This window comes from Tenrec ecaudatus, chromosome 7, assembly GCF_050624435.1.
Source record: "Tenrec ecaudatus isolate mTenEca1 chromosome 7, mTenEca1.hap1, whole genome shotgun sequence".
NCBI classification, from domain to species: domain Eukaryota; kingdom Metazoa; phylum Chordata; class Mammalia; order Afrosoricida; family Tenrecidae; genus Tenrec; species Tenrec ecaudatus.
In genome coordinates, this window is record NC_134536.1 from 123,607,650 (window position 1) to 123,896,007 (window position 288,358).

Below are 288,358 nucleotides of genomic sequence, written 5' to 3' on the forward strand. Positions count from 1 at the left end.
TAAAATAAAACAAAGACAATGTCAGGTGGACGATCTCTGAGGTTCCTTTCACCCGCAAGTCCCCATGAATCTGTGACTCCATAATCTGTGCCCTGCAGGAATTCTGCAAGAATTAACATTTGTGAAATAATTTAAGGCTCAAGGATGAAAGGTTTTATGCTAGTGCCCAAAACTATTTTTATTAAATGAAGCATGCCAGGGAAATCTCCTTTGCCTGGGAGCACAGCTGCCAGTGGCATCCCCGGTCCTGCCAGTGCCCAGCACAACCCGAGAGAGGAAAGGGATGGCAACAGTTCCTCAAGTGGAGCAGGGGATCCTGGTGAGTGGAGAGCAGGGACAGAGGACCCAGCGAGCAAGGTACACGCGGTCTTCCTTGTGCTTTCTTACCAAGCTGTAGAGAACAATTTCACACCAGTTTCACCACTTTTGATGTGATGGGAAATGTATGCAACTGTTAAGCACAGATTAGTAACTAACCACGTGTATTTGCCTTGTTTTGGGCATATCATCCCTGTCAGGGATTATAAATTGGAAAAGGGGCTTTGATCTACATGAAAGTACTGGTGTGTGTGTGTGTGTGTGTGTGTGTGTGTGTGTGTGTGTGTGTGAGTGACAGAGTGATAGTTGTCAGGTGAATTTAGATATAAGTAAGCCTGTGCTTACGTTGCTTAGTGAGCAATCCAACACTGGTAGAAAGTACCGATACACTGCAATTCACACAAGTAGATAGCATGCACAAGCAAGTACTACCAGGCCTCAAGGAAGAGAGTCCATTTGGCCTCATTGCAGGTGTTGCGTGTATCTGAAGAAGCCTTTATAGAGTGGTATCAGACATATGGGCTAATATCAGTTTAAGGACTTGACCTGGGCTGGGGTGGGTTTTCTCAATATTCAATTGTTCTTGTAGAAAAAGCTGTTTCTTATACACATATTAGTCTTCCTGGACTTGTTTTTCTAGTCTATCCATACTAACACAAGAGTTTATTATAAATTAATTCTCTTGTCTCAGTACTGACTGATGGAGGGCACTGTATCTCCTTGCTGCACATTGACAAAAGTATTCAACAACTTACCCCAATTGTTTGAACGAGGTGGACCACCTAATCTTTAACAAGGTCAGTGGCAGAAATGGCAATGGAGATTAGAACAAAAGAAATGCACTGGGATGCATTCCAGGTATTGTACTGTGAGATATTACTCGTGCCTACAAATACAAATCACCTGGCGAATTTTATAAACTCTCATTTCTGCATGGGTCTTAAGAGGAGGTCCAAGATGTAAATTAAAGCTGGGTTTGGTCCAAGATCCTACACTCAATAATGTTGATGCTCTCAACCCAAAGAACTCATGTGGTGATCCTGATTGATACTCACCCTCACGAAAACATCACTGAAGATATGAGTGCGTTAGCAAAATATAGTGAAGAAACTAGATGTTCAGCTATCAAAGAAGAATATCATCTGGGATCCTAAAGGTGTGTTTCCAAACAAGCAGCCATCTAAGTAAGGCATCATCTAAGTCCATATGAAAGTAGAAACCCCAGCCTGAGTGATTCAAGGATTTTAAATAATATCGTGTAAATCTAAAGGAGAGAATGGTATTGTAGTTTACAATGTGAACATCTGGTTTGTGGAAAGCTATTGATGACGGCGGAAGCCCAAGATTCATTGTCAGAGTCCACACATGGATTCAGCTTTCAGTGAATCCCCTCAGATTATCGCTGAGCCATGTGAGTAGACCCCAGACAGAGTGTTATGAAATAAGTTATGGCAGACATGGGTTAAAATGTAACTTGATCTGCCCTCTGATCCTTTTTAAAACTGTTTATCATTTGATCTCCCTTTTGACCCATTTTAAAGCTGTTTCTGTTTTTTATTTGTTTTGTTTGTTTATTTGTTTGTTTGTTTTAAGTAAAAGGGAAACACATGTGGATTAATCCCCTGGGGAAATCCTTCTCACCATGGACCAGGGATGTGAGTAGCCTGTTATCCTGCAGAATACACCGGAAAGTGAATTGTTGCAGATGGAGTTAGGTTAAAATTTAGCACTCCATTAATTCAATTTTGCTTATGGTCCATTTAAATTTGTATTAGTTTTTAATGTTTTTCTACTTTCTTCTTGATTGAAGTTTTGTTTCTGTTTTACTGTGTCATTGCTGTTAATTTTGTTTTTTCTTTAAAGTTTTTCTGTATTTGAAATCCAGGATAGGAAAATCTATAGAGAGAGTTACTAGATTAATGATTCCTTGGAGGATTGGCAGGGAGATTGGTGGGAAATGGGGAGCAAATAATTATGAGTACAAGAATGAAGAAAATGCTCGAAAACTGATTGTGGTGATGAATGTATTTCTTCTTGATATGATTGAACAATTGATCTAATGATATGTGAATTATATGCCAATAAAACTGTGGGTTAAAAAACATTGAATAGTGCTTTTGTTCAAGAGAGATCAAACACTATGAAGAGTTAAAAAGGTGAAAATTAGTAATGGGTACTTGATTTAATATAAATATTGCTTATAATCTTTGTCTCCTCAATTACCCTGAATTAAAGTCATTTCACCTAGAGTTTTCTTGTTGTTAGTAACCATCAACCCAGCAGGCGGTGGTAGCGGTTCATAATACACTTGGTATTATGAAATACTGTTCTATACATAATCAAAATGTGCTTATTGTACTATTTTCTATGACACTTTCATTTAAATACTGTTTACGCTAAACAGTTTGTATATGATAAATGTGCACCTGAAAACTTGTGGTACAAATTTTAGTTTGTAAAATTAACTATATTTTAGATCAGTGGTTCTCAGCCTGTGGGTTGCAACCCCTTTGGGGATCAAATGACCCTTTCACAGGAGTCGCAGATTCATAACAGTAGCAAAGTTACAGTGATGAAGGAGCAATGAAAATCGTTTTATGGTTGAGGGGGGGTCACCACAACATGAGGAACTGTATTAAAGGGTGGCGGCATTAGGAAGGTTGAGAACCACTGCTTTAGATGCTTTGGAAGTGTTCTCTTTTAAAGGATACCTAAAAACTGTACTGTGACTTGACAATCAATTCAAAACTAAAGTGAGGCAATGTGTGAATATTACACAAGGCTTGTTTTAGTGATTTGACTATTGATGATTCTAACTATTCATGCATGATCATCCTATAACAGCATTATTGCATGTGTTATGTTGTGTGCTACATGCAGGGAGAAGTGGCAGGGAATTCTGCAGCTCTTGGCAGCCTGATTTTCTCTTGGAGTTGTTATATTTTCCTATTCTGATGTTTTCTTCCAGTCAAGTAGGAAGAGCACAGGCTTTGAAATCAGGCAATTTTCTGCTCAAAATCCTAGCACAGATAAATGTTATCAGCAAGACAACGTGGAACCTATTAGATTATGGCACAACCCCCCCCCATTTGTTTATGGGGCTGATATGAGGGTTAGAAATAATATAAGAAGCCTGTCAAATACCAGTTACAATTGCTTTTTTGGTGAACACATAAAATGGCCTAGGGGATACGTGTTTGGTTTCCCTGTTACCACACCGTCAATCCTTCTTAAGATTCTGACACTAACCATTCCTCCCACAGTAATTTACTTTTCTGCTGGTTTGATAATTCATTACAAGAGCCATGCAGAAATCCCATTCAAAACTCACAGTTAAGGGGGGTTATTAAGAAAGCTCATAGATTATCACAGCAAGATCAGTAAAGAGTAAGGACACAGTCACGGGTCCGCAGCAACACCGCCCCTCAGCCAGCGGGGTACCATCTGTCTCAGCTACTCAGCTTCTGAGCCACAGTCATTGGCCTCTGCCTGTGATAGTAAGGAAGCCAGCCCTTTGCTTTGTCTCCCAGGATCATTGGTGTTGCTCCTCTGTTCTGTCTTATGGTATCATCACTTCTGTCTCTAGTCTTGACATGAATCCAGTTTAGGCTGGCCTCAGACCACAATACATGAATTACTGAGTACAGAGATTACACTCTTAAGTGACAACACTGTACATCAATGGGAGGTGGTAGGGCAAAACTGTCAACAACAATCATCAACAAAAGCAGGGCCCTGCTTACAAGATGAACACAGCTTCAAAGCAGTGAATTTCCTTATGAGTTTGTGAAAAGACCTGTGAATTGTGGAATATGTACATTTCCCTTGCACTACAAGCAGAGGTGTGGACACATGTAAAATTTAGCTGGAATTTGTTAATGATCAGATTACTGCTTTAAATAAAAAGAGCACTGGTGATATAGTGGGGTGTCCTCCTTTGCATTTCTAACTGCAAGGTCAGCAATTCAAGACCACCTGCTGTCACTCTGTGAGAGAAAGATGAGGCTTTTTACCCCCATTAAGATTTACAGTCTTAGAAATCCACAGGGGAAGTTCTACTTTGTCTTATAGGGCAGCAATGAGTCGTGTGTTAGTCCGGGTAGACTAGAGAAACAAATCCAGGGAGATTCACATGTGTATAAGAAAGACCTTTATATCAAAGGATAATTTTATATTAAGAAAACACCCCAGTCCAGTCCAGATCAAGTCCTTAAATCCGACATTAGTCCAATACCAGTCCTCTTCAGACTCACACAACACACACAATGATGCCGAATGTAGGAAGATCACAGGCCAGTGGGTGGAAAGTCTTGTGGATGCAGTGGCGGTGGAAGCATCTCAGTGCTGATGTGGGTCTCCACAAGGATCCTCCAGCTTCAGGGCTCTGGTTCCATCAGGGGTCTCCACGTGGCTTGTCAGCAGCAAGACAAACCGAGTGTCTGTAAGTATCTGGCCTCCAGTCAAAGATGAAGTCATCAAATGAAGTCATCCAAATGAGGTCATCAAACTGCAACCTGATAGACAGGCTAGACTCCACCCCTTTGCAGGTTGACACCAGATTACGTAACTACCACAAATCAGCATAGACTGGATGCCAATGAGTTTCTTTTGGTTTTACTTCCAACAAATGAACTACCTCCAGTTACACATCATCACTCAGATTTAGGTCTGCTACTTTCATGGATTCATTTCCTTTGATCTAGTTTATAGTCATCTCTTACCATAATCTATTTATTAATCATCAAAAGCCAAAATACCACTTATTTTTAAATGAAGATAGCTCTGTGAGGTATAAAGCACTTACCAAGTTTTCAAGTGAGAATTTTCATGAACTAGATTTTGTTAAATCAAGTCAACATAATTATCAAACAGTTAAACTATACCAAATTCATCTTTACTAATTAGGGAGAACCCACCATTCCATGTGCAGTGCACCAAAATGCCACAGATGACAGCACAAAACAATGCCAAGACTGCTGTATTCTGTTTTGTCCAACCAGTTAACAAACTACCAGATAACCAATTAACCTGTTGCCATTGAATGGATTCCACCCCAAGATGAACTGATATGTGTCAGACTAGAACTGGGCTCCATCGGGTTTTCAGTAGCTGATTTTTCAGAAGCCTGTCACCAGGCTCTTCTTCCAACCTCCTTCAGGGAGATTTCAACCACCAACCTTGTAATTAGCAGTTGAGGACTTAACTGTTGGCACCACCTGAAAAAAGTGAACAAAAATTAACTGTCATTAAGTCAATTCTGATTCAGATGGGTCCTGTAGGTAGAGCTGCCCCCTGTGGGTTTGGGGGCTGTAAATCTTTATGGGAGCAGACAGCCTTACCTCCTCCCATGGAGCAGAGCCGGTACCTTCAAACTACTGACCTTGTGCTGGGTAAGCCACAGGTAACCCACAGGATTCCAAGGGAGTCTAACTCCATGTGACCCTAGAATGCATTTTGCAATAAATAGCAAGCAATTAATGGGCTTGCGTTTCCTTGTAAAAGTCATACAATCTAGTATGTCTACTCAAAAATTTATTTTTCTTTTGGAAAAAAAAGTGCCTCCCCAAGCTGTGCTATTTTCAAGGGCCGTAAGTGCATGTGAAAGGTGGACCATGACTAAGTATGGCTAAATAAGGATCAATGCATTTGAATTATGGTATTGGAAAGGAGTACTAATTATCCCACTGATGGCCAGAAAAATGAGCACATCTCCCTCGGAAGAAACAACCAACATGTTCCTTAGAAGCCAGGATGGTGAGGATGCCCCTCCCTCCCTGTGGCCTATCAGGAAAGAGCAGGCCTGTTCAAGCACATCACTTTCAGCAAAGTGGAGGATCAGTGAAAACGAGGAAGACCTTCCAGGAGAAAGATTGCAACAATGACTGCAAACCTGAGCTCAGACATAACAATAACTATGAGGATATACCTGGTAGTATTTTGCTGATGCTCCCATTTATTGCTGCCAATGGGATTATAAATAATAAAATTATATTGATATGCTTTACTGAGAAGTTCCTTTGTACCTTAAGAAATTCTGTATATGAAAGTTTACCTGAGATTTAACTGTTAGAAGCCACCATATAATATAATTCACTGACAACAGAGATATGTAGACATTAAAATTGACCCTTTCCTCAGCTGCTCAATTAATAACTAAAATTGAAGGGAATGATACAACACACATTAGCAGGCTAATTTCTTTTTAGGTAGCCATGATTTTTCTTCACTTCATCAAATTCTCTTTCAAATCAGTGTGTGGTCTTTTAGGTCTGGATTGAAATACAGGGTAGCCCATCGAGTGGTTAAGAGACTGTAGGCAAGTTATTCATCCTCTTGGAGCTTCATTTAATGAATCTAGAACCTTAGAACAATTCATATCACCCACCAAAAGCTTTCTAGCAAATTATGTATGACAGTATATGTAAATGCCCTGCACTTAGTAAGGGTTCCAGAAATGTTCATTATTATGACTAATACCATTAACATCTTAATGGCATTGGTAATAAATGGTGTCTTGACAGCACAATTTGACTTATCAAATTTCTCATTAGCAAGGAGCACTGGTGACACAGTGGTTATGCATTGGACTGTAATCCAAAAGGTCAGCAGTTCTAAATGCTCCTTGGGAGAAAGATGGGGCTTTCTACTCCCACAAAGAATTACAGTCTCAGAAACTCACGGGGCAGTTCTCCCCTGTCCTATAGAGTCTCTATGACTCGGCATTGACTCAATGCAGAAAGTTTGGTTTTTGGAAGGAACATAAAAACATTAGTTTGCATGCCATAAATCAAAATGAAACCAGCTGCCCTAAATTCCAATTTATGGTGACCCCATGTGTTATAGAGTACAGCTTTCCCATAGAGTTTTCAAGACTCCTCTTTTGGAAGCATATCACCGGGTCTTGCTTCCAAAGTACCTCTGGGTGAGTTAAAAATCCCAGTTTTTCGGTTGGAAGTCAAATTCTTAACCATTTGCTCCACCTAGGGACTTTGCAAGTGTCACGGTGGAAGAGAATAAGTACAGAATGAAGAATCTTCTGAAGCTACGGAATCCACCAGAGAAGGGTAACATTGAGAGAAGGGCATAAGAAACTGGCACTAAGTTTCAATTCACATTTTTTCTAGACTAAGCAGCACCTGTCCTGAAACAAATGAATATTAATCACTTCATTACATAGATAGATGTACAGGCACATGGGGGTCATGTGGAGCAGCACGTAGGTAATGGAACTAAAACTGATATCAGCCTTCCTGTCTCTCAGTTCAATACTAGGTCGATCCATCTCTGCTCCAAGGTCACCTTGGAGTCAATAACTTTTGTTTTTTAGATATAAGTAAATTTAATAATGATATAATGTAATAAAGTAAGATTGTATATTAGTAATATATGAAGGAATTCAAAACATGCTACAACCATTCAACAAAGGAAAAGATGGAAATGTTTTATTGTTTACTATATGTGGGATGGTTTTTTCCATGGATACTATCTGAATTGAACCCTCTGTTCACCTCATTAAGGAAGAGAAATTAAAGGGGGTAAATATCTCTAAATGCAACTTTTTCTCCAAGAACTATGAGAAAATGAATATGCCTTTCTCTTTTCCTCTCCACAAATGCCCATTCTACCCTGTTATTTCCCACTTAGGCAAATCCAGAAAAAAATGAAGAATTTGTTTTAAAACAGTTTATTTAAATTTATTAATTAATACCTTTCAGTGTAAGGGGTCTACACAAGGTAGTCAATAGACCAAATCTATTCTGCTATTTTTGTAAGAATAATTTTCAAATTGTTAAAGATAAAAAGAAAACAAATTGAGGCACATTAAAATGATAAAAAATTAAATGCCAGTATCTATAAATACAGTTCTATTAGAACACAGCCACACACATTCATTTACATCTTGATATTGGTGGAAACAGTTTGTACTTGATTATTAACCCAGATATTATTCGTTTTAACTACTAACCTAGAGATTATTTGTTCTAACACCCTGGGGCCCCAAAGACAAAGCTCCATGTGCTTTCATTAAGCTTACAGCCAAGAAAACTCTGTGGAGAAATTCTCCCCTGTATACAAGCAGTCACCGGAAATTGAAATCAACGACCCAACAACCACATGGCTATGTTCACACTGCACATGCAGAGTCGAATTGCTGTTAAACAAATCACACTTTGCACTCATTGTTTTACATTGCCCTTTGGTCCACTAAAAGTAACAAGTTGTACAGTTATAAATTCTATAACATTGCTACTGTCATGTGTTTTGTGGCATTGCAACAGTTTTTAAAGCCATGTTAAAAAAAAGAGGAAGAGTGAAGTAGACTGATTATTTCTGTTTGAAAGATCGGTGGAATGTGTACTATATTGCTATCCTATTAAATAGCATAATATTTTGTCCATTAAGCAATGACACTATATTTTTGAAAAACAATGAAGTAAATGAAGCCTTAGCAGATTAAACATTCATCACTTTTACAACTGACAGGAAAATAAAAAGTCAGAAAATGTGGATATTGTAAAATGAAATATAACCGAATTTCCTCAAAAATTTTATTTCTTCATGAATCTGGAATCAAAGTAAATTTCTAAGTGCCTCATGTATTAAACAAGCAAAGAAATTCATTTTATCAATGATTATTTAATTAAATAATTTGAAAAATGATTGATTGCTAAAATGGAGAATTGTATTCACTCAAAGTAATTAAGATTATCAACTTTTATCAAGGACAGTTTCTTGAAGAGTTGAAAACAAATCCATAATAAATTAAAAATCAAGACAAATGACATTGAGTAGCTTTCCTTGGCTATTAATGAGCCAACAAACATTACTAATATTGTTTAATTGTTGTATGTTTAAAGTGTCAATGATGAACTTTTAAAAGACAGAAGAATTAACTTCTACAAGTAAGCTCTGTGTAAAAAGTACAGGTGAGACAAAGGTCAAAGAAGTTGTATTAGTTCAGTACAATCGGAAGTGGGATATGCTGAAATGCATTACAATAACGGTGCTAAGCATAAGTGTGGAGCTGGAAAACATGATCTTACATATATGTCATTTTCACTCATATGCAAAGCTTATGGAGATGAAAAGCACTTAACGTGTGTGAATATTCACTTTATTATTAATAAGTTCATATTTTATGGAAAATAGTTGAATCCATCATGTGTCATTGAGCCAGTAGTATCAACAGTGAACTTAATCCACTCCTGCCATCTTTATGATTATAAGACACAAAGTTTGGGGCTTAGAGCCTACACTAAAAATGTTCTGTAGGAGAATGTCGTGTAGCCTCTGAAATTAGCGTTAAAGAAAGGCTTGATAATGTTACTCTATAAGCATTATGAAACACAAACATGTTTATAAACTTACCATGCAATATGGTCAATTTGACAACTGATGTTTGGATCACAAGTCAAACGGCTTTATATATGCCATGCTATCAAAAAGTAAAATATGAAATCTCCATTACCCACGAATTTGTATCAGAGGTATTTTGTGACCAAAAACAAGCACTCCTCTACTTTTCCTTCGCCTTGATGCAGCTGTAAGGGAATTTTCCATACATGTATTCAAAATCTGATTGTGCGATTGAGGATCTTCCAAATAACATTAATCAGGAGTGGTTCATCGGCAATGCAATAAAATGTTAAAAGGTAGATATCAATGGCAGTGAGTTTGGTTTTGCTTTGGAATCTAATAGTATCTGTAAATGAACACATTCAATTAAAATCCTATGTTTGTGGATAGTTATCAGTATTTGGCCATCCCTAACTGGGATGTTGTTAGACTATACACACCTATCTAGTGTTAGGCTTTGGCTACTAGCCAAAAGTTTGGTTACTCAAATTCAGCAGCCTCTCTTCAGGAGAAAAATCAGTCTGTCTGTTCCTCTAAAAGGTACTGTTTCAGAAATTGCATATTGGGTCACTGTGAGTTGGAATAAGTTCAATGGCAAGAGGTTAAGTTTATACTGTCTTGTTTTGCTTTGCATTTATGTAAAAACATTTTTATAGACGAAACATGAAAAAAAATCTCGTTGCAGGTAAGCATTATTAAATGGGCATTTTCAATCAATTTTTGTAATAGAGAACACCACTTTGAACCTCAGGATCTGTGTTTTCCATCAGTGCTACAGCTGAGCACCGCCAATTTAGAGGTTTAAAGCAATAATGTATTGTGTCTCCTCATTGTGTAGGTAAATTGGTATCTTCTGCTTAGATTCTCACTTGAGTAAAATCCGGGTGTTTAGAAAGGTCTGCATTCCTTTCTGCAAGAAGTGGAGATGGTCCAGCTTCTTAGCTCATTCAGGTTGTCTGCTAAATTCAATCCCTTGTTGCTGTACGGCTACGACCTTTGTTCCTTTATTGGATACCAGCCATGACTCGTTCATGCAGGTGCCCTTTCCTACATGCCATGCACAATTGTTATGCCTTTGTGCTTATAATACACATTCCCTGGCTTAAGCCATGCAGGTTAAGTTCTCATGTTTTCATCTCTCAACATCTTATGCACTCACTCTTTGACCTCAGCCTGATAAAGTCTTCTGGTTTTAAGTGCTCATGTGATTATATTTGATCAATCTGGAAATACAGGATTATCTCATGATTTTAAAGTTCATATTTTAATTTTATCTTTTTTTTAGCTATTTAACATATTCAAAAGATTCCATGATTAGAGTGTGGACAAGACAGGAGGGCTGCTACATCCAGCGACCCACTGTCAATACCACAAAAATAATTCTATTCCTCTTGCTAGTCAATTTTTGCTCAGAAAAAAATTTTCCATTGTTATTATTTTCATATTTTCTTTGTGGCAACTGAAATCCATGAAAATTGTTTTCTCTTTTGTTATTTAAAAAACTACATAATATCCTTGATTTTGAATCTCGGTTTGCAAAGCCTAAAATATTAATTACCTTACAAAATAAAAGTTTTCCAATCCCTCTTCCAGTGGAAAAGTAAAATGGCACAGACTTTTTAAGAAGAAATTCACAATATGTTGCAAAACTGAAAAAAAAAACAACCAATTAATTCTTGTGTCAGGAGTTATTATACCATACATCTCAGTATTATTCATAAAGGCTGAAAAATGAAAGACAAGTATTTATCAATAGAAGAATGGTTATATAAATGAAAACAAATCCATTCAAATACTAAAATTATATCATAATAATGAATACTTCCTCCTATGGAGAACATTCCCTAGGTACTATGACAAGAGTAGCATGCTAAAAGGAATCCTGGCAGTGTATACATTTATGTGTTGGGTGACTAATTGCAAGATCAACCGTTTAAACCCATCAGGCCCTCCCACTCCCCACCCCCAAAGGGATACACATGGAGCTTTCTGCTCCAGGAAAGATTTAACCTTGACACCCAAAGGCAGTGTTCTACCGCTAGGAGTCAGAATCGACTGACTGGCAGTGAGTGGGATTTTTGAGTTAGCATATAGAGACTATTACTCCATTTTTGAGCAAGGGGATAAAAAAAAGAATGACAAGGAGAAGAATAAATTTTCAATGAGGACTATTGAATTCGAAGTAATTTTATAAGTCAGAATAGTTTAGTTACATATATATTCTGGGTCAGATCAACATAGCCATTTACTCATCAGTGTTTGAGTAAATCTACAGAATGTTCCAAAACCTCTACTTCCCTATTTATCAATGGAATATAACTGTAATAAAGATTTCACATGCTGATTGTGAGGACGATGTTGTTTAGTGTCAATTAGTCCTTATTACATTACCTAGGACACAGTACAATCTCAATAAATGGAGTCTCCGGTGGTGCAAACAATTAAAATGTTCATGTGGTGGCTCACCCAGAAGTAACTCGAAAGAAAAGCCCGAGGGTCTACTCTCAGTACGCCAGTCACTGAGCCTCAAGATCAGGGGTTCTCAACTTTCCTCATGCTGCAACCCTTATTGCTCATGTGGTGGTGACCCCACAACCATAAAATTAGTTTCGTTGCTACCTCATCACTGTCATTTCGCTACTGTTATGAATCGGGCGACCTCTGTGAAAGGGTTGTTCAGCCCCAAAGGAGTCACAACCCACAGGTTGAGAACAGCTGTGATATAGGGATGAGAAAATGCCATAATGATTTCAGCCCCAGCTACCATCTTCACGATAATTATGTGAGAATTTGAATGAGAATATGCACAGACCAGTTATCTCACAATACCATGAAAAATATTGATGGCATACTTCTTATTGTTTGGTGCTTTAGGTTTTTAGGAGAACCATTTGAAAAAAATGCACCATGCTGGAGTCAATACTGGGTGCATGGGAGCAAGACAGACTTATCTTCCTCCATGGAGAAAGGTTAAACTTCCATCCTTGTGGATAGCAGTCCAACAATTACTCAACAGTACTGGGGGAGGGGAAGGGCTTCCAAGTAGATATATAATAATATAATGCAAACAAAATGAACACATCCAAAATCGCTGTGGAGCACAGCTCCACAGTAACACAATTCGGCTGCCATGAATTGGATGGCATGAATTCAATGGCAAATTTTCTTTTTTCAACAAATGGTAACTATACTTATCGTCATTGGTTACATATATTTTGATGTTTTAAGAATTCCTATGCTATATTTTAAGGAGATAATAAACCACAATTCATACAACTTTCCTCTAGTTTCTAAATTCTTCCTTCGCCCTCCTCTCCCTCACTTTCACGATCCCAATTCTACCTTAAAAATATGGCTAGACCAGAGGATGTACATTGGTACATATAGGAACTGGAAACACAGGGAATCCAGGGCAGATGATCCCTTCAGGACCATTGGTGAGAGTGGTGATACCAGGAGGGTGGGATTGAAAGGGGAAACCGATTACAAAGATCTACATGTGACCTTCTCCCTGGGGGAGAGACAACAGAAAAGTGGGTGAAGGGAGACATCAGACAGTGTAAGATATGACAAATAATAATTTATAAATTATCAAGGATTCGAGGGAAGGGGTAGCAGGGAGGGAGGGGGTAAAAACAAGGAGCTGGTGTCAGGGGCTTAAGTGGAGGGCAAATGTTGTGAGAATGATGAGGGCAATGAATGTACAAATATGCTTTACACAATTGATATAGATATGGATTGTGATAAGAGTTGTATGAGCCCCTAATAAAATGAATTAAGAGAAAAAACAAAACAAGGAGCTGATACTAAGGGCTCAAGTAAAAAGAAAATGTTTTGAGAATGATGATGGTAACAGATGTACAAATGTGTTTGACACAATGGATGAATGTATGGATTGTGATAAGAGTTGTATAAGTCCCCAATAAATGATTTATTTTTAAAGTTATTTTTATAAAAGGAATTGACTTGATTTGGAGTATACTAAGGAAACAAAAAATAAGATTTTGGTCTAAATATTATTCATAAATACTACTTATTGGTATAGAGAAATATTCAATAAGAAAAGGCCAACGAAATACAAGGAGTTAGTCCTTGAAAATGGGAAATGGGAAGGTACAGAGGAGGAGTGTTGTATTTGATGTAAACACAGTATGTACTACTTAATTTTTCGTTGATAAAAGTATACTATATGTAGCTATATAGACATAGATGTAGGTATATATGCATGTGTGATATCTCCCTATCACCTATCAATCTACCTATCAAAACCTACCTGTCGGCTTGATATACTATGGTGGCTGTAGGTTGGTCTGACTCCAAAAGCTATGCTCCCAGTATTTCAAATACTAGTAAGACAGGTTTCAGTGGAATTTTCAGACAAAAGCAGAATAGGAAGAAGTCAGTTACTTGTGAAAAATTAGCCAATGAAAATGTTAATATCAGTGGAACACTATCTGATCTTGTGCCAGGAGATGAGCCCTTCAGGGTAAAGGGCACTCAAAATATCACTTGGAAAGAAATGCCTTCTCAAAGCAGAGTCAACCTTAATGATGATGACGGAGCAAAGCTTGACGGACCTTCCTTGGCTGATGTGGGATGAAGGACCAGCTACAAGCATCCTTAGTACTTTGTATGGGAAATGTGCGCAGTATTAATCTAGGAAAATCGGAACTTGTCAAAATGGAAATGAAACACATAAAGATCTAATCCTAAACATTGGGATTCTTAAGTGGACAGTATTGGCCATTTTGAGTCAGTTAATCATCAGGAAATGACAAGCAGAAGACAAAAAAGAATGATGGAATTTTGTAAGACCAAGGCCTACTTCATTGCAAATACCTTTTTTTCACCCGACAATATAAATGGCAACTGCACACGAGAAACTCATCAACTGGAATCGAATCTGCCATATCTGTGGGAAAAATTTACAGAGCCGCTCAATGTCATCAGTCAAAACAAAGCCATGGGCTAATAGTGGAATAGATCATCAATTGCTCGCATACAAGTGCCGGCTGAATTGAAGATAAGTAAAGCAAATTCATAAAAGCCCAAATACAACCTTGAGCACAACCTTGAGCATATGAAAAATAGGTAAACTTTCCATAAACATTGTGATATGTCCATCATATGTCACCTGAAATTAGATACCATCTGAAGGACAGATTTGACGCACTGATTATTAATAACAGAAGACCTGACTAGCTGTGAGATACCATCAAAAATACCACACATGAAGAAAGTGAAAGTCATTTAAAAGACATCAAATTCTATTTTTATTGCGCATATGACTTTTATTTCTGACCATCCCTCTCAGTACCAGGTGGTCCAAGATGCCCTTGACTTTGGGTCAAACAACTGTTTTAGTGTCCTAAGTACTCACACAACCTCAATTCTTGCGCCTCCAACTCATTCTCCACACGATAACAGACCTGTACCCATATTTTTATATCTCATTCCATCGTGCTCCAGAAAGAAATGCCAACTCTTTAAATTCCATGAACAGTGGCAACTCTTTCCAGCTTTCATAGGAGGGCTTTGTATGCTTTCTTTCCAGTCACATTTCCGGGAATGTGTTAAGTGAACAATTTCAGAACTTCTTTATAATCTTCACCTGCTTATTTTTTCAGAGCTTGTTTTGCTATTCTTGCCTCTAAATTTACAGCTGGACTGTAATATACACTCTAAATTTGCTCAGAGAATGAAAATCGGCCAGTAGAGAAACCATTTTCAGAAATACACAGTGATGAAAACCAGAAATGTAAACTTTGTGGCTTGGACAGTCAGTTAGTAGCAGGATTGCTGAGACAGGTGATAGACAGGAAGGTAAAGCAAGGAGATGTTGGCCATGGAACGTGAGTGGACACAGGGCAACAAGAACACAGCATACCTCATCAGCCACACAGACTGAATTTCAGTATCCAAGGCTGTTTCTCAGGTTTTATTTTATTGTCTTTCATGCTTCTTTTACCTTTCTTAAAACCAATTGCAATCAAGTTAATCTTAACAAACAATGACCCCAGAAGCGTAACAGTAGAATAGTGCTCTATAGCGTTTCCAATGGGTGACAAGTAAATCACTAGAACTTTCTTCTGGAGCCATCCTGAATGTACAGGAACCGTTACCAACCTTTTCGTGAGTAGCCAAGCATCTATGCCATCCAAGGACACCTCGCTTTCTTTACTGTATTTCTATTATGTTGAAAGGGCTATTCTGGAATGAGTTAAGTCATGCTAATGTTATTTAGCAACTATTATGTGTCAGGTATTCTGCTAGGAAGTGAGAAACAAGCTGAGTCAGTAAGCATTGTCTTCATGAAGCATGCACTCTATCCAGGAGGCAACGATCAACAGATGAGTTCAAAACAGTAGAATAATATCTATGCTAGAGTCTTTGCCAAGGGTGAAATCTTGTGGGAGGTGCTTTTATCACAGTTTCTATAAATGTCGATTAAATTTATCTATGCCAAGGGAAGGACTTAATCTCTAGATGCTTAGTCTACGTGTTTTTTGGTTTTGTTGTGTATGTGTGACATGAGAATGTTCACAAGAAATTTGTTGTACTCTCTCATTTGAATGGGAACTCATTTTGTTTACATTGTTTCTCCTGATGAAAAGGCTGAGATTTCCTCAAAGGTCACAGAGAAAGTCTTCATTTTTTGCTTTGTTTTTTGACAGGCTAAAGATCAAATTTTGAATGTCAGACACACATATAAATAGTTTGAGTTTGTCTGTTGTCTAAAGGCATTTCATTTATACTTTTTCTAAAGGAATATCTTTTCCCAAGCAAGAAAACTCTATTTGATATGCCACCAGAAGCCAGGTTGTTCCATTTATTCCCTTTCTGATTACATTGTTTTGAGGGGGAAATCATCATGTAGGGCAAGGCTTAGAGTCATAGCAGTAAAGCCTCTAAAACTATGTATAGTAATCCTGTGGCAGTTACATAATCTCCTGTCAACTTGAGCAAAGGGGTGGAGTTTAGCCTAGCAATCAGGTCATAGCCAATGGGCCTCTGTGTGGGTATGGCCTTCTCCTGAGGATTCTGGGAACTCCTGTTTTCCTCCCTGGAAGTGGGACACCCAATCTCTCTGCTTGGTCTTCCTGCTGAAAAGACACATGGAGCTATGCTGATGGAGCCAGAGCACTAGAGCTGGAGAAGCCACATGGAGACCCACAGCAGGGCTGAGATGCTTCCACTGCCACCGAATCCACAAAACTTTATACCCATTGGCCTGTTATCTTCTTGCATTCAGTGTCATTGCATATGTTGCATGAGTATGAAGAGGAATTTATAGACTGGTATTGGACATATGGACATATGGATTTAAGGACTTGATCTGGACTGGGCTGGGATGTTTTCTCAATATACAATTAACTCTTTTATATAAAGCTCTCTCTTACATATACATGAGTGTCCTGGATTTGTTTTTCTAGTCAACCCAGACTAACAAACATTCCAAATTGACAGTGTACTCCTCCCCAATCACTTCAACAATATTGAATAATGACAAAGAGGAAGTTACCACCAAATCACAACTGTAACTCTTAGGAGGACTGGTGTTGAGAGGTTGGCAAGGAAGTAGAGCAGTTGGGCTACTACACTATAGGTGTTGGCAATAATAGCATTGTTGTAGAAAAGAATAATTTTTAAATAATAAAACTAAAATGTGATCAGCTTCTTAATTAATCTTTATTTCAATTCTAAACAAAGTCAGTGGTAATACACTCCTCCATGCTAGGCCAACCACATGCATTTTACCAGCCTCTTCCTCCTAAAGACAGCTCCGTTTCCCATGGTTTCTCTCTCTCCTTGCCCACCTACACTATCCAGCAAGCCCTGCTGTTGCCAGAGGGGGGGATAATGTCTTCTTCTATTACTGCTTTTTTGATAATAACATGGATGTTCATGTCCAGAGGTACAGAAAACATGGTGCTCCATCACAGCCTCTGTTTTGATCCCTTCTCTACTGCACTACCTCTTTAATGGTGAAAATGACACACCTCTTCCACTCAAAAATGAGCCCACAACATTAGTGATTTTACCATGTTCTGGTGAAAGCACTGTCCTGTCAAGGAATTGTATCCATGTTCCTGGCCACACAATGGGCGAGTCGTCTTTACAGAAATTACCCCCAAAGCCTTGTTTAGTGAGCAACAGCTGATTATAATATAGCCTTCACTTAAAAGGCACATAACAATTTTAAACAACGAACAACATGATGGAAACATACTATTGTGTTCATCCAGAAAAAAAAGAGAAGGGGTGAGAGAATTTTTTTTTAACATACATATTTAGAATAACTTGAGGCAAACACTTGAAGGACAGAGTGTCATTTGGAAGGATGGTAGGAGACAAAGAAAGAGGAAGGGAAACTGTAGGTGATTTTTCCATGATTTTGAGTAAAATTGATTGAATTCTATTACATATAGTTTTAAGAAAAATTACATTATACTGTGTGAAGAAGTGTGATCCAGTTCCTCCTCAAAAACATGTCAGTTGGCTGCTCTCAAGTTCATCCTGACTCCTAGTCACCCTCCGGGGCACAGTAGGGTTACTGGATCCTAGGAACCACACGTTTGGGTTTCTGAGACTCGAAATCTTTATAGGAGCGGATGGCCCACTTTTCTCTAATCAAGTAACCGGTGGGTTCAAACTGCTGCCCTGTGTTAGCAGTTTAGTGTGTAGCCTACGGTGCCACCTGAGCTCCCTATTTGATGGGTCAAGTGGAGGTGGAAAAGAAAAAAAGAAATCTGTAACTAGCTGTGATCAATTAGCTGTAAACCTCACTGAGAATGTTTGTATGAATTATCCAAAATCAAACGGATGCAAAGCAGCATGCTATTTCTGTGAGGTGATCCAGTAACACCGCACCACACTGCATTTTGGCAGGCAGTATTGGATCTTCAATTCAGCCCTTCCCCTGTGACCACAATACTCCAAGTTTATCTTCCAACCTCTATCGATCATTTGCCAGACTAATGCCAAAACGCATGTTCCCTTTGTCTAATATGCCACTCATATTCTTCAGTGACTCAGGGTTTGACGTTTCCCAAGTACATTGAAGTGACTGTGCATGGAAACTGAGACCTGAGTAGGGTATGAGAGTTTGCTCTTTGATGAGATATGGTTACCCCTCAAATGAATCTTGGGATTTGAAGTACGGGACACCAGGAAATCATAGGAAATCCAGTGATCTATAAGTTTGGTTTTATCATTTTGCATTTTTCAATATATAAACCTGAGCCATATTGATGTCAAATGATCTGATCAAGGTAATACAGTGGTTAAGTGAAACTAGTGTCTAACTAATGATTAAGGCAAAACTAGTACATTTATTGATTGACATTTTTACCAGACTTTATCCAGTTTCTAATATAGGAAAGTACTAGTTGTGGCAAAAATTTAGTGCAGATGATATACTTAAGAATTTCATAAATAAACATGAAATTCATGTTTTTAAAATATATACTTTTACTATTAGAATTAAAATAGTATTGATTTTAGGATTTAGCCATACAGGGTAGAACAATATAGTACTGAGGCTGACATACAAGTTATATTGATATGCACTATTATATGTGAATATGTACGAATATAAATTGAATTATGCAGGAAGCATTAAAAGAAGATGAAGGGAATGCACGGAGACATTGAACCCAGAAGCACTGGTCAGCATTCAACCATTTCAAGCACAGTATATTACAAAGAATCAGTGGTGCTCAAGGAAGAAGTCCAAGCGGCATAGAGGGCATTCACCAAAAACAAGCCACCAGCAGTAGACAGCATACCAATTCAGATGCTTCAGCAAGGGGATGTCAGGCTGGGCTCCCTCATTCATCTGTTCCAAGCAATCTGGGAAATGTTTGCATGGCCAGCCAACAGGAAGAGTTCCATATTTGTGGCCAATCTCAAGATAGGTCATCAAAGAGTGAAAAAAATTATTGAACAATAACATTAATATTACATGCCAATTTGCGCTGAAGATAATTTTAATAAGGGCTCCAGCCTTGCATCAACAGAGAACTGTACTAAATTCAAGCCAGATCCAGAAGAGGAAATAGAGCAAAGTACAGCAATGCAGATGTTAGGTGGATGGGAGCTGAAAGAAGAGAACGGGTAGGAGCTATTTACCTGTGGTTTTTGTGTTTGACTACAGAATGACTGTGTGGAAGATATCAAGTTATAGTTACATTATAAAGAACGGAAATTCTAGAGCATTTCATGTGCTCACATGGAACCTGTGTACAGAAAAGAGGCAGTTCACACAGAACACCATGATTTAAATGCAGCGTGATTTAAAGTCAGAAAGTGTACCCATCAAAATCGTATCTTTTCAACAGACCTATTGAATCCGTATGCTGAACAAATAATCCCAAAAGTGGACTGAAGAAGAAGTTGGCATCAGAATTGGAGGCAGACTTTTTAACCAGTGAAATGTAGATGATGGAACCTCGCTGACAGTGAAGAGAACTTGAAGCACTTACTGGGGAAGGCCAAAGACGACAGTTCTCAGGATGGATTGCACCTTAACCCAAAGAAGCAAAAAGAAGGACCAAAAAGCAACACCATGGGAAATGGAGATGACATGGAAGGTGTCCAGGCCTTCGCTTAACTTGGATCCACCATCAACATCCAGGGACATCAAGAAATTAAATGCCTTATTGTATTGGACAATTCTGCTGCCAAAGCATTCTTTAAACATGTTAAAAATCAAAGATGTCACCTGATTCAAATCGAGGTCTTTTCATTCAGTCCTCATGCATGGAATACTGGGCAATGAAAAGGAATACGGAACACCTGGTGCCTTTGGTGCATGGTGTTGGCAAATACTACAGTAACTAGACCATGACCTACCAGAATGAACAAAGCTGTCTGAGAAGAAGTACAGCAAGAATGCTCCTGAAGTGTAAGTTTGGTGATATAGTTATTAGGTTGACGTTCTCCTGGCTTTTTTTTTACATGTAGTAGAATAGCAGCATGGTCTGCCTTGGTGAATGAGTGCTATTAAAAATTTTGCCCTATCCCCAAATCTCACTATTTGTGTAGTGTCCAGCCATTTAAGTTTTTAATCTGAATGAGTCAATAATTCATGTATTGTGATATGAAAATCTGGCCTATACATGTATATTTTCCTTTTCTCAATAGCTTTAAACTTCTATTTAATTGGCAGAATCAATGATACTGTCAATAGAATTACTTTCTACTCCATAGGGATGATTTATAATGTTCTCGATCATAAAATTGTAATGATATGTCTAAAGTGAACCAAAGGCAAATATAAACATAGATATGAGTGGAGTTAGGGCCCCACTTAATTATAGTCCTAATTTAAGAACAATTAGTTCTTATGGCATGGTCCTACTCAAAACATGCCCTCATGAAGGGATCACTGAATAGACAAGTATGGTGAAGAAGCCACATGGGACCCAGCTGTCAGAAAGAATAGCATTTGGGGGCCTTAAAGGTTTATCTTAAGACAAGCAGCCATCTAAGTGAGGCATCAACTAAGTACACATGAAAGAAGTGCACTGACCTGTGTGATCCATGAATTGTAAATAATAAAATCAAAATCTGAAGGAGGGAACAGTATCAGAGCTTAAAGGGTATCTTCTACTCTGTCATTCAGGTTATAGTCAACGAGGCCTCTGTGTAAGCATGACCTTCCCCTGAGAATTCTGAAAATTCCTGTATTTCCTCCTTAGCAGCGGAAGACGCATTCTCACTCTGCTGACTCCCTCGGAGACGTTGCACTGAGAAGACACATGCCACTACACTGATAGACTCCATGCCCTGGGAGCTGGAGAAGGAACAGGGACCTACCCTGATGCAGCTCTGCGTGTTGGAGGAGCCACATGGAGACCCCTGGCAGCACTGAGATGCTTCTGCCGCCACTGGATCCACAAAAATTTGTACCCACTGGCCTGTGATCACCCGGCATTCAACATCATTGCCTGTGTTGTATGAGTGTGAAGAGGACTATATAGATCGGTATGGGGCACATGGGTTAATATGGGAGTCATGGGCTTAGACTGGACTGGGTTCAGATGCTTTCTTCATGTACAGTTACCCTTTATGTAAAACTCTGTCTTATACACAAATGAGTTTCTATGGATTTGTTTCTCTAGTCTACCTGGACTAACACACTCAGAAACCCACAGAAGCAGTTCTACTCTGTCCTACGAGGTCAGCAGGGGTCAGAAGTGACTCAATGGCATTGGGTTTGGTTCTTAGTTTGTTTTTTTTATGGGAAGGGAGGTTATGGAGACATGGGAAGTTGAAACAATGAATACAAGAAGGAAGAAAATGTTCTGATATTAATTGTGGTAATGATTACAGAACTCTTCTGAAGAAAAGCAAATTGTAATGATGTACGAATTATATACCAATAAAGTTATTTTTTAAAAAGGAGGATAGTGAGACTTCATCTGGCTTACTGTGCACCTATACCCTGAACAGGGACCGTGGTATCCAGAGAGACCACTTTCTGGAAAAGAACCTCATGCATGGTCAAAGAGAAGATCCATTAAAAAGAGAAAGCTCTTAAAAAAAAAAAAAAAAAAGAGGACCTGATGCAGAGGGCTTAAGTGGAAAGCAAATACTTTGAGAGTGATTAGGGCAAAGAATGTACGGATGTGCTTTATACAATTGGTGTATGTATATGTGTGGATTGTGATAAGAGCTGTATGAGCCCCTAATAAAATGTAAAAAAAGAAAAGAAAAGAAAATGATTAGGGCAAAGAATGTACAGATGTGCTTTATACAATTGATGTATGTATATGTATGGATTGTGATAAGAGTTGTATGAGCCCCTAATAAAATGTTAAAAAAAATAAAATAAATTAAAAAAATAAAATAAAAAGAGAAAGCTCCGGCAAACTAATGGTCACACACTGCAGGAGACGATGGCATGGTACCAGGGAGCTTTTCACTCTGGCATTACTCTGAGTCAGGACCAACTAGATGTCACCTAACAGCACCAACAATAAGAACATATGAACTTTACGTTAGCAATCATGTAAACCTTATCTAAATTTCTTATCACTTTCATTTAAAAGAGTATTGTGGGGATTTCTCAGGGCAGTCAGTTCCATCTCATACAGATACAGAAAAAGTGAAATAATGCTTACATATTTGTATCTTAAGCCAGTGAAATATATATATAACTTTTTTTTAAACTACAAAACCCAAATCCACCCTGATTGAATTGATTCTGACTTATGGTGACCCTGTGTAGGCTTTCTGAAATGGTAAACCTTAAAAAAAAAAACAGAGAACCTCACCTTTCTCCTGCATAAATATTCATAGAGAGAGAGATTGAAAGGGTTCACATAGATGTGGAAGATGGCAAGCCCAAATCAATGGGTCATGCAGAAGGTTGGAAGATTCTTCTGACTCCTATTGTTTCAGGGGCTGACAGACACAACATTTGCAGTGCAGGTAGCAGGCTGCTGGTTCACAGGATTTTGAAAGCTAACAAATATGAAATCTATAAGTCAAGCAGCAGGACAAACTTCACAAATCATAAGAACTAGAGGCCAGAGTACATGAGGAGAATGCAGGAGAGGGAGATGTTTTCCAAAATAATTATTTGTTCATGAGGGTGAGCTAACCCCCTTATGAAATGTCTCATCCGCTGATTAGCTGCTCACATCAGATCACAAAATGTGAGTGATTATATAGTGTCTGCCAAATGACTGAAATCATAGCCTAGTCAAGTTGGCACAAAATATTAGCCATCGCAGTATCCAACTTAATTAAAGATACAATTTTAATTATTAAAACCAAAACTCCAAACTCACTGTCATTGAGTCCATGCTCACTCACGGTGACCCCCTGTGGGTATCTGAGACTGCAACTGTTTACAGGAGTAGAAAGCCCAGTCTTTCTCTGGAGGAGCTGCTGATGGCTTCAAACAGCTGACCATGTGGATCACAACCCAACATGTAACCACTACACCAGCGTTCTCTATTTAATTAATAAATATTGTTGGAATTTTTGTGTGCAGTATTATAAAGCTTTTTAGTATCTATTAAAAATACATATGCATATATATTACCCTTGTTCTCTATTTTCCAAGTAGAAATTATGATCTGCAGAAATGAATTTGTTTCATACAGAAAAACCAAACACCAAGGGGGTAGGTTTTAGTTGCCCGACATCTATCTATTCCACTATCCCATCATGTTTCTGGCTAAAGAAATTCTGGTTTAAAAGAAAATAAAGCCAACAAAATAAATCGTGCATATACTTCTGAATGACAGTATGTGCAGAGAATAGGTTGGCCCCAGTCCCAGCCTCAGTATGAGTCCAGATTGGTCTAAGTCAATTACTGTGTTATCATTCCCCTCTTCAATGATTGACTTAGACATGAGCATTGGGATAGGAGACTTAGAGTTGGTCTATTTGGGGGTTTCTGAGAAAGACGTTTTGCTTTTAGAAGAAACACACAGGAAGGGGAAGCTGATTCTTCATCAGGATCTTGTTTCTTGCAGATGTGTTTACTCTGGATAAAGCTATCTTTCTCTCAAAACAAGCAAAGCACAAGGAAAAGCCCTTGATTCTTAATGATATGCTTGAACCTCTAAATAAATCAGCCTTAATATTGTAGTGGTTGTCTCTTACGCTGCTAACCGCAAGGTCAGCAGTGCAAACGACCAGTAGAAAGAGGAGGCTTTCTAACCCATTGAAGCCTTACAGTCTCGGGAACCTACATGGGCAGTTCGACTTTGTCTTGCAGGGTCTCTATGAGTTAAAAGGGACTCAATGACGGCTGGTATGGTTTGGGGGGCTACTGGGAGCTTATGTGTCACTGGGACAAACATTTCCTTTTATATCCTTCTTGCTAGAACTTCTTCTGAACAGCATGTTATGTAAAGTTAAAAAATGCTCTTATTATTTAAATCAGTTAATAGAAAAATTTTCCTCAAAGACTTTCTCTCCCAAATATACCCTGTATAGAAACAGCTGAGCTTGGGTGTATGGATGATCCACTGTGAACTATTTAGGATAATTGTAATATGAGCTCAAAGAGCATTTTCTTAAAGTGCCAAGGCCAGCATTCCTGGACATGGCAGTGGGCAAAATAGCCCCACGTGAAGTGACAACAAGGAATCGGTTTTGGAGAATTGGGGTGAATAGTCATAGACGTGAAGGGAATACTTAAGTTAATATAGTCTAAGTTTGTAAATCTGAGGCTCAAAGAATTAGATGTCTTATTCCAAACACCCAGCAAGTGAATGGTGGAATGAGCCTAGAATTCAGCTGTCCTGTTTCCATTCTCTGATTCGTCTCATGCTCCATCTTGCAAAAGACCAAGCTAATATATTAGTCTCCTCTTGTTTCCAAGTCTCAAAATTGACCAAGGTAGATCAAAGAAGATGAATGACAACACAAAAGTTGTCATCATGTTGTTATAGGAGCCTTTTAAAACACACTTACTTTAGTAATTTATTCCAAATCGCTTTTACAAAAGTTATTGTGTGATTGACACCCACTAATGTTTCAGTGAAAATTTATTTTCTATAGGTCTATCTGGAATATTGTGCATGTTTGCCTTACTTTTAGCATACAATTCATATTTCTAATGTATCCTTAATTACATTTGCCATTAGCTCTTTACAGTATCAAAATTAAGGGATTGTGCTTTTCTTCCTTTCCTACAAGGTTTCCTAAGATAATTGAATATATTTTCATTACAAAGAAAAGCTATTTAAATATCATCCACACTACAAGGGTTCCGACTATGAGAGTAGGAGTTATAGATAAGCAAGGGGAAGAAGCTGGAATTATTCATGTAAAAATAGAGCTGGAAATAAAGGTAACAGCATCCTCTTATTGTAGATACAAATGCTTATACAAAGGACAATTTATAGATATATACAAATACATGTTTATAGATATGTAAAATACATATGTTTGTATTCAAACAGATAGTTTCTTGTTTGGTCAGATAGCCTAGAAGGAACAATACCCCACTAGCAAAAAGCATCCCAGCACCCAGATCATGGTTCCCACAATCGAGTTTAAATTCTGAGCATCAGGTTTGCAAAGCTTATGGATAACAACAGAAGGCCAAAGTCCCTTTGCAGTGTCTCTGTACAGATGACGTCTGCATTGGATTCCTGGCCATTAACCAGGCAAGAACAGGGGTGGCTCTTTAAGCAGGAGATTAGGGCTGGGCTGCTAATCCCAATCAGGAGCTGGAAAGTGCCAGCTGTACTCCAGAGAGTCCCAGCCTTGGAAACACAGGGGGCAGCTCTAACCTGTCCTGAAGCATTGCCAGAATAGACTCCATGGCCCGGAGTTTGAGTGATGTCCTAAGCAGCCATGTGAACAGTCTTGTCCTCAAGCAGAGGGTGTTACAAAGTGGATTACTACCACCCCTACCCAGCCCAGGGAGGGCAATCTCCCTTAAGGACTTGCTTGGGTGTGCCCTTGATACAGGTTACTGTATTGGGGTCAGAGTCATGAGTCGTGACCTGCCTTTGAGCATCTGAAGGCCCTGGGCAAAGCTTGTAAACCCTTCTGCCTAACAGAATGTCCCAATTATGGTACCCTTCCTGCTGCTGTAGTCACCCCTCTGTGACATATCCATGTGTCATCACCAATCATGTTTTTGTGACAGTTTCCCCAACCCTCCCATATCCTTTTTAAGTCTCAGAAACTTTGCAAGGCCTTAGATATCATTGTGACCTCTTCCTATTGGTTCCCCGTATCCAGGTGATGTGTCTTCGTTTTATCGTTTCCTGTTTAAGACTTCATAAATGCTCCCCTTAAATTGCATTCAAGATTTGGGGTCTCTGATGTACCTTAAAACATTCCTAATACCAATAGCCAAGTAAAAACAGGAACAAATACATGACCCCCAAGTGCTCTTGGAAAAATGACTGTGCTAAGTCAGAGAAAGAAAATATATGAGATGCTTCTGGACTATTATGCAGGAACAGAAAGTGAAAATTAAGGAATTGAAAAACAACCAAAAACCAATGCACACGCAATAATGACAATATCAATGGGGTACAGATAAAAAAACTCTCAGTGGCTCAAAGTAGAACCTTTGAACCCAACGTATACGAGTAAATATTCATGAGTCCAAAGTGATAGAAGGAAATCATTGAATAAAAATAAACGGGGAGAATAGACAAGACTCTTGTGAACAGCAATTCCGAATATTGTACGCAGATATTCCACCAAGGAGAAAGAGGTAAACTTGCACTCTTAAGTCATTATGTGTGGACTATCCATAGTGAATTTCCTCCAAAGATTAGAGGAGGCTGACAGTGGAAAGAGAATAACTGGGTCCTGCAGAAACCCAACAAGCACTCCTTCACCAGGTGGTCAAGGCCAAGAGTGAGAACTCCCTTTATCCCTATGGGCTTCCTCCCTCTATCCCCACTCCACTCTACTCCTAAGAAGAATGTCTGGCAAATGCCAAGTGAGGAACATGCCACATGATGCCTCATAATACTGCTCAATAATCTCAGGCTCAATGCAAACAGAGGAAGCCTGCGACACGGTCATCACCAAAGAAGCCCATGGAGACATGACTACCATGATGTGGCATGTTAAACAGGGCTCTGGACCAGAGAAGGGGCATTCATTAGATAATAACAAAGGGAATTTGAAAAGGATGAACGTTAGTTAATAGTAAGGGGGCATCCTTGACCCATGAATTGTAAGATATACACCATATTAGTGAAATATGTTAATACTGGAGAACACTGAGTGTAGGGTATAAAAAAACGTCCTGTGGTATTTTCGCAACTTTTCCAGACATGTAAAAAATGTCCTGAAACAAGTTTTTGCTACGGGTGGTGTTTTGTTTTGCAGCTTCCAATGTCTGTCCTTATTTTTCATATTTTTAAAGTGAAAGACACGGTGTCGAGTCAATTTCTTTTTTCCCTTTTATGTATATATTTTTTCTATGTATTTACAAGCCTTAAAGTTGCTCTAAAGAATCTGAGTATTAAGAGTGCTTTTCTCAAGGATAGCACTTTAATTGGTATTATTATTTTTTAACACTCCTTAGAGTTCTCTGGCCCACAGCATTTCCACAAAGGTTTTCCTTCTGTTTTAAGTTTGTGCATATTTTGATAATTATTTTGATTTTGATTTTCTGAAGCAAGCTGAATTTCAGGAAGAAAAATTTGATACCCCTCAAAAAAATAATTTTTACTTTGATCACCCCAAACCTTCTTAAATCTGGACTAACTACTATGCTTTTAAAGCAAACATAAGGTACATTTGAAGGGGACAAAACTCTATTTTTCCGCTTATCTATTATGCAAATTATTTACAGAAACTGCAAATTAAAAAAGTAGACCGGCATTTGCACTCCTTAAAATAAATGGAAAGTTCTCACCTTTTTTTGTTTGTGGTATTTTTATGTATCACCACTAATCTCATCACTTTGCAGTAAAGAAGCAAACATTGTGAGGCAGACTTCATCTTTCCTCTGTGTAGATTTTCATTTTTAAAAGTAGTTGTGCCCTGTGAGTATTTTCCACTTAACCTTCAGTTGGATGTATTACCACGCCAATATAATTCTACACCGTGGTTTGGATCTACATCAAGGTCGTTCCTCTTAGAGATGGTACTATGCCTGATTTAGTTATTTGCTTAGTAGCAGTGTTCTTTCCTATTTTTTTGGATTTATTGAGGAAGAATGTATGGAAAGTGGAGAGTGGAAAAAAGAGAATGTAATACTGATAAATATTTTTATTTGTGAGACTAGAGGGTGGACCTGACCCACACTGCCTGGGAAAACTCAGTGGGCCAAGAAACAAGAAGGTGAGACCCTGGTGTTAACTACACAGATAGCTCTGAGTGCGGCCTTTACGTAATTTAATCTCTACAGCTTCATTTTACCTGTACAATTGACTATATCATTTGCTCAACAATCTCCATTTCTAAAATTACATTATTGTGCCATTTGCAAGACAATTTCTTAGGGAAATTTATGTAAAGGCTATGATCACTGCACATAATATAGCAACGAGGTTGTAGAACATGTGTGAAAGATATGTTTCTACTGTGCGCCAAGGAGCCCTAGTGGCCCAATGTTTCAGCACTTGGCTGCTAACCTAAGAGTTGGCAGTTCGAACCCACCAGCTGCTCCATGGGAGAAAGATGTTGTGATCAGCTTCTGTAAAGATTTCAGCTTTAAAAACCCTGTGAGCAAGTTCTACTTTGTCCTATGGGGTCACTATGACCTGAAATTTGTGACTACTGTGCTTATTCTATATTTCTAGTCATCCATCGATGAAGGGGATTCCAAAAGTCTGTGGGAAAATGGAATGAAAATATAATGGAATTTTTCCATAAACTTTTTGAAGTCCCTTCGTGTTTGTGTGTGTGTGTGTGTGTGTGTGTGTGTGTGTGTGTGTGAGAGAGAGAGAGAGAGAGAGAGAGAGAGAGAGAGAGAGAGAGAGAGAGAGAGAGAGAGAGAAAGGAGAAGAGAAGAGGAAATTCCCATTCCTTCTCTCAAATGTGATGTATTATATAAAGTTATGGTGGTGTTACAGATCATGTAATGTATTTTATAACGTTAAGGTGGTGTTACAGATATAAAAACTGTTGCTACTGGATGAGAGAAAGGACTAGTCCATGCATGTTGGAAGGAGACTAAGGCCGGCCCGCAGAAAAGTGGGGTAGCAGCAGCCTGGGCGTTTCAGGAAGATAAAAGCCCCTTAAACTTGGGGAATGTTACAAGACAGCACCGAGAGCATGTTTACCCTGTGGGCGTTCAAACGGAGTGATCAAAATGAAAAAGACTGGGATTGTTCTCTAGTCGTATGTCTAATTTCACCCTTTAGGATCCTGCTCTTAAGCATTTTTCTTATTGCAGAGCTCTTGCCATTTCGTTGGTGTCTCAACTCAAGATTCCATTCCACCCCAAAAAAGGGAAAGCTATCCAGACAAGGGATCTTTTCCCTTGTCTGTATGCATGGGATGGGAGCATCTCTAAACACCCAATGAAGAATGGGCTGTGTCTCTGTTGTCCAGAAGGAGTGCAGGGAAGATGACTGGAAAGTCCATCTTTTCTATAAAGTCCTCCTCAGAACAAGAGAAACTTTGGAAAGCGGGGCTCCAGTTCACAATTATATGTTTGCATTTTCCCTAAGATTAAAAAAATAATCCTCTAGGACATGAACTTGTGAAAAGTACCAACAGATCCAACACACACACACACACACACACACACACACACATATTCATATTAAAATTTTTGAAGTTGACCTTCTAGGAGTTGAGTGTTCCTAACTGCACACTACCGAGTAGTTGGTGGTGCTGTGCGCTCCATGGTGGCCTGCTGCCAAAAAGGTCAGTGGTGCAAACCACCATGAGACCCCAGACACTGAATAGACTTGGTTTGGGGCCTGCTGGTAGGTAGCTTTTTTGTTTGTTTTTCCCCATGTGTGACAACTATTTGATTTTTTAATTTATTTTCCATCAGATTACTCCAATTTGTTTCCCCTACCTATCATTCCCTTTCCTTCTGGGTGGGGAGGAGGAGGAGGAGGAGGAGGAGGAAGAGGAGGAGGAGGAGGTAGGAGGAGGAGGAGAAGAATAAACCCCTACCTACCTGATGATGTACAGAAGTATTTGCCTCTGGATTTCAAATAGGAAAAACAAAACCGTCCTCCAAACATCAGCCTATCTCAGATGACTAAACCTGGTGGTCAGAAACAGTCCCTAAGCAAAAGGGAGGAAGCAGGAAAAGGCTGGAGCCAGCTTTAAGAATGTGCTGTCCTTAAGAAAAGTGCTGTCCTTTAAACAGTGCTGAAAATGAATGAGAAACCACAAATTGAATGTAGATATTCACTACACACACACACACACACACACACACACACACACACACACACACACACACGCCACACAGCCTATTACAAATGCTATTGCTATTGGCAAATGCCTCCTCCTTTCCTATCACCAGACCCAAGAAGGGATCCCCTGAGCTCTAACGTGGGGGGTCTCTGGCAGCCCTGGGCAGCATCCAACGCATCTGCAAGGACAGCGTGGACAGCGCTGCAGGGAAATCTCTCGCGTGCTTTGTGATGTGTTAAAAAAAAAAAACCACACACATACACACAGAAACCCCCCGCCTCCGCCTCCTCTACGTTCCCTTTCTTCCCCCGAAAAGCACAACTGGAGGACACAGGGAAGCTGGCGGGCCGAGAGGACAGCCCCTGGGAGCCCCCGGCTCCGCTGTCTCCGCACGCCCCCACCCTGTGCTCCCGCTGCCGGCCCGCGGCACCTTCACCCCTTCCTCCTCCGGTCACTCCACCCGGGAGGGACGAGGGCAAACCAAACTCTCAAAATAACTGCCAGCGCCTTCAACACAGACAAGCTTAGCAGCTCCCTTCCACGCCCCCCCACCCCGCCCCGGCCCGCCCCCGCCCTCGCCCCTCCTCCCGCCCCTCCCCCCACGGGGCACATGTCTGCTTCTTACAACGCCGGGGCACATGGTTCCAGTTAGGCACCGGACCCCGGCAGCACCTGGAGGCCCGGCGCCTCCGTGGGACGCTCCGCACGGCCCCGCCTCCCGCGCGGGCGGCCGGGGCACTGCCGCAGCGCGATGAAGGGCTAGACCGAGGGGACGCTGCCCGCGCGGTGAGAGGGGCGCGGGAGGCCGCGGAGGGCTGGGCCCCGGGCGCGCCGTCCGTCTCCGGCCCCCGCCCGCCGGCCCGCCGTGCTGCAACTTGCTGCAGTGTTGGAAAGAGCCGGCGGCGGGCGCGCATGGAGGTGGGGCCGGGGGAGACCCGGCGGCGGGCGGGGCGGGGCCCCGGGGGCTGGCCCCGAGCGGGCGGGCGGGGGGGTCGCGTAGGGGGTGGGTTGGGCGAAACCGGGCCGGCCCCGCGCTTACACGTGTCACCTGTGCTTTTTCAGACGGCCGGGAGCGCCTGCGAGCGGAATCGGGTGGAGGATGCTGCGGCAGGTGCTTCGCAGAGGGCTCCAGTCGTGCTGCCACGGGCTGGGCTTGTGCGTGAGCCGGCACCCGGTCTTTTTCCTCACCGTGCCCGCAGTCCTGACCATCACCTTCGGCCTCAGCGCGCTCAACCGCTTCCAGCCCGAGAGCCACCTGGAGCGCCTGGTCGCTCCCAGCCACAGCCTGGCCAAGATCGAGCGCAGCCTGGCCGGCAGCCTTTTCCCCCTGGACCAGTCCAAAAGCCAGCTCTATTCGGACTTACACACCCCTGGGAGGTATGGCAGGGTGATTCTCCTCTCCCCACCCGGGGACAATATTTTGCTCCAGGCTGAGGGGATCCTGCAGACCCACCGAGCCGTGCTGGAAATGAAGGTGAACCACAAGGGCTATAATTATACTTTTTCCCATCTGTGTGTGTTGAGAAATCAGGATAAGAAATGCGTGCTGGATGATATTATTTCAGTGCTAGAGGATCTCAGGCAGGCTGCCGTCTCCAATAAGACAACAGCCAGGGTGCAAGTGAGGTATCCCAACACTAAATTAAAGGTATGCTCCTCCTGCATGCTTCTGCCAATTAAAGAGGCAGCACTTCATTTCTTGCCCTAAACAAGCAAAGAAAATGCAGAGGTCTCATCCCTAAGACTCAGAAGCGGATGCTTCTTTCGTTTCTGGGGAGGGGAGGGGGGCGGGGAAAGATGGGCAACTGAGTGAAGCAAACAGGCAATGAATGGTGCAACTAGATATTCAGAATTTCAAAGCCAAACAAAACAAACATGGAAAACAAAACAAAACAAAAATGAAAAAAAAAAAGAAAAAGTTGTTTCTGAGACCCTGCAGTTACATCTTTGTTCAGGGTTAATAAATCAGTGAATGGACGGGGGAGGGGGATCCTGAACAATTTGGGGGATTTCTTTTCATTATGGGGCTCTATGTATTTCTTATTACTGATTACACATCCACCTGGTGCCATATCCACCTATTCACATCTTCAGCCTGGCTTGATTTTGATATGTAGGGAGTTGGTGTTTCTTTGCTGTGTGTGTGTGTGTTGTGTGTGTAGTTTGTGTGTGTGTGTGTGTGTGTGTGTGTGCGCAAGCAGTGGGTTATGAATGTAATAGGGATTCTAAGAATTAAGTGAAAGAAGCAGGATATTTAAATGTGTTAAAATATATATACATCTAACTGAGGTACAAGTTGACAGTCTATCTTCCTTTCCTATTTAAGAATCCAAATGTAGAATATCATCACAGCCCAATATTGAAGGCGTGAAAAAAAAATCCAGACTCAGCAAAAATAACAGAGAATAATTATTGCATGGAGTGTGCTGTTTGGGCTCTCCATCCAAATTCTGTTGCTCAAATGAGATTTGTAAACTCATTCCACACTGTCAGGATTGAGCTGCTGCAGGCAATGAGGCTTGCAGTCTCTAGGTGACTGAAGTTTCAGGGACAAATGTGACTTCCAAGAGTCACTGCACCATTTGTATGCTTGACCCCAGGCATGCTCAGAAGCTGCACAACTAAGAACTCTCAAGACAGGTGTTTCCCCAGAAGCAGGGATTTTCCTTCTTCTGATGTGTGTGAGGGTGTGTGTGAACTACCCTGCAGAGAGTGGAAAAGGAGGCACCTGAGCTTCATTAAATTGACAGCCTCAGATAAGGAGTGACTAATATTTCTATTTATTTAATATAGTCAGCCCTATGCACAATTAAAAAAAATAATGGTGTCGGGATCTTTGAGGGTAGAAGGCTCTTTTTTGCCTCCTGAGCGAACTGAAAGCTCAAGGAATTTGTAGCAAGCTTTTCTTCAAACAATGTCCTTGTTTAAATGGATCCAGAGACTGACAAGGGATATACAAAGCTGAACAGCCCCTGGAGGTTGAGCGAAACTAGGGCAGATGGTTCATCTTTTTACCATCGAGGTAAGGGCTTCCTGCTTCACACTTACTGAAGGCAGGAGTGACGGATGCACGTGGTGGAGCTCTCTTGTTTTCTGAATCCTTTGCCATCAACACTGCTGCATGCTGACACAAAGGTTGCAGTGGAGAGGCGATTGTCCTAGCTTACAATCTTTTGAATGAGTTCTTATAGAGAAATATATAAAACTGCCCTTAAAATTCCAGGATTTTCCCCCTTGTTGAGTCAAATTTGTGTGTCATCAAAATGCATTACCAGTTGGGTCTCATATTCCCTTCAGTCAACAATACTCTCCAGGTTTAAAAACCTTGTCCAGTCAACCGCTGTGAACAGTTTGCTTACCTGGCTTAGTCTTTATGATGTTTGCCATCAAAATATTTGGAGGGTTTTGGTTCAGTCACTTAATGACAGTTGGTTGTGATGCTATGAGTTTTCAGTTTCTCCTCTAGGTACTAGAGACAGAGTTTTAGGAAAGACAAGGAAATCTCTACTCTCAAGGAGTGCATAAGTATTTGATGGTGGTGCCCAGGGGAACATTTGAACAGAAGCTCTTCGTGCGTTGAATACACCATTGAGGCAACACTATGCTAGGCGTGTATCATGTGCTCCTCCACACCTGTTGACTGATTGACTGATGTACATCTTGGTCAGTGGATAAGCACAAAGGAATAGGATGATTGATTTGCAATGGTTGGTGTAGTTTGTGCTGTAAACTATAAAGCTACTTATTTTGCAATGCATTAATTTACTTGACTCCTCAATTGCATTGACTTGACCTCTTTGTTCTGGGCTCAGTGGGCCTGCAGCTGTATTTGGGTAAATGAACCTCCCAAAAAACTTTTGAGAACAACGCGTCTTCTTGAGCATCCCAACATCATCATGTACCTACGTAATATAAAACATGGTCTGATTGTGGAGGGAGGGATGGATGGATAGAAACTCATCAAAAGATCTTTAAGGAATCCCAGGTTCGGAATTCCCCAACCCGAGTAAAGTGTGATGGCTTCTCATTTTGATTCAGTGTTATTTGGAAGTGATTTTGATTCATGGCTAGTAGTGGTTCTAAAGGGAGGTTCCCATATGGTCCCGTTGAAAACTAAAGTTTGAGAACTCTTGCTGTATGGCATTCCATGGGAAATTTTACACACACGCAAACACATCTATTTACTTCTAGCTTTATTTCTCTCTTTTAATATTGGTGTCGCCACTCCTTCAGCTCCCAATATGGAAACCTTTAGTGCTGAAAGTGCCGTTGAGTAAATACGCAGAATAAGGAGCAGTGACTTATTAGATGAGTATAAATTGCCAGTCATTTGACATGAAAGAAGCCATAGGTCACGGCTTGGAGACATTTTGAAGTTGTAAGACTGTTGATTGACAGAAGAGTGGTCAGAATCTTAGTCTTGGCAATTCAGAGGACATCTCCTAAATATTATAAGACACAGTAGTCTGAGCATGGAAATGATTAGCACTTCTGATAAACACGATTATCTTGACAAGGTGGCTCAGGCAAGCAGGGACAAAGAAAGTTACCTTGGATGGAATTCCAAACGGAGGTATAGATAAAGCTAGCGTAAAAAAAACAGCAGTCAAGACGAGAATACTACAGTGAAACATACGCTCTGATCGATTCCTACACATAGGGCCCCTATCAGCAACATGGAACTGCCCCTGTGGGTTTCTATAGACTGTAGCTGTCTATGAAGTCGGAAACCTCATCTTTCCACCGTGGAGAGGCTGGTGTTTTCCAACTGCTGACCTTGTGGTTGGCAGGCCAACATGTCACCACTAATCCACGAGGGCCCCTGGAAGAAACACACAATAATTTCACAAGCTGTGTAGAAACACTGCCAATATCTGAAGCTCTTAGGCTTATACCTACCTAACTTGAGTGCTACAATTTTGTCTTTTATAGTAATCTTTGTACTATTACACCCCTGATTATGCACAAAGGCCAAATCTTATATTCCTCCTAAATTCTCTGCTTCCTAGGTAGGCCATCAGGAGCTCACTTGTCCACTTGGCTGGTTCAAAGGTAACAAATCCCAAATGCCCTCATTCCTTATTTGTGCTCCATAGAGGCAGGTGAAGAAGAAGCAATCAAATGCCCTTGGGGTTGGGTTTGGTTGCAACTGTACATCTCAGTATCTTGACAAATAGTAAAGAAGGAGTGATGCAGATTTGCCCGTCCTGCAGCCAGCCTTCCAGTTACTGACCACACCTTTGCACAGATGCCTCATTCCAGAATAAGAGCATGTTTCCAGTTTCTCAATAACAGATCATGTTTATCTGGGTACATTTGCATAATGCAAGCGTAAAAGCTGTCACCACTAATTTCAGTTTCCTATCTCAATGGAAGAACAATTTCAGTCATCCCAGAGAATCAGGCCAACGTTACTGCGATTTCCAATAAAAGTTATCCTAGAGAATTCTTTCCACAATACAGTCTAAAACCTCTTAAAACATGTCAGAATTCTCTATGACATTTTGATGGACAAAGACATGTCTTCTTCTGTCTCTTAATAGGGGCAAACATTTCTATCCTATAGAGCATTTCATTTGTCCTCAGGGGTGCGAGGTGTTTTCTACACAGCAACTCGCTTAATTTTTACAAAACAATTTACTGAGTGGGAGGTATTTTTAACCCCCATGTTATTGGTGAAGAAACCGAAGACCAGGAGATTAAATGACTTCCAGGGCATCCAGCTACAGTAAGAGTTGGAGCTTAGATTTAAATTCAAGTCTTTCTGATACTGTATTAGATCCTACCATGCTCTGGCAGAGCAGTTACTTCATTAGGCTGCAAACTGCAAGACCAGAAGTTTGTAGCCACCAGATACTCTGGAGGAGAAAGATGTGGCTTTCTAGTCCTGCAAAGATTTACAGTCTCAAAACCCCACAGGGGAAGTTCTACTCTGTCCTATGGGGTCAGTATGAATCAGAATGAACTCAATGGCAATTGAGTGAGTAAGTGATGTCATGCACTAGTTTCTGTTAAGAAAGAACCAGAGCGATAATTTCAAAACTACCTCCAGTCATGCTAGAGTGCGTTAGCCTGATTTTTCACACCAGTCCCCTGCTTCCAAAGAAGGAATACCCCATTAAAAAAGAACAGGGGGGAAAAAGTGCATGGAGTGAAGCCACCAGTTTGGCCAAAGTCCTACCATCTACTTGTTGCGAAAATTCTGAAGACAGTTTAGCAAATTTCTTATTTCCACACGATGTCACTTTAAATGACAACATCAATGCACATGATCTAGAGAATTGAAGACATTCTGGAAATAGACTTCTGTAATGTTGGAGTTTTGTGTGTTAAACAAATGGGAATTTCTGTCTCACAGTGATCGGATTAAAATAATTGATGAGGTAGAATAGGCTCGCACAGTGTGGACCAGATGGGGAAGTATTCAGGAGCTCTGGATCTTTCTTAACCAGTTCTTCAAAGACCAGTTGATGACGTTGGACATGTTTCATAACCAACTTTGACATCAGCTTCATGGTCTGTGAAATGGCAAGGACAGGGCAAGATCGTCAGGATTCTTGTCGGCCAGCGTAGCTCCCTGGTTCTCATGCAACATTCCCCCACATTATGTTTTAAAAGCATAAGCTAGTTTATTGAGGGTATAGTTGAGAATTTTATCACTTTAGAACAATAGCGGTGCTTGATTAGATTTTAATTATGCTGATTAAAGGCAATAATTAGTTTCTTAACTATTGTGGATATATGTATATATATACATTTCCCCCTAAACTTCATATCTGAATAAGTGCATTCATTTAATGGAATATTTTGAGCATGCAAGTGGACTAAGGACTTGATGTAACGAACATGGGTTACATGTTGACTGTTAACCACAAGGTCAGCAGTTCGAAACCAATAGCTACTCCTCAGAAGAAAGGCTGGGCTTTCTACTGCCATAAAAAGTTACAGTCTCCGAAACCTGCAGGGGCAGTTCTACCCTGTGTCCTGGGTGACTATTACTCAGAGTTGACTCAACGGCAGTGAGAAAAATGACATTAAGCCAAGTTGAATCATTTTATAAGTACTTACTTACATTTCTTTTCGTGCCTGGAATTTAAGGCTTAAAGGATTATTCTTAAAAGAAAGGAACATAAATGGCAGAAATGGTTATTTGTATACTTCTTCCCATTTCCTTGCCTTCATCTGATCTGATGGTACTTTCCTTAGTGAACTGAGGCCACCAAAGCTTGAGTCAGGGTGGGACAGTAAAGATACCCATAGAATATGACGGAAGTAAGGTACGGGCTGAAAGTCACCACCACCCCACCACCCCCACCGCTCATCCCTAAAAAAGAAAGATTCAACTGTTTTGCCTCTGTTGCCTCTGTAATCACTAGTTAGCTCTAATACAACTTTTCTTTCTTTAAAATGTATTATAACTGAAATTATCTATCCTATCATGCGTTTCAGAGGCTACTGGATTTAGAGAATATTTTGCATTTTAGCAGCTTCGCTGTTCCACTGGAATTGAGTCAAGTTACTTGTAATTCACTTCTCAAGACCAGTTCCAGACGCAACCAGACGTTTCCACACATGCTCTCCATAAACATTTTTAAAAGGAAGAAATCTGGATACCCCTCACCTCTAGACCTTCCCCCCAGACAGCGGCTCTAAACTAGACAGCAGGTCTTTTTCTTCCTTAACTTAGTCACCCAAATCACGCAGGCCACCTCCCAGGGTGGAATCAAAGGAGTGACTCATTGCCCTCACTGGTTTGTGCCGGTGTGCTGGTGGACGGGGTTCCAGCCGTAACAGCCCTGGCACAGAGAGCCCTTCAGCCAATGCTTCTCACGTCAGGCACAAGCACGCCAAGTTTGCACTAAAAGCCACAAAATTAATTTCATTTGGTTTTCTAAGAACTTGCACCGAAAAGTGTTGCTTGTGAACCAGCCGCACCAGCCGTACCTGGGAGTGTGTTATAAAGGAAAGATGCCCCGGGGCTTGCATCCCCTCGGGAAGCTGCATTTTATCAACATCTCCAGGCGATTCATATACACATAAAAGGTCAAAAAAAAAACCACACACACAAATTGAGGTCTAAGATGCAGTGGTGAATGCAGTACTGTTCATTCATAATTTGAGCCTAAAGTACCAATCTTTGATCCAGATGACGATCAGCATTAAAAAAAACTTCCATCATTGAGCCCCTCACCATCTCGCGGCGACACATGATGGAGACAGCTGAGACATGCTGGAGAATGATCAGACCACTGCTCTGTGCTGAAAAACCCTCATCTCTAACATCTGTAGCTGGACTATCACCTGGCTAAGGTTATAGCTGATGACTGTCATGCAATACTTTCTGAAACGTGGAAATTAAATCTAAGCATGTCTTTGAAGGAGAAAAAAAAACCATCTGTGTTTCCCTCAGATCCCCTTGAAGTTACTTCACAATCGTAGCAGCATTAAGTCCCAGTAAGACCCGATTATACTAATATTACGTGAGAGCACAAGGTATAGGATCCATGCATGGGAGCAAGGATATTTGGGGGAAATGAAACTCAACAATACAATGGGGTGTGTATTTAAAGTAGCTCTGCCACCCATGCTTTCCTCAGACAGGAATCGCGTGGGAGAGCAGCTTCCTGAAATCAAGGCTTATTCTCTTTTACGCAGGCAAGTCCAGGAGCTCTAAAAAGGGCTTGATGGCCAGTAATCAAAGTGAATAGAGTCTGTTCAAGTGTAGGGTTTGTATTGGAAAAGCCCGCGTTTCTTCTCTAGAGCTACCCTCCCAATGTGGAGATGCCTCCTCTGGGCCATGATCATTTGGCTGTGCTGTCATAAGGATCTGAAGTCAGAGAGAAGGCTTGCCTTGAAAAGCCAGAAATGTGTGTAGCCCATGGCCTTGTGAGGTCTGGCAGGCAGCTCCAGGTGGTGCTATGAGTGGAGGCTGGATCTGATCGTTAGCGTACCCTCTCAAGGATGGCACTGGTCATTCTTCCAGGGTAGTGCGGGCTGTCCTAGAAGTATTTTATTGGGAAGCTGCGATAGGCCAGGTTGCCTAGAACAATAAATCCAGTGACACCTATGTGTAAGAGTTTTATATCAAGAAGAAATTAGCCATCAGTAAAACAGCCCAGTCCAAGTCTAGTCCATAATCTGATACTGGTCCATAAGCCCCTCTTGAGATGCTTGAAGCCACATGCAATGACGCAGAATGCAGGGACATCGCCAGCCGATGGGTGAAAAGTCTTGTGGATCCAATGGCAATGAAAATATCACAGGGCTGGCGTAGGTCTCACTGTGTCTCCTCAACAGGAAGGTGGAGGCAGAGAGAGAGAGAGAGAGAGAGAGAGAGAGAGAGAAGAGAGAGAGAGAGAGAGAGAGAGAGAGAGAGATACAGAGAGAGAGAGAGAGAGAGAGAGAGAGAGATACAGAGAGAGAGAGAGAGAGAGAGAGAGAGAGAGATACAGAGAGAGAGAGAGAGAGAGAGAGAGAGATACAGAGAGAGAGAGAGAGAGAGAGAGAGAGAGAGAGAGAGAGAGAGAGAGAGAGAGTACAGAGAGAGAGAGAGAGAGAGAGAGAGAGAGAGAGAGAGAGAGAGAGAGAGAGAGATACAGAGAGAGAGAGAGAGAGAGAGAGAGAGAGAGAGAGAGAGAGAGAGAGAGAGAGAGAGAGAGAGAGAGAGAGAGAGAGAGAGAGAGAGAGAGAGAGACAGGCAGGCATGGCTTCAGAGAGCCATTTATTTTGGCAGCAACTCCAAATGAGGTCGACAGCTGCAACCCAAATTACAGGCTAAACTGCACCCCTATCTTCTTAGGAAAATCCTAACTGTCACGGAGCTTCATCCTAGGCACCTTACAACTCTGATCTCCGTCTTCTTTTTGTGTCCCTTTGGACACTCCAGTCTGTCCCTTCAGCTCTCCAGGGCACTTCATTGTATGGAAGGGAAGAATGTTCAATTCTGGTTGCCACAGCAGGCCAGACAGATGTGGGCAAGTTACATCTTTGTTTCAAAAGCAATTTATGTGCGCATGCTCTCAGTATTGATAAGGACCTGTTCTGTGACAAGCAGTGTGGTTGACACCAGAGAGTCACTGAACACGAGCCAAATGTAGGCCTTTTCCTTTGGAAGGTGGTTGTTAGTAGGTGCTGTCGAGTCAGCTCCGACTACAACAGAATAAACCCTGCCTGCTGCTGTGCTGCCCTTATAATTATGCCTATGTGTGAGCCCACGGTTGTGGCCACTGTGTGAACCTTATTGGCGAGAGTTTCCCTCTTTTAAGCCGTCTCTCTAGTTTACCAAGCATAGTGTTCTTCTCCAGGCACGGGGCTCTCTTGACAGTATGGCCAAAGTATGTAAGGTGGTCTCCCCGTCCTTACCCCTAAGTGGCATCCTGATTATTCTTCTTCCAAGACGCTTGTTCTTTGGGCAGCCCACGATTCTTTCAATATTCTTTGCCACCACCAAAATGCACATACATTGATTCTTCTTCAGTCTTCCTAATTCATTATCAACTGTCCCGTGCATGGGACGCAATTGAAAATACCACACGTTGGGTTGGGTGCACTCAGTCCTCAAAGCAGCATCCTTGTTTTTCAATACGTTGAAGAGGTCCTGTGCAGAAAATTGACAAGATGCAATGAATGTGTCATTTTATTTCTTGACTCCTGTTTCTGTGAGCATTGATTGTGGATCCAAGCAAGATGAAATCCTTGACAATTTTATTCTTTTCTCCATTTACCATAGAAATCCTTATTAGACAAAAATATCAGTGTGAGGCTCTTGGCTTTCGATATACCCTCCACTAGGCGTGTACACTTCTGAAGCAGTATTTTCATCTCTCTAGCTCCTTTCCAAAGAGTTCTGTGATTTACACACCAATACAGTAGTTTTGACATCTTCACGGGACTCAAACTGAGTTCATTTTCAAAGTTTTTAGAGCTTGAGGAACAAAGGAAGTCTGAAGAGGCAGGGTCAGGGCAGTAGGGTGGTAACACTAAGATAATTCTTCTAGTATGGTCTTTGTTAGCCTTGAATAAACAGGTACATTGTGATGGAAAACATTTTCCAGCATAAACTTCCCGGCCCCTTTCTCACCAATACAGTTATCCATTTTCTTAAAGCAGCTTCATAATACCCCCCCTGAGCTTATTCTGAATCCATTTAGAAAAACAAAACAAAAAACGCAAAAATCTGTCCGTATTACCCCCTTTGAATCTCCTACAACAATTGCTGTAACCTGAACTCACGGCTCTGCCTTGAATTAAATTGGCTAATAGAACCCCTCAGAAGCAACTGCTTTGACTAGACCTTTCTTTTCTTTTTTTAAGAAGGCACCCTAAGGAGACTGAGTGTATTTTGATTGCAGAGACAAGTTTAAACATATCCGTGCAGCTCTTGTAGCAATACTTCATGGCTTTGCCTTACCTATGGTGCTGTGAGAGCATCGAGACGCGTATTAAGGAAGGACTTTGCTGAAGGATGAGCTGGGATCAGCGTTCTGAAAATGAGTAAACACACGGCAGTACTGTTTGGGTGCCTGCCGACAGAGGCAAGGATGTGAAGACATGGCACTTTGGATGCATTGAAAGAAAGTCACGATGGGTGGTAAAGAGAGTAACCGTGGTGAGGATGGTAAAGTCTGTGGTTAAAACGTCTTTGAGAGTCGGCAGAACAAAATTTAGACCATGCTCTACCCCTTGACAGTGAGTGGCCTCACTGCTTGGTGTGTCACCGCTTACGGATAAGACGTGGGCAGCTCTTTTAGCCTCGCTATGACTCAGTTCCCTTATAATATGAGGGTGCTTCAAAACAGCTGATGGGGAAAATGGAATTAAAAGACCACAGGTGTCTTTGAAACACCCTCCTTTTCTCCTACCTAAGGGCATTCCGTGGGTTAAATGCACTCATTATTCTTAAAGCCGTGCTTTTCTGATTTCAGTGATCAACTGGAAATCTTGTTACCTGTGCAGATGTTGATTAAGTAGGTATGGGTTGGATTGTTATTCTTCATTTCAAACAAGATCCCAGGTGATGCTGCTGCTGCTGCTGCTGCTGGTTCATGGGTCGCAATAGGAGTAGAATTGGCAATAGAGTATTGAAAACAACGCCGGATTGATTGTAAATTCTAAACAGTAGTAGGTATTCTGATGTTAACCAGAAGACTTATTGGTTAATTGACATCCCTGTGAACTCACAATTAGATGAAAATCCCTCTTTTTACTTCCACCCTCGCAGCTAAAAATCTGTCCACATTACAATTGTTGTTGCTGTTGTCAGTTAGTTGGCATCGGGTGAGCTCCAACCCACGGTGACCTGATGTTTAACAGAAGGACACGTTTCCTGGTCCTGAGCAGTGTTTGCATCAGGACTATGTTTGAGTCCATTGTCTATGCTTTCTGCCGTCTCGTCTCGTCCAAGGGCAGAATAAGGAATGCAGATCCTTTTGCACTAAAGAGCTTGAGCTGCCTCCAAGGTCAGCATTCTGAATTTGAACTCTTTTTGTTGAGGACAGTTAAGAGATAAGAGATCTTGGCCAGAGTGTGCACGGCAAATGAAATAATCTTGGAGGCTTTTTTTTTAAAATGATATTCTCAATCGAGTAAGCTTTGACTGTTCCCTCCCCTCCATTCCTGTGGTGTTCTGGTTCTCCTACTTCGTTGAGGTGCTGTGCTACTTCCTGATCCACTCCCCATTCCCATTTTCAGAGTATACCCTTAAAGTAGTCTTTTACAGATTGCCAATTTTTGCCAAAGACATTGTTTTTTTTCCTATGGCTATAGCTCTTACATCTGCAGCCTGCCATTTACCCAGGCCCTGAATCTCAGCCACTATGGTTATCTAACTCTTTCTTCCTACTGCCTTCACCCAGCCAAGACTCCCCCCTGCCCTCCAGTCGACTCCAACGTATCGTGACCCTGCAGGACAGAGTAGAACGGTCCCCTTTGAGGTTCTAGACTTTAAATCTCATCTTTCACTCTTAGAGTGACAGGTAGTTTCAATTGTGGTGAGCCCCGTAACGCTTAACCCACTATGCTACCAGACCTATACACCCACTGACATTGAGTCAATTCTAATTTATTAAATAGATACCCTATGTAGGGGTTCAAAAGCTGTGAATCCTTATAGGAGCAGAAAGCTTAATCTTTCTTCCAAGGAGTCACTGGCGTGTTCAAATAGCTGGCCTTGTGATTAGCAGCCCAGAACTTTACCCACGACACTACCAAGGCTTCTGTATCATACACTGGTGGGCCTTGAATTGTGATTGGGGACCAGGGCTTCCCATTAGTTTTTTCTGGCTGGGTCCCTTGCTGAGAATTTGCATTTCTATCCCAATTATATGAAATCATGCTGTATATTTTTATATTTCCTATGCAGGTGTTATAGTTATTTGTATTTAAGCGCCACATTGTGCTTAATGTGGTAAAGAATTTAAAGTTATCTGGTTCTTAGCTTAATCAACACTTACTAGAAACCTTGATAATTTATAAATTATTAATACCTATTTTTATGAATTACACTGACCGATGTCTCCCTTCACCACTTTTCGGCTGTCCGTCCCCCAGGGGTGGGGGTTATATGTAGATCATTGTGATCAGTTTCCCCCTTTCTCCCTCACCTTCCCTTTAGCCTTCTGGTATGGTTACTCTCATTATTGGTCCTGAGGGGTTTATTTGTCCCGGATTCCCTGTGTTTCCAACTCTTATCTATATTGGTGTACATCATCTAGTCTAGCTGGATTTGTAAGGTAGAATTGGGATCGTGATAGTGGGGTGGTGTGCGGGGGGGAAGCATTAGAGAACTAGAGGAAAGTTATATGTTACATCAGTGCTACGCTGCTCCCTGACTGATTCATCTCCTCCCGGTGACCCTTCTGTAAGGGGATGTCCAGTTGCCTACAGATGAGCTTTGGGTCTCCACTCTGCAATCTCCCTCATTCACAATGATATAATGTTTGTTCTTTGATGCCTGATACCTGATCCTATCAACACGTTGTGATCACACAGGCTGGTGTGCTTCTTCCATGTGGGCTTTGTTGCTTCTCAGCTAAATGGCTGCTTATTTGCCATTAAGCCTTTAAGACCCCAGATGCTACTTCTTTTGATAGCCGGCCACCATGAACTTTATTCACCACATTTGCTTATGCACCCGCTTTGTTTTTGGCATTCATATTGGGAAGGTGAGCATCATGGATTGCCAGTTTAATAGAAAAAAAGTGTTCTTGTGTTGAGGGAGTACTTGAGTAGAGGTCTAATACCCATCTGCTACCTTAATACTAGATCCATAAATATATTCACATAGAACTATTTTCCCATCATCATATATAAATATATTTACATATGTACCTGCCTGTATTTACATCTCTATAAATGCCCTTTGCCTCCTAGTTCTTTCCTCTATTTCCTTTTCCTTTCCTCTTGTCCCACTATCATTTTCAGCCTTCATCTGGGTTTCGGTAATTCCTCTCGATTACATTGCCCTTGATCAAGCCCTACCAGGCCTCCTACTCCCTCCTCAGTTATACTCGGTCTTACAGGGTCACTGTGAGTTGGAATCAATTCAACAACAATGGCTTCCAGGCCATGTGGGAGGACCAACTAGAGAGCAGGGTTATATTCCTCCCCTATTCAACGTCGCAATAGCTTCCCTTCCCTGGAGAAGTCACAGTCGTCTGACCATGGCCATTGAGACCCGATCTTATCCAGACCTTTGCCTTCCCTTGTAGTTGAAGGTGACAGAACATCATATGCTATAACCAAACCAAGGGAAACACATTTTGAACTTCCCTTTTTCTTAATTTCATTCATCTCATTCCCTTTGCTGGAACTTATTTTTACATTGTCCAAATCGCATATGAATATCTCTACCAAACTGTGGCCCTGCTTTTTCTGGGAACATTGCTCATGACCTTTCAAAAGTAGGAAACATTCCCCTATACGTTAGAAGCCACAATTCTGTTGTGTATTGTGGATTCATAGTATCAGTTAAAATATAAGAGGCACATAGAAAAATGTAGACTATTTGTGCAATGAAGAGGCCTTCTTTGTGGGAGTTGGTATGATTGGGAGAAGCTAGCCAACCAGGAGGAAACCTATGGGACACCCTCCTGGGGAGAGTTGCAAAGAAACAAGAAAAGCTTCAGTCTGCTCTGAGTTTCTGAGATCTTCCTGGTGCCTTAAGAGAGGCAGCCATCAATGGTGCAGAGCTATATAAGGCACAAGCAACACTGCTGCATGCTCAAGAGTCAAAGTGCCCCACGGGAGGGAGAAGAGACACTCTTCCACCTGGACAGAGCCTTCCTGTTGCTTCAGCTCAAAGAGGTTGCAGGATCATCAAAGGGCTTGGACCCACATGGGGCTTCCAGATTTAGCAAACAAGAATACAGGATGCCCAATGAAATTTGAATTTCAGATAAACTAAGTAGACTTTTTTTTAGTACATCTATGTCCCCATTACTGCCTTCTCTGCTCATATGCAATTCAAATGAAACTGGGCATTCTGTGTTTCATCCGGCAACCCTGGCGCCATAGGCATTCACAAAATTGCCTCTGGAGACTTACGCACAGACACTGGAAAGCTATGTTCGGCCACCAGCAGCTCTAAACTGAAGCAATAGCAACACAAAGGGACTGACCTCAAGTGCTCCCTGAGCAGTGGCCATCAGCCAGGCACGGAAGAGGAAAACTATGGCAGGACTAGTTGAGAAGTACTTAACGTTCCAACTCATGACCCTCGAGTACTACAGGCCAGATTAAGAATGACGAGAAAATATCATTCTAATAACGTCCAGGAATCATGAAGAACCCGTGGCAGGGACCAGTGGTTTCATCTTTTGTTAGTAACAGTGAAAGCAAATGAGATGGAAGTGTCTCTTAATATGACCTCATTCCTGTACCAAGGCCACAGGAAATTCAAGTTATATTTCTCATTTTATTAAATCCAAGTATTTACATGCTAAGGTAATGTAAACTGAATGACACAATGAAAGGAGTTCAAAAGACTACACTTGATAATAACGATTCCACTTAGCAACCTTTTCCTTTGTTTTTTCCTTTGTTTACATTTTCATTAGAAGAAGATGAACATTATAGCTATATGCAGAAAAGAACAATAAGATTGATGAAAATAAAAAGATGATTCATGAAAATAAATGATGGGTACTTCTTATTAGTGAGGATTTATAGGGTGGAAAGATTAGCAAGCAAAACCTGAGCCCCAGGCCATCCTTTCTATGTATGCAATGTTGCATTAGAACAAAGCTGAAGTATAATTGGCACAGCACTGATAAGTACTCACTATTTTAGACCATCAAATATTATAAAGCTTTCAGCAAGAAGAATCATCGCTGCTTCCCAGTGCTAGCCTTCTCCACATAATTTAAAGCATTGTTTGGACTATTAGAGACATAAACCAAACCCACTCCCATCCTGTAAATTCTGATTCATAGCAACCCTACAGGACAGAATAGAACTCCCCCCAAGGGTTTCCAAGACTGTACATTTTTACCGAAGCAGAAAGCCCTCTTTCCTTCTGCTCCATCAGACAGTGACTAGTGGTCCCCAACTGCTGATTTGGGGTTCACAGTCCAATTCATAATCCGTCAAAGTTCCTTAAAGCCTCCAGGAGTTGAAATAAATATAAATATAAATATGTTTGTTTGGAAAGGGAATACTCTTTGAGTTCTATTTCTGGTTGTCAGAATCGGTTTCACCTGACTCTTCATGTACTTTTTCAATAACCCTGGAAGACTTTAGATACCATGCTGATGTTTCAAACATGGCTCTCCTTTGGTACCCACTCCTCTTGGGAGATGTGTGATTTGGTATTTCCTCCTTCCCAGGGACTGGCTCTTCCTGCACAATGTGATTTGGGCAGATGATTTCTGTAGGACAAGGGCCTCTACGATGGAACAGAAGGACAGAGACAGTTGGACAGGACAGTGCCCTGGAAGTGGATCGTCACCCTGCCCAACTCCCCAGGGCGGTGAGAGCAGCTCTGGGTCTGAACTAGTTTTAATGACCCCCTTTTCTTACCGGAGCATCGCTCTCTGAGGGAATAGCACAAAAACCGATATTAGCAACTTGACGTTTATTTTCATTTCATTCTTTCAACCTTAAAAAAAAATTTTTTTTTTTACCCTGGGGATTGTTTTGAAGCAATCCTTTCTAGGCCATGAAGCTTTTATTTAGATTTTTATTACCCCCAGCCACAGAGTCAATTCTGATTCCTAGCGACCCTGTAAGACAGAGGAGGCCTGACAGCCCCCCTCCCCCAGGGGTGTTTCCAAGGCTGGATTCTTTTATGGAAAGCAGCTGCCATCGCTCTCTCCCTTGGAGCCCAGGAGGCAGGAGAACTGCTCACCTTTGGCTTAGCAAATGAGCGAAGAGCCATTGTGCAGACAGGGCTCCTTCAGACATTTGCTATTAATTCATGATCTCCAAATATTATCTAAGTATTTCTAAGTCTTAATCCATGGTTATATTCTTAGAGTTCATGTGCCTTGAAGTCATCTGCCCCTTGATGGTGCTACCATACTGGTCTCCCTCCTGATAGAAGAACAGTTTGATAATTGATAATGAGATGCTTAAGATATGCTCACCCCATTTGCTCTTAGCTTTGTATGAATTTACTGATGGTGTTAAAATATCCTTAATAAGCGTTCATCATCAATGGCCCCTTTTGCTTAAGCGACCAAATATTTTTATTGAGGCGAGTTTTGTTACTTAAGGGGTTAAGTCAGGAATTTAAGTATTGATTGAATCCCTCTTTGAAATATCAACAAAGAGGGTAATAAATAGGAAATTGATAAAGCTATGCTTGAATTTGGTTTCACTACTTATTAGCTGTGTAATTTTGGTTATGTTACTTAACGTCTTATTTCCTCAGTTTATCTAACTGAAAACACACATACACATTCCAAATATCCATCCTGCAGAAATGCTTAGCACTAGCAGTTTCTTAATAATCTTTAGGGATTTTATTAAGAAGCTGAACCCAACATTCTGATAAGGGAACCCAGGTGGCATAGTTGGTTATGAGTGTTGGGCTGCTTACCACAAAGTCAGCAGTACAAACTCACCAGCCGTTTCTTAGGAAAAAGATGAGGCTGTCTCTTCCCACACAGACTTACAGCCCCAGACGCCACTGGAAGCCATTCCACTCTGCCCTATAGGCTTGCTGAGAGTCAGAATTGGCTGAAAGGTGATTGCTTTAAATTTTGGCAATACCACAAAAATTGAGGAAGCCAAGTGAAAACAAACAAAAACTCTCACTACCCTACTCACCACTTCCATTAAAAGTTTATTTTCAGTTTTTAATTCTAAAATACAAAATTGGCATCAGCTGATGCCTATCTTGAAAAATTCTAATTACTTCTTTCTTAAGTATTCTCTTATCATTTTCACTGCCATTGAGTCAACGCCGACTCAGCAATCCTATAGGGCAAGGTAGAAGAACTGCCCTTGTGAGTTTCCCAGACTGCAACTGTCTACAGGAGCAGAAAGCCCTATCCTTCTCCCGGGGAGCTGGCTGGTGGTTTCTTTTCTTTTCTTTTTTTTAACATTTTATTAGGGGCTCATACAACTCTATCACAATCCATACATATACATACATCAATTGTATAAAGCACATCTGTACATTCTTTGTCCTTATCATTTTCAAAGCATTTGCTCTCCACTTCAGCCCTTTGCATCAGGTCCTCTTTTTTCCCCCCTTCCCTCCCCGCTCCCCCCTCCCTCATGAGCCTTTGATAATTTATAGATTATTATTTTGTCATATCTTGCCCTATCCAGCGTCTCCCTTCACCCCCTTTTCTGTTGTCTGTCCCCCAGGGAGAAGGTCACATGTAGATCCTTGTAATCAGTTCCCCCTTTCCAACCCACTCACCCTCTACTCTCCCAGTATCGCTGCTCACACCCCTGGTCCTGAAGGTATCATCCACCCTGGATTCCCTGTGCCTCCAGCTCCTATCTGTACCAGTGTACAATCTCTGCTCTATCCAAACTTGCAAGGTAGAATTCAGATCATGGTAGTTGGGGGGGAGGAAGCATTCAGGATCTGGGGGAAAGCTGTATTCTTCATCGGTACTATATCATACCCTGACTGACTCATCTCCTCCCCTAGACTCCTCTGTGAGGGGATCTTCAGTGGCCGACAAATGGGCTTTGGGTCTCCACTCTACACTTCCCCCTTCATTCACTATGGCAAGAATTTTTTTTTCATGATGCTTTATACCTGATCCCTTTGACACCTCGTGATCGCACAGGCTGGTGTGCTTCTTCCATGTGGGCTTTGTTGCTTCTGAACTAGATGGCCCCTTGTTCACCTTCAAGCCTTTAAGACCCCAGACACTATCTCTTTTGAGAGCCGGGCACCATCAGCTTTCTTCGCCACATTTGCTTATGCACCCGTTTGTCCTTTGCGATCTTATAATGGAGGTGTGCACCCAATGATATGATTTTTTGTTCTTTGATGCCTGATAACTGATCCCCTCGGGACCATGTGATCACACAGGCTGGTGTGTTCTTCCATGTGGGCTTTGTTGCTTCTGAGCTAGATGGCTGCTTGTTTATCTTCAAGCCTTTAAGACCCCAGACACTATCTCTTTTGATAGCTGCACCATCAAATTTCTTCACCACATTTACTTGTTCACCCGCTTTGGCTTCAGTAGTTGTGTCGGGAGGGTGAGCATCATAGAATGCCACTTTAATAGAAGAAAGTATTCATACATTGAGGGAATGCTTAAGTAGAGGCCCAGGGTCCTTCCACCACCTTAATTCTAAACCTAAAAATATAGGCACATAGATCTATTTCCCCATCCTCATATATATATTTGCATGTACATGTCTTTGTCTAGACCTCTATAAATGCCCTTTGCCTCCTAGCTCTTTCCTCTATTTCCCTTGACTTTCCTCCTGCCTCACTATCATGCTCCGTCCCCACCTGGGTTACAGCTATACCTCTTCTTTACGTAACCTTACCCTTGATCATTCCCTATCAGGCCTACCACTCCCCCCTCACCACCAATTTAGACCCCATGTTGTTCCCTTGTCCCTGGATTTGTTGACACCACTTCCTTATGCCCTACATCCACCTATCCTAAGTCCCCCCGGAACTGTGGGTCCCATTGTTTTTCTTCCAGATAGTTCATCCAGCCTGTCTTATTTAGACAGGCTAACTGCTGACCTTGTGGATCATAGCCTAATTCATAACCGCTATGCCACTTCTGCTCCTGTAGCTATAATTTTAGGATTTCCCCATGAAATATTTTCATAGCTATCATTTTATTCGGTGCACTGAAGTCTATCAGGTGGCTCCAATATAATTAAATTACTTATTTATTGCTATTTCTAGAATATCTCTCGGGCAGTATTTTTGTGGCTGGTCTTTTTCAATGCTAGCAGGCATAAGGCATATAGAAAAACTTTCTGGCTCACCAAGAGGAGCTTGGAGAGGAGAGCATTTTCTTATGTGATTTAAAATGTTGCTTTCTTAAGTGCTACAGTTATGAAAGCAACATACAGACATAGGTCAACAAGTTCCAGGGCTGCGAGTGTCTCCAGAGAAACCTGGGATAGAATTTGGGGGCGGGAGGGGGGGCGAGTTATTTATAGACCATCTAAAAGTGCTGTGAATTGCTTTGTTAAGGATCACATCCACGATTAAGCTTCTGAGAGTACCTGTGGCTTTTCTGTTGACAAAGTAATTTTTACTGACTTTTGCTTGGGAGAGCTCCATGGTTCTCAAACGTAACACTTCAGTAATTTTCCAATTATTACAGGCCCAGGACCCCCTCCCTAGACCAAATAGATCAGAATGCCCAGGGAAGCAGATCTAAGCATTCGTATTTTTGTAGCTTCGTAGAATGATTCCGGTGGAGACTGGTTAAAAGAACACATGCTGCTTTCCACATCACCCAGCTTCAGGCTTAGCCTGGGATCTGAGAAACCCAAACTTCACTGTCATCAAGTTGATATTACTTCATTGCGACACTCTAGACCAGGGTAGAACTGCCCTGTGGGTTTCTGAGACAGTAACTCTTTCAGGGCATAGAAAGCGTCATCTTTCTTTCTTGGAGCACATGGTGGATTCAAACTGCTGACCTTGAGGCAAGCAGCCCAATTCATAACCCATGATGACACCAGGACTCCATTGGGTTCTCAAAGGATAGAGCCTTCTCCCTGACATTAATCGCCATACCTCATAGCCTTTGCAGGTGATCTGCCTCCATGGGGACTCCTTAGCTAGAGGGAGAAACTACATCCTCCCATGTATTCTTTAATCTGGATTTGACTGTCCAAATATATGATGCTAAATCAATATGTTATGCTCTAAAGAGGTCTTGGCTTGCTCATCATTGGAAAAATATGAGTATACCCCTTGACACTTTAAAAGGCAGCCTCATTTAATGTATTTCTGAAAGGAGATTAAAAAGAAAACCTGTAGGTTCATGCTACATATTTATTATTATGAAGATAAAGATGAAAGTAATAGATCTTGAGAGCTCAAGGAATGGTAATGCAGGGCTTGAAGTACACTTGCAATTTTTATTAAGTTGTTATTAGCTTCCTGATCTCCACCAAGATAGAAACAATTCCTTCACTCCCACCCCTATCCCAAATTGCTAATTTGTAGCAAATTCATCCATGTTATCTATTATTGGCCCATCCTTTTGATAAACACATAGATGGAGATCAAGAAATATTTATTGACTGTCTGATATAGTTATTGGTATTTGAAATCATGCTGTATATATTTTATATTTCCTATGCAGATGTTATAGTTATTTGTATTTAAGCGCCACATTGTGCTTAATGTGGTAAAGAATTTAAAGTTTATCTGGTTCTCAGCTTAATCAACACTTACTAGATAATCTTCAGTCAAATAGTTCATCATCTGGCGCTATACTTGTGAAAATAACATGCCTTTTCTTTTTAGATATATAAGGGAACTTTAAAAAGTTGGCAGAGAAATTTTATTTTTTTCAATTCCATTTTTCCATGAATTTTTTGAAGCTCCCTTGTATGCGTGCTGAGAATTAACTGCTAGTTTCAGCACACTTCCTTCTTCTAATTCATTCATCGTTATATCTTGGCTTCCCCAGATCAGGGTGGCAATCCAGCCCATATTAGAACATTATCAACACAACGTCTCATTAAAGGAAGAGAATGTTCATTAAAGTGCAATGAATACATAAGTCATGTCAGCTCTTTAGGGGCCATAGCAATCTATGGGCTCCTCGTGGGTCAGCCGAAAGCACTTCCATCACCATCCTAGTAGGCTCACGCATCCTACATCCCCTTGCTCATTATTTTAAAATGGCAATTATAAATCACTTGTTTTAGTGAGGTGGAAACATGTTTTTTTTTCCAGTCAGTATGAGTGATGTTTTGTGTACCACTGTGCAAATATTTAGTATCTCATTCCCACCTTTATTTTTAATACCTTATCTTTCAAAAAAAACATATTGGTCTTAAATTATGCACAGATATAGAGAATTATCTCTCCTTTAAATATAGTCTTAAAGTGTGAACTACCTCAAAGAACTTTGACAAAAATCATAGTTAGGTGTATATTTTCACAATGCCTCATGGAGGGGGATTATTTAATCTACATCTTCAGAAAGTCCTATTATAAAAATATGTACCTTATATAAATTTATATCAATTGACACATATAAATATATGTTACATAAATTATATTCAACTACTCTGTAACTCTATAGAAGAAAAGTATTCCCTATGTCTATTTAAAGCGGTTTTCATATAACAGGCTATTTTTCTTTGTTTGTCCTTTGGTGGAGCGCCTTGCTCAGCACAATCTTTTTTACTCCTCTTCTTTGTAACCTTGAACCTAATCATTGTATTTTGGTGGTCATATATTTTCTAACTGAAGAATTTCCTTCAGTGCAACCTCAATTTCATTTTTTTAACACTTGACTAATTTAACTTCTAAGTTCAGAATTTGAGAGTCTCCTAATGTGTTATAATATTTTATAAAGTTATAATATTTATAAAGTTACCCAGGTGCCTTCGCAGTCCCAAACTTTCTTCTCTCAGAATTTGCTTTAGCTCGATCATTAGCACAGCGTAGCTAATAGCTTTTGTCATGAGAAGTATCTTTCATGGTTTAAGTGTTTCCGGTACTACACCAGACTTAAGGGTTACAGTGACGTAAGTCACAGACAGACGCTCTCCTCCAGAGTCCTCCGCTCTTGTAAGGAAGGAAGGCGCTACCATAGGAAATTGGCAGTACAGTGCAATAATGTGAATTTTAGGGGTTAGTCCAAAATGATGCAGACCTCTAGACCAGCCAGAGTTGCCATTATATCACGTTCAGCTTCTTCTGGGGCTCTGAATAAAAGCAAATAAGCTTTTTTTGGTGGGAGAACCCTTTCAGAGATGCTGATTTCAATGGGTAATGACAGTTTTCTTTTTCAAAATATGTTCATTAATATTGAGGGCAATGAAGGACTGCTCTCTGTAAGCATTGCAATATTTTGTGACGATTAGCTACTCTGCAGGCTATGAAGTCAGCATAAAATCCCCATGCTGCAGACGTAAAAAATGAATCCAAACCAGGAAAATGTTATGGGTATGGACCAAGAAATAGCAAGATGAAAAAACAGGAAGGTTCTTAATCATCTGTGGTGCCTGGCCAGGAGAGCACCGGATCGTGGAACTTTCCATGACTCCCCAAACCAGCAAACCTCAGGTCTTTCTACACGGGTGTGTAATAGCTAATGAGCTAATAATAGGATTGCTTTAACCACCAATAACAAGACACACATACAGGTACAAGACATCTCTTGCAAAGTATGAGGTAGCCACAGCTAAATTGTTGCAGATACGTGAAGTGGAGAGTTTTTTGGGGGGGTAATATTTCATATAATAAACATCTGTTATTGATGGAGTGACATTTTGGACAGTAAAGCAGCATTTTTAGTTCCATGAAGCTAACTGGTTGTGAATCGCTAATAAGAGACCCTGTTAATTTTTTTTTTTGGGGGGGGAGGGAACAGGTTAGGTAAAAATCATCAACAAATGGGATTTTACAGAAGGATTACTTGAAGTGTGTTCCTGAGAGTGGTTTTCATGCCAAATTGTCAGACTCTCTAAGTCTATATGTTTAGAAACATAATGCAAGGAAGCGTATTTTTTTAAGTAGCCCCATGATTTCAAATACCACAGATAGAAAATCTAGATATTATTAGCCGACATCCTATGGCTAACACATTTGTTTTGCTTTACTTACCTCTATAATGAGCTACACTCTCTGTTATGTTACCATTATTTATTTTGGGGTTTTAAAGCCAGATTACATTGGGTTTGTCACATACATAGTAAGGCTGTAAGCTGGAAAGTCACTTTTCTTTGTATTTGTCTGCTTTTTTAAAGCGAAAATAAATACCAAAAAGCCAAGCTGGCTCCCATGGACTTCTTTGGCCTCATGGCAAGACGCCGTGTGCTAGAGTAGGGTTGTAAGTCACGGTAAAATTACAGTTAATGCAGTTTTACAGAAGTACATTAAACAGCCTACCTTGTCGTTCGAGTCAAGCATAAACCTTGTTTCTTTCAGGGGCTTACAGCAATGATAGAACGAGGCCTGTCCGATGCAAGCCTGTAGTGTGCATTCTACCACATGACGGTCGGGCTGACGTGCACCGAGAATTCACCATGTACAGGCGTTGCTGGAAACACTACTCTAAGCACTCATTTGGCTGTCAGCAACAGCCCACTGAGATACTGCTTATCTTATCCTCTAGTTGCCAATAAGGAAGTGAAGAACAAAGAATTAAGTAACTTGTCAAGGACCACCCAGACTAGGGTGAAGCTAGTGTTTGAAGAATTCCCTAACTACACAGACTACATTGTCATGTGATCACAAGCCATTTACCCGTCATGTAGGTCGTCCTAATCTTTAGTTCACACACAATATTTCTGAAGGTATTCTCATGCCTGCTATGAGAAATACAAGATTAAAAAATTCATCCTCACTCAAAACCAATAAAAGTCTATTCCCTATAGCATTTTTTCCTCTAAGCAATCTAGGCAGTTTTATTAACTTCGATTTATGTGCACCTCACTTAGTTGATGGAATTTCTGCCACTTTTTCATGGAATATTCCTCTAAAGCCCTAATAAAGCAGGCTTATATTATAGTGTTATCTTGAAATATATTAAATATAATATATGTGTTGTCTGTTATAAAATGGTTTCTCTTTATTATGAAATGGCATTATTCCTTTTGTCTATTGGCAACTGTAATATAGAATGGTCCTAAATGTTTCTGTAATAACTCCTATTGTTAACTTGCCTTTATGAAGACCAGAAATCAAAATTCACACTCAGCCAGCTTGTTGGATAGGAACCAATGTAAATAGAAACAAATCTGATGTTAGTTTAAGATGACCTATTGCCGCCCAAAATTTAGATGGGGAAAATTGGCAGCCATGTTTCTTCTAATTTTATTGAATAATTACAATTCTGAGGTGCCCAGAATCTTTGAAATATGCACATTTATAGAGGCCTTATTCTATGCAAGATCAGAGGGTTGTGTGTTTCTGAAACAGTGTGAAATTCTATCCTTACCTGCAGGACATTTGCAACTTAGTTGAGATGTCACAAATATAGAGTGAGTCTGCAAAGCAGTAAATGCCCCATGAGGGATTTAGACAGCCCTTGCTCTAGACTGGAGTTTAGAGGAGCAATGAATCACTTTTACCTTCTCCTCAGGCTTTTAGAATGAAATGGGATTGAGCTTCTGTGTTAGTCTGGGTAGACTAGAGAAACAAATTCATAAACATGCATATGTATATAAGGGAGAGGTTTATATACAAGAGGAATTGAACATTGAGAAAACATCCCAACCCAATCCAAGGCCATAAGTCTGATATTAGCCCATATGTCTGATACCAATCTATAAAGTTCTCTTCAGACTCATGAAACACATGCAATGAAGCCAAATGCAGATGACCATAAGCCAGTGGGTAGAAAGCCTTTGGGTCCAGTGGCGTTGTAAGCATCTCAGTGCTGGCAGGGGTCTCTCTGTGGCTCTTCCGGCTTCCAAGGTCTTATTGCGCCCATGTGGCTTGTGTTCTGCAATGTGTCCCAGGGAGTACCAGAAAGAGAAAGGTGTGTCCAAGGAGGCAGTACCAGATTTCCCAGAATTCTCAGGAGAAGGCCATGCCCACACCAAAGTCTCATTGGCTATCTCCAGATTGACAGCCTAGACTCCACCCCTACATTCTTCATCCTTAAATTGACACCAGATTAGGTGACTCCCACAGCTTCCAAAAGCAAAGTTTGGAATCAGCTGGAGACAAATGAGAAGAGAACTTGTAGTAAAAGAAGCAATCTTTAGGCAACACTTACTTAGGTGATAAATCATCATTTTGTGTTCTCATTAAATAAGTGGGAAGAATTATTTGACATTTCCTAGAACTGGGCCCATCCTCTTATATACCCTATTGTCCTAGAGTAAAAGCATAGGATAGAGATTTGTCCCACAGGGTTTCCCTGGTTGTCAGAGGAAACCAGCCTCCAACAACCCAAGGGCCAGAAGCATAAATGTACAGCGATAATATATAATATATAAAGATTATAGTAAATAATAGAGGATAATAAAGATAGGGGAGAGAGTAAAATAAAGGAGTCAGACACATTTTATGGTAGCTCCTCTTGATGTACCCTGTTCAGTTGGAGGAAGTGAGAGAGAGCCCTTAATATCGTGAGACATGTATAGGTAGCCCTAAGACCTGCATATTCACTAGTTACATTCGTCACAAGGTGGGTGGTATCCACATTAAGGTCCCTGAGCCCACAGGTGAGGAAACCTAATACCTGCATTGGAGGAAGGTGCAAGGGGGGTTGGGTGTCACAGCGGAAAGGGAGAGCAAAATGATAATGTCTGCTTCTCTGGGGAGATGGAATCAACCATGTGCTCACTTTAAGGCAGCACAGCTGTTAGGGGAGAATCTGGGGGAATGACATTTAAAGCAGGATCATGTACTTGACTTTACCTCTAACTTGCCGAAGTGGAGGCTTTCCTACCGTGGAAAACTAGCTTTCCCGCTTCCCTGTTATAAGACAGGGAATGTAGTTCTCCTCCTATTTCCCTCACTGTTAGTTTCTCATACAAGGTTAGAAATCTTTACAGATACAGACTGACACATCTTTCCCCCACAGAAAAACCGGGGGTGCAAATTGACAGCCTTGAGGTTCCCCACCAAGCACTTTAACAAATGAGCAACCAGGAAACCCTAGAACTGGGCCAGGTAGGCTAATTAGAAAACTTATTATAACAGCTGATGATAAGGCCTTCCAGTTTGCCAACATTTAAGAGAATTTAGGGGGGAAATGTGTAAATTCTCTAATCGTTTTCTAAACCTCAGTCCTGTGGATATTTCCTTCTGGATGATTCTCTGTTGAAGGGGCTGTGTGTGCACGGTGGCATGTTTCGCATTGCAGCCTGTTTCCGTTCACCTCTAATTGCGAAATGCAACGCAATGTCTCCAAACACGGCCAAGTATCTCCTGGGGCAAAATCACTGATCTAGTTTCACAAATATTCAGAGAAATAGTTCTCTCAGGCTTCTCTCCTTCTGCAACCAAGACCATAAAGAAAATAGTCTTTGTGCCGAGCCTAAATCTGTCAAACTGTGTGTCTTAACTCTGCTTCTTCAGTGGCAACGGGGGTGTGCCTGCCACCCCCGCGGTGCTCCGTCCACTAGGCAGGAGGCCAGGCTGCAATCTTCGGGGAATTTCTAGGATGTCCAGGGAAAGCCTAAGAACTGCTCAGGAATAACTCTTCCTCAGTAAAGCAAAATCCTCTAGGCTTGTTCAGTTGTTGACATGGTAGTTCTATTTAGATCAGAAACCTATTTCCATTGTAAATCCGGTTGGTGGGGAGGATTGGCATGTAGGAGAGAGCACAGCTGGTGCTTGCTGGATGTTAAATAATTCATCTTCTTCCATTTGGAGACTCACAAACAGCCAAGCAGAGATGCTAAATCCTCAAGGTAATGTTACAAAGCCTAGTCCTGGGCACTAAGGAGGGAAAGGCATACTAAATCACCAGGACCATCCTCCCGAGCTTCAGGAGGAGTTGTAGAAAGGAATGCGATTGGCTCGCTTTATTTCCTCCATGTTGGTAACTCAGGGAGGGTAAGTTACCCTGGGAGAATTTCATTCAGTTGTTATGCCCATGTCACTCATGCATATCGTTCATTTTGTCTAAGTGAAATAGTTTGACCTTTCTGAAAATTATTTTCCCCATGATATCAGAAGGTAATCATGGACATGGAGAACCACCTGTCCCATTGCAGTTTGTAGAAAAATAGATGACATTTAAGAGACTGCTCGGTGACAAATACTTCTCATTACAGGTTCTAGTCACACAATTTGGCTAGTGGCTGCACAGCCTATTTTAGCTCAGCTGTCCAAACACCTGCTCTAAGCTCATCTCTGACTTTTGGATTACCCTTTTTGCGTGTGGTTCAGTTTGGTTTCCATTGCCATTGTGTCGACTCATGGAAACGCCACATGTAAACAGGCGAAGTAACCCTGTACTCTGTAGGGTTGCCAGGAGCTGACATTCCAAATGTAAATCGGTAGACCTTTCTGTCCTGATTCCTCTGGGTAGATTCCAACCTGCAGACTTCTTCTTTAGCACCCGAGCCTGTAACTGCTTGCACCACTCAGGGACTTTGCAATTACAAAGTATTTTATAAATTGCATTACATCCTATAGAAGGCTAGAATCCTACAGCAGTGTACCATGGTAGTTGAGTAACACTCTTCCAGGAATTAGTAATCTTAACATCTATTCCTGTACCCTGAATGGGGTAGCTTTCTTACCAGAGTATCTATTTCACATCTTTAAGAGGCAGTAAGAGTTACAATCTTGGACACCCACCGAAACAGTTCTAGTCTGCCTTATTGGGTGCTATGAACCAAACATCACTCCATGGCCATTTATGTTACCCTTCATATGTGTTAATGTTCGTTTGTGCACACACCATACATGTATGCTCAGTTCAACCACAGCTTGTTGAGTGTGGAGAATTTTCCCACTGGTCTCACAGTTTTTTGGACAGTGGTGGCTTGCGTGTTGCTGTGACGCTTGAAGTGATGTCACTGCTAAGTCAAACACCAACAGAAACACCCGTAGTGGACAGGTTTCGGCAGAGCTCTCAGATAAGAACAGACTAGGAAAAAGGAATTGGTGGTCAATGTCTGAGAGACCATCCACTGAGAAACCTTATGAATAGCTGAAGAGCGGTGTCTTATGAAGCCAGTAGATGAGCCCTTCCAGTTGGATGGCAGTTAAAGAAGATGAAGAAGTGCCTTCTGAAAGTAGAGTTGACCTTACTGACCTGGATGGAATAAAGCTTTCGGGACATTCACCTGGTAATAGGGCAAAATCCCAATTAAGAAGCAATGGGTGAATATATTCTTTAATAGACGGAATATGAAATGTGTTATTGTGTTGTTTGTGTTGTTTGTGTTGTCTTCATGTGCCATTGAGTTGGTTCCAACTCATAGCGATCCTGTGTACATCATAATGAAACACTGCCCGGTCTTGCCAAATCCTCACAATTATTATGTTTGAGCCCGTTGTTGAAGCTACTGTGTCAGTCCATCTCCGTTCAGGTGGTTCTCGTTTCCTGCTGACCTTCTACTTTACCAAGCAGGGCGTCTTGGAAGTGGTCTCTCCAGGCAACTCGTCCAAGGTACCTGAGGGGACATCTTGCCATTCTCACTTCTAAGGAGCATTCTGGTTATACTTCTTCCAAGATAGATTTGTTTCTTAATCTGGCAGTCAAGGATTCCTTGAATAGTGTTCACCAGCAGTATAAGGCAAATGCATCAATTCTTCAGTCTTCCCATATTCCCTGTCCAGCTTTTACATGGATATGAGACGATTCAAAATAAAGTAACACCCTTTCTCTTCAACGGTTTCAAGAGGTATTGTGTAACAGATATGTCCAATGTAAGAGGTCTTTTGATTCTTTACTATTGCTTCAATGAGCATAAAATGTTGATCCAAGCAAGATGAAATCCTTGACAATTTAATCGTTTCTTTGTTGATCACGATGTTGTCTATTGGTCTAGTTGTGAGGATTTGGGTTATCTTTATATTGAATTGTAATCCATACTGAAGGCTGTGGTCCTTGATCTTCATCAGCAAGTGCTTCAAGTCCTCCTTGGTTTCAGCAAGCAACGCGGTGTCATCTGAAAATAGTAGCTTGTTAATAAAGCCTCCCTCAAGTCCTGGTGCCTCATTCTTCTTTATATCGTCCAGGCATCTCAGATTATTTACTCAGCTACAGACTGAATAGTTATGGTGAAAGATATAACCATGCTGCACAGAGTAGAATACTTTTGCATCTGAATAAACACAAGAAAACATCTTTCTGGTATTTCTGCTGTCAGCCAAGATCCATCTGAGATCAGCAATGGACCGTGACAAACTATGGGTAGCATTGTAAAGAATGGAAAGTTCAGAACACTTGCTAGTGCTCCTGTGGAAACTCCATATAGACCGAGAGGCAGTCATTTGAACAGAACCAGGAAAAGTGTCCATTGGAATTATATCCTGTTATCATCCTTATTCAGTCTGTGTGCTGAACACGCAAGCTGAGAAGCTGCACTATATGAAGAAGAAAGCAACAGCAGGATTGGGGGAAGATTCATTAGCAACCTTGATATACAGATAACACACTTTGCTAGCTAAAAGCCAAGAGAACGTGAAGTCTTTATGGATACAGATCACAGACTTAAGTGTGCATCATAACTCAATGTAATGAAAATAAAATTCCTCACAACTAGATCAGTAGACAACAGAATGATTGTCAAGGGTTTCATTTTACTTGGATCTGCAATCAAAACTCATGAAAGCAGCAGGCAAAATATCAAACTTCATATTACACTAGGAAAATATCTGCTACACAAGACCTCTTTCAAGTGGTGAAGAGCAAAGATGTCTCTTTGAAGACTAAGGTGCACCTGAACCAAACCATGATATTTTCTATTATTTAATATCCATTTGAATGGAAGTATTTGGATTATAGTGTTGGCAACGGATATTGAAAGTTTTGCGGATTTAATCTGTACTGCTTGAATAATTGATACCAAATGAAAAGTCAAAACTACCAAATTTCCCATTGTTCAGCAATTTTGAGTTTCGTTCCACAATACGGTCAGTGTAAGAGCTGGTATAGTGGGTTACAGGTTGAGCTGCTACCCACGTGGACTAAACAAAACAGATACTCTAGTTAGCAGAGAGAAGGGAAGAAAAGGAGAATTCTGGAAAATGAAATCTCAGTTGGTTTCATGTGTTTAAAGCAGCAAAGTGCCCTTTCCTCCTTTGTTCTGAGATGGGGAAAAAAGATTTGGTTTTGGTTTTTTCCCCAAAGAGAACTTAGTTGTTACAAATCACATCTGGCTAGTTTCTGCTTGGAAAAATCAATTTTGTCTATATGCACTGAGAAAATCCCTCTGCAGACATATTGCACTGTCGTTTGCCCTTGTGTACATTTACCCTAAAACAAAACTCATGGCCATCTAGTCAATTCTAACTCCTAGCGACTCGATGTGCATATTATAGCTGCCCCTGTGGATTCTGAGGTTGTAAATCTTTATAGGACTAGAAAGCTGGATCTTTTTCCTAAAGAGCAACTGATGGGTTCAAAATCCTGACCATGTGAGTAGATAAAGCCTTCTAAAATGGGATTATGGCTCCAGATGTTGAGCTCAGCATTGTAATACATCATATCAGGGATTAGAGATAGACTGTTAATTGACTACATCTCAAATGTATAGGAAAGTCCCATATAAATGGACATTGAGTAAATAATGCTGAAAGTTGCCCTTTCTCAACTTGCTTTCTTGAGCTAATTTTCAGCCTGGCTCAGGCCTTCCCATTCAGGCAGGTTTAAACCAGTTTACCCTCACAACTGAGGACGGTAGAGGTTTGAAAAACCCAGATCCTACAAAACATTTTGAGTGAGCTTTGCCAGACTTCTTTTTGACTGACAGCTCTATGTACTATATTAATGGCTAGGATTAAACGGGAAATAAGACCTCATTTTAGTAGAGGGTATGAACCCAGTCACACTCGTTGTTTCCTTGGGAGGCATCTTTAAGATTCTACATTAGTAGAAGGTGTGTCTGAAGACACTGTGCCCTTGTTTGTTTTACATGGTCGTATGTCAGCTAAAAGACAAACCATACCTGCGTCCAATCCATTCCTAGGTGTGTAAGAATCATCTAGGACACAGAGAAAGGTCCCAGGACCATGGGGAAGAGCACTTCCAAGATGTCTGGTTTGGCAGAAATTGCCAGGGGCTACTTAGACCAGAGGCTCAGAGTAAGAGGGCTATGAGTCAGAGGTGCCTCCTCACGGTTCCTGAGACTGTGGAACTGTGCAGCAAAGCACAGGCAGGCTTCCTGGCCTACAGAGGGAAAGGCCAAAGGACCATGTAGCTAAGGGGCTGAGAACCACAGAGATACTAGGCTGCTGGCTGCGGACAGGGTTTGCTGTGGCCAGTGACTGTATCATTGTTGTTGGCTGATCCTGACTTATGCTAATGTATCTACGTTCCTCATAAACCCCCTCAGTTGTGAGTGTTGTCTGTGGTTTCTGCGGAGTACTGTTCCACTCTGACACTTATGGGCCATCATGAGTTAGAATCAACTAGACAGCCATGGTGGCCATTGCAGTACAATATGGATCCCACTATATAAGTAGGGTCAAGGGAGGAACAGTTGGTTTCAGAACAGGTAAAGAAAGATGAAACATGGAGGCAAGCCTCACCCCTGTCTCATGACAATAGACAAGCCAGAGGAGATCAGATATGGTGCCCATTCCATTTACCACAATATCAAAATCTGTGTTATGCTCTAGAAAAAGATACACTAGACTCATTACCTGCCCATGAAATGTCAGAACTCATTTGGGAAAAAAGCCATCTTTAGAAGCAAATAAGCTTGGGTTTGCAATCTGGTCTTCTTACTGAATTATCTCTGGGTAGTGGATAAAGGGTATCATCTCTCTATTCTTTTAAATGGGGATAAGTTGGGAAGGATCCTATAAGGAGAGTCCCTGTATGGTGCAAACAATTAATGTGCTCAGCTACCACTCAAAATTAATGGTTTGAATACACACTCAGAGGGGCCTCAGAAGAAAGGACTGGTAGTCAATATATGAAAAATCAATTATCCAAAATGCTATGGAATAGAGTTATATTTTGGGTCACCAAAAGTAGGAATGAACTGGACAGCAAATGGTGGGTTCTATAGATCACTAGAAGGATTAAAATGAGACATATTTTCAGTAACAATAACAAAATGAATGAATGAATGATGAAATAAGCCCTGATTAAATTCTAGTTTCTATAGTATAAATATGAATGGGAGAACATATATTTTAAATCAGCAAAATTAAATTATAGAGGACTATCAATTGGAGGCACCCAGGATCGCTTGGCTCTCAGGAACAAGAAATATGAAAACTCCCTGTCTGAATGGAGTCAAAACTTGATATTTTAGAAATATTACAACTCCTGGATATTTAAAAATAGTCACAGAATTTTTCTAGTCCTCATCTCTGCTGAATTTAAAGGAGTGAATAGAATTCAAGTACAGTAAAGGGAGAGGCCTAAGAAAAAATTCTAATTCTGAAAGTTGTTAGTGAATTTTATCACAGCCCCCCTCCAAAAAAAAAAAAAAGGTATTTTTAGAAATACAACCCACAGCCATCTTCCCTGGCTGCTTTGGATGCAGAGCTGACTGGAGCCAAAGCCGTGATATCTTTAGGATCTTTCCCTCCTCTGATGATTGATGCACAGATGATCTGCAGAGTTGACAATGTATAATAAACCATCATGGAAGGGACAGAAAGGCTGTAATAAAAGGTCCGGAGAAATAGGTGGCAGGTATATTTCTTATAAGAAATAAGGCATAGTCTGCAAATTGTGGAACCGCATAGTCTTTTAATAGTTTGATGCAGATAAACACCAAGGTATAAATTATCTCTGCAAATTCTGTTTAGAAGGGCAGTCTTCCTGGTGCTTCATAAAAGCCAGGATGGTGGGACTTCATCTCATCTTCTTCAGGCATCTTATCAGGAGAGGCTGGACCCTGGAGAAAGGCACCATATTGGATCAACTAGAGGGCCAAGGGTGAAAAGGAAGCCTTTGTTGGGATGAAGTGACACGGTGGCGGCCACAGTGGATGCAAAGACAATAGGTGTGAGCATGCCACAGGACGGCGGAGGGCTCTGTTTTCTCGTACTTAGGATAACTATGAATTGCAGCAGCTGGAAAGCTCCCAGTAGCAACAGCAATGGGAGTTCACGTTGCTAAGTGATAGCATAAATCTTTTGTGTTTTGATCTAGACTGCCTGAGTGGTTGATTCCATACGATATTAAAAGTCAAAATTGCCAAATTGTCCCTTGGTCAGGCTGTGGAATGTCGAGATTAGCTCCCCATAGGGTCAATGTTGGGGCCTCGGTGGTCCTCATGGCTTACAAGTTGGGCTTCTTACATTATAAGGTGCTGTTTGCCAAGACAGTGAGTACTCTGTCATTGGGAATGCATGTCAAAATGTTTGGAAAGTGTACATCTTAAGATTCCTGTGTTTCCTTACTTTGGTAAATTCAAAAGTTATTCATTTCGATCAAAAAGTATCCTAAGTATGACAAAATAGATGTGTATAAAAGTAGACAATGCAGATACCTGTTTTGGATGTTCTAGATCAGGTTATCATTAAATGTGTCTGTAAGGGTCCCTACAATACATAAATAGATGAGCGTAGCAGCATACCAGTACGACTTTATTTAGAAAACCAGCCAAAGACTGGGTTTGGTCCCTGAGCTCTAGTTTGCATCCTGTCTTACAAAGATGACTAACGTTTCCCCGTGTTGAGTATCAGACCCGCTCACTGCCAAATATGCATCGTGTATATGCGTCATTGTCCTGTCTTCTGACTGTAGAATGAGACCTGTAATGAGGGCATAGGACCCAAAACGCCACCTAAATGAGAAAGACTCAAGGTTACAAAGGTCAACATATGTGTTACAGATGTAGTACAAGTTTATGTTACCAGCTACCGTTCAGTTTAGAAAAGTCTTTGTGGGGAAAAGGTTGCAGTTCCCAATGACTTGTGAATATCCTCATGGTGCGCTAAAAATTTCTGGCAGCCGGAAGTGGAAAATGTCATATTCTTCATCTAAATCCGCTGCCTTTGTGAAACTGCTTCAGGATGCAAGTACAGAAATTAAAATATTAATGAAAATACATGAGCATTAATACCCCTTGGGAAATTCCTCATAAAATAAGACTTTGACTCGGCCTGGCAATCAAGCGCAATTGGAAAAAACCAAGTTTCTTCTTATTTCTTTCTCCTACTCTTTTTCTCAACCTCCTGCCGTTTTTTGCATTCTAACTCTCAGATGTTGCAAGCAGTTTCACTTTAGATTCAGGGACAGGGCTTTAAGCCCGAAAAGTCCCTGTTCCATCTTCCAACTTCAGTAACATCTCTTCTTCAGATCTGCCATGGTTCTGTGTAACTGTGATGCAGCATGCGATATGCTTTATCCGCCCGTACCCCCACCCCCAACCCAGGCAGCAGTCTCCCTTTTATAAATACTTGGCATCTGGAAGCACTTTTTTCATTTTTGAATATTTTTATGAGCAAGGCACCTATTTTTGGTAGCATTTCTTAGAGTCGTTGTGCATAATGCGAATAGGAAGCACAGGCATTTAAATTTAAGAAGTAATAACTTTTTCAGGTTTTCGATCTTATCCATGCTTTGCTGCTATCTGGCATGCCTTATAGCAAATCTGTAATATACGCCACCATTCTAATGACTTAAAATACGAAGAAAGAAATGTACAGAAAGGGCAAGCATACTTCAGGCAAAGCTTTGAGACGTAAATAAAAAGAAACAAGGAGCTAGAATTGTAGCATTCCTAGACTTTGCCGTCTGCTTTTGAACATCGGAAAAGGCTGACTGTCTCAGCATGAAAGGAACAGTTAAGGACATTGATAGGGGACGCCTGATGTTCCTCTGACACTTCTAAGAGGTGTATGTCTCTGATTGCCATCTGGACATTATTACGAAAGAAAACAGTAAATTCTAAATGTTGGAGGACCAATCTCCAGGAAACTTTGGGTTCAACAAGGAAATTCATTGACATTAAGGAGACGGGGGTGGGGGACATTAAGGAGACTAGTGGGGGGATTCTTGACATTAAGGAGACTGGGGGGCAGAAAGCCGGTGGGTATTTATTTCTATTAAAAGTGTACTTGTCCCTTTCTAGCAATGAACCTGTCCCTTTGTTTGTGCCCTCTCTAGTTTTCATGAAGCTAATATGTATTATTTGATATTGATTATATAATCACAAATAGTATAGCTCCCCTCATTCCATATAGATACGTTAAGGAACTAGACCCAAGACATCCAACAGAAATCAGATTAGATGTCAATTTGGCAGTCTTTTTTTGGCCACCATTTCCTGGGGAAAAATTAAGCAAAAGAGAAAATGCAAGCAATTGTCTGAGGTGTTGAATATGGTTGGCAGTTGTGTCTGATTAATCACTTTATTGATTGATGTAATATTTATTAGGTTTCCACTGTGTTGGACGTCTGCCTAGTGTCTGGCTCTAGGCAAGGCTTAGAAGCTGCAGCATAGAAGTGCAAGGTAGGAAAGTAAGAGGGAAGAAACTGCAATGCAGTGACCTGGGGAAGTTGTCTCAAAGAGCACACAGCATCGAGAACACCAGGATTAGCTGAGTGACTTGGTTGGAAAAGGTGGCTGTCTTCATTCATTCTAGCCCGTTTTTCCGCCCAGAAGGCTGAGTTTACGCTTCCTCCACACTTCAGAGCCTCTCTGAAGGATTCCTTTCACAAAGAGGAGGGGGCCTTCCAGCTCAGAAATATGGTGGCACATTGATCTCTTATTTCATCTTGCATGGATGCACGTTGTGGACGTATTCCATTTGCATTAGTATCCTCATTTTAAAGATCAAATCACCGAGATTCCCGAAGGCAAGGGATCTTCGCAAGGACGCAAACTAAGAAGTAAGCGTACCCTCACTCACGTCTTCTGAGTTGAAGTTCATAGTGTTTGCATTTCTGCATGCTGCCTGGTCCTAAGCTATGTCATTACTCCTCTGTAGGAAAGCTACCCTTAGGGCTTTGGATTTGGGGGAAACATGCTCGATAGGGGTAATGAGCATAAACAGGAAAATTAAAGACGAGAGTGAGGAGTGATAAATTTCTCTTTCCTCTTCTTGGAGTTCATCTTTAGGAAGAGAAGAAAGTACTTGGACTTAACAACACGTCGTTAGTCAACCTTGATTTCTCCGACCATGCCCTCATTGTGAAGTCTGAAACAGAAAAGACCAGTCTACTTAGGCTTCATAACCTTGGTTATGACCTGAGGAACAAGATCTGAGTCAGCACATCAGTATGTTTTTGCACATAACTTAAGCTTTGCCATTCAGCACCGGAAGTTTTCAATTTGTACTTTTCTCTTCAGCAACTTAAACACTTTGAAATTTCCACGAGCTATTGAAATATTCATAAATATTTTGAGCAGCTTATAATAAAAGTTGAAAGAAACAGCACTAGAAGAGATGAAAGATTTGACCGTTGGGACTGAAGACTCTCTGAGTCTGTCACCCTGAGATACTTTTTAAACCTTGAACTGAAACTAACCCTTGAGGTCACCTTGCAGAGATAATGAGTTGACACCAAGACTATAGGATGCCATCCTGTGAGTACAGTGCTCCATTGTATTCCAAGATAAGAGGGCAGGGAGACTAGAGTAGTAGAAATGGAACAACCAGAACACAATTATGGAGATTGTGAAAACTGTAACTAATATCGCCAATTTGTTTAGAAATTGTTACATAGGAACCTAATTTCTGAATAAATGTTTATTGAAAACACAATGAAATATATATATTTCTTATATATAATCATTTTGTTGGGGACCCTTACAGCTCTTATAAGAATCCATATATACATCAATTGTATCAAGCACATTTGTACATATGTTGCCATTAGCATTTTCAAAACATTTTCTTTCTACTTGAGCACTTGGTACCAGCTACTCTTCCCCTCCCCCCACCCTCGTGAGCCCTTGATAAATCGTAAATCATTATTATTGTTTCCTTATCTTACACTTTCTGCTGCCTCCCTTCACCCAAGTTTCTGTTGTTCATCCCCGTAGAGGGGGCTTGTTATACATCAATCCTTGTGATTGGTTCCCCCTTTCTTCCCCTTCTCCTTCCACCTTCCCCTGACCCTCATGGTATTGCTACTCCCATTACTGTTCCTGGGGAGAGTTATCTGTTCTGGATCCCATGTGTCGAGAGCTCTTATCTGTACCAATGTAAATGCTCTGGTCTAGCAGGACTTGTAAGGTGGAACTGGCATCATGATAGTGGGGGTAGAGGGGAGTGAAGCTTTGTTGTTTGTTTCGTCGGTGCTGTACTACACTCTGGCTGACTCATCCCTTTCTTGTGACCCTTCCATGAGGGGATGTCCAATGATCTACAGATGGGCTTTGGGTCTCCACTCCAACCCCACTCATTCTGTTTTAGGTCTTCTCATGCCTGATACCTGATTCTGTTGACAAATCATGATCACACAGGCTGGTGTGCTTCTTCTATGTGTGCTTTGTTGCTTCCCTGCTAGACGGCTGCTTGTTTAACTTCTAACCTTTAAGACTCCGACGCTATATCTTTCAATGGCTGGCACTATCAGCTGTCTTCACCACATCGTGTCTGGAAGGTGAGCAGCACAGAATGCCAGATTATTCGTGTTCTTATGTTGAGAGAGTACTTGAGTAGAGGCCCAATATCCATCTGCTTCCTTAATACTTAACATAGAAATGTATTTACATAGGCCTGTATCCCTAACATTATATATTAATATATTATATATAAAGTGCCTATGTTTATACCTCTATAAATATCTTTTGCCTCCTAATTCTTTCCTCTATTCACTTTTACTTTCTTCCTGTCTCACTATCATGTCCAACCTTCATTCAGCGCTTAATAATTCCTCTCCGCTACATTACCTTGTATTGAGCCCCGTCAGGTATTCTATGCCTGCCCCACAATTGATTTTAGATCTCTTGTTGTTCCCTTGTCCCTGGGTTGGTTGGCTCCCTGCTCCCTTTTCCCAGCCTCTCCCTCTCCCCTGTGCCCCCCACAAACCATCTATCCCATTGTTTTCTCCTTGGGATTGTTTATCTTGCCTATCTTCTATACATTAACATGAAAAAGAGGAAGAAAAAAAGGTGGGGGGGGATTAATCTTTCCAGGTCTGTCTGTTGACCCTTAGGTATGTTGTCAGATCACGGATAATGAGGTGACAAGCCTCTGTTTTCGGGATTCCTTGCTGCTCTGTTGCACTCCCTTTATTTGTCTCTCTGGTGTTGGGGGCGGGGGCAGGGGATGGGTCTGACTGGGTACAATTCCCACACTGGGCCCCAGTTCTGTGCCCTGCAGCTCTGTGGGTCAGTGAGGAGATGTCATGTCTCATGGTGGGGCTGGGCCTATGGTCCTCTCTGTGCCTTGGCTGCCCTGAGCACGAGTATTGTCCTCAGGGCCTGGTGGACCAAAATGTGGTTTTCTCTCTCTTTCTGTTTCCCTCTTAGTTTGTTTCCATGTGGCCTGGTCAGAGCGTTCACTCTCCCTGGGCTGTATCTATAGTGCTGTCCTCTGTAGTACCGTCTTTCTGGTAGGGGGTCGGCATAGCTGGGATTGGACCTGGCCACGCAGACTCTTAGTTTGCTGTTTCGTGCTGTAGGCTGCTCTCAAAGCGTGGCATACCAGGTGGAGGTATGATTCCTCTCTTCCTTTCCTGTGGAGACATAACTACATATATGCTAGCAATCATGGGCAAAACCATTGCTGAGCTTAAAATTTAAATTTAGATCCGTCATCTGGATACTGGATACTAGCAGGTACGATTTACAAAAGCACAACCCTTTCAGCAGGAAGGACATGGCCTACCTATTAATTTTTACACCGAGTTTTACAGGATTGATATGCAGAACATTAAACCCTATGGTAGTTGTAGTGAGCACAGAGGGAAATGTAACTGACTTACAGTAACCAGCGGTATGAATTGAGAGGACAGCGTTAAGCATTTTAATGGTGAGAATTTTGCGAAGGAGATAAATTGACTTAACTAGCTATGTCGACCTCTCAGTTCTAAGTTGTACCAAGGATGGATTACAAAATATACCATAGAGTGAGTGGACAACATGTCCCGTAGGCATCCTTTTTCAAGTGTCATTTTATTTAGCCAAGAATTTGATGAGAGTTGGATTTTGACATTGGAAGATGTACGATTTGATAGCCGATGAGGATGGGATGTTCGATGCAGTACTAATAAGAGGCTGTGACCACACTCAGAAACCACAGGTTAATGTAGAAGGTCTTCTATTCTATTACAAAAGTCAAGAGTCTAATGAGATTATCCCTTGGATGGAACCCCCCTTCCCCTTTCCTTGCTGGTTTGAATTGGTTTTACCTACTGCGGTCACCACCCAGGAGTTCCGGTGACACAGTGCCTATTCTCTAGACTGCTAAGCAAAAAACGATTGAACCCATGAGAGCCACTCAGTGGGAGAAGGATGTGGCAGGCTGCTTTTGTAAACTCTAATGGGGAAATTCTACCCTTTCCCTGGGGGGTTCAATGGGTCAGAATAGATCCAATGGCAATGGGCCTATTTATTTGTTCATAATTACTGCTATGGATTTTATTTTTCAGAGATGCAATTTTCAAGACGTTTCTGAATAACCTAAGATGCGTGGACCCTCTTTTCCATGCTTCTCCAGAATGAAATTGTTTCCCCTTCTAGGTTCTGTCATCAGGCAATAGTGTAAGACAAATGGGGACATGGTCTTAGACATTAAAAGACTGACTTCTAATCTGAACTCTGCTTATTACCACCGGTGCTGCCTTGGACCAACCACTTGACTTCTCTCTGAACAAACAAGTGAATAAATACTACGACTGATACCTGCTTCCCAGATTTTGTGGAGGAAACTAAAGGACACCCACTAATATATGTGGGAAATAGTAGACACTAAATAAATTGGCCGTTTTATTTCCCTTTTTCCTCTAAACCCAGTTTCTGTGCTATGAATTTGTTCATAAAATGCAAAGTGCTCATAATTTGGAATTACCCTGTTGGCCCTCAAATACATAACTGATGAGTCACTACTACTGCATTAGAAAATCAAAAAGGAAGTGTCATGAACACACTGTTCATTTCCTTCCGGACTTTCTAGCCCTCTGAGACAAAAACAAACTTGCTCACAATATGAGCATCAATGAGAGGAGAGAGAAGGTTGCTTCTAAATCACTGTGGGTGCGCTTTCTGCTATTCTACGTGTTCGAAGGAAAGAGCTAGATGACTATTTACCAGGGGCCCAGCATTGTATTTCAGAATGAAAATAGAATCGTGTTAAGTGGTGGAAGAGTATAGGGGAGAATACAGAAAAAGAAGGAAATAGGACTTTCTGGGCTGATGTTGCTGGGTGCCATCAGCTCACAGTGACTCATAATGCACCTGTAGACAGTAGAAAGAAACACTGCCCACTTCTGCACCATCTTCACCCTCTTTCCTGTCTTGTAACCCATTGTTCCAACTGCTGTTTCATGTGATCTCATTGATGGTCTTCCTCTTTTTCACTGACCCCCAACTTTATCCTGTGCATCTGAGTGATACTGCCTAGGTGTAAGGTATTGGCTCATGCACACATCTGAATCAAGAATGAGAATCATGGCATTATTATGTCTTAAATCAAGAAGCAACTTAAAGAGCCCCTAATATCTGGCTATCAAAGTCACATTACAGAAACCTGTAGCACTTGGCATTCCTGGAGATTGTTACAAATGCAGAACCAGAGATTGTACCTCAGACCTCCTGAGGCAGAGTTTGCGGTTTTATAAGATGCTCAGCTGACTCCCATCCACAGAGTTTGAAACACACCATCTGGGTTCATATTAATTCCAATTCATATAAGCTTCAAATCTGAGAAGCATATTTATTTATTTAGGTTACCTTTTTTTTAAAAAAAAACACATTTTCTTGTGGGCTTATGCAATTCTTATCACTATCCATACATCCCTCCATTGTGTCAAGAACATTTGTACATTTGTTGCCATCATCATTCTCAAAACATTGGCCTTCTACTTGAGCCCTTAATATCTGCTGCTCATTTCCCTCCTCCCTCCCCACTGCCTCCTACCTCATGAACCCTTCTTCTTTCATAAATTATTATTTTCTTGTCATATATTATACTGTCCGATGTCTACCCCCGCCTTCTTCTCTGCTGTCCCTCCCCCAGGGAGGAGGCTATACGTAGATTCTTATAATCAGTTTCCCCTTTCTACCCCACATTCTCTCCATCCTCCAGGCATCGCAACTCATACCACTGGTCCGGAAGGAGTCATCTGTCCTGGATTCCCTGTGTTTCCAGTTGCTTTCTGTACCTATGTACATCCTCTGGTCTAGGCAGATTTGTAAGGTAGAATTGGGATCATGATAGTGGGGGTGGGGGGAGCATTTAAGAACTAGAGGAAAGTTATATGTTTCATCGTTGCTACCCGGAACCCTGACTGGTTCATCTCCTCCCCACAACCCTTCAGTAAGGGGTGTTCGGTTGGCTACCAATGGGCTTTGAGTCTCCACTCTGCACTCACCCACATTTTCAATGATATGATTTTTTGTTCCTTGATGCTTGATACCTGATCACTTTGACAGTTCGTGGTCACACAGGCTGGTGTGTTTCTTCCATGTGGGCTTTGTTGCTTCTGAGCTAGATGGCTACTTGCTTATTTTTGAGCCTTTAAGACCCTAGACGCTATATCTTTTGATAGCTGGGCATCATCAGCTTTCTTCACCACATTTGCTTATGCACATGTTTGTCTTCATTGATCGTATCAGGGAGGTGGACCCCCATTGATATGATTTTTATTTCTTTCATGTCTGATAACTGGTCCCTTCTGCACCTTGTGGTCAGACAGGCTGGTTTACTTCTTCCATATGGGCTTTGATGCTTCTCAGCTAGATGGCCGCTTGTTTATCTTCAAGCCTTTGAGACCCCAGACACTATATCTTTTGATAGCTGGGAACCATCAGCTTTCTTTACCACATTTGCTTATGCACACATTTGTCTTCAGTGATCATATCAGGAAGGTGTGCACCCACTGATGTGATTTTTAGTTCTTTGATGTCTAATAACTGGTCCCTCTACACCGCGTGGTCAGCCAAGCTGGTGTGCTTCTTCCATGTGGGCTTTGATGCTTCTCAGCTAGATGGCCGCTTGTTTATCTTCAAGCCTTTAAGACCCCAGACGCTATGTCTTTTGATAGCTGGGCACTGTCAGCATTCTTCGGCACATTTGCTTATGCACACATTTTTCTTCAGCAATCGTGTCGGGAAGGTGTGCATCCTGGAATGCCATTTTAATAGAACAGCATTTTCTTGCATTGAGTAAGTGCTTGAGTGGAGGCCCAATGTCCATCTGCTGCCTTAGTACTTAACCTATAAATATATGCACATGGATCTGTTTCCCTACACTCATATAAATATATTTCCATATGTACATTCCAGTCTTTGGACCTCTATAAATACCCTTTGTCACCTAGTTCTTTCCTCTATTTCATTTTCTTTTCCTCTTGTCCCACTATCACGCTCAGCCTTCACTTGGGTTTCAGTAATTTCTCCCGGTTACCTTGAACTTGCTGAATCCCTACCAGGCTTCTCACACCCTCCTTGCTCCTGAGTTTGGATAACTTATTGCTCCCCTGTCCCTGGGTTGATCAGCACCATCTCCTTGTCCCTTCCTCCCCCTCTCCCGTGTCCCCCCGGAACCCTTGGTCCCGTTGTTTTCCCCTTCAGACTGTTCACCCAGTCCATCTTATCTAGATCTGTAGAGATAATAATATGTACAAAAAATCAAGTCATAGCAAGATAGGCAATGAGTGAGAGAACACAGTTATGGCAACAAAAAGGAAACCAATTACCCATAGAAGAATAAATTAATTAAAATTTTAAAAATTAAAAGAAAGAAAAACCTGTAAATAGATCAAGTTTTTGATCTCTAGGCGTGTCCTTCAGTCAGGTCCAATGGGGTACCATGCTCTGGCCACAGAGTCTGTCCTTTGTACTCCCTCGGGGCCTCCCTGCTCTGCTCCCACGGTTGCTCTGCTGCACGGAGAAGCATATTTATATGTTTCATCTGAGTATCTTATAAAAATATTCATTGAATCTACCAACATTGTTCAGGGAGGAGTCTTCCAGAACTCCTTTGGAAAGTTCCCTGAAGCCTAATTTGACACTATCCCTAAGTCAGCATCTTGCTCAGTTATATAGCTTTATCTAATTAAACATATTTACTCAAAATATTTTCCTCATCTTCTCTACAGTGACATCAGTGGAGACATTCTCTCTAGCATTTTAATTGTGTAATCTATCACACATACTGAAAAATGTATGAAATCGATATGCCTAGTTTAATGGGTAATTATCCAGCAAACACCCTTGTAACCACCACCAGGGTTAAAAAATACATCACTGCCAGTATCCCCAAATTCCTTTAGTGCTTCCGTACAACCATGTCCCCTTTCCTTTCCTAAATTGTCACTACTATTACAGCTCTGAGACTACTTTGTCCCCTGCTTTCCTTTATAGTTTTATACATGCATACCTCCTTAACTAATAAGCTGTTGTCTCACCTGTTTTTGAACATGGTATGATTGGAATTCTATCATGTGTGTTCCTTCCTTACTTCATGCAACCTTACATTTGTAGAAGGTACTGATGTTTATGCTTTAGCTCATTTGTTCTCATTGTCGCTACGATATTTTATTCCGTTTCAATTGATGAACTGCTCATTTCCATTGAGTCAATTTGGGCTCATCGTGATCCTATGGACAGAGCTGAACTGCCCCTGTGCATTTCTGAGCGTATATGTTTTTAGGAGAACAGAAAGCCTAATCATTCTCACTCAAAATGCCTGGTGATTTTTAACTGCTCAGCTTGTGGTTAGCATCCCAGTGCCCAACCACTATACCACCAGGGTACCTTAATTGTTAAATAGCATCTATAAGTTATCTGTGTCCTGAACTGGGTTAGTTACACTCTCAGCTGCTAACCAAATAATTGCCATTCAAATTCTGCTCCACAGCAGAAAGCTGGTGACTTGCTTCTGTAAAGATTATAATCTTGAAAATCTAACGGGACAGTACTACTCTGTCATCTAGCAGCAATAATTTTATAACTTAACAATTCACTCTGAAAACATGTTAGTACTTGAACTAATGGTGACTCGGTGTGCCAGAGAAGAGCTGGTCTGCGTGGGGTTTACAATGGCTGCCATCTTTTGCAAGTAGAGTGTCAGACCTTCCTGTTAAGGTACCTCTAGGTGGATTCTAGCCACTAACCTTTTCGTTAGCAGCCTAGCACTTCATTGTCTGTGCCTGCCCAAGGAAGTATCTCTTAGGATAATGCATTGCCGTCAACTCAGACAGGTAGATATAGATCATTTAAAAACATCATTAAACAGTGTTTTCATCCTCTTTTCTTTCTTCCCTAGCTGTAATTACTTTTTTCCCTGATATTCTTCACACCCCTTCATTCTCATTGCGTGATAAAGCAAATAATGCTTTTATTCTTCATTTTTTTCCCTTTTGGTCAGCCACAAGCTCTTTTTCTCTGATGATCTGGACCCAAACAAAGAGAAACAAAGCAAATCAAACATTGACAACAACAAGCAGAAATGACTTTTTCCCCTCGTCTTTAGCATTTCAAACAGTAGTGACTTGTGTTCGACTTAGCTTTCTGCACACTATTCGTATAGATCCATAGTGCACTTTTAAACCGTCATTTTCTTTTTCATATTTGAGTCTATTCTTTTACAAGTTGAGCTCGTTGGAGCTCATTCCATGCCTTCTTATTATTTTCTGGGTTACTTCTGTCTGTTTCTCAATAGAATTGTTTCTCCTGGCACGGTCTGAATGATGTTTTGAGGGGTTTTCCCGCTTTAATCTTTAAGCTGCCTCTGTGTGATGGTTTGATTTTATACCAACTTCATGGTACCTATCCCGGCGATGCCTCCTTAAAGATAGGCCCTTGTTTTTAAAGAAGGAAAAGCACTGAAAAACTCTCTCTTTTTCCCTTCGCCTTTCTCCTCATTTCTGTGCCTACCTTCAGGGGTGGCCCAGGCATACACCTGCGTGTGATCCCCCTGCTTCTGGCTGCACTTTTTGGTGCCATTAGGCTGCAGCTACATGCATCTAATGAGAGCGCTGGCTAGCCTCACAGCCGTGGACTTGAATTGGAATGTTTTTTTAATATAAAATTACTTCTTGATATAAAGCTCTGTCTTTACGGTCCTTGCAAAGGTAGCTCACTATCCCCATACTTTAACCAACGTTTATCATTATGATCGCTATTTTCTTCTCATAAGATTTGCCATCTACTAATTATTTTTTGGTGAGTGGAGCAATATAAGGAGTTAAAGAACACATTTTATTGATGGCAAAGGAAGTTTATTCTGGTAAGAGGTGGTGCCCGCACTAATGAGGTCTTGACCTTCGGATCCTGATGGACCAGCTTACAGGTCTAGAACAGTGCAGTGTGCCCAGAATCGGATGTGAGCCATGGTGGCCCTGAGACAGAGAGAACGCTCTCATAGCATTCCTTCCTCCCACTTAGACACCTTCATCTCAATTTTTAAAAGATCCCAGTATCAATATTAACACTCCCCAGCCCCCCCCCAAAAAACAGTGTGAGTTAATTCTGACCCATCAGTAATCATAAAATAAAAAATATGTTTTCCCCATATAACTTTTTTATTCATTTTCACATATCATACAATTGAACAGTTCAATCGTTCGACCACTTCAAGGGCTGTTGTTCAATCACCACCACATCTGCTTTCTCACCCTCAGGTTTGTTCTGTAAGAGATCAGCCCGAGCGTCACTAGACAATCCCTTTTCTCTACTGGAATGTTTGCAGACTGCAATAGCAGTGGACTGCCAATCTTCTACAGCTAATTCCTGCTTCTCAACCTTGTGATGAGACCCAGGTCCAAAAGCTTTAACAGGTCTTACTTTGACAACCAGATAAGTGAACAGATTAGACCATCTGTAGGCACTTCTCTTTATACAAATATTCTAGCCTGGATGACTGAGTGATACTGGTTACTTACACCTGGCCATCCATTTACGGTCATGTAGTTATATGGATCCCGCCATTGTCCTGCAGCTTTCATGGTTTGCCCCTTTTCACTGTCTTGATCTGGGATTAAAAGGCACCAAGCATCCGGTGGTAGTGTTCAGAAAACATACAATCTCTTAATACCTAGCTTCTTCATGTCTGGGCACTCTGAAAAAGACTAAGCATGTAGCTGGGCGTGTTGTACCACAATTTCCACATTCAGTCCACAAATGTACAGAAGTCAAAGTGTTGTCTCAATTGTATCAGGGGCAACCAAGGCCAACCTCCTTGAGGACCTTGCTGTTCCCGCTGGGCTGAAACAGGTGTGCAAAGGGCTGGGCAGTGACACAAGAAGCACAGACTGGAGGATGCAACTTCTCGTGTCTAAAAGATGCTTGGTGCTCCTGGTAGTGAACGAGTCAAGAGAGCCCTGATCTCCAAAGCTGTCTCTCAGGGACAGAGTACAAAGCCACTTTTTTTTCCCCTTTTTTCCTTTTTGTTTTCAGAGAACCCTGAACTCAGCTTCTGACAATCTCCATCAAAATGAATATGGGGGGGAAAAATCCTAAAACCGCAATGACAGTGTTCCACATCCACCCAGTTAAGGCAAATGACTCTCCTGTGATATTTAAAAGCAGCTCAGCTAAATAACCTCTGAAAGATGATTTACAATAGCTACTATAAGCAGATTTCTTTGTTTATTTGTTTTTTTATATAAGCAGATTTCTAACTTGGAATCTCATAGGTGAATTAGATCAGTTAGTTGTCTTTAACCACGATTCTATCCTTGTAGGCAACATATATATATTACTCTCTATTCGATACATGATTGCTAGGTGATAATTTATCATAGATAATTTTAATTAACAATAATAATACATAAATTGAACACTTAACCTGTTTTCAAGGAGTTTCCTCTGTAAAAGGAGGGAAAGAGAAATAAGGGAAACACCAGGTAACAATTAGAAAAATGCTGTAGGAGCTACCCAACAAATATTACAAGATTTCTGAGGAAAACTAAATTCTTATTAGTTTAAGTTTAAAACGATTTCTTCTGATTCGACTTTCTGCTTACTGCAGATTAGAAATCATTTTTTCAAATTAGTTGATTTATCAGACACTATGGAAATGTCCTCATGTCTTTACTGGTCATAATGATGTAACTTGATAACCTGTTCATTTTATTAAGAACGGCAAATGGATTAAGTCATCAAAATTACACTTCATGCAGAAAACTGTCATTGATTTTAAATGCAAGCTCTTTTCCCTAATTCTTTATTACTCAATCTTTATTATTCTGTCTATTCAAGGTATTGCTTTGCCAAATTAAGTAAGAATCTTGGAAACACCCCCACCCTGACAGCATTTCCCTGCTTAAAATATATTGCTGACTCATGTAGCCCTGAATCAAGCTCCCTTTACAAATAATAGGATAGTCAATGGCCTGATTATAACATATATGGTGGACATGTTATCAGAGGAGATCAATCCCCGGAGAAGGACATCATGCTTGGTGAAGTGGAGGGGCAGCAAAAAGAGAAAGGCCCTCCATTAGATGGATGGACACAGTGGCTACTACAGGGGTTGAAACATCGGAACCATGCTGAGGACCAGTTGTTCCATTCCGTTGTGCGTAGGCTGGCTGTGCATCAGTATGGGCTCCATGGCACTTACCAACACAATCTAATAAGGCAGTTTTCACGACTCGTTTAGACTTTACAGATGCCTAGCTGTGACAGAGCAAAGTCGTGAGATCACCTCTAAAGGTTGCCTTTACATCACTTCTATCGGAAGAGAATCTGGTTTTCCTTTCCACCTTCATTTCCACCTTTCCCCCCATCTAACATAAATTTTCTGGAATCCGTCACTATCATATGTGGGGCACATGGACCCAAGAATCCTTCCTCCTGTGGAGAACACCCGAATGATTCAAGTCCCACCAACAACACACACTGCCAGCTCTAATACTATTCTCACAATGGCTGCTTTGTTTATTTGAACCCAACGCATGATAAGATGCGGCTTTCTCATTAGAAAGTAAATCCTTCTTCTCAAAAGGTTGAATAGGATGTAAGTTTAACTTGACTGATTGGGATTCCTTATTCAGGAATTGAAAAATCCACCCAGCTTTTGAGCCGAACGATTTTCATGCGAGTAAATTGGAAAAGCCGCATGCATTTTAGACGGATGACCTCCATGCAGTAGTTCAATAAAATGTCAGGAACTGGCTTGGCAGCCACTGCCATCCCGTCTTTGTATGAGACATATTTTTTCCCATCAGAGCTTTGAAATGCATTGTATGTATATACTGGACAAATAGTATTGGGATTTTTCTTGTTAATGTCCTGCCTTTTTATGAATTTCCTGACCTTATTTTACTTATTCCTGTTGAACCTTCCCCAACATGTATTCCTCTCACATGATTCACAAGGGGGATGTTAGCTACTCGCTCTATGTTAATACCTCGGAGATATTTATCTCTGGTTCCTGTATTAAACTAAGTTTCCATGCTTCTTACATCTACAGGTATAACCATGGTGATGGTTTTTATTTGCCTAAAATTTAATCTATAGAACTCGGTCAATGTCCCCTACTTTCGAGGACATTTGTCTGCAGCTCAGTGAGTGTCAATGTTTTCTACTGGGCTCCTAAGAAGAAGTGGGAAATTTTCATTTTAAACCAGTCTCCAATTTCTGTCTACTCCTAACTCATTCTTCACGTTGCCATTTGCCTAAGTTAAGGACTTACTTTCCCTCACCTGGAGGGTTATTTGAACCTAAACACCGGGCTCCCTGTCTGTATTATTGTTGTTACACACCAACATCACATCTCAGCACACTGTACACACACACACACACACACACACACCACCTTTCTTTATATTATAACCAGAGGAAACTTCTAAAATATATGTTCCATCAGGCCACTTCTAGCTTTAAAGATTTTTCAGTGGCAACACATATTTCAAATTATTTACAAGACCCTTCTGGTGGCTCCTTAGGGTTTGTTGCTATTTTATATTCTGGATGAGAAAATATTAGAAGGAGCGATTGGTCTCCCCAGATCCAGTCCAAAGACAATTCTGTATTATTCCAAATTGCATAGCCCAGTTCTGAGTTCTGTTCCATATCTTCAGAGCCATCCTCAGTGTTTCCTTGTACAGAGTCATGAGGTTCAGGCAGCTGCCAGCCTCGTTTCTGAAGGAGTGCTGTTTACGGTGTGGATTGTTACCAGTGCTTTTCACGGTGCATTAATATAGCAATATGCATTTGAAAACAATCCCTAATTTCTTATGTAACTGATTGCTAGACCTTCAAATGGCCCTCATCCTTCAGTCAAAGCAGACAGCCACTCACCAAGTAAATCATGCTTCTACCACGCAATAGCTCCATGCAAATGAAGGTTGTTCAACTGTTTTCTTTACACAGTCTCTCGAAAGAAGAGACCCTCCTCCCTAATTCATAAGGTGTGGCTTAGTAACCTTACGGGCAAAATTATTAGCAATTTAATCAGTGTTACATGAAGAAAAGAGTTCTAAAACTAAAGCGCTGGCCTTTTATATTTTCGTGTCTATAAAATATAGTGGTTTGTGGCAAGTGTATTCAAAAATCATCGAATGTGTTAAATTGCAAGTGATGTACATGAGTACCCCTTTTGTATTTGCATTTCCCTCTGGGTGATCCTTTCCTTCTCTTATTTTGATATAATCAAATTATTTTAATTTCGATTCTCTGCCACCAGTAGGCACCATGAAGTACACTGGCTTGTTTTAATGTTGCTCTAGGCCCAGTGAGTGGTCTTTGCATACTTAACTAACACCAGTGATGCCGCTTCGGTACTTTCAGAACCTTGGAGAGAACCTGGCGCATCTAAAGCAGTCGTGAAATATACTGGAAACAAATTGATTCATTTCTTTCCTTTGCTGCAACTTACTTTAATGGAGTTATAGTCCTCCGGACAACCTAGTAAGGTGTCCAACTAATGGAGCAACAAATGCAAGAGGAAAGTGTGGAATCACTTCATTCGGATTTGTTTTAGATTTGAAAGAAACCTCCTGTGGGAAGGACTCCATATTCCTAAATCAAGAGGTGTAGCACGGATGCCCATCACATGGTTGCCTTCCCCAGAGCTCCACCAAGCTGCAGGCCCCGTGTCCACAGTAGACTTCTTCACTTCCCAAATCCCCACTACTTTGGTGTGTTGAATAAAAGTCAAGAGCATTGCTGACTGAGTAGGCCTGACTCTATGTCCCAAGAGAACTCGGGGTGTCTACAGTGAAGAAGACTAAACTTTGCAAGCTCAGGTGCCACATAAACTGTATTATGACAGTGAATTGTCACCTGTATTAAAGGATGCCTATGCCAAAAACATTAGTTTAGAGTTTATGTGAGGGCAAATTGGGCCAAGTTCTTCACACATTTTCTGTAAATACACTAGGTAGCACCCCTTTCCTAGAAACTTTCTGTATTTGTAGTGTGAGCTAAGAGATGATGGAATGTTTTTGGTCTCGAGGGCTATAGCCTATGTTTTGTTTTGTTTTTTTAATTTTAAGATTATTTAATTCCATCCGAATGTCCTAATTAGGTCATAATCTAATTGATAGACTCCTTATAAGATACCACATAGGGTAACCTTGCAAATGTGATCTCATTTAGTGCTCACAATAAAGCTTTGAGTTACGTGATACCATTTGATAGCTGAAGAAAAATTGGCTCAGCAAATGAAGCAACTTGTCTAAAGCTGATCAGATAATTTTTAAAAAAAAGTAGTCAAACCAGCATTCAAGGCTGAATTATCCAGACGTTAAAGCCCAAAGCCAGCCATATTGTATTGCATACCAAAGAGGTGTGGCAATGTTGTCAAGGCAAATAGACCGTGTGACCTCTGGGGTGCATTGAAGATCTTTGCTGAGATAAAAAGGAAACTGTTCATAACCCATTTGTTCATGGTTTATAAGAATATCATGGGAAGATTTTTTCTAATCTGAACTTGTGTCCTTTGAATAGAAAGATGAACGGGAAAAAACAAATGATGGTCAAATTATGGCAATTGGACAATTGACGCTGTCTCATTTTTGGCAAATTCAAAATCACTTCTCACTTATCAGCTCTGCCATTACCCAACATTACAGATGAAAGAAGATCTTTACAAATCTACCACCTAACTTCTTTTGTACATTAATGACTTACGTCAAGCAATAATGAGCCCCAAGAGTTAAGGCTAGAGAAATGCAGGCTATAAGGTTAAAGCTATATTTCCAATTGGCTACATAAAACTCACAGTAGTTTGAATTTTACGTAATGAGTTTTAGCATTTAAGTAATGATATAACCATCCTCCATTTTGTAACATATTTTAGTTTTCTTTCATTTTCACATAACGCCAATTTTCACAGTATGACCTGGTCTTTATAACCTAACCATTCCATTAAGTGTGGAATGGGTATACATTTAAATGAACCTGACAGTAATATAGTTTTTATTAGAAAGCTTATCTTTAAAGTCTGTAAAATGGAGCTACTTCATATGACAACTGAAACAGTTAAGAGGGATATATAGTGGCATAGTGGTTGTATGTTGGACTGCTAACCAGAAGGTCAGCACTTCAATGCTATCAGCTGTTCCATGTCTTTGTACTCCTATAAGTATTTACAGTCTAATAAGCCTGCAGAAGAAATTCTATCCTATCCTATAGGGTAGCTATGATTTGGAGTATACTTGATGGCAGTGAGTTTTAGGGTTTTTGCTTGTTTTTGTGTGTTTTGAGAAGAAGTAACAATCATTTTTATATACTATTGTGGCTAGATGCTATTTAGTCAATTTCAACTCTTATAAATTCAAAATAGGAAGAAGAATTGCCCCCATTGGTTTTCCTATGCTGTAATCTTTACAGATTTCACATTGGAATCAAATGAACTACATCTATGAAATGATGGAGAAGCTCAATATTGTTAGTCAAAGCAAAGTCAGGGGAAAATTACAAGACAAACCATGAATTGTTCATCTACAAGTTCAAGTAGCATTTGAAGGAGATTAAAGTAAGTGCAAATTTAAGTACATCTCACAAGAATTAGAAACCATCTCAAGAGTTGGGTTGAAGCATTGAACACTAATGGCTAAAAACCAAACAAATTGTGAGATGATATTAACAACATTGCAGATGAAGAAAGCCGAAGGTCATTCATTAAAAAGCCAAGAGAATAAAAAGAACAGACTGAAATAGATGTCAGAAGAGACTCTGAAACCTGCTCTTGAAAACAGAGTAGCTAAATTTAACAAAAGAAATGACCAAGTAAAAGAGTTGAAAGTAAGAGATGTTAAAGGAAGACAAAGTAAAGTATATGTGGTAGATACATAATATGGTGTCAACTTGAGGCTATTAAGAGTGAAGGGCTAGAGTTGAGCCTGTTGATCGGGTCACAACTTGATGACCTCATATGGAGGTGCTATGAAGATAAATAGCTCCCTGGAGGGCAGACCCAGACTCCCTGCGTCGTCTTCCTGTTCTGACAAGCCAGATGGAGCTATGCTGATGGAGCCAGAGCCCTGCAACTGGAGGTGCCACTTGTAGACCCACGCCAACACTGAGATGCTTCTACTACCACTGGATCCACAAGACTTTCCACCTACTTGCCTGTGTTCTTCCTGCATTCGGCATCATTACATGTTTTGCATGTGTCTGAAGAGGAAATATGGATTAGTATCGGACATATGGGTTAATATTTGGACTTACGGACTTGATCTGGACTGGGCTGGGATGTTTTCTTAATATACAATTACTCTTTTATATAAAGCTATTTTTTATACACATATTAGTGTTTATGAGTTTGTTTCTCTAGTCTACCCAGACTAACATGGTATATGTCTGACGAAATGTGCAAAGACCTAGAATTAGAATGAATTAGAAAGGGGAAGAGCTGAAGAGAACTGAAGATAAAAACAAGTCCCCAAACAGAACAAAAGAACCAAAAGTAGAAGAACCTAAAGAGTTGAAGACAAAAGTATAAACCTAAGTTGCCATTTTAAAATATTCCATGAGCACAATGTTGAGCCGCAAAGAAGCATCAAAAGCAGATGGAAAGAATGCAGAGTCGCTGCGCCCAAGTAATTAGTTGACATTCAACTATTCCAGGAAGCAGCTTATCATCGATAAGCAATGCTGCTGAAGAAGTCCAACTTATAGAGAAGGCATTATCAAAAAATATGGCTTCAGGAATTGACAGAATAGCAATTAACATATTTAAATAAACAGATGCAGTGCTGGAGGCACTCAGTCAAGAAATTTGGAAGATAACTAGCTGGCCAAAAAAAAAACTATAAGAGAGTCATGCTTGTACAGAGTCCAGAAGTTATCAAACAATATCTTTATTATCACATGCAAGGTAAGACTGGAGGAAGATCATTTTAAAACAGTATATTGACAAAGAATTGCTAGTAATTCAAGCTGGATTCTGAAGAATACATGGAATTAGGGATATTTTTCTGATGTCAGATAGATTTTCCTAAAAGCAGAGATTACAAGAGAGTTGTTTACTTGTAATTTACTGACTATGCAGAGATGTTTATCTATGATATGAATGAAATTATGGATTTCGTTCCTAGTTATAGAGATCCATAAAACTTAATTGTATACTGTTTCTTATTCTTTTCACTGAGTGTGTTAGACAGGGTTGACTAGAGAAACAAATCCAGGGAAACTCGTATGTGTGTAAGAAAGAGCTTTATAGCAAAAAGTAATTATATATCAAGAAAGTACCCCAGCCCAGTCCAATTCAAGTTCAGAAGTCCAATATTAGTCCATAAGACCTTGTTCAGACTCACACAGTCACAAGCAATGTTACACAATGCAGGAATATCACAGCTTGGTGGGTACAAAGTGATGTGGATCCAATGGCGGCATTCATACCGCAGGACACTGACAGCAATGAGGTTGAGCCAGCAGGAAGGTGAAAACAGAGAGAAAAGAGAAGGTTCCCAGGTCCCTCCTGATGTGAAGGTCATGTCCACAAGGAGGCACTATCTGGCTGTGAACTGATAGACAGGTGGAATACCACCCCAACGCTTTTATATATCTTCAAGTTAACATGAAATTATGTAACTACCACACTGAGCAAATGATCTGGGTAGCTAGACCACAAGAGAAGAACACAGTATCGTTATTGGAAAAAGTCTCACGAATCTATAATGGGCAGATGATACAGTCTAAGGTAGTGGTGCTCAACCTGTGGGTCCTGATCCTTTCACCGGGGTCGCCCAATTTGTAACAGTAGCAAAACTGCAGTGATGAAGTAGCAAAGAACTGCTGAGATATTGCCCCTCCTGTTTTGGAAGGTTGTCAGGAGAGACTAGTCCCTGGAGAAGGGCAGTATGCTTGGGTCAGTGAAAAAGGGGAGATTCTCAATGACATGGATGGGCACAATGGCTACAAGAATGGCCTCAGACATTTTAACAATTATGAGCAGGAACAGTATTTTGGTCTGTGAGTTGGAATCACTAAGAGTTGGAATCAACTTGTTGGCGCCTAAAAACAACTATGCAATATTTACCAGAAGGAATTCTCATGGCATGGTAGTCCTTAGTAGTATGATCCACTAGCTCCAAGCGAGTAAAGACGTGGCCATTTGAAACGTACCAGCTAGGGCAGTTCTGCTCTGTCACATGGAGTTGCAGTGTGTCAACACAGATCCCAGGGCACACGGCAACCATCTTTGTGTGGCTGTTCTGACTCACTGTGGTCCTACGTACAAAACAAGGTAACAGCCTGGTCCTCCGCTATCCTCACGACTGCTGCGATGGATGAGTCTACTGTTACATCCATTGCCTCATTCCATCCCACTGGGGCCTTCCTTTTTTACACTGTCCCTTATGGACATAAATTACATGTTCTTTCCTCCCTCAGCACCACAGCTGGGCTTGAACTGCTAACCCTTCTTTAATAGCCAAGCTCTTGACCATTGCTCAGCCTGGGCTCTTCATGTGTATGTGGTGGAGACAAGTGCATCTGCAAGAGTTAAAATACAGATTGGTCCACTTACAATTGACATGATTTTGCATAACAAATGAAAATGATTTCTTCATTATAATGAGACAGTCTTTTTTAATATTTATACCCCTTGCATAAAAATGTATGGATATCAATTGTCAAAACTTTTTGAGATTATTCATTCACATATACTTTTACTCATTTTCACTGCCACCTGATTTAATAAAGTTACTATATTTTTTCAAACTGAAAATGGAAAGTATATGATCAAATGAGAGATTTTAACACATAAATAACACTGCTTTTAAAATTTCCAAAAGGCATAAAATTAAAAATACTTGTAATTAGATATTTCATGTTCATCTCATCTAAATAATAAAATGACATAGCATTTTACCTGCTTTAGGAAAGCTGAGGACTCTGGTCATTATATACAACTAACATACTTCTCACTGATGTCTTTACTGATTGTATGGTTCTTTGGGGTACCAGCAAGCCAAACTGCCATCAAGTTGATGCCAACTCAGAACTACCTGACAGGACACGTTCTAACCCATGCAGAACTGATGTAGTTATACCTGATAGGACAAGGTATAACCAACTCAGAACTGATGTAGTTATACCTGATGGAACTGGTGTAGTTGTACCTGATAGGACCAGGTATAACCCATGCAGAACTGATGTAGTTATACCTGATAGGACAAGGTATAACCAACTCAGAACTGATGTAGTTATACCTGATAGAACTTGTATAGTTGTACCTGATAGGACCAGGTATAACCCATGCAGAACTGATATAGTTATACCTGATAGGACAAGGTATAACCAACTCAGAACTGACATAGTTATACCTGATATAACTGGTATAGTTGTACCTGATAGGACAAGGTATAACCAACTCAGAACTAATGTACTTATACCTGATATAACTGGTGTAGTTATACCTGATATAACTAGTGTAATTGTACCTGATAGGACAAGGTATAAGAACACCTTTGAGTTTCCCAGATTGTAATTCTTTACAGGAGTAGAATGCCTCATCTTTCTCCCACAGCGTGGTTGGTGGTTTCAAACTGTTGCCTTTGCATTTACTACCCAACATGTAACCAATCACTACACCACCAGGGCTCCTGGGGTAGCTCACCTTGTTTCCACTATCAGAAAATTAGCAAACTAACTTAACAGTAACCTTAAACATGACAACCAAAAAGGTGTTTTCTTTCTCTCTCAAAAATTGAAAGCAGATTTATTTTCCAAATCATAAATGATCTTTGTGAAATATAGTTAAATTATTAAGAAAACAAACAAAAACCATACATTTATCCTTGAGGTAATTTTCTATTTAGTATTTTAAGGGTTCTATTTTTGTTGTTGTTAAATTTTACCTTCCCTAGGTATCTAGACGCTTCTTTGCCAGACAACTAGAAGTCTGCAGTGTGTGCAACTGAAATGCGTCCTATCTCCCCAGAGCTGGTTAGTGCACATACAAAGGTGAGCCTTTGCACCCTCATCTGCTCACCTTAGTGAGGTGAAATTAACTCCCACCTAGAGCAGTGAGATAGGAAAGTACTCACTTGCTTGGCTTTATCAAAGACCTTCAATTATTTTAATATCTTTGAGGCTGACTATCTAGGCAGTGCTAAAGACCAGTTGCATGGATCTCATTAGAATGTGTTTCACATATCATATTTTTAAAGCATGCCTGTCCTTTTGGGGATTAAACAGAAAAGGTAATTTAGTGAAGATAAAACAGACTTAAGAAGGCATTGTATTCTTTATCTAGCATTTTACTGACATAGTTCAATAATTATCCCTCACTGTGGCTTTGAGATAGTTGTCTTTCAACTAATAGAAGGACAAAGTGGGGAGTGGGGAGAGAGGAAACAGAAGGAGAAAGGACGAGAGAGGGGGCAGGCAAGTGGAAGGGAGAATGTTCAATTAAGATAATTAATACATTTACTCCTCGTGTTGTAGTATCTCGTTATCTAATATCTCACCTGTGTAACAATTTTGAAAAATTCTCAGGAGGCATCTCCAATGATTGGGGCCACAACTTGGCCCAGAGTCCCCTCCATAAGCTCCAGTAATGACTAGGACACCATAGGGACTGGATATTATGCCTTCTTCTGCAGGTCTGCAACATTTCATGGGAGAGGGGGTGTACAGGTTTCTAGCAAGCAGAGGGAGGCTGGAAAAGGCCTGAAGGTGCCAGGGAGGTGGGAGGGCAGTGGAGCAAGCAGGGAAAGGGGTAGCGGGATGAGAACTGAGTGAAGTTGTGGGACGGGGCAGATAGAAGACTAGAGGGATTCCTTCCCAGGACAGGCACCAGGAGGTAATTGGTGAGTGTAACCCCAACTGTCACTACCACTGCAACCACGTCTCCCAAGCTATAGTAGTGGAAAGTTGTGGAGAATGGAGGGCCCCTGTGTCACCTACACCCTGCTGTACTAGGGCCACATGAGGATCATTGAGCAATGAGGTCAGAGGCCCTGAAGACTGGGAATGACCCCCTAACTCCCATAGAATGCTGATTTTGAATAATAACCTGTTCTTTGGAACCGCCAACGAAAAGCACACTGTGTTAATCTGGATACTTTAGAGAAACAAATCCACAGAAACTCATATGTATAAGAGAGAGTTTTATATTAAGGGTCAGTGCAGAACAAGAAAGCATCCCAACCCAGTGCTGCCCAAGCCCACAAGTCCAACATTAACCTATTAACCCATATGCCCGACACAAATCCACAAAGTCCTCCTCCATCTCACAAAACAGACGCAATGATGCTGGCTGCAGGAAGAAAGCTGAATCAGTGAATGCATAAGCATCTCAGTGCTGGCAGGGGTCTCCATGAGGCTGCTCCAGCACTCAGGGCTGCATCAGGGTAGGTCCATTACTTGGCATTATCAGCACCAAGTACCCAGACTAACACATTATGGTACCAGGTGTGGGGTTCATCCAGGATGTTTTCTTGATATGCACTCACCCTTTATATAAAATTCTCTCTTATACATATGAGTTTCTGTGGATTTGCTTCGCTAAAGTACCCAGACTAACCCATTATTGGTGGCAGCTGTATCATTCGAACCCACGCCCCCAAAGGGACTAAAGGAGGCATGAAGTGGTTGGTTTACAAACTTTCATAGTGTATGTTTTGTACTAAAGTACCCAGACTAACATATTATGAAAGTTTGTTAAGCAACCACTTCATGCCTCGGAGGCCCCAGTGAGATTTGAACTCTCAACCCCACTCTCAGTACCATAACTTTAAAGTACCCAGACTAACATATTATGGTACCTTGGGAGTGGGGTACTGGAGAAACAAATCATAAGATGGAGAGCAGATGTGTGTTTGACCTCTCCCTCCTGGTAGTGTGTCTTCTTTGTCTAGCCAGAGGTCAGATAAAGCCACACTTTACTCGGTTGTTTTCTGGAGAAAATATGGGAAGTATAAAAATAGAAAGTTTGTGGGCCCAATTGAATTCAACCATTAAAATTTGATCTTTAGATGGGATTAGGCTATGCCTGCAATGAAAGGTTTGAAAATAGATGCACCACCCTGTGCTTTGGAGTCCTCAGGAACCAGTAGTCTTTGTCAGAAGCTGGAAAATATCTGGAACCATGAAAAAACTCCTCTCTGGGACTGAATGTTAAAGGGAGCCTGTGAGCAGGCTGGAATGCTTGCTAGGTGACCACCTGCATCTACTTGTTGAGTGGAAGTGGGAGAAATGCAGCAATAAAGAGAGCGGTTGAGTTTGGCCACTGACACCTGTGGACTTGGTTTACAGGGAAAAGAGAAGATGACAAAAGCGGGTTGACTGGTCTAAAGTTCATGACCTAGCACGAGGGGGCTAGGCTTGTTGAGTTTTGGTGAGAGCTCACGGTCTAAAGGCAAGGCGACTAATGGACACCCTGTGGAGGCTGAGTCAGGCAGCCCACATTGAGTTGACCAGCTGGACATTTTTGAGCCTGTGAGCTGGTGCATATTGTTGCTGACTTTATGGCTGGCCTGTCCGGATTTGACTTTGCTTATGGATACAGACTTCACAAGGTTCCAACTGGAATGAAGATTCTTCATGTTGAAAAATATGATTGTCTTCTCACAGAACTGGGTTGATGTAAGTAGGCATTATATAAATTGGATACTCAAAATTGGGGTGATAAAGGCATGAAGTGGTTAGTTTACAAGCTTTCCTAGTGTATATTTTGTACAAAAGTACCCAGACTAACACACAAACTTACTGCCATTGAGTCCATGCGGACTCATAGCTCCATTCTAGGACAGAGTACAACTGCCCTTGGGAGTTTTGAAACTAGTTCTTTACAGGCATGGAAACCCTGTCTCTGCAGAGTGCTTGTGGTGGTTTCCAACCACTGGCTTTACCGTCAGCAACCCAATGCCGCCAGTGTTCCTTCTTTGGAACTTAGCCATGCTGGTCAAAGAACAGGAGGTGGATTGAACTCTTAATCATATACACAGGTGCCCCTTTTGTTTTATCAAGGAATTTCGCCTCGGCTGAAACTAAAAATATAGATGGTTATTTGATTTTTACATTTTTATTCAAAATATGTTCACTTCTCTACATTTCCATGAGACCTGAACTGCAAATTAATGTTCTGTAGTTCAACAAAAATGCCATCTTCATCTCTCGTCTTGAAGGGGACTTAGCAGTCTAGTTAGGAGTGTTAACAAACAGATGCCTAGATAAGGTCTGTGCAAGGAGTCCATAAATGGCAGCACCAACTCCAAACTGCATAAATTAATGACGTATTCCCTCAGAGTTTTCATTTGCTTCCCAACTTAGACCCCTGCAATTCCAACCAAATGGATAATTCAAGAAAGAACGAAGTCAGCTGTCAGTTAGCATGATGCTGATATATATATATATATATACATATCACACACACATACACAACTATCTTCTGATTGACCAACTTAGCCTTTGCTCTCAAATGAGAAAAAATGCATTAAGATGATAAGAAATGCTTGGGAATATACTTTAAAATAGAAAAGCTCCTTAGAGCTATTTTAGAATTAAAGTTCAGCAAAAGGAAACTAATACTGAGCTACTTAGTGTCTAAATTAATTTGGGGTAGGGGAATAATTTTTTTTTTAGTGAAGTACAAGGTCAAAGGAGCTCAGGAGTTGGGTCACTGTGTCCTACCTTCAGCAGCCAAGAAATTGAGTTCTAGTAGTACGGTGTGGTAAGTGTTGTGCTGTTAACAACAAGGTCAGTGGGTCAAATCTACCAGGCACTCTGGGTGGATGGTGAAGCCATCTGCTCCCTTACAGATTTACAGTCTCAGAAACTTTATGGAACAGTTGTATCCTGCCCTATTGGGTCACTGTGAGTTGGAATCAATATGTTGGTAGTGGTATGCCTGTGTGTTTTATTCCATTAAGTTGGCTGCCTTTGTCTAGTATGTCTTGGGGGGCTAAACCAAGTTCTTTACTATGAAGAGATGCAGTTAGGTAAAATGTAACACCATATCATCTGATGTCCCTTATGACCTATTTTAAATTTGTTCCAGTTTTTAATATTTTCTGCTTTCTTTACAATTGAGGCTTTTCTCTGTTTCCTTTTGTTGTTGTTGTTGTGTTTCATGCTTTTGGTAGATGTTTGTTTCTTGATTTTGTTTTGTAGGCATTTTCTGTGTGTGGTATCTAGGATCGGAGAAGCTCAAGTCACTAACTGAGCTAATAATTGCGTAGGGACATGACAGAGGAGGTGGGGGAGGGGCGGAGAAATGGCGAGTTAACTATAATAACCACAAGAAAGAATTAAATATTCTAAAACTGATTGAAGTGATGATTGCACAATTCTTCTTAATATGATTGAACTATTGACTCATATGATCTGACAATTATATGCCAATTAAGTAAACAAAATCTGGAGCAAATGAAAGGGGGAGAAGAGCGAGTGGAGCACATCCTGGCCAACCATGCTATGAAGATGATATCCCCGCTCAGAGAAGCCCGCTCAGAGAGGTCTATATGGCCAGCTCCACTAGACACAATATCCCTCATTGACCCATAGCCCTACAGGGGACAACACTGGAGATACAGTGTCTGAATTGCACTCTATCTGACCTCACCACACTGAGGCAAAACACTAAGGGCGTGCAGCAGAACAGCAAAGGGAGCAGAGCAAGGAAGTCCCCGGGGAATAACAAAAATAGACTTTGGGTGCAAGGTGTGACGCTCCATCAGACTTGACCGTAAAACACTCCTAAAGGTCAACAAATAGACCTTGAACTATTTACAGGCTTTTCTTTTTTTTTATGCCATTGTTTTTTCATTGTTGTTTTGTTTTCTTTTGTTGTTTTGTTTTGCTATATCTTGTTTTTTGGTGCATATTATTTTGGTGCATTTATAGAGGTCTAAATACAGGCATGTACATATTTAAATATATTTATATATGATGATGGGGAAATAGATCTATGTGCATATATTTATAGGTTTAGTATTAAGATAGCAGATGGACTTTGGGCCTCCACTCAAGCACTCCCTCAATACAAGAACACTCTGTTTTATTAAATTGGCATTCTATGATGTTACTTTTCCAACATGATTGCTGAAGACAAATGTGTGCATAAGTAAAGGTAGTGAAGAAAGCTGATGATGCCAGGCTGTCAAAAGATATAGAACCTGGGGTCTTAAAGGCTTGAAAGTAAACAAGTGGCCATCTAGCTCAGAAGCAACAAAGCCCATATGGGAGAAGCACACCAGCCTGTGTGATCACGAGGTGTTGAAGGGGCCAGGTATCAGGCATCAAAGAACAAAAACATCATATCGTTGTGAATGAGGGGGAGGTGCAGATTGGGGACCCCAAGCCCATTTGTAGACAGTTGGACATCCTCTTACAGAAGGGTCACAGGGAGGAGATGAGCCAGTCAGGGTACAGTGTAGCAATGATGAAACATACAACTTTCCTCTAGTTCCTAAATGCTTCCTCCACCCACTATCACGATCCCAATTCTACCTTACAAATCTGGCTAGACCAGAGCATGTACACTGATGCAGATAGGAACTGGAAACAGAGAATCCAGGACAGATGATCCCTTCAGGATCAGTGGTGAGAGTGGTGATACCAGGAGGGTGGAGGGAGGGTGGGTAGAAAAGGAAACCGATTACAAGGATCTACATGTGACCTCCTCCCTGGGGGATGGACAACAGAAAAGTGTGTGAAGGGAGACATTGGACAGTGTAAGACATGACAAAATAATTTATAAATTATTAAGGATTCATGAGGGAGGTAGGGAGGGGAAGAAATGAGGAGCTGATACCAGGGGCTCAAGTGGAAAACAAATGCTTTGAGAATGATGAGAGCAACAAATGTACAAATGTGCTTGACACACAATGGAGGGATGTATGGATTATGATAAGAGTTGTACAGGCCCCCAATAAAATGATTTAAAAAAATAACAACAACAAAAAAAAAAAACCCTGAGAGATCAAGTAGACTTGGAAACTATAAGGCAGAATGCTTAGAACTTGTGTCTGGAGTAAGAAATTCCTGATTTTTGGTTCTTCCTCTTTTACCACTGCCTGCTCAAGTGAAATTTCATTAGAAGTGGTACCTTAGGTAATTTCTCTCCAGTACAATCACCTGTTTACTCATTTCCCTCAAGGCACCTATTCTTATTGTTGATGGCATGTCAATAGCACTTTAAACATAAGATAAAATAGTCAAAGTACCCAAGAAGGCAGAGATGACCTATAATCTTGTATCAAAAATAGCCAATCTTAAAGACAATAAAAAGTATTTTAATGAACTTCTTTCTCATATTTATTTTTATATGGTCAATATTTTACTGTACCTATATCTACATATACATAACTTTGCAGCTCTATTACTCTGGATAGACTAGATAAACAAATTCATAGACATTCATATGTATAAGAAAGAGCTTTATATAAAAGAACAATTGAATATTGAGAAAACATCCCAGCCCCGTCCTGATCAAGTCCATAAGTGTGATATTAGCCCATATGTCGGATACCAATCTATAAAGTCCTCCTCTCACTCATTAAACACATGCACTAATGCCAAAGTTAGGAAAATCACAGGCCAGTGGGTAGGAAGTCTTGTGGATCCAGTGATGTTGTAAGAATCTCACGCTGGCAGGTGTCTCCACGTGGCTTCTCCAGCCCTCGGGGTTCTGGTTGCATCAGGGTAGGTTCATGTGGCTTCTCCTCAGAAATGTCTCTCAGGGAGTGAACCTTGTCAGTAGAGAGAGAAAGTGTCTCCTGCCACCAAAGCGGAAATGCAGCAGTTCCCAGAATCCTGAGGACAAGGCCATGGCCCCCAGAGGGCTCATTGAGTATGACCCGATTGACAGACTAGACTCCACCCCTTCACTCTTAATCCTCTCAAGTCCCAATTGACACCAGATTATGTAACTACTACAGTAGCCCTTAGAGATTCTCCTTCTCTAAAGTACAAACTCATCCCAGGAAGACTTTACCTTCCATGCAATTGCCCTTATCTTGTTTTCTTCACATAGAATAACAATCTACCCATCCAAGGAACTCAAATAAGTAGATCATTTTCAGCACACCTCTAAGAAGTAGACTTCCCTCTCCAAGTGCTTCAAAAGATTTGGGTTTGGTTTTGGTTTCTTTGAGGGCCCAGAGTATGGAAAAATTATTTTTAGAACCATATGCATTTCATAAGATAGGAAAAAAATTCTTTTAATTCTCTCAGATATATATGAGGGGTTATCCCCCCCCCCAAAAAAATGGAAAAGAGCTCCGCTGGGCGGGGAGCTCTCATGGTATGCATTTTCCCCTCTCGGTAAGCATTGGTGCACCCAGTCGCCTCACCTAGGAAGGTTCTCTCTGGTCACGGTGATTTTTTTTTGTAAAAGCAGTGTTGCTCAAACCTCATTTTTTGTGATGGTCAACTTAAGAGAATAACATGCGGCTGTACTCAGGAAGAATGTCTCAGAAACAGTTGTGATGTTGAACACAGCTTCCAAGGACAAGTGATTTTAAAACTCAAGTGTACAAGTGATTTTCTCATTTCAAAAAATGTTAAATGTCAATTGATGAAAAACCGTATTCTATGTATATCTGTCAACTTCCTGAACAGACAAAACTGTCTACAAAATTCATGCACTCGTACTTGGAGACTTATGATGGACCATTGAAAAGATGGGGAAGTTATCTGTACTCTCTTGGAGCTCAGTGCAGGAATTTTAACGGAAGATTTTGGAATGAGAGTGGTTGCTGTGAAATCTGATTCTAACCTACCAGGAAAAAGAGCATCGAATGAAAAGCTGCTGTGCTTTGGAAGAACAGCTCCAAAGCAACTCACACTTTTCCCCAAGGTCATTACTGGTGACTCTGAAAGCAAACATCAATCAAGCCAGTGGAAGACACCATCATCATCACTCGACTCCCCCAAATCTTGTCAAATGAAATCAAAGATCAAGGCAATACTCATTTGGGTTTTTTTGATGTGAGGGGGACAGTGCATTTGGAGTTCATTCCACCAGGTCAGACTGCTAACTTCTATTTAGAAGTTCTGAAAAGATTGTGTAACCGTGTTTGACAAAAAAGGCCTGCTCTGTGGCAGATGGTAGAGGGCTGGTTTTGCCACCTTGACAATGCACCTGCTCACACAGCCATCTCAGTGCACCAATTTTTGGCAGAAAACAGCATGCCATTCTTGCTCCCTACACCTACCTCACCTGACCTCATTCAATTTGACTTCTTCTTGTTTCCACCAATGAAAAGGGATGTGAACAGACATCAGTTTAACAAGATAGAAGAGATGAAGACAAAAACAAGGGAGGTGCTGTGTGCCATCCAAAGAGATGAGTTTGAAAAATGTTTCCAAGAATGGAATCATAGATTTGACAAATTGTATTAAGTGTAAGTAGAGTATATTGAAGGTAATGAGGTTGTTTTAAAAAAAACTTAAATATAGAGCTTTGAAAACAATTGTGAGTTTTTTGTGTGTGGGTGTTTGTGTGTGCACCCCCTCCTATCTTGCCTCAGAAAAAACTGTGAGGAATGCAAATAAAAATAAAAGATTTTTAAATGATTTTAATAAATAATATTTATTCCCTCTCTAAAGCCCATTTTCACCTAAATCACACCTAAGACTCCTCTACAGTACAAGAGAACTTTTGAGCTAACAATTTAACTCATTTAATTAATAAAATTGTTTAATTTTACCTTCTCATTGCATTCAGGACAAACTTCTTTCTAGAACAATATTTCATTGGCAGTGTGTCACATAATTGCTTTTGCATCAGCCCTTCCTTCTTCCCTGCACTTTCTATTCCAGTTATGCCAGCGGTCCAGGGAACAACATGCTCACTCAGGCCCTGGCATATGCTGTTCCTTTTGCCTGTAACACCATTGCTCTCCATTTCCACCACCTAAAACTCCCCTTCGCATGGCTAATTATTACAAATACTTCGGATCTCAGCTAAAATATCACTTTCTTTGGAAAGCCTTTATGCTGCTAAACTAGATGTGTGCCCTTCTCAGTGATCTTTCAATATCTTTTGTTTACCCATGTAGTATCCTTATCTACGTATATGAAGTACCATATTAATTATATGTATATGTAAGAGGGCTTCCAAAGGGTCATAGAAAATCCCATTCTCTTTAAATTCCATTTTCTATGGGCGTTTGGAAGCCTATAGACATATCTTACAAAATTACAAAAATGCCTTTTATAAAAAAGATGCATATTTACATAACTTTTCTTCACCCCTCCTTAGAACATAGACTTTGAAGGCAAACACTGTCTCTCTGTCTTCAATAGGTGACTGATACAGAGCATATGCTCACAGATATTTCTTTTGGTGAATAAATGCTTCTTTCATTGTTCTTTTTTCCGACCTTTGCGTAGGCACCTTGGGCGACACGCGAATTCACTAAGCTTGCCTTATTTTGGGGCTTGTGGTGCCTGCTATTCTAATGTTCAAAATCTTTCCCATTCTCACGACAACATGAGACCGTGGTGCTGTGCATGGGGCTGCTAACACAAAGGCAGTAGCTTGACTCCTTCAGCTGCTCCAGGGGGTTACAATAGGCATAAAGATATCACCACCCCGGATACCCATGGGGAAGCTCTACCTGTCCTATGCTTCACTTTGAGTCCAGATCAACTCAATGGCAGGAGTTTATGTTGGAGGCTACACAGGCGGCTCTCTGTGTGTTGCCATTCTGTTCTACTTTTCCATTCTTCAAAGCTGCTCTGCCAATAGCCAAGGTGTCGCTTTCCTTGTTACCTAGTACCTTTCTGAGTTTTTCAGTCTAAAGGAAATGTACAGTGGTGGCACCGTTAATCCTATTACTGAAGGAGACATGGGAGACTGTTCACAGAGCCTTTATGCACACCGCAAATCATCCTGTGTAGGTGGTAGATATCTTCTTTGAAGAGCCCAGCGTCAGAGATGTTTGATTAGGAATGCTTAGTCTGGATGAGGCAATGTGACCCCTTTGTAAAAGACATACTTAAGGATATTAACATTGCCCTTTGTAACTTTTATTAATGGATTACTAATACAAGTCATAGGGGGAAAAAGTCATTGTTACATGCTTCAGACTTAATGGAGATGTTAACTTTACTTCCACACATACATTTATGTAGAGGAATGTATATAAACATAGGAGAAATTAAACTCATTTATGCTTTTATCAGGTCTCTGATAGAATTGATTTGATGGCCGTGATTTTAATATGGTAAGCAAATTAATACAATAGAAAAGATACTAATGACTAGTTATCTAAGGATGAAATTAATTTTACCATCTAAGAAATTAATTCATCTGAGATTTTAGAAATGGTTTGTATTTAGGTAAACTGGAGCCAAAGTGCATCGTCTTTTTGCTTTTGAAGAGAATTGTCTCTGGACATTACACAGGAAAGAGCACGAGAAAATTCTTTCCCTGGTCCTTCTTAAGTACTAGTTTACTGTACTTGTTTGATGTGCAGTGAAAATAGAAGAGGAAGCCTATTGGTCAGGTGAACTGTTATACCAGACAAAGCAAGCCACCGAGTCCATTTTGACTGAAAGCTACCCTGTCAGATAGAGGAGACCAGCCCTTGGTTTTATTAAATAGCAGCAGCTGTTAGGGTACAACGACTCCGTTTCAACTTCTAGGAATCCTATGTGCAGCAGAACAAAACGCTGCCTAGTTCTGTGCCATTCTCACAATTGTTTCCGTGTCTCAGCCCATTTTTAAAATCACTGTGTCAATCATGCATAGGAGATAGAAATAGATTAGAAAATTGGTTAGAAAAATCTGTAGATTAAGTAAATGTTGTCCAGTTGAATTCCAATTCACCGGGACTTTGTAAGACAGGGTAGAGCTGTCCCATATGTTGTAAGTCTAAGGCTGTAAATTCTTAGGAAACCGATGACCATATATTTCTACATAGGACGCTGTAAAGCACTAGACTTGGAGTTAAAATACCTGAGTTGGGACCTTGAGTTTATCACTTTAACAGATGGAGTGAACCCCATGATTTCATTTCTTATATTTCTAAAAACCTTATATAGGATATTTCTATAAATAAACTAGACCTGAAAAGTTACTTCAAAACCATCTATCTGACTTCTCATTTTATAGATGAGTAAACTAACGCCTAGAAGGGAAAGAGAACAGTGGTGAGAATGTATCTAGGTAATGTAAATGCATGGCTGCATCCCGGGATGCATTACTCCTGATTCAGAAGCATTATCTGACTTTCTACACGTCTAGGGAAATTCTTACTGCGTTATAATTACAGCATTTACTATATTTATTCCTTGTTTCTTCTATATAGCAGCATCGATAAAGTGGGTAGTTTGTGAAACTAACCAACCTCTACTATTCCTTACAAAGTACGAAGTAGTAAAATTTTTCATAAAATAATATACAAAGTATACAGATAGCCCTCAACTTACAGCATATTTGAGTTATGACAAATTGCACTTACAGCTGTCCTTTTTGTGTACATTTTATCATTAGTAATATAGTATTGTGGCCCATAATTTGCTCATTTTATCATTGTCAGATATTCACTTGCAGGTATTTGCATGTAATGCTTCCAGCCACCAAAGACAAAGTAACGTCAGACTCTAAAAGACACGGACAATGAAAGGCAATAGTAATGTAAAACAATAGAAAAATAAGTATTAAATTACAACCAAATCAAAACCAAACTCATTGCCATTGAATCAGTGCTGACTCAATGCAACCCGATAGAGTAGAACTCTCCGTGTAGGTTTCTGAGAGGGTAACTCTTTACGGTAGAATCAAGTCCAGTTTTGCCCCCAGGGGCAGCTGGTGGGTTCCAACTACTGACCTTGTGGCTAACATTATACCACAAGGACTTTTATCTAACTCACAACAGGATCACTGGAAAAGAACTTCATCATGAGTCAGGGCTCCGCCTGAATTTCTCAGGATACTCATGCATAGGGTGACCGAGTCCACTGCATTTACAACATGTGGACCTTTCGATAATGTGTCCCGTTTAGAGGCCATGTTTATTTGGGGTTGGGTGTATGTAGAGCAGCAGGATGCGAGAGAGAAATGTACCCTATTTGTACATCCATTAAGTACAATGTGAAAAGATGAGATGAAAAGACATCTTTTACGGAGTAATTCTTGTGAAAAATGGAAATTAGACAACTTCTAAAGAGAGGTTAACAGCTAGCCAAACTCAATGAAGATCTTTTATTTAAAAGTCTATATTTTTTCTTCCTTAAAATTTTGGCTTTTGGCCAGACACATTTTCAGTGCCCTCTTTGATCCACAGTCATCCCCAAATGAGGCCTGAGGGATGCATAAATCTATTTGCCTCTGCTAAAGATCTCCGAGAAATCTTTTTGATGACAAAAAATGAGTAAAGACAGATCAAGTTACACATTCATAAATGAATAAATAAAACCTTCAAAGTAACTTCTCTTCTAAATAGCCACAAGTACAAGTCAACATCAAACTTGGATTTTCAAAAAAGTATAAGTAATGTGGAGCTAAACATTATGCCATACTTAAGACAGTAGTAAATGAACCTAATTGGGGAGTAATTTCTCAGTGCCAAGGTCGGAGGCTCCTCACCTTCCTCTCCAAGCTTCCCTACTATTCCACTTGCACCTTCTTGGAGTGTTCTGTCGAGCTTAGTCAAGAGAGAGCCTTGCACACTATAATCAGAATTTCAGTTGATTTTTTAATAGAGAAAAATGATGTACAATCACAGAGAAGCCAGGGTCATAGGGAGACACCTAGCAAGTGGAAAACTAAGCCACAACAAAAACATCATTGTCCCAATTTCTCATTAAGAAACATATTGTTCTTTTGGAGATGTCCAGACTGTGTTCCATCCAATTAGGGTTGCTGTTGGACATTCAGAGAAGGAGCATAGGTATGGGATTGACTTAAGGAATTTCTCTCTGCGATTCTGGATGATCCGACCTACTGCATTTGTGATCTCTGCACTCTGTGTTTAGAGGACATTTTCAGATATTTGGCTTGTTGTGGTGCACATTGAAGATACAAACTCCTGCCTCAGCTAGAGATATCTGCACTGTACAGCTCCACAGTACTTGTCACAAGTATCTATTATAACACAGTGATGTTTCACTCAAATCCAACAAATGAAAAACCAAACTCACTGCCATCGAGTAGATGCAGATGCATAGCGCCTCTAGAACAGGGCAGAACTGCCCCAAGAGTATTTGAGACTAGCTCTTTGAGCCACTAGCAGTTTCAAACTGCCGGCCTGGCTTCACAGTTTTATACAAGTGTATAAATGGTTATAACTTTGATGAGTGTGCTGCCCTTCCAAACTACCATCTCTAAAAGGAAGTGTTTGGTGCCTTTGTTTTAATCTTTTCTATCATCATAAGATAAACATCTTGTCGGTCCCAGTAAAGCAGACATTTCTTCTGTGGCATGAATTGAATTCTGCCTTTTACCCAGGACCTACAACATAGTTTCAGACTTCTATTCTCTCAGGTGACCTGACCAAACCAACCAAACCAAACCAAACCAAACCAGACCCACTGCCACAGAGCCTATTCTGATTCACAGCGACTTTCCATGGACTCCCAAGGGTGTGCATTTAATGGGAACAGACTTCCTTCTCTGACTCTTACAGAGGTCCCGGTGAGTTCGAACCACCGTCCTTTTGGTTAACAGACCAATGCATAACTCGCAGTGCCACCAGAACTCCTTAGGCAGTCGAAAGTAGGTTCAATATTCCATCTGACAAGGATTTCCAAATTGATGAAAATTTTCTGACAGCTTCCAGGGATTTCATTATAAGGATCAAACACGAGTTGAGAATCTTCTGAACTCCCCAGTTACCTCAGTGACCATCTTCAGGAGTAAAGTTTAGATGTTCCTTCAAGAGAAGTAATTTCTTCTCCTGCCCAATCCTTCTTCTTGAACTCTTGCCTATTCTACGTCATGTGAATCTCAGAAATTGTGGTGGCTTTTGGAAACCATATTTGAACATCTTAGCTTCATGCGTATTCACTGTCATTTGGGGAGAAAGACTCCCGTATGTTTGAAGCAGGTCTTTGGAGGGCACCCTGTAATGGGAGAAGAGCTGGTCACATACTATTTAGATGTTACATTTGACACCATTCAATTGCTATTAGGGAAAAGTATCTTTTTTCTAATAGTCTGTAAAACAAAACTGTAGCCCAGAATATGAAGAGTGAGTAAGATGTGTGTACGTGTATAAATGTGTAAGTGTGTGTATGTTACCCCAGAGAGTTTAGCATGGTGATGGTTGAATGGATAATTATTTTGTGTTCTGAAATGTTGTTAGCTCATGCTCGGCTTCACTTTTGGCTGAGACTGAGTTAGAACATGTGACTCCTTCCTTAAGGATTTACACTAGATTGTTACAGTGGGCACGGGCGGGAACTAGGGTCTGGATGAGAGCCAAGTACTCTTTCGGTTCATTTCTCTCTGCATGTGGCAAGTCTTGTGTCGCTTTGTAATAACTCTTTGCATCTTCCCTAACCCTGGCCATCCTGCATGATATCCCATGGAGCTTCAAAAGGTTGAATATCAAATCCTAACATGCCACACTCTGCTCGCATCAGTCCTGTGATCGCTAGAGCCTGTCTCTGCTCTCGTGCTTCTTCACTTAGAGTAAGAATGGCTTCTCTGGGATGTGCATCCCACCGGTAACTTAAGTCTCCCTTTTTTCTGTTTTCAAGGATGGGAGGAACAGTTTTATTGGACACCAGCTGGGCGGGGTAGTAGAAGTGCCAAACAGCAAGGACCAGCGGGTCAAGTCAGCCAGAGCCGTTCAATTCACCTACTACCTCCAGACCTCTGGCTCTGCCACACAAGACCTCATAGGGGAGAAGTGGGAGAATGCGTTCTGTAAGCTTATGAGGAAGCTCCAGGAGGAGCATCGGGACATCCAGCGCTACTCTTTAGCATCCTTTAGCCTCTGGAGAGACTTTCATAAGACCAGCATCCTGGCCAGGAGCAAGGTTCTGGTGAGCCTTGTGCTGATCCTGACTACAGCCACCCTCTCCAGCTCCATGAAGGACTGCTTGCGCAGCAAGCCCTTCCTGGGCCTCCTGGGGGTTCTCACCGTGTGCATCTCCATCGTCACCGCAGCAGGGATCTTCTTCATCACCGACGGAAAATACAACTCCACCCTGCTGGGAATCCCGTTCTTCGCCATGGGTAACTATCCATCCTTGTGGTAATCGGATTCTTACCGGTTTGGGGCAAGGTAGTATATTTCTTAACTTCTCAGGTGAACGTCTGTTTTCATTTTGCCTTGGTTTGTCTATGTGATTATATAATTTTTTTTTCTTTTTACCTCGGGGGTAGTGTTTACTTCAGCTCATTGGGCTTTTCGGCCAATTATGGATTGACTCAACTCTCTTCCTATTTATGTTGAGACCATTACTGCTATGAAATGTTTTCAAGCTACATTATGTTAGACTTTCCATTTAAACTTGAAAACTTTATACTGGTTGAGGTTCTGGATCTATTTAAGACTTAAGTCAAACAACAGTTTTGTGATTCATTTTCATAGGCCTCCTTAAGTTCATGCTGGTTCAAAGTGACTTGTTGGCACGACAATTTTGAGCACCCTTGCCATATCTTAATTCCCAAGAACGTCTTTTCAATGAACTGTGTTTACGAGTTCATTCCACATTTCTTGAAGTAAATCTCATGCCTATGTAAGCTAGAGTTTCCCCCAGCCACACATACTTGGCCTACAAAATGGTGTATGCGTATATGTATATTCTTGCTAACGAAAAGACCAAATCTGGGTAGAAAAAGGAATGAGCGATTGTTCCCCAGCAAGACTAACAAGTCTTATCCAAAAAGAGATGGCAATAGTGATGTGCAGTGATAACAGTGGTGTAGTAGTGCATCGGGTTCTTTGAGATATGATGTAATTCCTTATTTATGGAGAATGAAATGCACAGAGGCCTCTAGGTGGTGAGTTGGCGTGAGTGGGAGAGTCTTCAGATGAAAAGGAATTATGTTCATCTGCTGAGTTAAAATCGGCTCTAAGTTACAGCTTTAATATTAAAAACAAAAACAAGAGCCTATCAACCCAGCTTCTAAATGATCAGAATAATTTCGTTTCGGTTTCACAAATGGATTTTTGAAATGATGACACAGAATGGATATGTCTTGCTGGTTCAGGAATCCTTCATTTGAAAACTCAACTTCATGTGGCTCTGGTAAATTTATTGAAAGCCCAACTTTACTTTGACCCTGGTAAATCAGTTCACTTTCTTCAGCCCCAGGATTCCCTCCTATCAAATAAATTCAGCCCTCCTAGATTTGTTTACTGATGGTAACAGAATGTAGGTAAAGATAATAGAACATGAAAAACACCCAATAAGTATCAGCCGCTTTTAGTAGTTAATTTGACAAGCTAAGGCAGTAAATTTGATGATAAGCAGAAAATAGTTCATTGCTTCAAAACATTGTAAATCTTCATATTTTTGCATCTTATCTGTAATGCTTCTTCATCTTATTAAAAAGTGGTTTTCTTTTTCACAACATAAACTTCAGCGTGAAAAATTGTGGGCAGCAGTGACAATGGTGACCTATAGTTGAAGCATTTATAAATGTTATGTTGTTGGACTCTGTCTCATGACTTTTAGTAATACAAGAAGTGTAAGAACCCTCCAACACAACTCACAAATGAGATACGGTGCTTCTAGGCTGACAACAAATTAGATCACTTAGCTTCAACTAAGATGTTTACTAAAACTGGTAGCAAGCTAGTTAGGTTGTGTAAATAGTACCAAGAAAAGAGAATTATGTATTAGCTATGTGTAAGGTGAAAAGCGGTGTTGGCGTGAGTGGGAGAATTTTCAGCTGAAAAGTAATTATTTTAATCTCCTGAGTTTAAATCAGTTCTAAATTGTAGCTTTATTATTCAAAACAAAAACAAGAGCCTATTGCCCCAAAGTCTAAATGATAAGAATAGTTTCTTTTCAGTTTAACAAATGGATTTTTGAAATGATGACACAGAATGGATATTTACTGAAGGTTCAGGGAGCCTTCATTTGAAATAGGGCAAAGCCTCTACAAAAGCACAGAAGTGATTTCATTCCTTACACAAAATAACAACAATGTTGAGAGCTCCAGGGTGGGAGAAGTCTAGACTTTACAAAAGGCACTTTTTTGCATTTCCAGTAATCTTTAAAAGCATAAATCATATGTTCCCATCATCCTTTCAAAACATTTTCTTTCTAATTCAGCCCTTGGTATCAGCTCCTCATTTGTGTGTGTGTCTGGATTATTATAAGAGCTGTAGGAGCCCCCAATAAAATGATTTATTAAAATTCAAAACAAAAAAATTAAAAACCAAAAATTAAAAAAATCATAAATCAGCCATGAGCAGGATAGGGGTAAACTCTGGGAAACTGGAAGAATGATTATTCTTCACTCTATGCCATTTGGGGAGAATGGTGGGGCTTTATTCCTGTAAAGAGTTGTAGTCTCCGAAACCCACGGGCCAGCTCCACCCTGACCTACAGAGTAGTCAAGGGTCAGAATTGACTTGATGGCAATGAGTTTGAGTTTGTTATCTTGGAAAACCATAAGTTTCTTAAATATCTTGAAAAATAGTTTCTACTATGTTCTGAGTACAAAAGACCTGTATGTACATGCTTAGTTAAGGTTGTTTTTTTGCTCCCTTCCTCCCATGCTTTCTTCATTCCTTTCTTTAGATAAAATAATAGTTTTTGTAAAGGTGCCAACATTGAGAAGTTGTGAAATAAAGGGAGCATTCCCCAACATTAGGGAACCTGGGTTTTTGCCCCACTCCCTTGAAATGAAGAATTTGGACTCTTCACTATTAAAACTCTAGATCCTGTGACATTACCTATTTTATTCTTCTTCTGAAGTTATGCATCTATCTCTGGTCTCCCACGTTACCTTATAATGTTACAGAAATAGAAGTAGAGGGGGGGAAATTAGCAAGCGAGTGAGAGAGACAGAGAATTTGTAATTTAAACAAAAACAGTCTTCCAAAGGTGATGAAATGAAGTGTGATGTTGAGTGTAAATAAGTTGATGTGAGCAGATATGCAAATATCTGTTGGTAATTAATCACTCTTTTGAGAACCAAATATGGAGGAAAATAGATATCAATCCATGTAAAGATGAGCCAGCAGAAGCTCAGAAGTGACCTTGTTCTTCCTCCAGAGCCTAGAGAAAGCTTCCCTGTGCATCCAGCACCACGAGTCTGAACTCCTGGCCTAAACTGTGAAAACGAAATGTATTTGTTCAATCCACACACTTAGGATATTTCTGTGATAGCAGCACCGGATAACTAAGTCAGATGGTATTGAGAGATTATTTAGAAGGTGATTGCAAAATCTGCGTAAGATAGAGTGATTTGTAGGAAGCCATGGTAGCCAGGACAGGGGTAATAAGGGATTAGGCTCAGATTATATGAGATTTTCTGAAGTGCTTGTAAGGGGAGAAAGAGTGAAGAATGTGATCAAAAGATTTGAAGACTGAATAATAGAATACAATTTCCACTTACAAAAATAAGGAATGTCATCAGAGGAATACTGAAAAATCTAGAAATATGAATTTTGAGTTCATCATGGTAGAGCCAATTTTGGAAGCAACAGAATCTGAGGATATCGAGTAGGCAGATTATATAGAGAAGAAAAGAGAAAGTTAGGAGTCGGAGCCTCGGGTCAGAGGGGTAGCAGAGGTCAGGCAGAGGGTCAGGCAGAGGGATTGCAGGAGAACCAATAAGAGTAGGGTCTGTAGCCAAGAAAAGAGATTTCACGAAGCTAGCGTTCAGATGTGCTAAAACCAGCTGAGAAATTGTACCTAATTGGAAGGGAGCATTTGTCATTGGTTTTGGCAACTGAAGGTCATTGGTGACCTTGAAAAGAGATGCTTTTGAGGGAGTGCTGAGAATGAAAGAGAGAATAAATCAACAAACAGTTCAATAGAGAAGAAAACAGGGAGAGCAAACAAATCATTCCAGGAGTTTTGCTGTGTTCTTGTGTATCCTTGAGTTAATTCTGATGCATAAGGACTCTAAGGAACAGCCACACAGGGTTTCCCATGCTGTAGTCTATATGGGAACAGAAACTCAAGTATTTTTCACAAAGCTAGCAACCACAGCGTCGTGGCACCAGCAGGGAAATAAGGAAAATACTTGCTAATACACTGAATAGGATGAGACCAAATTGAGACCATGAGTGGAGGCAGTGATTGATCACAGAGCGTAGATGGTTTAGGCACTTTAAGAAAAGGGAAAGCAACCATATAGGGATAGACTAGCCCACGCAGAGATGAGAGTAGGTGGAAATTCTCTTGTGTAGTTTCAAGTTTATTAGTAAAATATGGTGCAGGTCACTAGCTAAGAATCTGTGTGGGGAAGGAAATGTTGATTTACAAAAAGCGGAGAGAGTTTGAAACAGACACTTTGGAAAATTAAACAGTGAATTAAATGCGAAATCTTGGGATGATAAAAAGGGATCATCAAAGGTCCACCTGAAGTTTTCATTTAAAAAATTTTTTTTAAATGGTTTCCCCAAACAGATATATCTGTTTGGATGGAAGAATGGAGCAGATAGGGAGTAGAATTTAATCAGACAAAAATCCCAGGAAAAATGAGGTATATACAAATAAGTTATTTTAATGACTGTTAATGAGTATTATATTAGGATCAATTAGACTATTTGCAGTAACAATTAATCCCTTCAGTCTCATTGACGTTATACAAGGGTTTGCTTCCAGCGCACAGCATGACTATCAGGAAGCTTCTCTTCCAACAGTGACTCATGAGTTCAGGATGCCTCCATCTTGCACTCCGAGTTTGTGTTTCCAGCCAGCTACACCGAAGGGCAAATAGTTCAAGAATTCTTAGCCTTGCAACAGAAGTAAGACATTGCTTTCCATCACATTATACTGGCCAGGCCATGACACATGTCTGCAAGCCAATTGAAAATGGGGCATAGAAAGTAGAGGCAAACATGTGGATCATTTTTTGAGCACTTCCTGTCATGTCCTTATAAATTAAACCCAATGATAAAGGAAATTAGGATATTGCCCACTCATTACTATAGTTAAAAACCATTGTCATTAGTTGCTGCCCAGTCAGCCTCCAACCCAGGCAACCCCAGGCACAATGGAACCAAAATGCTGCCTGCTTTGCACCAAGGAGCAGACCACGGTGATCTATACAGGTGTTCCTCTTCTTGGAAGTATCTCACTAAGCCTTTGTACCAAAACCATCTTGATATGAAAACGATGAAAAACTGTCCCTCAGTAAAGCAATTACACAAGATTCTACCGAAAGATTAGTTAGGTTTGCATGAGGAGTATGATGGGAATCAACCCCAAGTTTCCCACTTTGCTACATGGAAGGCAAGAACTCTACCTTGGCCTACCAATGTCCCGCACTGGCCCCAGGAATAAAGCCCAAGCTCACATCCTCACGGCCCTGCAGGATAGGGTTAAACTGCCCCTTTGAGGTTCCATGGTTGTCACTATTTACTGGAGTAGAGAGCCACATCTTTCTCCCTAGAGTGGCTGGTGGATTCAAACTACTGACCTTGAAGTTAGCAGTCTAATACATAACTCACTACATTACCAGGACTCCTCCATGGGAAAAAAAGCTAATAGGGGCAAAATATTAAGATCTGTGGTTGTACAGCAAAAGCCACAAAAGTTAGTGGTGTAAAACAATGATTCTATTATGCACATAGGTTCTACCAGTCAGAAAGTTACAAAGTGAATAGAGGGACGTGCTCCCCTCACCTCCACAATGTCTGGTGCCTCTGCCAAATGTCAGAAGAGGACTAGAGTGACTGCAGATTGAAATAATTGGGGCAAGAACAGCCATATCCAACATTGCTCCTACCGCACATGTCCTACATAGAGGCTGGGATTCCCAAAGGACACGATTCCTAATGAAAAGAATATGAAATGTAGCCCACCCTGTCATAGGGATCTCAGGGTAGGGAGCCTTCTTCTCTGATGGTTTGAGGCTCCACGAAGAAGTATTCTAAGAGAAGAAAGCAGAAGTGGCACCACAGACTTAGCACAGAAGTGTGATAGCATGATTTCTGCCGAACTCGACTGGTTGGCTCTCCCATCACGATAGCCAGCCTACTTCTCCATAAGAGAGTGGAAAGGTCACCTTGCAGAAGGGCACGTGGGAAGGAGCTGTAGCCATGGTGTCTTTGGAAAAGGCAAAATCTACCATAGTCTTTCCCCACCCCCCTACAGTCTTAATGAGAGTGAGGTCTAATGATCCGGGTGCATCTAGAGAGGCTTAATATCTATTTTTGAGAATTCATTACTAATCAAAATGATTATTATTCGATCATGTTTGGGATGGGAGCTAATGTGGAATGGAAGGCAATGGGGAGACAAAACATCAAGAACGTGAATATAAAAATATTTTTCCCTGTGGATTTTGAAATCACCAAAACTCATAATGAGTGTGCTATTAGTTCTAGAGGTATTGAATCGCTTGTTAAACCTAAAGCCAAATAAGCGAAAGTGATCCTGAGGTCTGTCAAGGAATATAACATGAGGAGTTATTTGCATAGCATGAGTGAGCTTCCAGAAGTTTATGGAAAAGTTCCATTGTATTTTAATTACACTTTTTCATGAACTTTTGGAAGCTCCTTCATAATGTGACATATCCGTACAGTCCAGAGAATTGGGTGTTTGTAAAAGGAGAATGAAACAGCATACATCATGCTCCCATATAATTGAGGGTAATATTAATGTTCGTTTGGGGATCTGGAATAGAGGAGGTTAAAAACCAAACTCACGGCCATTGAGTCAATCCTGACTCCAGGGGTTCTTAAAGGACAGAGTAGAACTGCCCCATGGGTTTCCCTGACTGTAAACCTTCCTCCGGAGAAAAGATGCTGGAGAAGCAAGCAGCCTTCACTGGAGGGCTGCAGGGGAGCAGTTCCCTCAGGAGGGCCAGCAGTTTCCTGAGAGCCAGCAGGTCAAGGTAATGAGTGAAGAAGACTTGTATGCAATATGTGGGGGAGCTTGATGCTGACAAACAGAGTTCTAGACTGCACTGGTTTAGGAAGCTGGGAGTGATGGGGAAATGGCCACATTAGGGGAGGGGTTTATGGGACTGTATGGGGATGACAGATCCAAGCAAAGACCAGAGAATATTGGACTGTTGTGAACAGCTAGGAGGGATGAAAGTCCCCAAAGGAGGTAGATTGTATTATTCCTGTTGCTGCTGCTTCCCAATAATTTGTGCATTACCTGGCCCATGGTAGGCCCCCCATAGATAGATGGTGAAGTGGTGAATGAATGGACTCTTTTACAAATGGATTGTGATCATTAAACCAATTTACTGCACCAATTTATTTAACTTAGAAAGGACAAAATCAGGAAGGAATAGAAAATCTCAGAGGGTGTTTCACAAAGTTGAATAAGTATTTTCTTATCCTTTATTTCATACATAGGTGTGTAGTAGGATACAAGAAGTATTTTTAAATTTTAGTCAGAGTGGAAATTTTCAGAAAAACTCTGTGAAAGGACTTTTTTGAACTACTCTCTTAAGCAAACCATGTTGTTGTTGCTTGTTGTTGTTGTTGGCGGCTGTTGTTAGTCGAGTTGGTTCCGACCCATAAGGACCCGCTGCACAGCAGAAGGTAACACTGCCGGTCCTGCACCAGGCTCACGATTGTTCCCATGCCTGAGCCCGTTGTTGCAGCCACTGTGTCCGTCCATGTCTCTGAGGGCCTCCTCTTCTTCACTGCCCTTGTACTTCACCGAGCGTGCTGTCCTTCTCCAGATTCTGTTTGTTTTTTTATGGAGGATAACAAGACAATAATAATAATAGCAAGCTGGAGCTATCTTATTCGGAGCACAGTCCTCCTTAGGATGGTATCTTAATGTCATCCCATCCTCTCTTATCAGTAAGCCCTACATTTGACACTTTACAGTATGTCATTTCCTCGAGATATTTGGATCATTGGAGGCTAGACCTGTTCTACTGGGCACACTTCCCATCGCTTTCGCAAAGTGCCGATAGTAGCGTGTTGCTAAAATGGATGTCGATTGGCTTCTTTGACTGTTAGCATTTTTAGAGCAAGAAAAATCTTAAATTTTCATTGCTTTAGCTTGGGTCTGTGGGATGGTTTTGATTCTGTGCTGTGGAGTCATTTCCAGCTCATCGCAGCCCCCCCCCTCCCCATGTACAACAGAAGGGAACGTTGCACGCTCCTCCGCCTTCCTCTGGACTGTTGTTCTGTTTGAGGCCCTGTTGCAGTCACTACATCTATCCATCTCCGTGAGGGTGGCCCTCTTTTTCGATGCCCTTCCACTTCACCCAGTATGATGTTATTTTCTGTGGAGTATTTATTCCCGACAGGTCCAAAGCACGTGAAGCAAAGTCTCACCACCCTTGCTTCTAAAGAGCGTTCTGCCTGTACTTTTTTAAGGCAGCTTTGTTTGTTCTTCTGGCACCCGAGGAACTTCGTAAGAGTTAACTCATTGCCTCACTAACTTGTGGTTTAGACTTTTTAGAGCAGGTGAAAAGGGACAAGATCTCTGTTTAACAATGGAGGGTTTGAATTTACATTTGAACCAGAACCGAATGGTATGTACTTTTTATTATAAAACACAGTGAAGAATGGATAGTAATTATGTCCTGACTGGTTAAGATTCTGCATTTTCTTTGGAATCCACCTGCATTTCTTGCACTTTTTGGCTGCTACCGTGTTTTCTCCAGGCTGGCTTGGGTGCAGGAATGAGAAGGAGTACTGCTATATGTATAACGTGATGTTGCTCAGGATGACATAGGGACCCTGTTTGACAATCGCGTTTGTCTCGAGTGTAGTTCATATGAAAGTTTAACCTTCCAGATGAAAAGGTTTGTCAGTGGGCCTCATCCTGTCTAAGACATCGTGCCCGTGTGCTTTTTATCTCGAGTCAGATCGTGAATCCAGCTTGACTACGGAAGCAGACAGGATGAGTGTTAGCGATTCATCCCACACAGGGAAGAATGCATGTGCCAGCTTTCTCTATTTCTCCAGTTTGAACGCTTAACTTTTCTCTCAATTGTATGTCAGTCAAAAGCAACTTTAATGGTGATTATTAATTGAAGCTGAATTGATTGGTGTGTGTGTGTGTGTGTGTGTGTGTGTGTGTGTGTGTGAGTGATGCAGGAGGGTGGCCATTGCCAACCAGAATAGGTTTTTCTACAGTGCAGTATCAAGCGAAATGCTGCAGTTCAAACATTTGAGACTTGAAAGGTGAAAATTTGTTAAAGATAATGCCACTGTTTGAGGAAAAGCAAAGTTCCTTCCCCATAAAACATGTTTGAAAACAGTATTTTCCAAGCCAGTATTTTCATCCCCAGTTAATACCCAGTTATCTAACAACACCCCCAAGGGAAATCAGCAAAGGACAATGAGATCAAGCCGATGTGGATGTCTTTACAGCGACCCAGGCACAACAGAAGGAAGGACTGCATGGTCCTCTGCCAGCCCTAGGATTGTCCCAGAGATGCGTCTGGGGGTCTTGTGGAGACCGGAAGAGTCCGTGAGCACCTTGTCAGAGCCCTGGTGATGCAGTGGGTTCTGAGGCTCTGCACTCAGAAAGATTTACAGCCTTGGAAACTCGTAGGGGAAATTCTGTTCAGTCCTGTAGGGTCATGGTGAGTGAGCATTGACTTGCGAGCAGTGAATTTGGAGTTTGGAGAGCACCAGTTCCCACCTGTCTTTCTGAAACCCCGGGGCTCTGTATGCATCACATGTCTGTGGATAGCAGTTAGGTATTGGTTTCTTTATTTTAACACTATTTGAATTTTTTTTAATTTCTTGTGAATTTGGTGAAGGTATACAAAGCAAATCGAGTTTCTATTTAAGAGTTCACATACTGTGTTTTATGTCATCAGTGGCCACAAGGTAATATCCTTCTTATCCCTCATCCTCTGAGTCTCTTGTTTCCATGAACAATACCTTCACCCAGAACGAACCATGTCTCTGCCCCCACGCCAGGTCTTGCAGATTACTGTGTACACCTTAGAGATGTCACAACAGGGAGTCTGACATCAAATTAAAGAGGGTGCTGCTCTGTTTCCTGCTGCTATCCCACGCTGTAATTGCCCTAAGTGTTTAAAGAAAAATAGGTAGGATGTGGAACTAAGAATAACGTGTAGATCTATAAGGGAAGCAAAACATTAGTGAGATACACTCACCTTAGAATCAGCTACCATTTGAAATCAAAAGGACAGCATTTCCCCAAGGACAGAGTTCAGAAGGGTTAGGAGAGGAGGAGGAGGAGTGGAAGTAGGAAAGACAAGGAGGAAGTGGGCTAAGGGAAGATTCAGGTTTAGTGACGGGCTTGCAATGACTGAGAGGAAACAAAATATATCTGAACATTGAATGCAAAATTGATGATCTGCTACATAAACCTTTACCCACATCACAATAAATTGCTTTTAAAAGAAAATATGTCTAGGTGAATGATTTTCGTGTAATTTGGAACATTGTTCTCTAATGGGGACAATGAGAGCCTAAACAAAATTCAAAATTGTGTATTTAACCATATAAATAAATAATAAAATATTGGCTAATAGGACTCGATGTTACATAATAAAAGGCACAGACAGAGCATATCCCTAATAATGAAAGGTAAAAGCCACATAATGACGGATGAAAAGGTAATTCTATCAAAAAGAAATGAGTACAAAATTAGCTTCAGGTTCTCTTCAGATGAAAGGTTAAAAGGAGGGATGCCACTGGCCAAATGAGATCAGAGACCACTTACAGGATAGTACCCCATAGACTTTGGGGTGGAGACTGTGAGGAATATAAAGAAATCTGATTATAAGGGTGTCACCTTCCCCTTCCCCCCACCTGTCATGGCCCGTGGTCAGAGGGGACTGTGTGGGCTCTATTGTGTTATCATAATGTTTGGTACAAATAAATCAAATTCATTGTCATCAAGCTGATTCCACCTAATAGTGACCCTGCTAGAACAGGTTAGAACTGACCTTAATCATTATTTCCCAAGCAATGACGCATCTCACTAGCTCACAGCAAAGTGAAAGATTAATCTAAAAAATAAATAAGATATAAATCCACATAGGAAATTATATGCAGCTGTTTAAGATCAATGGAATGTATTCATTTCCATGTGTAATAGAATCATGTAGTAAGCATTCTACCCTATTTGGACCAGACTTATATTTTCCCTGCATACTTCTTAGGGTGAATTTTAGTCTGCTCACTAAACCCTTCATATCTAGGGACTTCCTTGGAACTGAAGAAGGGATATGAGCAGAATTTTAGTGGATGCCGTTTGAAAATGGTAAAATCGAATCTGTGGGGATTTACATCAGAACTAAGGTTTCCCGGAGAGATCGTTTGGGAAGACAGTCTGGGAATGGGCGGCAGGGCACTTCTTTAGTAATAGCAACCTCCGATAGCATGCTCGGGGCAATGCTAACACAGGTTTATATGTTTCTGAAAGCCCATCATGCTGTACATTAAAGAGGATGCATTCCAACATAAGTACATTATAGTTCTTTGAACTTACTTAAAAACACTTTATGAAAGATTTATAGTAGTTGAAACCCTATCTGACTGTAAGTCACAATGGACTTGATGGCAGTGGGTTAAAAATTAAAACTTTCCAAATGTAAAGGTAAAAACTAAACCTGAGAAGAGTTAAATTTGCCTTTACAACTTGGATGGCTTTGCTTCCATTAAGAGTTATAGGCACGTACTTCCTATAGTCACTTTATTGAAGTATTTCTAGAGGTGTGATTTCCACTTAACACCTTACTTCTCTCCTGTAGAGAAGTTGACCTATTTTAGGATGCTGAAAATCCAAAGGGAGAGAGACAGTGAGGGTATATTGTTGCCAGGGGAACCTAAGTGGGATGGATAAAAGTCCATAAAGGCCAAAAATATCTTTGCAATTGTATCTTGGAGGTTTAAACCCAGACAGAGATGCCACAGAAGACAAGGCTGGAGATCTGTTTCCAAAAGGTTGCAACTTTGAAAACCCAGTGGAGGAGTTCTACTCTGCACACTACATTAATCCCAGTGAACCAACAGCAAGCTCTTCAGGTTGCCTCTCTGGGGAAGCAATATATTATATATATAATGTTGCTAAGTGTCACTGAGTCGGTTCTGACCCATCGAGACCTTATGCCCAATAGAATTAACGCTGCCCAGTCCTGCACCATCCTACCGTCCTCACAACTGTGCTAATGACGGAGTCCGTTGTGGCAGCCACAGTGTCAGTGCATCTTGTTGAGGGCCTTCCTCTTTTTCTCTGCCCTTCCAGTTTACTAAGCATGATGTTTTCTCCAGGCACTGGTATCTCTTGACAATAAGTCAAAAGTAGAGCATGCTGGTCGTACTTCTACCAAGACAGATCATTTTGTCCTTTTAGCAGTCCATGGTATTTTCAATATTCTTTTCTAATGCCATCATTCAAATGCATCCATTGTGCTCTGGCCTTCCGTATCCTACACACACACACACACACACACACACACACACACACACACACACACGCGCGCGCAGATAGATTATAGATAGATCTCCTCTTAATACATATATGCATCCCTTATTAGACGTCTTCAAAGATGTAATACATACATTAATCATAAGGCTTCGTGATGAGTAAAGATTATAGCAATCAATGTATGTGATGTTTGGTGAATTCCCTTGTTCCATTGCAGGAATGCTGCCTGAATGTTTCTCCCAGAGTCTCTGTCCTCCCTAGAAATGTCTGTGTCTGGGTACACAGTGCTGCTGGCCACCTCAGTAGACATTTGCCATTCTCTGCTGGCCGCCTCCTTTTGCTGATGAGCTTGCCCTAAGATGAATCGATATCAGTGATTATGCTCACAAGTGAACTAAGTAAAATGTGTGACTGTTGGGACTACAGAACATTCTCTCTCCTTTGATTACATGCTGATTAAATGGGTCTAATCCTCAGAGAGCAACTAGTTCCTGATAATTTCCAAGCGCTTGAGCCTCCTTCCTACTGTTTCCCCAGTGAACTTGCTGTGTGCCATTTAGGCTGTATTTTTTTAAATTCCAATCCACTAATCATTTTGCTAATGAAATTCCAGGTGAGCATTGGACTTCTCACCATAAGATGAGTGGTTCTCTTGCTCTCGAGCCAAATAAGAAGCGCTGCCAGGGAGCTAGGACGCCCAGAGCAGGAACAGCTATAGACCAGTCTCTGTTTCTTCTTCCTCCTTGATGTCACACTCTTTCTCAGCCTCTGCCATATCCCCAGCTCGTGCCTTGGTCACCTCATTTGTTCCCTTATTTCTTTAGATCTAAAAGTGATAATAGCTTCTTTCTCTTCGTAGTTTCTGGGTGCCTCGACAGCCTTGTTTTCTCCGTGGCTCTGACCACACCTCTACAGACACTCCCTCCATTGCTGGATCTTATGCAGCACTCAGATGAAGTGCTGCCTTAAAGCCCAACACTTGCCGAAATTTTCTAATTCTTGTCAACAGAGCTTTTTCAAAGGCATTCGTTATTGCTTTTCTCACAACTCCAACTACTGGTCGTCAGTGGACTTGGGAGTAGTCTGCATTGACCACCTGAGTCTGGGTATCAGGTCTTCCACCATTTGGCGAACTATTCTTAGGACACTATGCATTTCACCTCCTTTCAGAAACCAACCTTATGCTAGGATTCATTCCTCCTGCCAAATCTGTGCCTTCTGCAGTCAGAACAATTCTTGAGGGAAAAGCCTCCTAAACATGATCTAAATTTTTTTTTACTTTACCATGTTTATTAGGATCTCTGCTTTGAGAAAGAACCTGAAGAGAATTTCTGAGGCATACCTATTTTTTAGCCCCACCCTTGGTAAACATATTAGAGGTGTTCTCTCTGAAAAGAAAATGTGGGGGGAATACCTCCTTGGAGAATTCCATCCTCACTTTTAGGTCAGGGTGTCTATTTTTTCTTATGTTAGTTTGATAAGAAATGGTTGCCTTATATATACTTTCCAAATATGCATAAAACATGGCTGTCTATTCTTGTTTTGTACAATGGTACCCTTGCTTTCGCAGTTCAAAATAGTACTGGCGCTGATTCTTGGCACATTGTACTGCAAGCTTCTATTTAATTTGCTGTCCACGCTCACCCTAAAGTTCATTTCAGCATTGCTGCTTTCCAAGTATTTCCTGCTCAGTGAGTATCTGTGTCCGATTTTCCAAAAAGCTATTCATTCTCCATTTTCAATGTTGACACGCATCCTGCTTGCAATGACTCTCTAGAAATTATATCGTCTCTTCCTATTTAGTGTTGTGTGTCATTCATTTTTTCCCTTGTTACCAAAATACACACATGCTAAAAAGAAAACAAAACCGACTGTCAAATCTATTCTGACCCTATATAAGATTTGGGGGATTTTGTAAATTTTATGGACAAGAGTCTCATCTTTCTATCAGAGAGGAACTTGGGGTCAGCAGGGCAATGTTAGCCCCACACCCCCACTAGAGCTCCTTCTTCACTACAATAGCAATGCAAGCTCATTGTCAGGAAACTGAGGTGCAGGGAGGGGAGGATGACAAGAACATAAAACCACCGTCCAGAGACATCTGTTGCTAACAAGGTCATGTATAGTCTTTGACTATAAATACAGGCCGTTGGAGAAATAAATCTGTTTTCATTAGTTACTGTCAAGTTACTAACCTCATGAATGCAAGCTGAACTGCTCTAGAGGGTTTTCTAGAAGCCAGTTGCCACGCCCTGCTTCCAAGGCATTGGAGCCACTAACCTCTCACTGCCTAACCCTGTCCTCCACTCAGAATGTCCTGATGAAGATAAGCATAACGTGAAAATGGATGATCCTGCATGCATGCCATTACGTAGCTTGAGTTTTCATTCAATGATAAATCAAGATCTCCCATGTATCCAGAAAATGTATGTCATGTAACTGTATTATGTTAACTAGTAGTTATGTTACCATGTGTGAATACCCCCTCAGATCAAGAAATAGATTACCAGCATTCCAGAGTATATCTTTTCCTACTAAAAACCCTCTAACTTGTAGTTTTTGATTTGTTTCTCCCTTTTTTCTTTTCCTATTTTTGTTACCTACATTTTTAGTTGAATTAATAAATTATATTAGTCATTTTTCTTCCTTTTGTTTTTTTAAAAGTTAAATAATTGACTTCAAATCTGTGGTTGTTCTAAAAATTACACTATATATGTGTAACTTATCAAGATCTAATATCAGTAAAAACCTTCATTTCCTTCCCTCTAAAATAAGAAGTTGGCAACTGGAGTTCCGTTGATGTCCTTTCCAGTCTTACATGTTATTACTGTCAAGTGTTCCATTCTCATTTTATTTAACATCCTAGACATTAATATTATTTCTGTAAAATTCAGTCTTTCTTATGTACTAACATATTTGTCACGTCTTGATGATCAGATCTTGCATTTAGCCACTTCATGTAAGATCTAGTTCTTTTAGAGATGTTCTTCTCGTACTAACTCCCACAGTTTCTGGTTTCTTGATTTACTCATTTGCTTGGTTGTTTTTCTGAATATTATTGTCTTGTTTTCTTTGTGTGTTTGTTTCCTCATATTTTAAGGGTGGTTTCTTGGGTGTAGAATTATTTCATTACATTGAAAATGCTTCTTTGCATCATTTTATTTATATCATGTCTTTTTTCTCTGCTGACCAGATTTTCATTGTCTTTGGCTTTCTGCTATTTTACAATAATATATCTAGATATAACTTTTCCCTCTAGATGTAGCTTTCCTGGTATGAATCACATTGAAGATTTGCTGGACCTCTTGATTTGTGAATCATTATTTTATAAAATTTTAAATGTTATCAGCTTTCTCTATATAAGTGATCTTTTAAATTTTTATTATTTTCTCCCCCTCAGGCATTTTAATCAAATATATGCTATACTTTGTTCTGTATCTTATTATCCCTTTTACATTTTCCATTTCTTCATCTCTTGTATATGAGTTTGAATAATTTTTCTTTTCTTCTATCCTTCAGTTTACTAATTTTCTCTTTTCCACTATCTGGTCTATGGCTAACTATATCTAATAAAATTACAATTAATATCATTTCTTTTTAAATTGAGGTATGATTAACATATTATGCAATTCAACAGTTCAATCACATCAAGAAGGATTGTGTAGTCATCACTGCAATCAACTTTGGAGACTTTTCATTCTTCTTATACCTGTAGATATTGACTCGTCATTTTTCCCCACCCTCCATTTCAGAATCCAGAGACAATCATTACTCCAGCTACTGTCTTCATAAGTCCACCCATCCCGGGTGCCCTATATTGATAAGACAAGGTGTAGTGCAGTATGGTGACACAACCGAGGGATTGGCTTGGCCCCCAGGTAGCGCAGCTAGCTCAGGCAGCAGCACATTGGTCTGATCACCAGGGAGAAAGAAGAGGTCTGCCTGGAAGAGCCATTTATCTTAGTCCCCCTTTAATCAAGCTGTGACCTGATTGATGGGTAAACTCTGCTAATTTGTTCTTATGGGAGTGATATTGGCACAAAAACACTTAACTAATACCCCATATCTCAGTTAGCAACAGAGTACATTACCCCTTTGCACTACCCCAGTACTCCTATGTGCAACTATTTCGACCTCTCAGACTCACTGTCATAGAGTCAGTTCTGACTCAGAGTGACCCTATGTCAACTTGAGTAGTGATTCTAAAAGCTTGGAAGGATCAGAGAAGCATCATCCAAAAAGAAGTATGGTTATGAGAATAAGCCCATAAACCGCATGAAGAGAACGATTATGTTTCATGAATAAAATTTCAGTCTTCATTAATAAAGGAAACTGCATTGGAATATATAATAATATTTGGAATTCCCATGCTATGCGTTTCATCATTGAGAATCCAGCTAATGCTGTAGTCTTGGAAATCCTGTGCCATTTAGTTGACTCTTTAAGATAGAGGAGGGAAATGCTACAGAAGGTGCCTAACAAATATTTTGGAAATGTAAACGTACTGAAGTGGCCACAATCTTATCTGTAAATGTAAAGTTAAAATTTATTTTACCAGGTACTCATATTGGCATGAAGCTTCCCTAAGCCATGGCATTTTTAATTGTCTCATATGTATGTGAGCATTGAACACTGAAGAAGGAAAGGAATTATGGTGGTGGCAAAAAATATTGAAAGTACCATGGGCTGCCAGAAGAACAGATGGATATGTGCAGGAGGAAGTGCAGACAGAAGCTCCTCACAGTAGCTGCAGCAATGGGCTCAAACATAACAATCGTGAGGCTAGCACAGGACTGGAGAATGAGCGGCTGACTACAAGGTCAGCCCTTCAAAACCAGCCACTCCAAGGAGGAAGGCAGGGCTTTCTCCCCTGTCAGGTAGGGTTGCTATGAGTAGTCATAGACTCAGTGGCAGTGAGTTTGGTTGGTTTTGGTGATAGGTAGGAGGAGATACCTGGTGGTGCAGTGGGGTAAGCATTGAGCTCACTGGTAACCACAGGTCGGCTATTAAACCTCATGCGCAGCTGCTCGTTGGAAGAAAGATGAGACTGTCTGCTCCCATAAAGACTTATAATCTCTGAAGCCCAAGGAGCTGTTGCATTCTGCCCTATTTCGTCACTAGGAGCCCAAATCACTTGGTAATGAGAGTGGCTGAGTGCTAGGCACTGGGAATAAAGAGGTAAACCAGACATACAAGACTCCTTCATTTGTGGAGAATAAAGACCACTTTTTACACATGTGAAAGAAATGGCAATCTGATACTAAAATATAAGCTACTAAAAGAGGCCAGGAAGGAAAGGGATCAGGTTTAGCTGATTTGTTGGAAAAAATTTGAAGGGAAGTTTTGACTGCAGAGATAGATGAAGTATCAATTGAGAGATGTTGCTCCAGTTCTTGGTAATAGTTCTACTCTCTTACAATCCCATGAAAAACAAAAAGTTGCCACCCCAATGTGTTAGTCTGGGTAGACTAGAGAAACAAATCCATGGACACTCATATGTGTATAAGAAAGAATTTTATAGAAAGAGTAATTGTACATTGAAAGGGCATACCAACCCAGTCCGGTCCAAGGACAGAAGTCCGATATTAGTCCATATGTCTAATACCAATCTATAAAATCCTCTCCAAACTTACAAAACACATGCAATGATGCTGAATGCAGGACGATCACAGGCCAGTGGGTAGAAAGTTTTTGTATCCAGTGGTGTTGTAAGCATCTCAGCACTGGCAGGGATCTCTATGTGGCTTCTCTGGCTTCAGAGGTCTGGTTGCATCAGGGTAGCTCCATGTGGCTTCTTCAGCTCAGGTCACTAGAGTAGTCCATGTGTTTTGTCAGCTGCAAATGTCCCCCAGGAAGTGAGAAGAGAGGGGGAAGTGTCTTCTACCTTTGAGGGGGAGAAACCATATTTCTCAGAATTCTCAGGAGAAAGCCATGCCCACACAGAGGCCTCATTGACTATGATGTGATTAACAGATTAGGCTCCACCCCTCCACTCTTAATCCTCTCAAGTCCCAAATGGACACCAGATTATGTAAATACCATACCCAAATATACCTTGTGAAGCATAGCTGCTATATTGCCCCCATAAGAGAGAGAGCAGAAGTCAGCATCTGTCCATTTCCCCAGAATCACAGCATGCTGTAGACTTCTGGCCAGTTCAATGTCACAATTTGGAGAAGCCCACAGACCATCTTTTTTTAATGCTGGATGAATTTTAGAAGCTTAGTCGAACTATGAGGGAGAGAGAGTGAGAGGATGCTCCTGAAAGTGCTAAGTGACGGTCAGTGGTGGGCAAGTGAAACAAAGGAAGAGACACTTCACTGCTTGCAGTGAACCCAGATGAGACCGCTGGGGGTGCAGTAAGCCCTCCCCTCCTTACTGAGAGGGCCCTTTGCTAAAGCACATTCTCCTAGAGCCAGACTGCCCCCCTGAATGCCAAACTTGACGGTAAGATGTGCTACCAAGATAAAAGATGCAGCTGATTTAATGAGGGAGATTGCCAGATGGTCAGTCAACATTGAAACTCAAGGGCAAGCCTAGCTCACCCTCCCACCCCCTCCATGTTCAACAATAGCTACTTCAGAAAGAATTGCCTTCATTCAGTAACCACAGAGATGCCAGCCGAAAAAAATATCAGGAGAATAGAACCCAAGCAAAATACAGATAAAGGAAGTCTGTCAGGGGAGCAGTTTTTCCCAGACAATAGAAGCCATCTCTAAACTTGCTCCATAGAAGATAGAAGCACCATGAACTCTGTAAAGATCACATCAAAGGGGTGGGGCAATGGGAGGCACAAAGGAAAGCAGAAAAAAATTGAAGAGGCAGCAAAAAGGCAGGAAAAATAGCCGGCAGAGCTATACTTGGGAAGCGACAGAATCTGAATGGAGCAGGAGTGAAAGCGCATTTAGAAACAGAAGACAGGCTCGCAGATCAAAAGGAAAATGTAAAGAACAAAAATAGCAAAGTGATTAGAGTAGGGATGAGCTAGAGACAAAAGTCATCAGCATAATGATCCATTGTGATTTTGAAGAAAAAATAAAATAAGGAATAAAGATAAAATATTCACAATTAGCCAAATTGCCTTTCAAACATTCCGATAAAAAGCAGCTTAATTCCCTTACTTGTAAAGACTCAGAGAATATTACTTCTTGTGAAAAAAAAAAAAAAGGAAGCTACTTGGTGGGGAAAAAAAAGCAGTCATCAAAGAAAATGGAAAAAAAAGAATCAGGAATGGAGAAGCCATTATAAAGATAGAGACTTATAGAAGCAGAAGAAAACTCTAATGCCAAAGAGAGTTATAAAAATGAAATGTAACTCTTAGAAATTGCTAAGGAGGCCTGGTGGTGTGGTAGGTTACGTGGTGGATTGCCAATCACAAGTCGGCAATCAGACACCACCAGCCACTCAGAAGAAGACATTGGGGCTCTCCGCTCCAATAAAATTGCACACCCCATAAACCCACAGGGGCAGTTGTCCTCCGCCCCGCAGGGGTGCTGTGACTCACAAGCAACTCACAAGCAATGAGTTTGAGGGTTGTTAAAATTTTACATCTTTAAAAAGTTGTTTCTCAGTGGCTCAAAAAATGGGTCGAATGTGGAAAGGTAAAATAACGAAACTGAGGGGAGCAAGGAACTGTGTGCCTCTTGTCTCTCACAGTGGTGAGATCGCAGTGTTGCCCTGTTGCATGTTTGCATTTGTAGAAATGCAACTTTCCCCGAGAAAAGGACCTAAAAACGTTATGATTGCTAGTAGAGATCCCTATGAAGCTTCGTGATTTATTTCACGACATGTTTTTAAAGAAAATGCACAATACCATGCCTGTCCGTGGTAGAAGAGATGGATGGGTGCTGTCTAGTGGACTCCACCTCTCGGGGAGAGAGCAGGAGGCTGCCCAGCCTTGTGTCATACTCGCAGTCGTTGGCATGTTCGAGTTCACGGAGACTCTGCTTGGCCCTCTGTGCACCTCTCCCAAGCATGGCGTCCTCTTTCAGCGGTTGATCCCTCCCCCGCATGAGTCCAAACCAAGCAAGTCGGTCATCCTGTTATGATCTAACAGATAGCCATTGGCTAGATTTCTAAATCTACTCTTCATCTGGAACCTTCACTGACATCTGTTCACCTTGGTGACCTCACGACCAGTGACATAGTTTCCAGCATTAGCAACTTGCAAGCCACCACAGTCAGACAAATTGATAACGGGTGCTACAAGTTCTGGAAAGAATTCCATCATGGGCACTGAGAGCATATGAGTGTGTTTGCAGCATGATTTTATTTACAACATGTTTTTCTAAATCATTCACAAAATCAAGTTCAGTTTTATATATTTAAATAAGATTAGCAGTTACGGATAAAAGAATATTTTAGATTAAAATATGAGAGTAGGAATATGGAAAAAGTCTAGAATGCAAAGAAATGATGAATGGAACTATCTGAGAGTAAGAAACAGAGTAGTTTTTTTTCATGAATAAATGAAGAATGTAGATTACCGTCATATGAATATGAAAAATGTAGTTTAGTGGCCTACTTTGTTTACATTTTAATATTCTTACACAAAACGGTGCACATACCTCGAAAATCTTAACTTTCTTGTGGGATTAAAATTGAAACTTGCATCTAAGGTCCAAAATTATGCAGAGTCATACTGGACTGTGTGCATGGAATGAACTGAATATTGAACAGATATTACCAGTCAAGTCTTTGTTGAAGCTTGTTAACGAGACAACTTTTAAAATTCAGTACAAAATCAACTGTGGTCTTGAAACCCAGTATTATTTCTGAAAGAGAGCATTGCAAGTTGAGTTATGGATTTCTTGCAACTACCGATAGACACAAGGAGTAAAAGTGCGTCCGTCTTCTGACATCAAAGGTATAGAGGAAAGACTGACACAAGTGGTCGTGACTGATCTTATGAGAATTATGACTTGACAAGTTTTCAGATCTTTGCAGTGCCTTGCAGAAATAAAATCTCTCTCTAAATGTTAGCATAATTTTCTCTTGATATATGTGGATGTATAAATCCAATACAGATCTAGAAGTACAGAGCAATGTCCTCGAATATCTATGAGCATTACTTTTTCCTAGGTAGCAATGGTTTGCATTGAGCAAATCCACTGCAAGAGACCCCTTTAAAGTGTTAAAATGCAAAGAGATCACTTCTATGGTGATATCTGACTCAAACAATAGTATTTTCAGTTCCTTCATATGCATGTGAAAGTTGCACAATGAAAACGGACGGCCAAAGAAGAATGGACTGATGCATTTAAATTGTAGGGCTGGCAAAGAATAGTGAAGATGCCATAGATTGCCAGAAGAGTAAAGCTGTCATGCAGGAAGTACATCCAGGATTTTCTTCGGAAATGAGGATGGGGAGGCTTCATCTGACTGACTTTGGACATGTTACTAGGAGGACAGTCCCTGGAGAAGGACATCATGCTTGCTAAAATAGAGGGTCAGTGAACAAGAGAAAGGCCTTCAAGGGTATAGCTTGACATCGTGGCTGCAATGGGTTCAAATGTTACAGTAATTTTTGGTATGGTGCAAGACTGAGCCTAGTTTATTTCTGTTGTACATAGGGCTCTCATGAGTCAGTGCCACCTGGGTAAACCCCAGCAATAGGCAATGAAAAGTTAACAATGAGCTGCCATTTAAGAACCTACTCTTTCTTAAATTCTTATAAAAATAACCCGAAGGAAATGAAAGAAGTCCACTTACCTCATAGATTATAATAAACACTTGCTTCATCCATCTATTGCATGTTTTGTTCATCCACCAGCCATCTTCATCTCGAACTATTTGCCATCTACCCCTAAATACTTTAGTGTGCATGTCATGAACAATAGTTTTTTTTACAGTTTCTTTTTTCAGACAAAGTTAATATACAATAAATTCAGTAATATCCATTGTACTGTTCAATGACTTTTAAGGGGAAAACGGACCCGTGTAACACAACCCCCCATAGGCTGTAGGACATTCCATTACCCTAAAAAGTTCCTTCATATCCCTTTCAGTCAGTTTCTCCCCCTCCCTTAGAGACAACACCATCCATTTTATACTCCATTATTGGTTAGCTGTTCTTTTTCCAGCAAAGAAATAGAAATGTATCTATATAGGAAGTACTCTTTGATATAAGACATCTCTTACTTGCTATTTATTTATTTTTTAAATGAGAAGGTATGAAATAAAGCAAAAGTGAAAAGATAAGGATTGTAATGACATGATCCAAACATAACCCTGTCAAGTGCATCTCACACTCTTTGGACATGTTATCAGGAGAGCCCAGACCCTAGAAAAGACCATCATGCACAAAAGAGGCAGTCTCGTGACTAAGGGAGCACTCAGGTGCTGCAAAGATCGACTCAGATGCCGCAGCCGTGGGGCAGGTGGCTCAGAAGCAGGAGTGCTTCCTTCCGTGTACACACGATCGCTGTGAGTCGGATGCAAGTTGATGGCACCTAGCACCACCCTGTAAATACATGTGTCCGAATTGTTTCTTGCTGCTTCACAAATCACCCTCAAATGTAGCAGTTTGAAGTAAGAATTGTTCATGCTACCAGTTTCTGTATGTCAGGAACCAGAATTGGTTTAACGGAATCCTCTGTTTCAGATCAACTGGGAAAGGCCTGCCCTGGTGGGCTGCTAACCATAAAATCAGCAGTTTGAATCCACCAACCACTCTGCAGGAGACCAATGAGGCTTTCTCCTGCCATAAAGATTTACTGGGGCAGTTCTTCTCGATCCTATGGGGTAGCGATGGGTCAGATTCAACTCCAGAGCAGTTAGTAAGCTCACACGGTGGTTGCGGGCCAGATTCAGCTCCCCACAGAGGGTTGAGCTAAAAGCCTCAGGTCCTCACTGTTGTCTAGGGCCTGTCCTCCGTTCCTTGAATGTGCCCTTCAAGATGACATGTCCTTCATCCAAGCTAATAAGAGAGAGTCTGAAAGCAAGAGGGAAATTAGAACACAACAAATCCTACTGCTATGGAATTGGTTCTGACACAGGACAACCTTTCAGGAAAGACAAGCACTGCTTCCTGCCTAAGGTTTCCGAGGCTGTAAATCTTCCTGGGAGCAGACAGCCTGTCATTCTGCAGAGGAGTAACTAACTGGTGGGTTCAAACTCCAGGCCAGCAGTTAGCAGCTCAGAAGGTAACCCGCCAGGACACCAGGGCGCTTCAGTCTCTTCTACGCTCATCACCAAAGTTTCATTGCCCCACTTTGCCACACTCTGTTGATTAAAAACAAGGGACTGGTGAGTCTTCACTCAGGGGGAGGGCCTACAGAAGGCTGCTACCACCAGGTGGTACAGGTTGTCAGAGGCAGGCTCAGACTTCTGTCTACCAGAGGACTGGAAGTTTTATAAATCTAATGTCAGAATGTAAAAATGTATTTTCCCTTGCTTTATTCAGTCAGCCGTAGAGTGAGAATAGTTTCCAGTGCAACTAAGGATTTAAAATTATTTAAAAGCCCATCTGACATTTTGCCAGATGACTGTGCATTATTATCATCAGCCACCTCTTCTAAGTGGCTTTAAATATAAAGTCTAGAGATGCTTGAATTCTTGGTTCGATAGTTTAGTAGCTATGAGAACTTAAGCAAGGTAATTCCCTATAACTCACTTTCTTCATTGGCACAATGGAAACCACAATAATACCACCTCGTAGCATTTTAAGGATTTTAAGGATAGGGCTCAGGACACAGTAGCTACTTCACACACTGTCCGTATTGTCATCATCACCAGCATCATTCCAACTATTGTTTCAAATATTAAGATGCTCCTTGTGAACATCCTTAGACGTGCATTTTATTCATACCTTTGATCATTCCTTATAGTAAATTTCAAGAAGTATAACTACTAGGACAAAGATAAATGCAGCTTTAATATCATTCAAATTTCTTTTTAACAAGGTGCTTCAAAAATTACCTCGGAAGGGCATGACAGTATCTGTTTTCTCAAGTCCTCACAAATTCTGGATAATTTCCTTTTAATAACTGCTGATAACTTGAAATATTTTAAAAGGCTATTGCATTTTCATTTTACTACCTCTATCATTGAAGTTGAATTTTTAAAGTCTTCTTATTGGCAATATAAATTCCCTGTTTTGTGAATTATACATTCATATCCTTTGCCATTTTTAAGTCGGGTATTTTCCTAAAATCATGTATTTCTAGTTATCTACTGTTATAGTGTAAGTGCTGGTGCAAAGAGTGATGTGTTGAGAGTTTAACAAATTTACTGCCAGTTTTGAGATTTCATTTTCCATTTGAGAGCAAGGAGTAGAAAAAAGTGTATCTTGGTTACCATACTTTTTCCCTGGAATGTGGAAAATTACATGTCTGACCCCACTCCTCTATCATATCCACGAGATAAGTAGTGCTCTGGACACCGAGTCCTATATAATGAGGGATTTTCAAAGGTTCTGGGGCCCCAGCAATATGTTCATGAAATGCATCCATGAGATAGCAGTCTAAGGAAGGACTTTTTCTAAGTGAAAAAGAACCTAAGAAATTGGATAGGGATGTGGTCTAGTTTCCTTTCCTCCCATCGCATTACCACCAAGTTTATTGAGACTCACAATGGCCCTAGAGAACAGAATAGAACTTCCATAAACCTGCACATCTTACAGATGGAGATTGCCACTTCTTTCTCTAATGGTTGGAACTACCAACATTTAGAATAGAAGATGGGTGTTTAACCCCTGAGTCACTAAGTCTCCTTCAATGTGGTCTGTGGACGCCTCAAGAGGGGAGTGACTGGTAAGAAGGACAGGGTAAAGCAGGCATCTGAGAGCAGAAGAGCTCACTGAAAGGGGAAGACACGCATTCAGAGAACAGGGTGGAAGGCGTATTTGGGGAGCAATCTTAAAAATATGACCCATCTCCACTCAGAGTCCTCTTTAGCACAGCTAGGCAAGGAGTTGTGTGTCAAGTTGAAGAAACAGGACGCGTACTATGCGCTTTCCAAGAGCAAAGGCTACCCCATCCATTCTGTACACATTGTGCTAACCACAATGTCAAATTCATAACAAGTGCTTAAATTAGTCGTGCTTGATCTAACGAATATTGTAGCTGCAAAGTCAGGAAAACCTTAGATACGGTGCAATAGAGATGAGCTGGTAGAAGGATGTGTGGAGGAAAAAAGAAACAGAGAGCGTAGTGATAGGTGTGACATGGGATGATTTAGGCTAATCTCATTAAGTTAGTTATTATAAAAAGGATACGGTAAAGGCAAGGTAAGAATATGAAAAATCAGAAACTGAAAGCTGAGGAAGTTAGACGACAGATGTTAAGAAACAACAGAAGGGCATGCATTGATACTGGATAAACACTTAGGATAGCGGCAGAATGTGTCCTTTAGTTTAGAATTCATGGCAGGAAGTATTTCCTTGGTGAATTAACTATTCACTTATTTATTAAGTCACAATGCACAGAACACATGATGTGTAGCAGAGAATAAGCTCCTCACTGGGTCTATGACAGCTGAGAAGATACTGCCCATCACATCCATAAGCAAACACACACTGAATAGAGAGCTGTGATGGAGTAAAGAAAATGTTTTGTGGAAGTGCCAGGGAGGATCTTAATTCAGCTTTGGAGATGACAGAGACTTCCTGTATGACAAATAAAATGAACCCCCAAACATTTATAGAACAGCTAGTTGGACTTGGGTGAGGCAGTTGGTGGGCGGAGGTCGAAGGAAAAAAATTCCTGAAAGGTAACAGTATGCTTCAACACCTGGAATTGAGAAATGGCTTCCAGGGGCTTCAAAGAGGTCATGAAAAATTTCACTGCCATTTTTTAAGCTTTCTGTTGTAAATTGGGTGAAAGTTTACAAAGTAAATCATGAGTTTTGTATCCAACAAATCTTAGACCTTTTTTGTCCCCTGTATCTCGTTCATGGCAATCCTTTCAATGTAACACCACCTGTCCCATTATTTGCTGGAGTTTCTTGTTTCTGTGCCTCCATCTTTCCCAACCATTCCTAACATTGTCCTGGGTAAATGCTGCTCTTCTGATCTCAAATAGATTCCCTCATAATTCTGTGTGGCTAATTCCTTGAATCTGCATCGAAAGCTAGTATTTACATCAACTTAATTTTTAAAGGTTTTTAGTCACCAGTTATACTCTCATTAGCTCCACCTAAAATAATTCTGTTTCTAGGATAATATTTTAGAATTGTTCAGGGTATGAAGGGGCTACAGAAAGTTTCTGGGAAACTGGAATTAAAAGATAATAATATTTTCCCATGAAATTTTGAAACTCCCTTATAAAACGAATCATAAAGGACAACCATGTTAGAGCGTGATGGAAATATTTCCATTTTACTTTGGCAGCGTTATTAGGAGGACCAGTTTCTGGAGAAGGACATCATACTTGGTAGCACAGAGGGTCAAAGGAAAGTAGAAAGACCCTCCACGAGATGGATGGACCCAGTGACCGATGGACACACTATGACTTTGAACTGTTCTTTGGGTTTTGAGAGCAAAGAAGTCTGAAGGGGCAAGGTCAGGTGTGTAGGGTGAATGGGACAAGGTTCCTCTCCAAGCAATGAGCAATGAGCAGGTGTGTTGTTGTGATGGGAAAATCCCTTAGCACAGCATAACCTCGCCAATATGGATTTCAGTTTTCTGAAAACTTCTCCCTACAACCCTCCCATAACCAGTCCTATGTACCTTTGAAAAAGTCAATCCAGATGACAACTCTGAAGTCACAGATCACTGTGGCTATAACTTCCTGCACTCAACTCTCTGTCTGGAATTGAACTGGCCCAGGAGTTCTCCATGGAAACTATTGTTTGGGTTGATCATTTTTAGGCCCTCAGACTACTAGACTATAGAGTGGCTGTAAGTTGGAATTCACTCATGGGCCGTGAGTTTGGTTTTACTGGAACTAGACTACGTAAGTGCACTACTCAGGGAACTGCTCTCCAGCCTTCCACAGGACATGTTTAAATACGTTTATGAAAAAACCACACATGGACTGGACCCCAAGGAGCAATAATTGTTTGGCTTACTCTTTTAGATCTCTAGGCCTTCCTTTTGATGTGTTTCTGAACCTCAGTGTCCAATCATGTTAACTATCTGTACCGCCTAGAGACTTCTTTTACCAGAGTCCGTGCCAATCGGCTCAGGTCAATTCCTGCACGTGAACTCGAAACTCTCACTGCCATCGAGTCAATGCTGACTCATAGCAACCCCTGTGGGTTTCTGAGACCGTAACGGTTGATGAGAATAGAAATCCCCATCTGCTGGTGGTTTTGAACTACCCCACTCAGATCACAGCCCAGCTGGCCACCACTGCACCACAAGGGTCCTTGCTCATGACCAGTGCTTAGTAAATAAAAAAATTTCTTGAATGAAATAATGAATGCTACTGCTACCCTTTGATTACCGAAAACAAGTGTAATTTCATATTTCAATTACATATGTGATTGACTTCTCTCATATATTTTATCATCCATTGGCCAACTCCTCACAATGGCTAATAATTTGTGGTCAGCCAAAAAGAACATCAGTGTTCATCTTAGCCAACATCGAACACAATTAGAAAGGAGAGTCTGGGATGCTACCAAGCATCGTACAATGTGCAGGACAACTCTCACAACCCAGCAATATCTGGCTTAAAATGGCAGTATTGCCAGGGCTGGTTGAGGTACCCTCAAATTTTAGTCTGCGCTTATTTGTCACAAATCAGTAGTTTTATCTTTCAACGCTTTGAACTGTTCTAGTTATCAAAACCTATATTTTTATTATCAAAGATATATTTAACTACTGAAAAGAACAAGCTACAGTAGGAAACATGAGAGTGAAAATGCATTGCAGATTTGGAAAAGAGGAAGCATGCAAACTTTAGCCACTGACCTGCTATTAAAAGGAGATGGCATACTGGAGTCCACTCTTTTCCTGGCGAGAAAATGGCAAGTGGGAAAAGACTGTCTCTTGCCTTTCTTCTCTCCTGTCACCATTGGTGTTCACGCCGTTCCTCTTTTTTATGTAAAATCTCTGTTGGTTCTAGTTCACTCACAGAGGGGTCCAGTGTTTGAATCCTCACTCTGGCCCCCTACTCTTTCAAAAGGGCCTTTTCACTTGATGTTATGTTCGTAACCTCCTGGGAGAGAATCCCTCATCAGTATCGATAGCTCACAGTAGCTTGGTGTTACCATCTGATAAGTGTACTTTCCATTTTTTTTTCATTATCTTGTGCTAATATCTTTTTTTTAAATCTTTTTTTTAAACAATTTATTGGGGCTCATACAATTCTTTTCACAGTTCATACATATACATACATCAATTGTATAAAGCACATCTGTACAGTCTTTGCCCTAATCATTTTTTTCTCTTTTCTTCTTTTACATTTTATTAGGGACTCATACAACTCTTACCACAATCCATACATATACATACATCAATTGTATAAAGCACATCCATACATTCCCTGCCCCAATCATTCTCAAGGCATTTGCTCTCCACTTAAGCCCCTTGCATCAGGTCCTCTTTTTTTCCCCCCCTCCCTCCCCATTCCCCCCTCCCTCATATGCCCTTGGTAATTTATACATCGTTATTTTGTCATATCTTGCCCTATCCGGAGTCTCCCTTCCCCCCTTCTCTGCTGTCCCTCTCCCAGGGAAGAGGTCACATGTGGATCCTTGTAATCAGTTCCCCCTTTCTAACCCACTCACCCTCCACTCTCCCAGCATCGTCCCTCACACCCTTGTTCCTGAAGGTATCATCCACCCTGGATTCCCTGTACCTCCAACCCTCATATGCACCAGTGTACAGCCTCTGTCCTATCCAGCCCTGCAAGGTAGAATTCGGATCATGGTAGTTAGGGGGAGGAAGCATCCAGGATCTGGGGGAAAGCTGTGTTCTTCATCGATACTATCTCTCACCCTAATTAACCCATCTCCTCTCCTAAACCCCTCTATGAGGGGATCTCCATTGGTCGACACTTGGGCCTTGGGTCTCCACTCTGCACTTCCCCCTTCATTTAATATGATATATATATATATACATATATACATATACACATATATACACATACATACACACACTTATATCTTTTTTTTTTGCATGATGCCTTATACCTGGTCCCTTGGGCACCTCGTGATCGCACTGGCCGGTGTGCTTCTTCCATGTGGGCTTATTTGCTTCTGAGCTAGATGGCCGCTTGTTCACCTTCAAGCCTTTAAGACCCCAGACACTATCTCTTTTAATAGCCGGGCACCATCAGCTTTCTTCACCACATTTGCTTATGCACCCACTTGTCTTCAGCGATCGTATCATGGAGGTGTGCAGTCAATGATATGATTTTTTGTTCTTTGATGCCTGGTAACTGATCCCTTTGGGACCACTCGATCACACAGGCTGGTGTGTTCTTCCATGTGGACTTTGTTGCTTCTGAGCTAGATGGCCGCTTGTTTATCTTCAAGCCTTTAAGACCCCAGTCACTATCTCTTTTGATAGCCGGGCACCATCAGCTTTCTTCACCACATTTACTTGTTCACCCACTTTGGCTCCAGCCGTTGTGTCGGGAGAGTGAGCATCATGGAGTTCCAATTTAATAAAAGAAGGTATTCATGCATTGAGGGAGTGTTTGAGTAGAGGCCCAAGGTCCTTCCGCCACCTTAATACTTGACCTATAAATATAGACACATAGATCTATTTCTCCATCCTCCTATATATATTTGCATGTACATGTCTTTGTCTAGACCTCCATGAATGACCTTTGACTCCTAGCTCTTTCCTCCATCTCCCTTGACTTTCATCCTGCCCTACCACCATGCTTCATCGCCACCTGGGCTAGAGTATACCTCTTCTCTAAGCAACCTTACCCTTGATCATTTCCCACCAGGCCTGTCACTCCCCCTTCTCTACCATTTGGGGTCCCATATTTTTCCCTTGTCCCTCGGTTTGTTAACACCACTTCCTTACCCCCCCCTACCCCCCCACCCCAAGTCCCCCCAGAACTGTCGGTCCCGTTGTTTTTCCTCCAGATAGTTCATCCAGCCTGTCCTATTCAGACAGACCTGTGGAGTCACTAACATGCACGAAAACTAGACAGAGGAAAACAAAGCAACAGTGTACAACCAGACAACAAAACAACAAAAACAAACCACTGACAAAGAACAGAACAAAACAGTTCACAAGAGAAAAGCTTGTAGTTAGTTCAGGGATCGTTTGCTGGCCCTTAGGAGCGTTTTTCAGTCCAGTCTGTTGGGGCACCACGCCCTGGCCCCAAAGTCCACTTTCAGCATTCCCTGGGGACCTTGCCACTCCATTCCCTTGCTGTTCCGCTGCATTCCCCCAGTGATTTGCCTCGGTGTGGTGGGATCAGGTCAGGTGCAATTCCCACACTGTGTCTCCTGTGCTGTCCCCTGTATCGCCCTTAGTCACGGAGGGGCGTCATGTCTCATAGTGGGGTCAGCCATGTTGTTCTCTCTGTGGACTGGCTGCTCTACTCAGGAACATCATCATCACGGCCTGGTGGGCCAGGCTGTGCTCCACTCTCTCCTCCTGCCCCTTCATCTGCTCCCGTGTGCTCTGATCAAATATGTCCATCTCCCAGAGCTGCAGAGTCAATGTCGTCCTTTGGAACAAATTCTTTTCGGGGGAGGGGCAGGAATCCACTTAATTTATGGTGCTGGGGCCAGCCTCCCAGACCTCTCCACCGGTTCCCTCCTCCATGCCGGGTACTTTCCATTTTTAAAAGAAAGATGGTAATGCTTAACCCAAAATGACTAAGCATTGTTGGTGGGAGTTCAGACAGAAATTTTTCCAGAGAAATTTAATTTTACCTTTCTTTCTGTAGACTTGGGTTTATATAAAAATTTTAATACTGTAAATGTATGATACTGTCACCAGACTTGACCTTCAATATTCACAGTAGTTAACTGATGGTAAACAACTGAAGTGTGTTTCTTCTTATAAGTTTATGGTTTCTGACCTAACTCTTCCCAAATGCCCACTACCAAGCTCTGTGACCTCCCTGCACCCCCAGACCTTTATCATTTCCCTTTCAACTCAACAACATTATTAGCACATCCCCCATGAAGGGCCTTTGGGACCAATTCAGTTCTAGCAACTGTTGCTCTGATTGGCTGGTTCCAACTTTCCCAGACCAGGTGGTTACATATTATGCATAGTTCCCTGATGAGATCCCTTATTATATGTTCTGCTCTGTTATTATATAGTACAGTAGGCATCATATATCCGTGTACTACATTACATGTTCTTATCGCCCTGATTGTTCATGGAGGAGGTGGTTTTCTCTTTAGAGCCCAGCAAATTCAAGCAAGTGAATTGCTTCCTTTCTCTCAGTATTGAGTCTTTGTCTGAACATTTCAGAGAAACAAAATCTTTCACCTTATTATAATTTGAACATATTTGGTGTTTTACAATAATCTGGATTAAATTTCCAATATATGGGCAAATGCATATATGTAAACAGAGTTTTCCAGAAAAGTTATGTAGAAAATTCATAGAAAAAATGTGATCATTGTTGGTGTCTAAGTTTGAAGTACATTGTTGTTGTTTGGTACAGTGAAGCTGACTCTGACCAATAGCAACCTTATGTGCACCAGAACAAAACACCACTCAATCCTGTGCCGCTTGTGAAATTGTTCCTATGCTTGAGCCCATTGTTTTAACCCCTTTGTCCATCTGTCTTTTCAAAGGTCTTCCTCATTTTTTGTCACCCCTCATCTTTATCAAGCATGAGGTCTTTCCCCAGTTACTTGTCTCTCCTAACAACATGTCCAAAGTGCATGAGCAGTCTCATAGCCATCCTAAGGAGCATTCTGGCTGTATTTCTTCCAACACAGATTTACTTGTTCATTTGGTAATCCGTGGTACTTTCAGGATTTTTTAATTTTTGGCCAGCACCATAATTCAAATTCATCAATTCCCATTGGTCTTCCTTATTCATAGAGGGTTATAATAATGCTGTAAGTGAAACAGAATTCTCTGATTCATATTCCCCAACAAAATTCAACCCTCTGAGTTGATTCTGACTCATGTCCACCATCTAGGACAGAGTTGAACTGCTCCCTAGGGTTTTAAGACTGGAAATCTTTACAAGAGCAGACAGCATTGTCTTTCTCCCACATCTCTGACTCACAGGGATAGGAACTATAACCTACAGATGCGTGCATGGAAAAAAATAACAGGAAATTAGCAATACAAAATAGGTGGCTTAATTGTAAGAATGATTAAAAAACACATAATGAGAAGTTATAATATAATAGAATGGTAAAAAGGAAATGATTTGTAATCATTCCAATCACAAGCCATAAAATTCACTAACAGGCAGCTTCTCCAGTTATAAGATTCTAAATATACTTTTCAGGATGACATCATTATTCTTTTTTGTAAAGTCCAATCAGTGCAAAAAGCACAAAGACAAAAGGATGAAAGAGCTCTTAATTCTCAGCACTCACCATACTCATCCTTAACTTTTGGTGAGCATTCTTCTAAACGTTCTATGTGTATTTATGCTGTTACAAGGATGCATGACTAGAGATTTAGAAAGGTAAGTGAAGATAATGAAAATTAAATGATACTATACAATATTTTATGTGTTGTTTATTTGAAATTTTGAAAAGCAAAAAAGACAGTTCAAAAACAAGCAGATTTTATTTCTAGAATTTAGTTTTTAATTAAAATATTTGATTGCATTGTCAACAAAGGTTTACAGAGAAAATTGCATTCCCATGGAAGCCACACTACATGATAAGATGCAGAACATAGACTATTATATACTAAATTATGCCAATTGACTGAATTGTCCCCTGAGACATGGCCTTCAGAGGCTCCGTAAACCAATCCCATCACGTATTGGGTTAATTTATTAAAAGTTAACCTGTTTATCCCCTCTCTGTACTTTAGTGTATGTAGAGATATTGTGGAAAAATCAAACCAAACCCATGGCCATCTACTCATTTTCTACTCCTAGTGACTGCATAGGAGGAAGTATATTTGCTCCATAGACTTTCCAAGGTTGTCATTCTGGACGTAATCTATCACATATTTTCCTGTGGAGCAGCTGCTGTGTTCAAAGTCCCATCGTGTTGGCTAGCAGTGGGATACTTAACCACCATACCACCACCTCTTCCGTGGGTTTCCCATTAAGAACAGAAACTAGATTATGGAAAAACCTTGGTAGCATGATGGGCTACCTGTTGGGCTACTAACTACAAGGTCAATGGTTCTAAAGCAGCCACCAATCTTTGGGGAAAAGATGAGGCTTTCTACTCCAGCAAAGACGGACAGTCTCAGAAACCCACAGAGGTAGCTCTGCCCTGCCCTATAGGGTCATGATGAGCTGGAATTGACTTGGTAGCAATGACTGATCCTCCTTACTTAACCAACTGCAGGCAGTTCCTGGGTTACAAACCATATCCATTCCTCACTGTATCTTTTAAAATGTGTCAGAACTTCTACCAGATCTCTCTCTAGTTCATTCATGGCTGAAGAAGTGTCACTAGAACACACCCAGATTTTTAAGGTTACCATGAGAAGTCACATGTCCAAGCATTTCTAGAAATTTACATTCCTTCTTATCCAAGAAAGGGAAGTATGTGTTTGCTGAAAAACAAATCTCTTGTTCATCAATTTTGAACACATTCTGAAGTGACCTTGTTGCACGTAAAGATGGCAGCCAAGCGTTCTTCTTGAAATATGTGGTACTCTCTTACAGTCTTGCCAGTAATTCAGGCTCAAACATCAAGTTCCAGAAAGTGCTCACTATATCTCTTCAAAATCTCCCATTTCGGGGCAGCAACCTATAATTTTTCCCATTCCAAATACTATGCCTAATCTGCCAAATTCCAAAATTTCAGGCCTATTCCTGTTTCACTTCACCAGCCATAACAGAACCAATTTAAAGAGCAATTAGGGATTGTCCATAAATTGATGTTCATAATGTGAGGCCTTGTGTTAGGCTGGGTACTTTAGAGGAACAAATCCACAGAAACTCATGTGTAAGAGAGAATTTTATATAAAGGTTAATTGCACAGCAAGAAAACATCCTAACCCAGTGCTGCCCAAGCCCACAAGTCCAACATTAACCCATTTGTCCGACACCAATCAACAGAGTTCTCCTTCATCTCACAAAACACAAACTATGATGCCAACTGTAGGAGGAAAGGCGAATCAGTGAGTATGTAACCATCTCAGCACTGGCAGGGGTCTCCACACGGCTGCATTGCGGTACCCAGGGCTGCATTGGGGTAGGTTCGTGTGGCTTCTCAGGGATGTCTTGCAGGAAGTGAGCCTTGCCAGCTGAAGCAGGGAACTGGCTAAGGCAGCTGCACCCTGGTCCACCATCAAAGAGCAAGAGACCCGAGAACTAGAAAGGTGAGGCTCAGGGAGCCATTTATCTCTCCGCCCTTCATTTAACCCCACATGTATTTATCGGCCAGGTTGGCACAATAAACTTTGTCTCAGGCCTTCTTGTATCTCAACAGTTTGAATTATGATTAAAATTTAGAAATCCACACTCATTAATTTTATATTGGAATGAGTACCAAAGTGACAAACAAGTAATGTTGCTATGACAGTTGAGGTTATGTGTCCACCTGGCTGGGCCATGATTGGCAGTGGTTTGGCAGTTCTGTAGTGATGCACTGTGGCGGTTACGTACGGGTGTAGTCATCCTCCACTTTCGTATTCTGATGTAGCTGTCCTACGTTTTTGCATCAGGTTGATATTTATATAACAACCTGCTCTTTAGTGGGAAAGGGTTGTCTTTGTTTTCCTTTCTTAGATTATCGGTTGTGGTTTTTTTTCCCATTAAGAAATCTTTTTAAGTTAGCCAAATTTATTTATTTCCTTATTTATATTATTATGTAACCTCAACAAAATCTCTATTTTTTCAGTTGTTTAGTTTCCCTTTTATATAGATATATATTTGGAATCCATTAACATTTTCCCTAAATTGAAGCACGGTTATTCTGCTGCTTCATGATTAAGAAATTGTACATTAGCTATTGAGCTCCTATTATGGAATGTGTGAATTTTAGCTCATTTGTACCGCCTCTGCCACACATGCTTCCCCTCCTGACGTCCCCCATGATGATTAGATCATTATCCTTTTTAAAATCAGTAGTCAGTACCTACATTAATATTACTATACTCATATAAATAGTTTTCAGAACTGAACCATAATTACATTCCTCTCTTGTTCACTATTTCCCCAAGTAAATAATTACTTTGTATTTTTTTCATTTTAGAATGATGAATTATTCTAAAGTTCAGTATTATTGCTTGCATGGAAAAATAATGTAAAAGAAAACGAAGTAAAAGAGAAGTAGGAAAGTAATGGACTCCTAGGCTCATAGCCTGTGCTCCTGACTGCAGACATCACTCTGAGCCTGCAGCTCCGGTTCCCCAGGGCCAGTCAGCGGCTGCTTCTCCACTCAGGCGCATCCCCAGCACCCTGGGCATGGCTCTTGGTGTTGCTGCTGACCATTCCTTTCTTCTATACCTTTTGATGACAGCTGTTTCCCAAGCCTTTTCCCTCTTGCTTACATGGAGCACATTCTGAGAAAGGGCCCTGGGAGGTCAATCCTGAGACATCATATATCTGAAAATGTTTTTATTCTGTCTTCACACCAGAAAGACCGGTTGACTAGGCATTGGTTGGAAGCTATTTTCTCTCTGAAATTTAGAGTCAATTTTCCATGGTCTCCTGGATTATACAGGACTGCTGCTGCTGTACTGTCAGCTGCCATTTTCATTCCCCAGCCTTGGAGGAGGGAGCTTTTTAAAAAATGGAAAGATTCTGGAATTTTCAACTAACTTTCTATATACGTCACACTTTCTCTCTCTCTCTCTCTCTCTCTCTCTCTCTCTCTCTCTCTCCCTCCCCTCCCCCCCACCTCTCTCCTTCTGCAGAGCCCATCTTTCACAATGATATTTAGTACAGCTAGGTTTTCCTTCCGGTGCTGGGTACATTGTGGGCCATTGGTTCGTAAGACTTTCACATATATCTATCTCTTACGAAGGGTTGTCGTTTTTCTAATTTGAGCACTCATACTTTCAAGATCCAAGAGCTCTCTTTTGCTTATTTTGTTTTACCTTTGGATTTCCTTGTATTTGGATAGATTGTATCTTTTCACAGATAGAAGATAAAATAGATCTTGAAAAGGCATTTTTGACAATGAACGTGACACTCCTATTCAGTGAATACTTATTGTGTACCAGCCCTACTAGTTTAGGAAATTATTCCATTAAATTCATATAATACCCTCACGAGGTAAGCAATGTCTCACATTCTACAGAGGAGGAAATTTATACACAAAGATATTCATAATTTTCCAAAGCAGCAAGCTGCCGGCAGCTGCAGGGTACAGATTTGAAGATTGGAAGTATGACTTAGACCTCAAGCTCTGAAATATCATTGCACCCTCTTGGGTTCAATCGGTCACACCCACCAAGCACATCCACACAGATGAGGATGAAAAGGCAGCGACAAATATTTTCAACTATTTTCTTAGGGTTATGACCCAATGAATCCTCTTATTATTTTTCTAAGTCATCAGACTCAAATTATCTATGAAGGGACTTTAGAAAGTTCATGAAAAAATGTAATTAAGAAATAATGAAATTTTTCCACATTTTTTAAGTTCATTGAATGTTTAAACAGAAAATAAGGAAATAAACTTCAATAATTTTGAGAGCTAAGAGTAAAAAAAATTTAAGTAATTTCAATCAAGATATACTGTAATTGGTTGTACAGGGCATGAATTCTCAACCCTACTCTGAGACTTACTATTTAAGCTGCATCTACTGTTGCAGATAAAATTTCCATTATTTTTTACTCCATGCAGAAAATCCATTTTTAAAGCTGTATGTACAATTCCTGTTATGGATTTTTCCAGACCAGGTAACATATGGCATAACTTTTATAAAGTTTAATCTGATTCTTATAAACTTTCATATATACACTTCATTATAAAGTTTAATCCTACGTTCTCAGCCCTACTCTTCCCAACCAACGAAATACTGCAAATGTACTTCTATCATTCAAATTTTAAACTAGATCCATATATATCGATACTAAGCAAGTATGCCCATTGGCAGCTGGAAAGAACGAATTCCTCTTGTTTCATAATCGAATTATGTAGAATTTCATTATTTACCAGGCATCTGATATCTCCCTGTAGCAAGTCCTGCAGTCATGTTTTAAATTACCATGTTTGTCTTTGGTTTTCAATAGCCACCCAGTTTACTAAACATCTTTGTAATGTTAGGGCTATTTATACACATATTGATCAGCATAATCTAGACTGTGTTTGAGTAACAAATTAACCTCAGAATCCCAATGATTTGGACTGCCACTTCCAGCTAAGATAGGGTAACAGATAAGACTGTGGTTATTGAGAAATGGAAAACAAATGAGTTGAGTCCAATAATTACCCCTAGATTATGGCCATGAGAGTGTTTCTAGGCCATAGTGCAGGGGGTGGAAACCCGGGCAGAGCCCCGCAGACTCTGAGTTGAAATGCAGCTGTGATTCCCGGGCTACTAAGGTGGCAAAAGTTTACAGAATTAAATACTGGAAAGGACACACAGATCGCTGCATGAGTGAGCACTCAGCACTTCTGCAAACAGTGTACAGGCGAATACTGGCCCGCATATTTGTGTGTGAGGAAGTTACCGATGATGGAGAAAGAACTATCCGAAAGGACTGGAAAAAACAAGACCAGCTGCTCACAGAGGGATGTTGATTGCAACCATACTGGGAACCACTAATTCAGGGGTATTTGATACAGTACACAGAATCATCTTGCCACAATGCTGTTGTTTGCTGCTATGGAGCTAGATTCGACTCATAACAACCTTCTGAATAATTGAACAAAACATTGCCAACTTCTGTTCTATTCTCACAATACTAGATAGGTCAAACCCATAGCCAGTGTGTCAATCCATCTCAATGAAGATCTTCCCCTTGTTCATTGACCCTCTACTTAACCAAGCGTAATGTCCTTGTTTCAGGGATTGCTCTCAACTGATAACATGTCCATGCAAAACAAGTCTCACCATCCTTGTTTACAAGGTTGCGCTTCCTTCAAAACTGATTTGTTTGTTCTTTGAGAAGTACATGGTATATTTTTAAATCGTCACCAACACCAACATGATTCAAATGCACCAAGTTTTCTTTGCTCTTCTTTTTTTTTTGTTGTTGTCCAGCTTTCGTTTGCATGTGAAGCCCATTGAAAACACAGTTGCCATGGCTTGGGTCAGGTGTATTTTAATCATCAAGGGTATATGAAATCTAGATCTAATGATGTTATATTCTGTGCCATAAGGTAAGGTCTAATATGTTTAATGGGATGTAAGACCTAAAACAATTTTCCTAACTGGGGTATAATTAAATTATAAATCAGTAACAGAAAAATATCTGAAGAAACTTTGAAAAATTGGGAAATTATATTATGTGCTTGTCAGTAACTCATGGACTAAAGAAATTAGAAATTTCACTAAATGAGAATTAAACTCAATGAATTACAATATGTGCTGCTAAAACAGTACTTAAGGGGAATTTTTTTGTACTAAGCATTTATCTTAGAAAATAACAAAAAGCTCAGATTAGGGATATATATTCAGCTCAATTTCCGTGTTCTAACGTGATAAACAAATGGTGAAAGTAAACTAAAGTAAGCAAAATAATATTATCAGCAGAGAAATAAATTAAGTAGAAAATTTAAAAAGCATGTTTAAAAATCCATGAAATGAAAAATTGCCTGTTTGAGAAATTTAAAAGAAGAAAATAGACAAACTCTAGTTAGACTGATCAAGAATAAAAGAGATAAAACACAAGCCCATAAATAAATAGCCAAGGTGTCATTCTTGTCCAAGCTTTATGTCCTTTGAAGATAAGTAGAGCCTGGCCCCACGGAGTCCCTCCGCCTCTGGAAGCTGTGTGAAGGATGACTCCCCTGTGTTATCAGGGCAAGAGAGGGGATGGAAAATCAGAGGAATCACTGTGTTTCTCTGTCATTGGCCCAAAGCAGTCACGTGACTGCATCAATACTAGACAGTTGGGAGGTGTGTGGTGAACATAAATGTTTCTTTCTTTTAAAAAGCAATTCACTGCCATTGAGTTGATTCTGACTCACAGCAGCCCTCTAAGGGGTTTCTGGGGGCATCCATCTTTACAGAAACAGATAGCTCCGTCTTTTTTCCTGGGAGGGCCTGATGGGATTTGAACTGCCAACATTGTGGTTAGAATCGCAGTACCTAGCCCACTGTGCTAAGAGCTCCTGGTTTCCTTCCCAGACTGACAACAATACATCCACTAGCTCCAATGCTACTGTTCACCAAAAGCGGGGAACGTGTGCAGTGGGACTTATAAATATCTCAAATTGTATTTCCGTATTATGCACCATCCACAACTACATCGCATCTTGTGAATGAATTTTTCACTCCCAAGTACATGAACACTAAGCACTCCATGTTTTGTTTAATGGTTCATTTGACTTCACGAGGCTCCAATAGTATTGCAATAATCAACAAAATACACTCTGTACTCCAACTCCAAGTTGAATTTGAAATAGCATCTTATTTCTTCTGCACTATGTCATTTCTGTGTCAGAGACAGAGTGGGGTGGTACTTTTTTGCATTTAAATAGTTTCCAAGGCATGTGCTGTGAAGTGAAATTACTTAATACTTTAATGGTGAAATGGCTTACTACTTTAATGATGATGGGAATTTAAAGTAAAGGGAGCAACATTTGTTAGGTACTTGCTCCCATGGCACATATGTTAGTAATGCACTTTTAAATCTATTATTCATGGGAAAATCATAAACTGTTAGTGTCAAGGAAGTCCATGTAATGCTAAGGAGTGTCTATCCTGAAGCCAGTGCAGCTTTTGAGAATGAAAAATGGAAGATATGTATGTCACAGATAAAAGGTAGGGTTTTTTTTCTTTTCATAATAACAACAATTGCTTCTTGGTTTAAGGAGTTTTCAGGGTCTTAGATTGAGACGTGAGAACAGTTGACCTCTGTGTACACAAAGAGGTGTACACAATGCATTGGGTTGTTTTTGTGGATACCCTGTGGACCGCCTTGTGTGGTCTAGACATGTTTCATTTCATTGCAATTTTATTTATCGTACTTAACAGATAATGTGTTTGCTTCTTCTTCTCTTTTCTTTTCTTCTTTAAATATAACAAGCTGAACTTGTGTGGCATCCTGGCTTTGAACAAGTCTACTGGAACGATTTTCCCAAGAGCACATGCTTTGTCTCTCGGTGTCACATTCTGGCCATTCTCTCAAAGTCGCAAACTTCCCAATGTTATTTCATATTTCACGGACAACAGTATAGTGTAAACATAATTGCAACAAAAAATCTTGTGAGTCTTGCTTTATTGCAATATTTTCTTTATTTTGGTGATCTGGAACTGAACCCAAAACATCTCTGAGGTGTGCCTTCAAGGAACTAGGTGCTTTTTGGAATCTTTCACTTAGCATACAAAAGCTTTAGTACCACATGTAGATAGTCGCAAACACCTTTTTGGTATGTAAATGGTGTACAAAGGAAGTTAATGTCTTAGATTACACTAGGTAAACAAAGCTCCTCTCTAATTAGAGTCTAAAACATAATCAGGGAAAATTATAAATAATCCCTGCTTCTCCCAAAGGCAGCAAAAGAGAGGAAGTAAGAAAGAGTATATGATATGTAGTGCATTAAAGTATCCAACCAATTCATTCCTAATGACGGTCTGCCCCCTGTATATGAGTATTTCAATAATCTGCGAGTTCTTATTCTAAATCTACAGTGATTACATTTCTTTCTTTGGTAGAATTCGTCTACCGAGTCACACGCCAAATTCCTATTATTTAAAAGACAAGTTTCTGATGTATTGACTACACTTTATAGCAACTTGGAACTAGTTATTTTTCATCTTTTGGTTCCATTTAATATCAGTAAGACTTTTTGAATCTCATAACTGCACTGGATTTTAATGAAAAGAAGTATGGAGGGCTGTTGAACAGATTAAGTTTGGACAAAAGAATGAGACTAGACTGTTGATCATCTAGTCAACCCTTAAGCTTCAGGATCTCGGGAGTAGATCAAGAGTGAGTCTTATTTTCAAATCTTATATGTTCCCCTTTGATGCTCCTACCAGTGACATGCTCGGGATCACAGAACCCAAGTTCAGCACCACATCTTGTAAGTGTGCAAGTAGTTAATTGGATCTGGTATTTTTTACACTCCTTGATTCAAATAATGCTTTGAACACCTACTAGGAGACATTATATTCAAAAACCTGGAAAAGAAATTTGGTGTGTGTGTGTGTGTGTGTGTGTGTGTGTGTGTGTGTGTGTGTGTGTGTACATGAGGACCTCTGGTGCTATAGTGGTACTTATTGGGCTGCTGAGCAGAGTCAGCAGTTTGAAACCACCAGCTCCTCTAGAGAAAGCTGGGGCTTTCTACTCCTGTAAAGAGTTACAGTCTTGGAAACTCACAGGGGCAGTTCTACCCAGTCCTAGAGGATCACAAGGAACTGGAATCAACTTGATGATAGTGACTGGTAGTATGTGTACAAATATATAATTATATATAATGTGCATACTTATATCTGTTATATCAAAGGGAGATTATATATTCATATATATTTATGTGATCTGCCCCTGCTATCACAGATGTAAGGAGCCCTGATAACATAGTGGTTAAGGGCTTGGCTGCTAACTGAAAGGCCACAAGAACCCAGCAGCTGCTCTGCAGGAGACAGATGTGGCGGTCTGTTTCTGCAGAAATTCCTGCTTTGGAAGCCTATGGAGCACTTCTGTTGGGCAACTATGACTTGGAGTTTACTTGACAACAAGTTTGATTTATTTGGTTTTATTATAGATGCATTTTTATAAATTTAAATGAAAGGAATTAGTAAACTTTGATAGTAAAGCAATGCATCAAATTATTCAGATTGAATTTGCGAGCATGTTGTATTCTTTTGTTCTTTGAATAAAGCAAAGAAATGAAGAAATTAAAAGAACATTAATATTAGAAGGAAATTATTTTCAGGGTACTTGAGAAATATCTCCAAACTAGGATATACCTCAAACTGAAATTTCAACTAAAGATGGCAAAATGAAGTAATTTTCTAGCCTAATGTACTACTTCTCAATTCACCAATATTACAAGCAAATGATAATTATGTGAAAATATCATCCTAAATAAATGAGTATATGTCTAAACCCCAAGCAATAAATTACGAATTAACTATTGTCAAATATAGGCAAAATAAGTGAAGGAGCTGAGAAAGTTGAAACATAACTCCTTTTAACACCTTAAGTAATCATTTTGATCCTTAAAAGTAAGAGCCAGATCTGAATACTGGTGTAGCATGGGGTAATGAAGAAAGGCCCTTATACATGATAAATTCTACATCTGTCCCTCACTCATGAGTTACTCTTCATGTACTCCAAAGAAATCAACAGAGAGGGGTGAAGAGAAATAAAAGAAGAGTGGCTTATGTGTTGGGCTGCTAATTACCAGGTCAGCAGTTCAAAACCATCAGCCGCTCCTCAGGAGAAAGGTGAGCATTTCTACTCTCATAAAGAGTTACAGTCTCGGAAACCCACAGGGGCAGTTCTACCCTGACCTCTAGGGTCACGATGAGTCAGAAAACACTCTCTGGCAGTGAGTTTTTGGAGTTGGAAGTAGATAGAACACATGCATTTGTATCTGTTGGAAGCCCCGTTAGAATGACATACTGTTATAAGAGATATAAACTCAATACAAACAAAAAGCCCAAAGATGATCTGAGAAGTTACCGTGATGGATGAAATATCACCATGTGAGGGAAATAAAAACAGGTGGAAAGATGATGGTTAATCAAGCACGGGGAGGGAGAAACACAAGTGAATGTCTGACCAAAAAGGTGCCTTTGAAGATTAAAGCCGCAGAACCGTAGAGAGATGCAGGATCTGTAGACAAGAGGCACTTGAGGAGTGGAAACAATAAGATGGCTGGAAAGTTGGGGTCTTGCTGAAAAGTTTACCTGGAGAAGTTGGATGACTAGGGAGGGTGGGGTTTGTTGTCTGATTAAACTACTAGCAATCAGGCTGCATGCAAGACACGAGACACAATTAAGATCTAGAGTGATAACCTTCTGAGTTTTAGAGAAAGAATATTGAGATTCTCCAATACAGTTTATTTTCTTAATTCATGTTTTCTCTAGATCTGTATTTTTTAAATTATGATCCTAGGACCATCAACCTTTGAGACATTAAAATGTAAATTCTTAGAGTCTACTTACTGGATGAAATATTCTAGAGAGTAACATTGTGTGTTTTAATACGCCATAAACGGTTAATATTTGCGTTACTAGAATGCTGGTGGTTAGAACCACCCACAGGCACCTAGAAAGAGGGGAAAGGGAGGGGGATTCGTGGACGTAAGAGTAAACATATTTGTTTGTTTTTAATTTTTGTTTAATGGTTATCTAAATCATATACCATACAATTAAATACTTCAATCATATTTTTAAAGTTGTATAATTATCACCACAATCTATTTTAGAACATTCTTCTTTCTTTGACTCATCATGATTAGCTTCCCATTTCTCCCAACATCCCCTTCCATACCCCAAGAAACCATTAATCCAGTTACTGTCCATATAGACTTACATATCCTAGATAACATAGACAGGAACACATGAAACAACAACACATCCAACAACTATAGCAAAATAAAACAGATAAAAACATCAATAGAAAACAAAGCTCAAAATGATAAGTTCTTATATTTTAACTGAACTACATCTATCATAACCGACTACAATACTCTCTCTATCTGAAAAGAAAGTTATTCCCATCCCTAGACTATGGTCAGAGGAGGTCCAGGAAGGTCTAATCCATATGTGGACCCTGCAAATGGATTGTGAACGTCTTCTGTCATCCATAGACTTCTGCAAACTCTGTGTTCACAGTTTAAACTCTGATATAATTATCTTTCAGTATCAATTTTGTTATTTACAATCTTTTTATTGCACAGACTGGCGTGCTTTCTTTATGTGGACTTAACACCTCATTAAGATGTCATCTGCTTGTTTGAAGACAAGTCTTTTTTTTACATTTTGATATTTTTTTCAATAATAAAGGTTTTTTGTTGTTGTTTTTCTAAGTCATTTTACTGGGGGCTCTTACAGCTCTTATCACAATCCATTCATCCATCCATTGTGTCAAGCACATTTGTACATATGTTGCCATCAACATTTTCGAAGCATTTTCTTTCTACTTGAGCCCCTGGTATCAGCTCCTCATTTTATTTACTACTTCCCCCACCCTTCCTTCTTCATGAACCTTTCATAATTTATAAATTTTTTTTCATGTTTTACACTGACTGATGTCTCTCTTCACCCACTTTTCTGTTGTCTGTCCCTCAGAGAAGGGTTATATGTAGATTATTGAGATTGATTTCTCCCTTCTCCCCCACCTTACCCTAACCCTCCTGGTATCACTACTCTCATTATTGGTCCTGAGGGGCTTGTCTGTCATGGATTCCCATGTACATGCTCTCGTCTAGCCAGATTTGTAAGGTGGAATTGGGGTCATGATAGTGATTGGGGGAGGGGGGACATTAAAGAACTAGAGGAAAGTCGTATGTTTTATTGTGTGATACTGCACCATGACTGGCTCATCTCTTCCTTGTGACCCTTCTGTAAAGGTATGTCCAGTTGTCTCCACATGAGCTTTGGGTCTCCACTCTGCTTGGTATGATATTTTGTTCTGGGTCTTTGATGCCTGATACCTGATCCTATCAACACCTTATGATCACACAGGCTGGTGTGCGTCTTCCATGTGGACTTTGTTGCTTCTCAGCTGGATGACCACTTGTTTATCTTCAAGCTTTTAAGGCCCCAGATGCTCTATCTTTTGATAGCCAGGCACCATCAGCTTTCTTCACTATATTTGCTTATGCACCCATTTTGTCTTCAGTGATTGTGTCTGGAACCTGAGCCTCACAGAATGTGAGGTTATTAGAACAAAGTGTTTTTGCATTGAGGGAGTACTTGAGTAGAGACCCAATGTCCATCTACTACTTTAATACTTAACATATAAACATATGTAGATAGATCTATTCCCTTATCGTTATATATAAATATATTTACATAAGTACATGCCTGTATGTAGGCCTCTGTAAGTGTCCTTTGCCTGCTAGTTATTTCCTCTATTTCCTTTTACTTTCCTCTTGTCCTACGATCATATTCAGCCTTCATTTGGGTTTCAGTAATTCCTCTCAGTTGCATTGCCCATGATCAAGCCCCAGCAGGCATCCTCATTATTGATTTTAGATCACTTGTTGTTCCCTTGTCCTTGGGTTTGTTGACAACCACTTCCTTCCCCCACCCCCTGTCTCCTCTTCTCCCGTGTCCCCCCTGAACCATTGGTCCTGTTGTTTTCTCCTCTAGATTGTTTATCCAGCCTATCTTATCTAAATAGACATGCAGAGACAGTAATAAGCACCAAAACAAGACAGAGCAAAAGAAAACAAAAAAGCAAAACAAAAACCAATGACAAAAAAGAAAAGCGTATAAATAGTTGCAGATCTGTGGGTTGATCTTTATGAATTTTTCCAGTCGAGTCTGATAGGGTGCCACATTTCCCATCAAAGTCTAATTTTGGTATTCTCCAGACTTCATTGCTTTGATCCCCTTGCTGCTCTGTTGTAGGCTCTTAGTGTTTCCCCCGGTGTGGTGAGGTTAGATCAGGCACAATTCCTGCACTGTCCCTCCAGTGTTGTCCCTCGTAGCGCTATGAGTCAGTGAAGGATGACGTGTCTCGTGGTGGGGCTGACCCTGTGGTCCTCTCTGGGCATTGCCTGCTCTGAGCAGGATATCATCCTCAGGGCTTGGTGGGCTAGGATGTGTTCCACTCTCCCTCCTTCCCTCTTCATAAGCCATGTGTGTCAAAGAAGAACTGTTCACCAGAAAGTTTTCAACAGCTGGGTTTTCAAAAATAGATCAGCAGGCCTTTTTCCCCGTGTTCTTCTGGTGGATTGGAGCCTCTAATCCTTTGGTTCACAGCCATGCACATTCACTGTTTGCACTCTCTGGTACTCAGCTTAGCACTGCATCAGACAGTTAAGCAGAATTCATCCAGCTTGGCTCTTATTATAGCTATGGACAACCCGTTCTCAGACCCAAAGCCCACACTAAAGCTCTGACTATGTATCTAATGGGTTCTCAGGCCCAGACGAGCTCAGGAGGTAATTATTTCCACCAACTCTGCTGTTGATACTTTGATGTTTATTTTTCTGGAGCAGGATTTCACTTTAGATTCGCTTCTTAAAATCGAATGAATGCTTATGGCATTTCAGAAGATAGGCTGGGAATGCTTCCAAGCTCTTTTCATTGATATTTTATTAAAGATCTTTGAATAATGTGTTATTGGTTAGAGGTTATCTGTAAAATTTGGAAAATCTGAATTTTTAGTGATGCAGTTACAGTCAGGTTTGTCTCAATCCTTAATGTATGGCTATCAACCATGGGGTGGGTGTTTGCTCCAGCTGTGGCACTATATTTATGTAGCTTATTCTGGTTTATTACAGAAAATATGCTGACATTTGAGATAATTTAGTCTCACCCTTTCAATTTATCCAGGACTAGTCAGCTCTGCTATCCCTTTCTGAGCTGATATGTATAATAGAATTTTTTTTTCTAGAGAATTAATCATTGTTGAAGATGTAGATTTTTAGTAGTAGAAGTTCAAAAGCATTTTGGAAATATTATTCAGAAGTACATAACTTTTTTAATATGCTTTTGATTCTAATTGACTCTACAAAGGAATATGACGGTGTGGCTAATAACAAATTATGGTTGGATTGAACAGAATGGGAACTCCAGAACCCTTGATTGTGCTCGTGTGGAACCTGCATATGGATCAAGAGGCAGTCATTCAACTAGAACAACAGAACCACGCACAGTTTAAAATCAACACAGGTGTGCATCAAAGTTGTACCCTCTCACTAAACTTATTCAGCCTCGGTGCTGAGCAGTTAATCAAAGAAGCTGGACTCTATAAAGAACGAGGCATCAGGATTGGAGGAGGGGCAGATTAACAACCTGCTGTGTGCAGATGACACATCCCTGCTTCCTGAAAGTGAGGGTGACTTGAAGCACTTGCTGGTAAAGATAAAGCATTGCAGTCTTCACTATGGATAACAACTGTGTAAAGAAAATGAATATGCTTACAAATGGACCAATAGGTGAACACGATAAACAGAAAAAGATTGAAGTTGTCAAGGATTTCGTCTTGCTTGGATCCATAATCAGTGTTCATGGAAGCAGCAGCCAGGAGAGCAAATGACATATTGCCTTGAACAAATCCACTACGCAAGACCTCTTTAAAGTGTTGACAAGCAATGACTACTCTGAGGATTAATGTGGGCCTGACCCATGCCATGGTAATCCCCATGACTTCAAAAGCAGGTGAAAGTTATATAGTCAATAAAGAAAAACAAAGAGGAATTGGTGAATTTGAATTATGATGCTAGTAAAGAATATCGCAGTACCTCGGACTACTGTAAAAAGTAACCACAGTGTCTTGGAAGAAGTATAGTCAGAATGCTCCTTAGAGGCACCAGGATGAAAAGGCTTAATCTCCTCAGGAGAGACCAGTCCCTGGAAAAGGACATCCTGCTTGGGAGGAGAGGGAAGCACACAAGGGAAAGATCCTCAAGGAGATGGAGCAACACAGTGGCCCAAACACAAGAACAATTGTGAGCGTGGTCCAGAACCAGCCGGTGTTTCATTTCATTGTACATCGGGTCATTAGGCGTCAGAACTGACCCAATGACAGCTGACAACAGCCTGTTCTAAACGCATGGCACATAGCAAAGTGCAATTAGGTGAGTGTTGAAACCAGGCAGAATGGTGTTTCAATGCTTGGTCTGCAGCTATAATAATCTAAGTCAGAAGAGACAAATGTCTTCTCTAGAAGCCTGGAGAGCAAATGGACTAGGCTTTGCCACTTTTCTATGAAAATTTCTCAATAATGCCTTGGAAAGCAGCCACATATTATCCGGAAATGAATGAACTTGGTCGTGTTCCAATAAAACTTTACTTACAAAGCAAATGTCAGGCCTTATTTTGTCCATAGTTCATGAGCACAAAACAGCCATTCTGCAGGTGTATGACCTTGATAAATATACTTAAATTTAACTACTGTGATGGACAATTACATGGTAACTAATACATATTACTCCCTCTCCTCCGCCTTCCTCCTTTAAATGATGAATTCCGCCAAAGTGATAACTGTGTGTCCTAATGCAAAACTATAGTAGGCATTTATCCAATGGCTATTAATTGAATGTATGAATGAATGAGTGAATTAATGAATGGAAGTGTACCAGGATAATGTCATAAAATTATGGAAATGAAATAATTTTAATATTGTATACCATCATCAAGGAGCCCTGATGGCACAGTGGTTATGTTTTGGACTGAGATCCTTGATGTCTGCAGTTCAGAACTACCAAATGATTTGGAGAGAAAGACAGGGTCCTACTCTCATAGAGGGTTACAGCATCAGAAACTCACAGGGGCAGTTCTACCTTTTTCTATTAGCTTGCTATGGATCAGCATTGACTCAATTGCAGTGCGATTCAGTGAGTGCAATCATGAAAAATAATAAGCTAAGTGTTCACTTTCTTCACAAACCACACAAAACACACAAAATATAAGAGTTTAATGTGTAAATCTCATATTTACATTTAAAAGTATTTTAAATATATTAAAAGTGGGTGAAGGGTAATGGAGGATGATGTAAGATATGAAAATTATAATCTGTAACTTATCAAGGGTTTGTGAGGGATAGTTGGCGGGGGAAGGAGGAGGAAGAAATGAACTGATATCAGGGACTCAAGTGGGAAGAGAATGCTTTGAAAATAGTGATGGCAGCATATGTGCAAATGTGCTTGACACATGGATGAATGTAGGATTGTGGTAAGAGATGTGAGAGCCCCCAATAAAAGTAAGGAAATATATATAAAATGTACTCCCCAAAAATGAAATATTAGCTATCCTTAATCTGAGATCTTTGCCTAAATGAACAGGGTTAAGAAACTTGGCATGCCTTAATTCTCATTTTAATAAATTACTGAGAGTGGAATCCAGTTGGATGAAAATGTACTGATTAAGTGAATCACTTTTTCTTTTAAAACTCTGAAAAAATGATTAGTCCACAGAAAAGTTGTAGTTTCAGCTTTTCCTCAGAACCCTTTCCTTCTATATTAATACAAGCATCTGGAAAAACATTTTTCAGCATATGACATAATCTTGATGAATTTCTCAATTTATTCCTGAAAGAGGAAAGAACCAGAGAGAACATTTTTACACCTGGGAGGGTAAACAGCAGAGATGATTTCTCTCTCTCTCTCTCTCTCTCTCTCTCTCTCTCTCTCTCTCTCTCTCTCTCTTTCTCTCTTTCTCTCTTTCTCTCTTTCTCTCTTCCCGGAGTGGCATCTACCAGTAACGAAACAGTACTTTGCAAAACTGTGAAATGTCTACAAGGAAAAGCATAAAAGTTCAAATGTTCATTGTCTAGGGGATGAGGAAATCTGATTTTTGAAATGAGATTTTTCCAAACTGGAAATTTTGGGTATAAAGTTGTGCCCTAAAATTAGGGAACACCCTTAGCCAATCTCTACCAGTTGGGGTGAGATTAGCGAACGATCATCATGACCCTGACGTTTACACTCTCTGTCCTTGAAGCTGTTTCACATTACTCTTGCTTTCGCTGTGTGGTGTTTGTTGTTTGTCCTCTGCCCTGCCTGCATTCACTGAGATTTTATGAAGGACAGGCCACACATAGCTACAGGTTATTGGAATGTACAAAACTGATTATTTTCTTTAAATGTATCAACTAGAGTCTGATCCTTTTCAAAATAGTTATTATGAGAAGCTATGAATTTATGCCAGTGGCAACGCCATTGTCTAGGAAACATTTGCAGCTCCTCCCTTGGGCTCTCTTTGGATTCTCGGCTTTGAACCTCTTTGAGGGTAGCAGTGCTTCATCCTTTGCGAGTGTATTTGATTTTGTATAAACAGTCCTGAACTGTTCAGAACTACAGAACATGGACAAGATGAATGGACAAGTTGTGTAATACAATTTTTCATCCAAAGCTGAGATGCTGAGATGCTCAGAGGAAGATGCTGAGCTTTGGAAGCCTCCTACATGGGGAGAAAGAATAGAATCAGGGGTAGTAATAGATGTTTTTCTTATGGAACTAACAGGGTATTATTATGGATTTACTTGCGTCCCCCAAAATATGCATTGTGTATCCTAACCCATATACTTAAGGTCAAGGAGACCTCAAGGTCCCTTGGACTGCTAATCCCAAGCTTGCCAGTTTGAACTCACTGACTGCTCAGGGGGAGAAAGATGAGGCTACCTGTTCCCAGAAACCTTGGGTAGGGTTGCTGGGGTCAGAGTCGACTCGATGGCAGTGGGCGTGGTTATCATTATGTGGGTTGTACTTATGATTATAACCCTGATTGGCAATTGCATTTATTTTTTATATTGTCATGGTCAGACACCACTGATTCAATTCTGACCCGTAGTGAACCAATGTACAATAGAGGGAAACACTGCCTGGCCCTGCTCCATACTCCCCATTGTTGTTACAGCCACTTTGTTAGTATGACAGCACTTGTGTAGGGTGTTTCTTACATCATTCTCTTTTGAGATACATGAAGTAGGGTTGACAAGAAGCAAAAAAGTCGAGCTGGGAGAAGTTGAGTCACATGACTCGTGATCACCAAGGGGTGGAAGCAGGAAAGCAACCAGGACTTTTTCCCAAGAATTTACAGAGGCAGCAAGCTGTCCTCCAGAGTGAGCACCCTGAATCCAGACCTCTAACTTCCCGGTCTCTGAGAAAGTAGATGTCAGTTTATTAGAGACATCTACCTGTAGTATTTCTGTAATAGCAATAGTAAGTAACTAAGACAGGCATCACCTTATCTTTAAAAAAACAAACACCTCCTTCGGGCACATTGATAGCGTTATTAGAATTACTGTCTAGTTTCCCAAGGAGTTTGGTGTTAAGGACATGTCAATGTGTTTTGTTTTTAATTAATTGTTTTCTTGGGTGAAAATGAGATGGCCGTACTCATTGTGTCATTCCTTGCTTTCAGGTGAATTGTGGGTCATGGAGACTCCATGTATGTGAGAGTAGAACTGTGCTCCATTGCATGTGCGATGCCTGATCGTCCAGAAGTAGATCACCAGGTGTTTGTTCCGCAGTGCCAGAGTGGACCGGACCGCCAAACAAAAGTAGCCAAGTGTATTAGCCATGTGGCCTACCCAGGCACTCAAAAAGCATACAATGGGAAAAATAATGATTAGATACCAGCAGGCAGGCATGGTAGGAGGGTCAGGAAGGTTTGTTCCAAAGCAATCGGATACCATGACTAAGAGCGATACCTAGGCTAGTGCCTGGCTATCAGTATGTACCTGTTGTGCACTGGCACTGGAATAGATGCTATCAGAGGTGTTACACATAAACCCACCTTGCGTATCTCAATGTTGTCTTAACTGTTAGTGTGGGGCAGCCGATTCCTTCCTCTGTAAATTGGACAGAGAATTGTGTGAGTCGTGATATTAGGCAGGAGTGACTAGAGAGAAAGGAAAGAAAAATGGAAACATGTAAATAGGTTGTTCTCTTCCCTCATTCTGTTTTAAGCCACATATTTCAAAGTGCTCTTTATCATATAAATAAGCAAAGTGGTGAAGGAAAATGGCTGCTTCTAACGGCTTTCAAGTAGTTGTCGAAGTTAAGGCTTTAAGTATTTATGGTTTTAATTTTAGGCTGAGCTGCAATACAGCGACCCAGAAAGACTAATGCTTTATGCTGTAAAGGCTGCAAAACATTCAGCTGAATGACTGAGCTTTTCCCTTTGGAGACGGGGCGTGGGGGGCGGGAAGCATTTGTTAAATTGCTTTGCTTCCTTTGTAACAAAGGTGGTTTTATTTGGAAAAGCATCCACTGAGTGGGGGAGAAATACATGGACAAAGCAGTCCCGAAGGTCTGTGGAGCAATCACCGAATTCATTTTCCTGGTTGCACTATATGGGACATAATACAGAAAACATAATTTGGGTAATTAAAACTCAGTGCACAGACGAGGGACTGTTATTATAGTGTCCAGTGAGATTATGTAATGACATTAAAGATGCAGTAGTGATGTTTCCATACATTTCTCCTATCATCTTTATGATGACTTCTTTTTCCCTTTTGATCTTATATGAGATCCAAGATCATAGAAAAGGAACTGCGATCCAAACCATTTCTATCAAGTAGAGAGAAACTTTTTCAGGCAATATCTCCTATGACAACACTTAGAGTTCACATTTGTAGACTGATAGTGCTTTCTTGCTATGTCAAAACCCATCGCAGCACCCCCTACAGGAAAGGAATGAATGTCTAAACACCAAAGCTTCATGGGGTACAAAGAGCCAGGTTTCAGAATCCCAAAGAGTAGTGTTAAGGAAGAGAAGTGTGGATGTTGACATCAAAACTGAGGGTAAAAGATGAATTTTAGAACAGGAGAGGGGATTTAGACAGAGTACATTTAAATAAAGAATAAAAAATAAGTGAAGAAATAACAGCTACAATTATATAATCGTATATAACAGCATATGCGATTATATGCTCACCCCTTTCCAGAATTTCTCTAAATACTTTAACGTCGGTGACCTCATGTATCTACCCAGCATCCTTTGGAGGAAAGTGTGTTTATTAACCTTGCTTTACCATTCAGGAAAGGGAGACACACAGAGGGAAACAATTGTCCCAAGGTCACAGAGCTCATAAACTGAGACCCTAAATCCAGCCTGGCTCCAGAAGCCACTGACACAGAGTAGAACAACAGGATTGAACAAACAGTTGCCTTGTGTTGTAATCAGATGATGCTCTGAGAGCTGAGACAAGGTGGCAGAACATCACCTTGTTTGACCTCAGCTGGGCAAGTGCCTCTCTGGTGACTCCAATGTTTTCACTTTTCTCTACCTGTCCACAAATGACCTCAAAAGTACTGTGAGTAACCCTTGGGAAGTTGGAAGTAAATTCAATGAGCAGACAGATCTATAAGTACAGAACCTATGAATTTTTATTATATTGTTTAATCATGGCTAAATGTGTGTATCTAGACTTTCAAATGTTCACGGCCCCCTACCCTTTCTGCATACACTATCCTCTCACTTAACCAACAGCAAAATCCTCTGTCATTGCCTCACTTGTCTCCAACGAGAGTTCCTTCCATACCACCTTGAATGATCCCATGACACATAAATCAGATTTTCTCACTCTTTGACTTCAAATAATCCAAGGTTTTCCCTGTTATTCCAGACAAGATCTCAGCTACTCATGGTAGTTTAGGTTCATTGCCTCTCCTAATTATTCTCATATGCTTGCTTCAGCACAACTTCTCTACTATTTCCCCCAATGTACCAAACATGCCACCTCAGGGCCTTTGCACTTATGGGTTCCTCTGCCTGGAATTCCTTTCCCCAGCATGTTCACATCTCAGTCTCCCTTGCCTCTCAGTTTAAATAGCACCGTGTCACTCTATGTAATAAAATGGCAAACCCTCCCTTTCAACTACCTTGTTATAGGCACTCTAATCTCTTCATTGGGGTCACTTGCTGTATTTTCTCAGGCATTTACCATCCCCTGACATGCATGCTTTCTATATAGTTTATTAATCTCGAGAAGAGTGGGGATTTTTTTCCCCACCAGAACAATGTCTGGTGCCTGACAGGCAATCCATTGAACAAATGAATGAATGAGAGAAATAAAAGACGTAATGAAATTCAGGCCAGAAATAAATCTAACTGGTTAAACCAATAGCAACCAAGTCAGGATAGGAGAGTGCATTGGTTCCGACGGATTCCTCTGACGCACTCGCCCATGTTTGAAGCCTCCCGTGCTGCAGTGTGAATGTGAGAAAGAGAATAGCACGTCAGCTTTGCTGATGATGGAAACAAGAGGGGGCAGAGCCACTGCGGTGCCAGGTGGTGCTTGGGTTAATGCTGACATATGAACAATGCAAACTGCCCCGTGGCATATTCCCATTTTCAATAATTCCCTAATTCAGACTCACCATAAAACCTTTACCAAAAAATATCGCTAAGCACAATTTAAAGCTACAGATGAGATAGCCCACAGAAATGTAGTTCCCAGTCAATTTCATATTTTAATTTCTGTTTTTGGCCTAAGAACCGAAGCGCATGTTCGATTTAAAGCTGTGTACAAGGATAACAACATAAAAGAGGATGTTTTTAATTCCAGGATGAGACTCTAAAAACACATAGCTTCTTTTGATTCTACCACATGACACGTACTGAAAAGGAAATGTTCACGATAAACAATTTCAAATAAGCAGATGTCAATAATTTTATAATGATGTAGAAGTTGGACATTTCTATGAAATCTCTTTTGAAAGTTGGCACAAGTAAAACCTAGATGTTACAAAAAACTACAACTAAGACCCGTAGCCAACAGATGACTATAACAGAATCTAGCAGCTGGAAGGAGGAAGTGAGTGACTATGGAAATGAGACTTTGGGAGGAGCAGGACAGTGAGGGTTAAAGACCCATCAGGTCAGTTCAGCTGTGTGCCGAAGACACCATTTTAGAAAGAGTTTGAAGCGCACATGTAAGAAAAAAATAACTTCAAACCGAAAGGCATACTAGTGGCCTGTAGCAGTTCACATGTGTTTGGGCAAAGGAAGTCCTACAGAATGGACTTATGCTTTTAGAGCCAGCTACTAGAGTTATTGTTGCTGTGTGCAAACAAGCTGACTCTGACTTATAGCAACCAGTGATGTGTAAGGTGATGGGTTAATGTGATGAAAAGCAACCATCACATTAACAGTTCTGATTTCTTGAGTTACTATTGAGAAGGTTTGCATGTATAATAGAGGCTCAACATGGTAGTTTTATGAGGAATTTGGTGACAGGGGTGACAAGTTAGGTGTACATTAATGTTTTAAGTTCTGAGCGGATCTACGAGAATTAATAAAGTCAAGAGAGTGTTGAGTGCAATAATCAAATGAAACATAGCAGTTTCGTATATTGTTATATATATAGTTTATGAATAAGTCATCCTTTGTTTCATATTGTATGACAATTAGAACAAATTGCTAAGAGCCCAATAAAATAACCATGTGGTAAAATTGATTTAAAAATAGGAATGAAAGAAGGTATCGTTATTCTTCTAATAGCAAATAAGGCACCTTTCTATCAGAAATGCAAATTGGCCTTAACATAAATTTAGTACTGCTTATCTCCAAAAGAAGACTTAATTTTAACTCGTCTAAAGCTAAAGTTAGTGTGTTCTAGTTTTTGATATCTTATTGCCATGCCCCAAAGATCAGAATTTCAGTTATCCCAAGAAGTATTTTAATCACGTTAATCTCGCAGAATCAGAAATGTTTAGCTCTCAAAATGTTTTCTAGTTATTTTTTGAAGTTTATGAATATGATGGATAGATATTCATGCTTTCTCTGATAATTCTCCAAGCTCAAATTATTATTTCATCCAAGTTCTTTTTGGAGATGGTGTATGAGAGATGGCCCAGAACTCTTTCCTGAGAAATATTTGTATCCCCTCATGGTCAAGATTAGGATAGAGGTTTGGAATTCTATTCACCATGTGTTCAGTTGGGTTCATGAACTTATGTGACAGGCTATAGCCCAGCCTTATATGTGGTAATTATCAGAGTATAACATTTCTCCTTTAGCCAGCTGTATAGAATTTCTGTTGATTAGGTATTTGTTAGGTGCTCTGGTGGTGTAGTGGTCACGAGTTGGGCTGTGATCTACATTGTTAGCTGGACAAAACCACCTGCAACACCGAGAGAGAGAGAGAGAGAGAGAGAGAGAGAGAGAGAGAGAGAGAGAGAGAGAGAGTTAGCTACTCCTGTAAACAATTATAGTCTTGGAAACCCCCCGGGGTCTCTCGGGGTCAGCATTGATTCCACAAGAGTGAGTGAGTGAGTGAGTGAGTGAGTGAGTGAGTGAGTGAGTGAGTGAGTGAGTGAGTAGGTATTTGTTAGTAAGCCTAATCTCAAACTCTCACTTACTAATTGTGATCAAAATACAACTGCAGGAAATATTTTATTGTGTGTGGCCTAAATTATATCTACTCCTTCTTGTAAGGAAGGGGAAGAATGAGGACTAATGTTGGAGTATCAGAGCAATAGTAGGGTCAATGACTGCTGTATGAGGAGGATTTAGAAAGTAGTACCCCTCCCCCCAAAAAGCAACTAAGATGGATTGGCCAGAGGAAGAGGAAATGGACATCAAATCAGCTGTTATCTGGCATGGTTCTACTCAGGATTGTGATATGAGTACTTGCAAGATGATGGAATTTCACCTTACATACTTGGCCATGTCCTGGAGAAGGATGTCATGCTTGGTGAAGGGGAAGGGCAGTGAAAAATATGGGGCAACAAGATGAGTTGACACAGTAGCTGTTACAATGGGCTCAAACATAGTAACAATTGTGAGGAAAGCATAGAACTGGAATGTATTTCATTCTCTTGTATATACACTTGCTACGAGTTGGATCTGACATGACAGTACCTAACAACGACAACAACAACTTACAGGACTATCTCAGGACACTATGGGATCTATCAACTAGAAGGATACATCTTGTCAAAGCTATATCATTCAGGAAGAGTGAAAAGGGGAATGGCCCTCCAAGAAAAGAAAACATCTTGTGCAAAGACATGTAGGTAAACGTACTGGGCGGTCAATTTGTAAAACATACACTTTGTCATTGTTGGAGAGTAAAATGTGAAGGAAAGAGGAAAGCTATGAGTCATTTATGCAGCAAACACTCAGGCTTACCATGTGCCGCATATAGCTCTGAATGTCTTCAGATATCAGTACTGAGTCCCTCTAACAACGCCTGAGGCACCTACTAAAATGTTAAGTACAGTTCAGTCAGGTCTCAGTCATAGTAACCTTATATATGACGTACCAAAAAGAACTAGTCAACATTCCACCATTTCAGAAGATAGCATATAAGCAAGAACCAGTGGTGCTGAAGGAAGAAGTTCAAATTTCACTGAATGCATTAGCCAAAAACAAGGCTCCAGAAATTGATGGAATAGCAATTGAAATGTTTCAACAAGCTGATGAAACACTGGAAGCACTCACTTTGCTATGCCAGGAAATTTGGAAGACAGCTATTTGGCCAACTGGCTAGTAGAGATCCATATTAGTATCCATTGCCAAGAAAGGGGTCCCGACAGAATGTTCGAATTCTAGAACCATGTCATTGATATCACGTGCAAATAAAATTCTCCAACAATGATTGCAGCAGTACATTAACAAGGAGCTGCCAGAGGTTCAGACTGGATTCAGAAGAGGACTTGGAGCAAGGGATATCACTGCTGATAGGGGGTTGGATCTTGGCTCAAAGCAGAGAATATAACAAAGATGTTTACTTGTGTTTAATTGACTATGTCAAAGCATTAGACTGCATTTCCAAGCAAACTATGGATAACCTTGAGAAGAATGAGAATTCCAGACCACTTCCTTGTGTGTCTGCAGAACTTGTACGTGTTATCAAGAGGCAGTAGGGCAAAGAGTCAAAGGGATCCGTGTATGATTTAAAATAAGGAAATGTGTGTGTCAGGATTATATCCTCGCACCATCCTTCTTCAATCTGTATGCTGAGAAAATCATCAGCAAAGCTGGCTTATATGAAGAAGAATGTGATTTGGGGATTGGAGAAAGATTTATTTGCAACTTGCAATATGCAGCGGACACAACTTTGCTTGCATAAAATGAAGAGAACTTGTACTTGTTGACAAAGATTAAGAATTGCAGCCTTCTGTATGAGCTACAACTCTAAGTAAAGAAGACCAACATCCTCACAACTAGACCAAAAGGTAACATCATGATAAATGGAGAAACAATTGAAGTTGTCAAGGATTTTGCCCACCATCAATGCTCATGACCCAAGCCATGGCATTTTCAATTACCTCACGTGCATGTGAAAGTTGGACATTGACTAAGGAAGACTGAAGAAGAATTAAGGCACTTGCATTGTCGTACTGGAGAAGAATATTGAAAGGACCACGGGCTGTTAAAAGGACATACTAATCTGTCTTCGAAGAAACAGGACCAGTGTTCCTGAGAGAAAACATCCTAACCCAGTGATGCCCAAGCCCACAAGTCCAACATTAACCCATATGTTGGACACAAATCCACAAAGTCCTCCTTCTCACAAAACACACACTATGACACCAACTGCAGGAGGAAAGACGAATCAGTGAGCATGTAATCATCTCAGTGCTGGCAGGGGTCTCCACACAGCTGCTCCAGCACCCAGGGCTGCATTGGGGTAGGTCCATGGTTTCTCCTTGGGGATGTCTTGCAGGAAGAGAGCCTTGCCAGCTGAAGCAGGGAACTGGCTAAGGCAGCTGCACCCTGGTCTGACCATCAGAAAGCAAGAGACCCAAGAACTAGAAAGGTGGGGCTCAAGGAGTCATTTATCTCTCCACCTTCAATTAACCCCACATGTGTTTATTGGCCAGGTTGGCACAATAAACTTTAACAATCTCATCCCTCAAAGATGAACCTTTCTGTTGCCCTTGCTGTTGTTATTATTGTGTTTGATACTTCTCAGCAGCTTCAGGTCAAAGGAATACCCACATGCTTATTCTATGAAGACCTAGCATAAATGAAAACAAAAACTTGTTCTTCAAGTCACACTTGGAGAATGTGCTTGAAAAGCAAATAGCATTTTAATAGCAAGTAAAAGTCATTTGTTTGTTCCTCAGCCGAATAATTACACAATTGCCTGTTTCCTCATCTGAAGATACCACTATGAATGTGTTCCTTCGCTCATGCACTCCAGCTGCCATTCAAAACACTCAGCTTTCGCTGTGCAGCTTTAATGTTGTGCTTGTCTCAAAACATTTCTCTTTCCAAATATGAGGAAAATCAGTCAAAAAGAAAGTGCTGCCTGCAAAAACACTCCTGGAAGCTAGCACGTCTACAATCCCATTGATAACGCAGATTCATAAAGCGAGTGATTATATACATACACACACGTGAAGCACTATACACACACAGATAGATAGACAGATAGACATATAGATCCTGATAATGCTTGCATGCATAATTGTAAAGTCAGTGGTGATGCTAGAAACTGTTTTAAGCAGAGATGCATCCCATCCTCCTTCCTTGTTGGTGGTGAATCCAATGCGCTGAATATCTCCTAACCAACCAGTTTCCATAGAGTCATTTTCAACCCCTGGAAATCCCATGTGCTCCATGGAGCTTTCAATGGCTACTTTCTTGGGACACCGAAGGTCAGCCCTCCCCTCCAGCACCTCTGGTGGACTCTAATAACCATCCTTTCTATTGGGTCACCCAAGAGCTGCAGTGCTAAATGTGATACTGTCAACCCCCTCACTCAGGGCACTTTGAGAATCTACTCTTGAGCTTCCTGGGAAGGTGACTAACTTACATGACCAAAACCAAACCCACCAGTAGCGTGTCAATTCCAACTCTGGGTATAGGGCAGAGTAGAGCTCCATAGAATTTCCTAAACTATACATCTTTCTTGGAGCAGCCTCATCTTTCTGCTATGGACTGCCTGGTGGACTTGATCCACCAACCTTGTGGTTCAATCCATCATGTAATTATGTGTAGTCAGAGCAAATAAACCAAAATATCCTTCATAAATCATGTGGAGTAGGATGTGCTGCTTTCAGCAGTCTGGCTAAAACCTCACAAAGCACATGGATTATCTTTCCTGTGTTCAAAGAGAAACAAGGTCGCTCCAGCGAGAAACCATCACATCTTCAAAGCTGTCTCTTTGTTTCCTCCAGCCTAGTATTTCTGCCCTTTTGGCATTCTTCCTTGATGTAAATTACAATGTCTATCTCTCTCCCAGTATTTGTTCTAGTCTCCAAACTGTAAAGGACCTGGTAACCTGGACAAACCCAATTAAATTTTGGTTGAAATCAATTCACACCAGAGTATTATCTGAACTACAATGTTAAGTTCAATTATGAACTCTCTCTCACCCCTCTGTATCACACACTTTCTTAGAAGGCATTTCTTTAGATATCACAGAGTGGCAAAGGAGGAGTACAGAGGATGGCTCTGAAATCGGAGGTCGTCCATTTGAAGGTCACCCACCAAGGCAAATACCCCACACCTATGGAAAACAAATGTGTCACTGGTGCCCCAGTGTATGATCTGCCCAGGCATGGAGAAGGTCCCAGCAACAGGAGAGGCAGCCCGCACTAGCTGAGCAATGACTCCTTCCCAGGACTGGCAAAGGACAAAGCAGTCTAACACATGCATTGTCATCCCCTTTGCTAGAGTGGGCCCTGGCTTACCCACAGGACTGTGAGCCTGCCAGCTCCCGGGAGCCCTTCCCACCGGAGTGAAAGCCCGCCCCATCACTCCTAGCCTGAACCCACCCCTGTCCACCTCTCACAAGGATGGGGGTGTTTTAAAGCTCACACATTTGGCATCTTTCTGTTTTTGTAACTGAACACCCTTTCTCCGAGAGCAAGGAATGCATTCTTGATATCCACACTATGCACCTTCCATTAAAATTTATGACAAGAAGAAGGGCCCCTGAATAAACACTGAGACAACCCCCAAGCCCACTACCATCAAGTAGATTTTAACTTGCCACAACCTTATATAGACTTTCCAAGACTATAAATCTTTGTGGGAGTAAATGGCCGCATCTTGCACCCAAGGAGCAGCTGGTGGATTTGAACCTTCAACCTTATGGTTACTGGGATATTAAAATAAAACCCCTATACTCAATGTCCGAAACCCTGGATTTTGCAAATGGTTAACATATTCTACTTCTAATCAAAAGGCTGCAGTTTTAAGTCCACCCAGGGGCACCTTGGAAGAAAGGGCTGGCAGTCTACTTTTGAAAACTCAGTCATGGAAAGCCCAGGGAGCACAGCTTATGCTGACGTTCACAGGTGGCAAGAGGCTGAACTGAACTCAGTAGTAACTGAGGGACTGTTATGTTTATCGTGCAATTGTATATCATTCTGTGCCAGTCTCCCCAAAGTACATAAGAGGCTGAGTTCCTTTGCTTCTGAAATTGACCATTATAAGTGAACTTCTCCACCTGCCAACTGTAACACTCACTGCCCTCGAGTCAACTCTAACTCATAGCAACCCTGTAGGAGAGAGCAGAACTGCCCTGTGGGTTTCCCAGACTGCAACTTTTCATGGGAGTAGAAAGCCTCATCTGTCTCCCAGCGAGCAGGTGACGGTTCTGAGCTGCTGACTTTGCGGCGAACAGCCCAAATGACACAGATAACAAATAACGTGCCCTGTTGTTGCCCATGGTAGTCTCCATGACAGAGAAAGAGGAAGCCTCCAGTAATTATACCAGGGGAGAAAAATTTAAAACAGGTCAAATTGCATTTGCTATAGCTTGACTTCTCTGCATAATGCAAGCCACGGCAGAGTGTATCCTGCATTACCCAGTCGCCACGCTGAATGTTTAACCGCATTGACATCTAGGGCAAACAAAACAGCCTGGAAATCTATATCCAAACACATTTCTGAGGAGGATTTTTGTTTTGTTTCGTTTTGTTTTTACAGCTAATAAATATTAGCACCTCCTTACTGCACCGATCTATTTGCCATTGCATTGATTCTGACTGATGGGGAAGCCCGGGTATCAGAGGAGAAACGCACTCCCTATGGTTATCAACAGATGCTCTTTGGAATTGGATCACAAGAATCTTTTTTCTAAGGAGTCCCTGGATGAAATCAAATCTGTGCCCTTTGGGTTAGCAGCTAAGTGCAGTAACTGCCGCTCAGAAACCTTCTTTCCCCACACTCCCCCTCATATTTAAAAAAAAAAAAGCCAAATCCACTGCCATCTAGTACATTCTGACTCATATCAGCCCCGCAGGACAGGGTAGAACTGCGCCTAATGGTTTCTGAGGCTCTGTGTTAGGCTTGTTGTGCCAACCTTGCCGATAAACACATCTGGGATTAATTGAAAGGCAGAAAGATAAATGGCTCCATGAGCCTCACCTTTCTGGTTCTCTGGTCTCTTGCTCTCTGATGGTCGGATCAAGGTGCAGCTGCCTTAGCCAGTTCCCTGCTTCAACTGGCAAAGGCTCACTTCCTACGAGACATCCCTGAGAAGAAACCATATGGACCTACCCTGCCTCAGCCCTGGGTGCTGGAGAAGCTGCATAGAGACCCCTGCCAGCGCTGAGATGCTCACCTGCTCACTGATTTGACTTTCCTCCTGCGGTCAGTGTCATTGCACGTGTTTTGTGAGTTTGAGGACTTTGTAGATCGGTGTCGGACATATGGGCTAATGGCGGACTTATGGGCTTGGACTGGACTGGGTTGGGATGCTTTCTTAATGTACACATCCTTTATATAAAACTCTCTCTTATAGACATGTGAGTTTCTGTGGATTTGTTTCTCGAGTATACCCAAACTAATACAGACTGTAAAACTTTATGGAAACAGATCATCTCAACTGCCTCCCATGGAGTAGCTGCTGGATCTGAAGAGCAGAACTCACAGTGAGCAGCCCCGTGCTTAAGCCCTCACACATAGCTAGTAAAAACTCAGAGCTTGTGATATACTCTTCATGAGCAGCTCACTTCCTTACAATATCAATGCTTATAGTATGGAAGCGGCAATTTTTCTAGGAACTTGCCTATGTAGTGTGAATTCAGATTGGCAATGTGCTCTCATCTCAGACTGCTGAGAAAGTAACACTTGGAGTATGATATTTCATATGACTTTGCCCACCTTCTAAGAACACATAGTTCTCCCGACTGTTTCCTGTTAGCTTTTCTGAAAAGAAACGTGTGCCTGGGTTCATAGAGAAGTGCAATCGACTAGTAGAGGCAAATGGCTGAAGATTTGTTCTAAGATTCAGCGTTGTGAAGACAAAGAACTTTAGGGAAAGTTTATATGTATTTTTAAAGTCCCTATTGTAGACGTCCTATTGCCAGCCAACTTCTTGGATATTTTTTGAATAGATCTTTGAAAGCATGTCATATGGTTGAACGCTAGGGTGTCAAGTATGTCTGTGTGTCAGTCCACAGGTACATTTGTACCCTTTCAAAGAGGGTAAACTCTTGCTGCCTACCTCTCGGCCACTCACTTTGTCCTCTCTCTTACTTTCTTATCCAACCTAATAAAGCAGACGATTGTCTTTATTATTTTTTTATGTTCATTCATATGTGACTGTTGTTTGTTTGTTTGTTTGTTTCTAAATAATTTTATTGGGGGCTCTTACAGCTCTTATAACAATTCATACATCAATTGTATCGAGCACATTTGTACATATGTTGCCATCATTTTCAAAACATTTTCTTTCTCCTTGAGCCCTTGGTATCAGCTCCTCTTTTTTCCTTCCCTCTCACCTCCCTCCCTCTCATGAACCCTTGATGAATTATAAAGTATTATTTTTTTCATCTTTACACCATCCGCTGTCTCTCCTCACCCATGCGTCTTCTTCATCTTCCTCAGGGGCTGGGAAGGGGGCATGGTGGTTATGCGTCAATCCTTGTGATCAGTTCCCCCTTTCTCTCCTGCTCCTCCCACCTTCCCCCTACCCTTATGGTATTACTGCTACTCCCACTGCTGTTCCTGAGGGTTTATCTATCCTGGATTCCATGTGTCCAAAGCTCTAGATGTACCAATGTAACCAGATTTGTAAAGTAGAACTGGGGTCAGGACAGTGGTGGGGGTGGAAGCATGAAAGAATTAGAGGAATGTTGTGTGTTTCGTCGGTGCTTTACTGCATCCTAGCTGACTCATCCCTTCCCTGTGACCCGTCTGTGAGGGGATGTCCAATTATCTGTAGATGGGCTTTGGGTCTTCACTTCAGACCTCCCTCGTTCACATTGATAGGATTGTTTGTTTAGGGTCTTCTGATGCCTGATCCCTGATCCCATCAACACCTGTTTTCTGGCATCTGAGTTAAGGCTACAGCTGATTTAGGGCCACTGGCCTAGCTTCATCCACAGGGCGTGGAGATTGATGGGACTAGGCAAAATGAGGTTTGTGATTGAGACTGAATTACATGTTTATGTTTAGAAACTACATTTTCTCTTATAAAAAGTGAATCTGTAGAAGAATCCTGATTTAAGAAGGGAATGTTAGAAAAGAATTTCAAATTCCATGGAAATATCTCCGTGTACTGGAGTCATAGAAACTGGATGAACCCCCCCAAAATCTTTTAACCTTGAACCTTGAAGATGACTGAAAACAAAACAATAATCCAGCTTAATTCATCAAAGATTTCTACCTTGAGCATTATGCTCCTTTAAAACCTATCTCTATGGCATCAGATTGACAAAGTCAACGTGAAGTACTAGATTGGAACCTTAGGGGGACAGTGAATTTATGTTACTAGGGGAGGAACAGCTCAGAAAAGGAGAGTGAGAATGTTTTCACAACTTGAAGAATGGAATCAGTATGACAGAATTGTACATGTAGAAGCAGTTGAATTGCTTGCTATGTGTTCTAGATATGTTAACAACAATAACAAAAATAATTTGAATCTGAAAAACTGTCGTGTAAAGAGGAGGCATTGCCAGTGTTGGGCATGGCCTCTGACTCACCCACCTGTGGGGAGTGTGGGGTGCGCCCACCCACCTGTGGACAATGAAAAGTAGAAAAGACCAGAAAGGGTTTACTCTGCCAAGATAGCATAGGTAAACATTGCGTTGTTGTACACTGGGTGACTGTCCACATGGCAGCCACATACAGTGCTAAGCAATGATTTGACCCCTAATAGCAGGCTAGAGTTCTTCCCTTTAAATACGCAGTTGCACATCTAGAGACCTCTTTTGCACTGGGGGGTCATAAACTGAAACGGAGTCGTGATTCCTCGGTGTTTGCCAGCCCTTCACTTGTTGCAAAGCACGGGGGCTAAAGCTGTCCCCTCCTCAAAGGCAGTGGAGGCTGTAAATGCTCTCCAGGTGCAGAGAGGGTGAATTACAGTACATGGATTAATGGAGGCCTCCCTTCTGGCTTCTCAGAGGCTCCTCCCAATTGTGGTCTCCTTACTTGTAAATATAAAGATGTAGAATTATAATGACTTGCCAGTAGGGTCTGGGTCTGCTCTGGATGCTCACTGACCTATTTGAATGCTGGCTGTTTGTATGTTTTTAAATAGAGAATGTAATCTTCTGCAAAACTTCTCCTTGAGCTCAAGTCCTTGAGCATTTTCATTTAGATATGTAAATTGCCTTGTTGGTATGGATTACTCTACTTGCAGTGGCAAATTCTCTTTTTGTTTTGTTTTGCACTGTTTGTAAGGAAAATGTAGCAGTTCAAGATGCTTACATAACACTCGAGAGGGAAAAGAAAACACTCAAGAGAGATCTACATTAGAGCCATCTAGTTATTAAAACAAGTATGAAGTGGCTATGGATCATTCTAATGAGAATGAGAACCCCATTCTACCATTCGTTACACCCCAGATGCCTCTTGTCATCAGATCCATCGGTCCCGGCTCATAGCAACATGTGCCACACCAGGAAAGCCTCCTGCTCCCGCACCTGCTCACAGCTGCTCCCACCACTGAGCCCATTGTGGGAGGCTGCGTCCATCCCGCGTGTCCAGGGCCGTCCTCTTAGCCAGCGTGATGCCATTTTTCAGAGAAGATTCCACTCTAATGTGGAAAGTCTAATATTACTTCTAACAATGCCCCCACCTCAAGTACCATTATAATCCCCAAAGCCAAACTCACTGCCAATTCTGACTCAGCGTGACCTTGTAGGAAGGGTAGAGGGTAAATCTTCCTGGGAGTAGAAAGCGTCATCTTCCTCCCGAGGTGCAGTTGGTGGTTTCAAACTGCTAATCTTGATCTTGCAGTCAGCAGCCCAGTGAGACCATCATCATAGCTTCCTATATATTAGTTCATTGCACATTAACTCATTTATTTCAAAAAGTATTTCCTGAATCCCTGAGAGCATAATGATCATTTACACCTGTCCACTATCCTCAAGGGACTCCCAGTTAAGCTGCGTGCATGGAAATGTATGTAGGAAATGTAAGGTAGTCCAATAGATACTCCATGAGGTATATAATTATATGTAAGACAATCACATATCATTAAAAACGAAGCATAGTCCTGAGCACAAAAGGAAAGAATCGATTCTTCCTGGTTGGGAATAAAAAGTGACCAGAGGTAGCCTTGTTCAGAACCAACAATTACAGGAGAGGAACCGGTTTGATCTGGACCTGGTATCCATTGGAATAAATTAACCCACATCAACAAAAGCCGAAGAAAACATTAAAAGTAGCTTCAGTTGTTTTCTTTACTCAGTAGTTGAGAGATATCTTTTTTAGAATTTCATCTCCAGCCCTAGTTCCCTGCCTCAGCCTCACTTCAACTCAGCATTTCTTTAGATCTCTTTGTTTTCTTTCTCACTGAAATTTCTATTTAAAGAACTAATGATCAGTGCCAGTTGTAGAAACGATTCCCTGCTAAATTTGGAATGAAAATCTTCACTTATCTTAAATAAAAAATGCTCCTTTCTAAACTAAACAGATAAGCTATTTTCACTGCCATTGGAGCAGTGCTTTCAAAATCAATCACTGGAAATATCTGTGTACGTGTGTGCATGTGTGTGGGGGAAAAGGATGTCCCGGGATATAGAACTACTTAAATGCAGGGATGCCTCGTGGCCTCACAGGGCCCAGTGACTGCTTTTATGAAGGATAGTCAAGGCAACCACTTTTGAGGCCAAGTGGTACAATAAGGTGCTATGATATGAAAAGATGAATTGTCAAATTTTCACAACAGACATCTTTGGGTTTTTAATCTCAATGTACTGAATCCAAGACCCTCATTGGTACAGTGTCTTAGGAGAGAGGAACCTTAAATCAAAGTGTGAGATCAGGATCAGAACCCAGCCAGGCTTGTTTGGGAGCTCGTTTTAAATACAGGCGCTTTAGTCCCTTTATCATAAGAGCTCGTGAAGGTACTGTGAGTTGCTGTTGAGTCGTCTTAACTTATGGCAAACCTTTGTAGAACAGAAGCTGCCTGTTTCATCTTCACTCTCATTGCTATGCTTGAGCCCATAATGGTCACCACTGCCCATTGAGCTTGGGGACTTGTTTTCTAGAATTCTATCAGACAAGATTCCGTTGTGGGTCATAGGGTATTTCAATGGCTGTTTTGTTTAAAATTGATCACTAGACCTTTCTTCCTAGTCTTTCTTAGTCTGGAAGCTCTACTGGAATCTATCTAGCAGGGGCAACCCTGCTGGTGTTGGACATGCCAGTGGCATAGCATCACACATTATAGCAACATGCAAGTCACTGCAGTCTGGCAAGTGGGCAGACAGGCTATGGCCTTATCCCCCAGCACCTATTATTTCAGCCTCCTGCAGAGGCACCGAGGAATGCCTAGTTGGTGCCTAAGACAATGAATCTCTTCATCCTACTTGTCCCATATAAAAGGGCAAGCAATAGGAGTCACGGCCCCATAGTAGGATGATCTTGTCCTGTATAAGGAGCTTCAAGGAGGTTGTGGAAACATGGAATTACAAAATAATGGATTTTTACCCCCACAAACTTTGTGAAGCCGCTTCCTAGATTCCCCTTTTTAATGTGAGACGTAGGAGATGAGGGATTATGGACATACTCAGTAATGGGGCTCAGGATTCAAGTTGTCATGGGGTGAGTGTAGATGCTAGTTCTTTAGCTGATTCACGGGAAAGGATGGCTAGTCAGTGTCTGCAGAGCTTGGGAATCCATGGCCCCATGAGGACTGAATCAGATACAGCCTTCCCTGAGAAGCTGGGGCCTCTCCGTTCTTAGGGAACTCACTGGGAGGCGATAGAGAGGAGCTCCTCTGGCTCATGTTAAAGACACGTAAGCTTGTATGTGCGTGTCGAAATGTAAGCAGCTGGTGTGATGCAGCGAATGATTTAGGATTGCTCTAGTCATAGCCTTTATGACTCCCACTAAATGCCCTTCAATTCCTGCTGGGTCTGCCCGAGAAGGTGGGAGAATTGCTTATAAGATTCAGCTGTGAGTGATTGTGACTAGGCCTAATTGCGATTGCTGTCCTGCTGAAGGAACGTGAGCCCTTTCCGAAAGAGGGAGGAGGCATCTCACTACCGACAAGAGAAGAGCCAGGAGGGACGTGTGTCCTTAGGACCTCGAGATTCCTAGACATGGACAGCTTTCATCCCCTCCTTGATCCAGGAGGAGGAGCTGGGGCCTGAGACAGGTGTGGACTGCCCTGCCCTTAGAGAAAGTAAAAACCAGAAAGTCAAATGTGCTGCCTTTGCGTCAGTGCTGACTCATAGTGGCCCCCTGTGAGTTTCGGAGACTCTATGTGTTTACGGAGGAGAAAGCCCCGTTTTTCTTGTGAAGCTGCTGTTAGTTTCGAACTGCCGACTATGTGGATCGTAGCCCAGCATGTCACCTCTATACCACCAGGACTCCCTTTGAGGCCTTTGGGACAGGAAGTTGGCTTATAGAGTTAGGTATCTCTGGTCACTTCGATGGGGAGCCTTTGAGTTGAGGTTTATATTGGCGTGGCATGCCCCTTTAGGGATTTACTGACAGCCTTCAAAAAAAAAAGAAAGACAAAGCTTAGTAACATTGCCAGAGCAGAGCAGAAGCCAGACCAAGAGGCTGCCCTGACTAAACAACTGTATTGTGGGCATTGCTCACCTGAACTGTACCCTGCTCGCTTCCCTAATACAGACCATGATGGTGAGCACCAGATGTGAGTTCTGTGTAACCAGTGGACTAAATTATAAAACTCAACTGAGAAACAGAGAATACTTTGTGAGGGATGATTGGAGGATGGAGGCTTGTCTGCCCTGCGCTTCAAAGAAATCTGCTTTGGGCAATGCTGATGAGCAATTGGATTTTGGGCCCCCATGTCATTCTTTGTATAGCTAGCTATAGATAGATGGATAGATAGATAGACTATAAGATATGCTTCATTTTAAAAACTGACAACATTCCAAGTGTCAAGGGCATATCCACTCACTGGAAACTCTCAATCTATAGCCTCGCCATCCTTCCTCCTTCACCTCTAGTACTGACTTCAGGCTTATTTCCCTGTCAAGAATTCTACAGTTATCACTGCCATAGAGAGAGGATGCCCTTCGCATGTCCCTTATAACACAAATGTGCCTGACAGAAGCGGGGAAATGAGGCATCTCAGAGTCTCAAGTGCATGAATCCTGGAAGCCCTTCCACCAGCCTGCAGTGAAGCTGCAGCCTCTGTACATCAAATTGTTCATTAGTGGGGGGAGCTCCACTAATCAATCCCCAGAACCTGCTGTGTGCTCAGCTGAAGCCCGATGAAATAACGGAAGTATGTGCGGTGGGACGCACGTTGGGAAATAAGCACTGATAAATTGCTCCGGGGACAGAGCAGAATTACCAGCAGCACTGCATCTTACAGGAAGGAAAGGCCCCACGCATTTACTTGGGAAGGAAGATCCTAACAAAAAAGCAAGCCAGTGCAGAATAGCACCAGTGCCTATGAATTTCCAGCCTTGGAGTTCTTGGCCCAGGTCACGGCTGCGCCTGTGAGAGAGGCGACCATTCAAGGAGCTGTAATGTCTCCGGGCTTTTTAGGATTGCAGCAAGAGTAGTCGAAATTGTGCAGTCCTTTGAGAATGGACTCTTCCCTTTGATGCCAAGAAAATTAGGAACCCTTAGCAAATGCCCTGTCAGTGATACCTATCCATGGGCCCCTACGTGACTGCAGACGTGTAGCAGAACAACCACATCATAATAATTACCATGAACAAAAAACGACAAATCCACTGTAGCGTACTCAACATTTATTCATGGAGGCCACCTGTTCTCGCTTCTAGGAATACAGAAGTAAAGTTTACAGAGTCATTTTCCCTCTGAGGAAGTTTGCATATGGTGGTGGAGGAGGCCACGTCAGCACCACCAACAGACATATAATACCTAGTTATAAGTACTAGGAAGACAAAGACATCAAGGTGAGGAGAAAGAGACCGACCGAAGGGTTATTTTACATGGAGCAGTCGGGAGTTCTTTTTGGAAAACTAGCATTTGAACAAAGGTTTGAATCAAAAGAGGTAAAGAAAGGAAAAATCAGAGGCATATAATTTAGGCTCTGTATTGAAAACATATTACACAGTTGGTTCTCTGCTGTTTTTGTGTAAAGGCACAGTAAAAATTTTCTAACAGACCCAAGATCAGGGTGTTTGAGCCTATTCTATCAAGCGATCAGTTATAGACTATTTACTATGGGACCAACTTTGCCACTAAATGAGCCACATGCCTTCATCCCCATGTGGTTTCACGATTCCGGTTTTACACAGAAAACAACTGTGAAGATGAATACTATTTAAGACCAGCCCAGGACCCAAAAAGGTGCAGGCACCCTGGAATAATCATGGAAGATCAAAAGAGCAGCATTTACCAAGGACAAATCCCAGAAGAATTAGGTAAGAGCATAGAACAGAAATAGAAAACACTGGAAGACAATGAGGTTGCAATCAGTGGCGTAAAACAAACTGTGCATGCCTTGTTGGGTGGAAAACTGACCCGCTTAAATTATTTATTTTTTAAAGAAAGAAGCCAGACCAAGGCTTGATAGCAAATTATAGGCTGAGAGTCACTCTTAGTCGGCCCACTTGCATTTAACTTCCACACATATTACGTCCATTTTAACATTTCTGTACAATAGCATCTCAAAGTTTTAAAGCCCTATTAACCCTTGTTAGATTTCCTGTGCTCAATTGTTCTCATATTCTCTCTCTCTCTCTCTCTCTCTCTCTCTCTCTCTCTCTCTCTCTCTCTCTCTCTCTCTCTCTCTCTCTCTCTCTCTCTCTCTCTCTCTCTCTCCTTTCTTATGATCCTTCTGTAGTGGGTTTCTTTTCCTCCCTCCCCACCCTTCTCTCATACATTGGATCTTTCCAGGTACCCAGTATGTGAGAAACTCCCTTGGGCTCTTCCACATACCCAGTATGCAAGCCATCTCAGCATTAATGGGGCAGTGCTGGAGTACCCAGAATCACACTCAGAAGATCAGGCTGCTACCATTGATCAAGAGATTGAATTTCATGTAGAAATCAGGCTGGGGAATAATTCAGCCTGTCAAGATAGAGAGCCTAGAAAAGTAGAGGAACTTAGAGAAGTGTCAGTAAAAAGTAGAAATCCCTTGTCTCCAGCCCTGCATGGGGAAGATCTCTCAAAGACCAGAAGACTCCCAGGAAGAACCGCCCTCTGGGACGAGGGGACGCCCACCAAGAATGCCAAAGTGACCTCATTCACCTGGACTGATTTCAGGAAACCTCTTCAACTGGGCAGTGATCTCACTGTGTGGCTTGGGATGAACTCATTTTTATATCGGACAAATATGTCAGGCAAAGGAAACCTAACAAGAAATCTATGCCACTTTCAGTCGTCCTCATTAACAGGAAAACTAAATCCCCAACGAAACATTATCTATGCAGTCAGGCTGTAAGCTTCTAAGCAGCAGCTTTCAGGGCATTAAGAGGAAGCAGACGGAGGGCACAGACGCAACACTGTTAGCTTAGGCTGAGTGGCAAAAGCAATAATAGGTTAGCTCCATTCTTCACCCAGAAACATCTGGTGGTAAGAGGAAGATTGGCCTAGTTAGCCTCGGTTCTGTTTATAACTTGAATCTTGTGTGTGAATTATTTATTTTATAGAAGAGGCTCTGATAATGCCAACTATAAAATATGCTTACGGCTATGACTTAGGTCACAGCAACAGATCTTTGGTTGTGTTTTGGGAAGTGTAGGCAGGCTACTCAAATGTCTGGTAAAGCATAGTGCATTTTCCAACTGAGTCCCAGAAGTAATGTGGAAGGCCCACAGAGAAAAGAAAACAGGGCCCCCAAACCATGTAGGGAAGTCTCTGGTTCACTGTTTTAATTTTCTCCCTAACACTTGGACTTTAAAGACTATTTTGAAATGTAATGTCTAAGAAGAAAATGCAGAGCTGATATCTGCTGAAAACCTAAACCTGATCAAGCTAATCGGGTCGGTCTCCGTTCTCCTCTCTCTCCCCAGGCAGCACTAGCAGCTTGGACATCAGATAAGATGGGGCTAAACTATCAGAGTACTCAAGCTATCAGAGCCAAATGGAGACTAAGAACTCAGAAAAGCAAAGTGATGGGCAAACACAGGTCATAAGATCTACCAGAAATGAGGCCAGAAGTCGAGAGCTAGGCAGGCAGCGCGGTGATTGCAGTAGGACGTTAGTCTGTAATGGAAACCAAGAAAACCGGAGAGACTGCTTGTGGCTGCTGCTAGGTGCTGTTGCTCACTGGGTCTCTATGAGATGGAATCGAGAAGACAGCAGCGCAGAGTAGAACTGCACCAGAGGGTTTCGAAGCTGTAGGCTTCACAGAAGCAAATTCCACCATTCTTCCAGGGAGCAGATGCCCACATTCTTCCACTTGGCAGGTTCAAATCCCTAACCATCATGCCACTAGGAAACCTTGAGGCTCAGCTTATAAGCTTGGAAAATAAATAAAAAGAATAATATCTTATCTTGAGTCCATGTGATTGGCTTTCCGTGCAAAACCAGTTCCCAGTGAGTCAATTCCCAGTCATGGCAACCCCATTTGTGTCTGAATAGAATTATACTTCATAAGATTTTCAATAGCTGGAATATTTGCTTTCAGAAGAAAATCACTAAGCCTTTCTACTGAAGCACATCTGGGAAATTTTGACCTTTGGGTCAAAAGTCAAACACTTTACCATCTCACCATCTAGAGGTTCTCAAACTTTTTAAACAGGGGACCAGTTCACTGTCCCTCAGACCACTGGAGGGCCGGACTATAGTTTAAAAGAAAACTATGAACTAATTCCTATGCACACTGGACGAGCCGGCTGCTGAGCAGGACAGGCCGCAGTGGCAAAAACACCCAGCGGGCCAGATAAATGTCCTTGGTGGGCTGCATGTGGCCTGCGGGCCATGGTCTGAGGACCCCTGCTACAGAAACTTCTTTGAACTGTTTTAGCTCTTGTTTTCTGTTTGGTACCGTCCAGCTGATCACAACTCAGAGTGGCTCCAGCTGACCCAATAGAACCACCCCATCTGAACTAGTCTTTATAGGATCAGATGGCCAGGGTTTGGGTTAGCATCCAGCATAACCATGTGCACCAGCTTACTTTTTAAGCCAGGATCCGTATGTACTTCTGGGTATCAGAAAACTGTCGTGGATGAGCTGAGGCTCTTGATAAATGAACAGGGTCTACAAGTTCGTGCATAGAGTTCATTGCCAAGGGCACCCAACCAAGTGAGGACGTGGAAACGGAAAGCCAGCCCCGATTCAGCCCACTACACCATCAAGGTGTTCATGGAGGAGCAGCGGACACACACTTCAGGATTTTAAGAACCTAAGTTGCATCCTGTGACTGAGGGTTACAGACTTGGACTAACATAAGGTGGGGTTAGGAGGGAGTTGGCTACAGAACATTTCTCTCTTAGAGTTCCCTCCAGTAAACTCTTTCCTGAAAGGTTTGCCGGGAAAATTCAGTTCAGAGTGGTGCCAAGGTCTTTTTCCTGAAATGTGTTGGCATATTTATCATGGAAGAATGACTTCTTAAGGCTATCCCATAGAAAAGCTATTCGTCGACATTAAGAAATCATCTTTCAGCTTGACCACAGAGAAAATATCTCCCTAGATACCCATAGTTGATAGCCAGACAATAAAAATAGGCAGTGTTAACTTCAGGTTTAATCCTGTTTGTGGTGGTGTTGGGTAAGACATTGAACTGCTGACCACAAGGTCAGTGGTACAAACTTACCCGTGCCCCCGAGGGAGGAAAATGAGGCTATCCGCTCCCATAAAAGCCATGGAAATCCCTCATGTGACCTTCACGAGAGGGCAAAGTATGTAGCAGAAACCTGGGTTTAGTACAGGTGCTTGGCTTTGGTCAAAGGTTTGGGAACATTTCTCCCTCACGAAGTAATAGCTAACTTCCCCTTTTTGCTTTTTGCTTTTAAAACTAAGTCTCTTTAACTTTTGCCGCAGATAATTTGAGGTTTGGGCCCAGCGATCTAAACTGACATTGTGGCAAATGGCACGGCGCTTCAGGGATCATCTGTTCTTCCTTCCTGTTCTGTAATCTCAACAGCGATCAGCAGTCTGTTAAGCTGCATTTAAGTGTTCCCCAGTCGTCTTGTCTTGTTATTTTCATTGACACTGGGGAGGTAGCCATCACCCTCTTAGAACTAGAATTTTAGCCTAGAAAGCCTTTATCTTTATCCATGGTCTAATTCTCCACACTGTGCGGACATTCCAGTCCAGGCTCACATCTTTCTCATGTTCTTGTGAAACACGAGCGTGTGTTTGCATCTTTCTATCAAATGCTGTGCACTCAAACATCACAAGGGCAGCCATGTTTATAAAAGCTGATACATTCTGTACTTAAAGTCACATTATCTTTTGGATGGGTCTTCAATTTTTTATCATCAGCCCTTCTCTTTCTTTCCTCTGGCATCCAGAATTTTGCATGCAGCGTTTTCATTTGGGAGTCTAATTGGTTGTTAGGTGCACGTTAGTCCTCAAAGTAACATCCTTGCTTTTCAATAATTTGAAGAGGTCTTATGCAGTGGTCTCTTGAATGCTGCTGCCTTGAGCATTGGTTGTGGATCCAAGCAAGATGAAATCCTTGACTTTTCTCCATTTATCATAGTGCTACTTTTGGCTGTGAGGATTTGGGTTGTTTCCACATAAAATGGTAATCCCTACCGGAGGCTGCAATTGCATCAGGTCATCCTTATTTTCAGCAAGCAAGGTAGTGTCATCTGCATATTCGAGGGTGTAAAAGCCTTCATCCAATCTGGATGCCTCATTCTTCTTCATATAATCCAGCTTCACTAATTATTTGCTCAGCATACAGTATCTAATTAGGTATCTCAAAATATGTCTTAGCCAGATCAGAACAATTGATCTGTCCCATATGATCTATACCATGCCACATGCATCCATTTGACCTTAATTAAATATACCCTAGCAAAGTCGATGAAATTACCCGCCACGCAGTTACTCAGATAAAGAACCTAAAGAGTCATTTTTCATTTTGTTCCCATCCTCATTATCCTTCTCTAACCCACCATTAAAGTTCTGCTTGTTCTACTTTCAAATAATATACTAAATCCAAGCACTTTACATCTCTTCCAATAATCCAAGCCACTCTCAATCCTTATTTCTTATTTGGAATACCACACTAGCTGTCTATCATAGTCCGATTTGGGGGGCTGCTTTAACAATCTCCAAATGCAAAATAATAAAATAAAGGATTTTTTTGCTCACCCCACAGTTTATCAAAGTTGGCAGAGAGACTGCTTCATGTAGCCGTGCAGGCACCCGGTTCCGATAAGTAATGATTCCACTCTCACCGCAGGCCTCAAAGCGCAGCATTAACTCAGCAGCTAAAGAAGTGGAGAGTCCTGGAAATCTTTCTAAGACGTTGCAAGGCTAAGGTGTGTAACCAGCCTTCTTTGTTTCTATTCACATCCATTGGCCAGAATTCAATTTGTCCAATGACCCCACAACTTCCCATAGAGTGGAAGACCTATAGCCACAACAGTGGACATACCAATTATCATGGAGCTAGCACAGGACTGGGCAACAAGGTCAATGATAGTGATATAGAAAGTAAATGTCTGCTGATGCCAACAGATCAGCATTTCAAATCCGTCTAGAAGGAAACAGAAACCAAGTAATTGCTTTTATAAGGACTATGGCATATAAGACCCTATAAAGCAATTTTACTTTCCCCAAGGGGTCACGGAACAAAAGGGCATAGGGCTACATCTGACCTCCTCTAGCTACACGAGGGGAAGGGGAATCCAACTGACATCAGCCCCACCTGATTGTCACAAGGAAGAGGGCAGATGTGCCTCCACCCACTAACTTCTTTTGCCTTATTCAGACACAAGTCATTCTTCCCAAAATACCCTTCTATTGCGTTTTATAACTCATTGCAATGTCACACAGATTCACCGGCTATACTCATGATTATGGAGGTGTAGAAGGGAAATTAGTCGGTTACATCAAGTCAGGATCAGAAAATCATCAGGAAAAAATCCTTACATCTGCACCACCTCTTCTCAACCATGTGGGCAAGCATACTCCCTTGGACTATACTCTGCTCAGGCAAGTGTTACCAAGTTCCTTTAGCACTGATAAGTTCCCAAAGTTCACCCTACTCTTCAAGCCAGTGTCCTGCCCAAGATACTCCACTTTACTTGTTCTGTCAGCTGAGAATGTCATGGCTTTTCATCAGGGGCTCAGCACTTCTCTTCTGCTTTGTCTCATGTCTCAGCACAGCTCCTGTGCTCTGTCCCATCATCTTAGTACTGCAACCTCTAGTTCCTTTGCCGTCTCCACCACTTCAGGCAGGGATCTTCCCTGTACTTCACTGGCAGCAATTCTTTCTTGGAAAAAAGAATCTTCAAAATTATTGGACTTATAGTACAGAAAGACCACTATAATACCGGCAACATTTACCTTAAATATATGTGTGCTAGTCAGGTAGGCTAGAGAAACAAATCCAATGACACTCATATATGTGTAGAAGAAAGAACTTTGATCAAAGAGCAATTGTATATTGAGAAAACACCCCAGCCCAGATCAAGTCCATAAGTTAACCTATATGTAGGATACTAGTCCATAAATTCCTCTTCAGGCTCACACACACATGCAATGATGTGGAATGCCAGAAGATGACTGGCTGGTGGGTGGAAAGTCTTGCGGATCCAATGCCAGTAGAAGCATCTTAGCGCTGGCTCCTCCGGCTCTCTGAGTGTGGATCCTCAATAGGAAGATAAAGCAGAGAGAGTGTGTGGCCCATCTTCAGGGAGAAAGAGAGGAAGTTCCCAGAATCCTCATGAAAAGGCCATGCCCACAAGGAGGCATCATCAGGCCATGACCTGTTTGGCAAGCTAGACTGCACCCTTAGACTTATTAATCAAGCTGACATGAAATTATGTAACTACCACAATATGTAAAAATTTTGTGTGCTTTAGAGTTGGTTTGGATTCATAAATAACCCTGTGGGACAGAATGGAATGTCTCTATAGACTGTAATACTGTATGGGAGCAGATTGATAGGTCTTTATCCTGTGGAACCACTGGTGGATTTCAACTGACAACCTTCCAGTTAGCAGTGAAGAATTTAATTATCACATCCCTTGGGCTATGCCATGTACACAAAGAACTCAACCAAACAAGATCCATTGCATTCATTCTTGTTCATAAAGGCCCTATGGGACAAAATATAGAACTGTCCCTTTGGGTTTCCAAGGCACAGGAGCAGAAAACCTCATCTTTCCCCATTGGCTTGTTGATTCCAACTGCTAGACAAAAGCAACACCTAACCCAGTATGCCACCAGTCATGACTTTGATGAGATTAACACATTAACTCACTGCTTCATCAAGCTGCTATCCAAGTCCAACACTGTAAATATTTCATTGTTCACTATCAATCCCTTTTCATTTAACTATCAGTTATATCCTAGCCAAGTAATACAGGACAATCTCTGTCCTAGTTCTGATTCACTCTCTCTACTTGCTCTGGTTGCCCCCGTGTCTCACTCATTCCCACATCCCACGCAGTGTTGCTTCCCCAGGCTGAGCTGGATTCTGTCTAGGGTGGACATTCTTTCTAGTCTAATGACAAAGAACTCTGGACTGCTGAATTTTTGAACGGTAAAGGGGTTTTTAGCTTTACCAGATTGACTTTGCTCATGATCTCTCAACTGCTTTAGCTAGTTCTTTTTCTCTTTAGAGATGCACTAATCCAAGCAAATGAAAAATTTGACAGGGATATCGTTGTATTGTAAACAGAAACTCTCCCAGCTCCCCAGTAATGGCTCCCACACCGGTGCAGATGCTGCCAGAGTCATCTTAGAGAGCTCACTGGATTTTGTGCGGGAATGGTGGCTTCCAGGTTGAGTATGAGCTATGCCAAGTCTGCCCTGCAGAGTTGCTATGAGCAGGGGTTGGTGTGAACTCAGTGGCTATTTTATTTACCATATGGAGGTTACAGCTGCGTTACTCACCATCTGGGCATTTGGTTTTACTTCTTCCCATTGGTTTGACCTATTTAGGAGCACAATCCGCACTATCAGCCTAGGAATTCATTGATAGGTCTCCCCCAGAACTTAGTTTCCTGGATATTACTGTTCTTCCTTTCAACCTTCTGCAGGTTGCACTCAGATTCACTCTTACTATACATTCAATGGCTTTGGGGAGCTTCCACACCTCTTTTCACCAGAAAATGTGTCCATTTATTTTACATTTTATTTTACAATTTATTTTTGGACGATTTTCTCTGTTGTTTAATTTTGTTACATACAAAGGAAGTTATCTTGTATCTTCTGGGTCTACCCACCCAACTCAGAAACTTTTGGAGACATCTCATACATTAGTTTTGAATCAGCATCATGATCACAAAAGAATTCTCAGCGCCAAAAGCTCGATCTGCCCAAGACCCAGGAGTTGTCATTGATATGAAGGGATCTCCTTCTGTTTTGTTTTTCTCTTTCCAGCCTGCACTTAGAGTCTTACTATGCTTCAGTGAGGATTATATTACTAGTGTGATATACTCTAGCTACGTATCAGCACAGCTAGCAATGTGAAGAAATGCTGACCAAGGATGTTTCCTTGAATAAATAAGATTTAGCCCAGTTCTCACAATCCACGTTGAAGAGCATGCTGAACAGCCTAAGGCAAGGCTCTTTGTTGCTTTACTTTTCAAGCAGAGGGGTAGTAAAAAGTCTGACATTTAATTAAGTTTCTTCCCCCTGGGATGATCCTTGTAGACCTTTCAAGATGGACGGTTAATCACCCCCTTCGGCTAACATTTTATTGCCCCAAATCAGAAATGAATTCTCATATGGATTCAGGAAGTAGTTTAGGATAACTTTGACCAAGGTGATAAAAGAAGATAGAGAGAAAGAAACCTTCCATTAAATAATATATCATTTTTATTTTCTCGTTAAGAACTGTGTTGTGAGGTACTTGTTTTCTTTCTTTGTTGGTCAGTGTGTCATACTCTGCTGGCTTGTGTGTTTCTGTGATGCACAAAGCTCTGTCACTGGTGTTTCCAATACTCTCAGGGTCACACAGAATAAACGGGTGTCAGTGGAGCTTCCAGAAGAAGCAATCTGCTTTCCACCTTGCAGGAAGTGACCATGGAGAACCTTATGCATAGCATCAAAAAACTGTCAGGTGCAGAAGGCCTAATGAATAGCAGCGAATATTGGCAGATATGGTGCCATACTATGAGACCTTCGAGTTTCAAGGCACTCAAAATGTGACCTGGAAAGAGCTGCCTTCTCAAAGTAGAATTGACAGTGATAATGTGCATGAAGTAAAGCCTTCGGGACCTTTGTTTGCTGATGGGCACAACTCAAAATAAGAGGAAGCAGCTGTGAGCATCAATTAATAATCAAGCTTTAGGGAGTATGAATCTAGGAAAATTAGTTGTCAAAAATGAAATGGAATGCCCAAAGATCAATATTCTAAGGGCTAGTGAGCTAAAATGGGCTGGTATTAGTGATTTTTAATCAGAAAATCATCTGATTTACTATGTCAAGTATAACAGATTCAAGAGGAATGATACCTTGTTCGTCGTCAAAAAGGGCATTTCAAGATCAATTCTGAAGTAGAATGCTTCTGTGATAGTATAATATCTATCCACATTCAAGGAAATTCAATAAATACAACTAGTATTCAAATTGACACACCAACCACTAAAACTAGTGGTGTACCTATTTATGAATTCTACCAGCATCTTCAGTCTGTAATTCATTAAGCATGCAATCCAGATGCACTCATAATTACTGGCAACTGCAAAAGTTAGAAACAAAGAGGAAGAAACAATAGTTGATCTTAGTGATAATGATAAAGTTGGAGATCACATGACGGAATTTTGCAAGACTGACTTCATAGCAAATACATTTTCAACAGCGTTAAGGCAATTGTACATGTGGACATCTCCAAAAGGAATAAACAGAAAAATTGACTACATGCGTGGGAAGAGGTGATGGAGAAGTTCAGTATCAGCAGCTAAAACCAGGGCAGAGGCCAATTGTGAAACAGACCATCAATTGCTCATCTGTAATTCCAAGTTAAAGCTGAAGAAAATATACCTGGTTCATCAGAGCCAAAATACAACATTGAGTCTATCTCACCTGAATTTCAAGAACATCCCAACGACAGTTTTCATGCATTCATCACTAATAATAGTAGACCTAATGAGCTGTAGAATGACATCAAACATCAGACATGAAGAAAGTCAGAGGTCATTAAAAAGATAAGAAAGAAAGAAGAGAACCAAGTGGATGTTAGAAGAGACTCTGAAAAGTGCTCCGAATCATTAAGTAGCAAAGGCAAATGGAAAAAATTTTCTGTTCCAAGAGCTAAACAGAAAATTTCATAGGGCACCTTGAGAAAACAAAATAAAATATTATAATGAGATGTGCAAAGAACTAGCATTAGAACATGAAAAAGGAAGAACTTGTTCAACATGTCTTAAACTGGAAGAACGAAAGAAAAAATTCAACACACCAGTTGTAATGTTAAAATATTCCATCGGTAAAATATTGAATGATGCAGGACGCATCAAAATAAGATGGAAAAAATATAATCTCAGTACCAAAAGTAACTATTCGACATTCAATCAGTTTAAGAGGTGGCATATGAGTAAGAAGCAGTGGTGTTGAAGGAAGATGTTAAAGGTGCACCGAATATATTGGGCCCCAGGAATAGGTGGAATACCAATGGAAATGTTTCAACAGGTTGATAAAGCACTAGGAGCACACACACATCTTTGCCAAAAAAATTTGGACGAGAGCTATCTGGCCAACTGACAGGAAGCACTCCATATTTGTACCCATTCCAAAGAAAAGTGACTCTACAGACTATGGAAATTATCAAACAATGTCATCAATATCACATGTAAGTAAATGTTTGCTGAAGAGCTTCAAAAAAGTTTTGCCGCCGTACATTGGCAGGGAGCTCCAGAGGTTCAGACAGGGTTCAGAAAAGGACACGGAACAAAGGATAACATTACTGATGTCAGATGGTGCTTAGATGAAAATAGAGAACACCAGAAAGATGTTTACTTGGGTTTTATTAACTCTGCAAACCATTTGACCAGGTGGATCGTAACAAACATTGGACAGCCTTGAGAAGAACACATCATTGTGCTCACGTGGAACCTGTACATGAATTCAGAAGTAGTAGCTCAAACAGAACAAGGGCATCATGCACGGTTTAAAGGCAGAAAAGGTCTGATTCAGAGTTGTATCCGGTCGCCATACTTATGCTGAGAAAATCATCAGGGAAGTTGGCTTTTATGAAGAAGATTGAGGCATCAGGATAGGAGGAAGGCATGTCCACAAACTGATATGCATATGACGAGAACTTGAAGCACTTGCTGATGAAGATCAAAGATTGCAGTGGTCAATGTGGGTTACACTCAATGTAAAGAAGACAAAACTCCTCACAACTGGACCAGTAGGTAACATCATGATAAATGGAGAAAATATTGAAGTTTTCAAGAATTTCATCCTCCTGGGATCCACAGTCAATATTTATGGCAGGAGCATTCGGGAGATCAAGTGACATGTTGCATTAGCTAAATATGCACTACAAGTTATTTTAAAAGTGTTGGAAAGCAAGGATTTCACTTTGAGGATTAAGGTGCCTCTTCCCCAAGCCACGATATTTTCAATCACCTCATTTGCATGTGAGAGTTGGACATTGAATAAGGAAGACTGAATAAAGAATTGGTACATTTGAATTAGGGTGCTGGTGAAGCCTATGGAAAGAACCACAGAGTACCAAAGAACAAAAAAAAATCTGTCTCAGACGAAGTACAATCAGAATGTGCCTTAAAAGCATGGATGGCGAGACACTGTCTCAGAGACTTTAGCATGTTGTCAAGAGACATGGAGAAGAAGACTGTGGAGAAGGAAATCATGCTTCACAGAGTAAAGAAGCAATGAAGGAGAGGAAGGCCGTTGACAAGAGGGATGGATACAGCAGCCTCGGTCATAAGAACACTCGTGAAGATGTCAAAGGATGGTAATATTTTGTTCCGTTGTATACAGGGCCACTGTGAGTTGGAACTGACTTGGGGACACCTAGCAACAACAACAACATGACAGTAAGAAATGACTGATAAACAGGAAACGCTGTTGAATAGAAAACCTGCCCTGTCACCCATCTTCACATTTCGGGTACTTAAAACCAAACATTCCGATAGTTTGATATATTTAGGAAATTAGATGTGTGGACAGGAACAAACATCAGAGAATGTTATCAGCATCTTAACAGTTTTGAGCAAGAGATGTTGTGAAATAGCACAAAATCAGTGCCGTAGGAGATTGCATTCTTGATGCAGAGTGTCAATGCTAATGTTAAGTTGGGTGGAACTGTTTCAGAAGAAAGATTTAGCAAACTGCTTCAGAAAAATCAGACATGGAACCGATATGCGTTAGAGTCCACTCAGTAGTAATTTATTTACTGGGATTTTCCTGTGTGAGGTGATGAAAAACATGTGGAAATGAATATTGGTGTTGCTAGGTGCCGTCGAGTCAGATCTGACTCCCAGAGATCCTATGCACTATGGAACAAAACATGGTCCAGTCCTATGCCATCATCACCATTGTCCCTGTTGGAGCATAAGTGACATCTCATCGCTGTAGCCACTGAGCAAAACACATTTTTGCAGATCTTCCTCTTTTTTGCTGTCCTTCTGCTTTGGTCTTATCGCAAGTTGTCTGTTGCTGTGATGCTCTGTCACCAATATTCTCAATACCAGCAGGGTCACCCAAGTGCACAGGTTTCAGCAAAGCTTCCAGATGAGAACACTGCGAAAAAGGAATAGGCTGCCCACTTCAGGGGGATTAGCCGCTGAACACCTTATGGAAATTGTTGCAGTGATAATCGCACTGCATGTAATTAATGCTACTGAATGTTATGCAGCAAAATGGTCAAAGTGATCGATGTTTTGTTAGATATATTTCACCACATTAAAACTTAGACACAGTCTTATCCAGAGACAGATGGCATCAGCTGGTTCGGTGCTTATTAGAAATACAGGTTTCTGAATCCCACGTCAATCTACAGACAAATACCTAGGGAAGGGTCAAGACAATTTGCATCTTAACAACCTTTACAACATCGACCCCCTCAAGCACGATAAAATATGAGAGTCCCTATTCATAAATTCTTTAGTAGCGTAGACAATGGACTACTAACCGAAAGGTCAGTGATTCAAACCCATCAGCTGTTCTACAAGAAAAAAAATCTAAACTGTTCACTCTTGTCAAGATTTACAGTCTCATCAATCCTTAGTCTATGGCAGTGGTTCTCAACCTGTGGGTCCCAACCCCTTTGGAGTTCGAACGACCCTTTCACAAGGGTCACCCAATTCATAACAGTAGCAAATTTACAGTTATGAAGCAGCAATGAAAGTAATTTTATGATTGGGGGGGGTCACCACAACATGAGGAACTATTAAAGGGTCATGGCATTAGCAAGGTTGAGAACCACTGGCCTACAGGGTCATTATGGGTCAGAATGGGTTTGATAGGAGCAATGCTTTTAAAGAAAGGGAGAATGTTTGGGTGGTGTAATTCTTTATGAGCACAGCTGCTAACCACAAGTTTGGAAGTTTGAATCGACCCAGAATACCTTGGAAGCAACATTTGGCCATCCGTTTTTGGCTGAAAAATCAGCCAGTGAAAAGCTTATGGAGGAAAGTTCTACTCGGATGCACGTGCCCCTATGAGACAGAATCAACTCAACGGCAGCCCAGTAGAGAGAGAAGTCAACTCAAGTCACTGCCAACTCATAGCAACCTTACAGGACAAGGCAGAACTGCTCTTAAGGGTTGGCCAAGACTGTAATGCTTTACGAGGGTAGAAAGCCTTGTGTTTCTCCTGGAGAGTGGCTGGTTTCAAACTGCTGACCTTCAGGTTAGCAGCCCACCGCATAACCACTGTGCCACCAGGCCTCTTTAGAGAGGGAGCTGTAAGGAAGAGATTTGTGATTTCTATTATGATACACTGGACCCACTCCAACCAAGAACCCAAACTCATTGCCACTGAGTCCATTCCTACTTATGGTGACCCTATAAGACAGAGTAGAACGTCCCATAGGGTTTCTGAGGCTGAAAGTCATTATGAGAGCAGACAGACTCATTTTTCTTCCAAGGAGCAGCTGGTGGGTTCAAACTGCTGACCTTGTGGGTAGCAACCCAAATGCTTTATCCATTATACCACTAAGACTCTTTCTAGGCTTATTGCTCATGGTAAAAGTGCTGTTCAAAGAAATTTTGCTATTTTACATTTTCAATCTTCTCCAGAATTTATAATATTTTCCCCACACAAACACCCTAGTGAGTCAATCATTTTATCTTATCATGCAAGTACCTGTTCATCATGGAAATATAAAACCTTTTTTTGTCAATTCCTTTCTCTCTCTGATTTTTCACTAGAAAGGGGGACTTTATTTGCAACATAAAAGAGCAAAATTATTGCTTCGTCCTGGAAGTGAGAAATACGGTAACAGGCCACCTAAATTGAACAGAACAATGTGAGATGTTTCTGGAGGCAGAATGAGGAAGACAGTTCTTGGTGAGGGCAATCCTGAGAGTGTCCCAGTAGGGAGCGCCATAAAATGAGGGTCATAGAACTTACACCACCAGGCTCCTCCACAAAGAGCAAAGTCTACTTGTGCCAAATAGGAAAGGGGGTGGACTCCTTGAAACTTATCAGAACTGAGTTCATTATCAGTCACTGAAGTTTTTCTTGTTTGGTTTTGCATATTGTTTGCCTCCTGAGTCAGGGGTTTAGCTCACTTCTAGGCAATATCATTTGCCTTTCTTATAAAAAATTTTAGGACAGAGGTATCCAAAATTCTGGAAAGTGATGATCAAATAAGAGAATCTGTTACAACCAAAGACTATAAGCTCTTGGGAAATCACTTAGTGTATATAACCATTTCTGAACAGAAACATAGAGCTCCAGGAAGGACTTTACCACTCATATCATTCCCAATACAATCTGCATCACAGATTACAGTCATGGCCTAGGTGAGAAATGAGATATTAATGTCTCCCACAGGGCATTTAGGAGATTTGATACAGGGACTTAGCTGCAAAAATACTGGAAGACCTATAAGCTCAAAAGCAGAAGGACAGATTCAGAAGGGACAAACATTGAAACGCATGATGCCAAGGGGTTAGAAGCTACTGTTATCACTGGACTGGAGCCATAAGTGTATCCTGGCAAGTACATTTTCAGAGATGTTGTCACACATATATATTTCAGAATCTGCCAGAGAAGAACCATCTCTACCAAGGCTGAAACCACTTGGACAGGAACGATGCAACAGTGGCTGCAGATATTAGGAATTCCAATTCCTAATATCTGCAGCCACTGTTGCATCGTTCCTCTGTTGCTTGGTAAAACTCCACCAGAACCCCAAAGAAAGGATGTTACGTTTCCCCTTCTGCTTTTCATTTGCCCATTAGTACCTACCCTGGTAGAACATAACCTGGAGCCAAGTAACAAGAGATCCTGGAAAGCATAGTTGACAAACGTTACAATAAACAGCAGAGTGCACAATGGAGGCTAAGAGGCAGGATGCAATTCACTGGCATTCAGTCTATGTAGTGTGCTGTGGACATCAGCTGTCTAAGAGTATAAAAAAATAGCAAAACTTAAGGGAAGCAATTGTTTGTTCCCTCGTAAGCTGAAAGTAACAAATGGGGGAGCTTACAGCAAGTCAGTTTGACTTTAGATTGATTGGTAAGTTTTGAGTCTTTGGCTTAATTAATAATTTCCTACAATTTACTTATATAAGAACTACTCTAGAGCAAATATTGTGTTCACGTCACCATAAGAGGTAAAACGATCACGTTTCACAAATCCAGTGGGTGCCATTTCCAAATCCAAGAATAAGCTATGGTGTTACCCATTCCTTCAAGAAATATATGAGCTTACACTAGAGAACCCAGAAATTGAACTGTAAATAGAGACATAATTACAAAGATGTTGGAAGAGGCAACCCAGAGATTACAAAGAATGGGAAGAGACTCTGACCCTTAAAGCTAAGAGACTATCAGGAGAGGACATCACCATAGCCCAAGAGTCTCCGTGGCCCTTGAAATAAAAGGTGGACTCACATGACAGCTTCCAGACAGGAGTGGGAATCATGGACACAGTTGCTTCTGAATAAGCTGGAGCAATAGAGGGGACTTGGCTACAGTCTGACACCCTGTCTAAAATAGGGAAGGGAAGAGTGATATCCTGAATTTTACCCTCTAGTCTCATATTGGAGATTCCCACTGGCTGAACCTGGAACCCAGAGGACAAAGAATAATCAAATATATTTCCCAAGAAAAGCACTGGAAATGAACCTGAGGGCAAATAGAAAGGGATTAGTACATGTGAATTTATGCATGCTATTGTTTGTTGCTTTATGGGCGTTCTTCTTAAATGTCTATCTTTTCCATTCACAAAATAGCTTCATAAGGATACACACTTTGCCAGTTTTATCCACTCCTGGATCCCTGCTCTAGAATAGTGCCTAGTTCACTGCAGGCTCCACAGCAACCGTGTGGTTTTAACTCATCAAGGTTAGGACATGTTCTTTTATCCAAAGTCTCCAATGAAGGGCCTTATTCTTTAAACTCCTCAACAGCTTGAGGCATATAGTTATATCGGGCCCACAGAAAGACTAATTCTTTCTTAGTGCAAAGGACAGGATTGTAAGGAGTGGGAGGAAGGGCTTTAAATAAATGAGCTATATCAGAGGGCAGAAAACACATGGATTCATAGAAACCTGGCAGAGATCTCCTCTGTAGAGAACCAAAGTTTCTAGCACAGTGAGAACATAGTTCTTTCTCCCAATACATTCCCTTCATTATTTACATGGAAACATAAAAGCCTGCTGCCATTGAGTCCATTCGGATCCATGGCAGCCCGATAGAACAAACTAGAACTCTCCCCTTGCGTTAACATACAAATCTTTACGGGAGCAGAAAGCCTTCTCTTTCTCCAGGAGGGTGACCGGAGCATTTGAATTGCTGATCTTGCGCCTGGCAGCTCTGGGTATAACCGTCTACTCCTGGGGGAGGTGGTGGGGGTCCTTCTGGAAACATACAAGAAGAAAATAACAAAGACTGGAAAGCACTTGCCAAAGGTTTTTATCAAGTAAGCAGCTCAATTCTAGTTATCGTGGCGGAAAAGGGAAAGAAAATTAAAGCTCCAACACATGAGAAAGAGACCTCTGCTTCGTGGACAGCAATAGGCACAAGTCTTTCGCAGAGGGCTGGCAAACCCTCCGCACTGTGGGTGGTGGTGGATTCTCCATCTCGCCAAGGATGCTTTGAGAAGCTCCAGATGGCAGCAAACATCTTTGGTGCATGAGGCGGGAGATAAACAGTGTCTACTCTGCTGGCCCATAATATCATCAAATGAGCGACTAGTGAATGCAAACAGCAAAATATTAGATGATTAAGCAAGATGACAGACGGCCAGCATCTGCAGCACATCACGTCCTGGAGAGAAAGGACTTGCTTTACACACTCAGTTAAGAGCAATGGCGTGAGTGCCAAGATCGTAGTGATCTTCCCTGGGCTCCCCGAGGAAGGAGCCCTGGCCACGTGTTGGGCTGCTAACTGCCCCGGAAAGCCTCTGTAGGGTGACCTCGAGTCAGAGTAGACGTGACAGCAGTGGGTAGTGGTGATGGTGGGCTCACCGTCAAGGAACCCTGGTGATTTGGTAGTTCAGAGCATGTCTGCTAGTCAGAAGGTCAGCAGTTCAAACCCACTTGCTGCTTGCTCCACAGGGAGAAAGATGCTGCAGTCTGTTTAGATAAAGATTTAAGGTCTTGGAAACTCAAATGGACTGTCCTATAGGATATAGCTCTATGTCAGATTTCACTGATGGTGATGAATCGGATACTGCTTCTGCCCAATTTTCATGAATGCTGATTCACTGTTACTGAGCTCCTAACAGAGGCTCCGGTGTCATAGTGGTTGGGCTATGGTTAGCAGTTCGAAAGACCAGCTGCTCCTCAGCAGAAACTTTCTATTCCTGTAAACAGTGACAGTCTCAGAAACTCACAGGGGCAGTTCTACCCTGTCCTACAGGGCCACTCTGAGCCAGCATCTGCTCAATGGCAGTGGGAAATACCAGATAAACTGAAGAACACTTATTGAATAACAACTTAGTTCAGGGTGCCCCCCAAAACCCTGGATGCATAAACGTTATGGTATGAACCTGAGGTGTCCCATGCCACGTGGGGTCCAGGGGCTGTGACACGTAATGTGCAATGGCAAGAAAGATGAATGGATGAAAGAAGGGAAGGAGGGAGTGAGGGAAGAACAACTTTACCATAAAACTTTTGAAATAATTCAAAAATAAGAAAATAATAACCCTGGCAAGAGATCGAATCAGAGATGGATTACAATGGGAAATCAGACCAATGGAGAAAGACAATGATGGGCTAGAGATGCCTGAATTCTACCTGCACTTGGCTGCTGGTGTGGGGGGTAAAGTGGGCAGAAGAGAAAATGGCTGTGCTTCCTTCTTGTAGGTTGAAGTCTTCCAACCCAGTGAATGTCAGTGTGGTAGAATGAACTTGACACTGACAGCTCCTCTCTCTAGTCCATGGGTTTCCAGAGATGCCTCTGTTCCTTGTTAGGTGAGGTTTGGGTTTGTTGTTTTCTGGCATGATTCAAGAATAGTCGGGGCTAGACAAAAAGTTGACACAAATATCAGAGCACAGAAAAGCAGGGCTGTTTAGCTTTATGTCCTCTACTCAATTGCAGGGCAAATTACATATCCAAAACAGCTCCTCGGGGGAAAAAACTAAATATAGAACCCTGCCTCCCAACGAAATTCCAAGTTGTGTGTGCGTGCGTGCGTGCATGTATTGTGTGTGTGTGTGTGTTTAATAGATGTGCTAGGCTTGCCATCAATGCAAAGCAGCAGAGGCCAAAACCTAGCAAGGGTTAAGATTTACAGAGCCCAATTACTCATCTCCATCTCCATGGTTAACCTATGTGGCCCAAGCAGTTAATTGTTAGTGCTTGTTTATTCATCCGTAAAAAGAGGGACTATGACTGACTCGCTTCAGAGAGCCTTAAAAGTGAAATAAAAATTGAAATGGCCTAGCAATTGGGTTTGAACTATAAGCTAATAAATCACCATTGGACAATTGAGAATAACAAAAATGTCTGGTATGTAGCTCATATTAATTATTTTCTTAGTTTTCAAGCCCTGGCCTCCAAACCAGAGAAAGGATGGCAGCCTGACATCAGAAGACATTATGATCTTAAAGTATTACTTAATATTGAGAATGTTTTGAGCCTCTATATCTTTAATAAAATAAGGATATTAAGAAAACTCCCTTCATGTTTTAGCAATTGATAATCTCATGTCAGCAAACATCCCCATAAGGCAAGTATTTTATACTTATCAGTCGACGGTTGAAGATGAGGTGAGCAGACCCCCTTGGTTATGAGCAGCAAGCTTCTTTTTTTTTTTACATTTTATTAGGGGCTCATACAACTCTTATCACAATCCACACATATACATACATCAACTGTATAAAGCACATCCATACATTCTTTGCCCTAATCACTCTCAAAGCATTTGCTTTCCACTTAAGCCCTCTGCATCAGGTCCTCTTTTTTTTCCCCCTCCCTCATGAGCCCTTGATAATTTATCGATTGTTATTTTGTCATATCTTGCCCCATCTGGAGTCTCCCTTCCCCCCCTTCTCTGCCATCCATCTCCCAGGGAGGAGGTCACATGTAGATCCTTGTAATCGGTTCCCTCTTTCCAACCCACTCACCCTCCACTCTCCCAGCCTCGCCCCTCACACCCCTGGTCCTGGATTCCCTGTGCCTCCAGCTCCCATATGCACCAGTGTACAATCTCGAGCAGCAAACTTATAGAAGACTGGTACTTGCCCTTTAATGTTACGTAAATTTGCCCTCACTTTGAAATGATTGAGCCAAACTCTACCCTCAACTAATTTTTCATCAAATTGCCTTAGTTGTTATACAGATTATTTATCACTGTAAAGGCGTTGGGGCTTTGCTTGCCCCAAAGAAAGACTAAATGAAGAACTGCTCAGACCTACCCCCAAACTCTGTGCAGAGACACATTTAGAAGCAGATCTCATTCACAAGCCAGGTACTGCGTGTACTCATGGTTAAGAACATGTTCCCCTGCGGATACAGAGCTGCAGGGCCTTTGCAGAATCCCAGGTTCGTAGTGTCTGCGTTGTATTCTTGGTAGTCTGTAAAAGAATTCATTGCCTCACGCAATCACCATGTTTTTGCTTCTTTTTAATCATCATGATTTCTGTCTCAGCATTATAGCTCACCCTTAGATTTCTCTTGACCGTTCTGATTAAAATAACATTGAGACTGTCCATTAGTATGACCCAATCCTTCAAACCATAGCGTTTAGTCTTAGTTTCAGTTGCTGTGTCCTGAGCACCAATTTACCGCCAAGCACTCTGCTCAGGAGTTTCCCCTTCAGTCCTTGTAACTCTCAGGAGAGAGAGGCTTTAAAATTAAGGAAGCGACAGTATCTCTTCTATTTACATCACTATTATTAGTTCATTATTCACATATGGTAATCTCCTCCAACAGATCATTAGCCACCTACGGTTGTAAGCTCATTCGCAAGAAAGAAGTTTATTAAAATGGATATTTCATACACGAAAGTTAATGGAAAAGATGCAGCTCCGATGTGCCTGCATAAAGAGAGTCCTGGCAGAATTAAGTATGCCCAAACATGTCGTGGGTTAAAGTCACCATTCTTGTTGGAAACCAGAACATTCCTTTGTTAGATGATTTGACCAAAGCATGGATCAGATCTCAACAGTGTGAGTTACTGGCGAGGTGGAGTAAGTCCAATCCATTCTGGAGGGGCGAAGAGTGTCATCAGAGAAACTAACCCAGCTCTAGGGCTCCTTTAGACGTTATGTCCAAGAATATCTAGAAAACAACGGGGCAGGATCATATTTTTTAGCTGGTCCTTTGTGGGGACATGTGGAGCAGAACCTTTCAGAAATGTTAGTCATGTCGCAGAGAATCAAGACACTGAGGGGCTTGGCAAGGAGAGGAAAACAATTCTAATTCATAGAGCATGCCTATGGACAAGAGGGGGAGACTGAGAGCACACTGAGAATTGGTTGGTGACGATTAGTGTCCATACTCCACTCCGATACCACTAGCTGGATATTTTGAGTATTAGGTTAAGTGACTCTAGATCTTAGCTAATATTTTTTCATCTTCTTTTTCAAAGACAAACCACCCTCGTTAGGTTTATCATTCAGTTCCTGGTCTATTTATATGCTTCTATTGAGACCTAGTGGCATAATGGTTACCTTTTGGGTGGCTAACCACAGGTCAGCAGTTCGAAACCACCAACTGCTCCAAAAGACAAAGATGAGGGTCTTTACTCCTTAGATGGTTATACCTGAGGGTGGTTCTGTTCTGTCCTATAGGGTCGCTATGCGTCAGAATTGACTCAGTGGCGGTAAGTTTAGTTATTGAGTAATTAGTGTTCAGTCTTTGCAATGCCACTCTGGTCTACTTTGGGTTACTCAGAGGCTATTCTGAAAACATGGCAGGTCCTGTACTCTCTAATTCTCGTCAGTTTCCTGTTTCACAGAGGTTTGCTCAGAATTTCACATACAGACTTAATAAAACATTATATCTAGCTTCCTCCTCTTCAAAATCCTCCCTTACTCCTACTGAGTCCGGTTTTTCCATCAGCCTCAGGTTTACCGACTACTACCCTGGCTGCTGAGGAATACTGTTCCTACCTGTTAGTTGGACACACGTTGCTCTCCTTAGTTGCCATTCTTTCAGCCCGCACCTAATGAGGACCTCAGACACAATGCTGAAATGAAACACTGCCTGGTCTTGTGTCATTCCCAGGATTGATTGCAAGTGAGCATATGGTTTTGGTTGGCTGATTTTTAGAAGTAGATTGCCTAGTCTGTCTTAGTCTAGAGGTTTTACTGAAACGTATTCAACCTCCTAACAACATGCAAACCTACGTGGACAGATTGTGGGTATACTTCAAGTACATTGGCTGGCAATCAAACGTAGTATGGAGGCAGAGAACTCTACCACCGAATCCCACTACCCCTTGTTTTTATGATTTCTGTTGTGTGCCATCGAGTGGTTGTGTTTGTTTGTTTTTGTTTACTCAGAGCCACACCATGTGATAGAGTGGAACTGCCCCTTAGAATTTCCTAGGCTGTGATTTTTTTTTAATCATCTTATTAGGGGCTTGTTCAACTCTTATCACAATCCATTCATCAATTGAATCAGGCACGATTGTGCATGTCACCTGCATTGCTTTCTAGACATTTACTTTCTGTTGAGCCCTTGATATCAGTTCCTTTTTTACCCCGCTCCCTCCTCCCCCACCCTCATAATCCCTGATAGATTGAACATTGTTATTATCTTCATCTCTCACACTGACCACTGTCTCCCTTCCTCCATGTTTTCTGTTGTTCTTCCCCGCTGGAGAGGGATATATGGTTATGTGCCGATCATTGTGATTAGTACCCCTTTCTCCGTTCCTCCCCCCCTCTTCCCCCTACCCTTCTGGTATCACTATTCCCACTCCTGTTCCTGGGTTCTGTGTGTCCTAGCTCCCATCCCTATCTATACCTGTGTACATGCTCCATTCTACTCTGAATTGGGAAGCAGTACTGGGGTCATGGAAGTGGGGGGGTGAGGAAGCCTCAAGGAACCAGAGGAACATAGTGTGTTTCATCGATGCTTTACTGCACCCTGGTGACTCTTCCCCTCCCTTTGGGCCCTCTCTGGGGAGATTGTTCCACTCTCTACAGATGGGCTTTGGATCTCCGCTCCAGTCTCCCTCACTCTCAACAATATGTTTTTGTTTGTTATTTGTCTGCTGAAGCCTATTACCTGGTCCCGACGACACCTCATGATCACACCAGCAGTGTGCTTCTTCCATGTGGACTTCTTGCTTCACTGCTGAATGGCAGCTTGTCTAACATCAAGCCTTTAAGACCCCAGATGCTATATCTTTTAATAGCCGGGCACCATCCTAGGCTGTGATTTTTTACAGATGTAGATCACCAGATCTTTCTCCTAAAGAGCTAACGATTGCATCCAAATACTGACCTGTCAGTAGGAACCATACATTTCACCTTTATGCCAACAGGGCTCCTAGTTAAAATGCCATATTCCCCACTCAGAACTTCATGCACTATTGGGAAGGAGATATGGTGTCTTTATGGTCTTTGACGGAGTAAGCTGGGTAGTGTCAGAAAGGCTCCTGTCCTGCCTTCGAGGCTTCCTGTTTCTGGGGCTTTTCTTGGAAGTGTGTGTGTGTGTGTGTGTGTGTGTGTGTGTGTGTGTGTGTGCGCTTCCTCTACTTTTTAGCATTTCTAAGTCAAAGGCTTCCAAGCACCTGGTCCAAGACACATGGAAATATGAAAACAACAACGAAAGAGAGGGGATTTACCTTCTATTGGTCAAGTCTTAAGGTCCTTCTTAGTGTACCCTCTTATTCCTCTTAGTTTTGTCTGTTTCATCTTGTAATGTAATAGGTCCAGGTTTTTCATTGTTTTTAGCAGAAGGTACAGGGGAAAAGAGTCTTTTCTATTTTGTCCAGGAGCAAGCTTCAGTTCAATAACAGTAACACACTAATTGTTACAACCATTAATGAAACACTTTCCTCACTGTGTCTGGGTTCCTGGAGATCTGGATGAATGTGAAGACCAAGACCATTTGGCTGGCAGAATTCTGGGGTGTGTTATTGTCCCATCAGGATGCCTGTGGTGCCTTAGACTAAGAAAGGTTTTCTCAAGTCCAAGGTCCAGTCTTTTCCAAAATCCCTATCCACCAGTTCCCCCTGCCTCTAGAGACTTGCAACTTCATCCAAGATCAGAAGGCATGTTTGTTTCTCATATGTGGAAAAAATAAAATAGAGGTATTATGTGAACAGATATACCACCAATCATGAATATGGCAAAGGAGCAGACAACATGGAAGCAGACTTGGTGGTAACTAACAATAATGGCCACTTATCTAACATGGAGCCAACGAGCTAGATTTACACTGAAGAGTGTATCCTGTGTGGAAAATTTCGTTATTCTCCTTTTATAAATGAGGAAATTAGAAACTGCTAAGAAATTTGCTCAAACAGCAATGTAAAGAAAGATAATCAGAAAATTTAGGCTCCAAATACTTGGCTTCACACAGTACTCTATCCTGACTCCCCAAAGAGTTAGATCTATGAATCCCAAGCCTAATTGCAGGCATTGTCTCTTGCTATGAGTAAGGTTTATGATATACTTCCTGCATGAGTTGTCTCCTGCTGAAAGACACTGATCCTACTGGCGGAAGTGACTCCAGCTTGGAAGAAATGGGAAGGGCTGAGGCACGCCAGCCTCGCACTAGCAGCAGGAAAGCGCACGTGGCTATTCTTGACTGTGTCAGATGACTGTTGTGGACTGGCCTGACGCTTCATCACAGCGTACATTCTATGTTTTGGTTCAACTAGTCTTCATTAAATGCTTCGTTCATCCCAGGGACTCCTCAACCCCTCTCTCGATCCACTCTGAATTGCTATGTCTTGGTCACGTTACAGAATAAATTTGTTAAAGCTTGGACTTTGGGAAATTATTTCAAAATTATTTGGTATGTACACTCCTTATTCTTGGCTCCCACTCACACTGTGAGCACAGACACAGGTAGGAAGAAAATTGGTAGGCCCACAATTTTCACAACAGGTCTAACACACAAATGGCTTAGAGGGAAATGAAGACAAGCAGGGCTGTTAGCATCAGGGAGGCATACAATTGTCCTAGCGGGCTGTCTGATCATGGCATCAGGAAGGTCTCGTGGCAAGTGGTGGAAACATCAAGATGCAGAAAGAGGCTGACATTGGGATATTACATAAATCGGTTTGAACAAGACAAATTATTCCGGTGTCCTGGGACAAAATCCAACTATTTCCCCAATACTTGCAGGCCGCCTCTTATATGTAAAGTACTGTTCTCAACATTGGAGGTATAAGGTTAAGAAGACACTCTTTCCATTCAACCAGTAGAAATTGTCCTTCCTTTGAGCTTCACTAGGAATCTTTCATATGGCCACACAGACTTTATCAAAATTTACCATATGTGTATTTGTGTGTCCTTCAGGATTGTAGATTTATTGAAGGGAAAGGCAGTCTTTCACTTATCTCTCCCACCCACAACTCCCATAGAATCAAGATTAATAGTTTGTTTGTGGTAAGAATACAGAAATGAGTTATTGAATTAGACCGTAGGCACTACCTCTGTCGAAGTTACCAATGTGCTCCCCTGAACCACTGTCAGCCAGCTCCTGATGGCACCTCAGCTCTCATTCTTGCCCCCCTTCCATCCAGAGTCCGTATTGTTCTCACACGGCTGTTATGTTAGGCCAGGTTGACTAGAGAAACAAAGCATATATGTAAGAAAAAGCTTTATATCAAGAGGTAATTACCTATTGAGAGAACATCCCAACCCAGTCCAACTGAACTCTCTATACCCTATGCTGGTCCATAAGTCCCTCTCAGACTCACAGAGCCGGGTGCAAAGTCTTGTGGATCCAATGGCAGGGCTGTGACAGCAACCAGGGTCAAGCCAGCAGGTAAGTGAAGGCAGAGAGAGAAGGGAGGTTCCCAGGCCTTCCTAATGAGAAGCCACTCCCATAAGGAGGCAGCATCACCCAAAAGGAGGCAGCCGTGACCTGACTGACAACTCTTACACTTTTATACATAGTCAAGTTGACATGAAATTATCCACATACCATAGTTGTCCAAATGGTAAAACATATCATGACAACATTTCTGCCTTATACTCGGCATTGGCTCTGGAGCAGTTATTTCAAAAAGCCCCCCTCTCCATGATTCACACAGCCCAGTAGTTCCAACCCACTTTTCCTGTCCATCCACATGTTATGCTTCTTCCTCCTCAGTGACTACTGGCAGGTGTCCGGCCACTCCTTTGTATATATTGGGTGTGCCTGAACTTTCTTCCAACGTCCTCTAATTCCCCATTTACTTTACCACCTTTGTACAAGCTGTCCCTGCTAACTGGTGCTTCTTCTGCCATCTTTCCCCCCAGCTGATCCTTCAGGGCTCAACACAAATGGGAATTCTACTGACTTCGCTCATCTAAATGTGGATCACTGTCTTCCTTCATTAAACCCTATTTTTTTCTTACGACAGCAATTAGCACACTAATAGTTTTATATCTACTGTGTGTTTATTTCTTAGATGTTTCTCTAGCATGTTCAATTTGGTGCATGCTTTATATCTTTTTCATTGCGATCTACTCGGGATTTAGAGACCAGTCTCCAGCACAAACGATCCATGGAAAGACTGTTTCTGAAGTGAATGATTGAGTAATAGCCTTCGTTATCTATTATTGAAAGGCAACTCTTAGTTCAAGGTTGTCTCGGTCAATGGAACCCCGAAACAACCCCCTCCCTCTTCTGCAGAGCATATACATTAAGCAGAATTGTAAGTGTAAGCTTGTGTTTCCCATATGTGGAGGCAGCTCCACTGCTGTAACGTTTTTCTCTAGGAGATTCTATCAGAAGTCAGGAAACTTTTTTTGTAAAGAGCCTGATAGTAAGTGTTTTTCACTTTGCCAGCCAGATGGTCTGTCAACACTGCTCAATTCTGCTGTTGGAAGGGGAAGGCAGCCCTGGAGAGCATTCAGTGAGTAAGCATGGCTGTGTTCCAATAGAATTTTGTTACAAAGTAGGCAGCAGGCTGATTTTGACCTACCGGGCCACCAGTTACCAGTCCCCGCACTAAAGGAGCAGAGGCATGGCTTTAGACAGAAGATCCCTAGCGCCTGCATTATTGTAAAAAGCTCCTACTTGGCATTGATTTTTCTTTACTTGTTCCCTTGCCTTTTTTTCTCAACAGAGCAATCTCAAAGAGATATTGTCCAGGCAACTACCATCTTCCGCAGTGTAAAAGTCAGTCTTTAGGTGATCTGCAGGCTGTCCTTGTCCCTCAGCATGATCTCTGAGCCCATGTTCTATTAAGCCTCCTCTGTTTCAGTCCACTTGCAGTCACACTGACCCTGTGATTGTTCCCAGAACGCGTCGGACACAAGCCCCTGCCTCTACGCATCTGCACATGATCTTCTTCTCCAAGCCTTGCTCATCATTGCTACCTCCTTTAGTCATTCACGTCATGTCCCCAAGGTTATCTTCTTCCTTTGCCACCTGATCTCAACTCCTCAAATGCCTCTTGGCTCCTTAAATCTTCCCAATTCATCAATGCATACTTGACAATAACCTGTCAGAGGAAAAGAGAGAAAACAAAAGAAGGAACAGAATTTAAATTTATCTGCATGTGAGAACCATCTAATAAAGAGGTCTAAATAAGGAAAATTAGTTGAACCTTTAAAATTGCCTATTTTGTATGAAATTGAGAGGAAATACATGATTAATTAATCTTGAGGCTGAACTTTTCTTTACCAATCAACATCATTATCTTTCTGAATTCCAGAATCATTTCTTTCCAGTCTATTTTCCGAGTAATTCATTTTCATGGGCTCTTCTAAACAAAACCCACTGGTACAGAGTCTATTCCAACTCAGAGAGACCCTATAAAGACCATGTAGTACTACCCCTTTGGGTTCCCAGGCTGTACAGTTTTACTGGAGCCTCAGCTTTCTTCTGAGGAGTGGCTGGTGGATTCCAACTGCTGACTTTGTGGTTTAGCAACACAACCCATAAACCACTCCCCAACCAGGGTTCCTACAACAAAGACTTAATCTCATTTCACCCCCATGCAGAGTCTGGAGCATGGTGGATAAACAACAAATGCCAGTTTCCCAGGATGAAAATTTCTTAAAATGTCTTGCATTGTTACTTAAGTACTTCTTAAATAAGGCTTCTCTCGGTGACACTGTACACTTCTCAAAATGGAAGTATCTGGACAGCCAATGCTCTCGAATTCCTCAGTAATACACGCTCTCACCAAAAACAAACAGACGTCGAACTATTTGTTAATGAGAAAGGACTCCTACATGGTAGAGTAGCGGGTCAACGAGAAAAAAGAAAGCCATCAAGAGATGAATGCCTTTGTGGCTGCCATCCCGGGTTTAAACATGACAAGAATTCTGAGCATGGCTCGGGAGCAGGTAGTGCGTCATTCTCTTGCCCCGTTATACCTAGGAGCGCTATTTGTGGGAACCTTCTTGACGACATTGGACAACGAGTAACTAAGGAGAGGTAGGCGACTCACAGGCTTTACTGCTAGCCTAAGGGTTGAACGTTTGAGTCCACTTAGAGGCACCTTGGGAGCAAGGCTTGGGGATGTACTTCTAAAAAAGTAGGCACTGAAATCTGCATTCATGGGTTGGAACTGACTCCACAGCAACTGGATTTGACTAGTTGCCTGTTGACCTTGACTTTCTTGCTAAAGAAATACCAGAGTGAAGCAAAGATGGAATGAAAGAATTATACTCCCCATGTTTAAAACTAAGGAGCACACTAAACAAGCACAGTGTGAGGGGTGTGAAAGGGTGTTGCTTCCTCCAATACAGGCAGGTGGCTGTGAGTCTGTTGTTGCTCCTGCTGCTGTTGCTCATGCATCTTTGGTTCCCTGCTGTTTTCACAGTAGTCCGTCTGAAATTTTCAACAGCCTAAGAAAACAACACTTCTTTTCTAACTCTACTGACTGGCTTCCTCATCCTAATTTGAAGGCAGCCGTGAGAAATCTCCACTGAGCTTACCTCAAGCTAGGGGAAAATTTAATTCTAACAGAAGGAAGGAAGGAAGAGAAAGAGGAGAGAAAGAAGGAAGGAGGGAGAGAGAACTGAAAGGGAGGAAACCATTTGGTAAAAAAGGAGGGAAAACTGCCAGCTTTTTAGAAGTTTAGAAATGAAGGCTGTTTTCTGGAATCTGAAAGGATGGGCACAGGATAGTAGGAATACTAAGCAGACGGATCTGTGGAATATGCACATGTATTCTGGTCCAAAATCCCAGCTCTATGCTCCTTGGAGGGCAGGTAACCTCTGGCCCTTCCTTCCCTCCCCTGTGCTTAACTGCGGAGCATCTGCAGCACAAGACATTTCTCCCTCCTCCGCACTGCTTCTCTCAGGGGAATACTAAATTGTTTTAAATCATTTGGGAGCTTTATAAATACTGTTTGGTGATGAGAATAAATTGGTTCAAATCACGTCGGTACTTTCCTAAGTGCCAGCTGATGAGGAAGTTTAGATGTGCCATAATTTATAAACAAAATGAAAGAGATTACCTGGAAAGAAAGAAAGTAGGAACAATTTTTATATCCAAGAGATTTAAAAATAGGAGGTTGGGACCATTGATTGTCCAACGCATTCTGTGGGAGCAGGACTAACACCATCCCAGGATCTGGGAGATCACAGTGAAGAAAATACCAAACAGCGTCTGCAGATACATAGTCAGAACTTTCTAATAAGGTACTCACTCAGTGCCATAGAGTTGCTTCCAACTCATGGAGACCCTACACAATAGGGGCTAACTGCCCCCTGTGAGTTTCTGAGGCTATAAACCTATATTCGAGAATAGGAAACCTCATCTCCCTCCCAAGGAGCAGCTGGTGGTTTTGAATGACTGACTTTGTGGCTACCAGCTCAATGCATCACTCACTACATCACGATGACCACGTGGAACTCATTCCAGGAATGAAACTTTGCGTTGCAAATGTAATAGTAATAAAATAAAGACCCCAAAGTTAGGTTATCTTCTCAATAGATGCAGCAAAATGCCTGACAACATTTCATTCTCTTTCATGCTAAAATAAATAAATAAAAATGCTCACCAAACTGGTAATACAAGAGGAAATGTCTTTAATTGATAATGGACATCTATGAAGAATCCACAACTGACATCACCATGATTGGTGAAAGACTGAAAGAATCCTCACTCAGATCAAGAACACTACAAGGAAGACTACTCACAGCACGTCTGCTTAGCACAGTATGAGAAGCTCTGGTCAAAGCAATTCCGCAGGAAAGGGTATGACGGGTCTCTGTATCGGAAACAAACACATGAACTACAACAACGACCCCTCACTGCCATTGAGGTCATGCCAAGTCACTGCGAGCCCTGCGGGTTTCCCAGACTGTAACTGACTGCTTAAAGGAGTAGAAAGCCCAGTCTTTCTCCCATGGAGCTGCTGTTGATTTCTAACTGCTGACCATGTGGATCTCGATCCAACAAGTAACTACTAGGTAAAACTACATACATTTGAAAATTCGCTAAAAATCCGTCAGAACAGTTCAGCAAGTTTGCAGATTAGAACATCAGTCTAAAAACAAAACCTTACATTGTATTTCTACACACTAGCAGTGACGCATCAAGAAATGCAATTAAGAAAGTCACTCTACACATAATAGGATTGAAACCAATAAATGTGTTTGAAATTTATGTATTAAAAAAGAAATTCAGAGCGTGTACTCCCAAAACAGACAAGCACACTGAAAGAAAACATTTAAAGACCAGAATAAATCAAAAGATACCCATGTCCATATACAGGAAGATTTAGTATTGTGAAGGTGGAACTAGTTCCCCAAATTGGCCTATGGAATTCAATATAATCACTATCAAAATGACAACCCTTTCATCCTTTGTACTGTGGACCAGTGTTCTTGTTTTTAGGCTCTGTGAAGTCCGTTTCTACTCTTAGCAGCCCTGTTAGTGCAGTAGGAGACACCGCGCGGTCTCCGACTGTCATCATTACAGCAGTTTGAGGCCAGCAGTGTAACTCCTGTGCAGGTTGTTCTCAGTAAGAGTCTTCCTCTTTGTCACAGATACTTTGAAGCCTGGTGTCCTTTTCCAGGAACCGATCACTCCTCATGGCCTGGCCTCAGCCCCCCCATCCTTGCTTCTAGGAAGTACTCTGCCGGTACTGCTTGTCTGTTTTGCTAGCAGTCCACACTATAGTGCCTCGGTCCAAATGCATCGACTTCCCTCTGGCCTCCCTTATTCAGTATCCAGCTTTCATAAGCCTATGAGGTGATTGCACACATCGCAGCTGGAGGCAGGTACACCTTCGTCCTTAAAAGAAAATCTTTGCTCATTTATAGTCTACTGAACAACTATGACATTTTGCTTAGCCACTCATAGCTTCTTAATCATTGAGCGTTTCACTAGATTCTTCTCCAGAGAGAGGTGTGACCTCGCTGACACAATAGGGAGAATGGCATTACTAAAATTCTCTAGCCCTCACCAAATGGCATTCAGTGCAAGTCCCCGCTTTGTGGGGCGTGAAGAAATAGAGAGCCAGTAGAGAACCTCACTCCAACATTCCGTTACCAGGAGGTTTGTGGCCTTTCCACTCTTCAGATCTTCTGCTGGCAGCAGAGATTTCAGGCAAGGGACAAAATTCAGACCAGAGTCAGAGATAAAGTTTGAACAGAAAGAGATGGTTTATTGGAGGAAATACTTTGGAAAAGACCTCTACAGGTCCTTTTGCTAGTCTAAATGTAGCACCATAACTTTATGCCTCCCACCGTGGGCTGGCTTTCCATTGAGTCTTCTGCTATTAGCTGGTTCTCTGCCATGCACCTCTTCTTTCTAGATATGGACATTTGTGCACTCCTGCACCCCAGATTCATGTTGTGCCTTTGTCTCCAGGCCCCAAACCCAGGCTCTATTCCGTCTTTGTGAGGGCAGTATGAACACCAAGGCATTCCACATCCAGCCCTTCACTCTCTCAGGTGTCTCCCATTGATAAGGAAATGCATCTTGTATATCACCTTTCTGTGTGCTGGAAGAGTATGTAAGGAAACATGTCTCCACTTCTCTTTCTTATTAGATTCCTGCCATATTCCCCTCTTTCCCTTTGTCTGTTTCTGTCTAGCTAACAATCCTAGAATACCGGGAAACTTGAAAACGCAGATACACATATTCATTCCTCAATTTTCAAGTGCATGGTTTGTAACTAGGTGCTGCCCTAGGAAACAGTAATACAAAAATAAGAGCAAGACAAAGCCACTATCCTCAGAAAGCTTACTCTCCACTCACATTGGAGATTTGAGTTCTGCTCCTGACTACCAAGCAAATTCTATATACACAGGCTACGTCTGAATTTTTCAGAATCCCACTTACCATCACATGAAGGGGAGGAAGTAATGTATGCACCTTGTGCAGAGTGCATGAAATCCAGATCTGGGGATGTTCTTTAGGAGCACCCTTGGTCATAGCTCCTCAGCAATCGTGTTGGGAAGGTGGCCATCACAGAATGCCGAGTTATTAGAACAAAATATTCATTCTTTCATTGAGGGAGTACTTGAGTAGAGGCCCAATTTCTGTCTGCTACCTTAATACTTAATATATAAATAGATGTACATAGATCAATTTCCCTATCACTATATAAAAATATATTTACATATGTAAATGTCTGTATTTAGACCTCCATAAATGTCTTTCGCCTCCTACTTCTTTCCTCTACTTCCTTTTTCCTAGTTATTCGTAAGCAGTAGATAACGTCACTAAAAACTCAGCCTGGTTCTAGTCACTACATGGAGAGCCAGTACAGAGAATCCATGAGTTGTGTTTTGTTTTACTCTTAACATATGTATTAGTTTATTCACAGATTTTTAAACCTGTAAAAAAGTATACTCTGCCTCCTGGAAGGAAATATGCCTTTCCTTTGAGGTCTCCCCCAGTTACAGAGGATGGGCTTTGTGCAATACCAACTTGACCTCATTTGCTGCAGAGACCACCTCGGCTCTCAAGTCAGGGCAAAGCGCCATCATTACATCACAGGAGAGAACAGAGGTGCGGTGGGGAGCAACTGAGAACTTGTAGGTAAATGCCAACTATTCTGCTGTTTTCCTTGTTTAACTGTGAGCAAGATAAAAACAAGAAGCTAGCATCTTCTGTTGGGGCTCCATCTGTTGGAAGTGAACAAGGTCAGGTATGAGACATTTGATCAGAATTAGACTTGAAAAGTATGTTTCAGGTACAGGCCACACTCAGGACACAGCTAGGTAGTAAAGAGCAACTGAAAATGAAAACATGATCTTTGGTTCAAGGCACTTGTACTGCAATTTTGTTCTTGCGATAAAATTCACAGAGAGCATCAGCAAGACACTGCATGTAACGGAATGAAAGGTCTGAGACCATAGCAGGTAACGTGATGCTGTGCTTATTCTGTGAAGGATGGGTATGTGGCTGAATAATTGGCATATATTCCAAAAGACTCAGCTTGGAGCAGATTTGGGAAATTTCAGAGGTGACTAATTTGGTCTAAATGAAGAATATGACATCAAGATTAGAGGAAGGCTCATTAAAAATCCATGACATGCAATGAGACAACCATGATTGCCAAAAGTAAAGATGACTTGAAGCACTTATTGATGAAGGTTTAAAATGACACTTTTCAATCTGGTTTACCCCTGAACATAAAGAAGACCAAAACCCTCAGCAACTGATCCAGGAAGCAATATCATAGTAAATGATGGTATATAGTGAGGAAATCAAAGTTATCAAATATTCATCATGTTTAGATTAACACACAGTGCTCATGACAACAAGTGTGCATATCACATGGCATATTACACTTGGAAATCAACTGCAAACAATCTCTTTAAAACATTAAAAACTATATCACTTTGATGACTAAGTTGTGCCTAACTTAAGCTGTGATCTTCTCAAGTGTCTCATAAACAAGTGAAAACTGAACACGAGAAAAGGAAGATCAAAGAAGAATTGAGGCATTTGAATTAGGTTGGCAAATAATATTTAACAAACCACGGAGGGCCCAAAGACTAAACAAATTCATTTTAAAGAAAGTATAGCCAGAATGCTCCTTAGAAACAAGGATGGCGAGACTTCCTCATGCTTACTTTGGACAAAGAATCATGAAAGACCAACGACTAGAAAACCTTGGTTAAGTAAACTCAAACTCATCTAACATGTCATCTATCACTCACTAGACCTTATTACTATCATCTATCAATCACTCACTAGACCCTATCACAACCAGTAAGTCCATGCTGACTCATAACGCCTCTACAGGACAGGGTCGAACTTCCCCCTGTGCGTTTCAGAGACTGTGCTCTTTACAGGAGAAAAGCAGCCTGTCTGTCTTCTGCAGAGCTGTCTGGTGCTTTCAGATCGCTGACCTTGCAGTTACCATCCCAGAAGGTAACCACCACACCACCAGGACTCCTTCTAAACACTGTACAAAAGTAAAAACGGAGGAAACCCTGCCTACAATGAAATGGAAACCCTGCAAAAATGGATAGGGGAACCCATCACAAGGTTGGATGTATAGCCCACCACCCAGGGGGATGAATAGCAGAAATGTGTGTGAAGGGAGACAATGGACAATGGACAATGCAAAATAACAAAAATAATACACAATTAATCAAGGATTCAGGAGGAGGAGAGAGTGAGGGAGGGAATGAAAAAAGAGGAACTGATACCATGGGCTCAAGTAGAATGAAAATGGTTTGAAAATGTTGATGTCAACGTATGCACAAATGTGCTTCGTACAACTGAGTGAATGGACCATTATAAGATTTGTAAGAGCCCCACAATAAAATGATTAATTAAAAAATGGATTGACATCAGGCCTATAATAGCAGGCTCAAACATTCCAGCAACAGTGGAAATGATACAGAAAGGTGCTGTGTTTCATTCTGTTATACATGAGGTTGACCTGAGTCCAAGCTGGCTCGGCTGCAACTATAAACAACAACTTCAACTCTAAATATGGAAGAACTTTCTACATTTCAGAAAGCATACTCAGTACAGTGTATGGACTTGTTGGGCATGTAGAAGGAGTAGACACATCAGGAAGAAGGTTGCGTGTACGCCATGTTCTAGGATGCACAGAGGTCAAAAACAAGAGTATGGACTCTTCTATTTCTCTTGCTGCACAAATCATCATGATTTGCATATGGTAGATGGTTAATTAATGTCTGCTGATTAGTTGATTGGTACCCTTGAGATGAAGGTAATTTTATTGAAGATTCCCATCTCAGTGCTAATATTGTTCACGCCATGAGGAAGTACCAGATGGATAATAAATGTTGTACGTTGCTGACATGCTCTCAATGCAATTTTAATAGTTTATTGGAATATTCCTCACATATCATACAATGTTATCATTCAGTCTTATGGAGATTTGTGTAGTCATCACCACAATCAATTTCGGGAACATTTTTTCTCATTCTCTTTTAAACTCCCCGTTTCCTCTCATCCCCGCCTGCCATGCCCCTATCCAGTTACTGTCTCTATAGATTGTTATACACAAACAGGAAGAAAACAAATAAATGAGTTTAAAATAATGACTAGGCAAAACATAGAAAAGCCACAAATCAAAGAGAAAAAATATTAAAAACTGAAACAACTTTAAAACAGGTCAAAGCTGATGCCAAGGACACAAATATTTAGAAAATAATGATGGTAACATATGTGTAAATATGCTTGATACAATTGCTGTATGGATTTTTATAAGAGCTGTAGGAGCCCCCAATAAAATGATCTTAAAAATAAAATAAAAAATGAGTCCAAAGGGAGCTCAAATGATAAGGTATTACGTTTAACCTAACTATAACGTAATCTACATTATAATGCTCTGTCTGGTAGACAGGCTATTCCCGTCTATCAACTAGCATCAGAAGAGATTCACCAGAGACCTAATACAATCAGGGACCTTGCAAATGGATTTTAGGCTGCCACTGTAATCCATCGCCATCTGCAAACTCAATATTCATAATTTAAGCCCTGATACCATGCCCTCCTTCAGATCTGGGTTTTAGTATTTGTAATCCTTGGCTATCACAGGCTGAAGTACTTCTCAGTAGACTTGGTTGATGCCTCATTTAGGTGGCTGCTTGTTTGAAGACAAGCCTTTAAGACTTCACATGCTATTCTTCATGACAGCCAGGTACCATTTGATTTTTGCACTACACTTTGCTGTAGCACCCATATCATCAGTGATCTCTTCATGTAACTTTCCTATGCCCTGTGTATTTGTCAAAGAGCCAAATAGAAGTGTTGTCAAGCATTTGGCAGGTAATCCCAAAGTCGATGGTTCAAACCTACCCATCATTTTTGGGGAGAAAGGTGTGGTAGTCTGCTTCCATTAAGATTACAGTCTTACAGTGTCGGGATTGCACCTGGTCTGACCCCACCATACCGAGGCAAAACACTAAGGGTGTGCGGCAAAGCAGCGGGGGAGCAGAGCAGGGAGCTCCTGAGGAAGTGCCAGGGATAGACTTTGGGGCCAAGGCATGATATCCCATCGGAATTGATCGGAGGACAGTCCTGGAAGTCAACAAACAGACCTTGAACTATTTACAGGGTTGTTATTTTTTATTATTGGTTTTTTGTTCTTGTCATTGCTTTGTTTTCTTTGGTCACTTTGTTTTGCTGTCTTGTTTTTTGTGCGTATTATTATCTCTGCAGGTCTATCTAGATAAGATAGGCTGGATGAACAGTCTGGAGGACAAAACAATCAGAGTGATGGTTCTGGGGGACATGGGAGAGGGGGAGGTGGGAGAAAAGAAGTGGTGTTGGCCAACCCAGGGACAAGGGAACAACAAGTGATCCAAAATCAGTGGCAAGGAGGGTGTAAGGGACATGGTAGGCAACGTAGCTAAGAGAAATTACTGAAACCCAAATGAAGGTTAAGCATGATAGTGGGACAAGAGGAAAGTAAAAGGCAATAGAGGAAAGAACTAGAAGGCAAAGGGCATTCATAGAGGCCTAAATACAGACAGGTGTGTATGTAAATATATTTATATATGATGATGGGAAAATAGATCTGCGTGCATATATTTATAGGTTTAGTATTAAGGTATCAGATGGACACTGGGCCCCCACTCAAGTACTCCCTCAATGCAAAAACACTTTGTTCTATTAAACTGGTATTCCATGATGCTCACCTTCCTGACACAATCGTTAAAGACAAATGTGTGCATAAGCAAATATGGTGATGAAAGCTGATGGTGCCCGGCTATAAAAAAATATAGCCTCTAGGGTCTTAAAGGCTTGAGGGGAAACAAGCGACTATCTAGCTTAGAAGCGACAAAGCCCATATGGAAGAAGCATACCACCCTGTGTGACCATGAGATGCCAAAGGGATCAGATCAGGCATCAAAGAACAAAAAAAAATCATATCATTGTGAATGAGGGCGAGTGAAGATTGGGAACCCAAAGCCCATGTGTGGGCAACTGGACATCCCCTTACAGAAGGGTGGCAGGGAGGAGATGAGCAGTCATGGTGCAGTGTAGCAATGATGAAACATACAAATTTCCTCTAGTTCTTAAGCGCTTTCTACCCCTGCTTCCCCCCCCCCTTCATGATCCCAATTCTACCTTACAAATTTGGCTAGACCAGAGTGTATACACTGGTACATCCCTGGGGAACGGACAACAGAAAAGTGGGTGAAAGGAGAGATCGGACAGTGGAAGATATGACAAAATATTGATAATTTATAAGTTATCAGGGTTTCATGAGAAAGGGGGAGCAGGGAGGGAGGGGAAAAATGAGGAGCTGATACCAGGGGCTCAGATGGAAAGCAATTTTTTTGAGAATGATGAGGGCAACAGATGTACAAATGGATGGATGTATGGATTGTGATGATTTGTACGAGCCCCCAATAAAATAATTAAAAATAAATAAAATTGTTGACTTCTTAAAAAACAAAAACAACGATTGTAGTCTTAGAAACCCTCTGGGAAATTCTATTTTGTCCCATGTGGTGCTGAGTCAAACCCACTCCATGGGTTTGAGTTTTGTTCTCAGTTAATTAGAGTTGAAAATGTTCTGGGGAAAAATTAATGTGGCTCTGGTTGATTTTCTTTGTTAAAATTGCTTGACTGGCCCAAGAGTTTTCACATCTCACTAATGACTGGAATCCTCCAGGCAGTCCCCTGAACTTCCTCCTGGCAGCCTCATCTTCTCCGGATGAGTTTTCCAGTAGTAGTTATTCAGAGGGTTGTTATTTGGTTGTGTCTTATTTAGTATTCCTTGATTAATCTTTGTCTATTAGAAATGGGCAGGCACACATCCATGAAGACTGTCTAGAAGGAGAGGAGGAATGAGATTTGTCACAGAAAGCCATAGTTTACCCTACCACTCCTACACATTGAAGCTTTGTTTGGTACCTTTATGTGCTACCAAGAGTAACTAGCATGCCTACGGTTATATTAGAAATGAATCATGGAAATGTGTTTTAGTGAGCTTTGAGCAGCTAGCTAAGACCCTATATGAGTGCTCACTTAAAAGTAAAGAAGATGGCCCATATTGATCTTGCTTACTATTCTCCACCACACCGTGAATAGGTATTTGCATCCTCTGTTCCAACCGGAAGAAACTACTTGAAGAAGTTTCTTATTGAAGGTTTTTCAGTCAGGAAATAATGAAGTTGTGAATATTCTGAAACCAGGGAGTGAATGCTAGAGGCTGTCCATGCGCTCCTATACCCAACCCTTGACAATGCTGTTCTTCACCCCACCGCTCCTACCCTTACCCTCAGCTCTTGCTTTCAGGAATATTTTCTGAGAAAATCTGTTGACGAGTGTATGTGATGAGAAAGCCCAACCAAACGGTGGCTTGCTGAAGATGCAGATCACCGCAAAGAAATGGCGAGAGTGACGCATTGCATTGTAGCGCTGCAGCAAAAGTAAGCCTCCTTACAATTTTGAGAAAAGGGGTGGATGAGCAACCACAGTAAAATGTCACTTTGATGACAAATTTGTGGCTAGCCCACGCCACGAAATGTCCAAGTGCCTCCTATGCATGCTGAAGCTAGCCAGATGAAGAGGAAGACCAAAGGCTGATGGGGAGTTGACGAAGCTGAATTGTGGTGTCAACATTAGAAAACAAAAATGTCTCAGAGGAGGCCCGGGCAGCATGTCCTGAGGAGCGACGATGCTGGGGCTTCCTACTTTGGGCACTTGGTCAGGAGAGACCAACTTCTGGGAAAGGACATCATCCGTGGTAAAGTCGAAGGTCCTCACAACAGAAAGAGACTCTCAATTAGATCCATAGGCACTGTGGCTAGACCCATGGGGCAAACCCTGCCCGGCTGGTGAGGATGGTGAAAGGCTGGCAACATTTTGTTTTGTTGTAAATAACCTACCTAGGAATTGGCACCGACTCAAGGGCACCTAACAAGATGGTGAGAAGGCCTTTGCAGCTGACCTGGGGATCTGTGCTCATCAGAGATGGCCTGAGTGGAACAAATGATTGACACACTTGGCTACTAAGTGGAAGATTAGTGGTCTAAAGATTAGAGGTGCCCCCAGAGAAAGGCTTGGTAATACATTTGCAAAAATTCAACATCGAAACCCCTATGAAGTATATAGTGTTAGTCTGACTCTAAGTCAGAGTTGATTTAGTGGTCCTAGTAGTATAGTGGTTATGAATTGGGCTGCTAACCTCAAGATCAGCAGTTCAAAACCACTAGCCTCTCCAAGGGAGTAAAACGGCTTTCCACTCCCATAAAAAGTCACAATGTTGGGAAACCAAAGGGGCAGTTGTACCCTGTCTTAAAGGATCACTGTGAGTCAGCATCAACCCAGTGGCGATGGGTCTGAGGTTTACTGGTGCTCTTCAGGGATATGTCCAAATGCATCCTGGATCCATCACTTCTCAAAGGACCTCAGGAAAGATCTCGTTACCTTATGGACTAATGGAGATCAATCAAATCCTCTACTGACTTTTTCTACTGGAAATGCTTCTGGTTTGCTCTCTGAGTGGCAGAATGAATAAATTTCTAAGGTCACTGGGGAACAAACTTCAGAATAATTATCAGAGAGGAAAACTTTAAAACTCTACTCTAAGCATGGTACAAATTCAATCCAATCCTCACATGATCTACAGCTATACAGCATTGTTCAATGATAGCATGCAAGCATCAGTTATGCACCAAATATGCATATTCGTGGAGTTGTGTGTCCCCTTTACACAACCATCATTTGAAGTAGATTGTGTAATTCTGAATATTGAAAATTCAATATTGAGTCGCAGAATTGTTCATTTTCCCAACGTCACACATCCTATAAGTGGTAGTTTAGAGATGTAAACTGAAAGAGCTCAGTTCTTTAACTAGTACCTCATATTGGTGCTTAAAATGATGACGGGGAAATAGTTAGCAAATAGTAACAGCTGACATTGATTGAATGATTCCTGTGTTGTCGGTATACTCCTTAACACACTACAGCTTTTATTTAGTGTTCAGATCAACCTTTTACATTTGGTACTATTTTTATTCTTATTTTCTAAATAAGAAAAAGGAGGCACCTTGGGGTTAAATTCATCGCCCTACCTCAAGCTTCACACAATGATAAAGGCAGAACTGTGTTCTAAGTACCTACCGCCAGAATATATATTTCTCATTGCTGTCCCTATTACCTGTTCTGGTTCTTTCTTTTCAGGACTGGTTACAAAAGATGAATAAGGGTCTGATGCATTATAGAAAGCTCTTCTCCAATAAAGTTAATCAGGCAGTAAAAGTTGGATCAAAAAGGAAGCTCTGGTGATTAATTTAGTGACTATTCTAATGATCGGAATGATCCAATTCCTGCGCTTTCTGGCTAATTGAGTTTCCACTGGCTTCCGGCCATTCTGCTGAGAGAGAATAATTCCAGTCCATGGAATATGGGGGTTTTTTTGTTTGTTTTTCTCATTTCATCTTCATTGGTAAGAAAGTCAGCAAAACACTCAGGCATGTCCCAGAAAACATGCCCTTTTGAAGCCTGTGCTTTTAGCAAGGATACGTGCTGCCAGTTTGAAGATTTGCTCTTCGGTAATACTTACTGGAAACTGACACGATGCATGATTTAAATTGACTAAGTAAAATCCCTTCCGTCCACTAACAATTGAATCAGACATTTTAAAATCATGACATCATAAAGCACTCTTCAGCTATTGGGGTTACAGAAACCCTAAGTCATCATCAGGTCTTCTTCTTTGTAGGATAAAAGATCCCCAAAGCTTATGATTAGTGAACTGTTCAATTCAGATGTATCGATGTGATGTGGTTTTCAAATGGGACAAATGGGAGTTATTAAGCTTCAAAGCAATGACATTTCACCCTAGCTTCATAGCAGGAGGCACTTAGGAGGAGTCCTCTAAATCAATGAATTAATTAATTTTCCTAATTAATTTCTGTTCTTTACATTTTTAGCTCAATATGTGCTATGATTATTTAAATTTCCATTACTATAAAGTCTCACATTTACTATTCTCTTCTTTTATCTTATCCTCTAGTCTAGGCCTTGTCTTTTTTTTAATCCTTTTATTGGGGGCTCTTATATCTCTTATCACAATCCATACATTCATCCAGTGTATCAAGCACATTTGCATATATGCTTTCATCATTATTTTCAAAGCATTCTCTTCCCACTTGAGCCCCTGATATCTACTCCCCATTTCTTCCCCCTCCATCCCTGCCTACCCTCCCCCACAAACCCTTCATAAGTTATAAATTATTTTTTTCATATCTTACATAATCCTCTGTCACCCCTCACCCCCTTTTCCATTATTTGTCCCCTGGGAAGGGGTTCTAAATTAATCCTTATGATTGGTTCCCCCTTTCTCCCCCCACCCTCCTCTAATTCCCCTGGTATCTCTACTCTCCTTGTTGGCTGTGAGGGGTTGATCTATTCTGAATTTCCTGTGTTGCAGGCTCTTATCTGTAGCAGTGTGCGTGCTCTGATCTAATCTGATTTGTAAGGTAGAATTGAGGTCATGACAGTGGAGTGAATGAAACACCAAAGAACTAGAGGAAAGTTGTGTTTCATTGATGCTCTACTGCACCCTGACTGGCTCATCTCTTCCCTGTGACCCCTCTGTGAGGGCATGTCCAGTTGTCTACAGATGGGCTTTCACTCCATGCTTCCCCTGACCACCACCACCATTCACCTCGGGTATGGTTTTATTCTGGGTCTTAGATTAGGACTTGTCTTTTTGAAAGGAAGTTTCTAAACTATTCAGCCATCCCTCGGGCCAAAAAGTAAGACGCACAGCCCCACCTAATCTTCTACTCATTTCTCTTCTCCACCTGAAGCTGTGGCCTCTCAGTTCCTATTTGGTTCCTGCTCCCTCGTCCTATTTTAATCTCCAGCTATCTTCCTTTCAGAACATCTTCCCACCTCCCTTATGCCTAACTGTCATTCTCTTTTCAGAGGGAAACTAAAATATTATTTCCATCAGGAAGCCATCCCTTTTCCTAAGGACAGGATTTGGAAATTCACCTAATTTTCCCAATTTTATTATTCTAGCATCTCTGCTGAAAGAAGCCAGTTTATAAAGGCCACAGAAGCAACAACTATGGGAATTCATTTCATCTTCCCCAAAAAATGCCATTTTTGGAAGTTATCAAATTTCAATCCCCTCTACCCAAATAACAGTGCCAATGCCTGATGAGTCAGTTCTCACTCACCGTCACCCCATTTACAAGAGAACGAAGCACTAGTTTGCAACCGTGGGGATGTGCAAGTCTATCACTGTGTGTTTATAATACCTTCCCACTGAGAGGGCCCCCCTTCTAGCACTATGCGGAACACTGTCCTGTACTGCAGGGTTTCCCTGGCTACGTGTTGCTAACCTTTCTTCCTAGACTATCTTCCTCTGCAGGTTCTGCTGAGACCTGCTAGTTGAAGAATGAGTGATGTAGCTTCCCGCACAGTAGCAACAGAAGCCGCCACAGCTGAGCAAATTGACAGGCAAAGAATGTACCCACCGTGCAGAAAACGTGAATCTATTAGCGTATTGTCACTCATGCGTGGCCATTAAGTCAATTCTGGCTCAGCGCTGCCCTGTAGGACAGGGTAAAACTGCCCCCTATGGGTTTCTCAGACTTTAAACCTTCTGGAAGTACAAAGACTCGTCTTCCTCCTGAGGAGTACCATTTTGAACTGCTGACCTCACCGTTGGTATCCCAACACAAAGCCACACCAGCAGGGTTCCTCTGTGGAGAAGAAGAAACCCCATGGGAGCCAGGGAGCATTTTTAGAAGAGGCTATTAGAATGGAGTTCAAAGATTTAGGTTAATGTTTGGGGTCGTGGAAGAGGAATCAGAAAGTAAAATTGTACCTGGGTCAGGGACCATCAGAAAAGGTAGATTGGTTCTAAGATTGGTTATCTGCATAGTTCTGCAGGGGTAAAGATCCGAGCAAAGCAAGGACTGCAAGTGACAAGGAAGTAGCATGCACTGCTGGATGGGAATGTTTGGTCTGTTTTGCATTTTGGACAGTGCTTGGATTTTGATCTGCGATCAGACATACTGTGTTCTTTGATCTTACTCCATCTTGATCACAGAGAGCCCTTCCTTTCCTGATGTTGTCTGTAAGGCTGGCCACAGCCACTCCTGGTCACAGCCCAGCTTGCCTGACCATATCAGGCCAACTTCCAAGTGGTCTAGGACTGCTTTCTTCTGTATCAAGGATATTGGATACTCATTTCATAGAATGTGGGCTAGACGGACAGCATGGAGAAGTCATTGAAAAGCTTTGTGATAGTGTCCTTATCACCTATCCTGCCCTCGCCCCCTCACCCACACTCTGAGAATACCACACAGAGGCAGAGAACAAAGCCAGCCACCGTGTGTGGCTCTGTACTGATGCCTCACAGCTCAGCAACACCCAGGACTGGCTGCCTCCAAAGAAAAGCTGAAAAAGTACATTGAGGTCCTCGCCCAAAGAGCAACCCCACTGCAGTGGTAAGTGTTAACAGTCAGCAAGCTGCACTGAGAGGCAGGCACCCCAAGTCAAGTGATATGGGAAGGATAAAAATAAAATTAAAATTTTATAAACTGCCCCAGGTCACAGAGGTAAGTAGGATGTGTCGAATCCAGCACTAGGGGTGTGCTCCTAACCACAATAGCAAATAGAGTTACTTACCTGCCTTCACACACCTGCAATAGTAGAGCCTTGCTAGAACGAGAGCCTTTTGAATCTCTGCCCCCACTAGAAAATAGACATAGACTGGGTTTCTAAAATGTGGACTTTCTGTAGAAGTACAGAAAAGCCCTCATGGCACAGTTGTCAATGGCTTAGCTGCTAATGGAAAAGTCAAAGCCACCAGTGATTTTGTGGGAGAAAATCCCATTCTATAGGAAGACCCTTAAAGTCCTGATGGGGCAATTCTACTCTATCTAATGGGGTAACTATGAGTCAGACTCATTCACAACAGGCTTGATTCTTCGGAACTGCAGAAAAATTGTTCCAAAGGACTGACTTCAAGGGGGATTCAAAAAGTTCTTGGAAAAATGGAATATAAGGGTAAAGCACCTTTATATATGCCTTTTCCCTCTACGTATTAAGATACATATACTATATGCAACAGTTCTAAATATCATACAGTGAGGATATGTTAATAAATTCTTTTTTAATTAGAGAGCTAATAAAATTTTATAACTCCCCGCCAAGTGTATTCCTAACAAATGTATTCCTCCCAAATTCCTCTTTTCCTGATATTGTCCTGCCTCTCTCCCTCTGGTTCTCTGTAGTAGACCCTGCTCCTGCTTCTGCTATAATGAAGAGATCAGGGGAGGAATCACTGATTTTTAAGGACAACACAAATCAGACCCGTTTTTATTGCAACAACACCATCACAGGTTTCCAGATAAAAGCCATTAAATATGCTTCTGGTAACGGCGACTTGGTGAATTCCTTTTTTTTTTTTTAATGTTTGAAATGAATGTGTATGCCGTTAAAGATTTCAAGTCCACTTGAATTTTACTTTGCCTGCTTTTTTAACCACTCGGCCCAATATTTAGATCTGAGGGGAACGGAATCTGGAGGATTTTCCCCCTCTCTCGATAAAGCTACATTTATTCATTTATTTAGAATTGAATTTTGAGTGTATGTGCTGAACCCGCCATTGTTTCTGCCCCTGTCCCTCCCTTTAATAGCAGACTTCCTGCGAACTGACACCTTGCTCATCCCCTTTGTGAGTCACAGATAGGCACTGAGCAGCAAAAGCCTTGGTCATTCTTTATGAAGCAATAACCTTGTGGCGGCTTAATAATCACCTATTTGTTCTAGATGAGAGCTAATTAAAAGCAGCCCACAAAGGCACAGTGTGAACCTCTTCTGGGTTAGGCACCAGGGGAATGAGCAAATATCTTAAAAGTTTATGTTAGGTAGCAAGCATGCCGGACAAACCCCATGCTGCCCTGCTAAATAGTCAAGAAGTCAGACAACATATTATATTGGGCAAATCTGTTGCACAAAACCTCTTGAAAGTATTACAGAGCAAAGATGTCACCGGGAAGATGAAGGTGCGTCTGACAAAATCCGTGGTGTTTTCCGGTTGTCCCCTATGCACATGGACAGTGAAGGAGAAAGATCCTGGAAGGACTGGCGCATTTGAGCCACAGTGCTGAGGAAGAATGCTAATTGCCTGAGGACTGCCAGAAACACAAACACATCTGTTCTGGAAGATGTTTGCCCCGTATGCTCCCTAGAAATGAGGACACCAAGGCTCCGCCTCACAAATGATCCTACATAATGTCAAACAGAAAAATGGTCATTAAAACACTGCTTCAGAATCGGGTTCCTTTTCAGCTCCTTGGTTGATTGGGTTCTCTTTCCTCGTTCATCATTCAGTCCCTTGGTTGGTATTAGGAAGTCACATAATCTAAAAGGCCAATAAAAAGTCAAAATGCTTTTTTCCACCTGAGCTTAGAAGTGCAAATACGATTATTGAAATCCTGCAAATACGATTATTGAAAGCCTTACTAACTGAAGCGGGGTAACCGCAAGAGAAAATGGGCAGGATTCTCTGAAGCACGTTGGTGAGAAAAGAGATATTTTACTTCGGCCTTACCTCTCTATGGCTGGTGTCAAACTCCCATGTCCTGCTGAGGGCTTAAAACATTTTCTGTATTTAGGAGTTTTTGTCTGTTTGTTTCTTTGTTCATATTAGGGTTTATCTCAGCTATGTTATGTCATTGGGCGTCATCTTCTCAAATTTGTGTTACACGTTTTTCTGGGGGGTTGGTTTTTGGTGTTTTTGTATATGAAACCCCAGATTGGTGAACCTTTGGGGACAACAAGTAGAATAAGGGTTTCGGGGAGGGGGCATTACAGTGGGGGTGGTTGGAGTGGATAAAAAAGAGACAATGCCAAGCAGTCCAGGAAAGAAAAGAATGTTTGGAAACTGCTTGATGTGAGTGAACTATGGAATGATGTATGTGTTAACTCCCAATTTTTTTAATGTAAAGTTTTAAGAATTTTTTTCATGTTCAAGTGGACAAGGAAACCCACCAGTAGGTCTTCCGGAGGCAAGTGCAGAGAATTCTAATTCTGCCGACTAGAGAGAATTAGAAATCCACAGGCGGTGCTGCATCCAGCAATGCATCAAAGAGTAGCACGTAAGGAGTGCTGATTGCATGCGCTGCAATCAGTTCTGATCGCATCTCCTCCTCGTTAAAACCGTTTTCTTTGCAATTCTGAGTTTGGTGGAGATTGAGTTTGGAAAACTCTGATCTAGCTAAATAAATGGCCAGATATTGGATGGATGGATAGATAAATTTAAAAAGTGAGTGAATAAATTGATAAATAGCTGAAAGAAATACCCAAAATTGTTAAGAGCAGTTATCTGTCTTGTGGGATTATAGAAATTCTCCCGTTGTTTTTAATCTGTGATTAAATGTGTACATATGTATGTGTACATATTTGTACTTTTTTTTTTACCCTTTTGGTTAAACCCACACTTCTCAGTCAGGGACAGTTCTGCTCCCCAGATGGTATTTGTCAACGACTGAAGAATGTTGTCTCCACTGTGAGGTGTGTTAGTGGTATCACCTGGATAGGGACCACAGAAACTGCAAACATTCTTCAGTGCCCAGGACAGGCTCCCACAACAAACAACTACCCAGTTCACAGCGTCGATCATGTCAAGATTGAAAAACTTGAGCTTAATAAAATTAAACTTTTATAACTCTTTCCCTATAATTAATTACATTAATATTTCACCTAGTTATTTCAGATTGATTTATTTAAGCATGTTTTAAAATCTAAAACGTAATGAACTTCTATCACTCTAACAAACAAATGTATCTAACTCATATTCTTGAGCATTTGCACTTAACACATTATTAAGAAATTTTCACAATACAGTAGCATATTTTTCTTGTTACATGAAGTTAGAATGAACACCTATAAAAACTGTGTATTTTGAGGATTTTCTTTTTTAATAATCAGATATTGGGGCTTATACAACTCATCACAATTCACACATACATCCATTGTGTCAAGCACTTTTGTACATTTGTTCTCTCATTATTAAAACATTGCTTTCTAAATGAGCCCTTGGTATCAGCTTCTCATTTTATTCCCCTCCCTCCCGGCTCTCCCCTCCCCCAGATAATCATCTTTTCTTAATCCATGCCACTGTTTCTTGATTTATATGGAAACACTGAAGCTTTGTAAAAGGGCCTAAGGGACATTGTGTTTTCCATCCACATAACCCTGTGCTTGGAAGAGTTTCATTAGTAACTATAATCTGTCTCAGAATCATCCACGTCAAATGGCCTTCTGGATTGACAGCTTTGAAATAGTTTGTGTTTCTCGGTGATCCCTCTATCTGCTGTATTGGCTAGGTGAGCATACTTGCTTTCATACAAACCCCCAAACCAACCATTGCTATGGAGTCGATCACAACTCACGTGGAGCCTCTAGGGCACAGTAGAAGGAACTCTCGAGGATTTAAAGGGTGTGGTCTTTTTGGAAGTAGATTTACATATTTCTCTTTGTCCTTGCTTATCGCAACTAAATAAATATATGTTAGCTGCATTGAAATAATTATTATTTATTTTTTCTGGGCACATTTAACATGGTTATAAAGACATAGAATTCCATTTAAGTGTAAGTAATAAACAAAAACATATGCTTCAGATTTATATAGGATCAAGCATTAAAGTTGATTTTATTCATTCGAAGGTTAGTAGGAATCCTCTGAATACCTATCACTTTGCTGGATGTTCTACAGGGTATATAAAACTAATATAAGTTTCCTGACTTTGAAGATTTGAGATTTAAACAAAAACTTTTAAGACATAGCCTTAAAAAACCTCTTCCTTGCTGAGCAAACTAACATATTACTGAATGTCAAAAGAAATATTTAATTAGTTCAATGAGAATTTAAGAAACAGGAAAAATTCACTATGTCTGGATTCATCAACGATAGCTTCATGGGAAGAAAAATGAAAACTGAATTATTCCTTAACAAACCAAAATGTACAATCTTAACACAACCAATGATGCGAGATAGACAATGTGAACTAGAAAAAGCACCATGAGCAAAAGTAAGAAACTAAGATTGATCATGAGTAAATGCATTAGGCAGTAAGAAGACGTTCTTGGCTTTAAGAACTAAAACCAAACTCACTGCCATTGAGTTGGTTCCAACTCAGCCACCCTATAGGACAGGGGAGAACTGCCTCTGTGGGCTTCCAAGACTGTAACTCTTTATAGGAGTAGAAAGCCTCATCTTTCTCCCATGGAGCATCTAGCGGTCTCCAACTGCTGACCTTACCCCGTGGGTAACCATACACCACCATTTTTGTTTTTGTTGAAAATTGTGTTTGTGTTGCGAATCAAATGGGTGAATGACTACAATAGGAATGATTGTGCAAAGGCTCTAAACCCACAAATGGAATAAACACGTCATTTCTAAACAAAGCTTGGAAGTTGGGCATTCCATCTCTAGGCACACAACTGATTATTTGACTTAGATGGTTTCGCACCATCTCCCCACTTGAACGAAGCTTTGTACTATATAAAGCAGACGTCTGGCCTACATTGCATACCTAATGTTCCATTAAAGTGGCCATTAGCAAAGGCAAGTCAAATTTAGCCATAACCCCATGTAGCCTTTTTCCCTTTGTGACTACAAACATAGAAAGGGTCCTGATTTCAGAAGAGAGGGGTCCTGATTAGAGAATTACTTTAATTACATTAACTATTATCCTAATATATTTTTGTCAAGGGAATCACGCACACAATGAGTTTTATGTTTGGTCAAGGATTCTGGCAGGAAATAAGAATGAGCAATAACGTGGTTTATTAATAATTATTAGACCTGATTGATATTCAGCAAGTGATTTAATGCAAAAGGGAATAGAACATTGCCTCAAAAAAATACTTGCCCCAGACCTAATTGCTATTTCATTACCCTTTCTACCTGATTACGATCCCTGAGATAGCCTTATTCTTCCTGACTAGAGTTCTAGCAATGAGAACTTTGGAAAGTAAATAAGCTTTGTGTTGAGGGGGAAGGAGCCTGGCGGCATTACTGTGAAAGCACTTGACCACGAACCATAAGAGTAGAGGTCTGAACACACCAGCTGAACATACACAAACCTCATGGAAGAAAGTTGTAGCAGTCACTTCTATAAAGATTTACAGCCTGGGTAACCATAAGAGGCTGATCCACTCTGTTCTCCAGTGTTTCTGTGAGGCAAATCAATTCCACAGCCATGGGTTTGTTTTCAAAGTCTCTTCAATAACAATGACTAATTGATGACAGCTACCCAAGTAGATTGAACAACGTGATGAGAGTAAGCATCACGTACATTAATTTGCATGCACTAAAGCCAAATTTGTTAACTTAGTTATTATGAAAGCCACACGTAAAGCCAAACTTACTGCCATCGAGTGGGTTCCAACTCATAGCAACTCTATAGCGCATGGTAGAACTTCCCTGTGGGTTTCCAATATGATAATGCTTGCCCAGGGTCAGAAGCCTGGTCTCTCTCCCTCTGAGCGACTGGTGGTTTCCAACTGCTGACTTCCAGGTGGCAGCCCAACATGTAACCACTGTGCTCCAATTTAGTTCATAAATATAGTCAAATTAGTAAATAAAATAAGAATCCTGACATTCCCATAAAAAGAGACTTTGGTCAATGTAAACTCACCTACCAAACTGAGTTTCAGCTGCGAATACAAGCTTTATTCATTTGGAAGCCGAGAGTGGTGATGGGTACACATGATTTGTGGATACTGTCACTGAATTATGCACTATCATGACCCCAGTTCTACCTTACAAATCTGGCTAGATCAGAGGATGGACACTGGTACAGATAGGAACTGGAAACACAGGGAATCCAGGGCGGATGATCCCTTCAGGACCAGTGGTGAGAGTGGCGATACCAGGAGGGTGGAGGGAGGGTGAGGGAGAAAGGGGGAACCAATTACATAGATCTACGTATAACCTCCTCCCTGGGGCAGGGGGGAGGACAAGAGAAAAGTAGGTGAAGGGAGATGTTGGACAGTGTAAGATATAATAAAATAATAATTTATAAATTATCAAGAGTTCATGAGGGAGAGGGGAGCGGGGAGGAAGGAGGGAAATGAGGAGCTGATACCAAGGGCTCAAGTAGAAAGCAAATGTTTTGAGAATATTGAGGGCAACAAATGTACAAATGTGCTCGACATCTAATGGATGGATAGATGGATTGTGATGAGTTGTAAGAGGCCCCGTTAAAATTATTTATTCATAAAATCAACAACAACAAAACCCTCACTGTCTTGAATACTATTTTCTTATTACTGATAACCCATTCACTGCCATCAAGTCAATTCCAACTCATACTAACCCTGTAGGACAGACTAGAACTGCTGCTTGGGGCTTCCAAGGATGCAGATTTCCATGGGAGCAGACAGTCTCATCTTTCTCCCGAGGAGTGATGGGTGGGTTCCGACTGCTGATCTAAGAGCCCACCACGTAACCCACTATGCCACCATGGGGACTTAGCCAAAAAGAAATTTGATTTTCTTACATAAATGGGAATTCCAGAAGAGGGCAGGCAGGCAGAGCTCTTCTTAATAACTCCATAATTTCCTTGCAGACAGCACTCCGTCTAGTTTTCTGATCAACAGCTATTGCCTTGGTCAGAACTGTGTTTCATAAACTACTTTTAGACACAAGGGAGGCGGGGCAATAAAGCCGGCCATGGTCTATGTTACTTTACCAAGTAAAGCTAAGGAAGAAGGGGACAAATCATGATGCCAACAAGGGAAAACTCCATCAACCTCAAGGATTTAAAGTGATTGCTGGAAGACACCGACAATTATACGATTTAGGCTAAAGCATCACTAAAATAACAGAGTCCGAAACGCATCATTCCAATTTCTTACGTGCCACATGGAGTCCTTTTCTCCTTCCTTAAACTAGGTCCTTGTGGGCCGTAAGCCTTGCCTTCATCTCGCAGGGTTCTTGCGGAGCAGCCGTTTCGGTTGAGTAGCGCTATGCCTGCAAGGGCAACACACAGTTCTGAAGGTTTCCACTGGGATTCGGGAGTTGCTAGTTGACGGACCGTGGCTGCTTATTGACGGAGTCAATTCAGCAAATGAAAGGAAGGGATGGCTCAGGTGCGGTGTGATTCCATTGGTCTCCCTGCTGCTTTTCCTCTTTTTCTTAGCAAGGGAGGAAGTGGCTGTTTCCTAAGAGTTCTCTGATTTCTAGAAATAATAACTCTTTATAGGCATGCCTTGGAAGTTACCGCAGGCTCTGTTCAGGACTTAATAACAACTGCAAAGCAAATAACATTTAGGGGGGGGGGTGCTTAGCGCCCACTCCGTGTTATTAGAAGTTCTGTGTGGATCCCAAAGAAAATAGCTTGCCGTGATCTCTGGCCCTGGAGGTCTTGTTCTCTCTTTTATGTTGTCTGGCAGATTTTGCTGACCACATCCAATGTTAATTAATCAAATCTAGCAGGAATTGGTTTCTAAGCCATTTGGCTACCAAGTAGATGATCAACATTGCAAAATCAATTCAAATTCATTTTTAAGTGCTCGAAATAATCTTGCAATTTCCTAAATCAGCATATAAATCCGTTTAAAACAGGGGTTAGGGACTATTAGTCAATGAAGCAGTTGAACATACACACACACACACACACACACACACGTGAATTGGTGTTGAGAGCAATCTGAAGATACACAAATAACAGCCCCCACCCTTGACAACTTAGGATCCATTTAAGGAGCCAGTATGTGTGCAGGGAAGCAAAATCACTTCAGAATCGCACATTACATTTATAACATCTCACACTATTAGACAAGATGGTGAATGCTTTTCTTTTTCTTTTTTTTTTCATAATCCCAATAAATGCTTTGTTCAAGTAGATACCTGGACCAAGCACATCGTGTGTAGCTTAAATTTTGAGAGTCTGATCGGAGGATTCTAGTACTTTGAAAGGTGGAGTCTAAAGTCCTGTGCAACAAAAAATGTACTTGAAACAAGAAACACCACTGATCGGTCTTCTTTTTTTTTCTTCAACATTAGGTCACGGAACCAAAGGAGTGTTTGAACTTCTGTCCGGATGGAGGAGAACCAGAGAAACCCTGCCCTTCAAAGACAGGGTGGCCGATGCCTATTCTGATGTGATGGTCACCTACACTATGACCAGCTCCTTGTACTTCATCACCTTTGGGATGGGTGCCAGCCCGTTCACAAACATAGAAGCTGTGAAGGTCTTCTGTCAGAACATGTGTGTCTCCATCCTGTTGAACTACTTCTACATTTTCTCCTTCTTTGGCTCCTGTCTGGTCTTTGCTGGCCAACTTGAGCAAAACCGCTACCACAGCATCTTTTGCTGTAAGATCCCTTCCGCAGAATACCTGGACCGCAAACCTGTGTGGTTCCAGGCAGTGATGAGTGACGGGCATCAGCAGACATCTCATCATGAGACGAACCCCTACCAGCACCACTTTATTCAGCATTTTCTCCGTGAACATTACAATGAATGGATTACCAATATCTATGTGAAGCCGTTTGTCGTCATCCTGTACCTCATCTATGCCTCCTTCTCTTTTATGGGGTGCTTGCAGATCAGTGACGGAGCCAATGTCATCAATCTACTAGCCAGCGACTCCCCGAGCGTTTCCTTTGCCATGGTTCAGCAGAAATACTTCAGCAACTATAGCCCTGTGATAGGATTCTACATCTATGAGCCCCTTCAATACTGGAACAGCAGCGTCCAGGAGGACCTGCGCAGGCTCTGCAGCGGGTTCACTGCGGTCTCCTGGATGGAGCAGTATTACCAGTTCCTGAGAGTCAGCAACATCAGTGCCAACAATAAGAGTGACTTCATCCGGGTCCTGCAAAGCTCCTTTTTAAAAAAGCCAGAGTTCCAGCATTTTCGAAACGATATTATCTTCTCCAAAGCAGGGGATGAAAGCAACATCATTGCGTCGCGTTTGTATCTGGTGGCCAGGACTAGCAGACACAAGCAGAAGGAGGTCATTGAAGTGCTGGAGAAATTGAGACCCCTGTCCCTCTCAAAGAGCATCCGATTCATCGTGTTCAACCCCTCCTTTGTCTTCATGGACCACTACAGCTTGTCTGTCACCGTGCCTCTTCTGATTGCAGGCTTCGGGGTTCTCCTGGTGTTAATCCTGACGTTTTTCTTAGTGATCCACCCTCTGGGAAACTTCTGGCTAATTCTTAGCGTCACCTCAATTGAGCTGGGCGTTCTGGGCTTAATGACACTGTGGAACGTCGACATGGATTGCATTTCTATCTTGTGCCTTATCTACACTTTAAATTTCGCCATTGACCACTGTGCACCACTGCTTTATACATTTGTATTAGCAACCGAGCACACCCGAACACAATGTATAAAAAGCTCCCTGCAAGAGCATGGGACAGCCATTTTGCAAAATATTACTTCTTTTATTATTGGGTTGGTCCCCCTCCTATTTGTGCCTTCGAACCTGACCTTCACACTGTTCAAATGCTTGCTGCTCACCGGAGGTTGCACACTTCTGCACTGTTTTGTTATTTTACCCGTGTTCCTAACCTTTTTCCCCCCTTCCAAAAAGCACCACAAGAAAAAGAAACGGGCCAAACGAAAGGAGAGAGAGGAAATTGAATGCATAGAAATACAAGAGAACCCTGATCACGTCACCACAGTCTGAGGGGTGCAGACTAATGGATTGATTTTTTTTTTTCAAGTATCGCACAACGATGCAGGGCAGGTAAAGCTCAGACCTCAGCTGCTTGGGTTGGCCAGGGGACCAAGACAAGTCAGGTCAAGAGTGAATTCAATAGGAGGCACTTGCTGCTGGGGGAGAGGGGCAGAGAGGAGGGAAGGAATAAGAATGCAGGGAAAGTTCTTTGAAACCTGGTTTGCAACAAAGGATCAGTTTCTGAACGTGATCTAAGACCTCATCCAAGGAATGGATGAATCAATGGATGTTAAACTAAATGGCCAAAAGAACAAGCCGCTTTTTTAAATGAAAATGCCTGGGGAGAGCTGGAGTTGAGAGAGAAGGGGGTCTCTAAATAGCTGGGGGAGACACAAGAAATGTCCAAATTGCCATGGCCCTTTTCATATTTGTGTTTTTTACAGGAGGATCAAAGGAAACCTATGCACTTGGGAAGTACATATTTAATCCCGTCTAAACCAAAGGCAGGCGCCCTGGTGGCGCAGCCGGGAAGCACTGAGCTGCGAACCAAAAGATGTGGCCATCTGCTTCTGTTACGATCCCAGCCTTGGGAACTCAGAGGCAGTTCTACTCTGTCTTCTGGGGGCACTACGAGTTGGATTCAACTCAAAGGCAGTGAGATTTTCTTTGGGGGGTGGGGTAAACCAAAGGACTTCCCAATTCATTTGATGTGTTCATAAATGTACGATATGTATGCGTGCATCTGTGTGCATGCCTATGTATCATACATGCTTAGACTCGTCTTTATAGCATGCATTAACATTCGTGAGGCAGGAGATGTCCATTTGCAGATAGGTTGGCCTTTCCTCGAAAATATCTAATCAGCTTGACCAAATCCATCGACTCACCAATGGCCACTCCAAACCAATTCCAGGGTCTCAGCAGCAAGAGTGACATTCCATTGTGTGATAGGCGAAATAAACAGAAATGAGTGATGCCAGTAGACCCTCTACAGTGTGTTTTCAGTAATGGAGAGCCTTGCTTCAGTTGACTTAGCAAAGAAGACAGAAGTCATCAAATTAATTTCCACATGGAAAAGGTTTCAAGTCTCATGTTAACGCTGAAGGGGTTCCTGTGGCTTTTCTCCATTCGGCATTCCTTGGTTCCCTGTGCTTGGGAAAGCTGCTGTGACTGCTTTCAGAGCATTTACCCAACTGCAAATGAGCACTGCCCACATCTTGTCCTTACACGTGTGCGGAAGGATACACAAGGGTGTGTGTGAGTGGGCTTATTCTACAGCTAATCGTGTTCTTATTTTAGATGACGAAAGTATACTGCCATCTTGAAAAGAGGTATACCTAGGAACCTAGTGAAATGGGGTGAATGCTGAGTGAAATGGGGTGTCCCCACTCACCAAGCACCATTAACTGCTCCTTTGCATAAGAAAAACATTCTACTTCTATAGACTCTAGTGTGTTCCTTGCATTTATATTTGGAACCTCCGTCCAGGCCATGATCCCTGTAGTAGTGGTCTCTGTAACTACTGCAAAGTTGTTTGTAGCTTCCTCACTATCACTGGTCTTGTTGCTAGGAAAGTATTCCTGAGCTGGTCCACCTCCTAGGGCGATGATAGCTCTCTCCAGGTGGCATATTACCTGTAACTGCTGCTGAATTCGTTCCCCCCAAAAAGGACTGAGGCAAATAGATTGATTGAGGTAAAGCAGATGGGCTCCGGCTGTTGAGTGCTTACTGGGATTAATGGTGTGTTTCTTGTCACAGAAAATTACTAGAAAATGCCTTTTCCCTTGCTAAGATGTAAAATGGTTTTATTTTCAGGTAGGACTGAACAGATGTCCAATGGCTGTGAAATCTGCTAATAAGCTTTTATCTGAAAGACCACATGAATTTTGGTCGAGGGTTTTCACTGAATTCATATGGCTAAAACCTAAAAGATAAATAAATAAAAAGCAAAACTCCTGGACTCAAGTGCAGAAAATAGTAACTTTCCCATCCCACTCAGGTTGCAGTATTTGGAAATGAAGTTGCTCGATTAATGAAATGACAAGACAGGTGAGCTTCCACAAAGAAATTGTTTAACGGGATATCGTCTCTATGATGAACATGTATGTTACTGCATGGAGTTTGTTTGGTCCTACCTGAACGTTGAGTTTCTAGTAGAAAGAACCCATGTTTTCTTAATTGTGTTCATTTGGACACAATTTAGGTATGTTTAAATTTGGGTATGGAAAATAATTGCCTGTAATCATGGAGTTATTGTTGCTACATTCTTTGTAAAGTCGTTTTGCAAATTACCCTGGCCTTTTGCCTCATGAACTACTCTGTGAGGATGAGCTGGTATTTGGCCCCAGTACATCTCCAGATCATGATCTCAGATCTCAAGTAGAAATTCCTGATGAGTGGTTTTGTTATTTGGTGAGGTAGGGAAAGAGCCCATCACTCATGGAGATTTGTTTGACATCTTGTCCAAAAGAGGGGAGGTAGTCAACTGAGCAATTGACTCCATTGCCTATCGCTCCATTTCTTTTCATGTTGTGCCAGTCTCTTTTCATTCACGTTTTTAAAACATTTCTCAGCTCTACACGCAATCGAGATTGGCAGGCTCATTACAGAGAAAGAATCAAGTATGCCAATTGCCAGAGGCATATGGGGATAGTGGCATTCCCTGCCAGGCCAACAGGCCAGACTGATTATCATTTCTTCATCCAGACAGCCATTGTTTTCTTTAAGGTTATATTTTTAAGCATCGAAATGGCTGAGATAAGTATCATTTCTCATTGTCCAAATGACTAGAAAGGTGGCATTTTGGGAGAGACGTTATCTTTTCCAGGACCTCATGGTACTCTTTGGTGAACTGTAGCAATAATTTACTGAAATGGAATTCCTTGTCCTGGAAGAATTAATATGCCATCCGAAATGCTTTCACCTCATCCTCAGAAATAAGTTAAACCCAAGAAGACTCTACTGAGCATCATCTGACCTCCCAATCTCACTGTGAAACATGTTCCCCAAATGTCATTTACTGAATGCCAAGACACAACCTGAAATATGACACCAGGATGTGTAGGTAATCCTCAAGTTTCTTAGCCTGTTTTAATAGCTCATGTGTGAAGTTTGCCCTTGTTTTTCAAGTTTACTTCCATATTTTCATCTGTTTATGAAGTGTTGATGTTGTTCAAATTACTGATGGACCTACTGCCAAGAGAGGATCAGTTCCTATAGGAGAAGAAATTGTGGGAGATGTATCAGAGGTGTGATGGATCTTATGTAGTTGAAATTCCTTTCCCCCCTAAATTGAGGCATTTGTAAGTTTGCAAAAACTCACACCTTTCCTGAATGTAGACTAGAATGTAGCTTTGTGTCCTCTGGTGAGGATTCATATCTGCATAAGCAATTATTAGAATAGTGTCACTCTCCACGATGGCTCATAAAGTTTCCAAGAGATTCTCACTTAGATTACAGCGGGAAATCTATTGCAGGTGACCCCCGTCTAGTTGATTGAGCTAGGAGTTAGAGTCTCAACCCCTTGGCAATTGTTCACGGGTGGTGTGGGTTTAAATGGCATCCCTTGAATTCAGTTCTTCCAATCCCCATAAACGTCCTTGAAGATGGATTATGCATGAACATTCCACGAAAGAAAAGTCTTCCTCCAGGGTTGCATCACCTGAGCGTTCTCCTTCCCATTTGATTCCACAGAATCGAGCTCTTACATTATGACAAGTAAAGTGACCGTGATGCTGTAATCGCCATCCTTGAATGGTACAGAGGGTGAGAACTTTGTCCACTTTGTAATTACCCATTGCACTTTCTCATACAGAAGTAATCCTTCTCTGCTTGTGGTTAGAGCTAGGAGTTAACTATTGCCATTCAGATTCACGTGTATTTTTATAAGTTGACTGTCAATATCATAATTACAGTCACATATTGTATGGCCAAGTAGTTATGGATGCCCGGCACTATGCATGTATTGTTACTAATAGGTCATAATTTCTAAAGACACTATTTTCAGGGTCCTTGTGGTTTTAATACAATTCTCATATCACCGATACATAAATGCCTGGTAGATTTTAGCTCCCACAGACAAAAGTCCACAGAAAGTTTCATCTAAAGGGAAACCATTTAAATTGCTTTCCCTCAGTCGTAGTAGCCACCGCCTCTTCTCGAACGCCCTCTGGAAACTCAGACTCTATCTGGTTTCCACGCGGGTCTGAGAAGATTGTAAACCAGTTAGCGAGTCAACATATTTTCATGTCATGTGTTTGCAATCTCCTGGTGAATCAGAGTATCATGGAATACCTTGAGATTGGAAGCTAGAGGGTGTCTCCTGGGGATTAGGGGACAATAACTCAATGACTTGTTCAGTGCCCTTCCAGAGCGATTGCTCTGTTCATTCTATTTGGTTGGAGTTGGTAATCCTTTTGAATGTGAATCTGTCTGGAAGCAGTCACTTATTCCAAAAGAGAATTAGGAAGCAATGTGTACCCCTTTGGGTGGGGCTGAAAGGGGGGTGGGGGCAAAGAAAATCCTCTTGCCCATTCTTGGTTACAAAAAAAAAAGTTGTGACGAATTTTATGGCATTGACAAAATAGCTTCTCTGGCTGAATTGGTATGCCCTTGAAATCTCCCCATCTTGGATCTCCGTGCAAAATTCAGCATCCTCACTGTGGTGCGGGCATTTACTTGGACTGGTTTAAACAGTGATCCGCAGGCATAATGTTTAGAATAAGAACAAAAGCAAACAAACGTGTTTGACTTCAGAATCGTGACTGTGAAGATATTAACTCAAATGACAGTGACAAGGTCATAAATGGAGAACAGAAACGGTCTTCCCATCAGGTCCTGCATTGGTAGAGAAACAATAAATTACTTGGGTTTTAAACTCAACGACGAAGGTTTTCCCACCATCATCGTTTAGTGGATTATGGTGCTTGAAATGACGTGAAGCTGGATCAGGCAAAGTTTAAAACGATTTTGGAAAACTGTTGACAAGAAAATGAGCCCACATGTTCTGGCCTCGAGGTGCCTGGAAGTACATGTGCTAAATCAAGGGGGGAAATACCATGTATTTGTGTGCTTTAGGACGCAGCAGAAGGAAACTCATGATGCATCAAAACTATAGATTCTTAGCTGCTAGCAAGCCTAACCATCTGTAAAAAATCATTCCATTCGAAGCTTGTCTAAGCTTGTGAGGTTCATGGCCTGACCTTGGGCAAGGCAGGGAGGCCGCTTAGAAAGAGGATTGAGTCAGCGCCCAGGTAGCAGTATCCATTTCTCAGAACGGCACTTGGCCTTGGGATGGTCCTGTGCATCGTTGAAGTCCACAGAGTTCATCGGTTTTTTTCATCGGTTTGCTCCATGCATAATGAGCATATCTCTATTGCTGATAAAGAAGTCATTGGCTTTTCTTTTGAAATGGGAAAACCATTCAAAGAGTAACAATATATCCTAGAGCCTCAAAAATCACATAGCACGATTGGGTAGATGACAAGTCTAGGAATAATTCATCTTATGCACCTTTAAAGATATGGTCCCAATCTAATGGGTTTATTTATGCCTTAGACTGGGAACCTCGATAAGAGAGCTATTTTAATATAATAAAGTCTTTGTAAATTAAACCACCACAAATTTTGCACTTTTATAAATTATGGAAAGGCAGTCTCTACTTCCCAATTGAAGTTTTTCCTGAAGAGCGCCTTCCCAGGTCATACTCATTGTGATATCTTAAAAAGGAAGTAAACCGGAGAAGCTGAGAAGCAGGAATGATTGAGTCTCGGTTCTTCCGTTTCACGTGTATGGACCTATCCGAGCTGGGGCTTGGGGGATCGTGTGTAACTGGCTTGTTCTCCCGAATGGCTGGTGGCATGAGCAGATAGTGAGAAGTTCTTGTTTTCTCCCCTCTGTTGACGCAGCCCTTGGGGAAGCACACTGTGTACAGGAAAAAGCATGGCTGTGCTTCCCGGGATCGCAGGGAAGAATTTCCCGAGAGTAGCTAAGAGAGATTGCCATGATTTTACAAGTGCGGTAGTTCATAAAGTACGATGTTTCTCTTTTCAGCGTGATGAAAAGGTTCTGACTTCGATTCCTTGAAGAGGAACTCTGCAGTGCACTGTGGGTAGCGTTTATATATCTAATGGAAGATGGTCCATTACCCTTGGAAACTGAAATCATTTTACCTGACCATTCAGTGGGTGTGGTAGCCATGGGGAGAAAGACCAGACTGTTGCGTTTCTGTGTGCCCTGGTGCAGCATCTATTTTAAAGTAGAATCAGGAAATCCTGGCAACTTTCTTTCTCAAACATGAGTGTGGGTATTTGACCTTCAGTTCACTTGTACAGGCATCCCAAAGTCTTAGCAGTGTTTAAGCAACTTTATTAAACTTTCCTGCTACTTACACATATTTTTCAGCAATAGAGACTTTCTTGGTCTTAATAGGAAATCTGTCACAGCTTGCAAAGGGCAGAGATCTCTCCAAGCTACCTCATAAGGGTATTTAAGGACAAAGTGGCATGCAACCTTTGATCAAAATGGCAATAATTAAAGCCACAAAGCAATATTGTTTAGCACCCCTCCTTGATGCTCTTTCACTTTGTAAATTTAGACCAAGGTAAATGTGAAATGCACACCCCTGTGCATAATCAGACTTGTGCATTCTGGCTGATATAATATTCATTAATATTTACTCTCAGGGCTGTTGTTTGGTTCTTTCCGCAGGCATCCCAGAGCATAACCCTTGGCTCAAAAAGAGAATAAGCTGGCATTTATTTGGGCAGTAGCTTACCTAGAGAGGTGCACAATCACATTATCTGTGAGTAACTTCCGTAAAAATTCCAAGTGCACTTTTTGCCAAGAGGAGGAAAAATCTGTGTGTGCGTGTGTGTGCGTGTGTGTGTGTGTGTGTTTAATTACCCTAGACATCCAGAAAAGGGTGGTGTTACCAGTCTTTGGCATCCTACTTGTTTTCTTTTCCACTGGATGGCATTGCTATTATTTTCTGGCTAAATGAGCATTCTGAAGCACAGATCATTTGTGGAAAGACTAGAATCAGTGAGAAGAATTATCAGGAAGAAATCCTTGTATTCTCCCATGTATAGACAAGTTGTAGGAGTGAAAGGAAATTTTGGAAATTTTTATTTTCTCTTGTTTCCTAAAACAATAGGACATTCACGCTTAATCCTGGCTAAACAAGTGCTAATCTCTCTTATAAAATAAAGATCAGATATATGAATTGATGAGATGCCAGTGTCCATCAGTACAAATGTTATGTCAGGTCACCAGATTCCAATGCCTGTCCCATAAGAACATGCTTTCTTTAATGTTCTATGGCACAGGCTTTTACCACTTCCCAGTCATGAAAACAGCCTAATTTATCACTCCCCAAATAGTGCAAATAAGTTTTCATGCCCATCTCTGTAATTATGTACCCAGGGCTCTACAATTACAGCTACATTATTAAAAGAATAATTTTGAACAAACATGCCAACATAAATTGCAGTGGAGTTAGCTGTGACCCATGCTGACGCCATAGGTGTCAGGTTAGAACCGGGTTGATTGTCGGCCTTTCTTCCAAGGTGCCTCTAGGTGGACTCCAACCTTCAAGCCTTCAGCTTTAACCATTTCCATCACCCAGGTGGTACGCCTAAGTTGTATTTTCTCCAAAAATATCTTCAAAGGAAGGGACTTCCTGAATCACCATTTTAGCTCAAACTAAGAAGCCAATTTCCTCTTGCGAGCCCTTCAAGATAGTTTCCAAATAGCCTGATTTTGGAGAATGTGTCCATTCTTGATGAAGTGAAAAATATGTCAATGACTATTTTTCCTAACAGTAGCAAAAATGAAGAAATAACGATGTGTTCTATATAGATTAGGATACATAAACCAGCAATTGTGATCCAATAATATTTCATCAAGGGAACGTGTGTTCCGAGTATTCCTTTGTATATTATTATTTATAAATTGTGGTTATACTGAGATATAATTATTTAGGTTGCATTCCCCAGGATTATTCTGCTTAAGAAATGTGTTATCCAAAGAAAAATCAGTAAGAAAAAGAACGGCAAAGTATTAACTACCTAAGAAAATGTCAGCACCGCTACATTTGCTACAAGGCAGCTAAGCAAAGATATGGACGGCATGGCTATGTTGGCCTTTTATTTTACCAACCTTGGAAAAGCTGTTTATGTTCGCCACGATAAGGAATCATTAGCACACTAAAATAATGATGAATTACACAAGTATCTACTCTGTATTCCTGAAGTCAACTGATTTTACCAGTTGTTTCTACATGATAATCCCAAATGCTGTAGGTCAGGTTACTCTTAGATTCACTGAACTCTCTGTTTATTGGTGTTAATATAAAATGCTCACCAAGCAAAAACCAAACCCACTGCCATCTAGTTAATGCCAACTTGTATGATAGAGTGCAACTGCTCCGTAGGATTCCTGAGAGTATAACTATTTCGGGAAGCAGACAGCCTCATCTTTCTCCCTTGTAGCAGCTGATGGTTTTGAACCACTGGCCTTGTAGTTAGTCTAATGCATAATGCACTGCAGTGCCCTGGTTCCTTAAGTACTCCACAGAATTTCATAATACACAACTTCTTCCAACCTCAGTAGGATCCTTGGAATTCCCATCTTTTAGGGAAATCATTTTCTAGGTAAGAAATTAAATCTAAACATAAAATCTAAAAGCAAAGATATTTGTCTTTGAGACAGTTCTAATTCTTGCTGACCGCATGACTGCTTTTCAAAAGGAGAGAACCAGGGCTTTCTTCAAAATACACCTTTGAATTGAGTCATACCCTGAGTTTTGGTTAACAGGGTCTCCAGACAAAATCACATTACATATAACATAACACGATATACATTTTTGATACTTTTTTGAATCATATGCATTAAAAATAATACCATAATAATACATTATTACATGGTTAAGATAGACATTCTGAAGTAATACAAGATTTCTTGGAATTCCTGAGAAATATTTTTATGAGCATCTAAGTTCATAAATAGCTCTGTAAGATAGAAGTCAGTAAAGTGTTTCTGAAATATTTAAATGGATTTTTTAATGTATAATAATTGTATTAACTTCAAATCTAAAACAATATACAATTGGTTCAAATACATTCTGTCTAAAACATCCCTTAAACTTCTGCCAAAAACTGCAATGCATTGTGTTACTGTGATCACATTAATTATGAAAACGCTTTAAACATCTTTCTCATCATGAGAGTTACACAAGACGGAGTCACCAGCAAATAAGCTGGTGGTTTTTGAGCAGTACACAGGGTTGGTTCAGAAGACATGTTGTCCCTCAAGCTACGCACAACAAATTTTCCAATTCTGGGCAAAGTTATTCATGAACTGTCAGCATGGCGTTGGGGTCATTAAGACCAAGAAAGTTGAATCTTTGCATATCCGGTCCTGTGTGTTCCGATAAAAAATGTATTTTGAATACACCATCCTTGGAAGTATAAATGGTTGACACATTCACTGCTATCCAACAGATTGGCGGCGTGAGCCCACCCAGAGGCAACTTGGAAAAAGCCCTGGTCCACTTCCTGACCTATTTCTTGAACATCAGCCTTCAGAGAACCTATGAAGCCGTCGGCTGTACTACCCATGTGATCACCATGAGTCAGAACTGACACAATAGCTACTTCACCAGAATCCGTACATCACTAGCCTTTCATGGATTTAAATACACTGAATGGCAGAGTTACATAGGCACAAATTAATCTACTTCACACTGTACTTCAGAAGCTTTTACCTACATAATATAGAGTGTTGAAAAAAGCAGTGGTGGGTTGAATTTAGTAACCCCTGAAATGCTCACTTGGTCTTCAAAAGGCCATTTGATCATAGCAATGGATAAAGACTGTCGAGATGCACATACGAATCACTAACAAAATGTTACTTCAAGAGACCCCAGATCTATTACCAGATGTCCCAGTAGTTCTTCCTCGTGGATTATGTTTAAATCCTTCGGGCCACTCCTTCAATGTTGTCAATCATAAGAGCCACACATAAGGTTGGCACTTAAAATGATTATTTTATAATAGATTGGAAGCGCTTTTGTTTTGTTGCTGCCGACTGAAAATCGAGTACCTAGGCATTAGTAAGCATGCAGCGTAATGAACCAGCCATAATCATTCATTTTCTGATCCTTCCAGCAACCATTAAGTGTCATTGTGGTGCCAGGTGATGTAACAAATCCTGCACAAGGTGCTGTTCAAAAAGTTGAAATGATATGTTGTATGAAGAGACTAACTATTGGCTTTAACTGAAAATGTTTGTATGATGAGATATTAGCAAAAATTAGAGTTGCTATGTGTCTCCTATTAGCCTAACCTAACACTTCAAAATGTATAGTCAATAATTTGTTTGTCATAATTAATCTTAGTTTATCAATATTTTTACTAGCTGTTTAAAATGATAAATAATTCTAAGTGTAATTTGGGCAGAATGCTAGAATAGGAAGCCAAGTTTAGGTCAATTAATTAGCTTATTTCAGATTAGAAAATGTAAATGTGTGAATTCTGTTGTTTGAGATTAATACATTATGCAAGGTAATGATGATGCATCTAAACAGATTCTAAGAGTTGATAGTTGACTCAATGGAACCAATACTGTCCCACAGATAATTCAGGAAAGAGTTGGTTCACATTTAAAAAAGAACAAGCGCTGAGGGAGAATTGTTTATGTGAGAGCATCAGTACAGAATACAAATCAGTGCCCTTTCCTGCCCCGGTGCCAGTTCCTCTCCCTTGTATTTAGCGTGGCAATACCTAAGACATCCTCAGCAGGACAGCTCAACGAAACGGAAAATGATGACTCAGTAGTTTGGGGTGGCAAAGCTCACCCATCAGTCGGAAAATAAGTCCGAGCTTTCTCTCACACGGGGTTCCAACATGTTTGCCCAGTTCAGAATTTAGCACGAGAGGAATTGTGAACCCTCAGGCATCAGGTTAATTATGGGGGAATCTATCCAGGAGCATGCCCCTTTCTACTTCCGCCAGTTTCTCCATGAGCACACCAACATGTATGCCTTTGTAGAGCCATGCTGTCCTGGAGACAAGCAATAACTGGTGGAAAATGTTTCAAGTCCTAAGACCTTATCCCAGAAGAAATAGATTAATGAAAGCATTATGTCACCACAGTTTATGCATGACCTAATTGCCCTGCTTAAGGAGACTTAAAAGCAAATCATTCAAGGTAATGAGTGGCCTGCCAGGTCGTTCTCCGGTAGTTTATCTGTGACTTCTTTCTGACTGACTCTGCGAGGCAACAGTGCCTCTGGGAGCTTGGAGATACGAGTCCAGGCGGACATTGGGGGGTAAGTAATAGTACTGGGGTAGCAAAGGAAGGAAGACTGCAATAGATAGGTGCCCTGTTACCTGCACTGCAGAAAGAAGCCTACAAACAAACAAATGGAGAGAGAGTTGCTGGACTGAAATGAGCAAACCCAGAGATCACCAGACAAAACCAGAAGACGGTGTGGCATAGCTTCTGAGTGCCAAGTGACCTTTTTTTAAAAGAGGTATTCTCCAAGTTCCCTGAATTTCTTATTGTGAGACGTGGGTTCCTTTGATTTTGCTTAATTACTTAACTTGAGCTCAGCATTATACACCACAGTGATGGCAAAATGCATTTGACTTGGTGTTCTTAAATTGTGTGTAATCTATTTGAAGAGGCAAAACTAATCGAGAAAAGAGTTATGAGCAATAAAACCCAGAAGAGAGAGGATATGATAAATTAGAAGGTTTTACTGAGAGGAGCTAAGAGACTGATTATCAGTCACTGTTGACACTGAAAGAGGCATATTTCAAGAAGGGAATTTAACTTCAAGTAGGCCTTTAAAAAGTAGGCTGAGGCAAAGGATCCGGCTCTTCACATACTAACAATGGGGGAAGATTCATGACAGGGAGGCCATATGCAGTTTTCCCTGCAACCTTCTCTGCTTTCCTCTTCTGCATCTCTTCCTTGCCCTCCGGCACCTCGCATGCTCAGTTTTTGGTGTGTTGACTGTCCACTTCGCCCAGAATGTTCCTCCTTAGAAAACCCACGGGTCTTCCTCCCTCTCTTTTCTTCGACTTACACTTAAATCACCTTATTCAAAATCCTTCCATGATGCTCTGATAAAAACACCCCGTGTTAGTCCTAGCTGAGTAGAGAAGCAAATCCAGAGACGCTTATAGGTGTGTAGCAGAGAGCTCTATATAAAAGTGCAATTGTGTATTGAGAAAACCTCCCAGCCCAGTGCAGATCAAGTCCATAAGAACAAGAGTAGCCCATCGACCCCATACTTGTCCATAAATCCCTCTTTAGACTCAAGTAGCACGAGCATTGATACCAGATGCAGGAAAATCACAGGCCAGTGGGTGCAAAGTCTTGTGGATCTAATGGCGGTGGAAGCGTCCCCAGGGCTCTGACTGCCATCAGCAGGGCTCCATGTGGCTTGGCAACAGGAGCATGCAGCAGTGGTAGCATGTGTGTCCAGCTTCCAGGGAGGAAGAGAGGAAGTTCCCAGAATCCTCATAAGAAGTCCACGCCCACAAGTGGCATCCGACTGTGACCTGATTGGCAGGCTAGACTCCACCCCTTCACTCTTAATAGCCTAAAATTGCCACTGATTGCGAACTACCAGGTACCATAACTCCCTTTCCCACCTTCTTTCAGGTCTCACAGTGTTGTCTTGTGCTTTCAAACTGGTTCTGCCTCCTAGCAGCGCTGTGTGCCGCAGAAGAACACTGCCTGAGCCTGTGTCATCCCCACAATCCTGGTTCTTTTGGAGCCCATTATTGGCAGCCACTGTATCAGTCCATTTCCCTGACTCACCATAGTATCAGATTATTGTCTGGCTCCCACAGGTTGAACAAACTTCCGAAGACAAAGGTGTTTGTTTGTTCTTCTGTACCAACTATATCGACTACTACCGTTACTGGCCTAACAATGCCAGGCACACAGTAGGTATTCAATAAATATTTGGAATGAGGAATAGAGAGAGGGAAGGAAGAATGAAAGGAGGAAGGAAAGAGCCGTGATAAATCCCAGAGTGGAGAAATTTCTGGAGAAATTTCAAAGGCTCAAGTATCTCAGTTGTAAAGCAGAAGCCAGCATCAGTATTTCACTATCGCGCATGCAATTTCAAGGTAGATGTATGAATACATTTGAAAGAAAATTTCTTGCCTGTGTTTCACTACGTAATATTAGCATCTATATAATGTCTTATTGCCCACCAAGCAAGATAAGCAAAGGCTTATTTATTCTTATTTACGAACCTGTAGTAAACAATTTCACATTTTTACGCGGAAGATTCAAGATAACATTAAAGATGGTTGCCATTTGCCTCTCTCGAAACTCAGCAACACCTTCCTGCCGAATCGAAGTTTCTTTTCAAGTTTACAACTCATGACAGCTGCTCTTCCCTGCAGATTAATAAGGTAGCATATGTAAGCCTATGCTTACCTGGTTGACTGGGAAACCCTTCCCTGAAAATAGCCCTCTTGCTCTTCCATATCTACTAGTAGCTAAATTGTTAATAAAAGCCATGATTTCTTTGGACTGAGCAGGGACTCTGCTTACCTATTAGCTTCTGAAAGAAAAGGAAAATAAATAAAAACCGTAATGTGAAAGATTATTCTGACAAGCACCAAATTAAAATGTGAGCAGTCCTGTCCTACTTCTCACACTGAGAAATGAAAAGCTATTGCCCTAAGCCATTCCCAGCTGGAATTTTAAGATTATGCACAGAAGCACACAAAGTTGACCTGACATAAACTTGAGTAAAATGTATCGTTTGATGCTCAGGAACATTTCCTTCTCCCTCCTCTCCCCACCCCCGCAAATGAGTATCTCTTGCTACAGCTAGTCCCTGGGGTACAAGATGCATTCCTGTATCTTTAAGAATTTGTAGGTAAGTTAGAAGAGATGTATATAGTTCTTGTGGAGCCTAAGTATCAGAAGGAGCCCTGATACTGCGGTGGATTTCTTCTTCAGCTACTAGTCACAAAGTCAGTTGTTCAAACCCACCAGCCACTCCACAGGAAAAAGATGCGGCGTTCTGCTCCAGTGAAGATGTACTGCTTTGGAAACTTGGAGCCATTCTATTCTGTGAGTAATTATGGGTCTGAACTAACTTGGTGGCAGTAAGTTTGTTTTGTATGTTAGTGCAAGAAGCAGAGGTGGTGCTATTGTGGGTTACACATTGGGCACTGCTAACTGGGAGGTTGGTAGTTCAAATCTACCAGCTCCTCTGTGAGAACAATGAGGGTCTTGGCTTCCATAAAGATTTTACGGCCTCAGGAACACTAGCGAGGAGTTCTTCTCTGCCCTGTGGTGTCACTATGACTCAGAAATGACTCGGTGGCAGTGGGCGTAGGGTGAGAACAGAAGCCCTGGCTGTGAAGTGATTGAGGGCTTGACTGCTAATTGAAAGGTTATGGTTCAAACCCACCAGCTGCTCCTTGGGAGAAAGATGTGCTCATCTGCTTCTGTAAAGAGAATGTATAGCTTTGGAAACCGCATCTGCCCCACAGGAGCTCTGTCAGTCTTCTCAACCACAGCAGCTTTGCTTTGCTTTGCTTTGCTTTGCTTTGCTTTGGTTTGGTTTAGTTTGGTTTAGTTTGGTTTAGTTTGGTTTAGTTTGGTTTAGTTTGGTTTAGTTCGGTGCAAGGAAAGGGTAGAAGCCTTTTCTGTGATTGACAGATTACATCTATGGCAAGTGAAGGTGAGTGTGATGAAGCATTGGTTGTGACTAAGGGTTGATGCGATTGAAATAACACTAAAGGGCCAGGAGAAGTTCATAACCCGGGCCTGCCATGGCAGTGTGTCTAGCGTGAGTTTACTGCTGATTCCACACACCCATTAATGATGTATTGATTCATTCAACTCAAAACCAGCTGCTTCTAATTAAACTACAGGTTCTTTTAGGTCGTTAACTTGTGTCTAATGGCTGAGGGAATTCAGGAAAAGTTACGCCGATTAAATCCATTGATTCAATAAAGACTATCTGAAGTGCTTGCTGTAGACACACGTTATTTGCTATGGTGTTGTTCTGTCTGGTAACAATGTCTCACCTTCGGAATCCTGCTTGCATGGAATTTGTTCTCTCTCACCAACCCGTTTGTTATTTAGCTCCACCTCTGTAAATTCTAACTCAGAGGGCCCTTAGTGTGCAGCCTTGTTGCTTTTTAAAATACTTATTGGTTTGTTTCTTTACTTTTGTTTTGTTTATCCTCATGAAATGCACTTCAAGAGAATATGTAATTTACATGGGGCCAGCGGTGTAAGTGACAGAATGCATAGGTTTCAGCAGGTGCACACTTGTCTGTAACTTTTGTAGATGATGGTTGCTTGGGAGAAGCGATAACTCTCATTCCTATTAACTTTCCATCTCTACCTGTTCTCCGCTGAAATTGCTACTTACATTTTTATCCCCTTGAAGTTGAGGTAAGCACCGCATATCCACTTTTCCCTCAGATGCACTTTTTGTCCTACCTACGGGATTTATTTATAGACGAAAGTGGTGAATATTATAAACTGGAATTAGACTTTCTTCTTATGCCTGGCTCTGCATCCAAAATTGATGATCCCCGCTACAAAAGCAACTATGCTTCTGTCTGAACACCTCGACTTGCCTGTCGTCCTAGAAGCACTATGTTATTTATTTGGAGAGGTCTCACCTGGGAAGTCATTTCTAGCAAATGGCTTTACAGGAAAGTACAACAAGCGATTGTACGGACCGCCCTCAAGTTTAAATGTCTGTGGATGGTCTGGTTTTGCCGTGTTTTACCTTTAACAACGAACTCGCTGGAAATTTCTTCAGCAGTATTTCTGTTTAGATTTTGGTTTAAGATGTGAGGCAAATGTCATCCTTATATCAGCCCTGATAAAGACTGCTTTCAGATTACATTTTTCTCAAATGTGCTACTAGAAGGAAATCATGTGAAAGTCCCAACCTGTAAAAGACGATGTCATCTCCACCCTCCGTGTGTTGAACATCTGTGTGCTTGATGCTGTGTCATTCTCTTTGCTGTTGTGTACTCCATACCTTGTTCATTGTTCTTTCCCCAAATGGAAGTAACTAGCTCACCTGGATGAACAAGGAAGTCGCTAGTGACTAGAGGTTAACAAGATTGGTTCCCATCTCACGTTGGGATGTTATTTCAGACACAGCAACACTTTTACCTAAAGCTCTGTGGGTTAAGGTGGTTGGTGAGGTGTGAAAGTGGGCCAGCATGGCAAAACAGGAAAACGAGAATGCAATAAAGAGACGCCATGTTACCTGTGACAACTTCATTCGACCCAAATCCTTCATGGATGGTGTGGACGCCTTTCTTGTCTCACCAAAAGGCAGTGGACAAGAAGTCAAGAAGCAAACCTACAAACAAACAAAAAAAATCAATGAAGTACTCTACAGGACAGACATTCTGCCATCATGTTAGTTCCCCGCCCCCCACGGAAACCAGGCAGATGAAGCTTTGTGTCGTCAGTGTGCGTCTGTCCTTGATCTAGGGTGAAAAGTGATTTCCAGCTTGCTGGTGATCAGACACGTGTCTTGTAGGTAGCACAATACACCAGCACATGGTTAGTACCTTTTTGATACAAAACTGTTGAAAGAAATGGAAATGTGATTATTCTGAAAACTTGCAAAGCAAAACTGATCATAACTATTTTTTTGGTCAGGTGGGAAAATACTATATAGTATGAATCCTGGTGTCTAGGTTTTCTTCAAAAGATCTTTTTACCTAGATCCAGAACATGCAAGAGTTCCCTCAATAACCATGATCATAAATTTTGTCTTGCTTCTGCTTTGATTCATTGCCAATTATTAATGTCATTATTTAAATGCAAATATTATCCCTTCCCATTATGAAAAGCTATACATATATGGATTTATAAAAAGTTTGACGACTATATTCTTTTTTATCTTAGAAAACCATGTGAAAACAAGTAATCTGATGAATGCTGTTAATTATTTTAACTTTTTTATTAGGTATAAAATGTTCCTAAAATTATTCTCTCTATAACTTACCAAGATTTATCAGCTTGTGTAATTTTTATAATCAGAGGAGTCTGGTTTTCTAATTAAAGTTTTGTCAAAGAAATAAATGGTGTGGTGCTTTCTTTCCTTGGAGGCAAATAATAAAATGCCTTCAATGCTGTCCAAATGCTCGCTCCTCGTCTATGAGGTATGCAAATGAAATTTCAGGCAGTTCAACACACCTGGATAAGGTGTGGATGAGGTGGGCAGAGAATCCTTGTTCATATATGGGTAGCAATAAAAAAGCTAAACCCAGGAAATCCATACAATTCAAAATAAATCACAGTGTGTACCTGAAAACCCCCATCGCCATCTAATCTCAGTCTGGGCAATAACACAAAGCATTATCAACCTTTCTGGAAACAAAGCTGTCAAAACTCTATATCTAATAAAATGTATTTATCCCACCCCAAGTCCCCAATAGCAATATTTGCTACGATCATTGTTGGTATTACCAGGCATGGAACTAAAAACTTGGTGGACTTTTTGAAGGCCCAACATGGAATCATTGTAGCCTCCAACCCCACTATTCTAGGGAAGATTGATGAGAGAAACTGAGAGAGAAAGACAAACAGGTACCAAAAATACAAATAATATCAGATTTAACTGTAGTAAAAAAAAATTCCCAAGATTTTTCTTTACCAATTTGCTGGGAGCAAAATGTACGACACAAATGGGAAGCATGACAAACAAGAAAATAACCCAAAAATAACAATTTCAGGCGTTGCTGTGTATCTTAAAATTTTATGTCCTTGGTCTTGAATGTTTAACCAGTTTCTAGACTCTCCTGTCAAGAATCAGAGAAAACTAAAATAAATAAGTAATAGTATTGTGGATCAGTGTGGATAACTATGAACAGCTGAGCTTGGCCACTTATTCTTTAATGCCGTTAGACAAGCTAAGCAAAAGTAGACCTCTAACAAGTTCCCCTTTCTTCCCTCCCTAACCCCAGAGATGGTTTATTACAGTGCTAACTTTGAGGAAGGGAAAGATTGAGGGGGAGTTCAATTCCACCAGCACCTTAATGTTCCAAAGTCTTTTGATGTTCTCTGCCACCGTCCGTGGTCATTCCCTGCACCATGTGACCAGGTTATTTTGCTCCATAAGGCTTCCTTTGGCTTATTTTCAAAAGTAGGCCACCAGAGACCCTTCTTCGTAGTCCGTGTTAATCTGAACGATCCCCTGAAACCTGGTCAGCACCACAACAGCAATCAAGCCTCCACCCACAGATGGATGGTGTCTCTGCACGAGGTGCATTGAATGGGAATTAAACCCAACACATAACACACTGCCACCAGAACTCCTCACAGAGAACAGGCGTGCTTATTAAAGATTAGCCAGATAGCACTGGTTCTTTGGAGTCCAGGACAAAGGCAAGGTAAACCACTCTGCTGTGCTGTCACTCACAGAGTGACCACCAACCGCCAGATCAGAAAGCAGTGTAAGGAAGATGATATGCTGTTCCAATGCTTAACCAATACTCCATACCTTAGTGACGAGACTACTAATGTGCTATTTCTACACCCTTCCCTTTTTTCTAACATAAAAATCCCCTCCTTTCTTTGGGAGGTGGTTACAGGAGGCAATCCTTCCCCTCTTTAGCATCATTGATTTAGCAAATAAAACTCTCTTTCTTGTTACCAGACACATATGACAGACTGTGTTAGCTTGACTCGCAGCAAGCCGAGACCCTTCATTCATGGTAACATTATAGGGAACATTAGCAATGCATAACTGGACTGTGGAGGTCGGGTGGGAGATTGGCTGTTTTCAATTCCAAAAGAGTTTCCATCAAACTTGAGGGAACAATGGTGAGAAGAAAATTAGAGGCAGGTAGATTAAGACATGTCTCAAAATAATCTGTGGCTCAGGAAAATAAACAGTGAGTATGCAAATTAGGACTATAATAGACTAATCCTAGTCAATATTGTCACTGCAGTAACAGGGTGTCACCCTGCCTCCCCATGGACCTCCTCCTCTACCAGACCATATAGAATCCTTAGTCATGCTTTTATTCATTTTAATCATAGAATATGATATGATTTTAATCACAGAATATGAATATGATCATTTGTGCTATAAACTGAATATAATATTTATTAGATTATATCAACACTAAAACAGGTTTGTAAAATCCTTCATCGAATTACATTATTAGTTGCATTATTAGTTATGGAGATGAAAGGCTTTTCTCCTTTTCCTTTAATTGCTACCTCATTCACAAAAGAAGTTATTTATATATATTCACAAATGCTTATTACCAGAATATCATACCTAAAAATATCAGAAAAATCTATAAAACCAGTGACTTTAAAACATGTAAAAATAGGGCTTGTGGTATATGCAGACAAAACCACGTAATTTGAAATGTCCTTTTTATTTGGGTAATCATGACAGCTCTGACCTGAGTGCACTGAAAGCTTCAAAAAGCAAACTAGCATAGAGTTTTAGTCTCACATTGATTTATATAAGTTGGGCTTACAAAATGTTTTTGTTATAACTAGCTACAAGTATATTTGAATTGAAAGCATTTCTACTGTACAGTGAAATCACTTAGTATGGTCCTTTGTGTTAAGCAAGGCTCTCTAGAGAAACAAAACCAGGACACTTATGATTATAGATAGATATATTAATACATATATGTATAAATATGTGGATATATTTATACAGCATGAAGGAAGATACAAGCAAATTAGTCCACACAGCAATACAGAGGGCTCAGTTCAACTAACTTCCATGGAACAATTAATATACTGGAAGTCCTTCACAAGGTCAAGGAAGCAGATGGATGAGTCTTCCCTCCATCAATGCAGGCAGAATCCACCCACAGGCAGCAAGCAGCAGGGTGGGGTTACCAAAACTCAGCAGCTCAGGAGATTAGCAAAGCCGGCCCAGATGGAATATTGAACTCAAGCAAAGCAAAATGACAGGAACCACCAACCTCAAGTTCAAGCAATATACACACCAGCACCATGGTGGAGCAGGTCTCAAAGAAACCTCAAGCTCTAGCTAGACGATCCATTGGTTAGCTGTCCCACAGTTAGTGTAACTCACAAGTTGAGGCAGAGAACTAGCTAAAGCAGCTGCTCACTGGTCCTGCTCTGATCACAAGAGAGAGGGGGGTAGGCCTTGCCGAGCCATTTATCTCTTTGCCTGCCACCTGATTAATCCCACTTGTTCCTATTGGCCATGTTGGAACAATAAAACTACCTATCACACCCTTCTATCCACAGTCTTTGAAAACCCTATCAAATGGCTCAGTGGATGCATACAAATAGGATGAGATTGGTCAGCTGTGTATAAAGCACCCTGTGTTATTCTGGGTGGACTAGAGAAACAAATCTAGGAGATTCATCTGTGTGTAAGAAATAGCTTTATCTCAAAGAGCAATTGTACATTAAGAAAAAATCCAGCCCAGTCCAGATCAAGTCCCTAAGTCCGATATTATCCCATATGTCGATACTAGTTCATAAATTTCTCTTTAGACTCACACAGCCATGCAATGATGTCAAATGCAGGATGATCACGTGCCAGTGGGTGGAATGTCTTGTGAATCCAGTGGTGGTGGAAGCAACTCAGCGCTGGTGTGGGTCTCCATTTGGCTCCTCCAGCTCCAAGGTGCTGGCTCTATCAGCATACCTGCCTGTGACTTGTCAACAGGAATGTCTCACAGGGAGTGAGTGTATCTGGCCTCCAGTGAGCTATTTATCTCCACGGGTCCAAATGAGGTCATCAAGCTGTGACCTGATTGACAGGCTGGACTCCACCCCTTCACAAGTTGACAGGAGATGATGTAACTGCCACACAGGCCATCTCAGAAGGAAGAGATCATTTTACAACCACTGAGGAAGAAAAGTTAGAAGCAGATGCATCTAAGGTCCCTTCAAGAAGCAAGACCTTTGAGACTATGAGAGAAGCAGTGGGTTTGGTTTGGGGTAAGGCCCCTTATAAAGAGCCCTGCTGGCGTTATTGGCTAAGTGCTAGTCTGCTACTTGCACGGCCAGCAATTCCAGTCCACCAGCCATTCCTTCGCAGAAAGATGAGGCCATCTGGCTCCATAATGGTTTTCAGCCTTGAAAACCCTTATATAGGTTTACTATGAATCAGAATCAATTTGACGACAGTGGGTTTTCGATTTTGGTTAAGACCCCTTATAAATAGTAGTGGAACATTGTCGGATGGGGTGTGAGAAAATGAACCCTGCAGGTAAGAAGGCACTCCACATAAAATCAAAGCAGAGCTGCTTCCTTAAAATTATGTGAACCATATTTACATGTGTGGGACAAAGCTTTCAGATTTTTCATGTGCTAATGATGTGGAATAACAAAAATAAGAAGAAACAGCTGCAAACATTCGGTAATAATTGGAATATGTAATGTATGAAGTACAAATCCTGGAAAAATTAAAGTCATTAAAAATGGAAGACATTGTCAAAAGTCATTAAGAAGAAAGCATAAGGATGAATATCCTAGGTGTTCGTGAGCTGAAATGGACTACCAGTGGCCATTTGGACAATTCCTGGTTCATCTCACCAGGAATGACCCATTTAAAGAGAACGTGTCGCATTCATCATCAAAAAGGAGTATCTCAGGATGACCCTGAGGTATCATGCTGTCTGTGATAGAATCATATCAATGTAGCTATTAAGGAAGGTCAGTGATTATGACTATAATACAAATTTACTCACTGACCACTACAATATCGAAAGGATTGAAGAATTCAACTAACTTTTGAGGTTTGGAATTGATCTTACATGCTATAAGATGCCTTAATAACTACCGGTGACTGGAATTCAAATTTTAGAAATGGAAAAAAAGGATTGGCAGTTGAAAAATGTGACCTTTAATAGAAAGAAGTTGTAGATCACATGATAGAATTTTGTAAGACCAATGACTTCATTTCAAATACCCTTTTCAACGACATAAACAGTGACTATACATGTGAGCCTCACCATATGGATTACACGGGAATAAAATTGGTTGTATCTTTGTAAAGAGATAATAAGCAATCTCGATATCAGTAGCCAAAATGAGGTAAGGGGCTGACTTACTCAGATGCAAATGCAAGCTGAGCTGAAGAAAATTAAAACAAGTCCACAAGATCAAAAATACTTCCTTTAGAATAGATGTGATATTATATGTAAAATATATGCCAATAAAACTATTGGGGGGAGGAGAATAGATTTGATGCATTGAGCATTTAATGATATAAGACCAGAGGGGTTGTGGGATAGCATTAAGAATATCATATTTGAAGAAAGAGGTCATTAAGAGACAGGTACAAAAGAAGGTACCCAAATGGATGTCAACAAAGATTCTGCTCTTTAACATAGAGAATCTCCAGTAATGGAATAAATGATGAAGAAAAAGAGCTAAATACAAATGTTCAAAGGGAAGTTTGAGAAGACAAAGTATTATAATCAAATGTCAAAATATCTAGATTTGGAGAGCCAAAAGTGAACAAAACACTCAGCATTTACCTAGCTGAAAGAACTAAAGGAGCACATTCAACCCCTGCATGACAAGGTTGAAGAATTCTGTGAGCAAGATGAACAGGTAGAAAGCATCAAAAGATGAACGGTATACACAGAGTCACCGCTTCAAAAAGAACTGGTCAACTTTCAAACCATTTCAAGAGGTAGCATATGATCAAGAGCTAATGGTACTAAACGAAGAAGTCCAAATATCACTAACGGCCTTGGTGAAAAGCAAGGCTCCAAGAAGCGATGGACTATCATTTGATCATTGCTACAGTCACTCTTCACTAGTCTATGCCAAAGCAGATGGAAGTCCATTACTTAGCCAACTCCCTGGAAGAGATTCACATTTGTGTCCATGCCACAGAAAGGTGACCCAGAGGAATGTAGAAATGATTGATCAAGATCATCAAAATTACCTGTAAGTAAAATTTTGCTGAAGATAATCCCAACATGGTTGCAACAGTACCTTGACAAGCAGTGAGAAATTCAAACAGGATTCAGAAATGGACAAGAAATGAAGGGCATCACTACAGAAGTTAGATGATTCTTGGCTCAAAACAAAGGGTACCAGAAAGATGTGTACTTGGGTTTGATTGCCTATGTAAAGATATTCAACTTGTGGATCATAACAACCTATGTCATAACAACATGTCAAAGAATGAGAAGTCCAGAACACTTTATTGTGTGCATGGAAAACCAATGAAGACACCACAGGGAAGTTATTTAAATAGAAAAAGGGGGCAGTTAACAATTTAAAGTCAGAAAATATGTTTGGGGGTCTTGTATCCTTTAATCATATCCAATCTGTATACTGAGAAAATAATCTTAGAAACTGGACTTTAAAGAAGAACGTTACATCAGGATTGGAGGAAGTCTCGTTTACAACTTGTATTATCTAGATGAAACACCCTTGCTTGCTGCACACATAAAGGACTTAAAGTAGTTACTGATCAAGATCAAAGACAGTAGCCTCCAGTATAAGTTGCACCTCAACATTATAAAAATAATCCTCACATTGGACTGTAAGCAACATTATGATGAACAGAGGAATGGTTGAGATTGTCAAGAGTTTCACTCCACTGCCATCTGCAAATCAATACTCGTGGAAGCAGCAGTCAAGAAATCAAAATAATCTACTGCATTAGACAAGACTTCTGCAAACGGCACTTTTAAAGCACGAAAAGCAAAGGTGTCCCTTTGAGGACAAGCTGTGCCTGATGCACACCATAGTATTTTCAGTCACTTCATACACATGTGAAAGCTGGACATGGAATGAGGGAGAGCTGGGAATAATGGACGCATTGAAATCATGGCGTCCGTGAAAGATATGGAAAGTATCGTGGACTGCCAGAAGAACAAATCTGTCTTTAAAGCACTAGAATGCTCCTTAGAAAGAGTGAGGATGGACAGACGTCCCCTCTCATACGTAGAAACCTGGAGAAAGACAACATGCTTGAAACAGAGAGAGTCAGGGGAAATAAAGAGGAAGGCCTTCATGAAGATGCATGGACACAATGGATGTAACAACAGGCTTAACCATGGCAACAGTTGTGAGGAGAGGGTCCTGTTTCGTCCGCTGCAGATAAGAGTTTTTGTAACAACAACAGCAAGGCCCCTGTGGAGTCCCTAAGGATGAAGTTAAATAAGGGATTAACAACATGGTTGGTAGTTCAAACCTCCACAGAGATGTGGTGGAAGAAATACCGCGGGATCTGTCCCCACCTTCCTTTTTTGATCACTTTAGGCACGATCTCTGCAAGTTTGACCAATGAAAGCCAGCATAGGCAACCTGAGCACTTGCTGATGAAGCAGGCTGGAGACGGAGGCTTCTCCCCTTGTGGCATATCAAATCCGCACTAGTATTGTTGTTAAAAATGATCCTACCCCATCGTGACCCCATGTGGCAGAGTAGGACTGCTCCACGGAGTTTCCTCCAGAGACAGACCTTCACAGGAGCAATGCCCCGGTCTTTTCTTCTGCGACATTGCTGGGTGTCAACCCTTAGGTTTTCAGTTAAGCTCCTGAGCGCTGCACTGTGTCACCAGCACTCTGGACTGCCCACTGTTTAGTACCTAAGCTACACTCATTCTACAACATCTACCTTCAGCTCGCATGCCCGGTATAATGGGTCTCACACCCCTTTGAAGTAGCATATTTCATCCTCAGACAGTTGCTAGAAAACGCCTCCTTTCTGAACTGAAACCTGGCTCTTCCTTCACGGCATGTCTTCAAACATTTGAAACAAATTCCTTGTTTCCTTGAGGGCTCTCATTTTCCAGAGAAGACGGCGCTCAATCCTTGCAACTAGTGACACGGTGTCTAGATCCTTCATTCTGCTGGCTTTCCAGTTTGCACCTGCGCGGCTTCTCAGCAGCCAGGGTCTGGAAGCACATTAGTCACAACTGGACACGGGCCTTCAGCTCTGCTCTGATTGTTGTGCACTCTGGCCCAAGGGGCCTCTATTGCCTCCTTGGTGCACCATGAAGGAACCTTAATGGTCTGGGGAGTTACTCCTGGCACTGCTAACAGCCAGTGGGAAAGCATCAGCTGCTCCCAAGGAGAAAGAGAACGCTTCCCACTCCAGTAAGAGTTACAGTCCTGGAAACCCACAGGGGCAGCTCTACTCTGTCCCATAGGATCTCAGGGGGTTGGAATTCCCTCAGTGTCAGTGAGTTTTTTAAGCTTTGTGCAGCCTACAGTCTGATTGGCTATCTCTGCGTTCACACCACACATCTGGCACAAGCACAGTACTGTTATCTCACAAGTAGAACCCCATGACTTCTCAGATGCCCTCCGGCTAACTCCTCGCTGATTAGATTTTGAGAACCCAATCCTCTGTGATTTATTGATCAAACCAACAGGAAAGAGAAAACTCTGGCTGTTCATGGTGCTGTTACTTCCTGATTTCATTAGAAGCCAACCCCAGCCACCGGAGAGAAGTTTCCGGCTGCCCACTTTCCTGACGCAACCCCTCTGTGGCATCTTGCAAAGATTTGATCTGAAAGCAATTTCAGAACCCACAGCACCGAAACCAGGAGTGACTCATGGTCTACAGAGGCAGCCAGTGTTTATTGGGCATCCCACCCACCTTGCAGATTTGGGAAATTTCCTGCTAATTTGAACAAACACTTCATGATATCTAGGCTCCACATGAGAATGAGTACTTGACTACATAATCCTGCCTTTACTGTTATTATGAGCAGCTCTGGTGGCAGAACGGTTAAGTGCTCAGCTACAAAGCTACAGATTGGTAGTTCGAACCCACTCAGTGACTCTGTAGGAAGCAGACCCAATGATCTCTTTTTGTAATGACTGCAGCCCTGAGATCCCTATAGGACAATTCTGATGGGTCATGAGGAGTTGCGATGAGCAGAAATTGGCTTGATAGCACACAATGGTTTTTATTGTAAGACTACAGAAATGTAGAGAATTTAAGCTGCCCACATTCAGCATTACCGGTCCCTCCCCTTCCGGTCCTCTTCCAAGGAAACTACACATTAGGCCTGTGACATCTGAAATGGACCTGGTAGACTAGGAAGTGTTTGTCCCTGGATACCCAAGCTATTCCTTTGCCTATTGTCAGCCTCCGGTAAACAGCACAGCCCTCTGAGGCTCGGAGTCCTTGGATCATACCCTGACTCTATAATTGCCAAGCTTCTGGAAATTTGGCAAGTTGTTTAATGTCTCTGCACTTCATTCCCCTTACAAATAAGAATGGATTTAATAATTATTCTTTAAATCACAACTGTGCCCAGAAGTCAGAACTAGTTTACTTCTTTCTTTCCTTCTGCTCCCTGGGGTTCCATCGCTGAGTGTGGTCCAGTCGGCACAGGTGTAGAACACAAGGAAACATGGCAACATGTAGGACGGAGGCCAGCTCCCAGGATGACCCATGCTTTTCCAGCTCCATGCCACAACCATACAGAAATGTTCGCTCAGCCTGCCATTTGGTCACCTACTCATCAATTATACTTCATAACTACTAATAGAGACCTACTGCAGGCTACACTGTAAGCCAGCAGACCTGAGCAGAGGAGCATCATTCTGCAGGGGGAGACTATATTAGTCTGGGTACTTTAGAGAAACAAATCCACAGAAACTCATGTATAAGAGAGTTTTACATAAAGGGTAAGTGCACATCAAGAAAACATCCCAACCCAGTGCTGTCCAAGCCCACAAGTCCAACATTAATCCATTAACCTATATGTCCAACATCATTCCACAAAGTCCTCCTCCATCTCACAAAACAGACACAATGATGCCGACTACAGGAGGAAAGCCAAGTCAGTGAATGTGTAAGCATCTCAGCGCTGGGAGGGGTCTCCACATGGATTCTCCAGCACCCAGGGCTGCATCGGGGTAGGTCTATGTGGCTTCTCCTCAGGGATGTCTTGCAGGAAGTGAGCCTTGCCAGCTGAAGCAGGGAACTGCTAAGGCAGTGGCACCCTAGTGTGACCATCACAAAGTAAGAGACCCGAGAACTAGAAAGGCAAAGCTCACTGAGCCATTTATCCCTCTGCCCTTCAATTAACCCCACATGTGTTTGTCGGCCAGGTTGACACAATAAACTAACTGCCTCAGAGACCTGCCTGTTACTGCCAAATCAATTCCGAATCACATGTGCCCGAGCAGAGCTGTGCGCCATAGGGTTTTCAATGGCTGGTAGTTCTAGAAGTAGGTTGCCAGACACTTCTTCAGAGGCACTTCACATTTGAACTCAAATCTCTAACCTTCCAATTGGCAGCCAAGCATGTTAGCCATTTTCACCAGACAGAACTCCTTCAGTTATTCAGACAGGCTGCTTGGCTTCCATTCGGGGCCGCCTTTCAAAAACACCATCACATGGGACTATTTACGTATCTGTGTGCGTACGAGGGGATCCCCCCACCATGCAAAAGATGGAACATGATCAGTAGTCACAGAAAGGTTGGAGTTGAAGTTCATCCAGAGTCATCTCAAAAGAAAGGGCTGGTGACTGACTTCCAACAATTCAACCGGTGGAACCCCTGTGAGTGACAGTGAGTGAATGGCTACATGGTCTTTAAAAGTCCTGCAGCGAATAATGTCGTATTCAATTCTACTTTGTACAGAAGGGAACCCTAGTGGTGTCGGGGGCTAAGTGTTGTGCTCCTGACTGCGAGGTTGGTGGTTCAAACCCAATAGCCTCTCCACGAGAGAAAGATGGGACTCTCCATTCCCATAAAGATTTGCAGTCTCAGAAACCCTAAGGGGCAGTTCTTCAGCGCCCTCCAGGGTCGCTGTGCATCACAATCAACTCAGTGGCAGGGGCTTTGGGTTTTCGTTTAGTCTGTGCAGTGTCGTGAAGAGCACACGTGACAGAGGCTCCCTGGTACCGAGTGGAGAAAGGGAAAGAAAACAAGAGAAGCTGCAGGGAAAAGGTTCCCTGGCTCGGCAGCTTGTCTTGTTTGTCATTGTGTTAGTCTGGGTTTACTGGAGAAACAGATTCATAGATGCTGATGTGTTTACAAGACAGAGATTTATTATACAAGGGTCATTGAATATTGAGAAAACATCCCTGCCCAGGCCAGATCAAGGCCAAAGTCTGATTATTAGCCCCTATGTCTGATATCAATCTATAAAGTCCTCTTCAGACTCGTCAAACACATGCAACGATGCTGAATGCAGGGAGATCACAGGCCAGTGGATGCAAAGTCTTGTGGATCCAGTGGCAGTGGAAATATCTCAGTGCCGACAGGAGTCTCCATGTGGCTCCTTCAGCTCCTGGGCTTTCGCATAGCTCCGTGTCTTCTCGACAGGAATGTCTTGCTGTGATGTGTGTGTGTCCCGCCTCCAATGAGTTATTTATCTCCTTAGAGCAGTGGTTATCAACCTTTCTAATGACGCAACCCTTTCATACAGTTCCTCATGTGTGGTGACCCCCCAACCAGCAAATTTCCGTTGCTACTTCATCACTGTCATTTTGCTACTGTTACGAATCGGGTGGCCCCTGTGAGAGGATCATTCTACCCCCAAATGGGGTGCAACCCACAGGTTGAGAACCGCTGCCTTAGAGCCTCAAAATGAGATCAAGTTGCGACCTGATTGACAGGCTAAACCGCACTCCTTCACTGGTAAGTCTCAAATTGACAACAGATTCTGTAAGTACCACGGTCCTTGTTCTCCAAGAGCCTAGCTGAGAGAAGAACACTAAAGGAGACTGAGGCATAAAATGTGCCTACAGTGCCGGGCAAAACAATAAGGCAAGTTGCTCACCAATAAGACATGGAGTTTGTAGCCCTCCTCAATGAGAAATTTACTGTAGCCTAGGTCTAGGTCAGATACACTGTGTGAGACACAGGCACTGATTTTGCTTCCCCCAGGCTGACTCTGTCACAGTCTCCTGGCAGAAAGGAGTACCTCCAAAAATGGAAATGGGCCAAGGTGCGCATGGACTGGAAGGTAAGGAAGTTATGGGGTCTTCAGGGACATTTCCATCTGTATATAATAGAATGTGGAGTGCTTTCGTTTGCCATTTAGATGATGGGTCACCGTCCCCTACTCCCACCCCTCTCCCAACCTAGTGACACATGGCATTGCCTGGGGGGCAGCTGAGCCTGCTGCGCCTGCTGCTCTCACTCGTGTAGGTTTGAAGTAGGGCTCAACATGGATTCCCATTTCTCAGAAAATAAATCTGCTCACACCAAACCACGAGTGGTAAGCCGTAAGGAATTCAGAGACTATTTTAAAAGGGAAATGATTAAGTTTTAAGTGCACACAGTGTGACTCCTTCAGCATCATGCCTGTGATCCCAAGTCCCGGCTTGGAGCTTCCCTTCTCAGTTGGTCCCCAAGAATGCTGTGTCCTGGCGTCTGCTAGCCCTCTCGAAGACGCCATCGTTTCCACAGCAGTGATCTGTCTCCGTTGCATTCCTCCGGTTCTGGCCCACCCGGGCCCCACAGCTCCTGAAAACCTTTCGAGCGGCCCAGCCTCTTTTTACAAAGTGACCGGAGGCCACAGGCAACAATCACAAGACGTGTGTTTACTTCGCTGGACGCTGCTGCGTGCACATGCTGTTCAAGCTGAACGTGCACATGGCTAAGCTTCCGGTTTTACATGAGTTCCCCTTTCCACGTTGCCAATGGTCATTCTTTTACATCACTGCTGCGTGTCGCATCGCGTTTGCAGCTTGAAATATCCAGATTCATTTCAAACCTCGTCGCCCTTAGTCTTCTTCCTGAGCGTGTTTTTAGGAACATGACTTAACCTCTCCGGGTCTTTGTGTCCTAGTCTCTATTATGTAAGTGCATTCATGCAACAAATACATAGACAGCCCATAGTTTGCACCGCTTACTTATTAATTAACTCAGTCATCTACTCTGCTGGACACTTATTCTGCCTCATATTTCCTTTATGACGTTACGAAGTTTGGGGTGTTGTTTTGTGTCTCACATGTGTGCACCCCTGTGCATTGCAACAGTTTCCACACCAGCAAGAGCATGGACAAACCACGCCCCCCGACCACAGAGAAAGAAACCAACAAGCACCAGCACACACATATCATAGAACCCTACACATTAATGAAAACAGCAGTAACTCTCTTACCCATCATGACATGGACAAAACTGGAGAACATCATGCTTAGAAAACTCAATTAATCTTATAAAGATATATTTAATATAATCATTGTCGTAAGCAAAAACAAAGAAGAAGAAACGTGATTTAACTACCAAAAGACAAGATTTTGATGACTTTGAAGGGACCAGGGGTGGGGGTGGGGACAAAGAAAAGGAGGAGAAAAAATAAAATGAAATGAAATTGCTCCATGGGGGAAAAAAGAAAAACCTACAGATTCCATCCCTTTACATCTCAATATTGGGATCTCAAGAAAAGGAGGAAAAATGAAACTGAAGTGACCTCGAAGTTTTTAGTGACATACAACTTCGTTTCTTTTTCTTCCCAACAATTGTATTGGCATATGGTTCACATATCACACAGTTCAATAGCTCAGTCACATCAAGATGAGTGGACCAGCCAGCACCATATTTGGTTTCAGAACCTTTGCTCCTGCCTGTTCTCATCATTCTTAGTGTTCCACTTTTCCCCAATCTCCCTGGCCACATCCTCAAGGAACCAGTAATCTAATTGCTGCTTCCACAGATTCGCCTGTCCTGAATTTCATATATAGAAAATATTTTAAAAAACAAATAAAACTAACAAGAATAATAATGTACAACAAATAAAAACCTCGATGGAAAAATAATAAAAACTAGAGCAAATTTAGATGACTTTTAAGGGAGATCGAATGATAGAATGCTGAATTTTAACCTAATGGCATCTGCAACAATCCACTTTCCAATACATTCTGCCTGTTGGCAGACATTCATAAGTTTACTTAAGATAAATATAAAATTCTTTACATAGGCATTGGTGAAATAATATCATTATTTTCTTCCATTATTAGAAAATGCTATGGACTAAATTATGATTCCTACTCCCCACCCCCAAACCCCCCAAAAGTGTTGTGAATCCTAACCTCTATGCCTAGTTATAACCCCACTTGGGAATGAGTGGGCTTTGCTGTGTTAGTGAATCAGGATTGATGTAGTATACAATATAAAAGAGATTAAACACGTGAGCAGAGGAGAGAGGGTGAAGTACAGATGGTTAAGCATAGAGCAATGCCCAAGGAATCAGGAGGCAGAAACTGAAGAGACAGTGACCCTCCTCCCACGCTCTGAATTCAGGTCTCTTGCTTCCTAAACTGTAAGAAAATTAATGTGTTTGTGAAAGCCACCGACTTATAGTACATCTGCAAAAGCAACACTGGAAAACCAAGATAGAATTGGACCTGTGAACATTTCCATTAGGTGGACAAGTCTGTGCCTGGCTGATCTTGAACTTGTAGCCATCTAATTAATTAGGTTTCTGTTTCTCAACCTCAACCTGTGGACACCAGGCATAGTGAACTCCTGAGTGCTTTAATTTGTTCCCTTAGTTCATGTACCTTCTAGGAGTTGTGAGATAATGACCACCCTTGAACATCCACATCCTATCAAATATAGAGCAATCTTTCTTCAAGAGTTTGAAGTCAAGACCTTGCATATATGTGGTAGTGTGTCATAGTTTATCAAATAACCAGGTGATGATTTTTAATGTTCATTCATCCTCAAGAAATAAAATATTTTGTCAGTTGTGTTGATAAATGAGTTACGTAAATAATTCCCAAAAGTCAGCTTGGGTTTCTGGTTTTCACCTTACTCTGTCAGTAATCCTCGCCTAGCTGCCATGGCTGACGTGACCCAGCAGGAAGGGAAGTCGCCTTTCCCCAAGGATTCTTGTCCTGGTGGCAGATTCTTGAGGACAATAATTTTGGGGTTGTTTTCAGCTACTAAGTATTGGAGTGCTCCCTGGGCTGTCGTAGACGCCAGGCTAACAGACTACCAGAGTGGAAAGCACCCTGGAGACTCCCCAGGGGAGCCGTTACTTTGCATAAATTCCAGGATGTGGGTTCAAAGAAGTCAAATGACTTCCCTATGGCCTGGGATAGAGCTGGAGCTGCCCCTGCATAAGGATCTTTTCCTTGGCTGGCTCCATTTCTTTAAAATGCTTTCTGATGTTTTTCTAGAATACTCTATTGTTTTGAAATGTTTTTTCTTCCCCTACATGTAACCACTCCCCTGGGGGACAAACAGCAGAAAAGTGGGTGAAGGGCAACATAGGTCAGTGTAATAAGACATGAAAAAAATAATTTATAAAGTATCAAGGTTTCATGAGGGAGGAGGGCAGGGAGGGATGGGAAAAATGAGGAGCTGATACCAAGGGCTCAAGTTGAAAGAAAATGTTTTGAGAATGATGATGGCAACAAATGTACAAATGTGCGTGACATGATGGATGGATTGATTGTGATAACAGTTGTATAAGCCCCAATAAAATGATTATTTTTTAAAAAAAGAAAAATATTTTCCTTCCCAAAGAAACCTGAGCTTATTTTTATTTCACTCAAACGTTTTTAAAGCAGATAATATACTTGGTGCATATATTTGGGGGAATAGGACTCCCTGGGAGGTTACTGTGCTCAGCTGCTAACCCAGAAGTTGGAGGTGCGAATCCACCCCCAGGTGCCTTGAAAGAAGGGCCTGGTAATCTACCTACAAGCAGAATCAGTCCCAGGAAGCACAATGGAGCACAGCTCCACTCGCACGTGCTCACACACACAAGGTTGCTGTGAATCGCAATTAACCCCCAAAATTGGGAAGATTTTTGTTTGTTTGTTTTGCTGTGGTTTGTTGTCATTGTTGCCTCAACATTACATAGTTACAATTCTGCACCATCTGGTTTCTGAGACGGCAACTTTTTACAGGAATAAAAAACTTCATCTTCCCTGTGAGCAGCTAGTGGTTTTGAACTGGTAACCTTGTGGTTAGCAGCCCAACTCGTAATCCACTATGCCATCAGGGTTCAAGACATTAGTTTGAACCATTGGATAAAATAATTTCCTCATCCTCCATGGGAAACAGGGATTGTTGTCTGGAGTAAAATTGTCTCATTAACCTATAGCCATTAGAAAGACCCTTGCGCACCTCACCGTAAGTTCATAGGAAAGGTTCAAGGCTGACAAGCAATAACCACCAAGCGAAAGAGACCCACGTCCAATGTCTTTGATTACTCTGTCTCAGAAAGTAGCTGACAACTTCCTCTACAGACCTGAAGGAAGGAAGGTCCATGATAAAAGGATTATCCTATTAATGATATTATTATAATTTAGGAGTTCAGATCATCCCTACAACCTGGTTTTAATCCCTGCTTTGCTAAAACCTTATTATTAATGAATGTATTCAACAAATATTTAATGGGAGACATCAAGCCCTGTTCTAGGCACTTGAGCTACAGCAAGGTCTCTGATTTCATGGAACTTAAACACTCAAGCAAGGAGAGAAAATAAATAAGAAAATGTATTTGAAGGGGGGGGTGGTCATTGTTATAATGGAAATAAAGTGGTGTGAGAGGTTATTGTCTTCTAAAATGGAACCTAATCTCTGCTCTAAAACCTTCTTTTAGTAGGTGATGAATGCTTAATGTTTTCCAGTTTTCTTAGAGCTTGCATTTGACCTCTGACAGGGCCTGGGAGGTGTGGTCAAGTGGTTGTCCGGACCATTCTGGTACCCATCAAGGGGTTATGGCTCCAATTTGGTCGTTCAGTCTTGAGTCTTTCAGATGGCTGTATACTTGTCATCCATCTCCCACCATAAACCCCTCAACGACAAATTACCTTCAATCTGCTCGGTCCCACTATAAGTCCACATGGACCGACGGCAGTGAGGTGTTGTGTTGGTCCCACTATGAAACAGGAGATCCCTCTGCTACCTGAGCGAAGAACTTAGAAGTGTTGAAGTCCAGGATGGACGAGGGTGAAGGAGGAAATGTCATGATTTGTATGGATGTGAAAGACTGCTGACACGGGTTGTTAACTCATTCATTTCCATGGGTCTTAAAGTTATTACCAATGAGAACATGATTGGAGTTGGAGGGGAAGACAAGGCAAAGACGACAAAATAGGATTTAAATTCTTCAGGCGAGCAACGGAGAGGCCAGCTGTCAGCAGCCAGGACAAGACTGATGAGAGAAGGATTAGTTTAATGGTCAGAGGTAGATATTTGTTTGTGTTTTTATTTGTTTTCATGTAGGGCAGAAGAGAAATGGCTTGGAAGCCGCAATTGAGAGTGAAGCTACACGTACACCCTCTTCCAGCCTGCAGACTTGGGAGCTGTGAGAGAGGAAATCCGTCTGTATCTGAGAAAGCCAAGGGAGGAATCTTATTGTCACAGGACAGCAACCTTTAAAATGAGATACGGATGAGTAAAGAATCACTCAGAAAACCCAGAAAAATGAAAAGAAATAAATACAAGATCAGTGCAGGAAGAGGAGGAGGAGAGAAATGAGAAAGAGGTAGGTGGGGGATAGTGTGTTAGAAAGGCGAGGCTCACCAAGCTATTTAGCTCCCTGCCCTTCAATGAATCCCACAGGTGTTTATCGGACAGGCTGGCACAATAAACTAACTATCTCAGATAGTTTAGAGCAGCGGTTCTCAACCTTTGGGGCACAACCCCTTTGGGGGTCGCCCAATTCATAACAGTATCAAAATGACAGTTATGAAGTAGCAACAAAAATAATGTTATGGTTGGGGGTCACCACCACATGAGGAACTGTATGAAAGGGTTGCGGCTTCAGGAAGGTTGAGAAGCGCTGGTTTAGAGGTTGTAGAGAATAGAGAGAGTAATATCTAGTCTAGAGGGATGAGCTGGAATACATGATTCCAGGTTTCATAACTTTCCAAAAACTCGAAAAAGTCACTGCCATCAAGTCAATACCAACTCTAGGACAGGTAGCACTGCCCCTGGGGGCTTCTGAGATGGTCACTCTTTATGGGAGTAGGAAGCCCTGTCTTTCTCCCATGGAGCAGCTGTTGGCTCCCCTGTTGGCTCCCAAACAGCTGACCTTGCGGTTAGGAAGTCAGCACGTAACCACTATGCCACCAGGGCTCCTACACATACCTGTTCAGATTACCAAAACTCTCGGTCAGACTTCTGTCTCTCTGAAGAGGATATATGTGGTTGTGCTGACTCGAGGTCCTGGAAAGACGGTTTTAACTCATAATCACTCTGTGTGGCAGAGAGGAACTATCCCCCTAAATTTTTCTAAGCAGCAATCTTTGCAGATTGGACCGTGTTTCATTCTGTTGTACACAAAGTTGCAATGCATCTGAGCCAACTCCTCAGTAGCACCAACAATCCACAGGGAGGCAAATGGCCACAGAGCCTTCTTATGGAATCACTGAGTAGGTTTGGTGGGTTTACCAATATGACAAGAGGGCTACACACACATACACACACTCACACACACACACGTCAAAAAGTATTACTACAAAATATAAAAATTTATATCTATTGTGTCTTGACATATCTTCCACCTCTCCAGCCCGTCTCTGCAGAATTCAGCATCGTTGAGTTACACCAGGACAAGATGCCAGTGTTAGCCTTCTTGATCCTTTTCAGGGTTCTTTGAATTTGGGGAACAAAAATAAATCTGAAGGGGCAAGATCACCCCTGAAGGTATACTGTCATGACTGGTTGGGGGCGGGGGACCCTCAGGGAAATTCTCTTGCCCTTTTTCTCACCAATGCCATTTCTACATTTTACAATATGCTCCCACCGTGATCATCCTGGGTCATTAGGAAAAAATATATCCAATTCCCTTGGAATTTCAAATATACATTATTTAACATTTGGAAATGACCTCTTTTTCTTCCATTTAAATGGCCCAACAGGTCTCTTTGGAGGTCACCATTTGGCTTGGATCCTCTCATCAAGGCCACCTTAATGGAACTGAGGGACATGTAGTACTGGGAGAACTGACTTGCAGCTATCTGCTGACCGCAGCAATATGTTTAAACATGTTTCTTTTGGAATAAACATGTGCATATGAATGAACTGTAACCGAAGTAGTAGTACTTGGTGATTTAGCCTCATATTACTGCAACACATAGATGTTAAACAGACCCATGTTGTTGAGCGGTATTGGCGCCAGATGCTATACTTAGTGCCATTGAGTCAATGCCAACCCCCAGTGACCCACTATGACAGAGTAGAACTGCCCCTGTGGGTTTCAGAGAGTATCAGTCTTTTCAGGAGTAGAAAGCCCTTTCTTCTAAGGAGCAGCTGCTGGTTTCAAACCGCTGGCCTTGCAGTTAGCAGCCCAACTCATAACCACCACACCACCAAGGCTCTCTCAAATTGAATAGCATGCTTAAAAGTAAAAGTTGTGGCCTCATCTTGGGGTTCAAGACCTAGCACCACCCCTTACCATTTGTGTGAGGTGGGGTCAGTTACTCAACCTGTCTGAATATCAATTTATTAGCCAGAGAAATACAGATAAGATTGTTAGTTGCCTCATGAGGTGGCAAGACGTAGAAAGTGCTTAGCCCAGTTATTTGAACTAGGTGCTAAAAAGAGGGGAGAAATGAAAAGAGAGAGACTTCTACCTTTTGAAAGGAAGACTTTAAGATTTCCTTCTGCTTTATTAGTTTCTGGTTGTTTTATAATCTAGAGCCAAGTGCCTTTCATAATAAGCACAGATTCTACTAAAGCATTACTAGAAAATGCAGACCCAGAGAGAACTCGATGAAGAGAGAGGCTGTGCATGAAAGAGATCTTTCCCAGAAGGCAATAAACTCGTCAGAGAGAGGGTAAAGAGAACTCTCTAGGGCTTTGAACTACTAAACTAATTAGGTTGAGTGAGTAGATACGGAGAAAAGGTGCTAATGAGGAAATATTATTCCAAGACAATTAGCGGTAGAAAAAAGGAGATATGAGACAGCCCCCAAAACGGGCATTTATAGGGGTCTAAATAAAGGTATGTACATATGTAAATATATTTATGAGGATGTGCACATATTTATAGGTTTAGTATTAAGGTAGCAGAAGAACATTGGGCCTCCACTCAAATACTTCCTCACTGCAAGAATACTTTGTTCTCTTAAACTGGCATTCCATGATACTCACCTTCCCAACATGATCGCTGAAGATAAAGCAGATGCATATGCAAATGTGGTGAAGAAAGCTGACGGTGCCCAGCTAGCAAAAGATATAGCATGTAGGGTCTTAAAGACTTGAAGGTAAACAAGTGGCCACCTAACTCAGAAGCAACAAAGCCCACATGTAAGAAGCACACCAACCTGTATGATTACGAGGTGCCAAAGGGATTAGTTATCAGGCATCAAAGAACAAAAAATAAAATCATTGCAAATGAGGGGGAGTACAGATTGGGACCCAAGACCCATCTGTAGGCCACTGGACATCCTCTTACATAAGGGGCACAGGGAGGAGATGAGTCACTCAGTGTGCAGTGTAGCAACGATGAAACATACAACTCTTCTCTAGTTCCTAAATGCTTCTTCCCCGCCCCCTGTACGCCCCCCCCCCACACACACACACAACTATCATGATCCCAAATGCCTTACAAATCTGGCTACACTAGAGAATGTACACTGATGCAGATAGGAACTGGAAACACAGGGAATCCAAGACATATGATCCTTTCAGGACCAGTGCTGAGAGTGGTGATACCGGGAGGGTGAGGTGGAAAGGGAGAACCGATTACAAGGATCTACATATAACCTCCTCCCTGGGGGACGGACTACAGAAAAATGGGTGAAGGGAGATATTGGACAGTGTAAGATATGACAAAATAATAATCATTTCTAAAATATCAAGGGCTCGTGAGGGAGGGGGAAGTGAGTAGGGAGGGGGAAAATGAGGACCTGATACAAAGGACTTAAGTAGAGACCAAATGCTTTGAAAATGATGAGGGCAATGAATGTACAGATGTGCTTTACACAATTGATGTATGTATGGATTGTGATAAGAGTTGTATGAGCCCCTAATAAAACGTTTAAAAACAAGAGTTGTATGAGCCCCCAATAAAATGATTTTTAAAAGAAAAAAAGAGAGTGCTCAAAAGCTTAACATTATTTAACAAAATTGACAAAGGATAAAATATCTTTGTCTGTCTTTGTCTATGTCTGTACCTATGTCTATATCTCTCTGTACATCTATATTCATTTAGAGGTACACATGTATATATAGAAGGGTTACATATCTGTGAAAATTCTCTGTATAAATCCCACCCAGCATTCAAGACTGAGTTCATTTCCTCCCTATCTAGCACGTGTAACAGTCAGCATACATGAACATAGGCATTGTTCAGTACAGTAGTCTATTCCAGTTCACAGAAACCTGATATGGCATGTCGAGCTGCCCTGCAGTTTTCTAGGCTGTAATCTTTATGAGAGAAGATCACCAGGTCTTTAACAGAGTGGCTGTGGGGTTTGAACTATCAACCCTTCAATTAGCAGCTGAGCGCTTAACCACCTGTGCTACCCCTACATATGCAGGGAGGTTTCAGATGCTCGTGGAAAAACTCCATCATCGTTTCATTCCATTTGTACGTAAACTTGTAAAATCCCCTTAGCGTATGTGCACACACACAAACACACATGGATTAGTCGAGAAGCATTGCTACAGTATCATGGAAAACTTGTTTCTCAACATATCCACCATCTAGATCTGTACCCTTCTGTGCTAGTCTGGGTACCTTAGAGACACAAATCCACAGAAACTCGTATGTATAAGAGTTTTCTATAAAGGGTAAGTACACATCAAGCAAATATCGCAACCTAGTGCTACCCAAGCCCACAAGTCCAAGATTGACCCATATGTCCGATACCAATCTACAAAGTCCTGGTCCATCTCACCAAACACACGCTGTGACGCCGACTGCAGGAGGAAAGCCGAATCAGTGAAGGAACGTGTAAGCATCTCAGAGCTGGCAGGGGTCTCCACACGGCTGCTCCAGCACCCAGGGCTGCATTGGGGTAGGTTCATGCGGCTTCTCCTCAGGGATGCCTTGCAGGAAGTGAGCCTTGCCAGCTGAAGCAGGGAATTGACTAAGGCAGCTGCACCTGGTCCAACCATCACAAAGCAAGAGACCCGAGAACTAGAAAGGCGAGGCTCGCCAAATCATTTATCTCTCTGCCCTTCAATCAACCCCTCATGTGTTTATCGGCCAGGTTGGCACAATAAACTTTAACTATCTCAACTTCTAAAGGTGATGCTCCCATCCCTCTAACCCTTCCCCAAATAATTCTTCAGTCTTCAATATACTCCATGTCAAAATGGTAGTTCGGAATCCTCGAAGGACTAAAGTAGTGTTCCTTTTAAATGGCTTTGCTTTGGTATGTTTGTTTGTTTGTTTGTTTGTTTGTTTGTTGGGGGGGGGTGTCAGTTTGGGGAACAAAGAGAAGCCAGGAGGAAGAATATGACAGCTGTGAGGTGACTGAGGTAAGACTTCCCAAGGAAACCCTTCCAGGAATTGCTCCCCTTGAAGAATGAGCCTGTGTCATCATCCTCGGTGCCTCCAGGCCTTGTTTCACCCAATGCCATTTTCAGTTGTTATGCTATAGCCCCTGGGATCCTTCAGGGTCATTCGAGAAAACGTATCAAAATAACCTCGTTGAAATCCCACCCATCTATCTCCACACCACCCACAGAGAAAAGCCTTTCGGGGCTGACCTCTTTGTCTTAAATCTACTGTTTCGATGAGATCTCATGTTGAAGGCACCTTTATGTGACTAAATCAAGTCTGTTACGGAGAGAACTTGTCTGCAGCCACTCACTAGTTGCAGAGACATGTCGAAGCACATTCTGTCTGGAATAAAGTCGTGCCTATAGGAACTACAACCCTCGTACCAAAACCTGTTGCCTTGCCCTCGTATTTTAAAGTCTGAGTGGCTCCTCCATTAACTTTCCTTAACCATACTTTCAACTTCTTAGTCATCTTTTGTTGGCCAGTTCCTATGAGCCTTGAGGATGTGTAAGACTGACCTTGGGTACATGTGGGTCCACTAGCAGTCACATGTTGGAGCAGTGTATGGTGTTACTCAATTGGCACCACAATCAAGAGCAAATGAGTCTCTCAACATGTTTCTCATATATTCTAGAGTCAGCTGGAAGAAAACACCTCAACCTGAAATTATAGACTGCGTCTAAAACCATGTTTCAAAGGTTCCACGGTTCTACCATTAAGCTGGTTCTTATTAGTGGCCAAGAAAGCACAATCTAGTTATGGTGGACCCTGAAACTTCTGGGTCTCCTGTCTGGCGGGCAACTTTGCTTTCATAAGCATTTTGATAAGTTAACTTTGCTCTCCTGCCAAAAGCCTGTGCTGAGAACACTGCTAATAGTCCAAATTTGAAGAGCTATCACCCTATTTTCTATTGAATTTGACCTTGAAGAAATATGAAGTATGACTTGTTTAGAGGGAAGGATGAGAGCAAGACTTCATTCTCTTGCCTCCATCAGCTCTTCTTTAATCAGAGGCGTTTTACACCAAGAGGAACTTGTGACATAATGAATTACTAAAGTGTGAACCCTCAGAGCAGGCGTGGTGCTGCTTTACGGCGATGGGGCTGAAAATGTACGGCTGCAAATAGATTTTCATAAGACATCCCCTGTCACTTTGCCTAGTGTGATGAAGTAATTTCTCCACCACTGAATCTCCAGGCAGAAGGCGAAGGAGAGAAAAATGCTTGGCTCTTTATTAAAGACACATTTGTTGCTATATTTCATCTTCAACTTGATTTGCAATGATATGAAATCCATACTGCTTGCATTTCCTTTTTGGTTTTATTTTTTAAGTTGACATAGACCATAATCCTTGTTTTTTAAATTGGACAAAAAATGTGAACCTACGTGCAAAACAAGGAGCTCAATGGCTTCATGGGTTTTGGGTTGGGCTGTTAACTGAAGCTCAGTAATGTGAATTCCCCAGCCGCTCAGGGGGTTCAGGTAGAGACTCTCTGGTCCCATAAAGATTTATAGTCCCTGAAGCCCATAGGGGAAATTCTACTCCTTTCTATAGATCACTATGAGTTGGAAGTGACTCCTTCACCGTGGGTCTGAGAAATGCAAAACTTCTAAATGAAAGATTAGCAAATTAAAGCCAATCATTCCAAGGAATTGACTAATCGATTTTGGAGGAATTATTAGACAGTTATAGTAAGATTATAGATTACAAAGTTAATATGTAAAAATCCTATCCTATATATGACCACTGTTTTCCTACATAGGACCAATGAACTATTGGAATTTGAAAAACATCATTTACCCTATCACCCACGAGAAAGGAAGAAAGAAAGATTTGGACATAAATCCAACAATGTGTGGGTGTGGGTGTGCACACGTGCGCGCTGTTATTGGGCCTGTGGAAGTAATGGCAGGATATGGCATCATCATCTTGAATTTTGAGATGAATGCTGAATGTTGAGAAGGAGCCCGGTAAGACTGAGTTCTGGACCACCTCCTAGCCTCTACAAACTCCTGACTGATTTGAATCACTACAAGAGGAATGCTATGTGGTGATAATTGTGATTTCGAATTTTAAAACATAACCTGAAGCATAATTAAACAGTGGCCCTCATGGCATAATAGGTTCCACATTGGGCTGCAAACCTCAAGGTCAGCAGTTCAAAAGCACCAGCCACTCTGATGGAGAATGATAAGACTTTCTCCTCCCATAAAGAGTTAAACACAGAAGGGTCACAAGGAAGGGGAGTCAACCAGGGTGCAGTATAGCACTGATGAAACACACACTATCCCTCTGGTTCCTTGAGGTTTCCTCACCCCCCACTATCATGAACCCAATCCAGCCTTTCAGTTCTGGACCGGAGTGTATACACTGGTCCAGGTAAGAGCTCATGACACAGAATCCAGGTCAGATAAACCTGTCAGGAACAGAAATGGGAGTAGTGATACCAGGAGGGTAGGGGAAAGTCGTGGGGAGGAAGACAGGAACCATAATAATGGACATATAACCCCACCTCACCCCCAGAGACAAAGAACAGAAACATAGGTGAAGGGAGACAGCAGTCCGTGCAAGATATAAAAATAATAATAATTGATCAAGGGGTGACGAGGGCGGGGGCGGGGTAGGGAGAGAAACAAGAGGAGCTGATACCAAGCTCTCAAATAGAAAGTAAATGTTTAGAAAATGATGCTGGCAACATATGTACCAATATGCTTGATAACAATTGGTGTATGGTTTGTTATAAAACATACATTGATGTATGGTTTGCTATAAGAGCCCCCAAGCAAGAGCCCCCCCAAAAAAGAAAGAGTTGAACAGTTCTACTCTGTCCTGTATTGTTGCTGTGAGTCAGAATTGACTCGCTGGCAGTGGGTTGGGGTTTGGATTTATAATGAAACCCCTCGCTGGGGAGTCTAGCCCAACTCAAGACAACCTCACTTGTGTCATAGTACAGCCATGATCCTTAGTGTTCTCCAGAGCTGATACTGCAAAAATTGATTGTCAGCCTTCTGAGGTACCTCAGGAGGAACTTCAACCTCTAAACTTTGGCTAAGCTAAGCTTGTTACTGGTTTCCACTACTCAGAACTCCCATGGAATTATGAAGTTCTCATAAAGGTCACCTACACAGGCTTCCTCATTCTTTATTTGAACATGTGACCCTCTACCCAACACCCTTATAACAAAATGTATTTAGGTATGTAGGCCCCAATTGGAAAAGTAGCAGACCAAAACCTAGAGTGTAACATATTAAGAATTGATACTACTGAGCACAGTTTCACCTCCCTTAGCATGAGCTATATTTTGGGATGGTCACAAAGAAAGATATCATGTACGTCTCACCATGATACACTTGCTCACTGATACAGCTAAGCCCAAAGTCAGTTGTTAAGTGCAAAGATAATAAATTTAAAATCTGGCTTACATTTCTTGAAGTTTTTTTTTCTGTTTGCATCACTTTTTTTTTAAATTTTAACAATTTATTAGGGGCTCATACAATTCTTATCACAGTTCATACATATACATACATCAATTGTATAAAGCATATCTGTACAGTCTTTGCCCTAATCATTTTTTTCTCCTCTTTTCTTTTTTTACATTTTATTAGGGACTCATACAACTCTTATCACCATCCATACATATACATACATCAATTGTATAAAGCACATCCATACATTCCCTGCCCCAATCATTCTCAAGGCATTTGCTCTCCACTTAAGCCCCTTGCATCAGGTCCTCTTTTTTTTCCCCTCCCTCCTCTTTCCCCCCTCCCTCATGTGCCCTTGGTAATTTATACCTCGTTATTTTGTCATATCTTGCCCTATCCAGAGTCTCCCTTCCCCCCTTCTCTGCTGTCCCTCTCCCAGGGAAGAGGTCACATGTGGATCCTTGTAATCAGTTCCCCCTTTCCAACCCACTCACCCTCCACTCTCCCAGCATCGTCCCTCACACCCTTGGTCGTGAAGGTATCATCCATTTCTTGAAGTATTTCTATGAATTTTTCTATAGAAAAATGGTGGTGTATGCCAATGATGTTGTAAAATATATCAGCAACATCTTAAATGCCTATCAATTGGAGACCAGCCAGGCTCTACCCTTGCAATGAACCACTTTGCAGCAGATTAAAGAGTGATGCCATCGGGTGTACAGATTGACCATCAAACCAAAAGGTTCATTGAAAAAAAAGCAAAATGCATAATTTGTAGAGAGTATGCTGTTTCTCTTCTCTCAAGGGGATTATATGTATTAAACACAAGTTTTTGGAAATCCAGCCTACCTCTTGAAATATTTTTTAATGAAATGAATAATATTGATTAGCTCTGTTGGACAATTATGCAGCAAGGTGACAGAGGGATTGGAAGACTTTTCATTCGAGATCCTCTTGTGCATTTTGAACCTTGTGATGACTGCGTTATGTATTCAAAAAATAAATGATGAGCAAACTGTGCAGCCTTTTTTTGAAAGAACATACTGAACTCCACAGCTGCTGCCCCATTTAGCGTGAAATGCCAGGGGAGTAGGAGGTGGGTATTTCTGCCTCTCTTTTGTAGATCACAAAGATCATACACAAAAGATGGAAGCACCTGGTTCCGAATCAGACAAATGCTTCTGAAATAAATGTTTATTGAGCCAAACAGTATGGCTCAGTGAATAAAATCCCTTGTCTGGGCATCAACCATCCTAGATTCAAAACCCACCTCTGCCACTTACCAAGATTATTCCTGATAACACCTGCTTCACCTGTAAACTAATAAGAATAGTATCTACTGTGCCCACTCAAGGTCAGTAGGGGCTTGATTAAATAGACAGTGTAGAGCACCCAACATGTTCTAAGAACTTAGTAAATATTGGATTGATGCTCGTATTGTGTGCTAGTAGCTTCACCGATGTCAACATAATAACAATAAACACATGCATGTGTGGTTGGTTGGTTTGTTCCCCTTGTGCCCACAGGAAGATGCATTGTTCTTCACGTTCTCGCGGTTAGGGCGGGCCACAGGACTTGGTTCGGCCCATGGAACACAGGTGGAAGTGATGCAGAACACATTCTGGTGTGGCCCAAAAGGCTCCCTTTAGTGAGTGAGTCTCCATTCTCACTCCCCTTTTTCAGCAACTCGGAGCCTACGTGTTGGATGTCACACGATGAAAGGAGCCAGAACCTCAAGGACTGAATGGAGTAGAGCCCCTCTAGACCTTGGCATTGAATTGGACATGAGCAATCAATAAACTTTTATTTTTGTTAAATGAATGAGGTTAAGGACTTTTGGGGGGTGGTTATTACAACATAGCATAGACTTTGTTTTAATAAAACTTGCAAGTAGCAATCTTGTCAGCTGTTTGAAAATAAGACTGTCGACCTATGAGACCTGGTTTGCTTCTATGTGTCCAAGCTACCCCCTTGTGTTTTTGTATATTAGTTGTGTGTCTGATTCACACACACACTCAAAATTCATGCCCCTATTTTGTCTTCTGTTTCAAATACGTGTCCTGATAAGTCTTTTACTTTCCTCTCCTCCTCCTCCTCCTCCTTTCTCAAGTAGCCATGATACAGAATCGAGATATATGCTGTGGTGGTGGGGGTATCAGATAAAGTTTCTCACTAAGTGTCCGGAGCCCTGTATTATAATATGTAATGAATGTGAGTCTACACGCACATTGACAGTTGAAGAACAAATTCTTCTTGCTAACTAACGCTACCTCAAATGAGAAGACCTCAGGTGTACAGTCAACTACTTCTTGGTTGTTACGTGTTTTAGAGAGTGACCTTGGTGCTTTGTTTTTGTTTAGACATAAAAATCAGTGGCTAAACTTATAGGGATATTCTACGTTGCTAGGAAACCTCCCAGTGCTGTCAAGTATTGAGAGATATTCCCTACCAGCGAGCATTGTTACCTAAACTTTGGTTTCAAAAAGGACCCACAAATCATCAGAATGGGCAACTGGAGAATTACAGAATTATGCAGTATGGCCGGCCCCTTTAGCGTAAGGGAGACTTAGTTTAGTTCTGTCAACGCTTCTCATTTATAACCGACTGTGCTGCAGAATTTTGGATTTTAAAATAAGCAATACTAACAAAACCAAAATAATTCAGAATATCGGTGCAGTATATTTTCTTTATTGGAAAAAATGCACTTGAATAACACAGCTGTGGTTTGAAAAGACGAGAGAGGGCGGTTATTTCAAATGCATGGATAAAGAGAAACCGGCAGAGGTGAAAAGAACTATCCCATCCCCACCCCCCCCCACCCCCCCGCACAGTAGCCAAACGCGCCCTTCAGTCAGCACACAACATTATCTAGGGATAATGAATGAAAGGCTAAAACATTTTCTGCATATGCTCATAGAAAGTATTTACAGATGCTTTGCACTAGTTGACTCGACAGATTGTGTGTCTAGAAGTTTCCCAGATAACATTCAGCATCCTACCCACTTACAGACACAATTGGTGGTTGCAAGGGCATGCACACAGTCGCACATGCATTACAAGCACAGCTGCAATCACAATAAAGAGAAATCATAAGAAACCCTTTGCTCAGGCTCTGCATTGAGTGTCCTTTCTGTCCCGGGTCACTGCTCTGCAATAATGTATGCAATGCATGTTGCATAACGCTGACAAAACCTTCAACAGACATAATTCAACTAGCAATCGCCGTGTCTTTAATGGAGCTTAAAAATAAACACAAATGACACCGGAAAATTTTATTCAGCATTGACACACAAAAAAGTATTGGTGCTTGATATTTACCAATGAAGTCTGCAGAACATACGTGGGGTTTCTTGGCCTCAAAATATATGTTCGTATTTTTTACCGCATTTTCCAGTGTTGCAATCACTTCTTCTATGGAGGTCATGGGTACTATACATTTCCCCTTGCCCTCTGCTGGGAGCAACGTTCTTGAGATGGGCCATACCCATCGATCCCAGCATCTGTTTCAACAGTTTTTCATAAATGTCACAGAGGGCAAAGCGACATGGACACACTGCAGTCTCTGAACCACATTCTCCGCGGCCAGATGGCTATGGATCTATTTACTGACATGTACCTCGGCAATGAACACAGTGGGGTGGACGTGTGTGTCGGGGAGGTGGGGGGAGTTCCTTTGACTTTTTATTTTTTACAGAACAGCAAGTCTAATGTTTGCCTTGGGGAACTTCAGATAGCTCCTAAGACAAAATTCCAATGGGAAAAAGAGAGTTCTGAGAGTAGGGCCCCAGCCCAGATGGACGTCTAACATCATGACCTAGCGTAGCATAGCCCACTGGGAAAGGTGCAGAAGCCATCAACTGCTAGGCTTTCTCTAAATTCAGCAACTATCACAAATGTATGAAATGTCTAATTTTCCAACTTCAACGTACTCTAAGAGTCATTCAGTTATTACTACATGGTTCTTAAAGAATTCCTGGGTGAGAGATAAGTCTACCGTATTCAGGCATGCACACATGTACATAAAGATGTGTATACACATATACATAGAGGGTATCTATGCAGTTAGGTAGAGAGAAAGGGAGAAAAGCCAACATCAGAAAGACTGTCCCTTCATTTCCCTGTGCTGGGGACAGATACATCATGCAACTATCTATAAAGCTATTGGTCATCTTTTATTTGATATCACACTATATACTAAAAGTCCCTATGATGATTTTTAAAATACTGTCAGTATAGTAGGCTTATGACCCCTTGATTTTACCTTGAAGTTTCATGTTTGCACAAGAAACTCACGTTTATTCTGGCCCTTCCTTGTCTAGCTGTTGAGCAGAGGGAGCAGCGTAGCTACAAGTCCGGCAGCTATGCATCCCCAGGTCCAGCCTCTCCAAATGTGAGCCTCCTCCCGACCACCCGCCCCAATCCCCCATCCATGGCAAACTGCACACACCATGCACATGCCAACACCTTGGCTTATGCTACTTCTCATTTTACCGGACTGAGATACCCTAGGTTCTTTTTTTTTTTTTTGCAACTTTATTTGAATCAATACCCCTAGGCTCTTGCTCTCTCCTTTGATACTTTGGATGTCAGCGTTGTGGCTTCCTTAGCATCGGCACCACATACCCATGCCCGAAGAGAAGCACATGAAACTCACTTTGCCCCCAGTACGTGATGGGACTGATGTTACATCACTAGACACCTCTTTGGAGGGAGTTACATTAAGGAAATGGGAGAGAAGGGTGGAGGGGGAAATGTTTGTCTAGCAGTGAAAACTCCCCTCAGAGCGAATTTCTAGAAATAACTTCCACTTATCTGGGTGCTTCTCTCCGTATGACTCCTGCTCCAAGGATTCCTAGACCCTCCTGCTGCGGACGGAGCCCAATGAGAGTAGTTCTGCTTCTCTCTAGGCAGGCAGCCAAGTCGCCAGCATTTTGAGAGTCTCTAGGTTTTATCGAAGATTTGACCCCTTCATTTTCTTTTTTATTAAATGGACTCATCATAATAAAGAACTACGTGGGAGGGTGCCTATCACGTTGATCACACTGTGATAATACTGGAGGAAAAAACATGATTCTTTTTGCTTCTATACATCTTTGTTCCAAGTGTTCCAAAAAATTATATTACAAGTTTTATTTGTAAACATCAAATAAAAAATGATGTTAGTGTGTATTCTAGTGCCTAGAATCTCTCTGGGATGAACTAAAATCTGTCTATATGATCCCTTATTTTGACATTTGTAACATGGGGGCAAGCTTACAGGGGAAAGAGTCTTTCTCCAGCAATTCAAGTAGCCGTGCAAAATACTTAAAAATAACAGGAAATGTTCCTTCCTGGAAGCTATCAAAGGAGACCCACTCATGGCAGGAAATATTTGAGAAGCTCCATATTATGCAATATAATGTGAAGACAACAAAAGGAAATCGTATGATCAGCTAATCTCTGAGGATTCAGAGATCCAAAGGCTTTACAAAAAAACACTAATCAGTGATGTCCTATGTTCAATGGGTGCTTTCAATGTACACTGATGGGTAAACTCCCTTGGGATCATAGAATGGTCATTTTGTATTGTAGCCCAGCACAGCCTAAATTAAACCAATCAGAAAAGAGAGAGAGGATTACTCTCTCACATCCTAATAACCATGAATATCAGTACACATACTTGGAATAGGTAGCCCCATGACCAGGCCAGGGGATGGGGTGGAGGAAGGGGTGGAGAGAACTTCTAGTATCACAGACCCAAAAGTCAATATTAATTGCACATCACAGGTTGATACCTAGGATATGATTTGATTCCCCGCTGGAATGGGGAATCAAGCGTTTAGCATAAACTTTCTTTGCAAATCGTTAAACCAAGGCTCAAAAAGATGAAAAGATCTTCCTGAGACCACATTGTCCAAACTCCTTAAGCCCTCGCTATGTGACCATGATTGTCCAATGCCATTTACACCTTATCATGGTGCCTCATTTTAGTAATATGTTCTAAACGCCTACCTCCCTTAAAGATGAGAGTGGATGCAATAAGCAGTGGAAACTTGGTGCTTTGCTGTCTGTTTCTCATGCCTCTTTTCATCTGTCCTGAGATATTTATTCTAATTGCTTGCAATGAATAATTGTTTATGATATAACTTTATGGTTCCGATTTACCTAGGACTAAACCTACGGAATTACCCAGATTCAAGAGTCACTGCTGGCCAGGAGTTAAATCCTGCCCCTGCCTCTTAAACTTGGTCAAATAACCTTACTCCCGTTATTTATTAGTTCTAAGTTTCCATTCCCTTATCTAAATATTCATCGGGAAATCCCACCACATGTGATTATTTTGAAAATTAAGCAAGGCAGTGAGCGCATAATCATCTCAACAGAAAGCCTGCCACATAGTGGACGGTATGTGTCATAAATATTACCTCTGAACATTTCCTCTACAGGAGATCCTGAAAGCAGAGAGTTCTAGGCTCAGTTAGGTTTAGGAGTTACTACCTTCAATGAGGTCTTCCAGAAAGATTTCTCAGAACTGTCACCTGCTAATCTGCAGAAGAGCACTTCAAGAAGGAGAGACGGTGGCGAGCACTTGCTCTAAAAACCAAAATCCATTGCCATTGAGTCAACTGCCCCCCAGGGTGTCCTCGGCTATAAGTCACTGCAGAAGCAGACTGTCTCTTCATTCGCCCAGGAGTAGCTGAGGGATTCAGACCCTCACCTAGCCATAAGGGCTTACCCATTGTACTTGGTGACAGATTCTATGTGAAGATTAGAACCCTTTATTTATTTTTGTCATTTTTAAACTTGCTTTGTCTTGATCTTAAAAACTAGCTTTGTATGGTGCAATCTTACTCTCACAGATCAGACACGAACAGCCTTGTGGTGAAATCCAAGGGTCTTGTTTGCTTCCAGATCATCCAGTGCAGATGGGTAAGAGTAAGTGGGAAAAGAAATGAGTGTGCAGGAAACAAGATCTGGCCACGTGTTTACCACTGCTCAAGCTGAGTGATGGGTGTCGTCCTTGCTCGTTAAACTACTGTCCCTCCCTGGTTAAAAGGAGGCTTCAAAAAATATGTGACCTTTTCATTCCATTTCCCATAAACATTTTGAAGATCCCTGTGTAAATGCTGTGGTTAAGGGTCAAAGAGTCAACTCTCCGTCATAGAAGCCCCATGTGACGGAGGAGAACTGCTGCCCCTGGGTGGAAGATTATTCAAGTCTCTTAGCTGTGCCTTAGAGAAAAAGGAGGCTGCGTGCCCCAGCAGAGGTCTCGGAAGCCCTAGCAAGGCTTCTTACACTACGCGCCACAATGCTCACCGTGTTCGAGTGAACTGAAGGTGGGGGTCAGGAAAATTTTGGCAAAAGTAAAAGACTTCTGAATGTACGGCCTCCCCCCAAATAATTAAAAGTCAAACACACAAACCAAGGTCTTTCTGGCAGTGTTTGTCCATGCCGCCATTTTTTTAGGTCAATGTGTGTCAAGATAGAAAATTTTTTAAAAGCCTGCTGTGGGTCCGAGTCAACTCCAGGGCAATAGGCTTGGTTTGGTGTTGTTTTCATTTGTATTTTATTTTATTTTTATTGATTTTAATCCTTATGAGAGCAAATTGCAGGGTTTTTTCCTCCCACAGAGCCACTGGGTGAGTTTGAACTGCCAGTTGTTCAGTTAGCTGCTTAGAATTCAACCATTTGTGTCACCAGGGATTGTGGTGTGTGTGTGTGTGTGTGTGTGTGTGTGTGTGTGTGTGTGCTTACCCACATCTAATAGGAGTGGCTAGTCTCATGAGGGGCACAGAATTGCTCAAACAAAGGTTAATTGCCTGCTTCTGGAGATGAAGATCTTTGCACACCTGAAAGCACCTGGCGAGGTCAGCACTTGACTACCCACCTGTGGTGACAGGACTCTAGGAGAACCCAGCTAGGTCATACATTAACAAGCAGTGTCTCTGGTCAGAATCTCAACCTTCTTCTCCATAAAGCCTTCTACAGTAGAATCAATGGGATACAAGTTGTATTTTTAGTTGTCCCCTTTTTTCAGAAGTGTTGCTACAGTCCAAATACCAGAAGTGTTGCTACAGTCCAAATAAATCGGAAGTTTGGAAGGAGGAATAGAAGCCAGCCAGACCCTAAGAACTGGATACCTCAAACATTGAGTTGGCCTGACTTGAAGACTGGTACATAGCTTTCGTTGTATCTGAAGCTGCTGTTCTATATGCCAGGGCTTGTGGCTGCCAGAGAATCCCTAGGGACTTATAATTGGTCTAAAACCCTCTTCCCTTTCTAAAATTCCCAGCTAGATATATGAACAGAATTATCTCTACTGATAACAATGAAATCGCCAAGCAACTATCACTTTTGGCTTTTTAGATGATTTCTCCCTAACTGCTCTCTTGTTCTAAATGCCATGATTTTAAACATACAGCATTATTTTTAATTATGCCCAATTAAAAATGAATGCATCATGCAATATTGTATTTAAAGGTTGAAACCCATTTTGGGGCATTAATAAAATTCTATTACCATTCATTTAACCTTTAGAAAGTTCACAGATAACTAGCCGGGATGGCACCAAGATTTTTGTCCATGCTTTAGTCATTTCCCAGCTAGACCATGTCATAGTCTCCCAGCTGGCACTTTCCACTCATCAAGTATGTGTTTACAATCCACTCAACATTTACAGGGTGCCTAGTTGGGTTTCCATCCTCTAAAGTTCCTCTTTCCACTCTCCATCTGGCTAGGCATAATGACTGTCGTCTTCATTTAGGAGTTACTTTTGAATTTAAAGTAGATTTTTTTCTTAATTAGTTTCCATTTTATAGGTCAAAAAAAGCAAGGGAATGAGGGAGGGAGAGAAAATGAGGATGAGAGGAGTGGAGAAAAAGGAGGAAGAGAAGAAATAGGAAAGAAGGCGTAAAAGGCTATTATATTGAGTGACAGGGAGAACTGACCTCGAGTCTCCTCTTAATAAAAATCCGCTCAATTTTCCCTGGTTCGGCTGCTTAGTCTCCTGAGAGTTCTAATGGGTCCACTCCCAGGATTCATAAACAGGAAGAAAAAGAAGAGGCAATATTAAATTACAAGACCAGTACAGTTTCTTTCCTCTGGGCCCACACTTGGAAACCTACAGCTGGGACATGGAGTAATCTACAGTTAACAACATTAGCTGAAATAAGTAAGATTGTTCTGGGTGTTTCAGACCCATGCTATTCTCATGGGGTTAACTACCCAACTCAAACTGGTGCTCAGTTCCTCTGGGAAAGGCATCGGGCAACCCTGCCTTACTTTCCCCTTGAAAGACTCCTTTGCATGGTTTTGCCAGTTGTAAGAAGGTATGTCCACCAGTCCACACTCACTTCTGCCCAGCACTTCATGTGCAAGAGAACAGTACAGTTACAGGTACGGAGTGAAGCTACCCCCAACTGGAGACGCAGCTGGATCTCCTTTAAGGGGCAGATCAGCTTTCAAAAACCCTGCTTAGCTGAAATGGGTCTTTCATTCATTAGAACAGGTGTTGGAGGAAGTTAAAAGGCAGCTCCCAGCAATCTCTAGTTGATAGCTCTGACACTATAATAAAAGACAGCTGTCACCGAGTCAATTCTAACCCATGGCAACGCATGTGTGTCAGAGTAGTACATTGCTCCATCGGGTTCTCAATGACTGGTTTCATGGACAAAACTTGCCAAAGCCTTTCTTCCAAGGGACTTCTGAGTGGACTCGAACCTTCAAGTTAGCAACTACAGAGATTAGCCATTTATGCCTTTCTAGGACTCCACTAAAGGGATGATTCTGTAAGATGTTAAACTTTAATGTTCTGAGGGCACATCATTATTTTCATATTGATCATTTATCTCCCACCCCAAGGTAAATATGGTAGGAATGGGAGGTCCAATCATGTCTATTTGTAAGCTACCTTCTCTGTATGTGCCAGACACTTTGGACAGACTTTAGATGGACTCTTCACACACAGCGCGTGAAGCCAACATGCTGTACCTAGTTCAAAGATGAGGAATTGAGTTTCAGGGAGAGGGAAACAGTAAGGAGTGAGATTACAAAACAGTAAGAAGAGAGACTCCAAAACCCTAAACACAACAACACACACACACCATATAGACACACGCCAGAAAGACCGGGGATGGGATGGACGCTGCCATCACAAACTTTTCCTTCAATGTCTATCTCCTTTTGCCCACAAGAAATCCATCCAGAAGGTTCTAGTCTTCTAGCTACAGTGGATCCTGTTCCCTTCCACAATAGGCATGCGATTCACTTTAGTGCGCTTTGTAGATAATGCATTTCTTACAAGTCTGCAGGCACAGTTTTTCCAACAGCTAGGGTTCACATGGTGTTTCCGTATCATATTGTGGTAATTCCCACGATAGTCCAAGCCTTCATTGTGCTACTATGAGTGAGTTTCAAAAACTCATGAGAAAATGGAAATAAAGATGATGAAAAATTTCTGTAAACTTTTTAATGGAAAAGGCCTCTTACAGTGCACACTCAATGGACTAGACTATCATATAAAGGTAACTTTTATAGATCCATGGACCTTTCCCTCCCCCCAAAATTCCTGTGACTCACTTTATTGCTGTGATCTGGAAGCAAATCCCAAATGTTTCCACGGCTTGCCTGCATTCCGGTTCATGGCTCTTTGTTATCTACACCCCCATCATCTCTCTACTCATTTTGTTTTGTCTTGGACTTCTGTCCATTGGCTAGGATGAAGTGCAACCTTCGCAGCTGGTCAAAAGATTAGCAGTTCAAACTCACTTGGCAATAATATGTATGTGTCTATATAAACAACCTTTAACAACCTCTCTGCCATTGACTCCATACCGACTCATAGCGACCCTAGAGGACAGAGTAGAACTAGCCCTCGGGGTGTGTGAGTCTGTGAATCTTTACGGGAGCAGAAAGCCTCCTTTTTCTCTTACATCAGCTGGTGGTTTCAAATTGTTGCTCTAACCCTAACCCATACACCACGTGAGCCGTCTAGAAAAATCAGTTTAATTGAAAACCGCCTCAACAGCAAGACTAGCCTGTGTAGCTCACCTTCGTTGCCTAATGTGCTCCCACACCTCCTTTGAGCCACTCAATACAAACTCCGCTCCATCCTCTAGTCAGTCCGTCGCAAATAACGAAGCTTCTGACCTTTGCCCACCACTATTAATCATGGATTTCATGCTACGAGATCATATCTCTCCCATACATGTCCACTGAAATCAGTACAAAACAGGCTGTGACCAGAGATGCAGAATCTGAGGCTTCCCACCACTCTACTTTTAGAAGAAGATTTTCTGGTACGATACAGTTTCTTCTGGAATTTTAATCATACCGAAGGATAGCACTTAATTTAAAATATATATATAAGACACTATATGGGGAAATCCATATGTACATCAGCCTGGTGGATGTGAATTATTTTGTTTTGTTCGTCTGGAAAAATCATTTATACTTAATGGTAAGCAATGTCCATGAATAATTAATTATGTGACGGAAAACCAAGAGGGTCCTGAATGAAATCAAGGCACTGAGCAGTGGAGATAAAACAAATGATTCACTTTTCACCAGGAACACATCTCTCACTGAGCACTGAGCTGCTGACTACAGGTCAGTAGTTCGAATCCATGGAGACAGTTGAGGCTGCCTCCTCCTGTGAATATTTAAGATCTCAGAAACCCAGAAGGGCAGCGCTCTGCTGTCCTCAACGGTCGGTATTAGTCAGAAACAACTCGATGGCAGTGAGTTTGGTTGAGGTTTTTGGTTTTCTTGTGTGTTTTTGTTTCGTGTGTGTGTGTGTGTGTGTGTGTTGTTGTTGTTGTTGTTGGGTTTTTTTAGAGGAGGGGAGATTGTGGGGGTGGGGATGATTTTTTCAAAAGGTATTCACCAGGCTCAAACTTGTTTCGTTATTGCAGGCAGACCTGGCACTGATGTCATTGGCTAAGAAATTTAGGAGCCCCTGAAGGCGCAATGGTTAAACTCTCAGCTGCTAACTGGAAAGGTGACAATTCCAAGAAATCTGCTCCTATAGAGATGACAGACTAGGAAAGCCAATGGGGCAGTGCCACTCCATCATTTGGGGTTGGTAGGCATCTAAATAAACAGTACACGACAACCACTAGGGTTGAGGCCAGCAACTAGATGTTCACTGCTGAATTACACTGCTGAGCTATGGCTCCATGAACTTAACCGCTTCTAATGCTTTTCTCCGGGGGCTAGCATGAAAATGAAACTAAAAAGGAAAAAAAATGACTTCAAAGAAGCAACACCTGCCTCCTCTTAATATCAACTTTTGCAGGCAATATTTTTTAGCAAGCCTTTGCAGGTTTTGCCTGAAAGTAGGTGCTCTTCTCTGCCTACACAGTTCCAATTTTCTTAGATTCTCCACATAGCTGTCTCCATCTGCAGGGCTTGGACCAGCAGCTGCTGCAATGGCCCAGAATGAGACAGGACATTCCCTTACTCATCATCTCTCTGACATCTCTCTCTCTCTCTCTCTCTCTCTCTCTCTCTCTCTCTCTCTCTCTCTCTCTCTCTCTCTCTCTCTCTCATTTCTGCCTTATCTGCACAAACCCAGAACACCCCAGCTCCTTTGATTCCTGCCATGAACACTGTGAGCTGGTCGTGGCATGTCTCCTAGCTCCCAGACATCCAAGCCTGTCATGATGCCAATCTAAGCTTCTGTGGTTCCTCACCATAGGTGTCTGCCCAGCTAAGGGCAAAAGGAAGGGATTCCTGAAGCCACTAGCCCTAAAGAGGGAGTTACCATTTTCTCTCACTTTGGATCATCTCCTTCTTCCTTGGAGAGGTAGCACCCGTGTAGAGTCCTGCTTTCATCTGTGTCCTGAGCAAACAGCCACATGTCTGTCCCACAGTCAAGGATAGATGACTTGCCAATTCCCCACTGGCAACGAGCTCCTGCAAAATGCCAGCCTGAAAGTGCTGAGAACAATTTCAGGCCTGGTCCTATACAGAGTGAAGGGTGCCGGTTTCTCCGCTCCCTGGGAGCGGCGGGGAGTGACCTGCCACCACGAAGCCATTGTTCTTCACTTCCAGTCTCTGAAACCTGTGCATCAGCTTGGTTTCATGCATGGCTTTGCTTTTCCGTGGATGGAATGTGAAAATTTGTCAATTCCCATCTAATTCTGGGCAGTTTTGATAAACTTCGCATTCCTACTGCCAAATCTGGCTCAATTTTCAAATGGATCAGATTCTTCAGTTTGGCTCTAACAAAATTAGATTTTGTTCATTTGGGTGTGTATATATGTGGGGAGGGTGGGTGTTGGAAGATGTTTGCCTGGAAGTTCAAAATAGAAAACACTGACAAAAGAGCAAATCTTGGGTGGAAGACAAAATATCCCTCCATCTCAACCAGTTAGAGTCAGTCCCGGCTCATTTAGCCACATCGGACAGGATGCTGACTCACTAGGCAGCCTCCGATTCCCCTTGCTGCTTTCTCCAGGAGGGGAGCGGAATAGCCCCTCCTCACCAGCCCTCCACAGGATCTCATCAGATAAAAAAGTGCACGTCAGTAGAGCACAAACGGATCATACAATATACCTCGGATCCGTTGAGGCCTCCTCCGCTCCTCCCACCATCATGACTGCAGAGAAGCTTCCCATTCTGGACTAGATGGGAGCATGTCATAGGTATGGGCAAGAGATAAAGCTCACACACGGAACCCAGGAAGAGGAATGGGAATAAAGATACCAAAAGGGTAGGGGAAGTGTTGGGGAGAGGTGGGGAGGTGGGGGCACTGATTGCAATGAATGGCACATAACCACACACCCCCATCCAGGGGGAAGAACAACAGAAACCAGAGGGGAAGGGAGACAGTGGTCGGTGTGAGATTTGAAAATAATGAACAATCTATAATCTATCAAGGGGCCATGAGGGTTGCGGGGGTCGGGGGGGGGGGGCAGAGGAGCATATCCCAAGGATTCAATGGAAAGCAAATGTCTAGAAAAGAACGATGGAATATATGTATGAATATGTCGGGTACGATTGATATTGGATTGTAACAAGAGTTGTAAGAGCCCCCAATGAAATAATCTAAAAAATAAAGAAAAAAGAAAGTGCCTTGTCAGGGGGAACTCATATTCCTGGTTTCCAAGACACGTTCCAGACCACCCTGCGCTTATACCATCGTCCATCGGCTGCGACACTGTGGCTCACAGGAATTCAAGTGTTGCCCGAGTATTGCAAAATAATTCATGGCCACCAAGCTGATGTGGGGAAAGGCTCACGGTCACGTTAATGTTGCCATAACCCCTGGCTTCACCGGTTCTCGTGGGTGTGTGGTTCCCATCGTGACAATAGAGACCCAGATTCCGTTTGGCTCCAAGCTTTACATTTCTAGCCAGTTCCCCGGACCCCACCGTGCAGACCTCGTCATACACTGACATCCACTGGGTGCTGTGAAGTTCGCTCTGACTCATGGCACCCCCCCCACACCACACACACACAGGCATGAGTCCATGTGTCCTCCCTAAAAGTTCCAATGGTTGACGTTTGTGATCACTAGTCCTCCCTAGGTGGCCTTGAACCTCGGACCTTAAGGTTAACAGCATAGTCCATTAACCATTTGTCCCATCCAGGGACTCCAGATAGGCATTCACTCAAAGAACTCTCTGCCATCGAGTCGATTCCACCTCACAATGAACCTATCCATAGTCGGAGTAGAACTGCCCTGTGAGTTCCTGAGGCTGCCCATTGGGATGGGAACAGACAGCTGCATCTTGCTCCCCCAAATGACTGGTCGGCTGTGAGCCGACTGTGTAGTTAGAAGCCCACGTGGTAACCCCAAGCTCCTTATGTAGACATTAAAACAAGAGCAAGAAAACACTGTCATTGAGTCAGTTCCTCGATAAACCTTCAAAGTGAAATTTTCCCTGCTCCAAATAGATTCCACACTCAAGAACCCGTGAGCCAGTTACAGACTTTCCATAACTGGCTTAGAAGCCCCACATAAAGTCTGTACCTGATTCTGCTCGCACAAACATCTAGGGTGGGGGACTATGTTCTGACCTCAGTGAAGTTTCTAAGGAGAGGTCGGTCATTTTGTGCCGCCCACCAGAGCCAAGTAGACCAATGCTCTAACCCCCTTCTTCCACGATGACTCATGTTGGAATGAGACAAGTTATCCTCTCCCAGCTCTTTGGCACCACCTGCTACTTGCAACCACAGCTGAACGAGTCAAGCATTTTCTCAAGGTGATAATTCTTAACATCAGTGGTTCCCTGTGGCAGAGGTACCCGTGACTAACCGCACAGAATCAACGTATTCTGTTTTCTTCATGTTGCTTGACAGCCCTGAACATTTTCCGATACCGGATGACCAGGCATTTCAAGCCTGTACCATCTTTAGGGGGAAAGTGCACAGCTGTCATCAGAGCCCCCGCTTAGAATAAGGATGTGATTCTTCTGACGATAACGTTAATAATGCACCAAAAACTCACTGCCGCCCAGTTAAGTCCGACTCTCCGTGATGCTATGGCCAGAGTAGAACGGCCCTCGTGGATTTCCAAAGCTGTAAATATTTATAGGAGCTAAGTTCATGGAGTAGCTACTTCCACCGGGTCGCTGGTAGATTCAAACTGCTGACCTTGAAGGTTAGTTAGCAGCCCAACATGGAACTCACTACACCAGGCTCTTAATTATATTATAGCTTCCATTCATTGTATTTTCTTTTTTCAATGGACCAGAAGTGTCCTAGGATCTGAACATAGTTCATGTAAATCACGATAAACCTTAAAGACCTATGGATGTCCCTGTTTCACAGCTAGGAAAACAGAGGCCACTAAGAGAGCGTGTTATTTGTTTATACCCACACAGCTGGTGACTGGTTGAACCTGAGTTTGAGGCCTGGTCACTGGCTAATCCCATAAATATGCACTGAAGTCCAAGGCTATGCTGAGTCTCTGCTGTTTAGGAGAAATTGTAGGGTACTTAGTGCCTCAAATCACCTGGCTATCTCAATTTGGTTGTACCTCAAGGAAGAAAAACAATTCTTGAATTTTTCTTTTGCTCAAAGAGAATCCTCAGACCTCCAAAATTGGCTTGCAGGAGCTCACTTGCTCCTGGGGGTGAATGAATTCATCTCTACGGACTGGCCCGAGGTCCCACATTCTTCTCAAATGGGTCACAAAGACATGTATGCAAACCAGCCCCCAAAGCTCTCCTGGTCCTTCACAGTCCTCCCAGGAACCCATCAAAGTAAATCCTAACGGTGTCCCTTGGTTAGATATCATTGAATACCTTAAATGATTACAACTAGGACAATTTACAATCCACATAGAAGGCAGCACTGCCCAAACCTCCAAATTCCTTAAAACCGACAAAGTACATTTTAAATCTCTCAAAACATTCAGCACAGGGCATACTTCAGACACTTAATAAATGCTTCCTGAGTGCAGAGCTGGATGCATGGCTATAGAATTTGCCTGTGTAGATTTGGCCAATGTCCAAGCCAAACCAAACCCAAGCCAATAAAGCATACCTTCGATATGGAATTACCTTGTCTACCAGCCTGTTTTATAGAACGCACAGCACCCTACTCTAGAGCCGATGGCACACGGGAAAGTAGGTGTGAGGGGCTTCAAAAATTTTGTGGGAAAATGGAATCCAAGGATCATCGAATTTGTCCATGAGCTTTCTGAAGCCCTCTCATCTGCGTGTGATCACATTGGGAAGGCAGCTACACACAATCATGACAACCTTGCATCTGCTTTCAAGGCAAGCACGTGCACGATCATTGAGAAAAGCAGTGTAAACACCACTGCTAGTTGTGATTTAAGTGTCTTGGATAGAAATGCCTTCATAATATATTTTATATCATTCCATTGCTCAATCAAGATGATATGTTGAAAGTTATACTTTTCTTTTTTTCCATCGTGCAAGGTCACTGGGGGGGAGGGGCGTCAGTGGTTTTGCTGCTAGTTTGAGACTTTGAGTCGGACCTGAACAAGCCATGAAATATGTTTCCTTACCAAATCCCCCCTGTAGCTTTTCTATTTCTTGCCTTTTGTCCCTTTAATGCCAGAGGAGTGAGAATAGTCATTTCTTTGGCCTTCTGAACAGTAAGACTTGGCTTCCTTTCTATAAAATTAGTTATTGAATCAATGGCCAGTGCTGCCTTTCCTAACCTTTTTGCTCTAATGACATAATAACTTCACTCTCAATATACTATCTCCTGAATTTGTTGGCAGCCTTAAAGCCGTTGTGGCACACCTGCCTCTGTAATCCCTTCAATATCCTCCTAGTCACCTTGCACTCCATCATTCCTCTCTTCCTTTACCCCACCTTGTCTTTTCTCCCTCACTCAAGATAACTGAAGGAGCATCTCCATTGATGGATTTAGGGTTGTTGTTGTTAAAGGCCATCAATGGTAGTTTTTTTAAGGGGGGGAAAATTAGTCTTAAATTTTTTAGCTTCCATAACAGTTCTTGACTCTTGAGGCAATTACAATACTGCATAAAACTGTTGCGGTTTTACTGTGTAACATATTTCTTTTGCCTCATTTTTCTTGGAAAAAGCAAAATCGACTTTGCCTGCTGACTCATGTGACCTCAGCCATTTACCTTGAGAACTGGTACAGCCTTGCCGAGGATTGGCTAACAGCACTCGTTCACAATACGCATGCCTACACACATGTGTATATAGATTATACATACATATGTACACAAATTTTATATAGTCTTGTTGTGTTAAGTTGGCATTCAGTTAATTATGACCCGTGACTTCCCCCTATGTCACAGACTAGAACTGCCCCAGTGGGTTTTCTCGGCTCTCTCAGACTTGTCTTGCATGAGTCTGCTCTGTGGGTTTCATGGCCAGCCCTTTAGTTTAGCAACCCAGCACAAACCACATCGGTTACACATTGGGCTGCAAACCGAAGGTTGC

General features: G+C 41.5%; 1 protein-coding gene across 1 annotated transcript; it reads left to right on the forward strand.

Annotated features, from left to right (window-relative positions):
* Positions 1 to 27,163: 27,163 nt before the first annotated feature.
* Positions 27,164 to 227,668, forward strand: PTCHD4 (patched domain containing 4). Its single transcript, XM_075553780.1, has 5 exons — positions 27,164 to 27,310; positions 31,153 to 31,422; positions 31,505 to 32,152; positions 102,913 to 103,393; positions 226,035 to 227,668. Exons 1-5 carry the CDS (start codon positions 27,164 to 27,166, stop codon positions 227,666 to 227,668), a joined length of 3,180 nt encoding a protein of 1,059 aa, XP_075409895.1.
* Positions 227,669 to 288,358: the final 60,690 nt, after the last annotated feature.

Excerpts from the sequence above, each read along its gene's own strand:
- PTCHD4 (XM_075553780.1), top strand. The coding sequence starts at position 27,164 with ATGCAAACAGAGGAAGCCTGCGACACGGTCATCACCAAAGAAGCCCAT. Across the intron at positions 27,311-31,152 it reads GGAATTTGAAAAGGATGAAC|TTAGGCACCGGACCCCGGCA; the intron begins GTTAGTTAATAG and ends ACATGGTTCCAG. Across the intron at positions 31,423-31,504 it reads GGCGGCGGGCGCGCATGGAG|GGGGTGGGTTGGGCGAAACC; the intron begins GTGGGGCCGGGG and ends GGGGTCGCGTAG.